This window comes from Artibeus jamaicensis, unplaced genomic scaffold, assembly GCF_021234435.1.
Source record: "Artibeus jamaicensis isolate MK-2021 breed Jamaican fruit bat unplaced genomic scaffold, CSHL_Jam_final contig_465, whole genome shotgun sequence".
Taxonomy (NCBI): domain Eukaryota; kingdom Metazoa; phylum Chordata; class Mammalia; order Chiroptera; family Phyllostomidae; genus Artibeus; species Artibeus jamaicensis.
Genome location: NW_026521843.1, coordinates 30238647 through 30524633, shown reverse-complemented (window position 1 = coordinate 30524633; position 285987 = coordinate 30238647). Strand labels below are relative to the sequence as shown.

The 285987-nt window shown below is 38.7% G+C and overlaps 2 protein-coding genes, 1 long non-coding RNA gene and 2 pseudogenes across 9 annotated transcripts; 2 read left to right on the top strand and 3 right to left on the bottom strand.

Annotated features, from left to right (window-relative positions):
- Window positions 1-16190: 16190 nt before the first annotated feature.
- Window positions 16191-78151, bottom strand: PPP1R21 (protein phosphatase 1 regulatory subunit 21). Its single transcript, XM_037161229.2, has 22 exons — window positions 78029-78151; window positions 68980-69048; window positions 63888-64034; window positions 61470-61571; window positions 59917-60081; window positions 59659-59717; window positions 58178-58272; window positions 54472-54524; window positions 53597-53746; window positions 51134-51235; window positions 50958-51046; window positions 48882-49018; window positions 44683-44775; window positions 38044-38171; window positions 34742-34894; window positions 32241-32333; window positions 29438-29680; window positions 26471-26503; window positions 25212-25328; window positions 22856-22954; window positions 19002-19130; window positions 16191-16900 (listed from the first exon to the last, which is right to left on the bottom strand). The coding sequence occupies exons 1-22, from the start codon at window positions 78083-78085 to the stop codon at window positions 16871-16873; spliced, it is 2343 nt and encodes a 780-aa protein (XP_037017124.2). The 5' UTR covers window positions 78086-78151; the 3' UTR covers window positions 16191-16870.
- A 30504-nt stretch (window positions 78152-108655) lies between these two features.
- On the bottom strand, window positions 108656-166812 carry FOXN2 (forkhead box N2). Of its 7 annotated transcripts, XM_037161218.2 has the most exons (8): window positions 166636-166812; window positions 166345-166465; window positions 142339-142465; window positions 135889-136439; window positions 123900-124006; window positions 121663-121727; window positions 114190-114258; window positions 108656-113175 (listed from the first exon to the last, which is right to left on the bottom strand). In XM_037161218.2, exons 4-8 carry the CDS (start codon window positions 136423-136425, stop codon window positions 112652-112654), a joined length of 1302 nt encoding a protein of 433 aa, XP_037017113.1. In that variant the 5' UTR covers window positions 136426-136439; window positions 142339-142465; window positions 166345-166465; window positions 166636-166812; the 3' UTR covers window positions 108656-112651. The 7 variants fall into 7 exon arrangements, with proteins under 7 accessions (XP_037017113.1, XP_037017114.1, XP_053522884.1 ...); XM_037161219.2 differs by lacking the exon at window positions 142339-142465; XM_053666909.1 differs by lacking the exon at window positions 166345-166465 and having other exon boundaries at window positions 142339-142468.
- Window positions 166813-166987: 175 nt separating this feature from the next.
- Window positions 166988-223921, top strand: LOC128627689 (uncharacterized). The gene is made up of 4 exons (XR_008391975.1): window positions 166988-167044; window positions 167723-167765; window positions 220070-220148; window positions 223812-223921. It is a non-coding gene; the product is annotated as an uncharacterized LOC128627689 (long non-coding RNA).
- On the top strand, window positions 185578-186144 carry LOC119060913 (60S ribosomal protein L18-like; annotated as a pseudogene).
- On the bottom strand, window positions 211479-212187 carry LOC119060911 (serine/arginine-rich splicing factor 7-like; annotated as a pseudogene).
- Window positions 223922-285987: the final 62066 nt, after the last annotated feature.

Below are 285987 nucleotides of genomic sequence, written 5' to 3'. Positions count from 1 at the left end.
TAAGAGAAAATTATAAATCAATTGTTTCACTTATGAACATTTGCAAAACTCCTAAATAAAGTACTAGCAAATTATTGGGTTGGCCATAAAGTCCGTTTAGTTTTTTTCCATAAAATAAAAGACATATTTTTTCATTTTCACCAATAACTTTATTGATTTGGATATTTTGAGTATGTCGATTATTCCCTGTGTGGTAGAACATTGATTGTTCTCAATTAATGTCTCAATTTAACCACTACCAACTTCAAATGCTCTACCCAACCGTGGAGCATTGTCCAGCGAGAAATCTCCAGCATGAAACTTCACAAACCACTTTGACACATTCCATCAGTCACAGCATCTTCTCCATATGCTGCATTTCAGTTGTTCTTATCATTCTTGAAATAATAAAGCATTATATGCTAGAAATGTTGCATATTTTCTTCTATCTTCAATATTAAATAGCTACACAAAAATTCACCATTCTGATTTTTTAATGCATGCTGTCACAATACAATTAACAAGATTGTTTTGAATGAAATTAAAGATAACTAAGTACTACTAGAGCCATCTTACATAAAAAAACAAATGCAACCAACTTTTTGTCCAACCCAATATATCCCATAAAATAAAAATGTATCTGTACGTACATATATATGCAAGTATGTCTCAACATAGGTAAATATACTCCTATTATTTATCACATTTTAACATAAAAATAAAAATATATCATCAACTAGTTCACATAAAAACATTAAGGCATTACATAAAATCAAATTCAGTCAAGATAAAATTTTTAACTTGCTAAATAATATTAATACAAGAAAAGTTCTTAATTTAATAGAGAATATATATCAAAACTTTAAGTAAACTTCATGCTCAATGGAGAAAATTTAAGAGCACTCATTAAAAGACAGTAAGAAGATAATGATGCCCACTATTATTACTGAACATTGTACTGGAGGATCTATCCAATGAAATAATAGAAGAAAAAGATCTGAGTAAGAAGAAATAGAAAAAAAGACAAGTTATTGTTTTGTGATTGTCTACTTAGAAAATCCAAGAATAGCTACATATAGATTCTTAGATCTATCTAATAAGAGAGGTCAGCTGGGATGCTGAATATCAAAATTCAAAAATCAGGAAATATCTCTCTGGGCCAGTAAATTTGAAATTATAATAAGGAAAAAAGACAGTGTCTACAATAGCAACAAAATCTATAAGAAATAAATACAGCAAAAGTTGTATAAGATATTTATAGGGGAAATCATCAGTCACTCACCTGAATAAAGGAAGACCCAATACTGGAAAGGTGTCAGTTCTCCTGTAATATAAATTGAAAGCAATTTTAATAACATTCCCAAAAGGCGTGTATGTGTGTGTGTGTGTGTGCGCGCATGCATGCGACCAGACAAACTAAGATTTAGATGAACTAGTAAAACCCCCAAAAGGCCAGAAATTCTGAAAAAATAGAAAAGTAATCATAGTAGTTAACAATTATCATGTGCTTCCTTAAATGGTAGGCATTATTCTAATATTCTCTACACAGTGTCTCTTTACAATTATCCCAGAAGTGGGTACTATGGTCTATTTTATAGACCAGGAGACTGAGGCATGAGTACCTTGCCCAGGGTTACCTGATACTCAGGAGTAGCAACAGGGAGAAAATAATCAAGTCCAGAGTTCTACACTCAGTCAAACTCTCATTTGTAAGTGCAAAACAGAGACATTGCGAGAAATATACTTTAAAGTTTACCACATACCTTTTATGAAAGAACTTCTAAATTTATGTTGGCATGAAGAAAAATGAACTCAGAAGGAAGGAGTGCGGTATCAGAGTAGGAGCCTCCAAATGCATTGAATAAAACAAAACAATGTAAAATAGGTGAGAAAATCGGGGCTCAAGGAAAAGTATAGGTAGGAAATACAAGGTGTATAACAGTGTCATTAGTTATTGAAAAACAGAGTCCCATACCTATGCCCAAGTGGACTACTGAGTTGACTCAGTGATACCTTGTGGCCAAATGAGAAATGTCAACTAAAGGAATCACATCATCACACAACAAAACAAACAAGTTGCTCACAAGAATTTCTCTTGACACTGACCAGAAAGACATTTCTCGTGTGGTTAAATGTCTACAAGATCTGGGGCACTAGTCCGAGTATGATAATTTGGGAAAGAAGTCCTAGACTCTTACAATTTTTTCGACAAGGAGGTGATTTACATGCATCCACCTTCCAGATGTCTCTTCCTTGTAGAATAGAAAAATAAAGCCTCCCTCTGACGGTGTATTGTTTGGATGGCCACGTGCCATTGAAAAGCCGTCCTTCTGGGATATTCAGGTGGATTTCTGGAGGAGGACGGATAAGGTGACCTCTGGTGGGATAGGATGTGGGCATTTTCTCCCCGGGGCTACCCCAGAATCACTCGCACTGACTATTTCCACCTCCACTAAACCAGTCCATCTTGCCAATGCATGGGATCACCCGAGTAGCCAGTCTTCTAACAAAGTAGTTTATTATTGTATTTTCACAGTAATAAGCATCAAGAAGCAATTAACTTTCCTTTCCCCTTGTTCTGTGGTAAATGCTTGACTTCCCTACCCTGACATTCCACATAACATGTAGGCAAATGGGAGCTCTCCCGGGGTCTTCCTACCCGTCACACTCCCCTGACAATGCCAAGAACTCTGTAAGCCCACATTGGCAGAGCTCTGGAGACATAATTTGCCTGGTCCGCTTAAAAATTCTGCCTTCTACCAGGACTGCTCCAGAATCCCATGGAGTTCTCAAACTGCAGGCTGGCTGGGAAGCCTCCAAGGAACGCTGGATACTTTTCGGTACAGTTGGCTCCCAAGGGAAGGTGACTTACCCACCTCTGGCTAAGTCTGGAGCAATTCCCAAGGACTTCCAAGGAGAAGTGACAAAGAAAGAAAAAAAGAAGTGGCAGTGGGAGATGGGGGAGATGGGAGGCATTTTATAGTTAATTAAAGTATCAGTTATTAAAGCAGAAAATACTCTCCCCCTCCCTTTTTCTATTTCTAAAAGATTTTATTTACTTATTTTTAGAGAGGGGAAGGGAGGGAGAAAGAGAGGGAGAGAAACATCAATGTGTGGTTGCCTCTCATGTACCCTCTATGGGGACCTGGCCCGCAACCCAGGCATGTGCCCTGACTGGGTATAGAACTGGTGACCCCCTTTGATTCACAGGCCGGCACTCAATCCACTGAGCCACACCAGCCAGGGCCCTATTTTCTATTTTTTATAAGTAAAATAATAATACATGTACAGGGAGACTGCAGACAGTAGAACTGAGATACACAGACTTTGGAGACTGACCCGAACTCAAATAGCACATGCAACCTTGTGCTATGCAACCGTGGGCAAGTTATTCCTCTGATTCCAATTTCTGAACCTTATATTGTGAAGATTAAAAATAATGGCTCATATCTCAAAGAGTGTACAAATGAAATACCATATTCATGTGTTTTGTACTCAATCTTAGCTATTAACTATTGTAAAAAAAAAAGGTGAAAAATATAGGCAAGCAAAAAGAAATCAAACGCATCTATAATTCCACCATTCATTTCAATGCATATAATTCCAATATTGTTGAATATATTTTTAAAGAGTAAAATGATAGTGCTTTCTAGTTCATAATCTGCTTTTAACATTTAACACCATACCCTAAGCATGTCCTATATAATTTGGTATGCTTGTACAATATGATTTTAGAAGGCCACATTCCTTTCCTTTGGGTTATTCTACTTCTTAATGACCCCTGCCCTCCTTTCTCTATGCAGGCCCCACACTTCATGTATTTAGAACTCATCTGACCCATCCCGATGACCACTGGCTGCTTTCCAGTTAGCTCACTGGGGATACAGCCTCCATGTCACCATTCAGAACACCTGCTCCTTAGGTAAGAGACACATTGCCAGCACTCATTATACCCCTGGCGTCCAGAGCAGCCTACCTAGCACTGCACAGCAAACTGTGACTGATGGCAAACCACCCAGTTTAACAAGATTCCATAAAGTGTTGGTACAAAAGCTGAACAATGCAGGAGGTGAGTTCTCTCCAAAAAGCATAAGGTTGATTTCTGGGGCATTAAATACACTATTAAAAATTCTCAGGAAAAGGAAGAGACTGAAGATTTTCATCTGAGCGCATTGTTTTTCTAAGTAACAGGGTCAAACAAGTTCAAAAACTAAGGGCTTTTTTTTTTTTTTAATGGACGTCATGACACTTCCTTTATCAATTACACTGAGACCACGGTAAAACTTTACTGATGTGCACAGATGGGGAATGGTCAAACTGAATCAGCAGAGAAAAATGAATTACGTCCTTTTCAAAATAAAGGAGTTTATTTCCAATGAAATTCATTTGACAAAAAATCTTTATTTCCAAATAGTTCAACATCTTGACTTGTTCTGATGGGTCGGTCAGAACCTGATCTAGTCAGCACATATGTTGCAATCACACTAATTGCTTGTATAGAAATGGGAAAGGCTAACGTTCTTCAGAAGTTCATTCTCCCCCAAAACAAAAAGTTCAGTACCCCCTAAAATCCTGCTCACACAGCTCACTTTTGGGGAAAGCCCTCCCTCCTAGTTCATGTGGACAGCGAGCTCCAGCTCCCGCTGCCCCCTGCTGCTCCACCCGAGGGGGCCAGAAGCAACAATATCAGTCCAGATGGATCCTGCCCCCACCCCCACAAAATATCTCCAGATTCCAGGCCTGACCTGTCCAGACCCATCTGAGAATTAACAAGCGCCTTCTAAGCAACCAGAGAACGAGGCCTGTCATGGAAACACTGATTCAACCTTAATGAGAACTGACATAAAACCACACAATGAACTAAACATTCTTCCACCCAATCACAGTGCAGTTGAAGGAACAGCCTCAAGAGTAAAAGAAGTAAAGCTGTTTTTTCTTTGTGGTTCCTGCTCTTTTTAGCCTATTCCACTGCCTTATTTTCACAAGTCCTGTTTATGAGAAAGTGGGGGTGGGGAGTTGGGAGGGAGGTGGAGAGCAGCAGGAAGGGGGGGAAATGCAGAGGGAAGATGCCGGGGTGAGGACTGCCAACAGACACTGCGGTTTCTCAGGGGCCAATTAAAAGTTCTAGCCTCCAGGAGGCCACACCGGTCTGTTTGGGGCAGTCTGAGAACGGGCTGCGCTGCACGCCCATCTCCCACTGAAACGGTTCAGTGCGGAACGAAGTCTTCACTTTCCAAAGAAGGCTTCTGCACTAGCAAGCATTCTTTTTTAGCTTTCTTCTCTTCTTTATTATTTTCTCTTGTACTCCTTTTTTTTTCATAATTAGAAAAGCTAATTACATGAAACACCATTATTATTGGGGAAAAAAGCTGAGTTGAAGAGGTCTCTAAAAAGATGCTCAACCTTATAGAAATAGTAAAACCCTAAAAAGGACTCTACAGAATTTAATTTCTCCTTGGACTCAAAAGGTACAGTGTGTGGCTCCACGGGACCTGACACCAAATCCCAGTGCCGGTCACTCCTGCAGGAAATGTCTTCTGGCTGTAGCCCCTTGGCCTGGTCATCACCTTCTGCCGCTGCAGAGGACACGGGGCTGGAGACACGGGCTGTGGCGGGAGCCTGGGGGACAGGAGCCTCCCAAGGAAAGGAGGGACGGGACGGCTGCAGCACAGAAAACAGGAGCCCGGGGAAAGGAGGGGGAAATCCCGGAGCCCCCGAGAGAGGATGAGGCACGGAGGCCGGTGGCCCGGGACGGGAAGGCCGGAATGAGCGAGGTCTGCACGAGCCCCCGGCCCCGCCCTCAGAACCGAGTCTGGATTCTTCGCTCTGCCCTCTGAGTTTTCCTTCTGTTTAGAGCCGGACCCAGGTCGCAGCAGCCCCAGAGCTGAGGTGCGGAGGGGAAGCCCCTTCGGAGCCACCCCGCGGGCCCGGGCTGCTCCGGAGCAGCGAGGGCAGTGTTGGGGGACCGGGGCACGGTACACCGGCCGGCCCCGGGATGCCCGAGTCCTGGGGCGCCCGCGCTCCCCACCCACAAACCACCCTGGAAAGGGGGTTCCCTGTGCCTCCCCGTCTGTCCCTGGGGCTGGTCACTCACCGACAGTGCCGCTAGGGCTCCGACTCCGCCGACGGACGTCCACACGGGAAGGAGGGGTAGGAGGAAGAGGGAGAGAGGCGGAGAAGGGGGCGGAGGGGGCGGGCTGGGAGCCTACGGGAAGGGAGGGCAGGGCAGGGGAGGGCAGGGGAGGGCAGGGGGGGGGGGGGGGGGGGGGGGGGGGGGAGGGGAGGGGGGGGGGAGGGGAGGGGAGGGGTGGGGCAGCCACAACTCTGAGAAGCTGCTGTCCACCCCTCACCTGCTCTGTCCTTTGCTGGATTTCCCCTTTTCTCCTCACTCCCTTCCTACCTTGGATTCCCCAAAGCTTTTCGGGTGTCTGATTCTCCATTCTCTTACTTCCCTTCAGTTTCCAGACCCCAAGGCGTGAGAGGATGCCCTCTCCAGCAAAAGAGAGGGCTAAGGGGTGCAGGCTAAGGGGTGCAGCAGGCATTACCTTTACAGGCCTCCGCGAAGCAGGCGGCAGGGTCCCTTGGCAGGTCTGGAGCCAACCTGCACCCACTCCCAAGGACCTAGTCGTCACCCCTCAGTGGTGACGTAATGGGGTAGAGGGGGGACCTTGTGGCTGTGCTTCCCACTTGGCTTCGAGATTTTGTTTGGATGGTTTTGTTTTGTCTTGTGATGAGGAGAACTAAAGAATTCTTTTTGAAGCTTCTGAGTGTTTCTTGTTCTTTCGGAAGTGGGACCAGACCTGGTTGTAAGGTAAGATGCAGGTAAAGATGAACCCTCACCTTCCTGGGCGAGTCAATACTCAGGAGGAGGGGGATGCCGGATGGCTTGGCCAAGGGCCTGGCTGTGTGCCACGGGCAAGAGGTAACTATTTACCGACACCTGTTGCCTGCAAGTGCAAAAGTCCTCTGAGGAGAGGTTAGAGGGCGGCTTTTAGTCCCTGCTTCACCTGCTGGCAGGTGATTCTGGCAAGGCGCTTGGCATCTCAGCCTCTTCCGAAAGTGGGGCTCCTCACAGGTGGAGTCAGAATGAAGAGAGCTGCCCCTGCCTTTTACCCTGGAAGGACAGACACCCAGCCACGGGATGGGAAGCCTGAACGGGGCTTGAACAGACTCAGCGGAGAAAGGAGGGCATTCTGGGCCCGGCCTGGAGGCCGGAAAGACTGGAAGCCTTAGGAGAGGTGGGAAATGTTTGGATGCGAACGTGTGACGACATGAAGCAGAGCAAAGGAAATCCATGGAAGTTTTTAAGCAAGGGAATATTTTGACCCAAGTGGTGTGCTATTGCCTTTTGTGTTCCCAGAGCCTGGTATACAGTAGGCACCAGTAAGTCCTTGTGGCCTCAAAATGGGGACTGGGGAAAGTTGGTGTTAGCCTGAAAGATGACCGTCTAGGAGGAGAGGGCTTCAGCGGCGCTAGTGAACATCGGAAGTGGATGTGCTGTGTCCTGTTGGTAGAAAGCAAATGAGGGAATTCTGACTGATGACTTCCTGGTGTTTGCCTTAACTGTGTGACTCTCTTTTAAATGCTCTTTCAGGTAGGTATAGTCTGATTTTTGGCTTTGGAGTCCCGTTGTGAAACAGAAAAGATACTCAGTATCCTATTCACCCTCCACCCAGAGTTAAGAACCTGAGCCCAGGGCCGTGAGGAGGGCAGCATTCTGAAAGGACACGGAGTGCCTGGGGTCGCACAGCAGGGACCTACCGCATTTGGCCATGTATAATGTGCTCCCATGAACGGTGTAATATGCACCGTTTGGGGCCCAAACTTTCAGGAAAAAAATCCTGTTTTAATTCCATTTTTAATTTATTTTTAGATACTTGGAATTAGTACTACCTATGTATAATGTGCATCCTTATTTTCCCTCAAAAATTTGGGCAAAAGTGTGCATTATACATGGCAAAACACAGTATATAGAATACTTCTATTCTCAGATAAAATTAATAATTGTGTTTATCCCTGAGTTCCCCTAAACAAACAGTAAGAGGCACCAGGTCTGCCTCTTCCTCATTTCCTCCAGCTGCCGTCCTGGGGATGGTCATCGGTTCAGGAAGGGCAGGAGGGAGACGAAAACAAAAGTCAACTGGTAACTTTTCACAGACTCTTCTATGGAACCAGACAGGTACTAGAGGGAAGGAGAGTTGGCAAGTCAGACTTCTTGTAAGGAGCTGAGAGAGGTGCAAAACAAGGAGTAAGGCAGGGGAAGGAAGAAAAAGAGGTGCCTTGACCCCAGGCCTTCTGGTCGAAGCTCCAAATTCAACCTCCTACACCCTCTGTCCAGCCAGTGGGCCTCCTGGGGAGGCCAACCCATCTCAGAAAATGCCACAGCTAACAACTGGAGAAAGGACAGACCCATCTAGGAAACAATACACTTGACAAATAGCAATTTTCACTGCATTTAAATAGAGTACAAGGGCCCTGGCTGGTGTAGCTTAGTGGACTGAGTGTGCGCCTGCGAACCAAAGGATCACAGTTTGGTTCCCAGTCAGGACACATGCCTGGGATGCACGAGAGGCAACCATACATTGATATTTCTCTCTCTCCTTCCCTTCCCCTCTAAAGATAAATAAATAAAATATTTTTTAAAAATTTTAAATAGAGTATGAGGGCACCTTTTGAATTCTATCATCTCTGTAGGAGCAGTATGGCCTGGATTAGTAGGTAGCCCACCTAGTTACTAAATCTTTTGTAAACTTTGACACTACTACAAAACAAATAGGCCCGTAAATTTCTAAAGACCACATAATTGGTCAAAAACCACTTACCTTTTGCCCCTTCTGCATGACTCAGCATTGCCCCAAAGGTTGTTATTTTCATGAATGCAGATTTATTTCTTGTAACTCCATCACATATTTCCATAGGACCCTTTCCAAAGGACCACTGTTCCTTTGTATAAAATGTGCTGGTAAACTGCTCAGCCTGGCCTCAGTCAGCTAAGCCACCACAGCCATTCGTCATCAGCTGTGACCTTGTTTTACCACAGTCCCTGCTCTTTCCCTTGCTCTACACGAAGCAGACCTTTAGATGATAGCATTCTCCTTTTTATTAACGGGTCCCTTTCCTGGCAGCCTTTTCCTCCCATTTAGAAATGATTTAGAACCTCCACGCTGTTTAACAAGGGCCCCCAAAGTATCTACAGCTATGACCCCGCAGATTAATGTGGAATTCCTCAAAACTGAAAGCAGCTGAAGCTGTTGGGATCAATCAACAGAAATTCAAACCATTCTGGTGTATGGCCATACCACCCTGAAAGCACCTGATCTCAGAAGCTAAGCAGGGCTGGGCCTGGTTAGAACCTGGAAGGGAGAAATGGCCACTTTGAAAGGGGATGTGGTTGGGAAAAGTGAGGACTTCAGAGTTAAGACAAGCGTGGCCCTAAAGGCTTAAGAACATTCCTCTCTAAAAACTTTACAACGATTAAGTCCCTATCTATATTGTAACGTTCGTTCAAGAAAGTGAAGGCTTTTGGGAAGCCATTTTAAAAAAAGATTACACTATATGGATGGCTTTTACAACAGTGAAAATGAAACAGGAAAATAAATCACCATTTTAGGTTCATGAAACATTCTGGCCTAATATCTGAAGCACACACTGGGTGGTTTTAAACCTTTACCACAAGGAAACCTGAATACTCTTTGGATAGAAATTTCCAGACATAAAAAGCCTGTATCTTCCCTGAGCATGCCAACTGAAACCAATGATATTTAAGGGAATGATCATGTAATTCAGAATGGCCCATGACTGGCTATCCTTTGTGCTAGAAATGGGACACTCTTAGGTGTGGCTGGAGCTACGCGGACAATTGCTATTGGCTGGTCCCTTGGCCCGCTCCCTAAAATGTATCCAATTAGTATTTATTGAACACCTACTATGTACAGACATTCTGCTAGGCACTGTGGAAGAGTAAGTATAAGACACGGTTCCTGCCTCACACATCTGAAGTTGCTTAGGGAGATGGTGCACATGGAAATGACCTCATGAGGTGTGCTGACAGTTTAACACAATAGAGAAGTGTCCTAAAATTCGCGAAAGCTTGAGAGAGGGAGAACATTCTTTACCATCTGAGCAAGATGTGGCTGATAGTTTGTTCTCTGCTAATTAACTGAACTGTGTTCTATTTTTGGACGTTGGTGGTGTCACCACTTAGCTATTCCTCTGCTGTTTAGGGAGAAGTGGGGCTGAGTTCAGAGATCATTAAAGCTTCTGAAAAAACAAACTGCAAAGGTTCTAAGAGGGGAGGTTGCCTTTTGAGGTCCCTACATGAGCAAAGCAGAAAATAACCTCCACCATGTTTTCACCGAGGAGTCAATTCTTGTAATCCTCTCCTTATGAAAACAGTGATTCTAATGCTCCATAACCACTGCTTTCAAAGATTTGGAAGAGCTATAATGGGTTTTCCTGCTCTAAAGCTCTGACTGCCAGTTAATTTCCTAATTTGGAGCTAATTACCAAACTGCTTAAAAATTTAAGGCATGGGCAACAGCTTACTGACAAGCTTTCCATTTATCACCATGGCGTCTGAGAACACAGCCCTGAGCCAAGAACAGAAGTTTCTTCTTCTGTCACAGAACAAACCAGTCCTTGTCAGCGTAGCTCTGGCAGATGCTTTCTTAGCCATCATCAACCAAGTTATCTTTACGTGCTAACGTTATCCAGTTTTAAGGCTTTCCAGAGCTGGGAGTAACATCCAGGGTTAACGCTTCAAAAAACAAAACTATTAACCCCACATTTTTCTCTCTGAGGATTTTAATGATAAAGAAGGCTTTATTTGGAAAGAGCTTTTTACTCCAACTTTTTGGTCACTTTCTTGCCTAATTTCTTCCTCATTTTACTTACTTTATCTTACATTTTTGTTTGGAAATAGTGCAGCTGAGTTTTGTTGTTCTAATGGATAAAAAATTGGGGAAAGTGGTCATGTTGTTAAAAAGTATGTTACTTGAACTTGATAGATTTAGTTTCTTACCAAAAGCAATGAAAAATCCAATTTTATCAGCCTTGAAAAGTGAGCAGTGTTGCTCATAACATAATAATGGGGATGGGGGGGGAATGTTTAATAATCCTATCACAGGACACATGCTATTTATCATAGCTTCGCAGGCTGTGCCTGGAGGGTCACCCAGTGCTCTCATATAACATAATAGAACAGTGCCCCCTGGAGGTGTGCAGCCATCTAACCATTACCCCATCCTATTAAAGAACTTCTTTTTTTCCCTCATTTGGAATTTCTTATAAATCTCAATTTTGATTAAAAGTAAGTATTTTATATATGCATGAAAAAAAGCAGGAACAAAAATGCTAATAGCTGAATCTCTACAAAGAGAGATGTGTGCTCTTGATACTTTTCCTCATTCCTAAACTTTTAACAAGCCTGTAGTATATAAAAAAAGAAAAAGTAGGAAATGTCATTTCAGTAAGTTCTGAAAATTCCATCTTCTCCAGGAAACAGTGTATGCTACTTGAAAGTCATTTTTCTTTTTTTCCCCCTTTTCCACTCCTACATGGACTTCAAAGAACTGTCTCTACTGTGTGCCTAGACTGAGAATGATCTCTTATTTTTCCTGTCCCTGCCGCAGACGATCAGACAGAACAGACAAGTCCTTGAGAGGTGGGCTGCATGGCAAGTGGAGGGACAGCACAGTCACTGGAAGGGCTCGGGGAGTGCGAGAGGCCTTTTTTAAGAGTGGGAGACACTTGCTGCCCAGGATGACAAGGAAGGGAGTTCCAGGACAGCAGCGGCATTGATGGCCTAGAGCAACCAAAGCAGCCCGGAGCAGGTCAAAGGGCTCTAGCAGAGACTTCTCAAAGAAGATGAGGTTGGCTGAAGACTCAGTTGCCTCTGACCACACTAAGAGGAGAGCTATATACCTGTGAGAGAATTTAGAAACAAAGTAACAGAAAATGTAAGTAAATTTTTTAAAAGGCAACTATTAACACCAAGGTAAAACAAAGAGTTGTACAGGAAAGGGAAAGAAACCATAGCGCACTATGACTCAGCTATGAACAGCACTTGAAGAATAAAGTATAGGCTGAGTAATGACCTAATCAAAATGTTGATGTAACTAGTTTAAAGACAGGTAAAGGGAAAGTGTGTATGTATATATGAGAGGTACGGAGTGAGGCACAGTTGGAACACAGGCCAATCCCCATCTTTGAAGTGTGAAGTCCATTGATAGTGCCCAACAGAAGAACACAAGGAATGTGCCATTTGGAATGAGGGAGACAGACACCAAAACAGGGAGTGCAAGCAGTCTCTCTGAGGAGCATGAAATGGGGGGAGGGAGGTGGAGGTCAGGGAACTATTTTCGTTGGTTTGTTTGCCTTGTTTTATTTTTCTTTGTAATAAATACTTTAAAACAGCTTGAAATATAGGCATTGAATTTTTAAAAACGATAGCCTTTATGCATTCTCTCTCACTGGCTGCTCGGAGACAGTTCCAGGGCAGGGTGGACAACGTATGATGGTGTGTAAGGATGTGTTTCTGTGATCGCTTTGTTGTCTCACCAGCAGGCTAAACGCTCTCAAAGGCAGCCAGCATGTGTTTTGCTCATCACAATCTTCTTAGGACTGAGCACACAGCAGGCACTCAATACATACTTTTGAATGAGTGATGAAACAGATAAGGCAGAGTCAGACGTCAGCACTCACCATTTTCACAAAGACATGCATAACTGAAGTATTTACAGGCAAAGTCAGCCAATATCTGGGAACTGCCTTAAACTACTCCAAGAAAAAAAGAAGTGTGGAAACAAGATAAAACAGGATTGACAAATGTTCATAACAAGCAGTAGGGAGATAAGGGTTTATATTCATCTCTACTTTTGTGTATGTTAGAAAAGTCCTTTAAAGAAAAGAGAAGTAACAATAAGGTTTGTACAGAAAGAGGACTACACGGAAGGGGCAGCATTATGGCATAAATACATTAAATTTAGAGTTCAGTAATTAGGAAGGTTTGTAAAATAGTTAATATATAAATAAAAATGAAACATTGGGGAAGGAAAAAAAGCATGCTAAAGGCTAACACTGGGCCAGGCCATTATTAGCCCAAGAAGCTAACCAGAAGCTGACTAAAAGGAGAGGTCAAGGTACTTAATAAGGACATGGAACGAGAGAGCTGAATGAAGTACTGGAGTTACTGAGAAATTAAATATACTTCATCCTCCAAATGTTATACGTACAGCCTGTAGGAACAAAACTGAATACCCCAGCCAAAAGGCTCAGATGTACTACAGCAGGAGTGTCAAACTCATTTTCACTGGGGGCCACATCAGCCTCATGCATGCCTTCAAAGGGCCGAATGCAATTTTAGGACCATGTAAATGTAACTACTCCTTAACCAGGGGCACGGAGCTCGGCGCTGCCACCAGGTAGAAACAAGGTGCCAGGCCGGATAAAACAAGCTGAAGGGCTGGATTCGGTCCGCGGGCCTGTGTCACCTGTGTTCTGCAGTGAGATAACCCAGGCTCCGGAATCAGACTAATCTGGTTGAATCCTGGTCCAACACGTACTAGCTGTGTGACCATGGACAACTGCACAGCCTCTCAAAAGCCTAGTTTCCTGTCTGTAAAATGGGGATATTAGCAGCACCACAAGGAACAGTTATTGGAGATTTAAATTAAATATGTCAAGTCTTACCCATGCCTGACATATGGTAAATGGGTAATAAATTGTGGTGGTGATATACCTTGGGAAGGGATTCTGCCAAGAGAGCAAAGATCTTACCAAGTAAGTTAAAAGGGAGCAATTTTGCCAGGAAACCAACTATACCCTTTACAGCCCTGCCCTGTCCGCCAGACTTGGGAAAACTCCCACGGGGTACTGACCCTCTCAGAAGGGCCAACCAGTCCACCAGTCTTGCCTCTGAGTCTATGGGGCCGGACACCATGCAGGATAATAGGGGTAGCTGGTCCGGGAGCTCTGGCAGCTCACAGCTGGAGGGAGACACAAATCAGCCCCAAAGCAGACAGGGAAACAGAGAAAAAGAGGCCCATCCAATCGTGCAGAAGAAGTAAGACTTTTCCTGACCTAGAGGTCTGAGAGTTTTGTTGTTTTTTTTTTAATATTTTATTTATTTTTAGAAAGGGGAAGGGAAGGAGAAAGAGAAGGAGAGAAACATCAGTGTGTGGTTGCCTCTCGCGCATCCCCCACTGGCCAGCCCGCAACCCAGGCATATGCCCCGACTAGGAATCGAACCTGTGACCCTTTGGTTCACAGGCCAGTGTTCAATCCATTGAGCCACACCAGCCAGGGCTGAGAGCTTTCATAAAGGTAGAGGGAAAGTACACAGGACACATGGAGAAAGATGAAGAAAAAGGGAAAGAAGTTCGGCTGTACATGTCTTACACACACACAATACTGCCAGACAGTGCCCGGTAGTCAGTGAGGAATTGTGCGAAGGCTTTCCATCAGGTTCTGCAAAGATTAAGCTTTAGAAAGATGCCCTGGTAAAAGGGATGGGAGGTCTGGAGTATAAGACAGACCAGTCCAGATACTAGGTAGCCAGGGCTCAATTGAAAGTATCAAGTGAGCAGCAGTTAGAATGGAGGTACCACAAAGGCAGGAGGATTCAGTAAGACCAGTAAGATGTGCAGAGGAATCAAAGATGATGCCCAGGTATTCAGCTTAAGTTACAACTAGGTAGCTAGTTGCTTCTCCCTCACTCTTTTCTCTCGGTCAGGTTTGTTCAGACCAAAATCCTTGGCTGCATTTTTGACTCCTCTGTCTCACACACCACATCCTGTCCAACTGACATTCACTCAACATTCACTGAATGCCAGGCTATGTTCTAGGTGCAGGGAATACAGCAGCAAAAAAGCCAAAACCCCTGCCTTCGTGGAGCTATATCTTCTAGAGGCTGAAACAGGCAGTAAATATGATAAACAGGCAAAACATGCCGTCCATTAGATTATGATAAGACTTAAGCAGTAAAATAAGCAGATGACAATAGAAATATAATATAGAGAGAGGGAGCTGTAATTTCACATAAAACTGTCAGTAAATCCTATCAACCATTTTTTCCAAAAGAAATCCAAACAGACTTCACATAACTTCACGGCCACCAGCATGGTCCAGGCCACCGTCTTCTCTCAACAGCCTCCTATTCCTGTGACAGCCTCCTAATGGGACTCTGCTTCCACCACTGTTCCCCTACAATCTATCACAGCAGCTAACAATTCCATTAAATCGCAAGTCAGATGACATCCCTTCTTTGTCCCAAACCCTCCAGAGGAAGACTAGGAATAGACTAAAAATGCCAGAAGGATTGATTGTCAGCACACTCTGAAGGACTGGCAGGGCTGGAAGCCCTAAGTTTATGAGGGGGCTAATCAGCGAGGTTATTTGGTGTTTTCCTGACGGTGCCTAGGGGCCTAGGCATAGCTGCAGGGAAAACATCTGGTTCACTTGATAGAGAACTGGAAATGGGCAAGTCACAGAACATGGAAAGGGCAAAGGGACCGAGGACTCGCAGGGCTGGGAAGAGCGGGACTGAGCTGACTCACCAAAGATCCCCACAGCAGGATCCAAACACTTCATTACTGTGAGGACCAGGCATAACAACCAGCCTCTCTCCGACAGGCAGCGAAGGATCTGGGGCAGAGGCCAGGACGGGGTTGGCTTATGTGCGGAGCACAGAGAAAAGCTGGTGGTGAGCTCTCAGGCCAACCATAATAAAGCGTTTTGGAGGGTGATTAGCAGCTGCCTAGTGAAGAGGCTCAAGGGAGATAGAAGTGTAGGCAGGGAGATTGGGAAGTAGGGAGGAAGAGGTTTCGGCAACATCTCAACTAATTTGGGGACTTGGGCATGCTCAGGTGAAATGGGCCTGTGAAAGTAACTCAGGAGAAAGGAGCAATCACTATACTTAGATGGGGGAATGGGGGTCCTGGGAGAGACTCCCCTGAAGTATACACTGAAATGACACAATGTTTATAAAATAAACCAAGGGGAGCCCCAAAGGCCTCAGGGACATAGCCTGAAGTGTGGTTACAAGTACCTCTCAAGGCAAAACTCAAAGCCTCACTAAAGGATTAACCATACAATTATTCCAACTAGGGGGATTGAAAAGATTATATCTAAATCAATTGGGATTTGGTAAATTATGTAAAGCTACTCTAATAGGTTTCAGTTTCCTTTATCAAATTTTCATAGAGAGACTGAAGTTTAGATATAAATAAGAATTTATTGACATCAATTTCCTTAAGCTATTATTCCAACACAGAGAGGGTCTTGAAGAGCTGAAGACAATGATAAACCCACAAGATCTGAGGTTTGCAAGGCCCACTCCCTCCCAGAAAGAGAGAGAGACAGAATGGGAGAGAGAAAGGGAGGAGAAGAGAGGGAGAGGGTGTTAGAGAGAGAGAGCAAGAGAGAGAAGGGAAAAAGTCTTTAAAAAGAATCTGGACACTGCTTTCAATTACAGCAAGAAGTAACGAGTTTGACAGTGTAAGCATTTTATCCAGAAACATATCTATTCCATAGATACCAAATCAATTACCATATAATTGAGTTTGAAAATATACAAAATATTTTTGTTCTTACATACTGAAATTAAAACCTAATTTTAAAAAGTGCACGGTAAAAACAGTGTAAGGAAACCTACAATATCCATGGTATCTGTATAGTTTTCCATTTTACTGTCAACACCAAATTCTGTATTTGCCTTACTGGTTACAAATATATTTTGAATGTTTCAAGGTCATTTACAACACCGACTAGTTTACTAGGTCCAACGACACTGCAGCTTCTGAAGGCGGCCAGCACTGGTCACGGAGTCTTGGCCCGGCAGCTCCCTGCAGCAGTAGCAGCTCTGGAAAGAAGTCACCAACCAGCTATGTGTAAACTATCGACTCTTGTTCTTCTTAGAATTTCCCTGTGCAAAGAAAAATATCAACAGTAAGAACACAAACTTAAAGAAAAACATCTCACATAGTTTATAGACCAGGCTGTCTGGAAGCCATATTCCACTTCGGACTTTAACTTCCAATAGAAGAAAAGCTGATAACCTCGCATTGCTTTTATTCAGTAATCACAGAGCAGTTTGTTACTTTGAACTCTCCCCATCTCTAAGTTCATGGGCCCTTATACCCCTGGGAACTGAGGACGGGCAATAATGAAAGAAATTTTAGCCTAAACATGTTTCTTTGCTATTTAAATAAGTACCTTTGAAAGGTCTTAATAGATACTAACTTTGCATGTGTGCCAACTAACACCCAAAAGGCAATGGTTGTCGTCAAAAGGGAGCTCTGACTCCGGCTGAAAACACGCTGGAGGGAAAGATGTCTTAACTTATTCCCAATTCCCTCACATATGGACCTTTGGACTTTCCAGTTTTGCATAACTTTTTCTGGAGAAGTTCACTTTTCAGAAAAACATTCTAACTAGATTCCGGTACTTAACTATTAGATAAAAATATATTCTTTTCATGTAAGTGGGAAAAGCTTGCAGAATACAAACATTAAAAGCAAGATAATAGCAAGCAAATGGTTTCAGGATGTTTACTTGGTATCCAGTGGAGATAATGTCAACTCAGCCATAAGATAATGCTTTGGCAATCTGAATTATTAATGGACAGGGAGGGGAAAAAGCAATAGCGATTATAGCATAGTCAAAGAAAGGTTAACAATATAGAGTACAAAGTGAAGAAGGATCTCTAACTCAGTGCTTTATCAATGACAGGTATTTTAAGGACTAGATTAAAAAGTTCTGCGAGGGCCTGAAAATTCTCTAACTTCTAAAGTAGCTACAATGAGCTCTGCTCTACTTAACACTGACCCTTTTCCACTCATAACCAAATGCATTCTGCAGCTCTGCAGTCTAAAGTTTTCCTGCTACTTTCTTTCATATGTTAGGTGCTAAAATAGGCTTTCTCATGCTGCTGGGACTAATGTGTGTTCTTTCTGCACCAGCTAACTAGTGCCCTGCTAGAATACCAAGAGGCCAAAAGGGTTAAAGGAGGCATTTTTTAAGAGAACCAACCCCCACCCCCTACCTCCAAGCTCAAGTTTCCTGAAGCACAAGTAGCTGGGGAACCATAATCAAAACCACACTGGCTGGTTACGATCATCAAAAGATGTCCCAGAAAAGCATCGCAGACATTCTCAAAGTAGCCAGAGGCCAATCAATATCATGAAACTACCCGAGAAACAAAACTATATAATGCAAATTCTAACACATTAACATGATATACTTTCCAAGGAGATGCCAATTAAACAGAATGCTGCCCTGCACCACCACTGGCAGATGATAAATAAAGCCATGGTTTGTTTATCCCGATTTCTTTCCCAGTGCCAGCACACAGCAGGAACTCAGTAAGTGCCTGCTGAATCAATAAGGGGCAGCAGTGGATTTCAAACGGCACAGGCTGGAGACAGTAAATCCAAGCTGGTGGTGGTAGAGCACTGTCTGAGTTACCAAAATGTGCTGGGCATCTGACATGATACATGAAACCAAGACCCGGGCCTCCTGAAGCCTACTTTTCATGACATGTGGAGATGCATTTCAACATAAAAATAATCCCAGTGTCAACTGACCCCAGCCTGGAGGCTTTATGTGAAATGGAATCAAAGGAACATTTTGGAATTAAAAGGACAAGCCATTCTTAGGTTAGATGGATATATCTGAGAATACATTTGCTAAAGAGGGTTACTCTTCAACGACACCATTTTAGATTCACATGAAACACAGAAATCCCCATGATAAACCTCCTAAGAATCTCCCAAACTTAGACAACATAAGAGAAATTCCAAAAGACAAAGGACACAGTATTAGGGCCTTAGAGGTCAGACCTCCTCCCACCTTATAACTCAGCCAAAGAAACTTCATTTTACTTTTGGATAATAGGAAAAATTATATACATAAAATGGTTTATAAATGCTTTAAAACTCTTAACCTTTTGCTCCTGGCATGCACAGCAATGAAATAAATACATTAAATATTATATTGTACAGAGATTACATCCCTCCTCTTTTTACCTTACTGGACATCTTTAGCGTGTCAATCTCCTCTCTCTGTTTGGACAATGTCTCATTCATGCTGCACAGGTGGTCACTCATCATACTTAACTGATCCTCATAACTTCTCTTGGTAGTCGTCAGTTCATCCTAAATGGCAAAGGAAAAGGGGGGGCAGTCAAAACCCCACTAGTCAACTTCCAGACAAGATGGAGGCGTAGGTGGAAACACTGTCCCTCCTCGCACAACCAAGTTTAAAGACAACAAATATTTAGTAACAAAAACGCAACCAAAACAGACAGAAAATTGAACTGTAGGTAAGTCTGACAACAACGAACCATTCATCCAGAGGGGTAAGAGGGGCGGAGTCAGCAGCTGTCAGAGCGGGGTCTCACAGGAAGAAGCTGCAGGACTGACCCAGGTGTGCAGGCAGCAGCTGACAGATCCCAGACGCAGGTGGCAAAAGGCAGACCCAGAGAGGCGCACAAGCTGGCTGCGGACCTCAGTCACACATTCACAAGGCAAAGGAGCAAGCAGTGAAACAGACCACGTAAACCAGGGCCCCAGCAACGGGAATTAAAGCCTAAAAGCACCAATTGGAAAAACTTTAGAGGGTCAAGGTGCCAGGAGAGGTTCTTGGGCTCACAGAGAGTTTGCTGGAGAGACCCACAGGGTCCTGGAGGGTGCACAAGCCCACACATCTTGGAACCAGTACCGGAAGGGCCCAATTTGTTTGTGGGAGGCAGCAGAGGGGACCAAGATTCAGGAGAGAGCAGAGGAAATGCCATTGCCCCTCTCTGACCCCGCCCCCACATACAGCATCACAACCCAGCCACCTGGGTTGCCCCGCCCTGGTGAACGCCTAAGGCTCTGCCCCTCATACATAACAAGCGCAGAGACCAAAACATTATCACTCAAGTAGAACAGCTCAAAGCCCCAGAGCCAATACTTCTAAGCGACCAAGAGATAGCCAACCTATTAAATCCACAGTTCAAAACACTGGTGATCAGGATGCTCACAGAACTGGTTTATTTTAGTCACATTAGAGGAACAAATGAAGGCTACACTAAGTGAAATGAAGGGAAGTGCACAGGGAATCAATAGTGATGGGAAGGAAACTGGGACTCAAATGAATGGAGTGGACCAGAAGGAAGAAAAAAATGACCGAACAGAAAAGGATGAAGAAACAAGAATCCAAAAAAATGAGGAGAGGCTTAGGAACCTCCAGGACATCTTTAAATGCTCCAACATCTGAATTATAGGGGTACCAGAAGGGGAAGAGGAACAGCAACAAGTGGAAAACTTATCTGAACAAATAATAAAGGAGAATTTCCCCAATCTGGAAAAGCAAATAGACTTCCAGGAAATCCAGGAAGCTCCCAGAGTCCCAAAGAAGGTGGACCCAAGAAGGAACATACCAAGGCACATCATAATTATATTAGCCAAGATTAAAATGAAGGAGAGAATCCTAGAAGCAGCAAGAGATAAGGGGACAGTCACCTACAAAGGAGTTCCCATCAGACTGTCAGCGGATTTCTCAAAAGAGACCTTACAGGCAAGAAGGGGCTGGAAAGAGGTATTCCAAGTCATGAAATCTAAAGACCTACATCCAAGATTGCTCTATCCAGCAAAGCTTTCATTTAGAATGGAAGGGCAGATAAAGTGCTTCTCAGATAAGGTCAAATTCAAGGAGTTCATCATCACCAAGCCCTTATTATATGAAATGTTAAAGGGACTTATCTAAGAAAAAGAAGTTAAAAAAGATGAACAGTGAAAGGCCAGCAAACTCACAGTTATTAACAACCACACCTAAAACGAAAGCAAACTAAGAGGACAGCTAGATCAGGAGTGAAACCATAGAAATGGAGATCACATGGAGGGTTAGCAACAGGGGAGTGGGAGGAGGAGAAGGGGGGAGAAGGTACAGAGAATAAGTAGCATAGATGGTAGGTAGAAAATAGACATGGGGAGGGCAAGAATAGTATGGGAAATATAGAATCTAAAAAACTTGTTACACATGGACATAAACTAAAGGGAGGAATGGTGGGGGAGGGAGTGTGTAGGGTGGAGGGGAATGAAGGGGGAAAAATTGGACAACTGTAATGGCATAATCAATAAAATATATTTTAAAAAAACACTAGTCATACCACTCTAAAGCTTTTTATATTTATTTTTTAAATAATTGGAAAAGCAACTTATCTAAATGACCTATATGATCAATTACCATGAAGGTTAAGTCAAAGGCTTTAACAAAGAGAACAAAGTTAAAAAACACGAGGAAAAAGTTTTTATGAGCCTTCAAAAGTTCTCAGTGTCTTTAGAAAAACATAAGCATTTCCTTCTATGCCAGGTATAAAATTATCACACAAAAAAAACAAGAGCTACTTGATCTTTCCAAATCCCCTCAGGTGTTCCCAAGCCTTTGGCGAGGTGGGGAGGTCCGCCTCAGGTTCCACGTCACACCTGGATGGTCCACAGACCTTCCAGGCAGGATCGTCCTTGGAAGAAACACCTTCCCTCCTTTCCCATCCCTAAGCTCTCCTCAGCCCCTTCCATTAATCCTGTGCTCCCAGCTAATCTCACACACTAATCTGTACCCAGGAGGAAGTGGGTGTCGCTGTGCTCATGTGTTTTTCTTTGCCCATGTCATGTTTATATTTAATGAGAGCTTTCTGGAAACAAGGCTTTAAAACAAAGCAGTGAGAAAGGACAAATGTTTTACTGCTCTACCTTTCAGTTTCGTTCAGTTTCATAAAACAGTAAAGAGAAGGAACAGAATAAAAGTAATGGGACAGGGAGTACCAGGGAGGAGGAAAAGAACAAACTGTGGGTAAACAGGTACTGTTTTACAAATGCTTTCGCACTGACATTGTTGTGGATCACACCACCATATTTGGAATGAAAAACATTTTACAGAAGCTCACTGCTACTGTAAATGAAGTAATTACTGGTATTTTAACCTATAATTGGCAACTTTGACATAAGCCGATAAATATTCTGTTGACTCAGCAAAGGTGACACTTTGTGATTAGAATATTATCATATTTTTTGAAATAGTGTTGAAAATTTTGAGAAATACAAAGAAGGTGCATGGAGGGTATAAAGAAATATAACTATTTGCTTTATTGCATACATTTCATAATTCATTTAAAGTGGATAATGACAGCTAGCATTCTGCTAAAAGTGTTGTTTGTATAATGAATTATCTTTTCACTTATAAAAATAAAAGTAATTTTACTTAAAAAAAGAAATGCTGACTACAAAACTATTTAAAATCAAAGTCAAGTCAGAGAAACAAACAATATAACCACTTTTTGTCTTACATAAGTGAGATGTTACGTTAAAATGAGTTGGAGCCCTGGCTGGTGTGGCTCAGTGGATTGAGCTCTGCCTGAAAATCGAAGGGTCTCCAGTTCGATTCCCAGTCAGGGCACATGCCTGGGTTGCAGGCTGCGTCCCCAGGTGGGGGCGTGAGAGAGGCAACCAACTGATGTTTCTCTCTCACATTCATGTTTCCCTCTTCCTCTCTCTCCCTGTCTTCCTTTGTCTCTAAAAATAAATAGATAAAATCTTATAAATAAATAAATAAAGTGAGTCAGAAATAAAGTGGTTAGAAAGATGTGTGTCTAGAGGTCAAATGCTACTACTTTATTTTATTTTCTCTAGACAAAATAGACTTCATCTTTTATTTTTTAAAAGTGTATCTCATCTTACTATGTTTTACAGATATTGTGTATTTTTACCCATAGAGGGTGTGTAGCAACCCTGCACTGAGCAAGTCTATCACCTGTGCCTCTACTTTAGAAAGCAAATGCTGACCTTGCTGCCCAAGAACTCTGAATGCAAAAAAATTTGTAAATGGCTTTGGAACTCACCTGAAGTCTGCTGATGTTCTGACTGGCTACTTTCATTTCTTCTGCCAGCGTCTCTTTGGACTTTTCAGCCAATGCTAGTCTTTTAGAGAGTGCTCTGCACTGTTAAATCAGAAAGCATTCCATTATCACAGGGGGCATTTCCCAAAAGCGAATTCACATCAGGGAAGATTATCAGAAAACAGTACCCCAAACCAAAGCCCTCCATTCACAATACCCGCAGAATACCTGCAGGCCTTGTACTAGACACTAGAGTACACATCAGGAAAATGAGGTCCCGCTCAGATTATTTTAATAAGCAAACAAAATGTCTACTAACCCAAGCTCATCAATGTTCTTCTTTCCCCTAGCTCTGGTCCAATGACCAGCAGTCATAAAAAAACATAAAAAGTTTTTACATTTACCCAGGATTCATTTATACTCTCACTGGACAAAAAGGAAGTAGTTATTTCAAACATTGTCAATGGCATCTGACTAGGCGATATGGATCCTAAGATACTTTTCTTGTGTTTTAATTCCTTTACAAAAGACCACATTATAGGAACAATAAAAGCTTTACGGTCTACTCTATCTACATGGAATCAAAAAAGTAAGGGCAGGATTGTAAATACCCCAGCTGCTTTCTTTGGGGGTTTTACCAAACCTAGGTGGCAGAGACAGAAGAAAGAAGAAAAACAAGTCTCTCTCGCACCCTTGTTTAGAGAGGGCACGCCACTGAAAGAATCACTAAACTTTTGGATGCGGCCCGGAGACTGACAAGGAGAACCTGCTGAGACACATTCGGATGCTCTGTCAACGTCAGAGGCTCAGACTAATCATTCCAGTAAAGTCACACGGGGGTGACCACTTCCTGTTTACAGATGAGGGGAAACAAGGACAATTTCATAATTCTTGTATCACATTTGTGCTGAAGACATTTACTCAGATAAGCAAATGAAACAGCCCCCAACATCCCCACTCATTTCAGGAAGGCTCAGCCAGCCAGATCAACCCCCCTCTATGAACCAAACATCTGTGTGCTCAGCACCACACCACACCTGAAAAAGAGGGAGAGAGTTTTACAAAGCTTGGGTCCTCATGAAGATAACAATCGAGTCTGGACACCAACTCAGGAGGCAGTGAGGGATCCAAATAAGGACATGATTTTGTACTGCACCACGCAGCTCAGATGCTAAGTACTCCAGCGGGTTTGTTGTAAGTCACCCAGTCTGCTGTCCTCCCTATTTTCTAGGGCCCTTCAGGCTGTCACTACTGATCCACTCATCAAACCAGTATGTAATGGTTGCTTATGAGCAACACCCAGCTAGGCACCTCATTTACTCTGGCAGGAAAAAAAGCAAAGCCCCTCTCCAGTTCAGCAACTGGCCTCCTATTCTCCACCTCTGCAGTTACTGGACAAAATCACAAAGTAAGGTCTCAACAAAGGGTGCTGTCTTTTAAAAAAACTTTAACAATTAACAGCATTATAATTCTGTCTGATATCTGCAGCTGACTTTGAATGTAAAGTTTCAAAGCAGACACCTACAGGGATTCTTAGATGTTCTACCTTATTTGTTTCTTACTCTTTGATACTGTACTTTCTTCATTTTCTCCCCTTTTAGTCAATGGGATATAATTTTAATGATTACTTTGCACAGTGTTTTTCCAGTTCTCAAGAAAATGAATTATTTAGTGAGGAAAGAAGAAAATGTAACAAAAAATAAGATTTTTAAATCTTTTAATGGTTGAAAAAGGTTGTTTCTTTTTAAAGATTGTATTTATTTTCAGAGAGGGGGAAGGGAAGAAGAGAGGGAAACATTAATGTACAAGAGAAACATTGATCAGTTGCCTCTCACACATGCCCAACCAGGGACCCAGCCTGTAACCCATGCACGTGCCCTGACAGGGAATTGAACCCACAACCCTTCAGTTCACAGGCCAGCACTCAATCCACTGGACCAAACCAGCCAGGACAAAAAGGATATATTTTTATCACTTACAGTAACTCATTTCAACAAATGTCATTTAGAAACTGAAAAGTATTTTTTAAAAAAGGAAAAAGGCATATTTTGTTTTCTAATTTCCCTATATGAAAATTCCTTGGCCTATGAATGCTACCTGAGTATAGCTCTCTAGCAGTAATCTATAGTAATAATGTTCCAAAACATCCATGACCGTAAGAAAAGATACCTACAAGTCTCAACTATTTTTCATCAACTTAGAAATGACACATCAGTGCTGTATTTACTGAAATGAAAATTTGGGGTTGGTACAGGGACACTGCCTTCTCTCTTCCAGTGAACGGCAGGAGACCAGGACAGTGACCCAGCTCCTAAAGGGGTTAGGAAAAACCACCAAATCTAACGAAATCTCCACTCACCTCAGCATAAAAATGCACCGACTTACTGTCAGCCAGCTGCAGTTGAGACGTCAGTTCCACTATCCTTGACATGTAGTGATTTTTAATTAAGTCTTCACGAGATTCCACATCTGGCAGCTAAATAGAACACACATAACGAAATAAATGAATGCCAGTGAGATGAAGCAGTTCTAGAAAAATAAAAAGGAACTCATGTTAGGGAAAAAAGACACAATGTTTTGTATACTTTCCTTTGAAATTTGTTGGGGAGTCATTGTTTTCCTACCCCTCAAAGAAACTTCGGACAGGGCAGGGAAATGACTACTCTGAATTTCTTGATTTTCAAAATCTGCCTATCTCAGAATGAAGCTGTGGCTTCGAGAACAGAGCAGAAGTGAGGTACTGGGAAGCCCCAGGGCCATGTCCCTCCATCAACTTTTATTAGCCATAAACCTGACTTTCAAAATTTCCATCTGACTCCTGTGTCCTTCTCTAACTGGAAAAGGGGAAGAAAAAGGGAGCATGTACTGGAACCCCTAAAATTTGAACATTCTTTTTTTCCAACATTATCTTAAGATAGCTTTAATGGTCTTAAAGATACTACCCTTGTCCCAGACTAGTAGTTACTTCTAGTTACTCTAGCAATGACACACTATTGAATTTAGTTAAAAAATATATGCCGAAGTTCAAGATTACCTAAAGTATAAGGCCAATAAGGAAATCAAAGAATTTATCAACTATGTTGAACTATATTTACCAGCTCACTGTACTGAGTGGTTATATGACTTCAATGTCCTTTTAATGGTTATTTACAAAATTACATCTCATAATATTTCAAAACAAATTTGCAACCCTATGTGACAAGCCAAATCTGACCTGAGTGCACTCATTCAAGGGCTGGGAACAACTACCAAGCACCCTGTTCATAAGCCCCTGAAAAGCCCCTTTCCCAGCCCTCCCACTGGGCAGGCTGACGGCTCTCAGCCTCACCCAGCGTGCCAGTGAGCTGATGGCCGGCTCAAGCCACACCTTGCCAAACCGCCAACTCAAGTCACTCAATGAGGCATTTACAAAACAGGCTATAATTTGTTGGGACAGTTAAAATAGAACCAGAGAAAAAAGCAACATGGACCCACTGATGGAAGAAGAAAACATTGGCTCCATATTTGCTAAAATGGTCAGAAAACACAATTAGACAGAGCTGGCGTTTATAAGGCTTTGTCAACAAACACACAGCCAGATATTTACTAACAAATGATATGATGCCAAGCACACATTACCTCACTGTCAGATGTCCTGGTTAAAACCCCAATCTGGAACATAAGGGAAAAATTCTTTAGAATAAACGGTTTACATTTCAAACACAATAGTTTAAGCACATAATATGTTCTCTTCTCGGCTCACACATTTAAAGAGCACTGGGGCTGGAATGCTAGATCACCCTGGGACTGTGTTAAAACACAACTGTAGTAAACTACAAGGAAGCAGTACCTGTGGAGAGGTACCCGCATTTGCTATGTCTCCCATGAGGCAGTAATGAGTAACGATCATCACTATTTCCTCTATCAAAATGCTGTTAGTCATTTTCATCACTGAAACCAACAAATTGTGAAGAGAGAATAGCTTTTAACTCCCCTTGTCCTTTCTGTGCCTATTTCCAAAGTGGCAGCCAAGATAATGATCATCGTAACAAAACATTCAAAACAGAGAAGAAAAAAAAACCACTGGCTGAAAATTCAAAAGGAGACAAATACGTTTTTGATGCAATGTTATTATGACGTCAATAAATATTCATTTCAGATTTAAATCAATGAAAATGTAATTTTAAACACATTAAAGTGCTGCCAGGTTTTAAAGATTGGTTCTGTGGATAGAGATGTGGAAAACAGAAAGTTATGATTACTCAGGTCATGGTTCGTGTGCTTGGGGACAATAACTTAAAAAGTCTACTGGAACCTCAGGTGAAATGTATTCTGTTCATCAGATAACACTCAATAAAGTTTTCACAGGTTCTAAATAATATATTCACAAGTAACACTCTGAACAGTGAGATCAAGTGAATGTGTACTAAAGAATACTATGCCCACCTAGCTATAAATGGTCTTTTATAAGACTTCTTTTTCTACTCACTGAAGCAGGAGTAGCAATTAGTCTTTCCCTTTCAGTTAAAAACTGTTTACAGTGACCAACTGTTTAACTTTACATATTCAAATGTGACTACTTTGGTACCCATTCTGCCTCCCCACCCTCATCCCCTCACTCCCGAGTTAGGACTTGAGAACGTGGGACAGCACATAGCTCCTCCGTACAGATGCCTATCCAAGCTCTTACTCCACTGAGAGCAACTAAGGAAAAGGAATATATTCAATCACATAAAAAATGAAAGGTGGCCAACCATATCTTGGGTCTCTAATCCTGACCACCAAAGACCATGCCCAAAACTGAGGCTCATGGAAAATGTGATAAGTGAGGCAATCTCAACTATACCTTAAATGAGAGGAAATAAAGACTGAAAAGCAGAAATACCAAGGAAGACAGAAAACACCCCCTTTTTATCTCTACTGTCTCCAGGTCATTTTTGGCAGGAATCTGCGAGGGGCAGAGGGCAAGAGGGCTCTGTGGCGAGCGCCTTCTCCATCAAGCACTCTCCTCCTGCCTCGGGCCCCTGCTCACTCTGCAGCGCACTCAGGCCACCTCCCTGTGATGTGCTCCCGAGCCTCCAGAGACCTCTGTGATCCCGCAGCACTCTGTGCAGGGCTCGCCATGGGATTCTTCTGTGAGCATGGCATCCATTCGGGTCCAAACGCTGAGAAGTTTCATTATGTCTTTTGCCTTTCTATAAAACTTTTCTTTTTCTCTCCCTCATATTTTATAATAAAAAATTTCAAATATACATAAAGTTGGGGGAAAAGTATTAAAAACATCTGTACAGCCACCACCTATACTCAATGAACATTTTATATTTTCTTTATTTATCTCTATGTATAAATTTATTCTGAACAATCTGAAAGTAAACTACAGACATTATGATACCTGACCCTAAGAACAGTGGTACCTCAGTACTTGTCGTTAATTCATTCTGAACTCATTGCAAGTACCAAGCAAGCATTTCCTCTTGAGGGGCAGCGTCATGACTCATACGAGTTCTAGCAGGTGTCTCGAGTCCTGAGCAGGTACTAAGTGCCAAAACATTTTCTTCTCGCCAAAATGTGACAAGTACAGGGTTTGACGAGTTCTGAGGCCAACAAGTACTGAGGTACGACTGTACTTTGGCATTTAGCTCCCCAAAATTAATTTATTCTCCTAAATAATCATAATAACATGATCAGACCTAGGAAAATTTAACAATAATTCAAGTTTCTGATATTGTTAAGGAGCAATGAGGTCAGTATACATTTTGAAAATAAGTTGAGTTACATATTTTACTATTAGGCATACTCCGAATCATATGCAAGGTAAATGTGAGAAGGACCACGACTTGTTCTTCAACAGCATCAGTGAGCTATGGGATGGAGTCACACACCTTCGGACAAGGACTTCAAGAAGAACTATGGCTCTCCTCAAGTTCCTTAAGAAATGCTTATAAAAATGCCGTTAATGAGACCTTTCTGATTGTGAAGGGTTTTTTCCCCCTTCCTGATTTCTCTTTTACTAAATTTTCTATTTTAGGCAAAACATTAGGCAGAACAGTATAATCAGAAAACTTCTCTCAAAGTAACTTTGAATTCTATACCTCCAAAAGAGATGGTTCTTCATTTTCTAAATCAATGCAGTTAAATATAAAGTTGCAAGACAACCTGCCAGTCTCCTGCCTTATGAAATAAAATTAACATGATGGATCTTTGTGTTAAATGTATGCCATAAAGCTTTACAATGTCTAGAAACATACCAGGTAATTGGTTTAAATTGTATTTGTGGCCATTTCTATAAAGTCCTAGGCATTTAGCCTTTGGGCAGAAATATAATTCCATTTTATAAATGTTTCTATGGAAAAACAGAATCATCTTAAGTTTGACTTCCTATATCTTTTCCAGGAACACAGCCCTCGCCATGAGAAAGTCTCAGGTAAAATCAAAGGAAATTTAATGGAGATGCTTTTGGAAGAAGGCATCATCCACTTACCAACTTGCTTTTTCTAAAGCACGCAGATTATTCCTATTATAAACTGACATGTTTATATAGCTAGTCAACCTAACCAACATTAGGTTAGATCCTTGCCATTGACATTAAAAAAAGACGGCACTCACCAGACTGGTGCTATGAACTGGCTCCAGCGCGGCCCTAGCTGAGGCTTCTTCCTGGCCTGAAGCATTCACCGCGGAGGCATTCTCCTGGGCCGGCCCCACCGCCTGCCCACTGCTTGTACTCTTCAGCTTATCTGCAATTCGCTGGTTTTCTTTCTCCAGCTTGATTTTGGCTAATTGTGCTTCTAACATCCAATGTTCTTTTTCCTGCTCCAGTTTAGAAATCTTCTCCAAACTCTGCTGAACCTTGAAAGCAACAGAGAGTTTTGCACCTCAGAGGATGATGAAGGTAAAACTTAGTGGCCAAAATAATACTTTACAGAATGTAAAGCAAAACTACTTCACAGAGGCAAAAACAAAAAAGCCTGACCATGGAATAGGGAACAATTTATATAATGGGATGCAAAAAGGACATCCAAAAGTTAAGAAATTGAGTTACAGTAAAATAAAATATCTATTCATCGAAAGGTATCATTAAGAGAATAAAAAGGAAGGCCAAAAAGTGGAAGAACAAACATGTATCTAATAGTGGACTAATATCCAGAACATATTAAAGCATTCTACAAATCAAGAAAAAGACACACTCAACAGAGAAATAGATAAAAGAAAAAAAGGCTTGAATAGACACTTGAACAAGATTATAAACATAAAAAAGAAGGTGCCCAATGTTACCTTTTATCAAGGAAAAGCAATTCAAAATCACCCAAATGACTACATTTTTTTTTAAAGTGAAGGGATTAAGAAGTACAAATTGACAGTTACAGAATAACCACAGAGACGTAAATTACAGCATAAGGAATATAGTCAGTAATATTGTAGTAACTATGTATGGAGCCAGGTGGGTACTTGAGATACCAGGGGACCACTTTATAAAGTATATGATTATCTAACCACTATGAGATACATTTGAAACTAATACAGAATACTACTAAATATAAACTGTAATGGAAAAAAAAGATAGAAAATACAAAGGTGGGCATGTTTGTGGAATAACCGTACTAATCACAGTGCAATGCTGAGAGGAGGGGAATTTGGAACAAACACTGAAAAACTTTGGGAGGAACTTTTAAAATTGAACATATAATATCCTATGATCCAATAATTTCCCTTCCAGGTATATAACCAATAGAAATGCATGCATGTTTACCAAAAGACATGTATGATAGCCAAACACTTAAAACAGCCCAAATATTCATAAGCAGTAAGAATAATTAATATATATTCACACAATAAAACAGTCAACAGCAATGAAAATGAACAGATTACAACTATATATAACACAGGTGAAGATTACAAATACCATGTTGAGTGAAAGAAGCCAGACCTGAAAGAGCATTGCACTACATAATCTCATTTTATAAAAAGTTTAGTATCAGGCAACAAGCCTAATCTCTGGTGTGAATGCAGGATAATGGTTTTCTTTGGGGGAGACGACAATAGCAACTGAGAGGCAAAGGGAAGGCTTCTGGGTCCTAGTAACTGGCTACATTAATTCACTGGGATATCATATATTAATGATTTATATACTTTTCTTTAAGTACATTCCCCTTCAATTAAAAGTTTAAAAAGCTAATTCTCAGGACCAATAAAAGCCTATGAAAGACATAAAATAAAATCTTACAGTGAATTCCAAATGCTTTACCAGCTACCACGGTTGAGCAGTCCCCGAGCACTGGGCACTCTTGCTGGCACTTCCCCCCATTACCCCACCGAGGACTCCTAACAGTCCCGCAGTTAGCATTTCTCAGAGAGAACGAAAGCTCCCAGCAGCTAAACCACCTGCTAAGCTAACAAACGGCAGAGCCAGGATTTGGGACCCCATCGGTCTAGCTCACAAATCTGAGTCTTTTCACTATGTCACACTGCCTCCCATTGGCTCAATTAATCCTTCCCAGACCTTGAAAGGAAGATATTATCCTCACTTCAGAGAGGCAGGAAGTGAGACCCAGAGTATTTATCAGACTGGGCTGCAGCTGATCAATGGCAGGGTGGGAAAAGCAATAGCTCTGAAGCCAGACAGTTCTGCCACTTACTAGCTATTCTGGGTAAAAGCTGCTTCAGTTCTTTGAGCCTTACTTTCTTCGCATTAAATATATCCCAAATCATTTTTTTTAGATATTCCACATTTTATTATTTGTCTTAGGAATTCCATTTTTCAGAAATTATTCTGTGGATGAAATTTTTAGTTCCAACATCAGAGCATACTAATAATGAAACGATAAGTAATTGTGTGTGTGTCCAGTGAAAATACGGTCAGCACAGACAAAATATTATCTCAGATTAATGCATTTGTGTTGTCTTTAAAACAAACATTCCCAACACTGAAAGCAAGCCAGTGTTAAAGTGGACACATCTCTGACAACAGCCAAACTGGTATCCATTTGTACCAACTTATATAAACGTACCTCCTACCTCCTGCCTCAAATTGAACAACCAATTGAATATTAAAATTGTTTTATTCCTGCTCATAAAATAATTGAGTCTCTACCCCCTTTCCCCTGGCCTTGTTATTCCAGACATTGAAATCTAGTGCCCAAAGAAAGAATTAATCATCAAGGCCAAAATGTGTTGATATTATGTCACTGGCAATTATAACACCAATTGAATCAAGAGGACTTTAAATTTAGAGTACAAAGAAATGCTTTTCAAAATGAATTATCTTATGGTGCTTTTCAGCATGTATTAAACAATTAACTTTACGTGTTTATTTATATAGCCTTTAAATCACCTACGGATGTTAAAAACCTTTTCCAGGGCGTTCAACATTTATGCTCTTTAACAAGTGTGACTTTCCAGGCGCCCATACCTGTTGTGCGAGGCCTTCTCGGCTTTCAGTAGAGCTGAGCAGCACGCGGCGGTTCGCCAGAGCTTCTTCGTAAGGCACAGACTCCGGGAGGGGCTGTGGGGAAGGCATCATAAAAACTAAAGAAAACGATCACATCATCTTCCTGATATTCTACAATACAAATTAGAATGCTAAATGGAGCCTGATAATAAATCTGGGGTATGCCAAAACAGACTATTTCCTTTAATACATTTGAAAAGAAACTTCTTTTCATAAAAAAAGAAAAATAATGAAGATGAACTTGTCATCCAAGTTACAAGCTACACTAATTAAAACCACATTGACCTGCGCCAAAACAAGAGATAAAGAAACAGGATAGAAACTCTAGAAACAGACAAAAGCACATAAAAAAATATATTATGTGACAATGTTGCCTTTTTCAGTCAACAGAGAAAGGTAGCCTTTCTCCGGATAAATGGTACAAGAACAACCAGCTAATAACTTAGGAAAATAAGTACTTATATTCCTATTTTTATACCTTTTATTAGAATAAGTAATTTCAAGATGGATTAAAAATCTCGAGCCAAAAATTTAGACCAAAAAATATGCGACCATGTCTACAATTTTAGGGAGTGCCTCAACTTTCTACGATCTCCCTGAGAATCACCACCATTAAGGAAAACACTGGTGTGATGATATAAAAATTAAAACTTCTGTTTTCGAATATTACTACAGCAAATTGAGGGGAAATACAATATAAGTAAGACATTTAAATCTTTAATGTAGAGAGTGCTTTCAACTCTATTTAAAAACATTTATTTAAAAACAGATAAATGCTTTAAACAGGCAATTTGACAGAATAGATATTCATGATAACTTTAAGAAAGGATGTTCCACTTCAATAATAAGCAAAGAAATGCAAATTAAAATAATGTAAGAAGCCTCTTGTCTGAGGCTGACAAATATTAAATTTATGGGTTAAATTTACACTTCTATTAATAGTAAACTATAAATAGGCAACCCTCCTAAAGTATTTCAAAATATGAAAATATGTCAAAATATGAAATACTCATAAGACTTTGAGCCAGCAATTCCTTTTTAAGGAATTAATCTTAAAGATATCTTAAAACAATTAGACAAATACAGGGAGATAAGTAGCCTTATATATTCCTAGAAGTGTAAAACAGTATAGCAATTGTAAGGGCAATTTGGCAGTAAATATTGAAATTTAAAATATGCAAACCACATGACCCAGCACATTCCACTTCTTGGTATTCCATAGACATGCCCAAGGAGGCATTTGTAAAACTATCCACTGCAGTATTCCAACAGTAAAAAAATGGAATCAACCTAAATGACCACCAAGAAGGGAACACCTAAATGAACCATGGATCGCCCACATTATAGACTTCTATGCCTTATTTAAAAGGAATATAGTGGCCACCATGTGTAAAGATACAGACACATGTCTACAACATTTTAAATCTAAAAAGGACGTTGCACAATAAAACATGCACTTATGTTCAAAAAGAGAAAATTCTATATATTGTACATTGTCTATAGGTTTATACAGATGCATATAAATGCTTCAAAATAGTCTGGACGGTTATACACCAAACTGATAACTATATAGTTACCTCTGGAGCAGAACGAGAATTACAGACTGTAATTTACCTGTAATGTCCTAATGTAATATGAGAATGTATTTACGTATAAGTAAAATTTAAAAAGAAATAGAGGGAAAGGTAAAAACAAATGCATAGAGTTGCATGTGCAAAAGTACCCCCTGTAGTATTGCACATAACAGTGGGAAATAAGAAACCACCTAAAAATCCACTAGAAGTAGGCTAGTTAATTAAATTTTTACACATTTATAAAATTAAATACTATAAAGGCATTAAAAGAATAATTTATATTTCCAGATACACATCTTTTGATATATAAAGATATCCACACTGTTTTATGAGGAAAAAAGATTCTAAAACACTATATTTTTCCAAACACAATGCTTTCATACAGCATGTGTGTCTGTGTGCATACATGCATTAAAGTTTTTTTGTATGTAGAGATACTCTAATAAAGTTAAGAGTAGCTGACTTTGGGTGGTAGGATTGGGGGTGACCATAACTGTCTCCTTCATCTTCTGGTTTCTTTTTGCAATGATTGTGTATTCTTACTACATTCACATAAAAATTATGAATGTGTTCCAATTATTTTTCTGTTTCTACATGTTAATGATTTTCTAAAGCTTGACACTTATTGGCTGCCTGGCTGCCTCACCCTAAACAGTTTCCCAGGTGCCAGGGACAGGAGTCCAACATGAGCTATGCATCTATCATCATATGTCAGGTGAGGTTTGGGTCTCTATTACCTCCTCCCCAAAGAACCCCAACACCCACCGATCACCTATGCCTCAAAATTGGGTACAACCTAAATAAGAATAATTGTGGAAAAACTCTTGCCATTTTCTGAATTATTCCTGGTTTGTCCTCTGACTTAAAAGTGAACAGAAGCTCACAAACCTTTCTCAAAGCCTTCATATAGGCAACGGCTTTTTTCTTGTACTGTAACATGCATTCGGCTGAAAGAGGGCTAATGAATCCACTTGCTGCCTTAGGCCCATAGCTCAGTGAGGCAATGAAGTAGTCCACATTGTTGCTGAAGAAAGATGCAATCTAAATGAAGTGTGACAAGAAGACAGATTTTGTTTTCCAATAATACATCTAATATATGTATGTAATAGCTTTTAAAGCAAAGTTAAAGATGCTAGAATGGAAATGAAATTTCAGCACCTGCCCAAAAGCCCACATTTCTTTGAGAATGCCTGGGCAATGATTTATAATAAAGAGACAATACTAGTATGAATATTGACACTACACTTCTGACAGGTCTTAATTTAGACAATTATTATTCTTCCTGAAAACAAAAACTATTTATTCAGGATATTCTTAGATGATGTTCATGACCTATGGACCTCATTAATTCTGCCATTACTCTCAAAATACACATATTTGGGCTATATAGTCCATTTGAACTTTAAATGTTTCAAATTCCAACATAAGACATGCCACAGGCATCTTGAATATGCAATCTCTACTTAAATTTAATTCCATAAAGCTCAATATGTATGTCACAAATATATTGGACTGGCCAAAAGTCCGTTATATTTTTTCTGTACAATGGCTCTAGTAGTGCTTGGTTGTCTTCAACTTCATTCAGAACAATTCTGTCACAGTGTATTGTGACAGCTGTCATATCAGTGTGCATTTTAAAAAATTATCAAAATTGCCCTGGCTGGTATAGCTGAGTGGATTGAGCACGGGCTGTGAACCAAAGGGTCGCAGTTCACTTCCCAGCCAGGGCATATGCCTGGGTTGCGGGCCCGGTCCCCAGTGGGGGCACATTGAGAGGCAACCATGCATTGATGTTTCTCTCTCTCTTTCTCCCTCCCTTCCCCTCTCTCTAAAAATAAAAAAAAGAAATAAAATATTTTTAAAAAATTATCAAAATTGGTGAATTTTTGTGCAGCCATATTAATATTGAAAATGGAAAAAGATATGTAACGTTTTTGCTGTATTATGCTTTAGTACTTCAAGAAAGGTAAAAATGCAACTGAAAAGCAAAAAAAGATTTGTGCAGTGTATGGAGAAGGTGCAGTGACTGATGGAATGTGTCAAAAGTGGTTTGCAAAGTTTCTTGGTACTACTGACATTTTAGCCAAATAAGTGTTTGCTGTGGGACTGGATTATTCATTGGATGATGGTTAGCAGCATCCTTGGCCTCTACCCACCAGAAGCCAATAGCAAGAGATAGCCAACACACTCAAAATATCCCAATCAATAAAGTTATGCATGAAAATGAAAAATGTGTATTTTATTTTATGGAAACAAGGTAATGAACTTTTTGGCCAACCTGATAATAGAAAAGACTGAAAATTAAGTAGACCCTTGTCACTTTCTGATTTAACCTTTATTAAATCTACATGAGCAGCCACAAGATCCTTAACTGTAACTTTGCAGAGCCATTATTTGTAAACTACAGTGATATATGAAATGGTAGTATAAAGAAAAATGTCTAAGAAAGTACTTAGCCAGAAAAAGTAAAGTCTTGGAGGCCTTAAAGAGTATCTTATTTTGAAAAGTAAAAAATGTGACATGGAACAGAGTATTCTACACTGGCAAAAATTGCTCAAAAAGTAGCCAATTAATTGCTAGTGGTCTGAAAATCTTATTTTCATTAATACTTTACTTTGTCAAACAAAATTGTTAGGGAGTATTCAAAAAAGTGAGGACCCTACAACTCTTGAGCCACATGTCCCTCGTAAATGACATGGACAATCACATACCCAGTGTTTGCATTTAGGCCGTGTTAGTACACAGTGAGGTTCGTTTTCTTTCCTCTTTCTAATATGCCTCTGCCTTTCCCAAATGTTCTTTCATGTGCATATTACACTTTCCAACTGAGTTTCTTAAAATTACAAACAAAAAAATTTATTTTAATCAAGACATATTAACTAAGTATTAAGCTACCACAGCTAGTGTCTGAACTAGCTACCATTAGTTCAGATACTTATTTTATTTAAAAACCATTTGTAAAAAATTCAGACTAAAGATCAAATACCTTTTTTTAAATAACATTTCAAGGTTCCCTGCAAAGCTAATAAAAAATAAACTGTGAATATATAGGTATTTAATATCCCACAGTTCTCATTAAAAGTGGCAAATGCAGAGAGTCTGGTAAAATGCAAACATTCTCTTTTTCTGGAATGTCTTAATTGAATCAAAGTTAGAATTATCCACAGAAAGCTTCCAGCACGCCTGTAGATAAAAGCATTAGTGGGAGCAGTGGGCGTGGTCTTCTGGCTAAAGAATCCTGTAGACACAGGTCTCCGGACAGAACCTGACAAAAACATCCCCACACTATAGCAAACTGACACAAAGGCCAGCCTCGTCTGAGTCTGGGAAAGATGACACTGAATATTTGACATAATCTATGATCATTTCTGATTAACTTAAACTACTGGAAAAAACTTCTATTATAGTCAACCTGTCAAAGAATAATGGTATATAAACATGATAGAAATTAGCATTTCCTTGCGAAATTGCGTTGAGGCTGTTGAAATAAAGTCCTGAATATAGTCCTTTCAGCTTTATACATATAGGTAATTCTCATAGAAATCTTAATCTGTAAAGGTGTTGATGACAGCCAAATGAACATACTTTCTTAGAATGTGACTTCTGCTGAAACTAGATATCCAAGATAAAATGAGTTTTAAAGAAACTTCACTTTTGTCATTTTATAATAATAATTAAGTACTTAATGATCCAAATGACCATTATCTGATATTGAGTTCAATGAAAAGACGTATGTTGAAGGCACTTTAGAAGTTCTTGTTAAGGTACAAAACCACACAGGCAGTATTACCACAAATATTTCCAAAACAAACAAAAAAACTTGGAGGGTATAAAACAAAATATTAACAGAAGATTTTTTTCTTTTTATGTATCGTAATTTGTAATAGCAGACCTTTGATATACACAGGGGTGTATATTGAGATCATCTAAAATCTTCAAATCATCAGATAACTCATGAAAATGTAAGAGCTGAGCACTCCACTTACTCATCACAAATACTTTGCAACAACTACCATATCGTTTTAAATATTGGGCAGGGAGAAGGAAAAAGGAGACAACTTTACTTTACAAAAAGCCTGATATTCCAATATCCTTTTACAAATCAATTTTCCTGTATCATTCAAGGAAGGGGGGAAAGGAGCATATTTCAAAACTAAATTTAATGTCAATATAAACCAGAGAAAAATTACCTTTCCTGCTCCATTTGTTAATGCTACTACTGATGACAAGATACAGTCATTCGTCGTTATGAGCTTCTGTGTTGCTATTGGAAGTTCATGTTCTATTGTAGCTTTTTGACTATAATGTTTGGAAATATCTGTAAAAGCAATTGAATGAAAACTCATTACTATCTATACACAAGTGGCATATAAATAACCAGCCTATTACCTTTTCATATCTATTCTTACAAATTTACTCAAAAAAATGGTCCTAAATATCAGGATTGTGCTGCATATCAATTAGGTCACAATACACATGGAAAGAATAGAGAAGTGAGGGTCACTTAACACCATCTGGTGCCTCTATTACAGCCACCAGCTTGCAGTTCCTCATTTAAATGTTAGCCCTTAATCTAGTGTCAGGTAAGTAACCCTGACCAGTATTTACCAGTTAAAAACCCTAATTTGATAATCCAGTAGGCACAAATGAGAATTTATCTTGCACTTATATAAGCAAACTATGACGTTGGAACAGAGCAGCCAACAGAGGCAAAATGTCCCACAGTCCTCATGGGCTCTTAGCTAGTTAGCTAGTAACAATGAGAGATGTCTACACAGCCAAACAAGGATTGGGTGTTCCAGTGTCTGGCTTCAGGTGCTACTGCCTCCAGTCTAAGAATATAGTACAACCAGGGTATGGGGTTAGAAATGCATAGAACAGAGGCTGAGATATAAACACGTCAAGACAAGCTACAGTAGGTGAAACTGCCAAACAGCTAAGCTTGGGGTTTTCTGTGTCTTGGAGAAATAAAATAATTTTATTGGTCTTGGTCTTGGGGGAATTATTAAGTCTCTGATTTACAAGAATAATTATATTTTAAGTAACAAAATGTTTACCATACAGCTTCCTTTGAATTTTTTAGAATACTTTTGTTATACAGCATTATCATTACCAATAATGCTCAAAATAAATAACACATGAAAATTAACTTTCATAGCAGACGTATAGGCAGAGAATTTCACTGACTAAGAATCAAGAAATTTAGTTAATTTTTTAAAAATATTTTATTTATTTATTTTTAGAGAGGGGGGATGGGAAGGAGAAAGAGTGGGAGAGGAATATCAATGTGTGGTTGCCTCATGTGCCCCTAACTGGGGAACTGGCCTGAAATCTATGCATGTGCCCTGACTGGGACTCAAACTGGCAACCCTTTGGTTTGCAAGACTGCCCTCAATCCACTGAGCTACACCAGCCAGGGGAAATTTAGTTAAATTTAGACAGTGAATAATTAAGAGGAAACAAGACTATTTAGAAAAAAATGGTATTTAAGATTTAACCTGGTATGAGCATATTTTAATACAATTACTGTAAATTTTATGAATAACATTATTGCTAAAAATATTTTATGTGCACGTGTACTTATATAGATTTTTAATTTTATAGTTTTTTATTTTTAAATTATATTTTATTGGCAATGGTATTACAGTTGTCCCAATTTTTCCCTTTGCCCCCCTACACCCAGCACTCCCCACTCCCTCTGGTAATCCCCTGCTTTGTTTATGTCCATGGGTCATACATACAAGTTCTTTGCCTGCTCCCTTTCCGATACCATACTTTACATCCTCATGACTATTCTGCAACTACCAATTAGTACTTCCTTAATCCCTTCGCCTTTTCATTCATGCCCCAGACCTCCTTCCCCTAGCAAACATCACTAACTGCATCCATGCTTGTTTGTTTTCCTTGTTTGCTTTTTTTAGATTCAATTATTGATAAAAATGTATTTATTGCCATTTTATTGTTCATAGTTTTGATCTTTTAAATAAGTTCCTTTAACATTTCCTATAATAATGTTTTAGTGATGATGACCTCCTTTTGTTTTTTTCTTGTCTGGGAAGCTCTTTATCTCTCCTTTTATTCTAAATATGAGCTTTTCTGGGTAGAGTAATCTTGGTTGTAAGTCCTTGCTTTTCATCACTTTGAATATTTCTGGCAAATTCCTTCTAGTCTGCTAAGTTTGTTTTGAGAAATCAGCTGACAGTCTTATGGGAACTCCCTAGTAAGTAACTAACTGCTCTTCTCTTGCTGCTTTTAAGATTCTCTCCTTAACCTTTGGCATTTTAATTAGGATGTGTCTTGGAGTGGGCCTCTTCGCATCCATCTTGTTTGGGACTCTACATGCTTCCTAAATTTGTATGTCTATTTCCTTCACCAAATTAAGGAAATCTTTCATTATTCTTTCAAACAGGTTTCCAACTTCTTACTTTTTATCTTCTCCTTCCAATACCCCTATGATGTGAATGTTGGACCTCTTGAAGTTATACCACAGGCTGTTTATACTACCCTCATTTGGGGGGGGGGGGATTCTTTTTTCTTCTTCTTGTTCTGATTGGTGATTTTTTGCTTCCTTATGTTCCAAATCATTTACTTGATTCTGGTTTAGCCTACTCTGCTGTTAATTTCCTGTAAATTGTCCTTTATTTCATAAGTGTATCCTTTTTTTCTGTCTGGATCTTTTTATGCTGTTGAGGTCCTCACTATGTTCCTTGAGCATCCTTATAACCATCCTTTAGAACTCTGCATCTGATAGATTGCTTATCACAATTTTGTTCAGTTCTTTTTCTGGAGTTTTGTTCTGACCTTTCATTTGAGCCATATCTCTTTTTCTCCTCATTTTGGCAGCCTCCCTGTGTTTGTTTCTATGTATTAGGTAGAGCTGCTATGACTCTATTTTGGTACCTTGGCCTAATGTAGTAGGTGTCCTGTAGGGTCCAGTGGCACAGCCTCCCCTATCATCCAAGCTGGGTACTCAAGGTGTGCCCACCATGTGGGCTGAGTACACCCTCCTCTTGTAGTTGAGACTTCTTTGCTTTTGGCAGGTCAGTGGAAGGAATTTACCCAGGCCAGTCAATTGCAAGGACTGGCTATGACTACTGACCACCAATCTCTGCCCTCCATGAAGGATCAGCTGTGTTGGGCCTGCTCCACTTCAGCAGGGCTCTGATGCCCACTCAATCCACAGGGCACTGCCTGTGGAGGCTGCTGAGTAGTGGTGCTCTGATGTGGTCTATAGCTGTCCACTGGGTGTGCAGGTTCTGGAGTTTCCCACGGGGTGCAGGCCAAGGTCAGTCACTGCTTGTATTCTATCTGGGGCCACTTGACATAAGCTATAAAGTGATCTGCAGATGTCTGCTACTTGTGCTAGGTGTAGAGGTACCCAAGCATGGTGAGACTATTATCCAAAGCCAGCTGCTCCTAGTGCCAGGCCTGGGACCACTTAGCAAGAGGTATGGGGGGGCCCACTGAAGCCAGCTGCTGCTTGTTTGAGAGGATTTAGGAAGATATGAAGCATGAGCCAAGACAACCCATTCGTATGGAAAAGCCACTGTTAACAGCTTGAGTGGGCCCGTTAGTTGGGCGGAGCCTCACAGAATCACCATGGTGGGCAAACAGTGCAAGCCAGGTTGACAGAGTTTCAGATATGGTACCCACTGCTCTGCTGCTATGGAGAGGAGGGCTCAAAAAAGAAACCATGGCCTCTGCCAGCAGTTCTGTCTGGGAGAAAGCTGTCCCCCAGCTCTCACTCTGACACTAAATGTTTCAGTTCCATCCCATATGCCACTAGTGCCTTTTATGCTGCTTCCCCAGTGCTGGAGCTCAGAGTGAATCTGTCTGTGAGTGGGCCCCTTAAGAGGAACTACTAGGAAATCCAGCAGTTTTGTCCACCAACTCAATCCCTGATGATTTTTACAGCCAGAAGTTATGCGGACTTAACTTCCTGGCACTGGAACCCTGGGCTGCAGGGCCTAGTGTGTGGATGGGGCCCCTTACTCCCAAGATATCCCTCCCAATTTTGATCTACCACACATGGGTGTGGGACCATCCCCTTCAGCACCTCTGCGTCTTCACCCATATTACCAGTCTGGATGGATGTGCTTTCTTCTTTAATTCTGTAGCCATGGGAGTGCTATTTAGCTCAATTTCTGGTGGTTCTGAGAGATGGTTGTTGTATAGTTTAGTTGTAATTTTGATGTGATTGCATTAGGAGGTATGGCGTGTTTACCCAGGCTGCCATCCTAGAGAATCTCCCTCATTTAATATAGCTTAAGATTTAGAGAAAAGTTACAGCCAGTTTTCCCTACTGTTAACATTTTATGTCACTATGGTACAGTTGTCACAATAAAAGAACCAACTAACTGGTAAATTATTATTATGTTCAACATATTTTTTAAAATAAACAATTATTTTCTATATAGTCATAAGATATCCAAGTGAGTAAAACTTCTACTGGAATGCCAAAAAGCTTCTGGATACTGAACTTGCTAACCTCTAACACAGACATTTTCTTTCTATACACCACAGTAAGTTCCAATTAATATTTTATAGGAAATCCACAGTGCTGTAATATACCTTGGCTGGTAGGCAATCCTGGTTGATAGGCAGGTGATTGAGATACTTGTTAAAGACAAACAATACTAGGAACACCTATGTGGCTTCTACGGGACCAATGCTCCTACAGTATGACAATAATTCTCCCAATCCAATTGTTTACTCCTTATTCAGTTTAAATATTTTAAATATTTAGGGTGTTCCTTGACATTATATTTTACTTCCAAAAGAACAAAGAAAACATGTGACTTAGGCCACAGATTTCTTTTTCTTTTGTTTCCTATGAGACTACCTGCTTAGACCTGAGACTAAAGATCAACAATTCTCACTTAGAATGGCCCTTGTTATAAGGGTAATCACTATTTTAAATCCACATAAGATATACCTTTTAATAAATCCCTATCTCTTTTTACACCAAGACCAACCAGCCAACCTGCCTGCCTTTTTTCCTTCCAACTTGGATCAAGCAATTACTCAGGGCAAAGCAGGAAGGGAAGAGGACTGAAAAACAAGAGTTCTCTTAAACACAAAGCTTCTCTTAATGCCAGTTAATGCTCACCATGAGTTTTCATGAGAGATGTACAACAGTCTTCCAAGCGAGGTAAAGAGATTTGAACTGTAAACCTAACAACAGGACCCCATAATCCTGCCAATGATTCTTCCTGTTTCCCAATATTCTCTCTTTATATTATGTTCATTTCCAAGGACAGAAATAAATGGAGGCACAAAGGGGTCTTAGGGAGCCTCTGATCCTCCCATAATCTCTATCAGCTTATGCCAAATAATCACAGTAACATTCTTGGATTTGGACCACCTGGCATCTTCTCTTTTATGTAATATATGAAAAAAAGCATATTTAGAAAACCTTTTAAATGAGATTAATTAAAATAGAAATATAAATAAAATCAAGATGTTTTAATGTAAATAAAGCTTTTAGACCCTTCTCATTGGACAGCTACCTTCCACTGTTACAGTCCCTCATTTACAGGAATGCTGGAGGAAGTTACTAGCAGGAATAAATCACAATATCAGCTTAGGAAAATTTAGAAAACAAAACCAAAAAAACTCTAGCAGAGCCACTTGTAGTTTCAGTGGCCTAATTCCGGGTTAAATACAATTCTTGACTACAAGACTACAGCTAAATCTGAGCTCCCCAAATCAAAACTGCACAAGAAAAAGGGGCCAGTCCCTTAGGTTTTCTACAAACCAGACTAGGTTCTGCAGGGTTGGCTTGACTACTGTCACCTGCCACCAAGACTGTCTAGTCAAGCTCTGTTTCTTGCAACCAGGGCTGGCTCCAGAAGTAGGGTGACTTTTAAAGTTCCTTATAATTGAAGACAAGCCACAGGAAGGACCATTCTCCGAACTGAATGGTAAGGTGATATGGACAACACGGCTGAGACTAGAAACGATTCCCAGCGTCACAGCTTATATGCCAATCCATAAAAGGGTTACACACACACCCATCTTGTGCATACTAACACAATTCTAAGCTTTTAAAAATTATTTTCTGTAAAACTAGCAACAGGTCACTAAATGTTAACTAAACACCACAATGAATAATCTAGGCACCTGGGCTATTTCCAATAGTCCTTAATAATTGCTCCCTCCCTCTCCTCCTTTTCCTACCCCCAACAGTCTTCAAAATGATCAGCAAGAAGAAAAAAACCTACAAGTCACACAGAGTTACAGATTTAAAATGCTTTGGACTCTGAATAAGAAGCATATGAAAGGTTTTTCAGCAGACTACAGACTTAGAAGCACACGAGCAAATGAAAACTGACCAAAGCTTAAAAACAGAAATTCATTTCTTGAGGTTCTGCTGAACAAAATAAGACTTGATATGGGGACTTTACACATAAAAATGCACAGGCTGGTAGAAAGTTAGTGCATTCTTTCGGGGAACTTTAAACCCTGGTTTCCTCAAAATTCCTTCGTGCTTAGGCTCTCTAACAAGTGCAATGTATTTTGCTAAATGCCTCTGAATAGCATGTCTGGTTTGATAAAATTCATATACCTGCCTTAAGTCAGTGTAATGCATTTTTGGCTAAAGTACTGTGCACAAGGATTTCTCTTCAGCACTCTGTCTACCTTCAGAAATGAAGCAGATGGGAAAAGCAGAAGGCAGTGAGCTATGCACGTCAATGGAAGCCAAATGCTACTACGCCTCTATCTGGGGTCTATTAGCCTTGGCAGTATTTGTTTAAATCTCATTCAGGCAGATCTGAGAAAGTAGGATGAAGGTTTTAAGCTTATTTATGTTCTTCTCCAAGCCTCACCTTTCATGACATCATGAAATCCATGCAGAGCAGCACCAACATTAGTTAAGACAGAACTGTAGTTTGTCCGAAGGAGTCCATCTGGCTCCGTACCTAGGAAACCAAAATCACAAACCTAAGCTTTCTCCCAGAAGACTTACCTGAAAAAATGACAGCCCACCATCTCCCTCTACTTCTGGGAAGACAAAGAATGAACACGACTTGCGATATGTTGAAAACAGTGGCCCTTAAAGTCATTGCAGACATATGTAGACAAATGGTGATAAACACAGGCACATCTAACTGATCTCCATCTCCCATGTCTACAAATATTTTTAATGATTAAGAATCAAAATGAAATTGCTAAGCAGGATTACATCTTTCATGACTCTTTTGGAAATGAAAGTCTTTGTGAATTTTCACCTTGTTACTATATAACACATTTTTCATTTTCTTTCCCTGCACACTATTTTTTGATAAGCATTACTAAAAACACTATTATTTAAACATCACAGAGTTCCACTTCCGGATGATAAAATGAGAAGCTAGCTGTACAGACCTGCACTCCAGCACAACTGGTGAAAATTATTTAAAAAGCAACCATTCAAAACTCAGGAAATGATCCTAGAAACATACAGCAAATGAGGAAACATTTACTCAAGAAAATCTATAATGTGTAAGAACAGTGAGTCCATGGTATGTGAACCAAGACCCACTGCCTCCCTCCCTCCCTGGCCCCACCAGCTCATGAAGTAGGAACCCCACTCCACACTGGCACAGCTGAGAATCTAGGACTCCCCCTCCCTAACACCAAGCTGGAGAACTGCAGCTCTCCTCATGGCCCCAGGTACCTACTGCTGAGCAAAACTGAGAGATGGGGGTTCCCTTCTTTCACAGCCCGGACTCATGAAATGGAGGCTCTACCTGGGCGCAGTGCTGCTGAGAATATGGGACCCTGATCACCAGTGCCCAGCTCAGCAACAGGAGTTTCATGCCAAAACAGGCAAGTCAAGGAGACCTGGGACTGCTGCCCTACACCCTCTACCAAGTGCTCAGCTACCAAGTGCAGGGGTGTCACTCTGAGAATAGGACATCCCTGTCCCTTCCCCTAGTGCCAAAACCATGGCTCAGAGATTTAGCCCAAGTCAGAAGCAGGCCTTAAAACAGAAAACTCTAAATCTCTTCTGAAAGGAAGTGACTTAATTTGCAAGAGTATGGAGGGGTTCAAGGATAAATGCTCAAGAAATGAAGCTGTTAGCAAAAGCAATTAAGAAGAAATTGGTAATTCATTAAAGATGTAAGTTAAACTGCAGACTAGTTGGTTTACCAGAGAGAACAAGAGAAAGAGACAGCTAAGAAGAGCCCTCCTGGGTTCAGAACAAATTTCAAACACTATCTCAAAAATTATAACTGCTAGGTACATACTAGGTCTATAGCTAACTACTCCTACTAAAGAGCCCAAATTTAATTAGATCAGTCTCTGGAGCAATTTATGCCCCACGAGGCATTGTTGAAAACAGGAGAGCTGTCAGCCAGCATCGGGGGAGCTTAAACCTGGGTGTGACTGAAGAAGGAGACAATGAAAGAGAGTCCTATCAAAACCACTGTCCTCCCTGGGATGACTCTGTATGTTGGTGCAAAAATTATACTCTGAAAACTACTATGTTTAAAAAATTAAAGAAGAGCTACTTAAATGGAAAAAACATACCATGTTCATTGATCAGAAAACAACATTGTTAAGATGGCAACCCCATATTAGTTTCCTAGGGCTACTGTAACCAAGTACTGCAAATGGACTGGTTTCAAACAGTAGAAATTTACTCTCTCAGTGTTAACAGTACCACACTCCCTCCAAAGGCTCTAGAGAGGAATCCTTCCTTGTCTCCCCCAGCTTCTGCTGGCCCCAAATGTTCCTTGACTTGTGGTAGCATAACTCCAATCCTTGCTTTTTTCCTCAGGACTTTCTCCCCTGTGTCTCCCTCTTTCTTCAAAGTTCTCCTTAAAAGGACATAAGTTACTGGACTGGGAGGACTCTCCCTAAACCACTAAGACCTCACCTTATCTTGAGTACATCTGCAGAGATCCTATTTCCAAATACGGTTACTCACACAAGTACTGGGGGTTAGAACTTCAGATATCTTTTGGAGAGACACAGTACAACCCAAAAAACTCCCCAAAGTAACCTACAGATTCAACTCAATCACCATCAGAATCCCAGTTAACTTCTTTGTAGAAACTGACAAGCTGATTTTAAAATTCACATGGAACTGTAAGGGACCCACAAAAGCCAAGACAATCTTGAAAACAAAGAACAAGGCAGGACTCCTCTCACTTCCTGATCTCAAAACTTACTACGAAGTGGCAGTCATCAAGACGGTATGGTGCTGGCTTATGATAGATGCAGAGACCAATGGGTTAGCCCAGAAATAAATTGGTACATCTATGGTCAAAGGAGTCTTAACAAGGGTGTGAGGACCATTAAACAGGAACAGAATAGTCTTTTTAATGAATGGTGCTGACACAAGCAGATGGCCACACGCAAAAGCTAAATTGTACCCCTACCTCTCACCACATACAAAACGTAACTCTACCTGAACCAAAGACGTAAATGTAAAAGCTAAAACTATAAAACTCTAAACAAACTGGAGTTAAGTCTTCATGACCTCAGGTTTGACAACAGATTCTTAGATATGATACCAAAAGCATAAGCAACAAAAAGTAAATAAACTTTTTTATTGCTTTACCAAAAGCAATAGGCCTCACCAAAATTAAAACCTTTCACGCTTCAAAGGACTCTTTCAAGAAAATAAAAAAATAACTCACAAAATGGCAGACAATACTGTAAATAATATATCCAATAAGGGCTTTGTATCTAGGATATATGAAGAATGCTTACAACTAAATGGAGAAAAGAGCTGAATAGACATGTCTCCAAAGAATATATACAAGTGGTCAATAAAGACATGAAAAGACGCTTGACAGTATCAGAAATAAGAGAAATGGGAATCAAAACTACAATAAGATACCATTTCAAATAGTCAGATAACACTAGATGGCTAAAATAAAAAAGTCAAATGGTAAGAATTGGTAAGGATGTGGAGAAATTATATGTTGCCTGTAGGAATGCAAATGATGCAGCCACCTCAGAAAATAGTCTGGCAGTTCATCCAACAGTTAAACAGAGAGTTACCATTATGATCCAGTAATTCCACTCCCAGGTATATACCCCAGAGAAGTAGAAAAACATGTCCAGTCAAAAGTTGTTCATAAATGTCTACAGCACCATTATCAATAAGAGCCAAAAAGGTGAAAACAATGCAACTATCCATCAACTGATGGGTAAATAAAAGTGGTATATCCACATGATGAAATATTCTCCTTCAGTAAAAAGAAATGAGATATTGATACATGCTACAACTTTGATGAATCTTGAAAACATTACATGACATAGAAGAAAGAAGTCACAGAGGACTACATATGATTTCATTAATAGAAAACATTTCGAAGAGGCAAATCTAAAGACAAACAGTAGTTACTGCTTAGTGCTGGGAGGGGCACGAGGGGAAGTGAGAGGGTGAAGCGCACAGGTTGCTTCCTGAGGCAATGAAAATACTGGTTGTAGTGATGGGGTGCATATCTGTGAATATACTACAAACAACTGAACTGTACACTTTAAAGAGATAAGTTGTATGGTATGTTAATTATATCACATTAAAGATATTACAAAAAAATCCAGTACCAGGAAAATCACAGCATTTTTTTAAAAAACATCATTTAAACTGAGGTTCATTCAATCCCTTGAAAATACTTTTATGAACTATGATCAAAGGGAAATGAATGGCATTTTTACTCCCCGATGCTACTTGTTGGAAAGTTACTACAATTCTTTTTCTCTGTTTTTGCCCATCTCTATTAAAAAAAAAAAGAAATGAAAGGGAATTAATATTTAATGCATGTCTTCAATGTCTAACATTATACATTCTTAATTTAACTTAATAATCAAATTGGCCTCCATTTCATAAATGAGAAAACAGGTATAGAAAAGTAAGGTTATTTGCCCAAGTTCATGAATGTGTAAGGGGCTGGAAGATTTGAATTTTGAGTTTTTCTGACTCCAGACCCTCAGCTGGTATCACTCAACCAAGCTAAACCATCTCCCTCCTCTAGCTTCTTGTTCTCTAGGTTTTTCAAGTTGAACAGTGAAAAACAAACATACTCACTTGGCAAGGCGAGAAGGCTGACGTAAGTCTGCAGCTTCTCAAACACAGCTGTCATCTTTTTCATGTCCTGAGACAACTCCAGATTCCTGGCTCTTAATGCAGATGTACAAAGAGAAGACTCACATTCTTCTTCTAAACTAGGAATGGGCAGACATTTAAAAAGTGAGCATCCTGAACAATTTTCAATTAGCTATAAAAAACCATCTAAATCCACAAACAACTTTATTCAAAGACAGACCAAAAAAAATTGATCTCACTTATAAGGCTTCATATTTTACACCATGATATACACATGCTAGTTGCAGTGTCCCTGGAGTAACAGAGGACGACATAGAGAAAAGATAAAGACATGTGTCCATTATCTTGTCATCCTGAGCAGTGCAAAAATGCACCTCTTAAAAATTTTTTCAGGAGGAAAATATTTCATGGACTGAAGTCCTACAGAAAATTAATTAAATAGAAACTAACAGAAAGGATCAAGCACTCTTCTTAGTATGTTAAGTTGCAGAAGCCATACAGATTGGAAAAAACAATGTATAGACTCAAATCTAAAAGTAAATGGTTAACATTCATAAAATACATTGTATCATTTTCAATTTTATATGGTTACTGTGGAAAACCCAATTATTGGTTTTTAAAAATCCATGTGGACTCAACGCCATAAAGAAAATGTTGCAGGTGATCAAATACTTTTAAACACAACTGGAGAAGTGATTAACACAGGAGTGATAACCATATCCTCTTCTTTGACCTTGACACTTGTCTTCTACTTTATTTATGGCATACGGCTTCATTCAGTGCAAGTCCATTCACTACTAAAGAACATGTCATCTTGTCAATTAAATTGGTATTTAAACCAACGACAATAAAATTGCCTATAAACACAAATACCTGATGGGGTAGGGTGAAAAGCATAGGAGACAGAATATTCTAAGAACAGAAATCTTAGAATATTTCTAAGGCCAAATCTAAGGCCAAAAAAGGCCTTATCCAGTCTTTCTAAAAATGTCATAGTGAAAAATAAGAGAAAATAAAAATACATAACTGTTTCAAGTAGTAAATACCATTCTGCAATGGTTCTTAAACAGATTCTTCTTAAAAGTAAGCCAAATCAGTACGGTATATTCACTTTAGTGTTAGTTTAAGTCATAATTCCCTCATGTCCCTGCATAAATCATAGAACTTACTGAAATATCTTAATAGCTTAGAATTAAAAAATAAGATGGCAATGAAATTTTATATTTTTGAAAAGCTAAAACCTACTACCTTAGTTTTATAAGAACTTACAACTATAATTACTTGTATATTTTCAAAACCTGTAAGTAATTAATTTACATATTTTCTAAACTTTAGTTGGTAACATACTATAATACATGTATGTTCTTATTTTTCTTATGTTCCATTATTGTTTGGTATTTTTTATGGTTAAATCTGAATATGAAAAGATTTAGAAGAACTAGAAGTCTTAGTAGTCTTAGACCATAAGTACCAAAGTTTCAAGCAGTATTATCAACTTTCCAGTTATATAAATTATTCTCACTTGCCTTTCCAAAAATATTTAAGATGGAATATTTAAGGTTACTAAATGACATATCCTATAAGGGCTAGAGTAATAAAGTTTTTAGTTTGTAACTTAAATAAATTATTAATAAGAATATACCATTTTAAAGAAACCTAAAGATTATAGATCCAAATGTAGACATTATTATAAATGCCACCTAGATATACATATATTTACTGCAAAAAAATAGTAAATACCCCAAACTTAAATATTTCTTGCAATAAATATGTCATTTACAATCACTGGATATAATGATTCATATAGCATTATGTGTTTATAGTAATAATCATAGCATAGAATTAGTAAAGAATATCCTAGCTGAAGAACTACAGTTCTATTTTCTTAAATACAAGTTCATGCTGCCCAAGCCATGGTGTCCCTTCTTCACAGCAGTCCAAACTGGTGTGGTACAGAAAAGTCAGGCAGATCAGGCCATGTCACTGTTTTATTAACTCCAGCACAGGTCAGATGACCCCCCAGAATTCCCCAAGCTCCCCGGCCTAGGGTGTAAGTACCTTTTTAACTGATAAGGAAGAATCTTCCTAAGAAAACATATGTAAGAGGTTAAATGCTCTGAGAAAGTTTTCAATTTCACAGTTGTCTCCTGGAAAAGAAAAACAATTTCAAGGTTAACAGTGTTATTTGACAAAGAGGAGCTCCTGCTCCCAGAAGTAAAACAGAAGAAAATTACCAGGACAGTCACAGTGTCTTCAGTGATGCTGTCAAACAAGTGAAGCATTCCTTCCTCAAGAGGGCGGACATAGGACGCATTTTCATGAAGGTATTGTGAGAACTAAGTAGGAGGGAAAGAATTTAGTTAGACCGCCGGAAAATAACAAATGCCAACATATTGATTGGTAAATGGACTCAATTCTTTTAGAGAATTTTTGGGGGGAAATTTGGCTTTATACAGAGATGCTCCCCTCTAAGAGTCCCAGCTACTATCCCACTCCCCATCTCAATACAAACAGAGGATGGAGAAGAGGGGTGTTAACAACCAGGCAGGAGGTACTGCATTACAGCCCAGCACCAGCAGACCCTTCCTAAACACCTGCTTCTCTCCATAGGTATCCCGGCTTTAAAAAAAAGAAAAGCTGAAAATCAAAACTGTGTGACATATTTTTGTGTTACATGCTTCATTTTCAAACAAGTCTTACTGAGGACAGCGTCTTATTTTTACTGTATAAAGTATTCAGGGTGACAAATTCCAAGAATGTACTTATCATCAAAAAGAGGATATAAAAACTTTCTGTCACTGATACTTTAACATTTATAAAGAATTAATTCAGTAGAAGAATAGATTCAGAAACAATCCTACAGGCATTTAAACAATTTGTAAGTGAAATGTTAATTCTTACTCATAAAATACTTCAATTATCTAAGTATTATGTAATGGCTCAAATTTTGATGTCTCAGTAAAGAAATATAAGATCTCATTCTGCAGAAATGTGATTCACTTAGCCCTGCAACCAACTACTCAAACATATGGCCCTGGACAATTCACCTAAATCTCTTTGGCCTTTGATCTTTAAAGCTGTCAAGGATGAACTTTAAGCTTGCAGATGTAAACGTCTACTTTAAGGTTCTACAAACAAGTCTAAACACTCTGGTCATCTTCCAACAACTGGCACCTGAATCTCCTTCAATATTACAGACTTACTAGAAAATCGCATAAGCCCTTCCATAGGCCAAGGCATCAAAGGTAGAATATTGAGAAATGTATAAATTTTTCAAAGTACTGAAATATTTCAGACAAGTTGAGATAAAATTGCAAGGACAAAGCCAAAGGGGATAGGTTCAAGGGTGGGAGGTGGGGGTGGGTGGGGCGGCTGGTGTGCTGGGGGGAAAATGGAGATAACTACACTTGAACAGCAATAAAAAAAATTATTAAAATTTTCTATAAGATAAAATTCCAATAATGGACAAAGAACCAGTAAGTACTGAGTAGAAAATATTTTTGATATTACAAAAATATAAAAGAAAATATAATTATATTAAAATGCTACAGTACTGTTTTTCAGGTCTTCTGATAGCTTTTCCCAAGAGTGATATTGAGCATTTCAAAGACCCCAAAATTTTTATGAACTTCAATAGACTTGTGGAGTCACGCCAAAAGTGATGAAACCAAGTACCCACTGAAGCTTCTTATGTGTAAGGTATAATAATAAGGATGGTGACAGCTAACCTTTATTAAATGCTGTTCTTAGTACTTTACATGTATTATTTAAGTTCTGTATATACATGCATGCCTGTAAGGTAGATACTCATATCCACCATTTGAAAGATGAGGAAAGTGAAACACAGAAGGGTTAAATAAATTGCCCAAGGAGTCACAGAAAGCAGCAGAGCTAGACTGGAACCCCGAAAGTCTGACTGCAGAGGCCAAGCCTTTGCTATACTAACGTAAAGTGCACTTAGGGGATCCATGGACGTAACACAGTTCAAACCATGTGATTCACAGGAGCAAGCTGGGATGAAGAACCAGGGAAGGAGGAAAAATGGCATGACCCATTTCAGGCTGGCACTTAGAGCACATTTATGGCCAGATCCCTCAACTTCCTCCCTGTGGGGACCGCCTCCCAGAGGGTCCTGATGGTCTCTGCCTCCTGCTAGTCCTGGCTTTGTGCCGCACCCTCACGTCCTGCCTCAGGGTTGGTCTAACTGACCAACACAAGATGGCAAACGTGATGGCATGTGAAGACACGCACACTCCCTATGCTCTCCTGCTCCGTGATTTGCTCACGTCCTTCCCTTTTCCAGAGGGAAGAACACGTAACCCACTTTTCTCCTCCTGTTCAACTCATGCTCATTTTCCAAAGCACATTCAAATCACCACAAACTCTTTCCCAGACACCACCCCTGACAGCACTTTCTTCCCTTTAATGACTTCATATTGCTTATGGGCCATAACCACTCCTCACACACTGAGGTCTTTTGACAACTCCCCTAGGATTTGACTTCTTAAGAATCTCCATGTTTGCCGTATTTTATCTTGAGGGTAAAGACTCTGACTTACATGCCATCCACTGTACTTGGCTGATGCACAGCCGAAAAAACTTACAGTTTTTTCTCATGCCTTCCACTGTACTTGGCTGATGTACTTGGCTGCCCTACTTGTTTAGGGCAGACAAAAGGCATCTTGAGTTACATTTACCCTCTGATTCAATGGAGATATAGTGTCAATGGCAGAATCAACAGGAAAAATCTGAATCCTCTGTTCTGTATAGGTGTGGAAGTTCAGGAGAGCCGTCACAAGATCTTGAACAAAAGCCAGGGCCTGCCCAGCTATGTCCCGCATCTTCAGCTTTAAAATGAAAAATACATAGTTAAAGTCAACTATCAAAGTCTCATTCTCAAACTACTTTATTAAGCCTGCTTTCGGAAATAACATTTGAATTCTAGTATAATTATTCATTAATTTAACCTTATTCACTCCTACTTGGATTTTAATATCCCCATCTAAGTAAATTATAGTAGAAAGCCACCAGTTTTGGCAAACACACCTCCCCCACTTAACCTAGACCATTTAGTTGCGAGGTCCACGAACCCAGAAGAAAGGTATGGCTCAGGAAATGAGCGCATCCCACAGTTCAGCTCTAACGTTATCAGACAAGAGAGATGGCAAAAACCTACATCTGGTATAAGTCCAATAAACAGCAAATTACAGAATTTTTGTAAAAACACAGAACAGCCCTGGCCAGGCAGTTCAGGTGGTTGGAGCACCGTCCCAATGCACAAGGTCTCGCATTTGGTCCCCGGTCAGGGCACATTCAAGAGTCAACCAGTGAATGCATGAGTGAACGGAACAACAGCTGATGTTTCCCCCCACCCCACCCCTGCTCCCTTCCCCCCTCTCTCTAAAATCAATAAATGAAAAAATTTTTTTAATGAGTGAGGAAGTAAAGCATAAGTTAAATACGATGGCTCAGTGGTTTAGTGCACTAAACAGAGGCCCAAATCAGCAATCCTTGTTTCTGAAAACCATGACATGTATGTCGCTGAAAAGAAAAACATGTATTTCATCTTTACCTGATGTCTCCTATTGTGGAGTGGAACATTCAGAGCATTATACTGACTATATTCTACAAAAAAAAAAAAAGTACATTAAATCTCTCATTTTACATTTATAGAAAAGCAGTTTAACTGCAAAATAATAAATGATTTGCAGCAAAATCAGCTTTACATAAGAATTTAAAATAACCAAAGTCACAGTCTAGGAGAATAATGGAATTTATACTTAGCTGATTCTCAGATAAAGTAATACTTTTAATATTATTTTTACCTTTAGGATAAAAAATACATAAAATATTTAAAAACACCCTGTTCCTGTTTCTAAGAAATCCTTTGAAAAACTGCTTTGGGACCTATGAGGATCACTTGGAAAGGCTCACGGTGTTCATGTTATCCTCAGTCATTCTAAAATTCCCTGCACCCGGCTGCCACACTAATCTTCCAAAACACCACAGTTTTCCCGAAACCGTAATACTTGAAAATCTATCACCGTGCTACGACTGATCCCAATGACTCAACCCTAAGTTTTCTGGGCCAGTTTTCCCACCTTTCTCACAGTGCTCCTCTCTACCCTAGGGTCTGTCCTCGACCTCTGACAGCTTCCCAACACCTGGCCTCATACTTCTTGGACCCCCACATTTTAATGACCTTCATCTCCCTGAACCTCTGCACAACATTTCGGCCACTCAAACCTTCCCTCCTCTGCTTGTTTCCTCCGTCAGAATGACCCAGTGCCAAAATCCAACTCAGAAAGTCCTTATACCATTCACATCCAATTCTCTCTTATGTCCCCATTTCTGTTCAGTCAGCTTGGTCTCCCATCCACGACCACAGTCTCTACTTTCCTGTCACATCCTTTCAGAGAGTTGCTTGTTTTCCTTCCCAGCCTGGTCCATCATTTTCAACAATGTTCTTGCTAACTCAGAACCAGATCAGGGACTACAATGATATAGTCTAACTAACTTAAGGAGGGCTTCAATGATACCGAACAATCCATGACTTCATGGCTGGGTCCCTGAAATTGTATTTCCCATGATTTCTACTCCAAATCTTTTCCACTCTAAGCCCCTAATACCATCCCTCCTCTCTTCCCCTGCCTCATGGATGGCTTGGCCTCCTGCTATGATGCCAAGAGGACCAGAGCCAAAGCACAAGGGGTTCTTACAGTCCTCACCTGCCACCTCAGTCTATGGCTTCACAAATTGATTCCTCAGTTAACCTTCCTCCTGGCCCCCAGCAATAGGTCCCTCTGGGTCTAGTCCATCAGTCACCTCCTCCTTCTTACATCTTCAAAATGACCTCATTCCAAAAAAAACAACACTTGTTGCAGCTTGTTTGACTCTTTATTCACTATGACTTCTTCCCCTTACGTCATTCTTTATTCCCTGCCCTTGCCCATCCCCTGCACACACAACATTCCCTTCCCTCTGCTAGAGTTAGTAAACTCTCCTCCTTTCCTATCTCCTTCATTGCCGCTGCCCCCAAACAGCCTGTCTCTGCCTGTTTCCTCGGCATCCATGCCCTCTGACTCTTGTGGGAGCAATCTGGGGTTTCCTGCACGGGAGCCCTTCTCTCAAAGCCCCCAAACCCGCTGCCGTCACTGTCACTACCCTCCCTGACCTCTCCATAGCAATGTACAGAACTTGCCAGCACCGCCAGGTGGCGCACTCCCTCCTCTGCTTTCACCCCTTTTCCCCAGCTCCTCTTCACCTCAGCCCCTCCCCCTCCTGATCACTGTAATGGAAAACTCTCCAAGGACACTGCACGGGTCTCTACACTTCATGCCCCTCATTCCCACCATTCCCAATAGGGGTGGCAGGCTCATCCATCCCAAGAAGGTCAACATCATTTGCTCTCCAGAGGTCTAGGCTTTTATTTATAAATACACACACCAATAGGTAATAGATATAGAACAATCTCTGTCTGAACATTAAACAAAGTTAACTTTATCATCTTCCCCACAAACCTGTTCCTCGTCTGCTTTTTTATTTCTATCAACTGCACCACACCTTTCCACCACGCTGCCTCCTCCCTCTCTTGGGCCTCCTTACCCCTCCCTGACAACTCAGGCTCAAGCCTCCATGACTGCACACCAGGACTGTCATCACAATAGCCTGGGCCCCTTTCCCCATTCCAGGGTGGTCCACACTCTTGCCAGACCTCACCATGATATTCCCTGCATCAAAAATGTTTTCAACAATCCCATTACCTTGCCAATTAAGTCGTAATTCCTCTCTACCCACAACTCTGGGTCCGGTCCCACCCACCCTTCCAGCACTTATCTGTCATTGCCCTCTTTACTTCACTAACTATTGCTCAACAGGCCATAACAGCACCTTTTGTCCTTTGCACCACACGTCACGCACTTCCCTGGCTCATTCTCCCTCATCGCTGCACAATAAAACCTACCTGCATAGCCAGTCCCAGCTCAAAGCACACTTCTTCCAAAAGGCTTCTCCGAACAACCCCACCAGCAGTAATCTGCCCTTCCCTCTGACTCCTCAGGAGGTTCTCTCTGGAATGTTTATTATCTCTCCCCTATTGAACTATAAATTCTCTGATGGTAGAAATTTTTATATTATAAATCTCTGCAGCCCCTATGCTCCCTACCCTTCGGGACATTGAGCAAATGATCTCTAAATACTTCAGAGCTGAAAGAAATAACCCACAATGACATAATGATCTAAAGCAGGGTGACAACTAGTACTGGCAAAGAAATGATAAACACAAAAGAGATTCAGAAGGAAATTATTAGAACCTGATGACTAACTGATACAAAAATAAAAGGAAAAACGAAATGCCAAGGTTTCAAGTCTTAAGTATCAAAGTACGCTCCTGCTATTCACATTAATGTAGAAACTGGAAACAGGTGCTGTTTCCAGAGGAATTTAGGTTTTTGATGCAGTAATGACATAATGCTGATTATAGTGTTAGATCAAACTGCTGTTTTTCTTTGGTGTCTTTTCCTTCCTCTTTTTTTCCATCTTCCCTTAGAAATATTTAGAGGAAGTAAAAAAAAAACTGAGTTCAATCATATGATTATAAAAAGGGAAATGTGTAATTTTTTTAATGTAAGTTTCAAAACCCAAACAATTAAACATTTACTTTGTGTTCAAGGTTCTGAATCCATTCTTGTCTAAAGGTTAAAAAATCAGCACCTATTATACACGTAAGTTGAATTTGTTTTGAAGTCCTTTTTGTTGCTCTTGGCTGCATAAACTACCAGACCATTCCCAAACGGAACAGGAAGCAGGACTGAACCCGAACCAGCTCCCTAACGACTGCTGGGTTTGTCCAAGGACCAGGAGGTCCCAGGCTAAGAAATCTACCTCCTACCCCAACCCTCTCCATCATGAACAACAACTTTTCTTGTACAAAGTTTTGGGTACTTTATGTGTAGGCTGGTTTTTACCTTGGGATGTACTAACTACAATTTTAAAATGTGTATTTGAGCTTTTTCCAAAAAGGCTAGCTTTGGAGTAGTTATATGACAATTTAAAATCTCCCTACGAAGAAGAAAAAAAATGAACAAAAATTTAAAAATAAATAAAATAAATTTTCCTATGACATATAAGGGCCAAACCTGGTCAAAAGCAGAAAAAGCACCCTTCTGCTGGACCAATGAAGTTTTGTGCCGATAGATAAGAAGTAAATAATTTTAATTAGTTGGCTACCACAGAGAGGTTCAAATCTACAAATAACGAAAAGTGTAAATAATACCTACTTGTATCATTAAAAGGTACTTTTTCATTGATGACTGATAAGGATTCCTCTAATCTATCTGACAAATCTTCATGAAGATTCTTTAACTGTAACTGACTGAAAGAAACAAACACAAAAGCACATTATCACCAATCAGAAAGTAGATCCTCATCTGTTTGTTACTTCAATGGCTGGTGTCAGGTTTTCAGAGAGTTGTGCCTGACGCATGGGACACTCTTGGTGGTACAGAATTATTAAAAGGTAAGATAAGAAAAATACCGAGCCTTGATTCTAAAGCCCCTGGGACTTCTATCTAATAATGTTGAAGTTTAGAAGAATTTATCATAGTCTCAGTATCTTCTAAAATTTTAAGTTGATTTCCCTAAGTGAAAAGTAACCTCAGAGTCATTTCCACATCACACATTTTCTCTTTATGACACATAAATGTTTGTTCAAGTATGAGGGTTAAATTCTTTTTTTAAAAAAATATTTTATTTATTTATTTTTAGAGAGCGGGGAAGGGAGGGAGAAAGAGAGGGAGAGAAACATCAATGTGTGGTTGCTTCTCACTTGTCTCCTACTGGGCGCCTGGCCCGCAACCCAGACATGTGCCCTATATTGGGAATCGAACCAGCAACCCTTTGGTTTGCAGGCCCATGCTCAATCTACTGAGCTACACCAACCAGAGCAGTATTAAATTCTTTTTTCAGGTATTCTATATTTTTTTCCTTTGGCTCAAAAATCTGATTGACTTTCTCATTTTGATTCAATTATGAGGCATACATCTAAAACCAAGCATGTAACTCTACCATAGTAACTATTGAAGAAACTCACTTGACTGATTCTATTAAAACCTAAAGTATTAAGTCATTTATCAAATAAGTATTGGAGAATGCTTTTATTACCCATCAATATATAATAAGATTTAGATATTTCCAAATTAGATCATATAACCTCTATTTTATTTGAAATGGACTACTAGTCCTGACTAGTGTGGATCAGTGGATTGAGTGCTCGCCTATGGACCAGAAGGTTGCTGGTTCAATTTACAGCTGGGGCACATGACTGGGCTGCGAGCCAGGTCCCCGGTTGGGGGCATGTGAGAGGCAGCTGATCCATTCTCTCGCACATCATTTCTCTTCCCTCTCCTCTCTCTAAAAATAAATAAATAAATAAAAATTTAAGTGGACTATTAAAAATTTGCCATAGTGATTACTAGTCAGCTCTCCTGCCCGGGACTACCAAAAGGCTCTCTCTTTACTGTAGTGTGAAACAGAAGGTGTCTAGTCCTTAGTCAAGGACCCCCAGGACGCTATCTGCCATGACCCGAACCATCTGCAGCTGAGGACTGTTGCACTGTGACTCTACAGAAGGCCCCAGAGATAACAGAACTGAAAAGGACCTACTCCCATTTCACTTCAATCGTGACAGGAGCTGCTAAACCAAAACTCAGGTCTTCTGATTCTTACTTCGGGGCCCTTTGGAATTCGCGTTTTCACGTACCATTCTTCTGTTCGAAGCCGACATTCCTTGGCCTCCTTTTCTAGAGCCTGGGATACTACCTGGATTTTAGAAGACAGAGAGAAGCAGATGGCTCAGCCAGGAGATGAGAGCACACCTAGGAGACACTGCAGGCAGCAGTCTCACCTTAAATGACTAACTTTATGTTCTATAATGTACATAAACAACGTACAATAGCCTTGACTCTTTCTTAATAGTTAATCTTAAAATGAGTTTCTCTCATTTTAAGTTCGGGCTTACTTCCAGTTTGGCCTTGTCATTCTGCAGTTTCTCGATGGTTTCCATGTACTTCCGCGTCAGACCATCAACCACGGCTTGGTGCTGGGCTGCCTCTGTCTCCAGAGTGGCCAGCCGACTCCTCAGCTCTGCTTCCACATGCTTGTGCTGCTCGTCGGCTTCAAAAAACTGAAAAGAATAGATCATTTCCTCTTCTCCTAATATCCTAATACGTACAAACGAAGAGGAAAACAACAGCAACGACTGCTTATTGAGCAACTTCCGTACGGCTCCACGTGCTCACCCTGCTGAACCAGTGCAGGCACAACCTCGCTGACTCCTCCCGGTAAGTCGTCGGAGGCAGTGCTCGTCAGCCCTCCTTTACAGGCGGGCAAACGGGGGGGGGGGGGGGGGGGCTCAGAGGGGCGCTGTGACCTGCCAGATGTCTCACGGCGGACATGTGGTAGGGATGAGACTGGGGCACAGGGGATCTACTCCAAAGGCCATGCCCCCTTCCTCTCAGTCTCTCAAATTTCTGTGTCAATTTCTGGCACACAGATACTTCAAACTGCCGAGTGTACAGCTTTTCTATTGGGTTACCTCCATAATTAAATAATCACAATGCAAATAGACATTATTTCCCAAACAGGTAAAGCTCTTTTCATAATGAGAATCCAGTACTAATTAATAATTATGAATACTTAACACAAAATGCACTAAAGTCAAAAGTTCACTTTTGTAACACTGTTAAAGACTGAGAATTAATGGATATTTACTTTCTACTGTTTAACTCTGTCACCATTTCTCACACACAATAAAAATCAGAAAGCAGCCCTGGCTGGTATGGCTCAGTGGATTGAGTGCCAGCCTGCGAACCAAAAGGTCACTGGTTCAATTCCCATTCAGGGCACATGCCTGGATTGCAGGCCAGGTCCCAAGCAGAGGACATGCAAGCGGCAACCACACACGGATGTTTCTCTTCCTCTCTGCCTCCATCCCTTCTCCTCTCTCTAAAAATAAATAAATAAATAAATAAATAAATAAAATATTTTTTAAAATCATAAAGTATAGTTGGATACACTACGCTATGACTGTTACAACATGCTGACTGGAGGTGAACAATGATTATTCAACGTTCCATAAACACTTGGGGGCCTGCCATGAGTGCAACCCAGTTCTGGGCCTGGACACACAAAACCAACATGATTTGTACCCTAAAAGTCATTACAGATTACCAGATAAACAGTAATAAATTAAAAGGCAAACACTACTTATTCATAAGCTCCCATCTAATTGATCTAATGAATCATTTCCTAAATAAAACAGTGCTCAGTATTTCTGTATTAAGTTATAAAGTTACTCTACTGCCCTCCAAACAAATGTGTACTTCGCATGTCCATATTAAGACAAGAATGAGATTTAAGAAATGAATGACATGACATAATACCTAGCAACCACAGGAAATATTAAAACACCCACACATACACAGAACTCTCTATCCTGCATTGATTTTTCGACATTCCAGACCATATGACCCATTTTTAAATTCATATGGAAAAACAGAAAGATCTTCTCACTTGTATGTGCAACCGTTCATTCTCTTCTATCTTCTTCTGCAGATCTTCATCAAAGACACTCTTCTGCTCTTGACTCAACTGAGAAGAAGAGTCTCCACTTTTCTGATGGAAAGAATAAGTTATGTCCACATAACTTTCATCCTTTAGAGAAACATCCTAAGGTACACAGATTCTCTATCACCTTAGTAGCTTGTCTCTTCTATGTGTTCATCATTCTCACACAATCCTGCAAAAGGTATACAGTCCATCATTTAACCTTCCTATGTGACAAGTTGGAACTGCAAGTATTGCAATGGGCAGGAAAGCTTAAAAAAAGAGAGAGAGAAAAACAGATAAGGCTTGCTATTCTTTGCAGATGAATTCAGGAGTATTTTATTGGAAGATAGAGAAGACCCCAAAAGCTAATCATATAAAAATAAATATGCTAATAAATATCATTTCAATTTAATTTGGGGGTTTGAGAAATGATGGTTTTACCAATTCCATGAGTCTGAATTGTTAAACTCCTCTAAGATAAATTACTTAGCATTCACAAAGATAAGATACAAAAGTTCACATAAATTTCTAATTAAAAAAATAAAATAAAGCTGTTATAAACAGAAGAAAAAAGAGCTCAAAGATTATGAAAAATACCTTTCTCTTGCTTGTTTTTTTTAACCAATATCAACTTTTCTACATAGAACAATAGTGCCATTTAGAAGAGCTAGTAATGAACATTTGTTTTCATGGAATACAAGAACTGAGGCTATTCAATTGACAACCTAACAATAAAACTGTGTTCAGACATCAGTCACCACCCTTCTCTGCCTTTCTTGTGCCTTCACTCCTCACTTCAAATGAAGAAGTCACTTACTGATCACTTACTGATAAACCAATGATTAGAAAACTGTGAAACACAGTAGCTATATTAAAAAATATATTAAATATCCATCCTATTTGGGATACAAGAAGTACACAGGGAACTGCTAAATTACATACTCTGTGTCCTCAGTGCTTCCAAGTTTGGAGAGCTTTAATTAACAAGATTTCAGGAGTGTTACACCCGAACCTCTGCTAAAACAGCCCTGTGAGGGTCTCACTAACCTGTGCAGCACGTTTCAAGCACAGATGGCTATTCCTTCCCCAAGGGTCTTTCGAATTTCCAGAGCATGTATATTTTGACAGTTTCCCAAGTGATTCGAATACATACCTGTTTTGCCAACTCTGTTCCCATTTGAAAATCACCACTCTCAAGAATGCTTCCATGTAGGGGAAATGCATATGGAAAGGTACTAGCACAGAATCATGTGGATTGTCCACTGTATGGTAAACAGAGTCCCAGGCACTTTTATGTAACCCCATGATCACCGAAAGAGTATTGTTCCTATTTAGCTGATGGATAAACTGAAGTTGCAAGGCTTAAAAATCTGCCTGAAGTCATAGAACTATAAATGACAAGCAATCCAATCCTGCGCTTCCCTCCAAAGCCTGCACTCTCCCCTCGACACTGTGCTGCTACAGTTACTGTGGGTCTTCCTCTTCCCTCCCCACGAGTCTACTATGACTGCCTCATGTCTGCACATCTGGGGGGGCTGTTCTATATACACATATAGACTTAAAAGATTCAGTCACTAGCTCTTACCCTTAAAAAAATGCAACTTCTCAAAGTACCAGATCATGCATAGCAGAGCAGTAAGCGTCTTGCCTCACTACATTAACCATAAGGGGAAAAGTTTATTTTTCCATCTTGGGACAAGAATACCAAGCTGGCCTAAGAATAAATACTAAGAAAAAAAACCTAGCTCTGTTTGATGTGGCTCAGTGGGCTGGAGCACCGTCCCACGATCCAAAAGGTCGCTGGTTGATTCCTGGTCAGGTCACATGCCTGGGTTGCGAGCCAGGTTCTTGGTTGGGAGTGTGTATGAAGAAACCAATAGATGTTTCTCTCACACTCTGAATGTTTCTCTCCCTCTTTTGTTCCCTCCCTTCCCCTCTCCCTAAAAATAAATAAATAAAACCTTGAAAAAAAAAGGAAAGGAAAAATATCTACAGCAAATTTACTAGCCTAAGGTATGTAGCTGCTACTTTCACACTTTTACGATTTCTCTTTTTATTTGCCCTACCTTCAGTTAATGGCAACTTGGTATAACTGAAAGATAGCAACAGTTTTGACCAATATGAGATATTCCTTTCACTTTTCTCAGCCACTAAATCAAGTACGTGCATGTCTGCTCTTAATAAATTCTTTTAAATTCATGTTCATATGAAAATGCCTCTAATACCTAGAACACATGAACAGTAAATATCTGTTTTCTTGACCCAATACCCAGGTGTAGTAATGAAACATTAGAGAATTAGAGAATCTTCTGTTACAGGAAGGATGGCCCACAGATGTCTCTACCTAACAAGGTTACACTCCCTTGCTTCTGTTTGACCTACCTTGTTCTTCTTGCCTCGGGGTTCACTTACAGCCAGTTCGTCTTGAAGTAGTTCTACCCTCTTGGCAAGCTGCAGATTTCGAAATGTCAAACTGTCCATTTCCTGCTGTAGTTTTCTCAGTGATTGATCCTTCATTTTCAGTTGTTCCTACATCAAAGTGAAAACAAACTATTTTTTATAATTTAGCCTAAAGGTTTAAAAATGAAAAAAAATTGTTCTTATTTCACCAAAATACAATCAAAACCTCTTGCTTTAGGAAATTCAAATTGCATGTTTACTATTCTGGTTCCTATGTTTTTAGCTGTTTTGTCAAACCAAGTAAATTTAAAAATAAAGAGTATATATACACAAGAAACAAGATAGTCATCAACTTAAAGTAAAATATCCACAATAACCCATTGTTATATAAAGTTGTTATACGTGTGTCTGGCAGTAAGGGGACGCAAGGCCTGAGGCTACAAAGTTATGAACCTGAATTTTTAAAGGGAATCCCAGACTCAACTGATGACACCCTTCAGTAAGCAAGAACAGCCAGAACTATATTCGTACTCAATTTTTTTCTATAAATCCTCCCCGAATTTAAGTCAGTCAAATGAAATCTTTTCAATACGCTTAATTTTAAACTACTGTACTCTAATTTGTCAGAGATAAAAATCATTGTTATCCTAACATAAGAATATTTTCAACTACTGTTCTATATTGATTCCCTTTAAAGTTAAGTGAAAATAGAAACAAAATCTAAAACCCAAACACCCTAACTTCTGCTGGCCATTCTGTATTCTTTATACCATGGGATAAGAAAATAGAAAATTAGAGAAACATTTAGTTTCACTCTATTGTTAAAAATATTATTCTAACTACATTTCACTTATGATGTTCTGACAACTTTGTGTTCACTGTTAATCAAACACAGATGGTCATAGGGTACTGTATATTTACAGAACTGTACTTTTATTACTTTCACTTTAAAACCACTTGTAAGCTAAGAAGAGGTCTAGTTTTAATGAACAGGTGATTGAAATGGATTGAAACAGCAAACTAAAAACCACAGGCTGATGTCTGCAATCTACTGACATTTTTATGTTGAGAGCAGAGCCAGAGTGATGTTTCCAGTAAGAAGAAAAACATTGTTCTTTCTATTGTTTTGTTTAATAGCCCTCAATTTTTACTTGAAGTTCAGTGGTAAACTTAGTTCTACTCCATGTCCAAATTATCACACTTCAAATTAAAAAAATTAAATCAATGAATGCTTATTGTATCCACAACTCATTGAAGAGGCAAACCCAACACAATCAAAAGCCTACTATGACAGAAGACATGCCAGCATTCCTATTGAGTAACTGTCGTTCTGAACTGTAATTATAATGACCACTGCAATGAACAGTAAAACAAAAGTAATTTCTTTACATCCTTATAATTAGTTAATCACTAGATGACTGATGCTCCAACTCTATTAACTAATCATTAATTTTGGATGACATCTTTCCCAACCTCTCTGTAAATCCCAGTTTGTGCAATGGGGATAATAATAATATTATCACCCTCACACAGTTACTATGAAGACTGAGATTGTGGATATAATGTATTTAGCAAAACGCCCAACACACTGTGAGTGCTCAGTAAATAGAACCTGCTGTCAACATCAGCACTGTCACCACCATCGCCACTACCACAGAGCTAATCAAACACGACCAGCAACAGGAGGGTGTCAAACCAGGAGTGGGCTACGAAAACAAGGTAGGAGATACATTCCCCAGTAATAGGTTTTAAATGTCATTAGGTGAGATAGTGATCATTTCTTCCATGACTTAGGCATAATAATGACTTGACTAACAACTCCTGACTATAAAGCTTATTTTTCATCACCTTGTCTTGGGCACAGACAGCTTTGGAAGCACGGGTAAGGCATCCTGACCCATCCCATCCCTGAGCCTGTGGAATAACACCCGAGGAGAGCGCACTCTCAAAAGACACATTTCTCTAGTGTAGAGTCCAACACTGGCCAAGTAAAAAGACACACTTCTGGGTGTCAGTTAACTGAATGAAACTATGGCACTGGTTAGAGGCTACTTCCGAAAGAGATAAGGGTAAAGGGAATCCTAATCCCTTTGGTCTAAAGAAGGAATAAGGAAGAAAGCCGAAGAATGAGGTAGGCAATATACAAGGGTGGGCAAAATTACAGTAGGTTTTTAGGTGTAATACTATAAATACTGGATTGGCCAAAAAGTTCATTTGTTTTTTTCCATAATGGTTGGGCTCCTAGTTGTCTTTAACTTCATTCAAAACAATACACATTATAGTGTGACAGCTGTCATATCAGTATACATTAAAAAAAAACTTACCAAAATTGGTAAATTTTTGTGTAGCCATTTTAATTACTGAAGATGGAAGAAAACATGCAACATTTTCAACATTATGCTTTATTTCAAGAAAGGTAAAAACACAACTGAAACACAAACAAAAAAGATTTGTGCAGTGTATGGAGAAGGTGCTGTGACTTATCGAACTCGTCAAAAGTAGTTTCCTAAATTTCATGCTGGAGATTTCTTGCTGGACAAGGCTCCAAGGTCAGGTAGACCAGTTGAAGTTGATAGTGATCAAATCAAGACATTAATTGAGAACAATCAACATTATACTACTCAGGAGATAGCCAACATACTCAAAATAACCAAATCAATAAAGTCACTGGTGAAAATGAAGAATGTGTCTTTTTATTTTATAGAAAAATTAAATAGAACTTCCGGCCAAGATGGAGGCATAGGTGGAAACACTGCCTCCTCACACAACCAAGTTTAAAGACAACAAAGTTTTAGTAACAAAAATGCCACCAAAACACAAGAAATTGAACTGTACGGAAATCCAACAACAATGAACCATTTATCCAGACTGGTAAGAGGGGCAGAGTCAGCAGCTGGTGGAGCGAGATCGGGCAGGAAAGATCGGCCGGACCAACCCAGGCTCACAGGTGGCAGTTGGCGGATCCCAGGCGTGGGGTGGCAACAGGCAGACCCAGTGAGGGCGCAAGGCTGCTGGCTGATCTCAGTCACACATTCGCGTGCAGATAAACCAGACAAAGGAGCAAGCAGTGAGACAGACCACATAAACCAGGGCCCCGGCACCAGGAAATAAAGCCTAAAACCACCAATTGGAAAAACTTTCTGGGTAGAGATGCTGGGAGAAGCTTCTAGGCTCACAGAGTTCGTTAGAGAGACCCACAGGGTCCTGGAGGGTGCACAAGCCCACACACCTGGGAACCAGCACCAGAAGGACCCAATTTGCTTGTGGGAAGCAGCAGAGGGGACCAAGATCCAAGAGAGAGCAGAGCAAACACCACTGCCCCTCTCTGGCCCTGCTCCCACATACAGCATCACAACCCAGCGACTGGGTTGCCCTGCCCTGGTGAACACCTAAGGCTCTGCCACTCATACATAACAGGTGCGAACAGACCAAAACACTATGGCTCAAGAAGAAGAACAGCTCAAAGCCCCAGAGCCAATAACTCTAAGTGACCAAGAAATAGCCAACCTATCAGATGCACGGTTCAAAACACTGGTGATCAGGATGCTCACAGAACTGGTTGATTTTAGTCACAAATTAGAGGAACATATGAAGGCTAAACTAATTGAAATGAAGGAAAATGCACAGGAAACCAATAGTGATGGGAAGGAAACTGGAACTAAAATCAATCAAGTGGACTAGAAGAGAGAAAAAAACGACCAAACAGAAAACAATGAAAAAACAAAAATTCAAAAAAAGTGAGGCATAGGAACCTCCAGGACATCTTTAAACGTTCCAGCATCTGAATTATAGGGGTACCAGAAGGGGAAGAGGAACAGCAACAAGTGGAAAACTTATTTGAACAAATAATAAAGAAGAACTTCCCCAATCTGGCAAAGAAAATAGACTTCCAGGAAATCCAGGAAGCTCAAAGAGTACCAAAGAAGTTGGACCCAAGAAGAAACACACCAAGGCACATCATAATTACATAAGCCAAGATTAAAATGAAGGACAGAATCCTAGAAGCAGCAAGAGATAAGGGGACAGTCACCTACAAAGGAGTTCCCATCAGACTGTCAGCTGATTTCTCAAGAGACCTTACAGGCAAGAAGGGGCTGGAGAGAAGTATTCCAAGTCATGAAATCCAAAGACCTACATCCAAGATTGCTCTATCCAGCAAAGCTTTCATTTAGAATGGAAGGGCAGATAAAGTGCTTCTCGGATAAGGTCAAATTCAAGGAATTCATTATCACCAAGCCCTTATTATATGAAATGTTAAGGGGACTTATCTAAGAAAAAGAAGATAAAAAATATGAACAGTGAAAGGACAGCAAACTCACAGTTATTAACACCCACACCTAAAACAAAAGCAAAATTAGAGGACAGCTAGAACAGGAGTGGAACCACAGAAATGGAGATCACATGGAGGGTTAGCAATAGGGGAGTGGGAAGAGGAGAAGGTACAGAAAATAAGTAGCATAGATGGTAGGTATAAAATAGACAAGGGGAGGGCAAGAATAGTATGGGAAGTATAGAATCTAAAGAACTTGTGACACATGGACATAAACTAAAGGGGGGAATGGTGGGGGAGGGGGTGTGCAGGGTGGAGGGGAATGAAGGGGAGAGAAATGGGACAACTGTAATGGCATAATCAATAACATATATTTTTTTAAAAAAAGAAAAAATTAAACAGACATTTTGGTCAACTGAATAATATAATAATTTGGATTAAATGATTCACACTTTCAAATCCATTTATTAGGACACAACCCTCTGGCTGAATATTGGGGATATAAATATAAATATGACCTTGTACTCAGAATATTGTCTCGTGATCCAGATGAATTTAGCTAAATAAATGCATTAAAGTCAAATAATACATTTTTTAAAAAATTTTAGCTAAGAAAATCAAAGCATGTAACATTCATACTGAAGGAAGAAAGTTAAACACACACACAAAATGTATTACTCATCACTATCCCTAGTGAATTAGATTAAAATCAGAGATTTTAACCCAGAAAATGAGCCAAATTCCCTGCTTTAAGCATCACCAAACACTCACTTAACCTCACAATACAAACACCCGGTTGCATACCTTCAAAGCAGCAGAATTTGCTTGTTCATCCACAACACCTTTTTTCAGAACCTGATTCTGAGCCCGAAGCTGAAAACAGAGTAAGTGATAATTAAGTTTTATTTTAATTTTAAGCATCACTTATAGCAAGAAAATCACTTACCATTACTTTATGGGAATCATAACGACTGGGTAACTATCTTCTCACATATGTATGAGAACAAAAACACTAGCCCAGAGGAGGACAGAAGGCCATCATTCTGCCATTTTACAGACAAATACACAGTGCCTTAGCTGCCCAATGACGTAAAACACAACTTGTGGCAAATTGAGACTAAATTCCATCTCTCTCAACTTCTAGCACACGGTTCCTTCTATGAAACCGAGTCATCTCCCTAAATAAAAACTACTACTTTCCTTGAGGCTCTGGCACACCATTCACCTGCGAAATGTATACAGTTGGACGAATTATGGAGTAACGATTCCACAGAAAATCAAAGTGTAAGGCAGCCACATACCCAGCGGGACACTGTGCCTAATATTAGTTGTGAAAATGTCATTGAGAATGGCAAGCCTGTTATCAGGCATCAGCTGAGACAGTGTACCGAAAGCAACTAAGAAGCAGGCTCAATTTAGAAATAATAATAATAGCAGCTAACATCCTAATGCTCATTACATACCAGCACTGTCCTAAGTGTTTTACATATTATCACTTCATTAAACCTCACAAACTTATGAAGTAGGTACTATATTCCCTCTATTTTACAGACGATGCTGAGATTCGAGCCCCAGCAGTTTTATTTTTAAGATTTCATTTATTTTTAGAGAGAGAGGAAGAGATCAACAGAGAAAGAAACATCAGTGTGAGAGAGACGCATTGATCAGCTGCCGCTCATACCTGCCTGGGACCAAACTGCAACCCAGGCACGTGCCCTGACCAGGAAGGGAACCGGCAAGCCTTTGCCTTGCAGAATGATGCCCAACCAAGTGAGTCACTGGTCAGGGCCTGCTCTGCCATTTTACCAGACAATATAAACTTGGGGAATTTGCTTAACCTTTTTGAGCCTCAGTTATACAGTCTATAATATGGGTAATACACCTACCCTATCTTCCTTCTTCTGAGGTTGCTGTGAGAACCAGATCAAAAATATGTGAAAACACTTTCTAAACCATCAAGTAAGTGTTCCACAAAGGAAAGAGAGCTCTTATTTGAGAACAGAATACAAAAGAGAATAGATATACTTATCATAGCTTGCCTGGTGTAACATAATACCCTAAATTATGTGGGGGAGAGAAAGAAGTAAAAAGTGGCCCCTGTCTTCAAAGAGCTTACAATTTAAAAGGGAAGATGAAAGATAACTAGCCATCCTAGCATTTCCTGGTTTTTTTAAAGTACTTTAGACATTAAATTTCTAGAACAGGGATTGGCAAACTAAGAGCCATGGACAAAACTGGCCCGCAACCTGTGTAACAGTTTGACTGGAACACGGCCAGCTCATTAGTTACATATTGTCTGTGGTTGCTTGGGAACTACAATGACAGAGACAAGCAGTTAAAAACTGTACAGCCGAAGCCTAAAATATTTACTATTAGGCTCTTTAGAGAAAAAGTTGGGGGATCTCTGCTCTAAAAGTTCAAAAAAAAAAGAAATAACACTTTAATGTTGACTTCTGTCATGTAATATTTTACTTTTTAAGCAGTATCAGCATACTCTTGGATAATGTGTTACCTATGTAGCAAAATCCAATCAATACATTCAAACCCATCTAACCAAATGGCAGCAACGCTACTTGCGTATCTAGGTCTCATTTCACGCCGCTGTCCTAACTTTGATCTATGATGTCTTCTAGGAGTGGTCTTTAGAAGCTCCTAGTGACTGCTCCAACACTACAGATAAAGCTTGAAATTTGCTGACCTGTAAATTTCCTGTAGGACCAAAACTATAGCAATTTAAAAAAAAAAAAAAGAGACCTCAACTTTCATTTCTAAGGCACATTTAAAAGCTACCGGTAGCAAACTGAATAGCCTACTTTGTTAAAAAGGAAGAAAAAACCTTTCAAATTACTGTTGTTTGGAATTTAATCTGATTATATTAAAAAATGATTTGGATTTTCCTTTTGAAAATAGTTTGCTAAATTAGTTACAACTCAAACATAGTTTCAGTGAAACTGTGTAATAGAAAACGCAGCTTTCAGAAATATTTATCTAAAAATACCTTATTATTTAGTAGGTAGAAAAGGGTGACATGGGATACTCCATTGCCCCTTGAATTACACTTTGTGGCACTTGGCATTTTCCTGCCTTTCAACAGCACACTGGTACGTCACCGAACCAGCAGCTTGTCAAATGCTGACACTGCTGTCATCAGCCTGATCTTTTACAGCCCATTTCTCCTCACCAGCATTCACCACCGTAGGGAGGCAAATGCATATTATTCCTGTTTTAGAAGTAGATACAAGATGACCAAATGGTCCCTAATGCCTCCGAGATAAGCATGGAGACTCCAATGCATGTGAACGTATCTGAAGTCTCTGTTATGACAGGAAAACGCTCCAGAAGAAGATACTGTGTGGTTCCAGCATAAATCTGACATGTTCCCATATGTAATATCCCTCATAATGAAGAGAAGCATCAATTGCAAAACAAACTGTTAGAGAAGTAATTGATGCTTGGCTTTCCCACTGGTTATTACTGCCTCAAAAAGAGTTTTTAAAAGATCATCCTTGAGCAAAAGCTCCTATACTGATACCCTTCCTTGAGCAGCTGTGCACCAAGCTCTTCCTTTCCATTCAGTAGAGGGACGGTACCTCTGAATCCCAATTCGAAACTCTTCTTTGTCCTTTTACACCTCATTTTTCAGGGTCTTATAATTTTCGGATTAGCTTTACCTTTCCTCTGAAAGTACAGTCCTTCCTCTTTTTGACCAGCCACATCCCCAACTGGTGTGTGATGAGCTTTTCCTACCTCTGGTCCTACCTCTTTCCTAAGCTTTTCCTAACCACTCCCTGTGGTCCCCCTACGGTCCACAGTGAGCTTGCACCCTCAGTTCCCTTGGCACCTACTAGTATAATAACAAGACACCTCTTATTAAACTGTTCAGTTTTAATTTTACTTTTAAAGTAGTAAATTTTACATTTATTAAGTTATGTATGATCTACGATTAATTTATGATTTCTCTACTCATCTCCCATCTATCAACTAAACTGTCTTTCATGGTAGAGACTACAGCATAATTCCCTGTATCTTTTGCCAACAATGAAAGATCAATGCTATGGATAGAGAAAGCACTCAATAAATTTTTAGAAAATCAACTTAAAATACTGTGTGCAAAAGGTGTCTAAATGTAATGCATTATATACTTGTAAGAGACTGTTCTTAGTGTAACAGTCCCTAAGACCCTTCTCCAAATGATTTGAACCTCCTGGTCCTATAAGGCACCACGCATCCTCAAAGCCCTGACCAATGACCAATGCCCTGACCTGTTCCATGAATCTGGAACAGCCTGGCCTCAGTGGGGCTTATCACAAAGCTGTTTCTCCAAGTTCAGAGTGTAATGGTGAGCCAACTATGATCTCTCTCACGCCACTCTGACAATCTGTGGTAGGATAATTGGCCCAAGATTAGGGATTTACTACCTTAAATCACAAACTGTGTAGGGAAAGAGAAAGGAATCGTCTATATGCATTTTCTCATCTAATCCTCAGCAATCTTTTGTGTTAGAATTACTCTCAATAGCTACTTTCATACAATGAACATTTTGAGATCGGTACATGTTTTACTACTCTGTGAAACCCATCTTTAAATATACAGCTTTTTTCATTACAAATCAATGTGTGCAACAGGCAACCTGGAGCCCATTCTTAAGCTTCACCAAAACCCCAACTTGTAGCTTCAGGATACGGGAGGCATCTGCAGACCCCAGCTACAGCATCTCTGGCCTCAGGGATCCCTAAAATTCCCTCCAGATCTAACATTTTCAGTATTCCAAAGTGCTGAAAGTACCACTTAGTCTTTCTACCTACTCACTGGTTCCTCCCCCTGGAAGAGGATAAAGTATCAGTTGGCTGGCTGGTGTGTGTACTACTAGCTGAGGTTATCTGGTCACTGAGGCAGGCCTTCTCCTCTAAGACATGCCCTCAAGTGAACCCTTTCTCCGGCTCCTGCTACCATGTAGGGTTCGTTACAAAACCCCCAACCCCAACCCCTGCAGTCTAGCTGCCCCATCAGTCACTGAATGCGTAAGTCAAGTGAATTAAAGAGGAAGAGTAAGACAACCCTTGTCTTTCTAAAGCCTTGCTTTCAAAGTGTGGTCCATGGACAGCTGCACGAGCATCCCCGGGAGCAGAATCTGAGGCCCCACCCCAGGCCTACCAAACCAGAAGCTGCAGTTTAACTAGGTCTGCAGATGAGTCACATGGACATTTACATCAGTGATGCACTGGTCTAAGGGCTGAGCTAGCACTGCCCAACACGTCCCTCCTTCAATTATTTGAAATGAAATAAAATCTAAAATTGAGTGCTTCAATGGCACTAGCTGCTACATTTCAAGTGCTCGACAGCCTCACATGGCTAGTGGTTACCCCGCTGGACAGCACAGATACCGAACACCTTCACTCTCATGCAACATTTCAGCTTTAGCAATTGACCCTGCACATCAGTGTAAAAATGAAAAAAATAATATAATAACCTCATTTCTCTTACAGGAGGGGGCAATTAATCAGCTTTCCAGACCCCACTGCCTGGAAAGCAAACACAGATAGTCACAACTGACCTTTCCCCAGTATCAGTAGCTCTATATTAAGAGCATAAATCTGACACGTCCCCATATGTAATATCCCTCATAACTAAGAAAAACATCAATTGCAAAACAAACTGTTAGAGAAGTAACTGATGCTTGGTTTCCCCATTGGTTATTACTGCCTCAAAAAGAGTTTTTAAAAGATTATCTTTGAGCAAAAGCTCCTATACTGGTATCGTTCCTTGCGCAGCAGTTCTCAAATTCTGATGTGCATCCGAATCACTGGAGAGGTTTGTTACAAGACGGACTGCTGGCTTTCACCGCCAGTTTTAGTTTCAGTAAGTCCAGGGTGGACCCAAGAACTTGTTTCCAGACCATGATGCTGACCCAGGGGCAGCACTCTGAGAACCAATGATCCAGTTAGAACTTGAAACTTTACACACACAACACGGTGCCAGGCAAGAATGCAGAAGCCCCTGCCGAAAGCAGGCTGAAACCAAATGAGCCGGGGCTGAGTGCACTCAGCCGCCCTTCTCCATGATGAACTATACTAGAGCCTCAGAAGCAGCGCAGGCCGTGGAAGACAAGTAAGAAATGCTCCGTGAGTCTTCACTGACAGTATAGTAACCGAGGCCTTGATCAGCTTTCCCTCACACCTCAAAGAGGCAGCTTCCATCTATTAACTTCATGAACCTCTGAAAATCGGCTTCTACACACCTTTCTCCTCTCCAAACCCTATTAAACCGGAAATTTTTAAAGCCTCCAGTGATGACCTCTTAATTGCCCCCAACCAGCAGGGTCTTCCGCTCCACTTCCACTTCATGTTTTGGCAACTTGCCTGCCTCAGCAATTTTCACCTGCTGCAGCCTCCATGGTTCATCTTTCACCTAAACTAAACTCTCAGTATCCTTAATGCAAGCTCCTCAGACTTTCTGCCTTCTCAAGAGGAAACACGACCATGACCATGTTAAGCAAGCAATGGGCTCCTCCTGGAACAGGGGCTGACATTTGATCTATGTAAGAATGAGAAGAGCCCTGGACAATGTGGCTCAGTTGGTCGGAGTGCCATCCTGTCCACCCGAAGGTTGGCAGTTCAGTTCCCAGTTGGCGCTTGCAGGTTTGATCCCTGGTCCGGGTGCGTATGGGAGGCAAACAATCAATGTTTCTCTCTCACATCAGGGTTTCTCTCTCTCTGTCCCCCCACCCTCTCCTCTCTAAAATCAATAAACATTTTTTAAATTTTTTTAAAAGAATGAAAAGATTCTATAAATGTTCTTAGTTTAGGAATCATGTTTGTTCCTCTTTTAATATGTAGGTCTCCTTATACAGATTATAAAAGGAAATCTTTTTTTCTTTATATCCTAACTGGATTTCAACAACAGCACACAATTTCTCCATCAAGTAAAGTAATAAGAAGTTATACTACCCCTTCCATAGAATCAGAGCTGAAGGTAGCATAGACCTTATCTAGAAATTCCTTGACATCAGAATTGGCAAGAAATAAAAAGCACGTGAGACCCTACCCAGGCAGCTCAGTTGGCTGGGGTGTCGTCCCAATATGCCAAGGTTGTATGTTCGATCCCCAGTCAAGGCACATACTAGAATCAACCAGTGAATGTATAAATAAAGTGAAACAGTAAGTCCATGTTTCCTCCTCTCTTCCTCTCTCTCCACACCCCCTCTAAAGTCAATAAATAATTTTTTAAAAAGCACACAAAATCTTTTGACCCATCTCTGTTCTTTTGTGTTGAGATTTCCATCACATTAAATTTAAAAGAATGAAAAATGGTCTGGCCCAATAAGAAAGAATAACCTTTGCCCGGCAGATCTATTACAGTCTCCTTAGCCTCTCCTCCTTCTCTTGTCACATCCTTCCCGCAAATGTCCCCCAAAGTGTCTCCCTAAAGTGTTCTACCCCGATTCACTCCTGAAGTTCAACTATCATTTTCATGGTAATTATTCCAAAAGTTCTTGCTTTTGTCCTGACTTTTAGCCAGTCCATCAGTCACTAGAAGTTTTCAGCAATTACCCAACATCAATCACCTCAAGCTACTACTCGGTGAATAACCTTAACAGGACTTTGAACCTCAAAATTCTATGATTGCATCTAAACGTTACTTCACTCCTTCACTTCAAAATGGCTCGCCTTTCAACCCACCCTCTGCTGTCAGTGGCAGTCACGTTCCCTCATCTGAAAACTTCAAGGTCAACTCTGACTTTTTCCTTCACCTACCATGTCCCACAGAATGGATGAGACAAAAGGATGACCGTCTCGTGCATTCCATATATGTCACACGTGTAGTGTTATGCAAAAAGCAGACGCTCCGACAAGACGTAAACTAAAAAGTATTTTTAACTGCAATTCCTAAATCTAGGGCCCCTCTCCATCTCGCTGTCACTATCTTTGTTTAACCCTATGTTATTCTCTCCCAAACTATTCTAACAACCTAGTCTCATCTGCTTAGCACCACTCTTTCCCTACTTAAATCCATCCTCCAAATAGTTACATTTCCTTCCTAAAAGTAATGTTACACCCCTCTCTAAAAACCTTTGATGTTTCTCTATTATTCAAAAGCTAGAGTTCAAATTTCTTATTTGACATCCACAACCCCTCATGATCAGGACCAAAACCATATCACCCCTCCAACCATATGTCACCCTGTCTGCCATGCATCTTAATGCGCTTTCGTGTTAGCTAACATGGCCTGTCCCCTTTGCCTGGAATGCTACCATCCTTCCCTCCCTCTTCCCTACTCCCCAGTCTGAGTAACTCCTACCCTTACGCTCCATCTCTTCTGTGCTCCCACTTCTCACAGTGTATTATAATTATGAACAATGTTTGAACATTCTATTAAACGGATCTCCTTTCGCGGGAACTCTGCCTCACTCAACCAACTCTGGCAGACTGTTTACAGGGGGTACATAACAAGTATCTGTTGAACGAAAAGAGCTTAAACATCCCCCCAAAACCCCCAAGTATTTCAAAGTTTGTATTACTTTCTTTAGGTTATTCCATTTTTCATCAATACAGTCACCGCTCAAAACATTTTGGGGACTTCTCTTTGCCTTTGGAATTGCCTTCTGAGCTTGTTTACTTTCTGGAGAAGAAAATCAGCCCCCTTACTTCATACTCATGAAATGTTTTCATGCCAAAATAGTAGAGCCAAGTTTGTGTACTCCTGCCATTCTCCACCCACCCCGCTTCATCACATGGATTTGTTCCAACTTCTGGCCCTTTCAAAGAAGAAAATATTCCTTCAAAGGATGAAAGCTGTCACCACCAACATTGTGTCACTGGCTCTCAGGACAATTTCCAATGGAAATGCACGAAGCTGTGCCAATGGCAGCGCCGCTGGAGTTAAGTGTAGTATCTCAAAAGGCTCCCATTTGATAGTGAAAAGATTAATGTGCATATTTAGACATGGGTTTTATTTTTTCATTTCACCTTACTGAACATTTGTTAAATGAAATCATAAAAAAGTCTCAGTTTCTCCAAGTTGTAAAAAGGGGGCTAAGTTTTTCCACTGCCCCCATGAATGCCACTGTCACTGAAAACTAAGGTTAGTGACTGCTAAATCACACCTTTCATAGTTATAAGATTACGCTTTTATAACTTCATTAGGATATTTCTTAAGACAGAAACACCATCCCCAGAAACAGCCCTTTTCAAAGGGAAGGGTTCCATCATTTGAAAGACTGATGCCATAAATACGACAAACAGGCCTAACTTAACATGTACTGAACACCTGCTGGGTGCCCTGCCCAACTCCAGGTGACCAAGGGAATAGCGAGAGAATGGCACAAGCGTAGGATTCGAGCTTTCAAAATCATTTCCAGACATCGTGCTTATCACTGAACACATCAAAACCACTGTGCCTGGTGAAGCAGTTTACACCCATGACTCTATTTACCCTTACAAATTGAATGGGGGCAGATAAATCTCTTTATACTAATACCATCCCTGTGGGCAGGAAGGAATCTTGATCTTCTCCATCACTGGGCTGGGAAAATTGAGGAAACCGCACCCACCCGGCCAGCATAGAGGCAGAGGCCAGGATTTCTGACATCCCAGTTCCACGCCCGCTAGTTCAGTGAGAAGGCAGAATCAAACTCCTGCTACTCCCCGCAGAAATGCGAATGAACCCAGACACCCCCCAGCTCAATCTCCAGGGAGCTGCAGGTGGAGGATTGGTAACTGTGGGCAGGGGAGGCGGAGGAGAGAGGTGGAGTGTCCTCGCATGCTCCCTCCGCGGTACCACACGGTCGCGACAAGTCAAGGCAACCCGAGGCCGCAGGGCCAGGGACCCCCTAATCCCCGCCCATGATGGGTACCTTCGAGTACTCCTGAGCCAGCTTCTGGTACTTCCCCTGCAACTCTGCCGAGGCCATGGCCTCTCCCGCCCCGTCCAGGCCGGGGTGTCCAGGCTGTCCAGCCCCGCCCCCCGCCCCCAACCCCAGACACGCTCCTCTACAGGGCTCAGTCGGCGCCGGTCGGCTTCAATACCGCTGCAGCCGCCGCGCCTCCTCCACTTCCGGGTTCGCCCAGGGGAGGAGCGACTGCCGGAGGCGGGGCGACGTCTGAACGTCACCACCCCTCCCTCCTGCGGCCTAGCAGGTGCGCGCGCAGCCTCACTGGCTTGCCAAGGTTCAGTCACTGGGAGCAGAGGAGGCCATCTTGACGCATGGTACAAGATGGCATCTTGGAATGGGGAAGGAGAGTCAAGAAGGGAAGAGAATGATGAGTCCACAGAACGGGCGGGAAACCAAGGAAAGGGGCGGTGGTTGCGAAGAGCCAAGGACCGGAAGAAACATTCTAAGCGTAACAAGAGTTATGGCCGGCCCGCTCTTCCCTCCCCCCTCTGGTTCCCATGGCAACCGTCTGGCATTTGATGGTTCCATCTTTCAGAATGTACACGCAGAGTAAGAGGTCGTATTCAGCTCTTTATCCGGATGTGGTAGCAGCACTGCTCATGCCCTGAATTGTAAACTCTCAGACCTCCCCTGAATTTATAACACTGTTCCACACCAGACAAACCTTTATTGTTTTATGTTTTGACATTGAGATTTCTTTGTGTTCTTTCTCTACCCAGTTCATCCGTTGCCCTTATACGCAAAACACATCAGAGCCTTTTTCAGTGGATTGGTTAAAAAGCCGTTAGAAATTTTCAGGAATGATAACCTGCTACGCATGCAAATAGGGTGGATGTTAACGACAAATAAGTGAAGAATTGAAACAAAAAGTATTTTGCCTGAGCTATTTTTATTTCACTTTTGTTTCATTTAACAGCCTGCCTCTACTCATTTATTAAATACGTTTTGAAGACCTATTATATGTTAGATGTTCTCAGGATTGCGCTTACTGCTAGACAGAAATGTTCATTGGTAGAGGGATGAAATAAATTCAGAGTATATGTTTGCCATAAATTACAACACGGCAGTTAAAACTAATGACCTACAATAGATCTGTGTATATCAACATGATAAAGCACTATGTTTAATATCAAATTGCAGTATAATGTAGCATGAAAAGATACATTTAAAAAGCACAAAGCAATATTTGTTAATGAAAACAGAAACATGCGCAAAAATAGAAAAACAAGAACTGTCGCATTCTGGGTAGTGGCTTCCTCTGGTAAGAAAAGGAAAAAGGAACAAAACACGAGAACAAAGGAGCATAAACTGCTAATTTTATTTAATTTTTTAAGTAAATAGAATGTTGAAGGTTATTATCTAGGTAATAGGGACAGGGATGCTAGTTACATCCGCAATTTAGAATGCTTGCAATTTACCATGGTTTATCCTGGTTTCTTGTTTGGCTATGAATATGCCTGGGATTTCATTGTGAAAGGCTGAATGCGTATGTACTTTTCAGCCACTGTAATATATAAAAAGATCATGAACTTTTCACATGTTTATATTTTCAATTTAATAGCCATGTGCTAGTGTTCAGCAAACTTTAAGAACAACAATTTTATTACTACTATTACTATTGTTATTATTATTATTAGTTTTCCATGGTACCACCAAGCAATGAAATTAAGTACTATGTGTGCCTTTCTGTGGTCTGTAATGGAATGGAATGTCCAATCATTTAAAAATAAAATGCCATCTCAGAAACGACATTCCAAAGAAAGAATGTGCAACTTTGGCTATAGGGCCTGTGTAAATTCATTTTACTGAATTGAGAAATTTATTTTCCATTGCTTAATCTAGTGATTCTGTCAGATACAGTGTTTCAAATCTTAATTGATACACCTGAATACATTGAAGTTAAGACTCTTTTCCTCAAAGACACCATTGAGTGAAAAGGCAAGCCACAGAGTGGGGGATGTTTACAACATATATATCCAACGGAGGTCTCCAGGTCTCGTCCAAGTACATAAAGAACTTTTATAGATCAGTAAGGAGAAAGGCAGATAACCAACTAGAAAAGTGGACAAGAAACTTCAACAGGCATTTCACAAAAGAAGAAACACAGTCATTAAATGTACAAAAGGGTGTTCAGTTTCATTAGTAATCAGAGGAAGTGAAATTAAAACCACAATGAGATACCATGCACACCACACTAACGGTAAAAGTTAAAAAGACTGACAAGAGTTAGGAATATGGAACAAGAGAAAGTCTTGTAAAATGTTGGTAGGGATATAAACTGGAACAATCATTTAGAAAAAGTATTTGGTGGGGGTGGGATGAGCAGAAGCGGGCAAAGGGATAAAAATCGGGACAACTGTAATAAAATGACAATTTTTTAAAATCTTAAAAAGAAAAGAATTTGATATTATAGACTCACCTGAAAACATATATATTCATCATACTAAACAGCAAATTTTAAAAAATGGAAATACAGCTACCGTTAACTATATATGTTAACAGTTAACTGTTAAAAAGGTAACAGTTATTAACTAGGTAAGTCTGAAAAAATAATTCAGAGCAAAAGAAGCCATATTCCAAAACAATTATATTGTATGACTTCACTTATATAACATTCAAAAAAGGGCAGGATTCAACTATAGGATTCAGGGATGCATGCTTGGGTAATAAAACTAGAAAGAAAAGTAAGCTTGTGAGAACTATTAAAGTCAGGAACTTGATTACTTTTTGGAGGGAAGAAGAAGATAACTATTGGGCTTCAGACATGTTGGTAATGTTCTAATTCTGTGTAATAGTTACACAGGTGTTTGTGATAATTCTTCATGAGATACCTATTTGTTTTGTGTACTTCTTTGCATGGGTGTTACATTTCACAATAACAAAATTTTTTTCAAACCCTTGTATCATATGCTTCCAGCAATAGTTCCCAACCTATAAATGGTGTAAAGTAAGGTGGCTTGGAGTTATTGTAAATATGCAAGTTCTGTGATGATCATTAAAGCACTGAAAAACATACTGTCTTAGGTTTTTCTTTTTCAGTTACAGGTGTCAGAAACCGACACTAGGTTTCACCCAAAGGTGGAAATTTACTAAAAGGAGGTATGGATAGACCACGGACCAATAGGAAGACAAGAGAAGCTGTAGGACCTCAAGAACAACTTAGACCAGGGACCATAACCTTTCTGCAACTTTCATCCTCTCTGTCTACGGTGCTTCCTGCTGCTGGGTTACCTCTACTTCTACTGGGTGGCAAGCATAGCAACTCTTGGGTCCTGGGCCTCATCTCACAACTTTCCCTCCAGAAATGAACCAGATTGCTTAGTTTCAGTTTGCAAAACACAAGGAAGATCTCTGCTGGCCGACCTTGGGCAAGGTACATCCCTGGGTCAGTCAGCTCTGGCATGAGGTCTCAGTCACATCAGACAGGCAGGTCAGCTGGGGAAATCTCTAGGCGATGAATAAACCAAGAGAGACTACACTTTCCTCAAATGAAGATTTCTGTGGCGGGTTAAGCAAGGGACCATCACTAGGGAGGCCGTGAGGCCCAGAAACCTGCTTGATGCAGATCTAAGATCCTTTGCCCTGACCTTGAAGGCACGGTACACTCTCCATACTCCCAGAAGTGATCTTGGGGGTGAGAGGGAAAATACAACACTCAGAACAAAGGAGCATTTTGTGAAAGGAGGGGTTATTGTACACTGAGAGAAAACTGTTTTGACTGAAAAGACTGGGAAATTATTAACCAGTGAGGTAGGGTTTCCCTCTTCCAATGGAGAGGACATTGAGGAAGGCCAGATCTGTCATAGAAAAAGAAAATCTTTTATTTTCCTTAGGAGAAAGGTTATTCAGTGATTCAGTGTTTGTGGTGATTTTATAGAACACAACTACTGCAAATAATGGGACTCACCTATATATAGCTAGAGAAAAGTGTGGAACGTCCCCTTGGTCATACAAACAGTGATCGGTTGTGCCACTGGGTTACTTAGATGATATCGTCAGTCTCTGAGTGCGCATTATTTCTTGGTACAGTAGAGACGTGTGTTCCATCTTTGTACACATCGGACAATCAAGAACTTCCTTCAAGCGTCAAAGCTGCATTTTCTGAAATCACAGTCTACTACATAATAAGCTGAGGGTATGTAGTAGATACCCAAGTGACGTCGAAAGACCAGCTAGCCCCACCAGCATCTGCCCTAGAGGTCATTGAGATAACTGCGTTAAGGTTTTCTCTGGCCTGGTTTCACAATCCTCAATGCTGGTCATCACTCTTGATCACTGAGATAATGGACAACAGTGTGTATATAAGAAAAGGATTAAAGAAGGCAACTTATGGGCCTTATATTATGACATATTGTCCTAGTTATTTACATTTTTAATCCAGTAGCAAATGCCTATCACTCTACTATGAAATGAAAATAAGATGGGGGATGGGCTGCAGGGAGAAAACACTTTTCTCCACGTGATTTTCTCTAGAGCAGCCAGCTCCAAAGTTCAGGTTTTGTAATGAGTAGTCAGTGAGGAAAAATCTGTAGATTTGCAACTTTGAGGAACTCTACTAAAAATAGAAATTCTAGACTGTGAGGTTTTGCAGCTCCTTCCTTTGGTCATGCCCTCAAGCTTTGCCTGTCTCCGTCCCAGCAAGAAAGAATAATAGGTTAGGCACAGAGCCCTGGCGCACCTTGTCCAGACTCACGTGGCAGACGACAGCAGGAGGAAAACTAGAACCCAGGTCCCTCGCCTCTACTGCAGACTATTTTCTCTGTTAAATGCCACTTGTGGGAAACCTTGGCCATTCAGCTTAAAAGATCAGAAAGAGAATGAACCCTAGATTAGGAGGGAGGGTGCCAAAGGGTGGATTATACTGGTTGATATTTGTTTGAACTCAGTCCTTCATGAAATACATAACATTAGAGCAGTTGAGGAGAAAGGGGCAGAAGTGACGTGTTCATGCTGATCATCTTGATAACCTAGTAGAGGTTAATCTTGACAACCTGTTACACTTTGGTGTTAAAGAGTTGTGTTTTCTTAAGCATAGAGCCTTCCCTTCTCTCCATTCTCCTGCCTGTGAACCCTGATCCCGCCCTTCCTGATGAAGAGTTGGCCTGCTGTGAAACAGAGGGTGTGTACTGAGGAACAATGGGGGATAAAAGTAGATGTGGGAAGACAGGACGACTGGCCTTTTTATGTTAATAGTTCCTACTCTATTGTACTTTTTGATTACCATTTATCCCCCTTATACCTTCTTCCAGCCCCTCCCCATCACCACGCTGTTGACGCTGTTGTCTGGTCTGTGAGTTCTTTCCTTTTTTGCTCCATCCCTCCACCCTCCGCCCCCCAGAATGGACTGGCTTTTAAGTCTGGCCTTTTGGCAGGGGGTGGGGAGAGGCAGAAGAGGTGGAAAGTAAAGATTCAACTTTCACATTTCTGGAAGTCCACTGTGAATGCTACAATGTGGGCATCCTCAGTGTGTGGCAAGGGCACAGGGAGGAGGGAAATGCCTAACATAAAATTTACCATCTTTACCCAGCTGGTGTGGCTCAGTGGGTTGAGTGCTGGCTGGCAAACCAAAGGGTTAGCGGTTCAATTCCCCATCAGGGCACAGGCCTGGGTTGAGGGCCAGGTCCTCGGTGGGGGGACGCAGGAGAGGCAACCACACACTGATGTTTCTCTCTGTCTCTTTCTCCTTTTCCCTCTCTCTAAAAATAAGTAAACAAAATCTTTTTACAAATTTACTATTTTTTCCAGCGTCATTAAGTAGATGCACACTGTTGTGCAATAATCGCCACCATCCATCTGTAGAACTTTTTCAAGTTTTCAAACTGAAACTCCCTATTATTAAATACTTACTCTTCACTCCTCTCTCTTCCCAGCCCCTGGCAACTATCATGCTGTTTTCTGTTTCCATCCATTTGACTCTCTAGTATCTCATAGAAGCAGAATCCTACAATCTGTACCCTCTCGTGCTTGGCCCATTTCATTTAGCCTGAAATCTCCACCTTTCCTCTATGTCGTAGCAGGCATCAGAATTTCATTACATTTTAGAGCTGAATAATACACTACATTTTATTTACTCATTCAAGTGTAAATAGACACTTTTTAAAACAATAGTCAGTCCTAATGGGTGCAAAGTAGTATCACATTGTGGTTCCAATTTGTGTTTCCCTAATGATTTGTGATGTTGAACCTCCTCTCATGTGCTTATTGGCATCCTTAGTTCTAAAGGTGCTTTACCACTACCCATTGTTTTTTTTTTGGGGGGGGGTGTTTTCTTTTTTGCTTTCTCTATGGCAAATTTCACCATCTTAGTCCTTGCCAGTATCACACAAGGGGCACAGTAAGGGCACAGGCCTCTGACTCTGTAAGAGGACAGGCTTTTATCGCCTTTCTCCACGGCTCTGCAAATAGTGCCCACCTTCAGGCCTCACCTGAGGCAACAGGTCTACCGAAGAATGGAGTCCTAACTAACTGTCTTCCATGACTCCAGGCAGCTCTCCAAGCTAGCAATCTTGGCAAAGATCGCTGGCTTCATGGGTTAGAAACAGCTTCTCAGCTGCACAGGAAAACACCTGGCCCGTTTACCTTCCCCACACGTGGCTCCACTGGTTGTGATTGTCAATCAGCTTCCCCAGCTCACCTCTGCCTCTGGGGAGCGCACCCCCTTTCTTCCCACTTTAAATGTCTTCCCTGCTCTGCACCATCTGACAAATACTTTTTTACATTAATTCCTTCTTTTCTCTCTATTATCCCTTTTCTGATGTCATTTAGCATTTTAAAAATCTGAACCTTATTGATAGTTATTTTCTTTAAATTGTGAAGAATTTTTAAAAACATATGTAGACCATATTTAGACATGTATCCTTAACTCAACTGCAAAATCTTTAGGTGAGAACTGTGTCTTATTCAGCCCTTCAAGGCAAAAATCACTGGAAACCAGTAGGTGAAGGGATGATGGGGAAGCTTACACTGCAGGGGATGAGGTTGCCACCGCCTGGGTCTACAGATCGGTCTCAGCATCTTAATTAAGAGGGGCAACCATGCACCATGAGCTTTCCGGTGAGATGTAGGATGAACTACACAGCACCATGTCTGAAGCATTCTTGCCAAAGCGTTTAAGATGAATCTCATCCAGGTTTTAGATCAAACTAGTTTATAGGAAACCCAGGATCAGAGGCACAAGTGAAGAGACACCACAAGGAAGCTGATGGACAGATGCAGGATGCAGAACCACTGGCAACCGGAAAAGTGGAAGAGCAGGGAGTGCTGGTAAGAGGCATGGGGTTTTCTTACAAAGTTACGCATACACACTCACTGGGAGCAGTTATTCTACTCCAGGGTATGTACCCAAGAGAAATGAAAACACATGTCCACGTAAAATTTTATTTAAAAAAATAATCATGGCAGCTTTTTTTCATAATACTCCAAATTGGAAACAATTCAGAAGTCCAATGACAGAACTGTACATAAGCAAATCTTGATACACACACACAGTGGGATACCATTCAATAAAAGGAACCTACAAAAATGGGGATGGACCTCAAAAACACTGTGCTGAGCACAAGAAGCTTATTCACGAAAAGGAACGTACTTTACGTTTCCATTTCGTATGAAATTCCAGGACAGGCAAAATTTATCCGAGGTGAAAGAAATCAGAGCAGCAGTTGGGGGTGGGAGAGAGCTGACGGTGAAGGCCCAGGAGCAAAGTTTCTGATGTGATGGGAACGTTCTCTATCTTGATAGGGATGTAGGTTACCTGGTGTGTGCTCTGATCAAAACTCACCAAACTGTGTGCTTAATACCTGTACATTTCACTATACAGGGTGGGGCAAAAGTAGGCTTGCAGTTGTTCGTATAGAAATACAATAATGAATAGGTAATAATACAGTAATAAACTCTGTGTTTTGCCTACTTACAACTGCAAACCTACTTTTGGCCCACACTGTGTACAAGGATATGTTAATTAATAGGGAAAGAGGAGGAGAGAGATGGAGCTAGATGCCTCCAAGGGATTATACCTTTTTAGACGTGATAATGGTATTTGATTATTAAAATGCTCAGTTTTTAGAAATACATTCTTAACTACAGTACAGTGTTTAGGGCAAAGTGACATAATGCCTGGCTATAAAATTTAAGGGACAAAGCAACTAAATATTAATGGTATATATAAAGCAGAAGTGACAAAATCTTGATAACGCCAGGACCTGGGTAGTAAGTATATGGGAGTTTATTCATTTTGCCTGTTTTTGTGTATATTTGGAAATTTTTGTAATAAAACAATTGAACTGTCCTATATGAACACAGAGATAATATAATACCCAGAACGTAAAAGCAAACAGTATATGGAAACTCTCAAAGTTATGTTCTCTTTCCTCCTCAGACCAAAAATCAATTCTTCCTGTTTTTTCTCTGCTTTGGCAGATTTTTCACTGTTGATTAAATTCACACATTCCAAGATCATGATTACGAATGGATTATAGTAATCAATTTAGTTTCACATTTCAACCAACAAATATTTACTGAGAAAGAACCATTAATATGTCCCGCTGAGAACGTTCCAAAAACACCACCTATTCTCAATTATCCTCCTACCCAGAGGAAATCGCTTGCTCAGCTGGATGGTTCTTTCTACCTTGTATAGTTTCCTGTTACCAGCAGGGGGCGCGCCCTCACCGAATTTGCTTTCAGGAAAGATTTTAAAAATCAGATCCAGAGCCTTAGTAGCTGGTTACCTCTTGGTGCTCCCATGACCAGTGTTTGTGATTGTTTAGGCACGTCTCTGGTGACGTCATCCCACTACACTTGAGTCTTTTTGAGGAAACAATTAACCTGTTTGAACAGAACAGGTAAGGCAAATTAGTAACTGGAAAATTACTAAGTCGTTCTACAAGGCCTGTTGGGACATCCTGTATCTCCTAGAGGCTTAGGGTTTGGGTGTGGACCCTTCTTCCTTACTTGATGGCTGAGAAAGGAGCGAGTCACTCCTCGCTGCAGAGTGCAGCGTTTTTTTGTCCTGCGTGAGCAGAGCCAGAGTGGAGCAGCCCTCCCTGGACCTGGGCTTCTCTGGCACAGAAGTGGGGCCCTCCAGTGACCAGCCCTGGGGCCCCAAGGTACACTTTGGAAGCCTCCGTGGTGAAGGCTCCAGAGAGGTGGGGACTGCTCCAGACTGCCATGTGCTCAGTGACCCCAGGGGCTGATTCTCCCCGGCTTTCTGGCTGCATCTGGCCATGTTCCTGCCCCATGAGCAGTGCTTCGGCAGACACAGCATTGGGAGAGGATGACAAAAGAGGGAATCTCTCTTATTCTCTCTTTGATCCTGCTACTCACGGCTCAAGGAAACCCTTCAGTGAGAGTGGGGAACTTTTTTTTAAATCTAATTTTAGAGAGCAGGGAAACTCTGATGTCTCCCTGTGGCTTTCAGGGTGAGAAAAAGATCCTTGTCATGGCTACCAGGTCTGCACAGTCAGCCCCTCCTACCTCCTCCGTCTCATCGTGACCACGTCCCCCTGTTCCGTGCAGTCCAGTCGGCGCAGCCTCTCAGTTCCTGGGCTGCGCTGTGCCTGCCAACACGCTGCTTCCTCAGCCTGACACTCCCCCTGCCCATGTCTCCTCCACTCTCCCAGCTGACTGTCTGCCTCTGGGAAAAATCCTTCCTGGACCTGAGATTTCTCTATAAAACTTTGCCACAAACCATAACCTCATGCTTCTGATCCCCCCCACTGGACTCTAAGCAACCTACAAAGTCTTTCCATAACACTTTTTGAAAAATTAAAAACATTTCGGACACATCTCTACCCCAGTGGTGAACCAGTAAGTGAAGATATGAAAGGTGCCTGCCCACCCCTCACCCCAAAGACCCCGAGGAGACCTGGCAACAATCTTAAGTGCCCATCATCAGATGAACGAAGATGTGATAGCACAGACACACACATAGGCACACACAATGAGATACCATTCAGCCATAAAAAGGGAAATCCTGCCATTCGTGACACATGGATGGACTTTCAAGACATTATGTTAAGTTAAATAAGTTAGAGAAAGACAATTACTGTATGATCTCACTTACATGTAGACTCTAAAAAAAAAATCAAACTCATAGAAAAAAGAGATTAAATTTGTAATTACCAGAGGTAAGGAAGGGGTGGGGGTAGGGGAATTGGATGAAGGTTATCAAAAAAATACAAGCTTCCATTTTTAAAATAAGTACTAGGGGTGTAACATAGAACATGATGACTATAATTACATTGTCATATAGTATATTTGAAATTTGTTAAGAGAGTATATCTTAAAAGTTCTTATCACAAGGAAGAAAAAAATTTTTTGTATCTCTATGAAATAATAGATGTTAATTTTTGTGGTAACAGTTGTATATTATGTGTAAATCAGGTCATTATGCTATATTCTCTCCAAAGCCATGGTGGTCTGGTAAATTGGGTCTCAAAAAAGAAGCCCTTGTATTTTATTCTTTGCCAATTTCTTTGGTATAAATACTCCTACCTACTCCAAGCTCCCTATGTAGCTGGGGCGTAGTGCCCACATCTTCTAACTTAAGTAACACTTCAGTTAAGGTGCATGTGATGTGATGAGAAAGAACTGGGTCAGTACTTGGTGACTGGCATGACACAAGCCATGCAAAGCCCAAATTTGTCTCTTACAGAAGCTGCGTGGGACTTCCACCAAGATGGAGGCATAGGTGGATGTGCCGTGCCTTCTCCCACAACCAAGATTAGAGAAAACTAAATATTAGCAACAGAAAACACAGCCAGAACACGGAAAATTGAACTCTTCGGAAGTCCGTTAACAACAAATTCTTCAGCCTGACCGGTAAGGGGCGAAACCAGCGGCTGGTGGAGCAGGGTTGCACAGGAGGACTTGGCCAGACACACTCAGGCCCACGGAATCCAGGCGCAGGGTCAGACCTAGTGAGCGACCCAGCGAGCAACCAGGCGAGCGACCTTGGGGGAGACAGCCAGGCCCGGGGCTGCGTGTTGACTGAGGTCGCGCATTTGTGCGAGGGTGGACAGGTGAGGGAGTGGGCGGTTGGACCAGGCCGGCAGGTCCCCAAGGCAAGCGGCAGTGGAGGGCGCCGCCATTTCCCTGCTCTGACCCCACCTCCACATACAGCGTCATAACCCAGCGACTCTGAGTGGCCCGGCCCAGGTGAACCACCTAAGGCACTGCACCTCCGCACCCAGCTGTGAGAAGCGGCAGAGGGGGTCGCCATTTCCCCGCTCTGGCCACGCCCCCATATACAGCGTCACAACCCAGCGACCTGGGAATCCAAGCCACCGCTTCTCACACTTAAAGGGCCCGAACAGACCAAGAATGGCGCAGGAGGATCTCAGAGCCCCAGAAATAAATCTAAGCAATGAAGAAATAGCAAAACTCACAGACGCACAGTTTAAAAAATTGGTGATCAGGATCCTCACAGAACTGGTTGATTATACGGTCAAATTAGACAAATATATGAAGGCGAAACTAATTGAAATGAATGGAATTGCACAGGACACCAATAGCAATGAAAAGGAAACTGGGACTCAAATCAATGGAGTGGACCAGAAGAAAGCAAATAATGGCCAAACAGAAAAGAGTCAAGAAGCAAGAATTCAAAGAAATGAGGAGAGTCTTAGGAACCTCCAGGACATCTTTAAATGCTCCAACATCCGAATTATAGGGGTACCAGAAGGGGGAAAGGCACAGCCACCAGTGGAAAACTTATTTGAACAAATAATAAAGGAGAATTTCCCCAATCTGGCAAAGGAAATAGACTTCCAGGAAATCCAGGAAGCTCAGAGAGTACCAAAGAAGTTGGACCCAAGAAGGAACACACCAAGGCACATCATAATTACATTAGCCAAGATTAAAATGAAGGAGAGAATCCTAGAAGCAGCAAGAGCTAAGGGGACAGTCACCTACAAAGGAGTCCCCATCAGACTGTCAGCGGATTTCTCAAAAGAGACCTTACAGGCAAGAAGGGGCTGGAAAGAGGTATTCCAAGTCATGAAATCCAAAGACCTACAACCAAGATTGCTCTATCCAGCAAAACTTTCATTTAGAATGGAAGGACAGATAAGGTGCTTCTCAGATAAGATCAAATTCAAGGAGTTCATCATCACCAAGCCCTTATTATATGAAACGTTAAAGGGACTTATCTAAGAAAAAGAAGTTAAAGAAACATGAACAGTGAAAGGACAACAAACTCAGTTATTAACAACCACACCTAAAACGAAAGCAAACTAAAAGGACAGCTAGATCAAGAGTGGAAACATAGAAATGAAGATCTCAAGGAGGGTTAGCAACAGGGGAGTGGGAGGAGGAGAAGGGGGGAGAAGGTACAGAAAATAAGTAGCATAGACAGTAGATAGAAAATAGATGGGGGGGGCAAGAATAGCATGGGAAATATAGAACCTAAAGGACTTGAGACACATGGTCATAAACTAAAGGGGGGGGTGATGGTGGGGATGGGGGGTAGGGTGGAGGGGAATAAAGGGGGAATAGAACAACTGTAACAGCATAATCAATAAAAAAAAGTGAAAAAAAAAAGTGGATAGAAGAGGTTGTTTCATGGAAATACTTACCTATCCTACATTCAATGAATAAATCTTTGCTGTGGGAGAACTTAGTTTGATAAACTTACAGTGTTGAAAAGTGTGAATGTTATTTACTTTACCTGAAACTTTTTTTTAGTAATATTCAGGCTGAATTAAAATGTGATACTATCAAAAAAAAAAAAAAAAAAAAGAAGCTGCGTGGGACCTTCCCAAGATGCTTTTTATAGCACCATAAACCCCCTGGTCTCAGACCCTGGTCTATCCATCCTGGAGGAAGATGACTCTTGCTGTCCTTCAAATTGTTTCCCACCCACAAATGGCTGCTCTTCTTCTCCAAGTCCAGGATATATATTTACATCTTCCACATGGTCCCATAAACTGTTCTAGATAGATCAGGAAGTACAGACCCCACCTATACCATAGCATCCTGTTTTACTTATTCAAGTGAAGTCTTCAGTTGTATTTCATACTTATAAGGTTTGTTTCCCCAGTGAGCCTGGAAGCATGAGTTCAGGGTACACCAGAACTGGACTCTCAGAGGCTCTAAGGGATATTTGCTGTTCTCAGGTAAAGATGCAAACCCCCAAAGCAAAAAAGAGATGGCCATCTTTCATGCCAAGACTCTAAAGAGAGTATTCCATTAGAATTTGATTCTCTGTAAGAGAGCTGGACCAAAACAGTGTGTGTGTGTGTGTGTGTGTGTGTGTGTGTGTGTGTGTGTGTGTGTTTGTATGCCTATTTGTAGGTGTGTGTCCGTTTTTGAAAAGATAAACATATAGGAACATCATTTACTAGATGCCTCTGAGCACCAAGAACTTGATATTCTCATTGAATCCTCACTACAGCCCAGTGAGGATAATATTACAATGGAATCTGATTAATAAGCAGAGTTGTAGAGTCTGCTACAAGCTAGTCGTAGGAATGACATGCGGCTTTCTGATTCGTTTTCTCTTAGGATATGTTTGATGATTTTTACAGCTAAGCCAAATTTTTCCACTTTGCCATTTTTATGAGATAACACTGTGCTGTAATTTAGACTAAGCGCTACATGATAACCAAGCTTAATAAGAAAAATACAGATGCATTGCTGCATTGAAACATTTTTAATGAATGATAACATTAGCTATGAACAGCTCTAAGTCAAAAGAGTTTATGAAATTAAAGTGTTCACTTTAGTAACTGTACATTATAAAAAATAAATCTTGAGCAAAAAGCAAAAAAAATAATAATGTCTCCTGTGTCAAATGGGTATGGGTGTGCTTTGGTAACTTGTACTAAACTTTCCTTTAAGAATATGTGTTACTGAATGTCTCCGTTGCTACAGTGAGACTCCGGGAAGCAAAGAGACTTGCCCAAATCATACAAGCTTGGTCTCTTGACTCCCTTTGTCTACCTGTTGCAAGACAGAGAAACTCATGCAAGAAACACAGCATCTCTGTCCTCTGTGTGGGCATGAGCTGGGGCCTGGGCTCCTTGCAGTTCAGGTTGGAAATCCCCAGGAAACAGTCATCATAAGCCAACCCTAAGCCAGGAGCAAATGGGGATGAATCTTTCCAAAAGAAGCCGTTGTTCTGGAGCTCACTGACCCCCACTTCCTTTCTGGACCTGAGCACATTTCACAGCTGATTCCAAAATGTAGCTAGAAAAGGGCTCCTGGCAGTCACAGGATGGTCATCAGGCAAACACTTCACTTCCCACATCCTCAGAAATGATGACACCTTCACTGGTGTTTGGTTTCTGTTGTCCTGGCAACGGCCATCTCCAGCACTCCCTCTCCCTCACATCTCTTAAAGACTGGCAAAGGGCTGGGGAAGGGGGTTGACCAAGATATTTCCTAACCCAAGGTGGAAGTTGCTTGAGATTTATCTGGGGAGAAGGTGAAGATTTAAAACACCCTGCGGAGATTGTTTACATTTGTTTGTTTTACACCCACCTCACCCCCACAGGGATTCAAGGAGGCAGGCATAGCTCCCGGCAGGGTTCTACCCACAGAGTAAGCATTCAAGCAATGTCTCTGGACTGGATGGAATGGAGTGACATGATTCTAACAGCGTTGTAAACATTCCTCCCCTCAATTGTTTTACAGATGAGGAAACAGACATAAAGAGGTTACATTCCTAGCCCGAAGTCACAAAGCAGCTTAATCACTGAGCCCAGCCTCAAAGCCCCAGACCGTCATCTGCTCCAGCTATCTTTCCAGGAGGATCCCACGCGCCCGCGGGGGTACACAGGGCTCTCCGTCCCCACGCTTTGCTGGGCCAGGCTCCACAAGGGACACTGCCTCTTTGTGTCCCCCTCCTTGGCACAGGATGAAATCAGGTGGTCCCCATTCTTCCTGTTCCACTCTGCCAAATCTATCCGAACACATTTCCTGTGCACAGAGCCAGCTCGCCAATTATCTGCTCCAATTAAAGAGTGTGAGATGTGGTTAATTCAGTCACTCCAGTGGGGTGACCAAGGCAGAACGGTGGGCTGGCCACACTGCAGGTCCCCTTGGTGGCCTGGGCAGTGCTGTTTCCCCGGCACTCTTCCCCCACCCCCAGATGGCCGCGCGGTTTCTTCACCTCCCTTTTCCTTCCTGAGTCCCTGGAGTCCCAGAGCTGTGCCTTGCTCTGCCTCCCCCTCTATCAACAGACTATTCTGCCCTAATTCTGTGTCCTCTGATAAAATAATGTACAGAGTTGTCAGTGGTTGAGGATGTACTAATATTCGAATCTCTCAGAGATAATTAGCTGTCAAGTGACATCGCACGAGGCATCTTCTGCATCGATGCCCAAAGCCAGGCTTGCCACAACTAAGTGGGAAAACCTTGCCTGTTTTGCTTTCACGGGCAGATCTCAGACTCTCCGCTCTCTATTGCCAGGCCCTTCTGCCTCTCAGCGCCACAGCGAAGAGGCAGACAAAGGCCGAGGGCAGGTCTAATCATTTAGGACAATGGGCACTGTCAAGACTAATGCTTGCCCTCCTCCTCTCCATTTTAGAGCAGATATTACGATACTATGATGAAATATATGGATAATAAGCCTACACATATGTGCCTTCTCAAAAAGAACATCAGCATAATGCCTTGATTGTAAAGAGTCAAAGTAGAAATAAAAGGAAGGTAATTTATTATAAAGTATTGTTACATATGTATTAATAAAGTATAATAAAGTATTATTACATATGTATTTCAGTATGAAAATGTTTGGGTCCAACTGCCTTAGAAAATAAAATGAAGGAGCCAAATGCTGTAATTATTATACATTTACTATGAATGGGACGACTATGAACACAGATCAATACAGGTGTGTTATAGCATACAATCAGTGCTACCGTTAGTGATGTAATTTTGTGAATACTGAACAAATCTTAGTAAGTTCCAAAACACAAAGTACAAGATTTCTTTGTTTTACATGGCAGTCGTAATCCTGGAAAACTGTTTATATGTTAGGTTCAAGACACAATAAACATTTTATTCTTGTTCTATTGAATAAATTTGTATGAACATCTGGAATAGGACATCTGAGGCTCTTGTCTACCAAATACAAGTAGTTCTCCCATTTATTGTGGCAACAAAAAATACAACCCCCTACCCACCCCCAAAAAAGAATTTCCCAAACATTCCCAGATGGTAATACTGTGCCCTTAACCCCACAGAAAGGCCTTCCATTAACAATTACCTTTGGCCTCTACTAAGAGAATCCTCAAATGACAAGACAGCTTAGACAAGACAGGGGTTTGTTTTTCCCTCAATTAAAATAAATCTGGATGCAGGCAGTCTTGAGCTGGTTTGCCAAGGCTCCTATCTTTTCTGCTATAACATTCCTAGTATGGATTTCCATCCTTAAGTTCATGGTCACAAAATGGCTGCTGGAACTCCAGCTATTGTGTCTGTGATTTAGGTAAAAAGAAGAAAGAAGGATGGAAGTCAGGAAGAACAGATAAGTCTTCTTTAAGAACCCCCTTCATATCTCATTGGCTACCCCATCCTCAAAGCAAGCCTGGAAATGTAACTTTAGTTAGGTGCTTGCTGTCTCTCATAACAGAGGGTTCCCTAGCGAAGAAGCAGAGTGCATGGACGTTGGGCAGGCAGCCAGCTATCTCTACCATATAGTTTCACCTACTGACAATGTCCAACGAACCTGCTGAAGTTCAAATGCAGATTCAATGCGTAGGTCCTAAGAGAAGTAACACGGTCTTTTGGGTTGCTTGGCTCAGGGCCTCTAGTTTATATGGGCTTCAGTTTTTTATCTGCTATTTCATGCAAGGGAGCAGAGTGAAGCCTCAGCACAATGATCCGTTCTGACTAGATCCTGGTACTGAACCAATCTGGGTCAGCAGACCTATCTGAGAACAGACGCAAAATCCTAAATCTACCTGAGCTTCTAGCATAAGAGATCAAGATGACAGTGGTTTAGCTTCTCACATTTGACATTAGTCATTCAAATGTGTGTATGTGTGTATGTTTTCCAGAGTTCGTGCCAAACCCTCTAGAATTTCCCTAGGGGAATTCTGTTCAGTTTCACAAGTACGTATTGCATCTATTGCATGTGCCAGGGATGCAACATGAAGCCAACCAAGGCTCTTCCCTGGAGAGTCTGGGCGTGGGGGGGGAGGGGAGGAGAGGCCACGGGGGAGCTGCAGAGACAGGCCCCTGCACTCTAACGTGGTCAGTGTGGCAGAAAGGAACATGCAGGCTTTGTTTGCCCACGACAGCCAATGAAGCGCCATACTTTGTAGGTGCTCAGTAAATAGTTGCATTTTGACTTATAACTCTTCTCTGTGATGCTTGGAGAGGAATCTGTTCTATTCTAAGCAGAGGCTGGGCTGAGAGTTATTCACTGCTGCTTCTGTTGTTGAATGCTCTTTTTCCTTCTGCTTCAGTCAACTATGCCCTGAAACCGTTTCTGAAATATGTTTTTATTTTCAACCTTGCAGAAATCCTTCTTGGGTTGAAACCATGCCAAAACTCTTGGAACTGGGAAATATCCAGAGATATGCAAAGATGATAAAAATAATCCCTGTACTTGGAAATTCCTAATTCTTCCCTAGCCTCAAAAATCCCTCCAGAAGGAAATTTGACAGCAGTTTTTAAAGTTTTAATGAAACCTTCATGGCCTTTGACCTAGCAATTCCTCTTCTAAGAACTTATACCAAGAAAATTATGAAGGATATACACAAAGATCAAAAATAAAGATCTTTGTTAGGGCCTGGTTTACAATCATGAAAGATTGGAAAGCACCTAGATGTGGTTGTTTTCACTGTATTCTGGCCAATAACAGGAGATCAATGAATAAATATAGTACATTCCATACAGCAACATGTTTCATCCACTTGAAAATGATTCATGTAACAATTGTATATTGATTACCTACTATGTACCAGACACTGTTAGGACTAGAAGGATACATTAGCAAATAAAACTATATGGATCGCACAACTGGTTATATGCAATAATTGTATTGATTGACATGAAAATATATTTAGGATATATTGTTAAATGAAAAAGTCAGTTTACAAAATTAATAATGATAATAATAGCTAACAATTATATATAGTACTCATTATATGCTAAATATCATGCTAGAAGCTTCACATACATAAGTCATTTTGTTTATATATGAACCTGGGTACAATCCAATGCTTGTTTAAAAATAGTTGGTATTCACCCTGGCTGGTATAGCTCACTGGATTGAGCACAGGCCTGTGAAGCAAAGGGTTGCTGGTTCGATTTCCAGTCAGGGCACATGCCTGGGTTTCTGGCCAGGTCCCCAGTAGAGGCTGTGTGAGAGGCAACCATACATTGATGTTTCTCTCCCACTCTTTCTCCTTCCCATGCCCTCTCTCTAAAAATAAATAAAAATATTAAAAAAAATAGTATTCATGACTATTCTGTTGAATGAGACAGGGCACAAGTGCAACAACAAAGCAAGTGTTTTCTTTCTCCCGCATCTGCTTCAAACCCTCTCTCCGGATTTGTCCTTTTCCTGTCCCTGGATGAAATCTCAGGCAGGTCTCAAAGATTTTCTGGTCCCTTTCAATGGGCTGGACAGTCTTACTTTGAAGATCAGAATGACCAATCTATCCTGAACTTCTTTCCACTCAAAGGGAATCTCCTCCAGGCCAACTTGCTTCCAACTTAGAATCCTAGAAGGGTTAATGGTTGCCATCCCCTCTTCCAGGTCCTCCTCTTCCTTCCAAGGCTGGTACCCTGGAATGGGACTGGGGGCAGACTGTCCTGTGGGTGTGGCAGATGCAACTTCTCAGCTTCTTTGCCCAGCAGGTATCTTTGCAGGTTGTCCCCAAGGTTCTTTGTTGAGGATGCCATTTTTCCTCCAGCCGGAAGCCCTCAGCCCACACTAATCCTCTCCTGGGCCCTTTGCTCTCCCACTCAGGAGTCCTCCCGTGTGGTTCCCTTTAAAAACGACCCAGACCAACTCCCTCCTCACATCCCCATGGCCACTGGTGAAGCTCACACACCTTTGCCTGCAGTCCTCTTTCTCCTCGCTGGCAGTCCTGCCTCCATCTCTCACGTGTAGGCTTCTCTGGCTGAAGAGATAGCAGTCCCCAAACTCCAGGGGGTGCGTGCTTTCTGAGTGGGTCTCTAGAAGGCCCTGTCACTTGGCTTGGGGTGAAAAGATGTACCCCTCCTCGTCTCCTGGGAGCTGGGTAGGACCCAGTCTGCCAATAGGCTCTCTAAGAAACTTTTCTCACTACTCTTGAACTCTCACTTTCATGGGTTGGAGGGGTGATTGCTTCATGCTGGCAGAATCTGTTTCATAATCTCTCAATCTACCCTCTGTAGGATGCATAGGAAACATAGCACCTCAGTTTGGATGTTTGGATGTAGGACCCTTGGGCACCTGTACCGTTATCAGCCTTTAGGGCATCGGCCAAAAGGAAGCAGAAAAAAATCCCATTTTAACATCCTGTTACATGTTACATACACATGTGCACGTACTTGAAAGTTTCACTTCAAAATGTTATATTATTGTCAGGCCATGGAGTTATTTTCCTATTTTTGGTTTATCTGTACTTTACTTCTATACCTGTATTGCACATATATTAAAAGAAAAAATAACTCTTAAAAGGAAAATGTTTTTCCACATGCCAAAAAAAGAAAGAATCTAGACTCAGACCTTACACCCTTTACAAAAATTAACTCAAAACGGATTGCAGACCTAAACGGAAAATGGAAAACTGTGAAACTCTTAGAAGATTACACAGGAGAAAATCTAGATGGCCTGTGGGTATGGTGATGACTTTTTAGATACAACACCAAAGGCATGATCCGTGGAAGAAATAATTTATAAGCTGGGCTGCATCAAAATGAAAACCTTCTGCTCCGTGAGAGACAACGTCAGGAGAATGAGAAGATAAGCACAGTCCGGGAGAAAACATTTGCAAAAGACAATCTGATAAAGGGTTGTTATCAAAAATACACAAAGAGCTCTTAAAACTCAGTAATAAGAATAAAAGCAATTCAATTTTAAAAAATTGTCCAAAGACCTTAAGAGGCACTCCAACCAAGATGATATACAGACAACAAATAAGTATATAAAAAAGTGCTCCACATCATATAGCATCAGGGAAATGCAAATTAAAACAAGATACCACTACACACCTATTAAAATGGCCAAAACCTGGAAAAGTGACAACACCAAATGCTGGAGAGGATGTGGAGAAATAGGAATCCTCATATATTTTCAGTGAGAAGGCAAAATGGTACAACCACTGTGCAAGACAGTTCGGTGGTGTCTTACAAAACTAAACATACTCTTCCCATATGATTCAGCAATTGAGCTCCTTGGTAGTCACCCAAATGAGTTGAAAATTTATGTCCATACAGATACCTGCATATGGATGTTTATAGCAGCTTTATTCATAATTGCCAAAATTTGGTAGCAGCGGAGATGTAGGTGAATGAATAAGTACATTGCAGAACTTCCAGACAATGGGCTGTTGTTCAGCACCAAAAAGAAATGAGCCATAAAAAAAAAAAAAAAAAAAAAAAACAGGAAGAAAACTTAACTACCTATACTGAGAGAAAGAAGCCAATCTGAAAAAGCTACAGACCTATGATTCCAACTACACTGCATTCTGGAGAAAGCCAAACTATAGAGAGAGTCGAAAGCTCAGTGGTCACCAAGCATTGGTGTGGGGGGAAGGGATTAATAGGCAAAGAACAGAGAGTCTGGAAGGGAATAAAAATATTTTGTGTGATACTATAATGATGGATAGATGTCATTATTAATTTGTCCAAACCCAAAGAATTTACAAAACCACGAGTGAACCCTAAGGTCAGCTTTGGACTTCGGGTGATGATGGTGCATCTGCATTTCAGCGTGGGTTCATCTGTTTGTAACAAATGCACCGCATCTGGTGCTCCTGTTGTTTGTGGAAGGGATGTTGGTAGTGGGGCGGCCTATGCATGCGCGAGGACAGGGGGAATATAAGCAATCTCGGTCCCTTCCTCTCAATTTTCTGTGAACCTAAAACTTCTTTAAAAAATGAAGTCTTTTTTAAGAAGGAAAATATTCTTTAAGAAAGAATGTTTGCACACACATCTATTTGCTGTCTCTTCTCCTTGAGTCAGTTTCAATTATTTGTCTTTCTAGAAATACGCCCATTTCATCGAATTAATCTAATTTGTCAGCGTACTGTTGTTGCAGTAGTTCTTTAAAATTCTTTTAATTCTGCAAGGTTGGTAGAAACAGCCCTATTTCCTTCCTGATTTCCGTCATTTGTGTCTTCTTTTCTTTTTCTTGGTCAGTCAAGGAAAAGTTTGTCTATTTTCTTGATCTTTTCAAAGAACCCACTTTTGATTTCATTACATTTCTCTGTTGATAGTCATTTTATTTATTTCCACTTTTATCTTCATTATTTCCTTTCTTCTGCTCTCTTTGGGTTTAGTTTGCTCTTCCCTTTCTAGTTTTTGTTAAGGTGAAAGTTTAGATTATTAATCTGAGACTTTTCTGCTTTTCTAATATAGGCATTTAGCTATAAATTTCCCTCTTAGCACTGCTTTAGCTGCATCCCCTAAGTTTTGGTACACTGCATTTTTGTTTTATGCATTGATTTTCCTACTTTCCTTATAGTTTTCATTTCTAGGAAAGGTCAGTTGGCCATAGCTAAATTAATGAAACAGGGGGATAGTGTGGATTCAATCCACCTGGTAATGCCCTTTAGATGGTATCCCACCTCGCCATGACATTGTGGCTGTCTAGGCTCCCTTTGGGAATGGTTTAAAACAATGACTGCTGTTTTACGTATCTATTTGCTGCTTACAGTTGCTCTCAGGGCTTCAACCCGCCCGCTTCTGTTCACTGGTTCACATGGCTGTTGCTAGCTACCTCTTCAGTACTAAATTCTAGGCAAATCTCCCATGTAACAAAAGCTTCGAAGATTTTAATGCATTTTTTGTGTCTATTCTTTTATTTTACCCTTTTATTCTCTCAACAAATATTTATTGAGCTAAGTACTGCACCAATCCCTGAGACACAAAACTCTCAAGACTGGTTTTCTTTTTCTGCTTATTTTTAACATTGGGGACCATATTAAAATACTTAAATTAATGAACTTTAAATGCATAGCACATTTATCCATATTTCTACATGTAGAAATCTGGAAAAATTCTCTTCCACCCCTCCTCCAAAGGACTCTGATAAGTTATAGACATCACAGAAATTAGACATCATGCCAGTTATTTTTCCTATACTTGGTTTTGGCTATACAAGAGTGAAACGTTTTATTTAGACAGTTTTTCATAAGTAATCTCAACATTCTACTGATGTACAAGGACATCAGATTCAGATTCATTGTGTACATCTATCCAATTTACAGTAGTTACACACAAACAAGGGGTGTGTGGACCAGGAAACAGATAAAATGTCCCAGTGTGACAGCGCCATCTCCAGGTGCTAAGGGACCGTGCAAGCTGGGTGCCTTGCTAGAGTTTTGGGCTTAGAGAGGAAACAGCCCATGTTGAGTTCTGATTGTTGCTTGGACATTAGCCCCTGGAAGAGGCCAGGGGTGTGTGGCCTCCATTGCCACAAAAAAATAGTCACGTGGAGAAAGTTCGGTTAGGCAACCGAACTTGTCTAAAAAATACACACACTGTTTATTTTAGAAGCTCACATAGTGATTGAACCCATTGGACTCTGTGACCTTGCAGTATTTTTACCCTTACTCTATCATCTTTTCGTGAGAGAAGTTCTAGAAAAACAAAAACACTTTTTGTTTTTCTGGAAACAAACCTAAACAATTTGAATGAGATGATTCTATAAATCCGGTTTGGAAATTATACCACCAGTCTCACCTGGGTCTGTCAAGCCCTGTGCTAAATTCTCTAGCATGGTCAAGTGAAAAAGAGGAGACATAATATTGTAGAACTTTCTGGATAGTTGGAAAAATAAGCCGCATTCACAGGGTCCCCCCACCCAGAGCTCATACAGCAAGTTTGTGCAAATTAGAAAAAACATCTCCTCCAGCAAATTACAAAATGGCATCTGATCAGGGCAACAAATTCGATGATAAGGATACCTTTCCAAAGACTACCAGCAGGAGTGCGTGTCTCGGCCCACGGAGGACTGGCTGACTTCAGCTCCTCTCACCACCAACCCGCCCCCAGCAGCCTGCCTGTCCCAGGCACAGACTACAAACCTGCGTGACCGACCGGCTTCTGGGGGGCAACTAACAGTTCTAAACACACAGAGGAGAGCATCGTGTCGCTTGTTCTGTGACTCATGTGAAAGAGAGGTTTTAAAATGTTCTCCATTTGCCAATATTTTCTTTTTAAAATTTTTTTCAATTCAACTTTACACTCAATATCATTTTATATTAGTTTCAGATGTACAGACAGGATAGTAACTTTACCAATCTTTTCAAACCAAGTAATGTCCTTAACCCTAAACAGAATAACCCTAAACCTATTGTCTCTCGAAACATAGCCTTAGGGGAAAAAAGCTATGTTGTTCACCTCAGTTCTTTTGTCCAGAGATTACTGCCACAGTAATGAGGAGCAGCCCTGACAGCGTGAGGGTTAAATGTTTGAAAATCCTCTTCCACTGAAGGCTGGATCCTGTTGCCTAGTGACTGCTGCGTTGCTTGCTGCTGTCACTCACCTTGTCTCCAGAGAGTTATCCCCCACTCTCATAAGAAAGGTTATGATTGGACAAAGGTGACATCATAGCACATAGAGGAAGGGCATCTCTTTGTCAAGACAACACCAATAAGATGACTCAAGAGTTGGTAGCAACGTGTTTGGGTTCCTTTGCTTTGTTTCTTTAACATAAAGCTAACAAATAGATGAAGCATTTCTCACAAAGCCAATTTTGCAAGTGTCAGTAGTGAATTTTTGCCCACCAAAAAATATTCCTTCACAGAGTATGGACTATCTTCACATCCATATAATCAATGCTAGCCCAGCCAGAGCCTGTTGCCCCTCAAGCACTTGGTCAGCACTCCTGAGCTGAATAGATTACTGGCAGTAAATGACTACCCACAGCTCATTATCACACCATTGGTTGCAGAGTGGAATTTCACACAAGGCAGGTTCTTCTTGGTGCTTATTTGAGCAGTACCTAAAGTGGCTCCAAAGCATCCGTTTCAAGAACAGTCTTATAATAAGACTTCAGGGTACTGAAGGCTTCAAAAAATTTTTTAAAAAATTCAATTAAACTTGAAGGCACATCTACTTTAAAAATCAAGCAGTTGGAGAAATCTCACTCATTTTAGATAATAAATGAGCATAAACTTTTTGGTTACTTTTGAAATTTACATCACATATGTTGACACTGCTTTGAAAATCAACCGTGATAGTCTTTATTTTACTTTTCGCACTGACTGGAGCATCCGGTGCACCTTTCAATACGGTAGCCAGTGAGAACTAGCTATGCGTTCGAAGTGTCGGTTGCAGATTCATTATGCCAGGCTGCTATATTAAATCATCTGTTAAATGTGTTCTTTTCTTGGTAAATATTCATTATACAGCATAGTCACAGCTGGTATAATTGGATAATTGCTTCCAATTAATGCTCTATTTTGAAAGCTGCAACTCCATATAAAGCTTATAGTTGAGCTGTAACAAAGGCAACCCCTCCTGGGAAACAGGAGTGAGAATTCCTTTCTGCAATTCTACTGGAAAGCAATTAGAGAGAGAGTACTAATAAATTATATATGGCCCCACTTTTACCTCCACTGATAGAAGAACCTATGGTGCGTCAGCTGAAATGTGTGAGTGCACCACTGCCTCTCCCAAGAGCTGATGGCAAGTATTTGGATATTGTAATTTTTCACTTGAATAACCAACATTATTCTTTAAGTGAATTAAAGCTGACCCTACATTTCCTGGGAAAAAGTTCCTCTGTAAGAAAGGAAAGATAGTACTTACACATAATGAAGTTTCAAGGAATCGCTCATTCTCAGAATTATCATCAAACACACCCAGGAAAAACTGATTTCACAGAGAATTTCCTTTAAGAACTCGGACTCGTGTGCAGGTGAAAGCAGAAAGCAGGTGGGGGTTCTTTAAATAAAGTCTTGATAGATGTGAAGGAAAAGCCCTGTTGCTGACCTGGTTCTTGCTCCTTTGGGAAGATGCCAAACAGCTGGGTTCTTAAAGCCTGTGCTTGGTAGCAGTCAATTGTGTTGTTCCAGGATCGGTAGTGTTGTAATTTGATCAAGATTCAGTTTTGTATTTACTCTGACTTTACCTAGTATGAGGTTCAGTACAGTAAACAATAATATGATGAGGTTGCAAGCAGATATGTCTGACCATTGCCCTAGAGGCAGCCATTCCCTTTATTGCCCTGGACATCAAACCGGTCCTCTGCTCTGGAGGGAGACGCCATCTCTGTCTTCTCTGGCTTGTTCACTATACGGCGGACACTTTGAAACTATATACAGTCTGTAAGGAAAGACTGGCAGTGCCTCTGTTTGCAAGACATAGAAACTACGGGACACCCTACTTCAGCCCCAGTAGGATAACTATTATAAACAAAAAGGAAAGAAAATTGTTGGGGAGGATATGGAGAAATGAACATTTATGTATTGCCGATGGGAACATAAAAGGGGAAAGCAGTAGGGGAGGCTCCTCAAAACAAATTAAACATAGAATTACCATATCATGCGACAATTCTGCTTTAAGGTATGCAACCAAAATCATTGAAAGCAGGGATTTAAACAGGTATTTGTGCTCCAGTGTTCATGGAGGTATCCATACAGAGTAGTTCAGTGCCTTAAAAATTCCTGTGCTCTATCTATCAATTCATCCGTCCCTCCCTCCCCGAAATTCCTGGTCACCATTGATCTTTGGACTGTCTCCCTAAATTTGCTTTTCCAAGAATGTCATATAGTTGGAAATCAGAGTATGTAGCTAGTTCATGGGCTTCTTTCACTTAGCAATATGCATTTCAGTTTCTTCCGTATTTGTGTGGCTAGACAGTTTCTTTCTCTCTCTCTTTCTTTCTCCCCCATCCTCCTTCCTTCCTTCTTTCTAAATGTGGTGAAATACATTAACAAGAAATTTGCCCATTTAACCATTTTTAAGCTTACAGTGCTGTTGTGTTAAGTACATCCACATTGCTGTGCAACCAATCTCCAGAACTCTTTTTCATCTTGCAAAAACTCTAGCTTCATGTTGATTAAACAACTCCCCATCTCCCCTTCCCCCAGCCTCTGGCAGGCTCCCTTCCACCTTCCATCAGTTAGACTACTCCAGGTGCCTCATATAATGGAGTCATTCAGTATTTTTCTTCTCGTGGCTGGTCCATTTCACTTAACATAATATCCTCAAGGTTCATCTGTGTTGTAGGCTATCAAAATATCTTTCCTTTTTAAGACTGAATTATATTTCTTATGTATAATACCACATTTTGTTTATCTACTTTTCTGTCAATGGACACAAATTATTTCCTTTTATGCTATCGTGAATAAGGCTGCAGTGAACATGGATTTACAAATATCTTTATGACACTGCTTTCAATTCTTTTGGGTATATACCCTGAAGTATAGTTGCTGGATCCTATGGTTATTTTATTTTTAATTTCTTTAGGATCCTTTGCAGAGCAGCTGCACAGTTTTACATTTCTACCATCAGTGTACAAGTGTTCCCATTTTTTTCGCATCCTTATGTCAGGTGGTAGGTATTTCACTGTGGTTTTCATTTGCATTTACCAAATAATTGGTGATGTTCAACATCTTTTCATATACTTGTCGTCCATGTGTATATCTCCCATGGAGAAATGTGAGTAGATGTGTCTTTTTATGGCTGAATAATATTCCACTGCATGGATGTAATAGCTTTTTATCCATTCACATACTGAAAGACATGTTAGTTGCTTTCGAGTTTTTGGCAGTTATGCATAAAGCTTCCATAACAACTGTGCACAGGTGTTTGCGCGGGATTCAGTATTCAACTTATTTGGGTAAAATACCAGAGAGCAAAATTGGTGGATCACACACTACGAGAATGTTTAGTTTTGTAAGAAACTGCCAACTTGTCTTCTAAAGAGGCTGTACCATTTTCCATTCCCACCAGCAATGAATGAGAATTCCTATTGCTTCACATTCTTGCTAGCATTTCATGTTGTCAGTGTTTGGGATTTTGGCTTTTTAGTAGATATATAATGGTATATCATTGTTCTTTAAATTGGCATTTCTCTAATAATATGTAATGCTGGGCATCTATGCATAATCCTTATTTGCTGTGTTTATTTTTGATGTCTGTTCAGATATTTTTGCCCATTTAAGAATTTGTCGGGGGGGGAACATTGATGTTTCTCTCCTTCTCCTTCCCTTCCCCTCTAAAGGTAAATGAATAATTTAAGAATTTGTGTTGTTTTCTTATTGTTACATTTGAAGGGGTTTTTTTTTTGGGTATATTTTTGATGCTAGGATTTTTCTTTTTGTAGGTGTTTTGCAAATATTTGTTCCCAGACTGTGGCTTGTTTTCTCATCCCTTAACAGTAACTTTCACAGAGTTTTTTTTTTTAATTTTAGTAAACTGTAACTTACTATTTTTTCTCTTTTGTGGGTTGTGCTTTTGGGGTTGCATCTTGTTGGAGGACTTTTAATTACTAATAGTTATTATTTCAACTAAAATAAGTACAAGATTATTCAGATTTCTGCTTCTTGATTTAGGTTTAGTAATTTATGTCTTTTGCTGTTCATCTTTCTAAGCTGTTCGTTGGATTTATTGGCATAACATTCTTAATAATACTCATTTATTACCCTTTTAATATCCATAGTATCTGTCCTTAGGACTTCTCATTTTTGATTTAGCTAATTCCTGTCCTCTTTTTTTCCCATTAATTAATTTGTCTAAAGGTATATCACTTTCTTTAATCTTGTCAAAAAATGGTGCTTCATATAGTGTTTTGTCCAGTTTTCTAGTTTACAGAGGAGCTTAAGTGTGGTCCTGTCACTTTATTATGGTTACAAGCCAAAGTGTCAGGGTAATCTTTTAAACTGTGTCTACCTTCAGTGCCTCACCTAGGTGGTTAAAAGCCCCAATCTATGAACCACACAGCGTTGCAAAATCTGGCTCCAGGTCTTTGCTTTGTAGCCCCACTAGCTTTTTAGTTCATTGAAAAATCTCATGTTCTCCCCTATCATAGGGAACTCAGTGCATGCTGTTACTCCCCACCCAAAACAATTTGCTGTACTTTTGTAGCAGGTAATTAGAGAGGTATGAGCAGAGTAGGAATGATGGGCCAGGTACAGAGGGTCCCCAGGGAGGAGAGCCCTGGGTGCCTAACAATGGGCAAAACTACAAGCCCTTGCTTCATCACCCCCTTGAGCCTTAACCCCTGGAGATGACATCTGAGGCCTTAGCTGTTTCGGCTGCAGGCTCAGAGAAACGCCAGAATCAGGCAAGCAATGCCATGGCTGATGGCAGGACCCCCAGCCCTGGCACCAACCAACCAGTGGAAACCAGGACCCTGAAGGGGCATACCTGGAAAACTGATATTCAGTTGAGATCCTCCCCCTGAGACCTCCAGATAAAAGCCCTCAAGACAGGGACCCTGCACGTGCTTTCTCAAGCATCCCCACCTCCCCTCCCTTTTGTCTCCCAAGATGTGTATCTCTCTCTCCCCTAAGCTCCAAGGGCCCTTCTTTTGCCTTTGTAACTCATTTCCTCAGTCCATTTCTTCTATGGTTCACTTCTTCTACCTGCAATTTTCTAATTAAACTTTCTCTTCTCGTTTGAGTCTTGGCTGTGAATTCTTTCTTAGCCAGAACTCAAGTACTGAGGTTGCTGGACCGAGGTCTAACACCTGGTGCCGTTTTGCTGCCAACACTTTCATTCCCAAGTTAACCTGTTTAAGATCTCAGCTTTCATCATTCCTCAGGGTAGCCTTTCCTAAAAACCTAGATTCAGTGTTAATGTTTTGATTACTCCCTATCTTTTCTTTCATGGCAATATTTACATTTTTAAAAGAGGAATTGTCTATTTTTGCTTCTTGGTGCATATCACATGTCTAAAACTTAAAAGCCCAATGCTTGAGTTGAAAAGATGCTCAGTTAAACAGAATGTAGAACTTTTTCTCAATTCCTGTCCTGACATACAAGATTATGAGTGTAGCTACTTTGCAGAGCTCTGTTTGCAGTCGCTCTTTAGAATTCTCAACCAGTAGACAGTAATTTTGCTTGTTCTTAAATCTCACCTAAGTTAATGTTTTCTACAATCTCACTTTTCAACTCTTAGTTTCCTATTTTAATAAAATTTCCCTACAAGCATGATTTATAAGTATAAACTTAAGCCGAAATCTCAATGCTGAGGAAAAGTTTTGTGTAAGAATCACTTTCAATTCAGAAGGGATGGTATTTACTACATTATGAGATAAACAGACTTTATAACTTGCCTTGAAGTTCAATGACAAAGCTATCTTTTCAACAATGTATTTGTAAACAACTTTTGGAACACAAACTATCCTTAAATACAAGAGTTATATTCTCTATGTAGCACAAGGCTATTTAAACTTTCAGTTGACAGCTTCTAAACATTCCTATACTTAAAAATTCATGAAGCATATTAATGCTGTTATTTTTAAGATTAGCAATTGTTTTCATTCTTAGATTTTCAACTTTTACAAAAAAAGATTTAACACTTTTACATCTAAGATTTTGCATTTTTGCTAGTTTTATTTAGTTTTAAAAATTATCAAAGTAGAATATCCTGAAATTCTTGAGAATAGTTTTTAGCCCATATTTTAATAATTTTTCTAAAAAATGGTGTATCTTTCCCCCTCAGAATTAGTATGCCCTAGAAAATGGTGATTAGAATAGAGAGAATAAAACTCTTGTATGAAATACATGACTCCCCAAATGGCTATAATTAAAAAAAATCTTATTGACTTTATTGGAGTGACATTGGTTAATCAGATTATATGGGAGACTCAAGTGCACAATCCTATAATACATCATCTGTATATTGTTTTATGTGTTCACCACCCACCAAGTGGCAATGATTTTTAAATGACTTTGTATTTCAAAGGGATGCCTTGGAAGGAGGTCTTAGAGTGACGGTAGTTTTAAAATGAAGATGCCGGTCTCACTTGACTTATTTTAAACAGACAACAATGGGCAATGGGTGCCTATGGGTTCCCTATGCAGAACTTCAAAGGGAAATGACGGGGAAAGCAAAATCAAGATGTTGGTTGTAGATTATTCCATTTTACAATGGATGCCTTAATATTTAAACATATTGTGTTACTGGCATTTAAAAATAATTTTAATAATTTCATATTCTATTTCATTCTTCCTAGTTGTGTTTCAAAAATCTCACATATATGTATGTGAAATAGAAAAGTTCAACTTTAGGAAGAAAATCACTTCATTGACACTACTTTAGCTTTCAATGATTAAGATGACATGTAAAAACCAGGGAGAACAATACTTAAGAAAGCAAACTTTAAAAAGTATCTTGAAATCGAAACTTTATTTTTTATCTGTATGTAATTCTAACTTTGCAACACTAAAATGGAAAGTGTGTGTGTGTACAGGACTGAGTCACCTGCCTCTACACTACCCACCCCAAAGAACAGAGAAAACACAAAAATGTTATAAAACAAGGTTTATTCTGTAATACCTTATCATAATGAATTGCATCTCTTTGGTAAAAATAAACTTTATAAACATCTTAATAATCAGAGATTACATACAAAAACTAAACTTTTGTTAAGTTGTTTTTAATATCAGCAAAGACTGGCAACTGAGAAGTGATCCACTCAAACTGCTCACCTACTGGTAGTTAAAAAACTCAAACTCGGGGCAGTTTTTATGCTGCATTAGAAAAGAGGATAAGGAAACAGTATAATCCAAATTTATTGACTCAAATAGCATTCTTACACCTTCATTAAAAATAAATAATAGTTACAATGAATTGGCAGTTATACATTTTTTATACACTATATGATGGCAACATAATACTTTAAAATTAAGCACTTAGTTTTAATAACAACGTACAACACTTTAAAAACAAGTGTTGACAATGGCACTGGCAGTTAGATGCAAAAAAAATGTGCTTTAAGAAAAAATGGCAGGTATAACATTAAAATACTCTGTTTTTCAATAAATATTTTCTGACTACATCATTAACAAACTGAAGTAAATTTCATTTAATCAAAGCTTACACATTTCAAATAAAAAGTATAAAATATACGTAAACCAGAAAGCCTCGAGTTTCTTATTTAAATGTTATGGTCTTCACATAAGAAGTTGTTAAATCACTGTAATATTTAAGACAATCGTCTACAGATTTGTGAAGTATTCACGTATGTTGCCTAAATTGCTGGGAAAGGCTTCCTGGTCTACCAAGACATACACATTCCCTCTTTAACATTTTCTCTAGCTTTGAATTCCTGCTAACATATGTGTAACTGGCCATCTAGTAGGAACCCTTTACCTAATGTCTCAGAAAGTAGCAAAGAAAAAAATATATATATATTCTAACTTTACTATGTACACGGAAACCTAAGTTAAGAAAAGTCATGCTGGCTATAAGGAGAACAGGAAAGGCTTGAAGGTGGAAAAAAAGGAGGTGACCCACCAATAATTAGCTTTTCCATGAATACAAGTAATGTTTTCTTCATCTGAATTTGAAAATAAAATATTAATTTAGTAATATATTGCACAAATAAATTTCAAAAATATATAGTAGTCAAGAAACACTGATTCTATTTGGGATGTGAAAGATAAAGATTGTGTTGAGGCAAAACTCTTCCTAGGGATCTTCTATTTATAAACTGAAATTGGCTGTGATAAATTATATTGATGTAAGGCAAATTATAAGTTAGCTTAAATCACAGTTTTAAAATCTGTTGGAAAATATGTAAGTTCTCCAGGATTGTTGTTTTATTACAATAAAATTTGTTGATGATAGATATATTATTGGAAATACAATTTCCAGTCCATAGGACTTCGAATGACTTTCCTTAACTGAGTGGTTATTAGCCATATTTTTATCTCAATATACCTGAGAAATGAGATCATAATGTCTACGGAAGTAATAATGGGGGACCATAATTAAAAAGGCTCTTCCCCCTGAAAAATAACTGTGTTGGTAAGTCAGTAAATGGAAAGTTAGGCACTAAATTCTGTACAAGAATTAAGTGTAAAATATTGTGTAACTTCTTCCTGTTAGCTTTTAGTGCAAAAGTGTTTATTGCCCTTGCTAGTGATAAACTTCAACTTTTAAATTTGTGGGAAGAGTACATGAAGAGAAAAAGAAAATCCAGTTTAAAGAGTTATTAAGAGAAAATAATTTTGAAGATTCCTATTAAAACTTGGAACGACCCCCCCATTCTTGTTTTAGATCATTTTCCTTCACTTACAAAGAATAAATATCTAATAGAAAGGAACTAGAGAGAACATTTTTGGTGCAGAATTTCAGTCAAACAAAATAAACTGGACCCAGATCATTGAAACACTGTTACTAAGGTCTATTCACAAGGCCATGGTAAATAGTTTTAAAATATTACTAAAATGATTTTATAATCTGTGTACTATTTTATACTGTGGTAAAGCAATTTTTGGTGTTATATTTACTAACTAAAAGATGCCAACTTTCTGTTGTAGACATGACATATGTGAAGAAAAGACCAAATACCTCATCCTGCATGCTTATAGACTATTTTTCAATAGAAGATTGAAAAACTACCAACTTCCAACAGCACTGATTCTATTAATGTGGCTAACCAGGTTCAATTACAATTAACATAGAAACAGAACAGATTATATTACCATTGTTCTCCCTGACTTAAAAGTCTTGCCAATTAAAAAAGACATTTTCATTATGCTTCTCATTTGACAGTTTTGCTCTAATAAAACTTAGAAGTTAAAATATTTGTCTCAAAAAAATCCAAGAAAATGCTTTGTACTCATAAAAATAGCTGAAAGTAACAAATCAGAATCATAAACCTGTGTGTGTACATGTATTTATGTACAGGGTCTGGCACAAATAACACCCTTTTATTACAAAATCATAAGCATGTAATTCTGTAACATAACAATGTCACACTCAAGCACACCATATGACATTTTAGGTGAAATGTTCAAATTAAAACTATAAGTTTTTACACCCTACCGACCACACTCTAGCAGGCGTTACTTCTGCCGGACCTTATATAAATGAAATCATCAGAAAATGAAAACAAGGTCATTGCCTATGAAATAGGATGTTGGAAAGTTGCTTCTGCCATTATAAAAAATATATATAATGAATAAGTTCAGTTTTATTAGTATCCCTTATACCTTCTAAATATGAAAATGATATGAAAAAAATGTTTCATACAAACAGACTTTTTTCAAGTACTTAAAATGCCTTAGTCAATGCACATTTGGAAATGTAATATAAGATATTTTAGCATGGATTAATGGCACATAATAGATATTACACTGCCTCCTCAAAAGGGTGTATTTTTTGAGATTTAATTTTATATACATTTTGAGATCCATGCAGGTGCTTTGTCTCTATAGTCTTGTTAAATCCATTGTAATTTAATTGAGTATATACAAATTTAATTTATAAAAAGCTTGGACAGAAGGTTTTTTTCCTAAATGATGACATTCCTTCCTGTATTTATGACATAAGTAATATTATTCAAAATATTTGTATTAGATTACACTCCATTCCTACTGTAAGTTTCTCAGAATGTAGTACATTTAACTGGCAAATGAAAAGATTAACTGGTAAATGAAAAGATTCTCTTATTGCAAAAGTGTGTTAAAATGGGTGTTAACTTCATGACAACTCTATAGCTATATCCTCTCATTGGGTAATTTTCATTGAACGAATGACAGCTAGGGGCTAATATTTAAACATTGGTTGCAAAGCACCATGGGAAAGAATAGAAGGCTCCAGTAAATGCTATGGAGTATCTAGCAAATAAAAAATTTTCAAAGATAATATTGTAATAGGAATTGGAGTGCTCTTAGATGACATTACACCACAAAACTGCCTTTTAAAAATCTTATAAATCTTTGCTGTACTCTCTGCCTGTGTAACCAAAAAGAATTTTCTAGACATCTAAGGTCTTTTCCAATTTACATTCACCTTTGTTATGCTTCAACAACAAAAAAATTAAGACGAAAGAAAAAACTCAAATCTTATCCTACTGGATTGAATATGTCAGAGAGGAGTATATGAGAAAGACATAAGCAAAATTTTTAACTGGATCAGCAGTTAATTACAAATTGAGGAAAAGGAGTTTCCAATTAATACATTATGACATATCAGCAGAATAAAAGATTTCTCCTACAAGTTTAAGACAGAAGCTGTGGGTTTTCTTATTTAAAAATTTCAAAATCTTAAAGACACATCACGAAAATGATGCTTTTAGGACTTCACATCATATTTATGGTTGGGCATGATCCTAATAGCAATTATTTAATAAAAGTTAAAACACAAACAAAAATGTTTTAAAATAAACAAGTAATTGGCATCCCTTCCCCACTCTAAAACAAAAATAAGTCCATATGGCTTTGATTCCCTTGTAAAGAACTAAGTAGAAGAGTATTGCCACACTTCAAAATAATTTCACACTAATAGGTATTTCTATTTTTTCCGCTGCTTTTGATTTTGTGCCTTGGCAGTACTTATTAGGGAACCCAGACATGTACGAATTCCAGCAAGGTGGAGCAGAGATCCAGCTGCCTCTTTGAGCTCCTCATCAATTTCTTGACATGACTGTTTTCGCATCTTTTTGCCTGGCTGCCCCTTTGCAGAGGCCTCTGCACAAGCCTGTGATGCATAGCCACTGTCTCCAAGAGGATCATCTTCGTAATCAACGTCTGTATCTTCTTCACTGTGAAATCCTTCACTGCCATCACTTCCCACATGACTACTCTTTGGGATAAATTCATATACCTCATCCACAGAAGACAGGGAGGACACGCTAGACCTGGATGCACAACGCTGTGTTGCAATGCTATTTGCACTGTAATTGTGATCTTCTTTTGGATCAATGCTGGTGGCTAAAGAATTACTTTCTTGTAATCGCACAGCACTGGAATGATTAAATGCATTACCATAACTCCTTTTCTTTTGCATTGCTGTTTTAAGAGAAAGAGGCTTCTCACCTGTGGAAAATAAAACTTCCAATAGGTCAAATGCATTTGATTGCAAAAACAGGCCATTTAAAACAACTATATAATTCCTGAATAGCAAGTGCTACAGATTAGTAATGTTTTGTTTACGCAACCATATCATCCTGTAGGTATTGATCTGAAACATTTTTAAACCACTTAATGATATATCTTGACTTTCCCAAGGAAAATATGATGATTTGAACTGCTCGCACAGAATGCCCAAATATGTATGTTATCACTGCATTGAATTATCACTACAATGGTTTGCTGTTTCCTTGTTGATATTTGTAGGTTCCCAATTTTTCACTACTACAAATAATACTGTAATGAAAATCCTTTTAGATGCCTTTTCTCACGCATATGAAAATACTTTTCCAGAAAAAAAAAAACCTAGAAATGAATTAAGTAAAAGGGATATACACATTTCAACTTACAGTTGGTATTTCCAAATTGCCCTCCAATATGGTTGGACCAATTTATATCCTACAGTTTATGACAACACCCAGTTCCCATACGTAACACTTAATATTATAAATCATTTAAATCTTTCATAATCTCATGGACAAAAAAAGTATCTCAATATTGTTTCATACTGCATTTCCTTGATTTCTAAAGAAGTTACAAATTTTTTCAAATGTATGTTGTCCACATAAATTTCTTCCTGAGATTCACCTATTCATATATTTTGCTAGTTTTTTGAACTGGTTTCTTATTTCTTACTTGTAGAATCCTTTAAAATTTTCAAGCTGAATTTCTAAAAATGCTATTTATTTCTTAATTTCTTGTTCAATGTAACATGATATATCTTAGCAATAACCTCTCAATCTCTCAAATGCTCACTAAATTAATGGAAATACAGTAAAAGAGAAATTAAGTTATTCAGATATAAACACAATTTAGCTGCAAAGAATATTTTTGCCATAACACTTAAATATCTTGCACTCTGAATTACATTTGAAAAGGCACTCAAAAATGTATTTTACGAAGAAAAGCCTGATTACTTACATTCTAAAATTCCTTGCTCTATGGACGTATTTAAAAGCATCATTGCTGTGGCAGCATCAATATCAGATTCTGAAAAAGGAGAAGAGTGACAATGTTAATGTTTTTAATCGTAAGTGTTTGCATGCACCCAAAGGTAACCACTGTTAAGGTTTTGGTGCATATTCTCCTACTTAAAAAAAAAAAAAAAAAGAATGGTGATGGAAGGAAACTTGACTTCAGGTGGTAAACACACAATAAAAGATATAGATGATGTATTAGAGTTGCAAACCTGAAACCTATATAATTTTATTAACCAATATCACCCCTATAAATTCAATAAAAATTAAACAAACAAAATGAGGCACATATTTTGCCACTTGCTTTTGTTCATTTAAAATTATGAACAGTTTTGTGAACAGTATCATATAAAGGAGGATTGAGAAGTATGAGAGATGATAAAAGTTCTCTTCTTTAATTATTTACAATGAAAATGAAAACATGAACTGCATTTTAATGAGATTTGCCTTTAGATAGACTAAGTTACCTAAAAATGTATTATAACTTTTTAACATTTTTACCTAATATTTAAAAAATACCCTTACCTATGAATATGTGCAGTCATAAAGTACTGCATTATTACTCGTACAGGCTAGTTACAAGAAATAAAAACATACATAATTGATCAGTCTAGATCATGTGAATCTACAAAAGCTAAATGAATAATTATTGCTGGCACAAAATATTAGTACTAATGTTTTTAGTCATAATTATATATGTCTATAAGTACTATAGATATATAATACTCCAAGGTCAAACATAATTATGAATGTCCCGTAAGAAAAATGGGCTTTAAAAGATGGTAAAATCAACATGTTCTACTCCAGATAAGGTCATTTGGCTCTCATGTTTATTTTTATACTGAAGTTCCTCTCTACCTTAGTGATCTATTAGTCTGAATAATTGCGGTTGAATAAAAGTGAAATGGTAGCCCTGGCCAGGTAGCCCTGTTGGTTAGAGCATTGTCCACATATGCCAAGGTTGCACGTCTGATCCTGGGTCAGGACACATACAAGAATCAACCAGTGAACGCATGAGAGTAAGTGGTAAGTGGTACAATGTTTCTCTTTCTCTCCCTCCAAAATCAATCAATAAAAAAAACTTTAAGTGAAATGGTATAAGCTAAAATGTGAAGGAAAAGTTAGAAAATAATTAAAAATTTTAGATTATAAAGGATACACTTAAAATAAGACTCAGATATGAAAACTCCCATTTCTATCTCAAAGCTAGAAAAAAATTTTATTATCCCAAAGCTTTTCATTTTACTTGTAATATCTAATTATAAAGTTACTTTAAATAATAGAGTCATTAAAATACTAATTTGTTTTTCCCCCAATGTGACTGTAAATTCTAAACAGGCAGGAAATATTTGTTATTGACTTTAATAAACAAGCTTAAGTAAATCATAAGACGGTTGCTATGAGGGAGCACATAATATGAGAGTTCTTTTCCCTTGACCTCATGAAACAGAGTCTCTATGTGAATGTCTTTCCAATGAGATGTCAGCTTCTTCAGGGTGGGAACTGTATCTTATCTGCTGTTTTTCATAATGTCTGGAACAACAATAGGTCCCTAATAAAGGTGTAAAGAGTAAGCATATTATATCTTTGCCTCCCTTTCCTTACATAAGCTGAGTATCACCAAATTACTAACACTGAGTACTTTCAATGGTCTTGGCATGTGTTAAGTATTATTAACTCATTTAATCCTCAAAACTTTATGATATGGATACTATTAGTGTTTCCATCTTAAAGATTAGAAAACAGATGCAGGAGTCTCTAGGAATGACAGCTGTAGGACCTGAACCTCAGTAGACTACTTCTAGAACCCAGGCCTTCAATTTGTACTCCATCATCATCCCTTAATGGTGAGTAAGGACCCATAATTGGAGTAGGAAATTCTTCAGAAAATTACAGAATATACTAGAAATCATTTATTCTGTTATTTATTCAATAAATTGAGTGTCCTGTTAGGAGCCTGACAGGCTGACAGTCACTCCTTGAGTGACTCAAGGCTGTGGGAATACAGCAGAAAACAAAACAGGAAAAACCCTAATCTCAAAACACAAAGAAATAATTAAAACACAGTATGCCAGAGAGTGAGTGATAAGCACTAGGAAGAAAAATTATTCTCTCCTCCAAGGGGAGGCTCATACTGAGAAAAGTGGCTGCAATTTTTAATACAGAGGTTAGGGAAGAGGAGAGGGTAATAGTTGAGCAAAGACCTCAGAAAGGTCAGAGAATGAAGCCATGTGAATATTGGATGGAAAAGCACTTCAGAAAGAACAGCAAGTAAAAAAAATTAATCAATGATTCACACATGTCATAGCCAGGAGGCTTGCAAAACAAAGACCTTTCTTATTCCTATCTTCTAAAATGAGACCCGACTACAACTTGATAGAGTTCAGTATTCTAACACATCTTTGAAGATAAAAAAGTACAGCCAGGAGCCCATATTGTATCTCCGTGTGAACTGGAAAAGAGGCAACTCTCTCTCCAGGTGGGTGCTTTCCTGCATCAAGGCGCACAGCTTGAGGACTGGAGTGTGGGTTGGATTTCAGACCCTACTCATTCCTTAGCCAGTTCAGGGCACAACTTCCATGGCATTATGCAAAAGCACTAACAGATATTTTGCTGCTCCATGAAATAATTTTTCTTTTAATAAAAAAGGTTTTCCTATTTCCAGTTATATATATATAAAGGAGGTGGTGGTGAGGGAGCAAATCCAATACTACAGACCTTCACTATAGTGAGGAAACAATTAGAGAAAATGTATAATCTTATAAATGAAACAAATAAAATCTTACTCAAATTCAGTATATCTCTAATTTGACTTCCTATAGTAAACTTCCATTACAATTCAAGGAGTTATATTTCTGAATGGTATACCTAAAACTAAAGACAACAGGTAACAGGCTTATCCTGGCAATATAAGTAAGCTGCACTAACACCATTTCTTTTCTCAGTTGTCAAATATTTAAAGTGATAACAAAATTAGGTACTATTTCTGTACCAAAAGAATGATAAATGTGTTCCTTAAACACATTTATTTCTTGTAGAAGTTATTATAGCCTCATTAATTTGACTCTCCCATAGAATTAACTTTATGAAACCAAGACTTTGCAAAAGGATTTTATCTACATCTGATTTGCTTGGTTTAGAACATTTGCAAGTCTGCTTCCCACAATGCCTTGTCAATTAACTCTAACGCTGATAAGTTTAACTTCAATGTTAAAATATGCATTAGAGAAATGACTCATAACACTTGGTAATCAAGAAAACTTGATTATCGCCCTGGTTGGTGTGGCTCAGTAGACTGAGTGCCGGCCTGTGAACTGAAGTGTTGCTGGTTCAATTCCCAGTCTAGGGCACATGCCTGGGTTGTGGGCTGGGTCCCCGTAGTGGGTACAAGAGAGGCAACCACACATTAATGTTTCTCTCCCTCCCTTCCTCTCTGTCTAAAAATAAATAAATAAAATCTTTTAAAAAAATACCTGATTTTCAATGATTTGTCTAAGATACAACCTTGAGCTTCTTTGAACAACAAAAACTCTGGCAGGCTTCACAATAATTTTTATTTATACCAACCAATCTGTCTTAGTATTAAAAATAAAATGAGGACTTACTTGTTTATTGTTACCATGAAAATACCTCATAATGTTATTTTTTCATTAATAAGTACTTAACACTATTTTAAAGGTGACTCTGTTTTAAAAATACATGCTATTAGCTATATTATTTAACATACCCAGTTCATGAAGAACAAAAACTTTGTTTTATAAAGTTATTTGTATGTACTTTCTCTGAGGCTACTTAGAAGGTTCTGTTATCTCATTCTCAGTCCATTTGTTTAGAGCGTGATATAAGAACCTCAGAGGCAGAATTTAAATAGGTATAAGCTCAGCAATAACTAAGAGGATTTACTGCCTCTATCAAAATTAACATACACATTTACAGAGCATCCAAATGGAGAAGCTGTCTCCTGTGATTTTTTAGGAGAGCAATTTCAATAAATTACTAATACTTCAAGCTGCCTGGACCATGGGGTTTACTTTCACTTCAATGAAGATACAAATTATGCTCATTTGCAACCTTAAATATGAATTCAGATTTGCACTTAGCCTCTAATATTATCACTATCTAAATTTTATATTTGCTTGTAGTATATTATAGTGCTTATGTATAAATACTGAAATCTACTAACTAGTATGTGAGTTCCATTTTTACCTGCTTTGTTGTTCACTGATGTGTCCTTTTTTAAAAAATGTATTGGTTGAATCTTTTATGTGCCCTGACCAGAGATTGAACCTGCAACCTTGGTATCAGGACAATGCTCTACCAACTGAGCTACCCGACCATAGCCTTCACTGACAAAGCCTTGGTAGCTTAAAAGAGTGCCAAGCACACAAGTGTGCTCCATAAATATTTTTAGACGGATGAATTTACCACAAATGCACAGCAAACCAAAGATTGACAAAAAAAGGTTTTCTTTTACTATCTTAGTATGAGATTCCTGTGTCTCTTGCTACCTGTTACACAATATTGTAACATAGATACTAGTACATAACTGCTGCGCCTGTTTTGGCTGATACTGGTTTCTGAAGTTCCTAAGCCTAACTTCTGTTACTCTCATATGTGTCTAAAGGTCACTCTAGTAAAATGATAAGAAAGATGTTTCCATGAAGTGATAAATGAATCTAATATTAGAATCTAACATCAAGCCCAACGATGACACCTAAGTAATCTTTACAAAATTGATAATGTCACCTCATTCTTTAAAGGCTCTAATGTCTCATATCAGGTAGGAGTGCAGGCTCCAAAACCAGAGTTCCTTCTTCTCTATTTACTAGTTGTGTCACCTTGAGAAAGTTGCTTAATTTCTCACAACTTCAGTTTCCTTATTTGGAACATAGTACCAGGACCTCAAAGAGTTGTGAGGATTAAATGAGATAATGCATGCAAAGCATCATAGTAAGCAACTCCATGCTAAGTGATGTTATAATCATTGGAAAAAGTTGAAAATCACGTTAACTAAGTTCTCCTGGATTTGGTTAACTTCTTCGTTGGTCTTGTTCATACTAAATGATAACATCTATAGCCACCAGACCAAGGCTACCAGTCTTCCTCTATACTCCTAGGCTTCAGCACACTCATCAACCCACAGCTCCACAGGTTAGCCAAATCTTAACAAGGTTAAGAATGCTCCCACTTTTGACTCCAGCTCAACCAAAACTCCTTCCTCTCCTACGATGCCTTTCCTAACTTATCTCTAAGCATAATTTGGCATTCACTTCCTTTTCCCCCAGTGTCCTCTACATAATTCTAGCCAACCTTTTTCAAATACACTCAGTATTTTCTGAGACCAGAACCTGGGTCTTTCATCTGTGCATATGCAAAACAAACCACTACACTAAAATGCCTGGCACTATGTAGGAACTCAACAATTACTGGTAGAATAAATAACTGTTTAATCATTTAGTGTTCTCTTTTTTAAACTTTTCCCTAGAAATCATATTAAGAGAGGAGAAAAAGCAAATTTCCTCAAAAGTCTATGAAATGCCCTAAAGTAACCTGATTTAAACATACATTTTTTTACACTTTTGTAAATTTTATGTTTTTCTCTTAAAACCTATGAGAACTTTATATTCTATTCCAGGACAGATCTGCATTTGTTTTACCCCAGAATACCAAACACCTTCCCCACCAAGTTAATTATTATATGGGAATAGACTTAAGACTTAACTGTATAGAAATGAAGGGAAATAAGGTGCTAGTAGCATGGGGGAGATCATGCATAACATACAGAAATCATTAAAGAGAAGTACCTACACTCTTGTTATAAAAACAGTGGCTGAAAACTAGCAGGAGAAACTTGTGAAAGTATCTGCTCTCCAAAAAGAAGAAGCAGAACTTAGATGAAATGAAACAAGAGCAAGACAAGATTCTAAATAAACTCTGTAATTCAAAAATAAAATCTTCTTAAAGTGTATATATAAACTCAGCTTAAAAGACTATGGGTCATGTATTAATGAGGTAATAAAACAATAAAGGAAGTTTCAACAATACATAAATGTAAAGAGAAACCACATTTGTCCATGAAGTGATAGAAAAATGGACACTTACCTTACATGAACCCAGAACATATCTGAAGTGGACTCCATATCCACTGTTTTTTTGCAAAGTTCTCTTAAGATTTTTCATATTCTCTCCCTCCCTTATTTTTACAGACCATCATTACATTGCTTCCTATACTCAGCTTTATTGTAATTCTAAAGAGCCAATATGTTTCTGATACATGGGAAGACTTTTGGTCTGAGAATTTCTATTTTTAAAAATCATAGTCTGCCCTGGCCGGATAGCTCAGTTGGTTAGAGCGTTGTCCCGATATGCCAAGGTTGCGGGTTTGATCCCTGATCAGGGCCCATGTAAGAATCAACCAATGAATGCATAAATAAGGTAAGTGGAACAACAAATCAATATTTCTTTTTCTCCCTTCCTCTCTTAAATCAACTTAAAATAATTTATAAAAATTGTAAAAATTTTTCTAGGCTCCAAAAGCAACAATGCTAGAAAACTTTATATTAATACATCACCAATCTATAGTATCGGTTATAAGTAGAGGAAATAACCCACTAATTCAAAATTCTGATATACATTCAAAAAAAGTTTACAAAATTCTAAAAGTTAACTTATATTGCCTTCTTAAAGTTCTTTACACTTAAATAACCTATAAAAGAATTTCCTGAACCATATTTAATCCAGGAGTTGGCAAACTGCTTCTGTAAAGGGTCATTAAGTAAATATGTTAGGCTTTGTGGGCCAAGAGGCAAAACCAAGGATACACTACAGAGGTCTCTGGTGTAACTACTTAACTCTCCTGTTGCAGCAAATTTTCTTTTTCTGTTGCAGGAAATTTTTACAAGCCTCCAAATATTATTTTTATTTTTTCAACTATTTACAAGTGTAAAACCATGCCCAATTTATAGGCCATACAAAAACAGGTGACAGACCAGATATGGTCCATGAGCCATCGATTGCCAACCTTCTGTTCTAGCCACAGATGTACTTGCAAAGATATGTGATGCTCTACTGATGATATTACTGAGAAATATTTTCCTATTTTGAAGGGAAAATACACAAAAAAGGAAACAAAAAAATTGGATTGTACAACAGTATGTATAGTATAGTAATTGGAGAAAAGATAGGTTTGTGGGCATGTCTATGCATGCATGCAAAAATCACCTACTCGCATATAAAGCATAAAAAGAACCAAAACAATTCTACCAAAATGTTAACAGTAGAATAAAGGGAAGTTTTAATTTCTCATTTATAAGTATGTTTATTTTAAAAAATTTCAATAAACAATAGTTGTTTTACAATTAGAAAAAAAACTTTAATCCTAATTTTTAACCTGAGTTTTTAATGATCTTACACATACCTTTGAGGGTTTGCACCTGGTTCTGCTTGAGTACAGAGCTTAAGTAGTGAGGTGATAAAGAGCCACTGAAAAAAATAGAGAAGACAAATGTACTTACAAAAACCTTAATCTCACTTTTTATAGAACTTAGTCACAAACACAACTAATGTGTGCCCCCCCCACAAACTGTTTTTACCTTTTTTTCTTTGTTAATACTACTCAGTTTAGGAAGAGTATGCCACAGCAGAAAGAACATAAGATTCAAGATTAAATCACAGCTATTTGGATGTTCTTAGGCTAAATAATTAATCTCTTAGCTTCTTCATCTGTAAAAGAGGAATAACTAAACCTCCCACACAAGGTTACTCTGCTAATTAAATAAGGATTATGCATTTAAAATGTTTGGAACAATAAGCAATACATTATAGTTACTACTTGGTGTTGCAATGCTGAAGTTTGACATAATATCGCTGTTGGTGTTACCACAGAAATAAAAGTGTTTATCAAAACAAATGTTTAAGGAGTACTGTATGGTAATGATGCAAAACAGTTAAGTCCCTGATTTTATTAGTAAATGTCATTATCACACTAAGCTTTCTATATTCATGAAAAGAGACCAGCAATTTCTTTTTAATTCCAAAAATTAAAACATTCCAGGGACAAACTACTTCTGTTTTTTTTTTAGCTTGTGATAGCATTAAAAAATCTGTTTTTCCAACTAAATTAAAAATCTATTTTCTATTCACAGTTTTATATACATTGTATCTTACTCTCTTTCTCAAAATTACCAATTATGATACAAAATGGGCTACACAAAGGCATGTGAAGTGAAACTGTCATTCTGCCAAACAATGAAAAAGATAAAAATGTTTCTAAAAATATTAAGACAATGTCTTAAGGTCAAAGATTAGCTTTATGCTGTCATTGTTTAATCTACTTATTAATCTCCTTAATTTTAAGTCATAAAATCATCTTTATCTACCTTTAAACATGATAAAGTTAACAAGTATAAACAAGAAAATGCAACATATGAAAGGCACAATAAAGTGTGGTTTTGATGATATACAAAAAATAGCACCAATTTTCCCATTTAATCTTTAATTTTAAAAAATAGAATAGCTAAATAGAATACATAAGTGACCATCATAGAACTTACTATTAGATTCTAAATTATTATTGTTTTTTAAGTGGAACATAAGCATCAACATTAACTAATAGATATCTATTCCTAAACAATGAAGATATAACTGATAATTTCTTTTCCATATTTCATAAGAATAAACCACTCAGTTCTTGTTACAATGATCCTTTTATCTACAATATGTTAAACAAGGTACAGCAAATTAGACATACTAATTTTTTACTGTATTTCAGCTACCTCTAAAAGTTATCAAATACTACTGAAACTAACCAATATATGAAATGGTGGTAATTGTTGCAGCTGGGACTTCATTATAACCTTCTCTCTACTTTTGTGTTTATTTGAAAATTTCTACTTATTATTTTATTACAAAGGTTTAAATATTTTTCAAAAATCAAATTAACTGTTATAGACAACACTTAAAAGTATCTTGACAGAATCTGACATTTTAAACTCAAATGAATATATCGTATTTTTCAGACTATAAAAATCATTCCACCCTTCCCCCTCCAAATTTGGGACAAATAATGGCTGTTAATGCTGCCGCTGAGTTGTTTACATTTACATTGGTGAAATAGTATGTAATTTATGTTATTAAATATTTTATCACATTTTTTGCTTCAAAAATTTTCCTCCTCTAAAACCCAGGTATGTCTTATGGTCCGAAAAATACAGTACATAATTCAAAAAGATTCTGAAGGCTTTTTAATAAGAAAACAATATCAGATTTAAGGAGGTTGTGCATTTTCAGATGTGACTTAAAATGGGAAAGGTGTGAGACCAATAGGAGTCACTGGGTTCGAAAACAAAAAGCAAGAAAACACATTACAATTACACTTACCAGCAAAAACAAACAAAAATCATGTTTCTTTAGAGCTTAGTTATAACATATTCAGTATTACTACATTTCCCAGAATTTATATTCTTATCCATCCAATATTGTTTCCTAACAACACAAGTTAGACTCTAAGTAAACCTGCCGTAAACTAGTGTCTTATCCATAAATAATTCTTTATACGATAAAAAACCCCAAACCCCTACAACTTTGTTGAGTTTCTCCATCTCACACAAGGGAATCTCATAAATCAGCACTGACATTTATATGAAGACCCTATACCTTTGTGCAGATGTTAATGCTGAGGGAAAAGGTTGCTTCTTCAGTGCTTGCATAAGGTTGGGTTTATACTCTGGATCAACACACCATAAAGAACCTTTCCCATTAACCTAGAATAAAATACACAAGAATTAATAACCTGGAACTTTAAGACACACACAATTAGTGTATGAATGTTTTTATAAATATGAGGGGAAAAAACCTCCTATAGTACCTTTTCAGTACAATGCAAAGGTTGAAGTAAGCTTGCTAGGAATACACTGTGTGATTGAAATACCCGAAGGCAGACTGCCTGGGTTCTTATCTCCTGCTCTGCCATTTACCTGCTATGTGGCTGGCTAACTTCTATTTCTTTGGGCCATTATTCCCACACTTGTAATGTCAGATAATAACAGTACCTACACCACAAAGAATTGTTACATGGGTTAAATTATGCATAAAGATTCCTGCGCAGTGCCTCGCCCAGAGGGCCACAAGGCCGCACAACTCTAGGACATGCCATTCACATCACAATCGGTAAGAATGATACAACCCCAACTTATGTTATGCGTGCACAGCATGGAGAAGTGCACAATGTGGCCCTCTACACGTTAAGATGTCACAAATGCCATTATTATTGTTATAGAGAAATTAAAAAGAAAAATGCTTTCTATGCAGCATCATTTCCCCAAAACTGTTAGGGAATATGGTATTAAGTGAGGCATCAAAAATTATTATTTTTTAAATGGCATTAACAGCAAATAATTTAATAAATGGAATGGTAAGAGTCTGAAAGAGTAGTAAGTCAGTGATAAGTCAGTGACTGAGGTATGGAAAAGACTCTTGTAAAAAATAAAAAAAGAGGGAGAAGCATCATTCCTTCCCTTAAGAAGGTTAAGTTTTAACATTTGAGTGACTTCTGGATAACATGGCAATGAGCACAAAAGCCCACATGCCATTAGAATAGTCAATAAAATCTAAAATCATGTGATTTGTATGATTACTGGAAACTAGAGAAAATATAAATAAAAATGCCTACTAAACTACAAATGGGAGGTGCCTAAAAGAAAGACCTGCCTGATCCACAGTTCCCATAACATGAGGAACAGCTACGGGGAAGGTAAACGGGAAGATACCAGGAAGGTTTCGGGAAGATACGTGAAGAACCTCACTAATATTATCCAATGTGCAGCAGCAAGGCCAGGCTATAATTCCCTTGAGTGGGTTTAAAAAATGCTGCACATTTTGCCACACTACACATACTATCAGCTTAAGGAATCTACATAGTCCTGCTATAATTAAACCTGCTTTACGTGGTTTCCAAAGTTATATGACACAAAGCCTCTTTCTCTCAGGTAACGTTTACAGACTCGGTGTTTTGTGGAATACCTATAAGAAAACCTGATGCAATAAGTCAATTCTTATAGAATATGCTTTCAAAATATTAATGAAAAAACAACAACAAAATCAGGTAACTATACAGGCACCTTGTGTCTCTCCAAGAAGTCCAAGGCTCCAATAAAATTTTAAAGGTGCTGGAGTATCAGAAACTACTGCATATATTCCATGCAGACTGTCTGCCCCTAAACCTGTGTTTTCATTTTCTTGTCATACCCCTCAGTTCCTCCAAGCCTTAGAGGCTATACCAGAAAAGAAGAGGTTTTTCTAGGCATAAAAAATGAAAAAACAGATTTAAAAATTCAACAATTGAGGAAGTGCCTTTTCTAAGGACACGAAATCAAATCTCATATTTATTTAGCAGTGGTGCTGTGCTGCCCATGGCTCCCAGCGATATTTCCTTAAGGTCCTGTATACACATGTGACAGTGGCTGCTGGTATGTGTCACACATAGATCACAATTTTTTTTGCCCTGGCTAGTGGGGCTCAGTGGATTGAGCACCAGCCTGTGAACCAAAGGGTCACAGGTTGGATTCCTGATCAGGCGACATGCTTAGGTTGCGGGCCAGGTTCCTGGCCAGGGCATGTGAGAGGCAACCAGTTGATATATCTCTCACACATCGATGTTTCTCTCCCTTTCTTTCTCCCTCCATTCCCCTTTCTCTAAAACTATATAAGTAAAATCTTTTTAAAAGATCACAATTTTAGAACCTGATACAGAAAGGAAAAAAGAGTTAACAATCCCACAACCACAAAGTTCTCTGACCACTTGGAAATTTGTAAACACTCTTGGATTAAAAAGCTATCCAAACTACAATTACAGATTACCTAGTAATTAAGGGCTTTGAGAAACACTGTTGTATCAAAACTAAGCAGATGTAGCCATAGCTCTACTTAAAGGCAAATTTATATCCCCAAACACTCTTCTTCTTTTTTTTTTAAATTTTTATTTATTTATCTTTAGAAGAGAAGAGGGAGAGAAATATCAATGTATGGTTGCTTCTCATGCATACCCTGCTGGGAACTGGCCTGCAACCCAGGTATGTACCCTGACTGGGAATCAAACCATGATCTTTTGATTCACAGGCCCATGCTCAATCCACTGAGCTACACCAGCCAGGACTTATATCCCCCAAACACTCTTCTTCTTAAACAAGAAATGAAGTATCCGACACAAGCTTTTGTTACATCTATGGGGGGGGAAGAAAAAAATAAAACTATATAATATTTTATAATGTAAATATATTTTATAAAACCATATAAAAAGAAAACAGATAAATATATAAACTAGAAATGAGGAAAAGAATGAAGCTGATAAATTCAGGAGAGTATTTGAAAATATTTTTTATCCTTACCCAAGGACATTTTTTTCATTGCTTTTTAGGAGAGGGAGAGAAACATCAATGCAAGAGAAGCACCAATTGGCTGCCTCCTGTGTGCACCCCAAAGGGGGATCCTATGCCCCCAGATCAGGGACTGAACCCACAACCTAGGTATGTGCCCTGACCATAATTGAGCCCACAGCTCTTGGGTCATGGGACAACATTCCAACCAACTGAGCCACATTGGCCAGAGCAAGAGAGTATTTAAAAACCATCAATACGTTATTCACACTAGTTCAGCTAGTCAAGTGAAGTGACTAAAGGACTTGAGGAACCGTCGTATCCCCCATTAATTCTAACTTCAAGACAAATCTTTCCTATTTCCTTAGCTGAACATCCCAATCTGCATATCCTGAAGAGAAACCCAACTATAAGCATATTCTACAAATGTACCACAACCATACACAGCTTACACACAGAACCCCACAGCCACACCAGGAGGGAGTCCAAAGGCAATCTCAGCCCACTAGGCCAGAGCTAAACACTATGTGTATAGTGGTTAAGAGTGGAAGCATTGGAGCCAGAGTGCTTACTTTAGAAAATGGCTCTACCTCTTAACAGCTGTGTAATACCCTTCAGAAAAAAATATCTATGTTCTCTGTGTATTAATGTGCTCAAAATATATCTTTATATAAGTTGTACCCACTTCAAGAATTACTGTGGTAAGTTAATTCATGTAAATTGCTTAGTACACTGACAAACACATAAGCACTCAATAAAAGTTGGCTACTAGATAGCTTTTTCTCTACAAATGTCAAAAATCAATTACCAGTGTAAGTATAACCTGTCCCCTCTCCCACCATGGGATGTACAAAATTTCCTCAGAACCTCAGAACACATGAAATTAGTGAAATTCAAACTATTTAATTGTTTTTTTTATAATACACCTCTTCTATCTCAAAAACCATTTCTTTAATTCGAATTATACTCTAAAAGCACATTAGCAATTACTTAGACAACAATAAAGTTTATGTTTTCTGTTCCCCTACTCTTTGTTATTTGTCGTGATGTGTCATGATGTGACTGTTGTTGATGTGATGAATTACAGAATGCTTTCATCTCCCAAAATCTTCCTGAAGGTAATACTGGTCTATTACTGAGGCTCTTTTACCTTACAATATCATGTGTTAATTATTAAGGCAGAATGGCACAATGAAAGAACACTTCTGCAGGTTTAAAAAGTGAGGTCCTAAACACTGGTTATTGATTGGCTATGTGATATTGAACACATATCTCAATCAGTCCTCATGCAAAATTTATCTATAAAATAAAAAAAAAGCAGGCCATTTGAGCTGTGATGAGATTTAAAGAAAGTAATTTATATGTGACAGATACAAAATAAGTGAATATTACGGGGTTATTCTGAAATTAGCATATGCATATTAGAGTTTATAATATATAAACTATATATATAAACTATATAGTTTATAATATATATAAACTATATATATTTAATTCTCTCATAGAGAGAATTTAAAAAAATTAACAGTAAGAACAAAATCAATTAATTCTACATAAGAGACAAAATTTAGGTAGTAAAGAACAAGGAATAAACTAAAGTTAGAAGGGAAAAAAGCTCATCTGAGGATAAGTATGGTGATTGAGTATAAAGTAGTATTTACCATCCTCACAATTTAAATATATAGGAAAAGAAAAACATGGGTGGCATATCACACTATGATATAGGAAGTAATATATCATATATCAGCTAAAACTTTTTTCTAGCCTCCTGTGGCAAGATACCATATAACTGTGCCAAACAAGTATTTGAAATTTTTTTCCCAAAGGAAGTTTTACAGGTGTATTTTTAGATTAAATGATGAAACTTCTTAAATTGTATATTCAGTCACTTGGCCCAAATGATAATTGTTTTGATAGGGAAACAAAATTATAAAATGTTAGCACCCATAACATCCTTTGCTCCCAAACCATTCCTATTTCACAGAGAAAAGATATGCATATATTATTTTTCATATATTGACTAAGATAATCATTATAATAATTCTAGCCATGTTCTATCTTGGTATTGCTGAGATTATACTCTTAGAACTGTTTAGTTCAAGTCTACTACTTTTCAAATTCTATTATAAGAGAATTGCAAATTGTTTTGGTAGTGGTAGACTTGCTGGTTCCTTGAAATAGAAAATTAGAAAATCTGGTACTGAAAACTTGTAGTTCAGGACAGTTAAGTATCTTGAATAAGGTCTCCAAATAACAGTCTGGTTTATGTTACCATGGTAGCACTTCCTTTCACTGGGTCTGTTCACGACTATCAGTGACAAGAGATAAAACTATGCATTTGCTAATCTATGTTTTCGAGTCGACAGCAAAAAGGAACTTATTTTTAATTAACTCTCAGATTAAAACTTTGCCTCTTCATTAATGTGCTTAGATGATAGAATGCAAATAAAAATGAGCTTTAGAAGAATTGTTTTAAACTAAATTTGCATAAAACAAAGTGAATTTTTTTGTGTGTGGTAAAGACAGGAAATGTGCATTCTCTCATTTACGATTATGCATTTTGGAACTCTAAGGCTTCTGGATTTATTTGGTAGAGAACCAATGAAGGTTTTGAAGAAATGAGCTGAATTTTTAAAATATTTACCTTAATGGAAGTTGTAAATAGACTGGGAGAAGAGGCAATGTTCATTATTCTTGAAATGATTTTATGTACTTGCCCTATACACTTTAGTAGAGTTCCCCTCTTGACCACCTTTTCAGTGGTTTTTAGAACCACTGAATTTAAAAGAATTAACTAATTAAAAACCACATTCATGACTCTTGTGTATAGCATGAACTTTTATAGCAATTAGCATGACTTTTTCCGCCTGAATTTCAGCTACTGAAACAAGTCATTATCATGCAAATATACAGAATAAAATTGTACTAAACCAGGTAAAATGTCAAGTTTTATATTTCCCAGCTAACTTTTTTTCCAAGGGAAGTTAAGTTTTACAAATGTATTTTTAGATTAAATGATGAGACTTCTAAAATCCCACTTTGGCTTTATAAAAAGTTAGAAAAATAGATATAAGGCTTGGATGTTAATGTTTAAAATATAAAACCAAACCCAAAAACCACCATGTTTAACTTTTGTAATTTTAAAATCTTGAAGCAGAAAAATACTATGCCAAGATTTTTAGACCTGTCTTTTGAGAGTAGTAACTATGGTATTAATGATGGGGAAATCTAAATAGCAGGTATTCAAACTGATTGGACATCATCACCACTTTGTAGTTTGAACTGAACTTTGCCATCTTGCCTTCTTTTGAGATTATCATCTCCATATAACTAGTCGTCCGAAAAGTACTGTCAAGGATGCCAACATTTAATGGAAGTAAGTATACCCTACTTGCCTTCTGGAGATTAGAAGAGAAATACTGTCATCTTGAGGCATCGGTTCAAGAAGTATTTCATAAACTATAATATCCATAAAGCTTCCCAATCCTACTTCAATCTATCACTTTCTGTGTCCAAATTTCAGACATTTAAGCAAAGTGTTCTACTGATTTTTGTGAAGACCATCACCTGTGAGTTCCTTCCCTCACACCCTGACTTGTGATAATAGCTTGATACTTTTTGTCCCAACACATAACAATTTCTATAGTTATTCTCATATTCTTTACTGTCTCTGAACATGATTTCTTTCTCTTTATCACACTCTCCCTGTACTCTGGACTTAACGCTACCATTTGCTAGCTCTCACTTCCTTAATTTCTTTCTTTCTCTGAGCATTAAAAAACACTCCAGTTAATGACATAAATAATGCACACACTTCAAAATTATGGATAAAAACAACTTCCTTTTGATCATACCACATTGAACATATTATTCTACAACTTTTATTAAAAATAATACCACAGCAAATATTCTTACATACATTACCTTCTACACAAGTATAAATGTTACTATAGGGGAGAAATCAGAATCTGATCCATTAGAACTAAGGATATGCAGGATATGCACATTTCTAATTATAATAATTTCTGCCAAGTTGCCTTCAAGTTTGGTCATATTAACGATCATAATTTATACTCTTTTGTAATCAATGGTGTGAAACTATTGATTTTTTAAATTTCCCCATGTCCTCATCAAATTTGATGCTATCAAACATCTAAAATTTTTACAATCTAATAGGTAAAAACTGACCTTTTGTTTTTGAATTCGTATGTCCCTGATTATGTTTGAGGATGAACACCTTTGCATATGTTTATGAGCCATCTGTATTTCTTCTTCAGTGAACTGCCTGTTCATATTCTTGCCCATTTTTCTATTAAGTTTTCTTTTCTTTATTGAATTATGAGTTCCTTAAATACAGTGGTGTGTTGCTGACTATAAACATATCAACTTCACATTTAATGTTGTTAGCTTGAAACTGGCCATAATGGAAGTATGTGTACCATGGAAATCTGAAAAAGCTATATCCTTGCCATCACCCAATTATTAAACATTAACCAGCATACCACTGCTTATGTTTGGATCCTAAATCTTTTGGTTGCTACTTATCTCTCAATGACGTCTTCTTAGCTATGTGATATGCAGCAATTTGTTACATGGCAATAAATAACTAATAAAACCTCCTCTAAGTTAGCATAAGATGATGCTATGTGCTAATGTCTTGTCACTCAGGGTATGTCCATGGACTAGCAGCATCAGGATCACCTGAGAGCCTGTTAGAAATAAAAGCCTCATTCCCCATCCTAGATTTGCTGAATCACAATCTGCATTTTAACAAGATCCTTAGGTGATCAGTTGGTACATTTAAGTTTGAGCAGCACTATCCTAGAAAATACTTCAGTTACCTAAAAATATAATTACTTACTATTTTAACTTTTATTTTACATAAGAATAAACTCCTACCATTTTGGGTATAGTAAGCCATAAGACAATATCACTCCTAGACTAGCAGGGAAAAAAACCAAAATAATCTACAAAATCATCATTTTTATGCACCTGTATGAGAGCTAAAGCAGCAAGACAACGGAAATACCTAAATTCTAAACTGTGACAGGGCCCTGTGAGTAGAGATGGAACGTGTAGACTGTTTTACCTTTGGCAGAGCATGGAAGAAGTGACCGTCATAAAAGAAGAAAAAAATTACTTAAAATTTAACAAATTCTTAAAAGCCAATGTGAGCTAGCAAGACCAGTTAGCATCCCTGGTACTCCCAGACAGAAAGAGAGCCTGCCTCCACTAGCCAGCATTTTTCCATGGGCTTCCATCCTGTGCTCTAGCAGGGCAGGAGATCTAAGAGACTTCCTTGAGTCTCTTTAGATACCTTTCATCAAAAAGAGATGAAGACAGATATACAGAATCTACCAAGGCAGAACTCATCCATGCTACAGGCCCTGAATGAGCATAAGGTGAGATCAGGTGTCACTGTGGGACAGGCACACAACCTTCACACACTCTGGACAAAGCTCCAATATGAAGCAAAAGCTATCTGCTACTGAGAGACAAAATACCCTGCCCACCTCAGTCCCACATAAATGGTGGCTGCTGGGAGAGAAGTACCAAACTGAGCTATCCTGATACTTCACTGACACGAGGCAGTGTGCCACGTGTCATTAGGAGAAGGGCAGAAAATCAGCTCATTCTGAGATTCTCCAATGACACAAAGCACAAATCTGCTACACTGAGGAAGGAAATGGTCATTCACCTGTACCTAAGACATCCCACTGATATCAGCCAGTTTACCTGCCACAGTGGGAATAAGCAGGAAAATAGGTCTGAGCTCTGGAACAGTGCTCTCCAGTAGGACTTTCTACAATGACAGAAATATCCTGTATCTGTAACTGTCCAATATGCCAGCCACTAGCCCCACATAGATAACTGGCTGTGATGAATGCGGCTCTAGACTCCATGACTAGTAGATGGGACAGACTGTCTGCTCCTGGACGAGGCACGAACAGACCCTCATCTGGAGGCATAGGCATATAGGGCCTGCTTAAGACTAAAACTGGAACAAAGGAAAGAAACCCACCCTACACCAAACCCTTGCACCAAGTGATAGGCAATGACAATCTATTGCTATGGGAAGGGCAAGAACATGAAGGGAAATGTGCAAACTCCTCCCCTGCCTCCAAATGTGGCACAAGCTGAAAGATGAAGATAAAAGTAGAATCACTGAAAAAAAAAAATCATCTGATACACCAGTTCTTCTTCTTTTTTTTAAAGATTTTATTTATTTATTTTTAGAGAGGGGGAAGAGAGAAAAAGGAAGAGATACAATGATGTGTGAAGGATACATTAATTAGTTGCCTCTTGTACAACTCCCACTGAGGACGTGTCCCACAACCCAGTCATGTGTCCTGATTGGGAATCGAACTGGTGACCTTTTGGTTTGCCGGCCAGCACTCAATCCCCTGAGCTATAACAGCCAGGGCTGATATACCAGGTTTTCACACTAAGCCCAAAGTATTGGCAGTCCATCTCTGCAGGAATGTGAAACCTGTAGTATGCTGAAGGGAAATATGATGACCACAAATCCCAATCCTAGTTCAATTAACTAGTTTGGCCAATACCTGTTTGCACAATCCACATGACAGAAGTAGAGGCATGCTTATTTCTGGGTGGAAACATTATTTATTTCAATTTCAACCATTTTTACACTGACATTCAATCCAAAATTATGAAATATACACAAAAACAGAAGATAAAGTAGTCAAACTAGACCCATAGACGGACTGGACACTGAAATGATCAGATAGATACCACAAGTAAGATTACTGTGTTTATGGACCTACTGGGAAATTTTAGCAGAGATGGAGAGTATTTTTTAAAAGGCAAATGCAAATGCTAGAAATAAATACGAAGAATCCTTTATCATGCTTATCATCAGAATGAACACAACAGAGGAAACAGTGAACCTATGTAAAGATTAATAGAAACGACCCAAACTGAAACAAAGGGAGAAAAAATAGGAAAAGGGCCAGAGCAACTACGAGGTAAGACAACAGCAAATGGTCTAACATATTTTTACTTGGAGTCCCAGAAGTAGAAAGTTAGCCAAAAGAAATATTTGAAGAGATAATGAGCTAATTTTTTTTTTAAATTTAATGAAAGACAACAAACCACAGATCTGAGAACCTCTGAAAAACCAATTTGGGATAAAAATTAAAAATAACATAATCAAACACATCATAGTCAAACCACTGAAAAGTAGTGCTAAAGAAAAAAATCTTGAAAACAGCTAAAAATAGAAGCACAACAGAGGAACAAAGATAAGAACGGCAAGAGACTTCTCATTAGAAATTAGGCAAGCCAAAGACAAGAGAACAGCATCTTTAAAGTATAGTAGTTCCCCCTTATCTGTGGGTTTGCTTTCCACAGTTTCAGTTACTTACAGTCAACCTCAGTCTGAAAAATTAAATTTCCCCAACCACTGACATTGTCTGCTGGTGCCATCCAAACACCATTACTGTCATGGTTCGATGATCCAGGATTACCTAAAGCAGATGATCCTTTTCTGATGCACGGTCAGATGGTCAATAGCAGCCTAACACTATGTCACAATGCTTACATCATTCGTCTCACTTCACCTCATCCCATAAGCATTTCATCATCTCGCATCATCATAAGAATAAGGGTGATTACAGAACAATGAGATGTTTTGAGAAAGAAAAAGAAAGGCCATACTCAACTTTTATTATTGTTACAATTGCCCTGGCCAGTGTGCCTCAGTGGATTGAGTGCTGACCTGGGAACCAAAGGGTCGCTGGTTCAATTTCCAGTCAGGCCACATGCCCGGGATGTGGGCCAGGTCCCCAGTTGGGGACATGTGAGAGGTAACCACACATTGATGTTTCTCATCCTCTCTTTCTCCTTCCCTTCCCCTCTCTCTAAAGATGAGTAAATAAATAAATAAATAAAACAGTATATTGTTACAATTGTTCTAATTTGTTATCAGTTACTGTTAATCCATAACTGTGCCTAATTCACAAATTAAACTTTATCATAAATATGTATGTATAGGAAAAAACACAGTATATTTATATATGTATATATAGGGTTCTGTACTATCTGTATCCACTGGAGGTCTTGAAACAGACCCCAGCAGATAAGGGGGAGGAATAGTGTATTCAAAAATTGCCAACCTAGACTTTTATACCCCTCTTCCACAAAATGGTTAAAACAGTATTTCATTGCTAGTGGAGGTGAATTATAAGAAATGTTAAATAAACTTCTCCAGGAAAAAGAAATTGATCCAGATAGGACATAAAGATTAGTCAACTTTTTCTGTAAAAGTCCAGGTAATAAATGAAACGGTATAACATTATTTGAAGGTAGACTGTGATAAAGAGATACATTGAAAATTTCACAGTAACAAGTAAAAAAAGTAAAGTAATAGCTAATAAGCCAAAGCAGTGATAAAACCAAATCATAAAAAAATACTCAATCCAGCCCTGGCTGGTATAGCTCAGTGGATTGAGCACAGGCCTGTGAAGCAGAGGGTCGCTGGTTCGATTCCCAGTCTGGGTGCATGCCTGGGTTGCAGGCCAGGTCCCCAGTATGGGACACGTGAGAGGCAACCACACATTGGTGTTTCTCTCCCACTCTTTCTCCTTCCCCTTTCTCTAAATATAAATAAATAAAATATTTTTAAAAATACTCAATCCAAAAGAAGGCAGGAAAAGTGGAAAAAAGAAAAAAAACTGAGCAAATAGAAAAAAATAGCATAGTAACAGATTTAAATCCAACCGTACCAATTGCATTTATGTAAATGGTCTCCATTTCAATTATAAGGCAAAGGTTGTCAGACTGAGTAAGAATATCTGAGCCCTGGCTGGTGTAGCTCAGTTAATTGAGCGCAGGCCTGTGAATCATGCGATCGAGGTTCGATTCCCGGTCAGGGCACATGCCTGGGTTGCAGACCAGTTCCCAGTGGGGACACATGAGAGGCAACCACACATTGATGTTTCTCTCCCACTCTTTCTCCTTCCCTTCCCCTCTCTCTGAAAATAAATAAATAAAATGTTAAAAAAAAAAAAAAAGAATATCTGATACACTGATAGAAACACCATAGGAACTAACAGAAAATCGAAACATTTAAAAAAACTAATTTATGTACCTATCTATAGTAGACTGAAAACAAATGATGGACATAATTAACATCAAGCTGAAGTCATCTGACTTGGCTATTTTTGTCTTCCTTTGATTTCCCCATATTTTAGGGTCTCCATGTTAACTTTCCCCACTTCCCCAAATATAGTAATGTTCATAATAACACTGACCTTGCCATGGCTTCTTTCCACTTTCTGAAAACATTTATTCAGGGACAGATTATGTCGAACAGAATTCTTCCAGCCTGTTGGTGCAGTGGCAAAATATGGAAAGCGGTCCAGAATCCAGCTATAAATTTCTTTGACAGGCAAACATTTATTTGGAGAGTGTTCTATAGCCATATAAATGAGAAGACTAAAAGAGTATGGGGGCTTCGAAGTTGCTGATTTTTTTTCCGGGTTCTGGTAGCAAGATGGTCCTAATGATGGCACATCATCTCCCTCTATGTCATACAAGGGACTAACGATTGGAAGACCCTCACTTCCAAAGCTGAAGTTTGTTAGAAGATTAGTACTTTCATGAAGCCAGTTCAAGTTTGTGAGTTCATCATCTGCTGATTCATTGTCCACTACAGTGGCCTTTGGCCTGGCAGCATCAACAGCTTCAGGCAAGCTTCCCATTTTGTAAATCTGACTTAATCCTGCAACCTTTTCAAATCCTGGAGTTTCAGCTCTCTTTTCTGGAGTCATTCCAATTACCGGACCCATTTACTCTTATAGTTCTGCAACAAAGGAAACAATTATCAATCAATGTAATGCTTAAGATTCTTAGGCTCATGGAAAAATAAAATGCATATTTAAATACCTCCAAATTGGAGAAATTTTGTATTACCCCATATAATATTTAAGCACTGTATTTGTACAATGAGGACACTAAAGGTTACAATATGAGTAAGAGAACTTATATTATTTGAAACGGCTGTAAATAAAATGCAGTATTATAGTACCATATGTCTGGGTGATATAAACAAAATTAAATTATGTATTTTGAGTATTTATCAAAGTCCCTAGCCCACAGTAACTACTTAATAAGAAATGGTTATTATTAAAAAAGAAGAGACTATTTCTTTGAATTTTAAGACTATATGATCTATGCATTCTAAGGATCTATGTTTTACCATAAGTCATATATATTGCTCAATATAGAAAACAAATTTAAAATATTGTTTAAATAATAATCCTAAATAAACCCTTTCCTCAAATCTAAAATATTTACTATAAAGAGAAACTATTTATAAGTTTTATTACATCATACTAAGATAACATTTCTTATTCACTGTATTTATTATCAGTAAAATCATATTTACTACCAGTTACTTCTTTTGTAAATTCCAGTATTTTACATCTGCATTGTATATAATCTCATCACATACTGATACTGAAAGGCTGACAGTCCCTTAATAAAACCTTAAGTGTCACTGTATTGCTGGCACTCAGTCCCCTGAGCCATACCAGCCAGGGCTGAAGTGTGACTGGCTGAAGTGTCTCTTTTTTCAAAGAGAAAAAAACTATTTCTATAACATCTGTTTTTATTTATATTTTCTCAAATGACTTTTCTTTTGCTTTTAAAACACATTTCAATTCAAAACACTTAACATGGGAAAACAACTGACTAATGTTGAAAGTGATAGAACTAATGTACTATTTAATTCATTTAATGATTCATAAATGTGCCTCATTTCTGAATTCAGTGAAAAACTGTCTATGTTTTCCATTATTCTAGTTAATCTACTTATAACTCCGTAACTGAAATATGAAAAGTACCAGATTTTGCCATGTATAATGTGCACACTTTGCCCAAATTTTTGAGGGAAAAATAAGGGTACACATTATACATGGGTAGTACCTGAAATCCCTTGTATCTGCTCTTGTGTTTTGTAATTATTTGTCACATAAAATTTCTTGAACTATAATATGTTCAAAAATAAATGCTAAAGTTCCTTTATAATGCAAAAAACAAGTATCTAAATATAAATGAATAAAAAACTGAACTAAAACAAAAGATTTTTTTCCTGAAAGTTTGGGCCAAAAACGTGGGTATACATTATACACAGGAGTGCATTATACACAGCAAAATACAGTACCTTCAAAGTTTTACTTTACTTAGAATACAGCTGGCAGGTTAGCCCCAAATTTATACAATTCCAGGGTACTCAATTATCAATAGCACTAGTTATTGATAATAATTTGGGGGCCAGGCACTGTGCGAAACACTATCTCAACCATCGATTAAACCCTATAAAATAGGAACTATTATTAACCCAATTATTATAGATGAAGAAAATGATTCACAGATGTTAAATATCCTGTCTGAGGTTACCTGGGTTAGTAACTGAAAATGCTAGAATTTAAAACCTGGCAGAGTGACTTAGAACCAAAATTCTAACCATTACATTATCCTGGTAACAGTACAAGTACATCACCTGTGAGTATGAATTACCCGATCCTACCCATTTTAAATTTTATCATTGTTCTCTCCACCTGGCTCTTATCTCTCTCACATACACCTATATCTTTAGCTTCTTACACTAAGACACTGTAAAAATGAAAAGGTCAAACTATAACAAATTTGTTGTCCATTTCAATCAATAAAGAAACCACGCATACATAAACATATGCACGTGTGCTCGTATGTGCACACATATTTCAGAGATGACATCCTGTTCTGTGTAACTGACCAAATGTTCATTTACCACTAAAGTCTCTCTACCCATAGAAAACTTAAAAAATGTAATGGTTGAAAATTAATTGGTTGAAGAAAGTCTTGTTTCCTTAAAAACATAAAAAATAAAAACTTTGCATTTAAGTGTCCAAAGAAAGAAATAACTAATTTCTAATGGTCCAGTTTTGTCTTTTCACCTATCTCTTCATTTATTTCCTGTTTTTAGAGATTTTACTTTTTTATTTTTTAGAGGGAAAGGAATAAGAAAAAGAGGGAAACATCAATGTGTGGTTGCCTCTCACATGCCCCCAACTGGGGACCTGGCCTGCATCCCAGGCATGTGCCCTGGCCAGGAATTAAACCAGCAAATTTCAGCCCACAGGCTACTTACTGCTCAATGCACTGAGCCACACCAGCAAAGGCTTTACTTTCAATTACATATAGAAATTAGGGAGTACCAAATAGCACTGATTAACATTTACTGAGATTTTACTATATTACAGACACTATGCTATGGGCTTTGAAATACACTGTCTCGACTTACTCCTCCATACTACTTAGCTCTATGTATGATTCTTTCTTTTTAACTGTGAATTGCATAAAGGGCATGAATCTTTTACTTTTGTATTCCTAATGAATCTTAAGAAAGTGTTGGGTGTGAGTAATCAATCCACTCATAATTATTTCAAACTGAAATTAATAATCAACATGCATGTCTACTCTGTACCAGGTGCTATGCTACCCACCTTTACTAGTTATTTATTTTAGAAACACATCCTTAATGCTAGTAAACACTGTCACTGGTAACCAGAAAACTGAAATTCACTGTTTATAAATAAGGAAATGGAAGTGAACTAAGCCATTTGTCTAAGGTTCTAAAGCTAAAAAAAGGAGAGCCAAAATTATAAACCAGGCTGAGTTCAATAGTCAACTCCTTTGTTCATTCGAGTACACTCAATATCTTAATGAATTTATATTTTAGCAATACTACTTAAAACAAATAGATATTGTTGACAGACACGAGAAAATAAGGTGACAGAAACTAATTTAGATGGTTACAACTGTTATTCCTCTGAATTACAAGTTTAGAATAAAATCTTATTAAGATAAAAACCAATATTATATCATCAAGTTAGTCAAAGATTACACAAAGTACACAGCCAAGCAAAGTTAAAAAAAATCAAGTACTGAAAGGCCAACATGCTCTTAGTAAGGTTTGAATTTACATTTTCAAGGAAAGAAGAGTGTTTCTAAACTGTCATTTTAGAATACTTTAGAATACCATCATCCACTTAGTACACTAAACATTAGAACACTAAATCCACCAAAACAAATAACTGTAAAAATAGAGAACAAATATACTAGAAAATATTCAACTTCACTAATGATTAAAGAAATACAAAAAATGTTAAATATGATAATGTAGCATAGTACCTAGTGTTGCACCAAGCACAAATACTAGTAATAAAAGTAACAGTATCTACTTTTGCACAAATAAGCAATAGTTTAAAAATATGTACAATAACAATTTGGGGCAAGGACCTCAGAACATTTTGGATAGCTACCTGGCAATATGCACCCAGAATCATTAAAAATGTCATATTTCTTGGCCCAGTAATTCCACTTATGAATCACTTCAGTGAAATAATCCTCTGTAGGGAAAAAATTCTCTCTCCTTCTCTTTTTATTTATTTATTTATTAATTTATTAATTAAAAAAAAATCTCACCTGAGGATATGCTCATTGATCTTAGAAGTGGGGCAAGGGGTGGGTGAGAGAAAGACAGAGAAACATCCATGTGAGAGAAACATCAGTGGGTTGCCTACTGAACACACCTCAACTGAGGATCCAACCCACAACCTTTTTGGTGTATGGGACGATGCTCCAGCCAACTGAGCCACCCAGCCAGGGCTCCTTCTCTTTTACACAGCACAAGCACACAGATGTCCATCCGAGATTAATGAAAGATAATAGATAACTATAAACAACTAATATATCTTATTACAGAAAAAAGATAAGTAAACTAAAGTACATCTATTCAATGTAATATTTAGTAGTCATTAAAAATGACTGTCATAAAGACTGTGAGGTAAACAAAAAAGCTTTATTAAAAACTGGTAAATAGAAAATAAAAGGTGAACAGTGGTTTCTATTAGTTAACTTGGTTAATCAGCCTAACAATAATTTTTCTTTGTTCTATTTTCTAGTATTTCTTTAATGTGTTTATCATTTTTATAGTTTAAAATTAAAAGAAACTCAAGCGGGAAAAGGCTATGCTAGATTTTTTTTTAAGATTTTATTTACTTATCTTTAGAGGGGAAGAGAAGGAGAGAGAGAGAGAGAAACATCAATGTATGGTTGCTTTTTGTGCGTTCCCTCTGGGAACTGGCCTGCAACCCAGGCACGTGCCCCGACTGGGAATCGAACAGCGATTATCTGGTCCGCAGGCCTGCGCTCAATCCACTGAGCTACACTGGCCAGGGCTGATTATTTTTAATTGTAGTAAAAGGGGGACAAAAAACCCAATAAAATTTATTTATAAAAAATTGTATATTTATTCTTACATGTTTAAACTTCAGTAACCTTCAAAGTACTCTCCATTTGATGCAATATTCCTATTGAGACTTTTTTCCCACTGCTCAAGACAGTTTTTTAACTACTTCAGTTTGATGCCTTATGGTGCTTCTGCCGTTTTTATTTCACTTCTTCCACACTGGCAAAGTTTCCCTCTGAGGACTTTCTTCATTGGGGGAAAAACAACAAAAAACAATTGCTTGGGGCAAGACTGGGTGAATAGGGAGGGTGGGACATAGGGTCATGACATTTTTAAGTTATAACTACTTACCAATCTTTTTATCATTCCTTCTTGAATTTCAGATTTTCTGTGACCATTTTCCTTCTATTTAAAAAGTGGTCTGCTGGTAAACTTCCAGATTTTATTTCTCTGAGCATGTATTTATTTAACTTTTTCTTAAAAGATATTTTTGCTGGTTATAGAACTCTAGCTTGAACTACCATGAGTCATAGTTGTTAGATTTATTTTCACTATCATCATTTCATGGTCTTCTATTCCCATTATTATTGAAAACTTAGTCCTTTGAAGGTGTTCTGTGTTTTCTCTAAAAATGCCCCTTTTATTAACCTTTTTTTCCCATTTATTGTCTCCTTGTGTTGCATTCCAGATTCCTTCAGATTCATCTTTCATTATATTAATTTTTCTTCAGTGGGGTCTATTTGCTTTTATCCATCCATTAAATATTAATTACTTAAAATATTAGTGAAAATATTAGTGTATATTTTCACTTCTAGAACTTGTGATTTTTTTACATAGTTTCTTACTCTTTTCCTCATTTTTAAGCCTTCACTGAACACATTATTTTATATTTTACATCTGATAATTCCAAGATGTGAACTATTCTCAGGCCTGATTCTTCTGATTCTTTTATACTGTATCCTGTTTCCCCTAGATGTTTATACATTTTTATTACAAGCTAATCATTTTCATTAGAACTTTACCAACTGGAATCATTTGATGATGATGATTTGTGTTGCTTCTGTCAGGCTTCTGAGAGCAGTAACAATCCACGATCCTTTTAAATTCTTAGCTTGAGGGTTACTATGAATTCAGGCTGCAAACCAATAAGAGGGCTGGTTTGTGGTAATAAATTTTCAGCAGAGATTTTATTTTTCCCATTAGCAGAAATAATCTAGAAAGATAATCTTCTTTGTTATCCACTGGGACACCATGGGAAAGAATTTCTAGATCACTCTTACACCTACAATGTACAGCCTTGCAGAACTCCAAATTACTGGGAGAAGCCTGTTTCTTGCTTGATGTTCTACTTTGGCCAGGCCTGGGCTTTGCTTCCTGATCCCCAGCCCTACATAGCAAGGAAACAGAGTTCACTTAATTTGGTAAATACCCTCAAGGCAATAGCCAGTTTCAGCATTCAGCTTACCTCACTAGGTTTTCAGTTAGTGGTTGGGCTAAATATTCTTTGCTTTTGCGCCAGACCATCGATGCATTTTTATTCAGTATGTTAGCCTTTCAGCAGAAAGGCTTGTCCAGGCATTTAGTTCACCATGCTGCTGAAAACAGATATTTACATTACTTTCTGATGGCAACATCTCTAGCATGCATTATTCTCTATTGTTAGAGCACGTGTTCTTAAGTTTCTTCAGCCTCAGCACACTTGAGGAATTTGATTTACAGTACTTCTGTCTATAAGGAGTTGCTCATTATGACAGTGACTTCCAACTGGAATTAGGTAGAGAACATTTCCTTGGAGGTTAAACATAGTCATCAAAAACTCGGTGCAGATTTTTTAAAAGAGGGTGCTTTCATCCCTTTAAAAAAACATGCTCCACTTCCGCCAAGATGGAGGCATAGGTGGAAGCACTGCGCCTTCTCACACAACCAAGTTTAAAAACAACAAAGTTTTAGCAACAAAAATGCAGCCAAAACACAGATAATTGAACTACACAGAAGTCTGACAACAATAAACCCTTCAGCCAAACCGGTAAGAGGGGCAGAGCCAGCAGCAGAGCAGGGTTGGGCAGGAAAGATCCACTGGACAGACCCAGGCGCACAACCCAGGTGCGCTGGCAGCCGTAGGTGGATCCCAGGTGTGGAGAAGCGGGCAGACCCACTGAGGGAGCAAGGCGGTGGACTCACTGAGGGCTGACCAAAGTCACATAGTCGAGCGCAGATAAACTGGTGAAGGAGTGAAGCGGTGAGACAGACCTTGCAGGCCCCAGTGGCGGAAAGTGGCAGAGGGGACCGCCATTGTCCCTCTCTGACCCCGCTCCCACATACAGCATCACAAACCAGTGACCACCCTGGTGAACACCTCCTCGTACATAACAGGCACAAACAGATCAAAACATGGCTCAAGAACAACTCAGAGCTTCAGAGCCGATAAATCTAAGCAATGAAGAAATAGCCAAACTTTCAGATGCACAGTTCAAAACACTGGTGATCAGGATGCTCACAGAACTGGTTGGTTTTAGTCACAAATTAGAGAAACATATGAAGGCTAAACTAATTGAAATGAATGGAAATGTACAGGAAACCAATAGTAATGGAAAGGAAACTGGGACTCAAATCAAAGGAGTGGACCAGAAAGAGGAAAAAAATGACCAAACAGAAAAGGGTGAAGAAACAAGAATTCAAAAAATCGAGGAGAGGCTTAGGAACCTCCAGGACATCCTTAAACATTCCAACATCCTAATTATAGGGGTACCAGAAGGGAAAGAGGAAAGGCCACAAGTGGAAAACTTTTTTGAACAAATAATAAAGGAGAACTTCCCCAATCTGGCAAAGGCAATAGACTTCCAGGAAATCCAGGAAGCTCAGAGAGTCCCAAAGAAGTTGGACCCAAGAAGGAACACACCAAGGCACATCATCATTACATTAGCCAAGATTAAAATGAAGGAGAGAATCCTAGAAGCAGCAAGAGCTAAGGGGACAGTCACCTACAAAGGAGTCCCCATCAGACTGTCAGCGGATTTCTCAAAAGAGACCTTAACAGGCAAGAAGGGGCTTGAAAGAAGTATTCCAAGTCATGAAATCCAAAGACCTACATCCAAGATTGCTCTAACCAGCAAAGCTTTCATTTAGAATGGAAGGACAGATAAAGTGCTTCTCAGATAAGATCAAATTCAAAAAGTTCATCACCAAGCCCTTATTATATGAAATGTTAAAGGGACTTACCTAAGAAAAAGAAGAGAAAAAAGATGAACAGTGAAAGGACAGCAAACTCATAGTTACTAAGAACCATACCTAAAACAAAAACAAACTAAGAGGACAGCTAGATCAGGAGCAGAAACATAGAAATGAAGATCGCATGGAGGGTTAGCAACAGGGGAGTGGGAGAAGGAAAAGGGGGAGAAGGTACAGAAAATAAGCAGCATAGATGATAGGTGGAAAATAGATAGGGGAGAGGGCAAGAATAGTATGGGAAGTATAGAATCTAAAGCACTTGAGACAGGTGGTCATAAAGTAAAGGGGGGGGAATGGTGGGGGAGGGGTGTGCAGGGTGGAGGGGAATAAAGGGGGGAATAGAACTGTAATGACAATCAATAAAATATATTTAAAAAAAAGAAAAAAAACATGCTCCATAATGCAATAAAGATATTTTAATCCCTTAACTATAATTTAGGTCCATCATTATAAACAAAGACTTGATAAAGAGTAACACTTATAGGAGCTACTCAAGTATACAGGATTATTGGCCAGTTTATCAGTGTTTCTCAAATCAGGATGCCCCAAGGATATTTTCCAGAGATCACAAGTTCTGTCATTTTCATTTTTTTATTTCATTTCAATAACAGCATAAAAATACATTTGACCATTTCCTTTTTAAAAATTTTATTTACTGATATTAGAAAGAGGGGAATCAGGGAGGGAGGGGGGAGGGGAGAGCATGGGAGGGAGGGAGGGAGGGAGGGAGGGAGGGAGAGGGAGAGGGAGAGGGAGAGAAGGAATCATTGATTTCTTATTTCACTTATTTATGCATTCACTGGTAGATTCTTACATGGGCCCTGACAGGAGATTGAACCTGCAGTCTTGGAATATTGAGACAATGCTCTAACTAACTGAACTACCCAGCCAGGGCCTATTTTACCATTTTCAAAGAAAAAAATGAAAAGACTTAAAACTACTTGAGGACCCAGGTGGTGTGGCTCAGTTAGTTGGAGTATCATCCCATAAATCTAAAGGTCAGGATGCATGTCTGGGTTGCCAGTTTGGTCCTGGTCAGGGCACCTGTGAAAGGCAACTCTCACATTGATTTTCCTCTCCTCCTTTCTCTCCCTCCTTCCCCCTTTAAACATGTCTTCCGGTATGGATACAAAAATAATAATAATAAAAAAACCTACTTGAGGAACTGAAATCAGTGATTCTCAAAATGGGATCTATAATTTTTTTCTACATAAGGGACACTTATAATTAAGGTTGAGAAAAATTGCTCCACACTAAAAGGACTCACATTCCTATGCTTTATTTACTGGATTAATCTTCTTAGTTCTATATCCTAGACTTCATTTGTACTGTAGTCACTACCTGATTATACAGGTATATGACCCCTTATCTAAAATCTTTGAGATACATTTCAGAATTCAGAGTATTTGGATTTTAGAAAGGGACTACAATGCAAAAGAGGGTTATATGATGTGACAGTGAAGTCCGAGGCAGCACCCATAATAAACATGTTCATATTTCTGCCGCAAAACGTATGTTCACACTAAAAGGTAACTAAATAAAGAACATCAATAGTCTTACATCAGGTCAGATCATGTTTTGCCAATAAATAAAACTTTTGGTTTTCATAGCATTTTTGATTTCTAAATCGTTGGGATGGAATTATACAATCATTATTTGCTATAATTGTACAACCATTATTTGCTATAAATTTATCTGGAAACCAGATCGTAGTAAGAAAGATTGGATAAGGGTAATAAGTTCACTTTAAGGTACATAAATTTAATGTATAAACTTTGTAATTTTTCTCCTAGCTACTTAGGACTCTCTTTTTATCTATCTATGGTTTAATAGTGGAAGATACAGAATAAGTGAACTGATAAGCAAGAAATATATTATGAATTCTAAAATGTCAGAAGTTCCTAAATGTATATAGGAATTTAAAATACATTCCAAAAACAATATATTAGCCAAATTAGATTATGATTACAATGTCTCTTCAGCTAGCAATGTAGATAAAAGACAGAGAAAGAGACGTACACTATTCAGCATAACCTCTCCCAGTCCTTTTCTAATAAATTTCAAGGAGACACCTCTTCTGCTAAACTCATGGCTCTGTTGTCATGGTTGTTAGATGCTATAGAAAATAGTGTACAACTAAAATGGAAGCCTTTTTTTCTTCAGAAAGAATATACTGTATTTTGCCATGTATAATGTGCTCCCACGTTTTTGGCCCTAACTTTCAGGGGAAAAAAGAGTTCATTTTAATTTTTAATTCAATTTTTTATTTATTTACATTTAGGTACTTGTTTTTTGTATTATAAAGGAATCTTAGCATTTATTTTTGAACATATTATGGTATAAGAAATTTTATGTAACAAATAATTATAAAACACAAGAACGGAGAGAAGTGATTTTGGGTACTACCCATGTATAATGCACACCCTTATTTTTTCCTCCAATATTTGGGCAAAAAAGTGCACATTATACATGGACAAATACGGTATTTAACACTAGGAGGTATTAAACAGAAACTTGAGGGGGCAATATATTTGAAGTTGTAAAGAATTTCATATTATTGCCCTGGCTGGTATGGCTCAGTGGGTTGAGTGCTGGCCTGTGGACTGGAAGGTCGCTGGTTCAATTCCCTGGACAGGGCACATGCCTGGATTGTGGGTCAGGTCCCCAGTTAGGGGCAGGCAAGAGGCAACCAAATTATGTTTTTCTTTTTCTCTTTCTCCCTCCTTTCCTGTCTCTAAAAATAAATAAATAAAATCTTTTTTTTAAAAGAATTTCATATTATAAAAAACATAAAATCTAAATCATTACTCTTAATATCATAATCACATCTGGATATCATGAAGCAGATGGTTAAGAGCATAAGCTGTGAAGAGATAGTCTCAAATCCCTTCAATGGGGAGGATTTACCATTCAATAGGATTCTACCACTCAGTAGGATTCTAACACTAACAGCTCTACCACTCAATAGGATTCTAATAGTATCTTTCAATTTAGAATTGGCTCCAAGTCCAGCAATCCTCATGAATATAATAGTACCTACTTTAATAAGATTGTTAGTACAAATTACATGAGAATAAATATAAAGCACTTAGAATGGAGGTAAAGTATACAATAAATACTAGCTGTTGGGAACCACCCTGCCTGATTTCAGAAAGCTGTAAACCCCCATGGCTAAGGCTGAGTGAGAGACTTTGGGGACCCTAAGCCACTAAGGAGACAAAGCTTATCTTCCTGTCAGGGGCACTGCCTCTGCCCCCTTTACTTCACCCTGCCTGGCCCCCAGTGGATGACCAGTTAGCCAAATGACAGGTAAGATTCCTCAAGGGAGGGACAACCTAAGACAGGCATGATCACAAAGGGGCCCTCAGGGAAGGACTTGGGGGGCTACAGAAAAAGGGGGTGATGGACCCTCACCCCTCAGCTTTGACATAGCCTGAATCCTCATTCTGTGTGCAAGAAGTCTCCTAATCTCTTGGATGCCTTACTTCCCCTGCCTGACTTAAGCCTGAAACAATGACAGAGAGCAGTGCAGCCCTGTGCTGGAAAGGGCAGGTTCCCCAGGGTGATCAGGCTTAAGAAAAAAATGCATAAAAGCCTGTGAAATTTGCTTTGCTAATACCCTCAATTTAAATGGTAAGGGTCCAAGCATGAAATGAGTTTATTTCCCCAAAGTTTTATGACCCTTTAGCGAACAGACCCTGACTCAGAATAAGTTCTTGTAGTTCTTTATATGTTATCTATTGTTTGATCCTTACTGCCTGACAATGATTGATGAGCTTTACCTGTATTCCCATGCAAACTGAACCCAATAAAAGCTCATTGAGGAAAAGGTTCCTGGTCCTTCTCCTTTGGGAAATTGACCACCTTTCCTCCCTAAGCAGATCATGTCTTGGTAGACTTATTCTCATCTGTGGTGGCAGGGGTCCTGCAGGCAGACCCCACCCCCTGCCACCAACAACTAGCTATAGAGATAGTGATTATTAATGTTATTAATTTTTTAAATTATTACTAGCTTTCTTTTTAAAGTAGTAGATTTATATCTTTTAAATAAAAAGTTATGGTATACAAAATCAGTAACAATACTTTGTTTTGAAATTTGAAAATTAGAAAAAATTCTAGTGTTAAGAATGGATCCCCTTCACCACCAATGACACCCATTGACAAAACAGCCAACTGAAATTAGGCCTTCTCAGAAGAGTGCTGCAATATCAGTTTCATCATCTTTATGATACAATTTTCACTTCCTTATTCTATTTGTACCTATGAACTTTGTTAGGTTATGTCAATATCTTACCCAATCATGCAACATGACAAAATCCTTCAAATCTTTCTAATTTAAATAATATAAAAGCACTTAAATCATATGAACTTTCAGAACTTTAAAAATATTTTATTGTCTAGTGCACCCCTACCCCTCTAAATTCCTTTATTAACAGCTCTGGCTGATAACATTCACACACACACATAAAAAATAATGAAAATAACTATATTACCTTTGAAATAAGAAAAGTTTAGTTTTCTCTAATAATGACATTGTCAATAACAAAAAGAAAAGATAATGCTCTATATAATGCTAATTTATGCATTGCAAATATAATGCTATGATCAAAACAGGACAGAAATATAAATAAAAGCATATATAGTTACATTCATTTGTATTCAACTAATTCAGAATCTACTATCTTGTTATAAAATTCTTATCAAGTTAAAATATTCAAAATAATAATTTCCCCTAGTTTCAAGATATTACTTATATTGTGAATTTCAGCATATATAATATTTTAAAAATATGAGTTCATGAATATAAAATTTAATGACAAGAACTCAGGCTCTAAGTCCAGCAATCCTCATGAATATAAAAGTTTTTTAGTTTTTACTTTACTAAGTAACACAGTACCACAGCAAATAAGAAATAATTTCAATTAAGTCAATTCTATTAATGCTGTTTAATCATTTTAAAAAGTGCTTTTCAAATCATATTATCAACTCTCTTGTTATATTTTCCTTACATTATCTTACACATATAATTGTCAGAGCCCTAAATCTGTTATTTGCAAGAAAATTTTTAACTGTTAAAATTTACATTTAACCCATTACACTAAGAGTTATTAGAATATAAAAAATAACACTGAAAATTGACTCAGATCAAAATAAAATATGGTAGTCAATTTTTGATATCCAAAGCAAATTTATTCCAATTTACTTTTTTTCTTACACCACTAAGTATTTCTTTCCTCATTACCTAGAAAGAGTACTAAGAAAAATCAATTTTGCTGTTTCTAAAAAGCCTTTACTACACTGGTATGAAAAAGAACCATGTCACCTGTTATGTTATACTAAAACTGGGCAGAAAATAAAACCAACACTTGAGCAATGGTACTGAGAGGCCCTGAAGACTTGTAGTCAGTACCATGCTTAATTAAGCAAGGGATGATTAACCATGAACTATATATGGCAGCATCTGACTTAACAGATGAAGTTGTTTCTCATCGTTTTTACCCTATTGGTCCAGCTTCCTACTTAAACTCAATTTCTTTATACTCACTTGAAAAATGTGAATTCCTGAGGCATGTGACAAATGGATCATGATTTTTTTTTGGGGGGGGGGTTATATTTAATTAAATGCATTTCCAACTGCTAATTCTGTCATTTTACCTGGTCTTAAGACATTTGGAAATTTTATTCTTATTGACTTGCCATTTTACTTCCCACCAAGAACTTAATGTCATTGGTAAATCAAACAATCTTATAAATGTCAAAAGAGCAACCAGAGAGTAGACCTCCCACCTCAGATTTGGGCTTTCCCATCCAATCACTTTAGATTAACTCATATTAAAAAAACATTTGATTTGGGCTAAGACATCCTAGCAAAGAGAAATAGGCATTCACTTAATTTAGATCACTAAACAATGGTTTTCATAGAAAAAAAACTATGACAGTGCTATGACATACCACAGAAATATAAAATGTTTGTGCACTAATATTAAAACTACCTGGCAATTAGCTGATTTCTTTCCTGTAATTTAAGCACTGTCCCTGATTAAGATATACTATACATCAAAGAAATTTCCATTCAATTTCCCTCTCCTTTCCTCACCTCCAATCTCCTAAGGAATGACCTATTTTTATTTGTTAATTACAGTAAGGTACCATTTCTCAAGACTGGAAGCCACTGCATTATATTTCCTAGATTTATTCAACAGTGTAAAAAACTTATTATAATAAGCTCAACATAAAATATTTTAGCAGTTTACAGCTACTAATACTTTTCTAAATCTTGTCAGTTATTCATTTAAAAGTTTTTCTTCTCATTAATTTGTCACATTGGGTGAAAAATATGAAAGGATTAAGCAAAAACAAACAAAAAACCTCACAGACACAGGCAACAGTACAGTGTTTACCAAAGGGAAAGGGGGGTGGGAGATAGCAGAAGAAGGTATGGGAGGGTAAATGGTGATAGAAGAAGACTTGACAATAGAATACCCAGGTGATGTATTACAGAATTGTACACCTGAAACCTACATAATTTTATTAACCAATGTCACCCCAATTCAACAGAAAAGAAAAAATTGTTACATTGTTAGCAAAAACAAGATGTAATATTTATTGAGCACATACTATTTGCAAGGCATTGTGTAATAAACCTAAGAAATGCAATAACTTTAAAGATATCCTATTAACTTAAAATATCTGTTAACTTTAGTAACCTTCAGTAAGGAAAAAAAGACATTAAAAAGGAAGGAACTCACAACTTTTCCCATTGAATTAACAATACATTCTTTGTTTTTATTAAGATTCTTGATTATAAGTACTACCCCCTCCCATAAAATCCAATACTGAGATTAGAGGGTAAAATCCCACATGTACTGCAAAAAGACGTATGTTTGATTATAATGCTACATGATGTCATGTATCCAGGACAACAGAAGCATTATGGTCTCTTAGGAATAAAACTGCCTCTTCGTCATAGATTTAGGTGACACAGCATGTGATCCATTGTCTCTAAACAAACAAAAAAAAATGTGTGCAGCTGCATTTTCCAGTCCAAGAAAGGGGGGTGGGGAGCAGAATACAAAAGGGTCAAAGATGTCTCATAGGAAAACTGTTTTTCAAATAGGATTTAAAATAAAAGAAAGTAAAATGAGTGGGGCAGGGGGGAAGCCTTTCTCCAAATCATGCTAAAAGCAGAAAATACTAAAATCTGGGGGGAAAAATCTGTTGTGGTAACTTTCCACTGAAGCCACTTTTCTCCTAACTTGCCCAGATGCACTGTGTAAACCATGGCTCAAATGCCACTTCTATCTAGAAAATTTTGTACTATTTGTACACAGTAGAGAGTTACCCTATACACTGTTGCAGCATTTGCCAAAAAAAAACCCCTCAATTGTTCATCAGTTTCTAGGGGAAGTTAAAATGAAGCAATAGCTTTGTAAGTTTAAAAATGAACACATTGGCTTCTAAACAGTAACAAACCCGATGTTTTCTGCATAAAAACCAAACACTTCCCTTTACAATGAATCTCTAGCACAAAACCCTGCCCTTCACACAGTAAGGTAAAAAAGCAGTACCCAAATCTAAATCGAGTGAAAACTGTTTTCTCTAATAAAGAAAATAGCTATGTCTAATAAATGTTTAAGAAGTAGATGACACGATAATTTGTAAACTATCAGTATCTAAAATATCACAATTACCTTACATGTTATTAAATATAACGATAGAAAAGAAGCACTATGAAGAAGCAATAGTAGCTCCTAGAATAATCTAGTATTAGAAACCCATATTCTCAAACTTTGAATAGCAATCAGTGTGGGATCCAAGCAAAATATGCTGGAGGTTGAAAAAAACTGATCAAACAGAAATTAAAAAACAAAAATAATCACTAAAGGAATTAAAAGTAATAACCACCTATGCAACAAACCATAGAGTGACCAGTTAGCCAACCAACACTCTTGTTCTTTGATGGTCTTGTAACTGCACTTGAGAAGTAACGCGGAGAGGAACAAAGTAACGTAGAGAGGAACAAAGTAACAGAAACCTGAGAGTCAGGAGATCTAATGTCCCAAAGTACAAAGGTAAATTTGGTTGGCATTTGAATACAGTCAGCTGGTATTATTTTTGTCACGATTTTAAGATAATTTTCAATACCCTGAACATAAGCCATGGAGTAAATCTCTCATAGCCAATTAAATTGTCCCACTGAAAATAAACATTTTTAAAAAGCACACTCATGATCAGAAATACATTTGATCAGAAGAAAAAAAGACAGAAATACATTTAATAAAGGCATAAACTGGTATCTTACAAATAAGCCCCTGCTGTCAAATTTGAAAAGCAAGAGTAAAACTGACTATAATAAAACTATACTGGTTGATTTAATGTACTGATTTTATATGTAATTCCCTAAACAACACAAAAGTATAATTAATTTAACACAGAATTAAGTCCATTTTACTTTATTTTTATTAGAATTTTTAATCCTCACATGAGGACATTTTTTTCATTGCTTTTTTAGAGAGAGAGGAAGGGGGACAGCAAAACATCAATTGGTTGCCTCCCATATGTGCCAGACATGGGGCTGAACCTGCAACCTAGGCATGTGCCCTGACCAGGAATTAAACCCACAACCCCTCAGTTACATACTACAAACCAACCAACTGAACTTCACTGGTTAGGGCAAAATTAAATCCATTTTAAATAGGACTAAGCTAACCCTATGAGTACACTTACACTAAAGTAAATATTAAAGTAAGATATTTTTATACTAAAAATTATTAAAGACATTTCCACTATAAATAGACCCCCAGAGCATTTTAGAAAATAATACTGCACCCTAATAAACTCTCAAGTTTCTAAATAAACTTACATGGCATATAACCTAAAGTCTACTTAAGCCATATTAATATTAACTTCAGCTATGTACAGCTAAGTAGTCTAGTTCTCACAACCAGTAGACAGAATCAGCAGGAGAGTGGATGTTAGTTCCACTTGATAATATAAAGAATATTGAAAGGGATAGTGGCTGTTTTTCTCTTGGTGGTAGATCAGTGTTTGTAGTGGGTTTTTGTTGTTTTTTTGATCTGGTAAGTTTAAGATGCTTATGAGATACTCAAGTAAAGGGGGCATTTGAGATAGATGTGATCAAAGGTTAGGGAGACTTGTCTGGTCTGGAGATAGATTTTGGGGTACTTATATCTTAAACCTGCCCATCCCTCTCTCCATTTTCATGGTCACAGCTATAGTCCAGGTTAACATCATCTCTCATCTAAACCACCACAACAGTAATCTTCATAAATGGTATCCACTATGGTTGTGTTCTGCATAAACACACAGTGGCTATGACAATACCTTCCTAAACTGGTCTCCCTCAATCTGTGTCTGATCCTCTTAATTTGTTCTCTAAAATGTAACTAGAGTAACCTTATAAAATACAACTCTGACAATGTCCTTTTCTTGCTCAATATATCCAGGGGAACCTAAGATCAAAATCCAAAGTTCTTGACATGGTATATGACAGACCCTGCACAACTTAGCGCCTGCGTAACCTCCCTGACCACTCTTTTGCCACTCTTCCCCTTGTTCTCCCCACTTTAGATTCTGAACAGGCCATGCTTTCGCCTCCCCCAGGACCTTTACAAATGCTACTTCTTCTGCCTAACACTTCATTGTACCTAGCCCTGGCTAGCTATCATTCACATCTCAGCTTTACAATCTTAAGAGAAACTGCCTCCTACATTCCATATTAGACGGTACCCCAAACTGCATTCTTCTATAATATCCTGTACTTTAAATATATATATATATATATTTATTTTTAGAGAGGGGAAGGGAGGGAGAAAGAGAGGGAGAGAAACATCAATGTGTGGTTGCCTCCACATTCCCTCTACTGGGGGACCTGGACTACAACCCAGGCATGTGCCCTGACTAGGAATCAAACCAGCAACCCTTTGGTTTGCAGGCCCACACTCAATCCACTGAACTATACCAACCAGGTGATATCCTATACTTTTTGTTAACATTTATCATACCTAGAATGGTTTAATACACATCTTTTCCTGACTTACTAAAATCTCTATAAGGCAGATTTGGTTATCCGTTTTGTTTACTGCTCAAATACTTGTCTGACATCTCAGTTCTAGCTCTGCTACTACATAACTTTGACATCTATTAAATTAGATGGTTGCATTTTCATTCTATAATAATCTACATGCTATTAAAAATGGAAATTCAACTACTACTAGTTTTCCTGCAAATATATACATGGTAAGACCTACATGTACATTTCCTACATGCCTGAATGTATGTCTAAATTATGTACATAATTAATATAAAGGTGAGAACTAATACTTTTTCATATGTATTATTTTGTTTCACTAGTATTAACTCCTTTAGTTTTTATAACAACCCTACCAGGTAGTTGCTATTATTAGTGTCTATTTTCTATCTGGAAACAGATATAGAGAAATTAAATGATACGCCTAATACCACAAATCTTGAAGTGGCACAACTAGCACACAAGCACAGGGAGTATAGCACAAAAGCACACACTCTTCACTACCACACTAGCTGTCATTCTGCCTAGATTGCTTCATAAGTATCAATACAAAAGAAAGAACAAAAAAAGTACATACTATCATCAATAAATCTGACTTAATATCTACATCCTCAAGCTAATGCTCTTCTGCTTGAAGAAATATAATTAGTCCTAACTAGACTAATCCTGTTCAAATACTTCCTGTGCATTTCTCTATTTATATGCTTGCTCCTGCTATTCTAACATTGGATTTGTCTACCTTGCCTGCCACTATTTAGCCAAAGCCCTAATATTTAAGGCCTAACTCAATGACAACTCCTCTATGTAATTCTCACCCAAACATCTTTTCCAGATTTTTTTCTCTTTCCTACTATGTTCCAAATGCATTTATCTATCCTTTTGACTGTAGTTTTATGTCTCAATAGCTCAAAAGAAACAATAGACATAAACTGCCTTATAAACACTAAAGTTCTATACTTTATAAGATACTTAATCCAGACTAAATTTTTATTAAAAACGAGAAGGAGAATTAAAAAATGTACACAATACTCCTAAACAGATTGCTTCAAGCAAGTAGAACCTGGCTCCAACTTGCTGCCAACTAGCTTAAAAATGCAAGGGGAAAATTACACCCAAATTACACCATGCCATTAAGTTTTCTTCAACCAAACAAAGATATTTTTTATCAAACTATATAAAAAAACTTAAGTAAACTATGATATTTATTTTAAAACTATGTACTGAGCATTTAATATTCAAGTGCAAAATACTGTATTTTCCATTATGCTTTGCAATCTTTTCACTTCCTAAATTTCAGTTCTCCACTTAAGAAGTATTACTGATACACCACTAATAAAATTCTATCATGACTGTAAAATCCACCCCACCCAATCCCACTGCTTGGGAAAAGTTACTTCCTACTCTGTGTTCCCACGGTACTCATGAATCTATGTCTAGAATAGGATGTCTTACACTGCTATTATTTACTTTCATTCACCTAATTACTAACATGTAGTAAGCATTTGATATTTGTCAAATTAGTATCTTCACCTAGTACAAATTATTTAATTTTTTGTTCTTCTAAACATAAAGAGAATTTCCTATTGAGCTTTCTAATTATTTTCTATCTCTAAATTTTATTCATATACAGAAAAACCAACTAACAAAATTCTCAAAACTCTAACCAATCAATATGAAGCTGTTAAACCCAATTCTAACTCCATAATTTAAGAACAGTCCTAGATGTACATAATGCAGGTTAGCTTTTTAATACTGGAAACAGCTAAGGCAATAAATGTCAAAGCAACTAACATTTGTGTATTTGCAACGGAAAGACAATTCCATGACCCTTTACTGTAATATCCTCTACTCCTTTCTGGGGACAAATATCCATTTTTCAAAGACATAAGTTTCCAGTTCAAAGTATGAATTTCCGACTCCCAGTCACAATGGCAGCATAGGTAAATACAGCTTGCCTCCTCACACAACCACATCGAAGTTACAACTAAAATATAGAACCATCAGAAATTGAGTTGAATGGAAGTCCAACAACTATGAAATTAAAGAAACCAGATCCATCCAGACTGGTAGTGTGGGGGAGCTTTGCCTGAAGGGCCCCTCCAGCCCCCACAGATGAGAGTATGTCTACTAAGACATGATCTACTTGGGGAGGAAAGGTGGATGATCTCTCAAAGGAGAAGGACCAGGAGACTTTTCCTCAGTGGGCTTTTATTGGGTTCAATTTGCACAGGAATACAGGTAAAGCTCATCAGTCACTGTCAGGCAGTAAGGATCAAACAATAGATAACATATAAAGAACTACAAGAACTTATTCTGAGTCAGGGTCTGTTAGCTAAGGGCTATAAAACTCTGGGAAACAAACTCATTTCATGCTTGGACCTTTATCAGAAAATTAAGAGCATTCTCAGCAAAGCAGGTTTCACAAGATTTTATGCATTCTTTCTTATGCCTGATCGCTCCCGGGGAACCAGCCCTTTCCAGGACAGGGCTGCACTGCTCTCTGTCATTGTTTCAGGCTTAAGTCAGGCAGGGGAAGTAAGGCATCCAAGAGATTAGGAGACTTCTTGCACACAGAATGAGGACCCAGGCTGAAGACTCAGGCTATGTCAAAGCTGAGGGGTGAGGGTCCATCACCCCCTTTTTTTGTAGCCTCCCAAGTCCTTCCCTGAGGGCCCCTTTGTGATCATGCCTGTCTTAGGTTGTCCCTCCCTTGAGGAATCTTACCTGTCACTGGCTAACTGGTCATGCACTGGGGGCCAGGCAGGGTGAAGTAAAGCAGGAAGAGGCAGTGTCCCTGCCAAGGAGATAAGCTTTGTCTCCTCAGTGGCTTAAGGTACCAAGGTCTCTCATTCAACCTTAGCCATGGAGGCGGGGGGTGGGGGGTGGGGGGTGGGGGGGTTACAGCTTCTGAGACCAGGCAGGGAGGTTCCCAACATTAGGTAGGAGCGGCAGAGATGGAGAGACATGCTGGTACCACACCAAAGTGTGGTGGATAAAAATTCAAGAGAGATATCTCAGGAGTGAGGAGTCCTAGCCCCACACCAGGCTCCCCAGCCCAGGGTTCCAGTGCCAGGAAGATAAGTACCCATAACTACTGGCTACAAAAACCAGCAAGGTGTGAGTTGGTGGAAGAAACTTCTGGAGTCTCCAGTAGTTACTCTTAAAGAACCCACACTCAGATTTACTTAGATTTCCTCTCTCTGAGCTCCACCACCAGAGTAGCAGGTTGAAAAGCACCACTGGCATACATGGAGGAACTGAAGTGTCTGGTATCAGGGAGAGAAAGGGGTACAGTTTTCTCTGACACAGGGGTAGGCAGAGGATATTGTCCCTTTCTGAACCCTCGCCACAGAGCCACAGAGCCACAAAGCCACCAGGCAGGTACCATATCTGAGACTCCATCAACCTGGCTAATAGTGTTTGTCCCCCAAGAGATCCCCAGAGACTCCATCCCACCCAAACTGTTAACCATGACTTTTCCATATGAATGGCTGATCTTGGCTCATGCTTCACAATTTCCTAAATCCTATCAAACAAGCCACAGCTGGCCTCAGTGAGCCCTCATTCCCCATACCTCTTGCTAAGTAGGCCCAGGCCCACTACTAGCAGCAGCCAGCTTAGATTCACAGCTTGACTTCACCTGGGAATCTCTAAGCCCACCATAAGTAGCAGCCATCTCAGTCTGCTTTATAGCTCATGCAGGCTGGCTCTGGGCAAAACACAGGTGGGGGCTACCCTAGTCTGCACCATCTGGGAAATCCCAGAGCCTGCATATCAAATGGACAACTACAGACCATATCAGAGTACCACCATCCTGCCCCTGCACAGCTGGTCCTCCATAGAGGGCAATGGTTGGTGGTTAGTGGTCACAAACAGTCCTTGCAGCTGACTGGCCTGGGTAAAGAGATCCCTCCCACTGACTTGCCAAAAGCAATCAAGGCTCAACTACAAAAGAAGGGTGTACTCAACCCACACAGTGGGCGCACCTCATGTACCCAGCTTGGGTAATAGGGAAGGCTGTGCCACTGGACCCTACAGGACACCTAATTCATTAGGCCATGCTACCAAGACATGGAATCAAAGCAGCTCTACCTAATGCATAGAACCAAACACCAGGAGACTACCAAAACATGGAGACAAAAAAAACAGGGCCCAAATGAAAGAACGCATCAAAACGCCAGAAAAAGAACTAAAGAGAGTATCACAACCAGGATGACCTTTGGTCCCCATTCTGAGGACAAGGTGACTTTATTTTCCTGTTGTTAACATAAGAAGACTCAACTAAAAAGAAAAAGAAAAAGAACTAAACAAAATGGAAATAAATCTATCAGATGCAGAGTTCAAAACACTAGTTATAAGGATGCTCAAGAAATGTGGAGAGGACTCAACAGCATAAAAAAGATCCAGTCAGAAACCAAAGACACACTAATTTTTAAAAAGAACAATTTACAGGAAAACAACAGTGGGGTGGATGAAGCCAAGACTCAAATCAATGATTTGGAACATAAGGAAGCAAAAAACCAATCATAAAGACAAGAAAAACAAAGAATCCAAAAGAATGAGGAAAGTGTAAACAGCCTCTGGGACAAGTTCAAGAGGTCCAACAGTCACATTATAGGGGTGCCAGAAGAAGAAGAAAATGAGCAAGAAACTGGAAATCTATTTGAAAAAATAATGAAAGAAAACTTCCCTGATTTGGAGAAGTAGATATGCAAGTCCAGGAAACACAGAGAGTCCCAAACAAGATGGACACTAAGAGGACCACACCAAGACACATCATAATTAAAATTCCAAAGGGGAGAGGGGAGGGAATTTCAGGGGAAAAAAGGAAGGGTTTACAGGAACAAGTATAAAGGACACATGGACAAAAACTAAGGTGGGTGGAAATGAGAGAGAGGTAGGGAGCACTGAGGGAGTGAACTGGGATGGGAGTAAAAGACAGAAAAGTGTACTTGAACAACAATTAAAATAAATAAATTAAAAATTAAAATTAAAATAAAAAATAAAGGATCTTAAAAGCATCAAGAGAAAAGCAGTTAGTTACCTGCAAGGGCATCCCCATAAGACTGATTTCTCAATCAGTCAGCTGATTTCTCAAAAGAAACTTTGCAGACTGAAGAGACTGGCAAGAAATATTCAAAGTCATGAAAAGCAGGGACCTACAGCTAAGATTGCTCTACTCAGTAAAGATATCATTTAGAATCAAAAGGCAAGATAGCACTTCCCAGACAAGAAAAAACTAAAAGAGTTCATTATCATCAAACCATTAATGTTAAAGGGACTTAGTCAAGAAAAAGATCAAAACTATGAACAATAAAATGGCAAAAATACATTATCTATCAACAATTGAATCTAACAAAACAAACTAATCAAACAAGAACAGAAACAGAATCATGGATACAGAGAGCGTTTTGATGGTTGCCATATGGGAGGGAGGTATGGGGCAAGGGATGAGGCTGTGAGGGGATGAATAAATACAAATAGGTAATTACAGAACAGCCATGGAATATAAAGTACAGTATAGGAAATGGAGTAGCCAAAGAACTTATACACATGACCCATGGACATGACCAGTGGTGCGGGCATGGCCTGAAGGAGTATAGAGGTGCTGGGCGGAGAGGGGCAACAGGGGAAAAATTGGGATAACTATAAAAGCATAATAAATAAAAATAATAATAATAGAAACCAATGTGTTAATTTTCATAGTCTGACAAACTTGGGTTCAAATACCTAGCACTGCATTTAAATAATGTCTCACTTATCTGTTTCTTAATCTATAAAAATAAAACACTTTCTTAGGGTTGTTATGGAAATTATACACTCATATGACTAGTATAATACCATGCCAGGACATAGTAGGCACTCAATAAAAAGTAGTAATTATTACCATGATTATTAATAGGTACTGTTCAATCAGAAGAGAAGAAGTAGCATTAAAACTAAACTTTTAAGGATGGAAATGTTTAACAAAGACATAGGGCAGGTAAAATGAACAGTAAAATCTTAATTTACAAGAAATTTCTTCCTTTTTTCTGTGATTCCTCTTTTAAGATAAAGAAACAACTATAAGGATATAAGTTTATCAATTTCCTCAATTCTCTACCTCCAACATTATGAATATAGTTTAAAATTTTATATTAACTGTCAAAATTGTAATTTAAATATCAAATTTTGTTCAGTGGTCTATACAATATAGTTTGAAATGTGTAAATGTATTAGTACATTTTAAAAAGAATCAGTAAGAGTTCAAGGTAAGACTGTTTTGTAGTTAACTAGATAACCCAGTTATCTAGAAAAAAATTAACTGAAACCCTCATTCAACAAGTCATTAGTCAGGTTTTATTCTCCAATAAAATTGGTATTGTTGTATTAATAATATCCCAATAACATTCCCATTGTTAGAATGGGATCACTCTTTTCTATTAAGTGTAAGTGACTTTCCTCTAAAAAAGGTTAGTTTCAAAATTTTGATTAATGTTCGTTTCCTGCAACCTCATTTTCTTTTCCATAAAGAAATGAACAAAACCTCTCAAAGAAGATAGCTCAGGATCTCTGTTCTTTTCCCAATACACCTTTCAAACCACTTCTCAGGGAAAAAAAAAAAAAGCTTTTAAGCAGCAAAAGTACTAAATACCTATGAAAATAGTGTCAAGAACCAAGAATTTTCTTATACAACCTGCAAACTTTATTAGATATTAAGATAATTAATGGTAATTAAACTGTCCAAATAATTTAACAATAATATATCAGCTTAAGGAAAATCAAAGTAATTTTCCATTCTGTTTCAGTAGCAAAAAGGTGGTTATTTTTATGGTACATAATATTTAACCTTTATGATAACAGCATATCTTCTGAGTGACTACCTAGTTACAGAGCTTTATTTGGACTTTTAGGACTCACAATAATACTATGTTTATAACTGTCAGTGAAATTAAAGCATGTACTGATAAGGGGATAAATTCTATTTCATGTTTATTTCAGGGAAGGCTCCAGAAAGGTAGAAATGAATGAAGTCTCTTGTTCACTATTATAGTCTCAGCACTTAAAACACAATGGATGCTCAATAAATAGCTGTCCAAGTTTAAATTTTTATTTATGGAAAAGAAAATTAAGTTGAGGGAAACACAAAATATATGAATCGAAAATTGGGTTAAAGCCTAGGGCATGGGCAGTGCTTAATGACTTGCTTCCAGAGCAGAATATGGAATGGGTGGGAGTGGCGGGTGAAACCTGGCAAACAAAGACCTCAAACAGGTAATCAAGGTTAATACAATGTTATCATATCGTTAATATGTATGTACTCTTTAAATAATGTGAGAAGAACGTCACTTTACCTCTGTTGTCTTTTTTTTTTAAAGGCATGCTTATTGATTTTAGAGAGAGGGGAAGGGAGGCAGAGAGGGAGAGAAACATGATGTGAGAAACATCAACTGGTTGCCTCTTTTACACGCCCCGACCGGAAACTGAACCAGCAACCCATGTATGTGCCCTAACTGGGAACCAAACCGACCACCTTTTGGTCTAAGGGCAATGTTCAATCAACTGACCCACACCTGCCAGGGCTCACCTCTGTTGTCTGGCTCCCTAAAACCCATGACCCTGGTCTAATTATGAAAAAAAAAACAACAAAAAACAAAACAAAAAAAAAAACAAAAAAACAAAAAAACACACCAGACAAATCTCAAATGAGGGATGCTCTATAACATTTCAATTAGTACTCCTCAAAACTATCATAGTTATCAAAAATAAGAAAAGTATGAAAAACTGGAATTCTGAAACAGAAAAAGGACATTAAGGGAAAACTAGTGAAATCTGAATGAAGTGTGTGGTTTAGTTAATAGTAATGTAGCAATTTTGTCCCCTTAGTCGTGACTAATGTACCATGGTATAATGTAAAAAGTTAACAGGGAAAATAGGATGAAGTATATACTGTGTACTTTTGGTAAATGTAAACTATTCTAAGTGAAAAAAATTATTTAAATTTTAAAAAAGGTAGGGTAAGAGAAGTAAGGAATACTTGAATCAAAATCCCTTGGAAGCAAATGATAACAAACATTCTTTTGGTTCCTTTATATTTGGTAGTAAGACAGAGATAGCATTCTCATACAGTGGAAATAAAGTTATTAATAAAACAGTATCGGCCCTGGCTGGTGTAGCTCAGTGGATTGAGTGCGGCCCTGCGAACCAGAGAATTGTGGTTCAATTCCCAGCCAAGGCACATTGCCTGGGTTGCAGGCTGGTTCCAGGTGGGGGACCCACGAGAGGCAACCATACACTGATGTTCTCTCCCTCTCTCCTTCCCTTCCCCTCTAAAGATAAATAAATAAAATCTTTTTAAAAATTAAAAAAACAGTATCATATGTATTGTAAAATAAAGGTTTACAATATTAATTATGAAGTCACATAGACAAAGCAAATACCCCTTGAATTCTACTTTTCTAAAATATCATTCTTAGTCCTCAACATTTCGATTAACCAACTCTATGACAAAAATTCATAACATTAGCTGTCTGCTCTACATTGACTAAATTATCCTACACCTTTAACTTCTAGTCATTAAAGTTCAAACTCACCTTGATAGCTCTCACTCACTTCACACTCAACCAAACTCACCATCTTCTTTGTGATGTTCCCCTTCTACATCTCCTTCTCAGTTATTAAATTTTCTCTTCAGTACATTGCTCTTTCCCATTCCTCTTCATTCCCACCATTATTAATCGGTCCTGCACGTGGCTATGAAATGAACCTTCCTCAAATAAGGATATTATCATTCCCAGGCTCAAATGCCATCTTTCTGGGGGACTAAATCATGTTTAAATTCAGAAGTGTTGTCTTCAAGGCCATCCATAATTGGTTATTCTTTTGTGCCCTTCACTTATAAAAAAAGACCTTTCTATCATTTTTCTACCTCATACCATAAGCCCTGCCTTTCCTTTATTCAGAAAATAATCAAATATTCACTAAGAAGATAACATTCTTCTGGGTAGTCAACTTTATATCTTCTTGGAAAGATAAAATCTAAAAAGATAACTAAAACAAAGGATATGGGAATTTGTCTGTTCAAGACTGTACCATCAGTTCCTGGTGCCTGCCACATGCTAGGAAGAGAAAAAACATTTATTAAATGAAAACAAGATGGTACAGAATGTTACAGCCCTAAAGTATACTACTAGAGAAGAGGTTTTCGGTTGGCGAGATAAAGGCAGGTATAAAATTGTACTATACTAAGGCTCTCAGGGCAATCAAAATTTCAGCCAAGCTTCAACCTTGAATAGATCTTCAGTAGTTAAGAGGATGTGTGCAAGTGCACTTCAACAGAAAAATGTCATTACCAGCAAAGGTAAAAAAAGAAGCAAAATTGGTATACCATGCTGAAGTAATTAATAAAAAGTTCCTATAGGTTAGTGGAAGATAAGATGGAAGAAGACAGGAACCAAAGGTTAAAAAGTCTTGAGAAGAAATTTGGTCTCATGCTTCATACAAAGGGTTTTGGTCATTAGTGAAATACAATCTTCAGGAGGATTAATCTAATGGGGGTAAAATAAAGGTTAGACTTTAGAAAGCAAGGGCCTTATTTCTTCAAGAAGCCTCCCCTATCTTTTCAAACTGTCTAGTTTTCCTCTCCTCTTAACTCTTACAGAACCTGCCTCCACCAAACAATTTAACTGCTAACCATATCTTCTCATATAAGCTCTTATGTTCATGTGTGTTAAACTAGTTTCTTCAACCTAAGAATAGGGATCAAATCTTAGACCTCTTTTCTTCTCTAAGAAATCAGCAAAGTATTGGGCCTTCAAAATTTTGTTTTTGGAGGACCTTTTTGCACTTATGCAAAACCCAGTTACTAAAATGACAATAGTTTAAAAGCTACACACACATGGCTAAGACATAAACTGTTTGGATGGCAGTTTTTTTTAAATTTCACTTGATAGTCAGATCCCGTAACTAATAATGTATACAACAATTATCTTGTATGTTTTCAGTGCTTTCTGCTTTATATAAGTATCTCATACCCTCATTTTCTTTTCTTTCTCACCTAAGCATGGGCATATATGCTGATTTCTCAGTCTCATTATCTTTTCTGCACTGAAGACTCTCTGATATTTTTATCTGTTAACCTCATTGATTAAGAACCATTGTTATGGTGTAATTAAAATTCTAGTAAGTTTTACCATAATTTCTCTACACATCCTAAATGTTTGCTGTGGTTTATCACTCTTCAAGTAAAGCCAATTCAAATAAAAACATGTTATGACCCTGGCTGGTGTAGCTCAGTGGATTGAGCACGGGCCTGCAAACCACACGATCACGGTTCGATTCCCAGCCAGGGCACATGCCTGGGTTGCAGGCCAGTTCCTGCAGGGGACTCATGAGAGGCAACCGTACATTGATATTTCTCTCCTTCTCTCCTTCCCTTCCCCTCTAAAGATAAATAAATAAAATCTTTAAAAAAATATATATATGTTATGGAAATAATTCAAATCCACCAAAGTATTCACAAAATGGAACATAATGTATTAGTAATCAAGGATTGTACTTAAATTTTAATTTTCTGAACACTACAGAAGTTTAGATTTTAAGATTTTAATCTTTTGACATTTATTTTTTATGTATTCTAAAATTTATACTTCATTCCTTTAAAATAAAATCCATTTGTTAGCTTTCATATCCTTTAATACCTTCCCCCAAAAAAGCTTCAGAAAGTGTACATACACAAATCAAATGAGTATTTATTTCATCCCTGAACAAGTATTTTCAATGGTAATATATTTATATCTTTTCAAGTTAAGTCTTTTAGGTAAAAATAAAAAACAGATTTTTATAAAACTATCAAAAAATCCTCCAGAATGTGATTATTTCTGACTATATCAGAACCTCTCATTAGTGGCTTTGAAATTCAAATGATTCCCCCCCAACCCTAATTGGAAAACTCCATAATGTACCATTCTATACCCAACCAATCTTTAATGGTATCTAAAACTGCTGAGATTTTAAAAAAGAATTATCAAAATGGCAAAGGAGGGCAAAAATGTCAATATATACCTTACAAGGATTGCAAGGAAAGAAATGTCTTACGGTGCGGACAAGTACAGTTCAACTTTTTCCACGTCCCCACCCACAAAACACCAAAATAAATGTGGGTGCAAAGCTACTGCACAGTTACAAAGCCCCTGGCTACTAGTGAAGCCTGAGCCCTGGTGGCGCTAGGGCAATCTCTAACACTCAGACGGCCACGTGGCTGTCACAATTAGAAGACAGGAGAAACAGCGTAAACTAACCTGAAACAACTGCCCTCCTCCCCCACGTCGGAGTTTGGGTAGCAGAAAGCATGTGACATTTCTCTGCATAACTTTTTTCCTGTAAGGAGAAAACTAAGTGCAGAGGCTGCTTTAAAGAGACTTTAAATTGAAATCGGGTCAAAAAAGATCCCGAGAGTGTGCCCCCAATGAGCTGGATACCTCAAAACCGTGAGCTGCAGTGAGAAGAGGAATTCGGCTAAAAGGTAAAAGGGGTGGAGTTGAGTAAGATGGAGCACTGAGCACATGGGTCGCTTTCCTCTGACTTCCCACCGCCCTCCCAAGGTTCCAGACTCGCTGCTAGTGCTGCTGCTGCTGCCCAGGGGCGACCTGAGAAGGCTGAAATGCCTCGCGCACGCCCTCAAACCTCACATCCAGGAGAGGACTCAAGAGCCGAGTAACCTCGGCCCCCAGACAGCAGACGAACAGGAAGTGTCCTTATTGCAGCGCTGAAACACAAACTCCCATCCCACATAGACAGCCACCTTCAGAGGCCCCCAGGGCGCCTGCTGGAGGAGATGCCAGAGGGCGCCAGGGTCGGCCACCCCCACATCCGGGACCCGGACCCGAACCCGAACCTGCCCAAGCCAATGCCCCGCCACGCAGCTGCTCTAAGTTACTCCTGACGGCGCCCAGCGCCTTCACGGACACTACTTGGCCGGGCCCAGCCAGAGTCCGCCTGGGGCTGGACCAGGACTCCACGCCCGCACGTCTCACTCCACTACAAGCCAGAGGAGGGGGCGTCGCAAAGACTCCCGGGGGGCTTGGAGCAGACACTTCCTCAAACAGCAGAGAGCCCGAAGCATCCTCCGGGCCACCTCCGAGCCTTTCCGGAGAGACCGCACCGCTCGCCGCAGTTTCCTCAGCTCAACACCCGCTCCCGAGTGGTCAATACCTTTCAGGAAAAAAACTCCGAACTCCTCACGGGGCTGCACTCTTCTCAGTTCGACACCCTGGTGGAGCCCACACACAATCTAAGCTGCGCGCTGCGGAGACCCCCGAGCCGGCATCAAAACCTTAGGACGAAAATGTCCGGGCGCGTCACGGGACAGCCGCCTCCGGGCCCCACGCCCGGCCCAGCCACCCGCGCTGCCTCTGTGTCCAGGCGCTGCGAGGCGATCCGGGGCACGGAGCAAGGAAGCCGGGCGGCGCCGGCCAGGGAGGGCAGCGTTCCGCCCAGACTCACCGTCAGCTCGGTCGCCACAGCGGGGAGGCAAGGGGTGGGTAGGGGGAGACACAATATGGCAGAGCACCGCAGCTCCTGCCGGTAGCTTCCAGCAACCGCCTCCGGGAAGACACGGCGACGAGAAGGCAGCGGCAGCTGCGGTGGCGGCTTCGGCAGCACCTCACCCCCCTCCCGCCAGCTTCCTCCCTCTCCCTCCGCCCCCCGCTGCCATGGCAACGAGGCGCCTAGGAGATTGGCCCCGCCCTTCCCTTCAGTTCCGCCTCCCTCATCCTTTCTGGAGGGGTGCTTGGTCTGCCCCTTCCCGTCCCCTCCCACCTCCTTCAGAAGGGCAGGCCTGGGACCTGGAGGCCCCCTAGAACGACGGGTAGAGGAGGAAAGGGTGTCCGGAAGGGCGGGGTTCGCACGGAAGGTAGGGCGGAGACCCGGTCGGCTGGAGCAGGTTCGAGATGAGGAGGGGCTGGAGAAGGCGGGAAAATGGAAAGGCCTCGTCTGTCCTGAGAAGGACCTATAGGAGTGTGGCGGGGCGGGGCGCAGTCTCTGACTGGCGGAGGAGGCGTGGGGGCGGGGCGGGGAGGGGCGGGGCGAGGGTGGCGGTCCGCGCCCGCCGGCGGCGTCGCCGGTGCCAGAACTGCGAGGACAACCCCCAAACAACTCCAAGTTCTGTGGGTTTCCCCAAGAGCTTTCCGCCATTGGCCAGGCTTTTTGAAAGCGCTATAGAGACGATAAATCATTAATATAAACTTAATCGTCACTCTCGCTGAGTGAAGTTTTGTGTGGAAACTGAGCTCAGCATATTTGTGGTGAAAGACTTTGGAATCAGAAACAAAATTTAATAAGCATAGCGTTTACAGAGTGCTCACCAAAAGCTTGGGACTGGGCTAAGTCCTTTACATGCATTGTCATAACGGTAGCGCTGACATGGCGTTGCCAGATAGAATATAGGAGTACCCCCTTACATCTGAATTTCAGGGAAAGGTAGAATAGTTTTTTAATATGAGAGTGTTCCATTTGGGATATTCTGTATGATTTGTTTTGTTGGTTAGATCTGCCAACCCTATCCTAACTCTTACAAATTTCCACTTTACAGATGCAAAAACTGAGGCTTAGAAAAATAACCTGTGAGATATAAAGTAAGTGGCTCTGTTTTACTCTTATTATGATGCCAATAATTAAATCTTTGAGTATCGATATCCATGTCTTCAAAAACTATAGTAGTGATAGTACCTTACAAATGTATTGAATGGATTAAAAGAAAAAATATATGAAACAGACCGGGGCTGTGACTGATGCACAGGAGGTACTAATAGAGGTTTATTTCCTTCCCAAACACTGAATGTTAACTAGATATTCACTGTGTGTCAAGCTCTGAGTATAAGTAAGCTGATATGGAACAAGCTGCCTACTTGACAATAGACAAGTAAAGCTGTGGGGGTGACAGAGATACAGAAAAATGATAGGCATCAGGATATATAAAAGCAAAAGTGGACATGCGAGCCCCTCATTCTACAAATGAAAACACAGTATTTATACAATTTGTCCAGAGTTGTCTGTTAGTTCCATCTGTTTTTCATTACACTGCCCGGCAGCGCCTTATAGCTGCATTCAGAGTAAGAGACCACAAGACAAGTATACGATGCGCTTCAACCGAAACGGGAGTTACTTCATTCTCTCCCTTCAGGACAATCACAATTGTCCCCTCATGTGGACAAACTGAATAAAGAACCTGCAGTAGAAAGGAAGTTGAGGAAGAAGGAAGGGATGATTGAGAGAAGGTAGCTTTCGGAGAACCACAGCCTCCTCAGACCTCAGTCTTGTTTTTATGTCTGCTGGCCACTGTAATGGTAGTCATCAGCATAATACAGGTCTTCATCTTCTCACACACACACACACACACACACACACACACACACACACACGAGTTTTCAAAAGTAGGTTTGTAGTTACATTAGGAGGTTCTTCTGAGTTAATAAAGCTACTGTCTCCCATCCAAGTACTAACCAGGCCCGACCCTGCTTAGCTTCCGAGATCAGACGAAATCGGGCGCGTTCAGGGTGGTATGGCCGTAGACATAAAGCTACTGTAATAATCATAATCTGCATGTCTTTTTCCGTACAAACAGTTGTAAACCTACTTTTGTCCGCCCCCTGCATTGAACTTTAGTTTCTCTTTTTTCTTCTGATCTATTTTCAACTGAGGTGGACAAACAGTCCCCATCAACTCTAGAGGAATGCTAAAATTTGAGAGCTGGAAGTTATATATACTTTACAGGTATGTCATCCAGGAGCCAAACCTATCATGGATGAGAAAACAAATCCAGAAAAATTATGTAACTTGTCCAAAGCCACATAATGAAGCTACGGCATCTTTATCCAATAAATTCTTTGTACTGATTCTTTCTGCTCACTGACTTACCCTAGAGAGGCTGAACCCATTTAAATAATCTCTGTGGGTGAGGTTCATTATGTCTCTTATGAAATCTGTCACACTTAGTTTAGAGTCCAGGGACACTTGTGTACTTAGAGGCTTTTTTAGAGAACTTTGAACACCTACCAAGGAAGAGCTCTGATTAAAAATAATGATGGTTCAGCATAAATGGCTTTCCCCAGAAATGTACAAGAGTAAAAAGGCTAGGAAACCAGAACTTAACTCTTTAGGAAAAAGAAGATCCTGGCATTTAAGGTCTCTTGCAAACCTCTTGTTAGTTCTCCAAAAGCTTTAAAAGAACATATTTAGTAGTAAACTTTATTGGAATACAGTTTAGCCCTGGCTAGTGTGGCACAGTGGATTGAGTGCCAGACTGTGAACCAAAGGGTCGCTGGTTCAATTCCCAGTCATGGCACATGCCTGGGTTGCAGGCCACGTCCAAAGTAGGGGGTGCACAAGAGAAACCACACATTGATGTTTCTCTCCCTTTCTTTCCCCCTTCTTAGTCCATTCTAAAAATAAATAAGTAAAATATTTTTTTAAGAAAGAAAATACATTGTTTAAAATGCTCTCATGTTTAGGCCGAAAGTTTATAGGAACTCAAATACACATGTTTAAACTTTAAACATATTTATCATTGTATTACATGTATTTAATAAAAGACTTTTTGATTGAGAATTAATGATTCTAAAAGTAACCAGTTTACCAATAAGGAATCTAGACTTTTAGTCGCTTGAAGTTAATGACCATGTCTTTTTCATCTCTCTGATCTAAATTCTTAGAACAGCTTTTGGAATAGAGGTGATGTTCAATTCTTGTATTCTTATCAGTAAAAGTATTCTTGTTGGTGAAAGAAGTAGCTTTCCTCAAATTACATGGTATGAGGACTACCATATAACATTCCTAAGTACTGATCTGCCACCTGGGCAAAAAAAAACCTCTATGTTTTTTCCCTTTAATGATTTTTTTCATTGTACACTCTATATTTTTATACACCCTTTATACACCCTATAAAGCAATTACTTATATTTAATAATGTCAGGATGGGTGGGGTAGGACAAAATGGCGGCTGAACTACAACCCAGAAAAGACAGCTGACATCAAACCAGAGAGCCAAAAGGGCGGGCTTTGCCAATCCGCATAGCAACCAGAGCCTGAGGAGAACCACCAATGATATACTGCTGCTTTGTTCAAAGGGGACCAATCCCCAGCTCCCACAAAGAGAGCCAACCAAAATAAAACCCCGCCACATTCCCTGCTTGGGCACACTTCCCTGGCTCCACTCTGCAGACTGGAGAACCTCTCCTGGGTGGGCAAACCCAAATAAAGCTCTATACTGCCTAACTTTGTGGCCGATTGGCATTTCTTCTTCAGTGGAGCCTAAGAAAACCTTTCAAATAATATCTACATTTCCATAAGTCTTGGTATTGGCAGTAATATTGATCAATCCTCCTACTGAGGACACTAAAAAACTCAACAAAATATAAAAGAATACCATCTCAAGGCGTCAGAGAGCTTACAAAATAGGAATTACCAGGCCATGACCTGAGGAACAGTGGAAACCCAGGAAGGTTTATTTTCCTTTCCATAGAAAGTTGCTGAGAGGATGAATGAACAGAGATGGGGGCCGGCCATTAGAGTTCAGGGTATGTTAAGGGATGAGGGCAGGAGAACTCTATTGAAGCTCCATTGCTTTGGATTGGAAATCCAAATGGCTATATCCTAGAAGTGAAGGGGCTACATCTATTTTAAATCAGCTCAATTCCAAGATTAGAGTTAGGTAATTTCTTTGAGTTTGGACCCCCAAGCCATTGGCAGAAGCAAACTAATGTTCTACTACATGTGGAGGAAAGTAATATCATCATTTATATAAATAATGTTACAAATACAATGTCTAGTACATAGTAAGAAATAATTAGTCACCCAAGGAAACAAGAAAAACATAGCAGAAATACCAGTGAACAAAAACAGGCCCCAGAGGGATTTGGATAGTGAAATTATCAAACAGTTTTCCCCCTCTAATTTTGGAATTTCTGATCCTTGGAAAGAGAATCAAGTAAAATCTCAAGTTCATTGAGAGCTTGGTTCATTACATTACACTGAAGAAATAAATATTATATTGGTCTTACATAGTCTTCAAGTATATATTTAAAGAGGTCTTTTTTGTATTAGTTTCCCTGTCACTTCAGTTCCTTTGTTATGTATGATTGATGTTTTTTCCTATTAAAATCTAAAGATATGGAGATATTTTGCACTTTAGCTTTGATGAAAAGTACATGATATGTTCAGAGCTTCCCCAATATTTTTTTATGTTGGTAGCTATGTAAGTTAAGAATAACATGGCACAGAAACAACAATGGGGAAAAAATGTTTGCTTTTGTTTTCAAAATGAGTTTAGCATTTTGGGTTGCCATATATCAGTTTTTAAATTTGGTGCTCTGCTAATTACACTCTGGAAAAGCAAGTTAACAGAGCTTGAGACCTGCCCTTATATGCAGTAAAAGATAATTCTGTATAAGCATATCAGCCAGTGGGGTAAAAGTCATTCTACTCTTCTTAATTTAGTTTATATTGAGGAACAGTGTTTGGTATTTGGACCCAGAAGGTCAGAAATAAGATGGACTTGTGTGTTATTTTTCATCCCCGTTCTGTATTCAGGTATGTTTCCAACTTTATATTATCACAGTAGTCACAGACATGTTTGCGTTGAGAAATTAATCCTAAAGTGTTGTTATCTGTCATTTTTGACAGATTGGAGTCAGCCTGATGTTTTAAATCTTCAGCCCAATATGAAAACTTAAGGACTTATTGAACTTTTTACCATTTTACTGAAAATACTAAAATTTACTTTCACAGGGGTTTTTTTTGGGGGGGTTGGTAATCTATGCCATGAAACTTAGAAACCACTGAAAATCAAGGGACATTTTGTATGCAATTTCTTTTTCTGGTGCTATGTTACATTGTATAGACTATTAATGCATGTCCATTGATATAACTGTTCAGGTTTTATTGGTGACATTAGATTAGTAGTTGCATTAAAAGCTAAGTTCCCTTTGTGATTATTAATTGAAAAATAACAAATGCATACTATCTATACCTAAATATAACACATGATTAAAAATTTAGGCAAACAAGTAGAAATTTAAATAACCAGATGGAATTTTAGGACCAATAAATTCCCTAATTGAAAATAAGAAATTGATGCTACTATAGCATATTAGACACAGATAAAGATAGATTTAGTGAACTATAAGATATGTAAGAAGAAAATAAAAAGAAGCACAAAGAAGAAAAAGGATTAAGAATACAAAAAACAGGACAGGCACCTGGAACATACCATGATTATGTGTAATATACATATAAATGAAATTCCAGAAGGAAAGGAAAGATAGTATTGGGCAGAAATAATATATGAACTAATGAATCTCCTTCAGGATAAATTTTTTTAAACACACACAGTTGACACATAGACACATCATAAAAAAAACCGCTACAACTCCAAGTCAAAGAGCAAACACTTAAGAGTAGCAAGAGAAAATAGAATTGATCTTTAAGGGAACAGTAATTAGATTTGCAACTAACTTTTTAAAAGAATTATCTGAAGCCAGAAACTGATGAAATTATAACTTTAAAGGACTGGAAGCAAATATTTTAAGAATGAAGATAAAATTAAGACATTTTTAAACAAACAAATTAAAGTATTTGTCACCAACAGATTCACAGGGGCATTCTTTAGGCAGAATGAAAATATTCCAGTTTTCAGGTCAGAGATACATAAGGAAATAAAGATCAATCAAATGATAAATATGTAGATGAATAAATTAATGTTGATATTGTCTGTATAAGGCAATAATAGTAATGTCTTCTGTATATAAAAATACAGAGCAGTAGTATAAAACTCAGGAGAGGGTAAATGAAATCAAGTGTTCTAAAATCTGTGCATTGTCTTAGAGAATGGAAAAAGTTACAATTAATAGTAGACCCTGGTAACTCAAGAATCCATCTTCTAAGCTCTAGAAGAATCATTAAGAAAAATTTTTAAAAAGACTATGTGTATTAGTCAAGGTTCACCAGAGGAACAGAACCAACAGAATGTGTGTGTGTGTGTGTGTGTGTGTGTACATTCATAAAGAGAGAGACTTATGTTAAGGAATTTGCTCAAGTGACTGTGGAGGCTTAGTATGTCCAAAATCTGCAGGGTAGGCTAGCAGCCTGGAGACCCAAGCAAGAGCTGCAGTTTGAGTCCAAAGGCAGTTTTCTGACTGAATTTATCCTTGCTCAGGAGAGGTCAGTCTTTATTCTTTTAAAGCCTTCAACTGATTGGATGAGGCACACTCATATTGTGGAGGGTAGTCTGCTTTACTCAAAGTCCATCAATTTAAATGTTGATCTTATTGAAAAATATATTTACAGAACCATCTAGAAAAATGTTTGAATGAATATCTGGGCATTTTATATGACACAGCCAAGCTGACACAAAATTAATCATAAAGTGCAGCTTCTAATCTAAAAGGGGGAGAAAGGGAATGGGCTAATAAAAAGAAATCAATCTAAATGCAAAGTAGGAGAAATATGAGGGCCTATAACAGGCAAGATAATTAGTGAGATGGTAGATTTAAACCCAAATATATCACTAGTTACATTAAATGAAAACAGTTCTTAATGAAAAAAAATTGTTTTGGTTACCTATTGCTATGTAACAAACTACCTCCAAATTTGGTAATTTTAAACTACCACCATTTTATTATATTTCATGATTTTGTGGGTCAGGAATATGCATAGGAAATGAAAAGAATGGCTCATCCCATCCCTGGGCAATGACTGCTAGGGCTGAAACATCCTGGATAGCTCCTTTACTCTCATGTCGGGCACCTCGGCGGGGATGGCTCCAGTGGTGGGGGTTCGCAGGACCAGCTTGACTGAGACCACAAATATGGGTCCTTCATGCTCACTGTTGATTGGGTTCTTTGGTTTTTATTCAAGTGGTTTCATGACTTTCTCCTCTGCATATAGTCTCTCCAGGGAGGTAGTGTTTCCAGAAGGACTTGGAACTAGCATATTGTTACTTCTGCCATATTTATCAGATAAAGCAAAATGCAAGTCCTCCCCAGAGTCAAGGAGAGGGAACTATACAAAGGTATAAATATTAAGAGATACGACAAACCTGGGGCTACCAATCCATTTAACCAGCTAGCATAGATTGTGACACACTGCACACACAGACAAGATCAGCTACATGCTGTTTACAAGGGATACCCAAGGGATACAAGGGATATCTGGAACATAAAAATGCAAAGAGGTTGAGCCCCAGCTGGTGTAGCTCAGTTGGTTGAGCATCACCTCAAGAACCAAGGTCCTCAGTTTGATTTCTGTTCAGGGCACATGCCTGGGTTGCCTGCATTGCAGATTCAGTCCCTTGGGGCGTGCCTGAAAGGCAACCAATCAATGTTTCTTACATCAGTGTTCCTCACTCTCTCTTTCTCCTTCCTTTCTCCTCTATCTAAAATTTAAAAAAAAATATTTTTAATGCAAAAATGTTGAAAGAAAAAGAATGGAAAAGAACTAAACCATATATTATCAAAAGAAAGCTGGAATGGCTATATTAGTATCAGTTGACTGTAAGACAAAAAGCACTACTGGATGTAAAGGGAGACTCTTCATAATGATAAGGATTTAATTTGCCAGGAAGATAAAAATTCCAAGTCTTATTCCCCTAATAACATAACCTCATAGTACATAAAGCAAAAATTACAGCACTATAAGGAGGCATACAAAATTGACAGTTTTAGCAGGAGATGCTAAATATATTCATTTACTAAAAAAAAATAGGCAGACAGGAAATTTAGTAAAAATATAGGTTTGAACAACACTGTTAGCAAGGCTAAGTGTGAAGGCAGATGAGTACATTTCTATAGTCCTTTAGATATGAACAAATTTATCAGTTTATATTATTTCTGTTTTGGCTCATGACATCTGAGGATCCTGAGTCTTAAGGCTGGAGAGAACCTATCTATCCTTATGTTAAAGAGAGTATTTACCACATAGACTTTTACCTTATTCATTAAATAACTTATTAAGTTTGAACTATGTGGCAGGCCCTGTACTTAGCACAGAGATGGAAACTATAGTTAAAAATACAGACGAACAAATCAGAAAATATATAATGTGGTATTATAAGTGAAGTGATAGAACTTTACATTAGGAACTGTGGGAATAGAGTCCTAACTTAGCCGTAGGAGATGATGCCTGAGCAAAGTCTGAAGAAAGAAAAGAATGTGAAAGAGAAGTGGCAATGTCAGGGTGGAGAGTGGAACCACACCTAGCAAAGCCTAGTTGTAAGAGAGCATGATTGTTGTCAGAGAACAGCCAATTGCTTGGAATGTCTGGAGTATAAAAGGTTGCTGGAGTTAAGAGTTATCTGGTTGCAGGAAACAGAAAGTCATGCCAGTTGGCTAAAATAAATGAGGAACATGTATAAAAATAGGCAGGGATTATGTGAGACACAACTGTGGGAAGCACAGACGGCATTACAAGAAGTCTCGTTCCCCCTTTCTCTTTCTCATCTGATCTCTAGTTTCAGCTTTTAAAAATATGTCTGCTTTATTCTGTCCACAGACTGTCTTCTCTGCTCACTTATCTGCTTGCATGAGGGCTACTACTGCTGTGCCAAACAGTGGCCCTAGCTCTTCATCTCAGGCCACCACCCAGTTTGCCCAACTTTATGGCTTACAGTTATTACTTAGTCTCAAGATCCCAATTCCATATTTCTAGGAGTTGTAATCTGACTGCTAAAGTTTCAACATGCGTGTAGATCAGAGGTCAGCAACATGGCCTGGGGCTGGGAGTAGGTATAGGCAATCTGGCCTGCCTTCCACTTTTGTAAGTAAAGCTTTAACAGAGCACAGCTATGCACATTTATTTATATATTGTGTATGGCTGCTTTGGCATTCAAATGACAGAGTTGAGTAGCTGTGACAGAGCACCGATGGACTGCAAAGCTGAAAATATTTACTCTTTAGACCTTTACAGAAATAGTTAGTTGACCCCTGCAGTTTGATATGGAAATGTAGGGCCCTGTAGAGGATTAGTGAAGGTCAACTCTGGTAATTGAAGCTCTGAGAGGTTTTTTGTGGGGAAAAAAAGATAATGTGGGGAAATGGCAACTGAGGAAGTATTTTGAGAAAAGATCAGCCTGAAGGCTTGAATATAGGGAAAAAAGTAATCAGTCTCAAGTATACACTATATTTTGTACACAAAGGTTGGAAGAGTGCAAGACAGTTATGTCTTAATCTGGAGAAGTTCATTAAGATGCTAAATTTAGGAGAGTGTGCCACCCTAACTACCTTTAAATAACTCACTGGTGGCAAATTTCCCAGACCCTGCACAGTTAGCTCTTGCTAGATGAACTGGCTGAGGCACAATGTTCGCTTTACAAGATTTTTAAATGCATGTCCAGAAGGTTAAATGTTGTTTACTTTTCAGAGAGAGAGAGAGTGTGTGAAAATAGGACCTGAGAGAATGAGACAGATAGATGGAAAGATAGAGGCAGACAGACTGAGACTTGCGGGCAGGGGAGGTTTAAATCTAGAATTTACCATTTGGTAATCTTAAGATTGTTGTGGGGAAAACCTTTCATAAGCAGTCTTTGGTTGAATAGAAAAATGATTTGAGTTTTAAAAATCTTAGAGATCATCGTGGTCCAATTCCCCATCAGGGCACATGCCTGGGTTGCAGGCCAGTTCCCAGCAGGAGCCAGTTCCCAGCAGGGGATGCACCAGAAGGAAACCATACATTGATATTTCTCTCCTTCTCTCCTTCCCTTCCCTTCTAAAGATAAATAAATAAAATAAAATAAAAATATGAGCTTAAAGAATAGACAAGTCTTCACTCATGTACATGAATTAAAAAATTCTTTAAAAAAATCTTAGAGATCATTTTAGTCCTTGCTACTCAAAGTGTTCTCTGGGCACACTCAGCATTAGCATTACTCAGGAGCTTATTAGAAATGCAGAATCCCGGGCCCCACCCAGACCCACTGAATGAGAATTTGCATTTTTAAAGATCCCATAGGTGATTCATATACATATTAAAGCATGAGAAATTCAAGCACTGAATTAGAATAGTTTTTATGCCCTTCGAAGTAGAACAGTTGTGGGGATTTTTGTTTGAATGAAATCTTACCTGGAGTCCAACTCTATTAAACAGATCAAAGTGGACCTGCTCTGGTTGATGATGGGCAGATGCTGAAAGGCAGAGAAGGGCTGGAAAAAACTAGGCATTTGCATCCAGTGTTCCTCAAGGAACATAATACTTTGAAAACTACTGATCTAATGGAATGAGCATAAGTATTGATAATACCAGAGTCTTTAAGGCCAGGCTTTGTCAAACTCCCAGGTCCTCTTCTGCTTCCACCTTATTGAGAACTTCTACTATAATTAATCCCTATCAGAGATGGGATGTGTCCTGCCTTTAGACAGTTGGAATTTTTAAAGACCTAGAAGACACTGTTCTAGATCCCTTCTCTCAGTTTACAGATGGGGAAACTTGGGCTCAGGATGTGACCAATGAAGATCCATTAAAACACAGGCACATTTAAAACTACACTGATTGCCAACAAAAGAAGCTGCTATAGATTGTTAGCGTTTTCCCCAAATTCAGAAGTTGAACCTTAATGACCAATGTGATGCTATTAGAATGTGGGACCTTCGGGGAGTGATTAGGCCATGAGAGTGGATCCCTAAGGAGTGGGATTAGTGCCTTTATAAAAGAGACCCCAGAGTTCCCCTTTCCCTTCTACCAAGTGAGGTTATGGCAAGAAGATGGCAGTCTGTGAACTAATAGTTCTCATCAGACACCAAATATCAGGACTTATTCAAACTCTATTAACTAACTAAATTGAACAGTAACACAAAAAAATGGCATGGGATACAGAACAACTGGCCTGGATTTTTCAAAAAATGCCGATATCATGAAAGGCAGAGGAATTATGTCAGATTAAAAGAAATTAAAGTGGCACAACAATCAACTGCTATGCATGATCCTGGATAGGATCCTGAATATAGTTGGGAGAGTCTTGGAGGAATGCCATAAGGACATTATTGGGAATATTACATAAAGTACTTATGGACCATAGATAGATAATAGTATGGTATCCATGTTAAATTTTCCATATAACTGTCTTGTGGAAAATGCCTTTATTCTTAATAAATATATATTTGGGGAGAAGTTTGCACATTTTCTGCAATTACCTCTCAACTAGGTCAGAAAAAAATTATGTGTTTAGAGATTATGGAAAAGTGATAAAGCAAATGTAGTAAATTGTTAATAATTGGTGAATTTGGGTGAAGGATGTAAGGGAATTCTTTGTCCTCTCCTCATGTTACAGAACAAGAGGTCCGAGGGAGGGGGGGCAGTATTTGGCCCACCTAGGGATGCCAAAAACTGCTACACAACAGGGGGCCCCTCCCAAGGACGGTATACTAATATCTACTGGGCTCTTCTGTCTGCTGCCAGTTGGAAAGACATCTCTCAATGCCAGAGATTTGTGAAAAGGAAACAAAATGTTTATTTAATGCTATTCAGGCCTAGCGCCTACACTAAAATATCAAAGTCCTTTAGGGTATACACCTACAACCACACAGCTCCCACTTCTCCCACTGTCCCAACTCTGGGTACCGTAAATCAGGAAAAGACCACACGTCCCTTTTTCAGGCCACTGGCACCGTCAGCTGTGTCACTGTGCAGGATCTCGAGTTAATCCAAAGTACTGTGGTACCCTCTCATGGTCCACTGGCAAGAGTCCTTTGTACCCAGTTCCAGTCAAAGTCTCTCCTGCTTTCCAGGCCACGCAGCCAAAGAGAGCATCCCAAAGCCACATGGGCTTCTTCTACCAAAGCTGCAGGGGTTCGCACTCCACCAAAAGCATGTGGCTTTCTTCTTCACCTGGCTGCAGGGATCTCCATTCTGGCAAGGCTGCATGGTTTTCCCTTTCACCTGGGAAAGAGGGGTTCCGCACTCTGCTGAAACCACATGGCTCCCTCTTTCACCTCACCAAGAGGGGGTCCTCACTCTGCTGAAACTGCGTGGCTCTCTCCTACATGACTGCAGGGGTCCTCACTCTGCCCCAAACTGCGTGGCCCTCTCCTCACCTGGGCAGTTGCCCCTCATGTCCCGGAGCCAATCTTTTCCAAGCTCTCACACAGACACTCTCACTCAGGGACGCAGCCCCTAGTTACATCCTGGGTAGAATCCACTCTCTTCTCCCTGGCTCAAAACTTGGCCACAGCTATTTAACATATCTATGAAACCAGTTAAAGGTTATAGATATGTTAAATAATCATTCCAGAGGTTAGCTGCAAAACTGTTGCTATGCAAAACGGCTCTCAATGGCCCTGGCTCTATTTGTCTCTTCCCCCTGGGTGGGGGGGCGGTTGAGGACATCTTATATGTCTCTCCAATATTCCTATACACTTTGAATTCTGGACATCATTCCAAATCCTTTTTTGGAGGGGCCCCTTGGCTGCACCCTGTATCACTCACAATTCTTTTGTAAATTTAAAATTATTTCAAAATAAAAAGTTTTAAAAAATAAATACTTAAACAAAATTCTCCCTCTGTCCCTTAGCTTCAGCCAGGATCAAACACCACTACCAATACAAATAGAAAAATCAACTGGAGAAATAAAGGAAATAAATGATTTTTGACTTAGTACTGTCAGGTACTGTTTTCCTTTGTTTTATTTAATTCTTATATGACTCTTAAAGCACTGCTTCTTGACCTCATCTGCACATTACAGTCACCCAGCATGCTTTAAATCTCCCTATACCCGGGTAACAACCACACTGGTGAATTTAGAAGCTCTGGTGGGCGTGGAACCTAGTCATCAGTATTTTTAAAGCTCTCTAGGTAATTCCATTGTGCAGCCAAGGTGGAGACCAGTGCCTTGCATCTAAAGCTTTATTATTGCCCTTTTACAATGGTCAAGGTTGAGGTCCAAGGAGATTCAGCAAATTTCTCTTGGTTACATAGCTTGTGGAAGTGGCAGAGAGAATAGAAGTGGACACCATCACACAGAGAAGGAGTGGGGGTTACTGTCGGACCCCATTTTGGGGCTCTCTTCACCACATGTCTCTTTTCAGGTCTTCAACTGGCTTTTCCAAATCTGACCTACAGGCAAGTAGCTGAGCTGGATATCGCAAAATACAATCAGGCCTGCTTTGGATTTTAAGGAACTTACAAAATTATAAGAGCATATGAAGAAAACCAGTGAATAATAAAAATTCTATAGAAGTGCTTAGGTGCTTTTTGAAAGGGTAAAATCAGCCGATGGGAGTAATTTAATCAAGAGCGATTTCTTTCTTAAGTGATTAAGAGACATTAACATCAGTAAACATTTCTTCTTTTGGAACATATCTCCTTTCGACTTCTTTTCAACTATGTTCCTCTTTGCTCCTCCTTAAATTTTCCTCAGCTAGACAAAACAGACCTAAATTTTTAAATTGTAAAATAATAAATTTTGAAAGGCTTCACTCTAAATTTAGAGTAATTAAATCTTTCCTTTAAGCCCTGTTTCTCAATAACTTATAAGTCATTACAAAGAACTATGTCCTTTGTTTAGTCCAACTGTTAATTTTGCATATTGCTGAACAGATAATATTAATATGTAATTAAACCTTAATTTTTCTCCCAAACATTTAGTAACAAACCTTTTCAAGTACTATGTAAGCTGAAGAGGAAATCTGACCCACAGTTTATCACTTGGCTCATTAACATACTAATATGGCTACAATTTGCATTTGGCTAAGGGGGTTTTCTTTCACCCCTGCGATCTCGTTTGAGAAATATCACAGTTTTTGGTGGGTTTTTAAAACAATTGTCTATCTACACAAGGGAAAATAGGTGATGTTGATACAAGAAGCTTGGAAGTGAATTAATTGCTCTGAAACAATCCATGTTGGTTTTAGCCCCTTAGATAGTGTTATTTGCACAGCTCTCACAAATGTTCAATTCACATTGCATTTAACATAATCAACCCTGAAACATTTCTCACACTTCCTAATGAGTGATTCCTTTATGAGTGATTCCTTTTTTCCTTAATCTCAAATTACTTATATCCTGCAGTAATTTAGGATGGCTCTACGTGAATAAGGGAGAGTGTGGTTGGGGTTTTCCAATAGTTTTTCCAGGTAACTAATTCAGAATGAATTAGCTGTTTTCTAGCCAGTTATGGTGCAAAGCATTTACCTTGATGTGGATACACATAGAAAGGAAATTAACTAGACCATGTTGATGGCAGTCTTCCTGATAATTGAGACTTTTTATTATTAAAAATGTAATTAAATATTTTAAGTAATAACAAGGCCTGTAGCAAAAAGCACACACTGTATAGAGAAATGGGGTATCTGGTGTAATGAGGCCACTGATTTCTGTATGAGCTAAAGACTGAATAATTGTGCCCCGCCCCACCAATTCATATGCTGAAACCTAATCCCCAATGGGATGGTATTTTGGAGGTGGGGACTTTGGGAGGTGATTAAGTCATGAGGGTGGAGCCCTCATGAATGAGATTATAAAGATCCAAGTGAGCTGCCTTCACTCCCAGCCACAGTGTGAGGACAAAACAAAAGAGATGGTGGTTTATAAAATAAGAGCTGGGTCCTCACCAGATACCAAATCTGCCAGTGCCTCAATCTTGGAATTCCCAGCCTCCAGACTGTGAGAAATAAATTTCTGTTGTTTGTGCTACCCAGTTTATGATGTTCTTATAGCAGCCCAAATAGACTAAGACAATATGTACCAGGTGCACCAGTATAAGGGGACAGGTATTTCACTGGGTAATAACATAAATATAACATATACAACAGGACCTTGAATAATGTCTTTCCATTCCACATCATTTTGTTATACTGTTGATGAGGGAAAATAATCAATTCCTGGATGTGCAAACTCTGTGTGTGGTGTTTGCGCATTCTCCCATGTTTGTGTGGTTTTTCTTCCAGAACTCTGGTTTCCTCCCACGTCCCAAAGATGCACACATTAGACAATTGATGTGTCTAAATCATCTCAGTATGAGTGAGCCTGGGGTGGGAGGGTGTGAATTCACCCTGCAATGGAAGAGTGTCCTATGTAGGGCTGCTTTTGGCCTTGTACCATGAACTGGAATAAGTGAGTTGGAAAATAATTAGGATATACCTAACTCACATTTATTTCAATGTTTAGTATTTTAGGTGTTTGGGGGTTTTAGTTAGAAGTTTGGTGATGTTTTTGTGACCAGAAATATGCTATAGGAACTTAATCCTTATTTATATCAATAATCATATGGTAAATTGTTTTAAAGATTTTTACTTATTTATTCTTAGAGAGAGGGAGAGGGAAGGAGACAGAGAGGGAGAGAAACATTGATGTGCGAGAGAAACATTGATTGGTTGCTTCTGTAATGCACCCTGACTGGATACAGGGCCAGCAATTCAGACATGTACCCTGAGTAGGAATTGAACCAGTGACCTTTGACTTTGTGGGAAGATATCCAACCAACTGGGCCACACCGGTCAGGATACTGACAACTTACTTTGTGTGTGTGCGTAGTGGGGGTTCAGAAGGAGTCACACCAAGATGTGCCTCTGTGGTATATAGACTAGTTTGAGCTAAAGACAATTTTAGCTCAGGGCTCAAGAGAAACTTCTGCTCCTCCTTTAAATGCCTAGAACTTGAATTAGGAGCTTTGCCAATAATAGATCACTAGAGATCTATTTTGACCTATCTATAGGGCAGGGAAAACCTCTATTTATTAAATGTCTCTTCTTATCATTCTGCAATGAGCTTTTACAGCCCCCAAGGCAATTTACTTCATCTCCAGCTCAGAATGTCATATATACCCACCTTTCCTCTCTGTCTCTAAATTTCTCATGCATGTGCGGGTCTCTGACTTTCTCACATTGGTGGGGTTCCCATAGATACATATCTTAAATTTAGTTATTCTCTCTTGCTAATCTGCCTTACATCCATTTGATTATTAGACCAACCAAAATAACCTTGATGAATGAAAACATTTTTTTCCTCCCCAATATGATATATATTTGTCAAAGCAATAGAGAGATATGATCAGATTACTAAAGAGGAGTAAGAACAGGCCATAGGAGAAGGTTGCCTGAGGCAATGGTAAACAGTATAGGGTAGGACTGGCTAAGAAGCTGACTACCTCAGAGTGCATGGAATTATGGGCCAGAAGAGTTAAAATAAAAGGAAGGCAGAGGCTGGCTTTCTGGCCCTCTTCCTTGAGGATGCACGGATGATTGTGTTGCAGCTGCCTGCATTTCCCAAAAGATGGCATTTTGGATGAGAGAAGAACCTCCAGGCACAGCCTGGATGGGGCTGGCCTGGCAGGAGGATGTCAGGGTTATTCTTTAATTATTCTAGAGGGGACGAATTCTGAGGCAGAAGCCTGCCATTTTTTCCAAAATTGTGTACCTTTCGTATCTTATGTTGCTTTAGTTTGTAAACAAATCCTATAGAAATAAGAATTAAAAACTAAAAGGGGAATGATAGGGAAACTCAGAAGTTAAAGATTTTTAGCCGTAATTGTTAGGCTTAAGTGACTAATACATGTGAAAAGCTGTTGTTCCAAAATTGTGTAGCTTTTGAATAATGATTCCTTTTCTTTATGACCAAACATTTGCCTCTGGAATTTTGCCTAGAGGGTGGCAGCAAGCAGTAGGTTCCACTTGCTGTTTGGTAACAAAAGAGAAACATTTCTTTCTTTTTAGGAAACATCAAATACTTAATAGTTTCCTCAGCTCAACTGGTAAGATGGTCTTTTCCCTGTCCTGGGACAAAGTGCCAAGAACTCTCTTGCAGTGGAGAAGGGATCTGCAATACCTGTCAATTAGTAGTCTAAAATAATTACTTGATAGAGCTAAAATTTCTGGAATGCTAACAAGAGGATTTTTATGTGTGTATAGGCTGTGAAGGTCTTTTTGGCCACACAGGTGACTTGGTTTTGCAAGACCATCTCTTTTAAGAAAAAGTACTTGAGAGTAATTCAGAGGGAGGAAGGAGAATAAAAGAGGAATGACAGTAATAGTTAACAAGCGCCTACTCTATGCAAGACACTATGGTAAATACACTTAACCAATGTTATCCCGTTTAATTCTCTAAGCATAAAATAGCCTAAAGTAACAGTAAACTAATAAAGTAGAGTTCAAACCCAGTTTTATGGGCTCTAAAGCCTGCTTTCTGTTTACAACACCACATTGCTGTCAAAATGTAAGAAGTTTCAAAAACCTGATTAGAAAATGAAGCTGAATATTTTACATTGTGTTGAGGAAAACAGAATAAGGTTTGGGAGTAAATATGTTAAAAAAAGAGTTCAGTGTATTGCTCAGGATGTGGCAGGTGAGGACAAGAAGATAAGTAGAAATAAAGAACAGGAGAATCCAGACTTCTCACAGACTCAGGACTAAGAATAGAATGTGCTTTGGTAACTGAGCAGACCAACAACTCACAGTATAGATTTCTTCTAAGTTGAACAAAGATGAACTGTAAGGTGGTATATGCAGACCCATATGTAGCTATGGTTTTCAAAAAATAGTTTTATCACTTATGGTTGCTTCAAGATTGGCCTAAGTGTTTATGAAATGTCATTGAAAATTTACTAAGAGGAGGAATATAAGAGAAAAGTAGGACTGTATGTAAGGGCATTTCTCTAGAGTATACACAAAGGAATGCAATTATTGGAGCAATGGGTATGTGGATCTGCATGTTAACTGGATGTACCAAAGCAAGGGAGGTTAGTTTTTAGGAAATCACTCCAGGAATATGACCTGGTCTCTCGATGGAAGGAAAAGGAAACTGCCTTCACTCTGTCAACAATTCCCCAACCTCATGAAGAACTCATTATGAATGTGGCACTGGATTCTGGAAGATGCGAATAAATCCTCAGGATGGTTTCTGCCTTTGAGAAGCACGTCACGTGATGTGGAACAAGAGCATGGACCCCTGAAACACTAAATAAAACTTGGTGGTAAGGGGCTTCCTTGGGAAGTAAGAGACAGGAGAGTTGTGAAGAACCTTGTGATAAAAAAGGTCTTCTGAGGGACTTGAGCAGGGCCTAGAAGGACAGGAAGGTGAGAGGAATTAGGTTGGGGCAGATAAGAGAGGGAAAGAGAGACAGGTGAGAATATCCAAGCTTCAGTCTTTTGATCCCTGATGTATATAGTTCCACTGCATTGATTTTAACTGTAGTATCATTGATAGTCCCATGGATGAATATGCCACAATTTATCCATTTTTGTATGGGTTGACATGCAAGTTGGTTCTAATATCCTGTTGTTAAAAACATGCAATAACCATTTTGTGCATGGTCCCTTAAGCACAGGAGGAGAAATTTCTCCTAGGCTTAAGGAAACAAGTGAGTACATGTGACATACTTACCATATATGTCTGATACATACACGAATATACATATTTACACTTAAAGAGTACATTACACTTTCTGGACCAGGTGGAGTAGGAGGTGCCATCATGGGAGTCAACATCCACCACAACAGAGACTGAAAGGTTCTGTGTAAGGAGATCAAGAGCTAGGACACTTACCTAAGGCTGTTGGTCAAGCTGTACAGGTTTCTGACCAGATGAACCAACTCCATCTTCAACCAAGTGGTGCTGAAGAGGCTGTTCATGAGTGGCACCAACTAGCCACCTCTGTCCTTTTCCCAGTGATCTGGAATATGAAGCTTCCCGGCCAGGAGGGCAAAACCACTGTGGCTGTAGGGACTATAGCCCATGACGTGCATGTCCAGGAGGTACCCAAACTGAAGGCGTGTGCACTTTGTGTGAGAAGCTGTACCAGGAGACTTATCCTTAAGGTTTGGAGGCAAGATCCTCACCTTCATCCTGCTGGCCCTGGGCACCCTTAAGGGCTATGGCACCATTCTGCTCTCTGGTTGTAGCAAGGGCCAAGAGGTATACAGGTATTTTGGCAAGGCCCTAGGAACCCTTCCCAGCTACACCAAACCTTACATATACTCCATGGGCCAGAAGTTCTAGCACACAAGAGGCTCACAGGCCAACTGGGGCTACAAAAACTAACCCCTTGTTATTAAAAAGATTTTGGATGCTAAAAAAAAAGAGTATATTACACACATTATTGGTAGGAGTGTAAATTAACACAACCATTTTGAGGGCCATTTGATAATATCCAAGTAATTTACACCCTTTGTTTCAATGATTTTATTCCTAGGAGAAATTCCTTTTCTTGTACTTAAGAGAACATGCACAAAATGATTATTGCATGTTTTTAACAACAGGATATTAGAACCAACTTGCATGTCAACCCATACAAAAATGGATAAATTGTGGCACATTCATCCATGGGACTATCAATGATACTACAGTTAAAATCAATGCAGTGGAACTATATACATCAATATGAATAAATTTTAAAAACAATAATGAGGTATAAAATTGCCGAGGAATGTATTCAAAATGATATTCATATAAAGTTTTTAAAGCATGCAAAATACTCCTTTATATCACCCATGTAAAGTGAAAATATATCACAATACAGTCATCCCTTGGTATCTGTTGAGAGGGTGGTTGGTTCTGGGACACTCTGAGAATACCAAAATCCATGGATGCCCAAGTCCCTAATATGAAATGGTGTAAAACGATACATGCAGTTGACCCTCTGCATCTGTGGATTTGCAATGGCAGATTGAAAATACTGTTTTTAATCTGTGTTTGGTTGAATATGTGAGTGCAAAATCTGGGCATACAGAGGGGCAGCTGTATATTTATTGAAAAAATGAGGGGGACTTCCAGCCAAGATGGAGGCATAGGTAGACACACTGTGCCTCCTCGCACAACCAAAAGGATAAAAACAAATTTAAAAGCAAAAAACAACCAAAACTAACAGAAAATTGAACTGTATGAAAGTCTGACAACCAAGAAGTTAAAGAAGAAACATTCACCCAGACTTGTAGGAAGGGCAGAGACGGACTCATGGCAAGGTGGTGGCTGGAGGACCAGGACAGGCAAGGCAGTGGCTGGACGACTGGGCAATCCCACATTCACATGTGGATAAACTGGGAGGAACAACTGGGGAATGAGACAGATCATGCAACCCAGCATTCCAGCAAGGGGAAAATAAAGCCTCAAACCTCTGACTGAAAGGACCTATGGAGGTGGCTGCAGTAGGTGAAACTCCTAGCCTCACAGGACAGTTTATTGGAGAGACCCACAGGATTCTAGAATGTGTATACAAATCCACCCACCTAGAATCAGCACCAGAAGGGCCCAATTTTATTGTGGGTAGCAGGAAAGTGACTGAAAACTGTCTGAGCACTAGCAGTATTGTTCCCTCTTGGACTCCTCCCCCACAGACAGCACCACAACACAGCCATGTGGGTTGCCTTGCCTTGGTGACCACCTAAGGCTCTGCCTCTTACTATATTATATAACTGGTGTGAGGAAACAAAAAATAGCCCAAATTAAAGAAGAGATCAAAGCTCCAGAAAAAATACAACTAAGCGATGAAGAGATAGCCAACCTATCAGATGCACAGTTCAAAACACAGGTAATCAGGATGCTCACAGAACTGGTTAAATATGGTTGCAAATTAGATGAAAAAATGAAAGCTATGCTAAGCAAAATAAAGGAAAATGTACAGGGAACCAACAGTGGTGGGAAGGAAACTGGGACTCAAATCAACAGTTTGGACCAGAAAGAAGAAGGAAACAGTCAACCAGAACAGAATGAAGAAATCAGAATTCAAGACAACGAGAGGCTTTGGAACCTCTGGGACAACTTTAAACATTCCATCATAGGGGTGCCAGAAGGAAAAGAGGAAGAGCAAGAAATGGAAAACTTATTTGAAAAATTAATGAAGGAGAACTTCCTTAATCTGGCAAATGAAATAGACTTCAGTGAAGTCCAGGAAGTTCAGAGAGTCCCAAAAAAGTGGACCCAAGGAGGGACACACCAAGGCACATCATAATTACATTAGCCAAGATTAAAAATAATGAGAGAATCTTAAAAGCAGCAAGGGAAAAGGAGATAATATCTACAAAGGAGTTCCCATGAGGCTATCAGCTGATTTCTCAAAAGAAACCTACAGGCAAGAAGGGGCTGGAAAGAAGTATTCCAAGTTGTGAAAGGCAAGAACCTACATCCAAGATTACTCTACCCAGCAAAGCCTTCATTTAGAATGGAAGGACAGATAAAGTGCTCCCCAAATAAGGTCAAGTTAAAGGAGTTCCTCCTCACCAAGCCTTTATTATATGAAATGCTAAAGGGACTTATCTAAGAAAATAAGATAAAAAATATGATCAGTAAAATGACAACAAACTCACAGTTATTAACAACCAAACCTAAAACAAAACCAAAAATGAACTAAGCAAACAACTAGAATAGAATCAGAATCACAGAAATGCAGATGATATAGAGGGATATCAGTGTGGGAGTGGAAGGGGAAGGGCAGGGGAAAAGGTACACAGAATAAGTAGCATAAATGGTAGATAGAAAATAGACAGGGGAGGTTAAGAATAGTATAGGAAATGTAGAAGCCAAAGAACTTATATGTACAACCCATGGACATGAACTAAAAGCGGGGAATTCTGGTGAGAGGGGGTGTGCAGGGCAGAGGGGAATAATGGGGGAAATGGGACAACTGTAATAGCTTAATTAATAAAATATATTTTTAAAAAAGAAAAGGAAAAAATGAGTGTATAAGTGAACCCACACAGTTCAAACTGTACTATGTATCATTTATTATGTGATTAAAAAAATGTACGGTAATGGTAACCCTGACAGTGACATAGTTGAATATAGCTGGGAAGGGGCGTTCAACAGTTTGTGTAATATTTTATTTTTTAAACTGTGTAATAAGCATGCGGGTGTTTATTTTGTCAATCTCAGATATTTTGCATGCCTATAGTATTTCAACTTAAAAACATTAGAAGAGGGGAAAAAGACTAAAAAGATACACAGTAAAGAGTTAACAGTATTTATTGGGATTACATGTAGATTAAAATTTCTCCTTTATATTTTTCTATATTTTCCAAAATAAATATATCATTTTAATTTAAAATTTTATAAATAAAAATTCAAACCCAGAGTACACTGTAGAGACATGCTATATTGCAAGGAGCTAGAACAGTAATTGGCACATATTAAAGTCTCAGTAAATATTTACTGAAGGAATGAATGCAACGGATGAACAAATAAATGAGACTTTAGCAATATATGCAGTAGGGAGGAGAAAGCTAGGAATAGTGGAGGTAGTGCCTGAGGCAGATAATCCTGTATGATACAATGTACAGTGGCCATGTTCCTGTTTCTAAGAAATAAATAGCAACTCAAGTATAATATAATCAGATTCATTCTGGCAGGTAAGGTTAGGTGGAGGCAAAAATGTTAATGTGATCACTTTTCTCCACCCTCCTCCAACCTATTTCTACCTTTTTTCCTGTGTTGCTGAGTCCATCATCCCTAGCACTTGAGTCTGCCTGTCACCATCTATAGGACAAGTGGAAATACCTATATATAAATGACATTCATGGTCTGAACAACTAGCCTAAGTAACCTGAGTTGTGTCTAGATATGGAATGGTTAAAAATTAGCTAATTTGCATTGGTATTGTCTTACTCTGGACTGTTATAACAGAGTATCATAGATTGGGTGGTTTTTTAATAATAGGAATTTATTTCGCATAGTTCTGGAGGCTGGAATCCTGAGATCAGGGTACTAGCATAGTGGGGTTCCAGTGAGAGCCCACTTCTGAGCTGCAAACTGTTGAGTTTTCCTTGTGTCCTTATATGGCAAAAATGGGGGAGAAAGCTCCCTGGGGTCCCTTCTATTTGCGCATTAATTCCATTTATGAGGGCTCCACCTTCATGACCTAATGACCTCCCAAAGGCTTCACCTTCAATGCTATCATATTAGGGTTTAGGATTTCAATATGAGTTTGGGGGGTCATTAACATTTAATCCATAACAAGTATCAAACCCCTAAACCATCATCTCAAAACATTTCAGAAAGCTAGGGCTGAGGCACCATAGACAGGTTATTTAGAGTCAGTAATACATTTACTTGCTTTAAATGCACCAAAGTTCTTATACGTCCAAGGAGAATTATTTACCACTTGGTAAGATTCTGGTTTATTAAACTGACAAACGAGGTAATTCTTTGGGCCTAGGGGATTTGAGGAAGATACAATAAGCATCTGCTAAAAAAATAGCAGTAATCTAAATACAGCCAAGTCAGTTGTATCTGTTGTGCACTAATAGAAAGACTCCTGGGTTTTAGCTGATAGCCCACTATGTAATCATCCTGGCTGAATAGCTTTAGATATTTTGTTTTCAAGGGAATGCAGAAATCCTGCAGGTTTAATTGCCAATAAATTAGCATGACCTCTACTCCCTGGCAGTCCTTTTCTACAATGATCTTTTCAACCAGAAAATGAAGAGATGGATTTTACAGGGTATGCGTACTGCCTGTGGTAAGATAACAAAATTACACTTGCTGTTTTCTCTGTTATAGGCTACACTAGATAATGAAGGACTCTATTAATGATATGTTCTGTTTGCTTTTAGGTTATTTTAATCTTGTAGTTATTTCTTTTTGTTGTTATAGAGAGCTTCCTTCCTTCCTTCCTTTCTTTTCTTTTCTTTATTTAAAAAAAAACCTTCTATCACTTGTTAGTTCAATATGTTACCATCACCAGAGATTTTGTTCCCTAGTTAATTCATAGGAATTTGAATTAAAATATTCTGGCTCACTCAAAAAGCTATTTACAAACTGATTGATTTGGATGTTGCTCTTAGCTGATTTTCAGATTTGTTTTAAAAAGTAGCTATTTTAAATTAATATTTCCAATTCATAACTATAACTAATACAGACATTTTAACACTCATCCATACCCAAATGTAAGATAAACCTGCTCTTTGCATGTTTGTTTATTTTAATATAAATAATATTTCGTGGTATATATTTATATGTTTGGATATTTAATTGAACGAACAGTGTAAGAAAATGTCAAAATTTAAAACTACTAAATAGATTCCACTCCTACTTAACTTTGGAGTGCTCCTCCCACCTGTTCTGAGTTTAGGATGATATATTTCTTGGCTGAACCACGGGGAACTATACCAGCTGATTTATTGAGGCTCTAATTCTAAGATCTATGATACAAGCTACTGTATCAAGAGACTATCTTCTTATGGTCTGTGCACTGAACAACACTGTTGTACATTAAAAATATTTTGAGATTTAGAAGATTTTGCAATGATGGAAGCAGCCACATAGTTTTTTACTCTCTCCAAATCCCCACATAACAAGTGGAGCCACTAGATAGCAAACTTCAAAACACTTTTTTGAAAGGTTTTATTTATTTATTTTTAGAGAGAGGAGAAGGGAGGGAGAAAGAGAGGGGAAGAAACATTTATGTGTGAAATATATCTACTGGTTGCCTCTTGCACGTCCCCAGTTGGGGCCCTGGCCCACAACCCAGGCATGTGCCCTGATGGGGAATCGAACCAGTGACTTTTCAGTTCACAGGTTGGCACTAATGCACTGAGCCACATCAGCCAGGGCCCTGAAACATTAACAATAAAATTAAGTGACAGTGTATCCTCAGAAAACCCAAAATACAAGTGGATGAGAACATGCCACCAAAATCTATAAGACCTGCCATTTGTGTGTGAGAAAGCAGAGGAAAGCAATAGATCCTCTGATGAAACTGAGAACAGAATAGAACAGACAACCTGCAGATATTTATTGGGAAGTGCGAAGGACAGACTTGGGAATAGTGCCAGAAATTGGGAGCTGTTTCCTGTGGGGGCAACTTCTCTCTCGAGTCCCCCGGTGCCGGCCGCAGACACGCATGAATGAACAAATATGGCCGAGACAAGATGAGCTCTATTTGGGGAAGAAGAGTGGGCTGTGGCCAGTTTCTCTGGGGAGAAAGGGGCCAGCAGCAGCCAGTTTCTCCAAGAATAAAAAGGCCCCGAGTGCCCTCTTCCATAGCCTTTTATTGGGTTGTAATACACAGGAATACAGGGCAACAAGGATCAAACAGTAGATAACATTACAAAGAGATCTGAGGGCTTCAGAGTCTGAGTCAGTGTCTGTCAGGAAGAGAGTTACAGAAACTTTGGGAGACATACTCATTTCCTCTCCGACCCTTATCATATGAATGAAAGCACTCTTAGCAGAGCAGATTTCACAGGTGTATCAGCAAGTCTTTGTGGTGCCAGATTTTCCCCCAAGACATGCTCTAGCAAGGCAAGGAGCTGCACCCTTCTCCATCAGGTATTCAGGCTTAAGGGGATTAGAGCCAGGAAGTACTTCTCCTAGAGAACCTGGGGACTCCGGCTTTGACAAAGCTGGGGGTGGGGGGCAAGAGTCCACTGCTCTTTGTTGCAGCCCCCCAAGTCCTTTCATGAAGGCCTCCCAAGGGATCGAGTCTGGCTTAGGTTGCCCCCCACTCTGAGGGGTCTTACCCGTCAGTGACTTCCGACCAAGCTCTGGGGGCAGGGAGAGGAACTGAGGCAGCGTTTGCTACCAGAGACAGGCTTTGTCTCCTGCGGCTGGCATTCCAGAGGTCGTCTCTTGCCCTTAGCCACAAGGGGTAGAGATACAATTCCTAAAACTAGGCAGAGCGGTCTACAACAGTTTCCCCCTACTCCAACAGTAAATGAATACAAGAGGCTACACAGAGGAAAGAAAGGACTGGAGCAGTTTGGCCCAGGAAGCCATGAAACTGACCAGCCAGGGCTTCCTTCTAAAATCTGAGAGTGAATTCAAAATTTATCACAATAAATATAATAGAGACAAAGGAAAGAAAAGATCCACAGCCAGAAAGTGTCAGAAAGCAAGCCTTTAATTTGTTAACACTTCGTGGAAACAAAAGGGGGAACTCTGTGAAGTTAACAAAGCTACACTGAACCATACCGCCTTCTAAAAATTCAGAAAAAAGCCCTGGCTGGTGTTGCCCAGTGGATTGAGGCTGACCTGGGAACCGAAAGGTCACTGATTTGATTCCCCATCAGGGCACAAGCCCCAGTTGTGGGCCAGGTCCCCAGCTGGGGACGTGCAAGAGGCAACCACACATTGATGTTTCTCTCCCCCTCTTTCTCCTTCTCTTCCATTCTCTCTAAAAATAAATAAATAAAATATTTTAAAAAATAAAAATAAAAATTCAGAAAACAATTCTTTTCACATAAAATTGAACAACACATCAGCTACCACACACACACACATAATAAGGAGCAGAGAGACATCACTTTGACGAGGACAACACATCAGAAACGTGTCCACAGAACACATCAAGATTATAACATTCAATTTAAAAATAATCTAGAAGATATTAAGAAAAATGATCTAAAATATACTAAGACAGAAAAAAACCAAATTTATTTTAAACTCAGAGTGATAGAAGCTAAAGAATTAAAAATATAAGAAAAATCATTTTAGAAATGAAGTCTTAACTGCAAAGAATATAAAAGAACAAATATATAAATAATATTTTGAGAGAAATAGAAGGTGAAAAGAATAAGAATTTTAAAATTGAAAAAGAAGCTAAAAGAGGTAGAAATAATTTAAGAGAAAGTAACAAATTAAAGGCAGAGGAGATCCAACATAGAGATAATAAGTCCTCAAAAAAGAAATCAAAGTTAGGGAACAAAACAGATACTAAAAAACATACTTCAAGAAAACTTTCCTGAAATTAAAAGAAAAAAATGAATTTAAGTTATATATTGAAAGATTGTACCAGGTGTCTGAGAATATCCACCCAGAACACGCAACACCAAGGTATGCTACAGTAAAATTATTGGGCTTTAAATTTTTCTTTAAGAAAAAGGGGGGGGAAATTTTTTAGTCTCCCAGGCAAGGGGAATGTGAGATTTATTATTTTTTACTCTTCTTTTCTTTTATTGTTGTTATATTATAGTTGTCCCAATTTTTCCCCCTTTGCCCTCCCCTGCCCCACCCACCTCCTGCCTCCATAGTCAATCCCACCCTGTTGTCCATGCCCGTGGGTCCTTTATACATGGTCCTTGACTAGACCCTTTCCCTTCTTTCTCCCCTTGTCCCCCTCCCACCTTCCTTCTGGTCACTGTCAGTCTGTTCCTTGTTTCCATGCCTCTGGCTCTGCAGAATGTGAAATTTATATAACAAACACAGTTAGATTACATCAGACTCGTCAGCTCTTATGCCAGACAAAAATGGAGTAATATATTTGAGGAACTCAAATAAAACAAATGTGAACCAAGAAGTTAGCAAACCTGACCTTCAAATATAAAAAAACTCAGACACATGTTTATCAACATGCAAGAGTTCAGGAAATAATGTTTTCTTTTTCCCTCTTAGGAATCTTCTAGAGAACAAGCTTTAGACAACAAAAATGACTAGATAGATGTTGACATAAAGACCTGCTCATGAGCATTAAACAAATACTTACGTGTAGGTCTAAGACTAAATAAGGGCTAAAAGGGAAAATATGGTATGTGATGGCTATCCGACAATGTAAATTATAGTACAACCATTAAAACTGGGAAGAGAATGGGGAGAGAACATACACACAAAAAATTAGCTTTTCTTAGTGATTGTAGTTTTCTCAGCCTATTAATACATGATGTGAGATAAAGTAAAGAGAAATTATGGGACTTTTGGATTCTATTTTACCCTCTGTTGTTGAGAACAAAGATAAATATAAAACCCATAGTCCTGAATTTGAAGTAGAGATACTACTATTAATTCAGAGATATTTTATGATTAAAATGGATGTTTTTCTCTATCTGTGTGTTGTTTTACAATAAAAAGTTTCTTTTAAAGGAGTTTTCTTTTTTAATTTGCATATCTCTGTCCACTGACAAGGCTTAGAAGCAGTGACCAGTCCTGTAGCCACGAGCATCCTAACAGCTCTACTGTAGTCCTGAAACTCCATCTCTCCCTAGAGAAACCAGAGTTCAGTAGGGGAAGGCCGATTTCAGCTCTTCAGCAGCATATTAGTTTGCTAGGGCTGCTGTAAAAAAAGTACCACAAACTGGGTGGCTAAACAACAGAAATTTATTGTCTCACAGTTCTACATGCTAGAAATTCAAAATCAAGGTTCTGGCAGGGTTGGTTCCTTCTGAGAGCTGTAAAGGAAGAATCTGCTCCGGTTTTCTCTTCCTGGCTTGTAGATGGTTGTCTTTTCACTATGTTTCTTTACATTGTCTTCTCTCTCTACATATTTCTCCTTTCAGATTTCCCTCTTTTTATTAGGACATGAGTCATGGATTGGGGCCCACTTGAATGACCTCACTTAAATTTACTCTGTAAAGACCCTATCTCCAAATAATGTCACATTCTGAGGTACCGGGGGGAAAGTTAAGACATCAACATATGAATTTTGGTGATAAAATTCACTCCATAACAAGCAGTAAAAAAAGTTTCCCTCCATCTAAAAGTAGAGTGTTCCTATGAAAACTTTCATAAGTCAAAACGGTTGGTGTAAAGTGAAGAAGCAATCACCTTAAGACTTATCTTGCTAACAGAATGCACAGAATAAATTGAGATAAAGTGCAGATGCTCAGAGACACAGATCAAAGCTATGGCAGATTGATGCTGAAATGCTGTATGTAATAGTTCCTAGGGAAGGGGCTTAGGGGTACCACTCTTGCTTCTCTGGGTGTGTGCTGTTTCTATAACAGCTCTCTGCAAAACAAACACTGAACACTATTTTCACTTTTTGCCATTTTTCAGTAAAAGCAAAAATCCTCTTTGGATTCCTTTTGTTTAGCAAAATCAGATACTAATGTAGGTCTTCTGTGAAATCAAAGTGGTGTAAAGTGAACGTTTGAAAAGGTGGAATACTTGTACACAGAGTGAAGTTCAAAATGTTATAATACATAGTGAGGACATTATCAAGACTTACCAGTGTCAGGTCAGAAGACCCAAGAGCCAATCAAACGAGGCTGCCACTGGCAAAAAAAGACAATTACAGCTTGAGCTTCAAAGTTTACACACACACACACACACACACACACACACACACACACACACACAGAGAAAGAGACAGTTCAGAAAGTATCCAACTGTGCACTATGAAAAAAGAGACATTTATTGGAGAAGATACAAGACATAAGAAAGACTGCACATAGAACAATGATGCTTCAGTCCCCTTTGAAATAGGCACCTTGGGACCCCACACCGTTCTCCCAATTGCCATCAGCTGCCCCATCATATTTTCCTGAAGCTCATCGATGGTCTGAAATCTCTTCCCTTTCAAAGGTGATTTTAGTTTTCAGGAAAGCCAGAAGTCACAGGGCACCAAATCTGGGCTGTAGGGGGGCTGAGTCACCTGGGTGATTTGATATCTTGGCAAAAAAACTCTGCACAAGATGTGATGCATGAGCAGGCAGGTGCATTGTCATGATAAAGCTGCCAATCACCAGTTGCCCATACCTGCATCCTTCTTAATCCTCTAAATAGTTTCTGCAGAGGAATGTTCAAACTTAACAAAATTTGATGCAGATTCATTGCTTTCCTTGCTCAGTCATTTTTAATGCAATGGTCACATAGTACATATGCTCACGCAATGGCGTCTACCACCACCACTAACTAGTGCAGTGAAGCTGTCATTGTTCACACATGCGCATTCCAGTCCACTCTCCTTGGCAGCGAGGTTACACTGATGTCACACAAACCATTCTTGTTATATTAACAATGGCCAGACTTTTAGAGTATCATCATTTTTCAACTTTTAACAAATTAATGCACCGAGCATCAATAAGCTGCTTACATCACAAAAGGAGACAAAAAGATATATACCTCCTGGTGAAAGAAAATATCAGTACCTAGTGTCTTAGTCCATTCAGACTTCTACAACAAAATACCACAGACTGGGTGGCTTCTAAAGAGCAGAAATTTATTGCTCAGAGTTCTGGAGGCTGGAAATCAAAATCAGGATGCCAGCATGGTTGAGTTCTGGTGAGAACCTGCTTTATGGTTCATAGATGGTCATCTTCTTGTTGTGTCTTCACATGGTGGAAGGTGATAAGGAGCTCTCTGGCACTAATCCCATTTATGAGGCTTCAACCCTCAAGACTTAATCACTCCCAAAATTTCCCACCTACGAATACCATCACCTTTGAGGGTTAAGCTTTCAACTTACAAATCTGAGGAGGACGCAAACATTCAGATCATAGCACCTAGTTTTCTCATAGGGATCAAACTTGAATTTGATCATGCCTTTGGATCCAGCTGCCAATATGCAGAAAATAAAAGGACAGAGAAACTTGAGCTGCACTATGCGTGTTTAATCGGCAGCATTCAGAATGCAGGAAATGTACAGGTTAAATGGTGTGGATTCTTCCATGGATAGGGTCTAAGGGAAAGAAGTGGAGAAGGAACCTATAGATTAAAAGAGACTTAAAAGAAAAACCTCCCTAACAGATAATACTAAACAATAGTCTAGGGATACACAATTGGATGTTTTATTACACTTGGGTGATAATACTGTAAAAAAAAAAAAAAGCCAGGATTGGTTTAATCCTCAGAATAGTGGATACTTTTGGAAAGAGAGAAAATTATCTTTTTTTTATTGCTTTTAGAGACAGAGACACAGGAAAGGAGAAAGAGAGAAATATCAATCAGTTGTTCCACCTATTTATGCATTCATTGGTTGCTTCTTGTATGTGCCCTGGCTAGAGATTGAACCCACAACCTCAGTGTATAGGGACAATGTTCTAACCAAATGAGCTAGCTGGCCAGGACTGAGAGGAGTTTATCTTTGGAATGAATATCATGGAGGGACTTCTTGGTGGGAATTAGGGTTGGCAGAGTTCTATTTCTTGGCCTGCATGGTGGTTACAATGGTGTTAACTTGAATAACTAACTAAGTAAGATGTACATTTATTTTCTGTGTTTTGCTCTTTCTGTTGTGTTTTTCAATAAAAAGGTTTGTCTTTTAGTGTACTTGTGTGTTAAATGTAGTGCAAATATGAAGATCTTTAAAAGAGACTTGTGCTATATACTACTTTAATTTCAGGATACTTGTCAGTGTCTTTTAAAAGTCTAATGTGACCCCATTTTTTCATTAAATTCAGCAAAGCCTGTTCTTGGAATAACAGACACTCATTTCTGCTGCAACCTGACTTAAGGACAGGGTAGGAAGAAAACAGAGTAGAAGAGGCAAGTTGTTTTGCCACCTAAGCATACAACAGTAAAACATTATATTAAGCAAAACTAGGAGAGCATAGATACAGACATGCAGCATTTGTGTCGTGGTGTAGCAGAATTTCTCTGAGAAGCTAGAGAATCTTTCACTATCAGTTCAGGTTTACAGCTCCACTCCATTCAGATTAGACAAACAGAATGGCTTTTATCCATTCAATCCATTGCTCTTTCAACCTTAAGCTGCAAAGGGCTGTGTAGAGATAAGTTTGCAACCCAAATCAATCTTTAAGTGATCAGCAAAGAGCTCTCTGAAAGCTAACTTTCCTCAAGTATTCATTAAATCAAAGAACTGGAGTCCACTGTGCAGAGCAGTAACACATTGCCTGCAGCAAATGAGAAGAGGGCCGTGGGATCTGTATCAGACAATTTGCAAGTATTTACTGAGCACAAATTTTTCTTTACAGTCTTAATTTCAAATGTGGAGTCAGAACTTCCTACACATGGTCATTATACTTATGCTACAAAATCATTCTTTGTCTTCTTTCTTCCACTTCTGATGAAAACAGTGCTCACTTTCAGGTAGATCTGACAGATGGATTTAACACATTCTTAAAATTTAAATTATTGGAGCCAGCTCATGAGGTTCTAAGAATGTGCCCTAGAACCCTCAAAGTGCCACTTGGAGAAGTGGGGTTAGTAAGCAGGCAGTTATTTAAATCCTATCTATTCCTTAAGGCTCGACTCAGCATCATCTTTCTGCTTAAGAGCATTATAGACTGAACCACTCCTAACCTAGCTATCATTATTGCTGCTATTGCATATTGTTCTCCAACTACTTTTTTCTTTGCAGAAGCACTTTATTCAGGTTTTCCTTTTTCTGATTTTTTTGGGGGTGAGATTGGTTAATAAAATTATATAGGTTTCAGGCATACAGTTCTATAATACATCATCAGTATATTGTATTATGTGTCCGAAGTCAAGTCTTCCATCACCATTTATCCCCCCTTCAAACTCTCCTACCTCCCCTCATCCCCCTTTCCCTCTGGTAATCATCATATTGTTGTCTGTGTTTGTGAGCTTTTTCCCTTTGTTTAATCCCTTCACCTTTTTCACCCAGTCCCCTAAGCCCCTTCCAACTACTTTTTAATTGTTAACTTTGTGGCTATATCTGGTTACAAAGCTTCCTGAAGGCAGCAATTATGTCTTATATTTTCCTTTATTTTTTGTAGCCTATAGAAAACACTCAATATTCATTGATCTCATTGCTTTGATCCTTTAATTCATCCATTTATTAAATTGACAGTGTTTATTTAGGACCAACTATACGCTGTTCTTTATGCTGAGGCTATAGCTATGAGCAAATTCGTGGTCTCGTAAAACTTCCATTTTAATGATCAGGATCAGGAAAACCCCCAAGGTACCTTTTATTATTTTTCCAATTTATGGACTCTAAAATGACTAACTTTCCAGAGGTAGCAGGGGCTAAACCACCCTTTGTCCATAAACAATCCCCAGCTCATTCTTCTGCCTAGTGGTAGGCAAACTATAAGAAAAGAAAAAAACAAAAGAGGTTTAGCAGGTATGAATTCTGATGGCTCTCTTTGGTAACCTGCTAACTTCAACAAGCCAGCTAGAGCGTTTTAACATCCTGAGGTGGGCAGGGATTCAGCTTCCCTTTGACTCCCTTCCATCTCCCTATCACTTTTCCTTAGACGTATTCTATTTAACATTATACATGTACATACACATATATTTATATATTTATATAATCACATGTGTGTATATAGTAAGGTTTGTCTCTCTTCCCTTCTGCATAGTGTTTCTAGGGAGACTTTTTTAAAGCACTAGTCACCCTAGTGCCCTTTGCCCTCTAGAAAGATTTCTCAAAGTCAGGGCTGTGCCAAAGCTATAAACCTTTGTCTTTGTGATTTTCTCTTTGATGTCGGAGCTTTCTCACCACCTGCTCTTTTTGTCTAAGCAATTCCCAGGCTTGTATTTGGCTACTTCTTAACCATGCTTCCTTATTTCCTCAATAGTATTGAAGTGGCTAATTTTATAGTACTGTGACTACAATAACACTGATTCTCAAAGTATATTAGGTGTTTTTCTGGTTTTATTTGTTTTGACAAAATAACCTTTGGAAAAAAATAATAACCTTTAGAGAAAGAACTAAATACAATTTCTCCATGTGAGCTGTTAAGCTTTATGATGGATATATTATTGAAATGATAAAACTGCCCTTGATATATAATTATAGTACAAATTAGTACAGTGAAGATAATGTTAAAAATCATTAATAGGTAGACACATGTATACAGTACCTTCTGAAGGAGGAAAGAAGTTAAAAAGTCACAGTGTTTGCCCTTAATATAGAATCATCCCTGCATCCCAGTGCTGCTACCAGATCAACATGTAGTAAGCACAATAATAGTTGTTGAATAAATGAATTCAATTCACTTCTTTTACCCACCCCTCCCAGATTCCTAATATGTTAAGAGTGAATTATCTATGAAGGTAAGGAAACATGTTATAAATATAGATAATAATAGGATCATAACAAATCATGCATCAAACCAAGTGTCACTATGATCAAAACTTAGTGCTCTAAACCCACGGCTCATATAAATAATTGCTCACCCATTCTTTGTACATCATCTGAGTAATCTGATTACAGACAGATGGAAAGAGAAAAGTTTCAAAAAAAAGGAATTAGGTGTATTTTTCTTATGGAAATGCACATTCTAGATACTTCCAAGGTTTTCTCTGGGTGATCCACTCTTCCTACCTAAAGAATTGCTGTCAGGGGTGTTACTACTCCAAGGTGGGGTTGAGTGTCTTTGAAGGAATATGAATTAATGGGTTTTCATGTAGGGTGATTGTTTTTACTTGTCCAAGCAGAACCAGCACGTGGGAAGCAGATGGCTCTCATCAGTACAGAAAGACTCCAGATGACTGTACTGTTCCCAAGTTAAGCTCTGATGAAGCTCAAACCAGGCTGGCTGTAGGCAATCAGTGAAATTTTTGGGTAACTGTGGAGGGTCTTTCCTACTGTACTCTGACCTGAACTTCATTCTGCAGCATCTCTTTGGGTAGAGACATGTGTTTACCTCACAGGAGACTTTTGAATGATTCAGTGTCCTAAAGGACTCAGAGATTTTAGTCAAACAAGTGCAATTCACATCTCTTTTCCATCCAGAAATGACATAGAAAATATTAAAATTGCTTAGGTATCCTCTTTATTCATACCAGTGGAACAACAGTAATGCAGTGACCCTGTAGAGCCTTTTGCTGAATTAAACAGTTTGTCTAATCAAAGCAGTTTCTCTAAGAGTAGATCAAATTTCTATCCTGTGGAAGGGAGCCCTAGCTGAGCAGCTAGAGGCCTAACGCCTAAGAGCTACTAGGAGAAGAAAGGGCCTCAGAATTTCCTCCCCTTGCCCTTAACCCCAAGTCTTCATTCATCATGCTATGTCCTAAACCTCCCCAATACCAAAATCCAGAGCAACCACCCACAAGCCTGTTTCTGTATGATAGTGGTAACTAGCATTGGCTGAGTGCTTGCTATATGCTAGGCTCACACTGCTGATTACTTTATGTATATATTATCCTGCTCTATCCTCCCAACCTGATAAAATAGGTACTGTTATTACCGCAGAGTAGCTCTGATCAGACATATTTCATTTACTGCTGGGCTGGAATATTACACAGATTCTGGCTCTGAGGGGCTGAGATTCAAGAGTGAGAAACTGCTTTGTATTGTTGTGTCTTGCTATATGCGTCCGAAAGCTACCTCAAATTTAGCAGCTTAAAATAACACACATTTATTATCACATAGTTTCTGAGGGTCAACTTGGGTGGTTCTGGCTCAGGGTCTCAGTCTAAATGTTGGCCAGGGCTGCAGTCATCTAAAGGCTTGACCAGGACTGAAGAATTAGCTTCCAAGATGGCTGACATTCATTGCTCTTGGCAAGAAGCCTCAGTTCCTTGCCTCATCAGTCTTTTCACAAGACTGCCTGAAGCAATGGCAGCGGCATCCTCCAGAAGGACTGATCCAAGATGAAGCCAGGCAGAAGCCAAAATGTCTTTTATAATCCAGCCCAGAAAGTGACATTCTATTACTTCTGCCATGTTCTATCTGTCACATAGTCTAACTCCGACATGAGAAAACAATACAAGGGTATGAGTACCTGGAGGTGTGGATCTTCAGGTTTACTACCACACCTTTTAAAGCTGAAAATCACAAACCAGCTCTTCTCCATATTAAGAAAATAAAGTCTTGGAGTGTCTCTGCTTGGCAGGCAATATCTGGCTTTAACATTTAGGTGTTGCGTAAGTGCTGTGCTGGCTGGAAGTGGTCTCTGCCAACTCAGGTGGAGTGCCCACTCAGGATTAGGGCTGTCGGTTGTCTTCGCTGGGTGAGTTACCCAATAGGAGATTATTATATCGGTTGTTATTTTAGCAGAAGTCAGGTCTGTACCAGTGTCAGCCTGGCCATGTCAAGGGTTTGTGATTCCTATTTTACAGGCTTTGAAAAGTAGACATTTGTTCAAGATAATACTGTATTATTAATGCCGGAGGCAAGGATTCTAGTGCAGGCTGTCAAAATGCAGAGGCCACCTTCATAACCAGAACTCCATAGGGCTCTACCCTCCAACAGCAGGCCATGCTCTCATAGCTCCTTCTAGTCATGAGCCCAAACTTAAGGAACTGCAAAGGGGAGCTAAGGCAGGAAATGGGGCATATCCAGAGCGTTACTCCAGATTCCCTTGGCAGGGCATCCCAGAAGAATGGAAGGTAAGTATGCATTTAGATCAAAAGAATACTCAGGGCTGGAGATGGAATGAGAGAATTGAACAAAGGGATTTCCTGCTTCTGACGGGCTGATTGAAGGTCTTTGTTTTCTAACATACGTGAAAGTGAAATAAGAAATTCAATGAAAAGCATGCAAAGATGCTTTTCATTAATGCTGAATAATTAAAAGAATGGAAGGAAAAGATACACTTGTGTTGACAAGTCATTAACATGACATGTTTGCCATTTGTGTCTGGCTAATGTAATCACATTCAGGAATAAAAGCAAGGAAGTTGTGGGCTCTGATGTGCATTTATGAGCCTCTCAGAAGTTCTTCAACTGGATATTTCTCTTGAGACTGGATTTGCCCCACCTTCTCTTTTCAAAAATTAAATAAAAAGTAGCTGAAAGGATAAAGTCAGCCGCATTTGCTATAGTGGCACTATTTGCTGAGCAGGCCTATGACCTTGTTAAACATGACTGCCATTTTACTCTTCTGAGCTTATATCCCCAGGACTAGAAATTATTGGAAAGCAAGAACAGAATATAACTAACACAGGCAAAAGATAACTTTGGAACAAACTGCAACCTATGTTACAACCCACCTCACCCTTTCTTAAGCCAATTATAATCCCATGAAAGCTCAAAGCCCCTATCCCTCAATGCTGGTGTATCTCTCCATACCATATTCACTTTCTTGGAGAGTAAATAAAAAAAAACTTTACTCTCTACACTTTCTTCTCTTTGTGATTTTTTTCACAGCCCTCATCACCAACTACCCTAACAGCAGCTATTTTTTTTAAATGATGTTAGCTCTGGAGATTCCATGGATGCTGACACAGAAGGGTGCTGAATCATAAAAGAATTTTGTAGAGATGATGCCAAATTAAGAAAGGCATTTGTTTCTTCCTCTTCTGCAAAGCTTCCTTGATTTTGCCATGGTAGTCCAGGCATTTCCTTTTTCTATTTTGCTTAAATGGGAATTCGGGTTAAGGATAAGAAGAAAAGGCTATTTGAAATCATGGAGCACCTAGAAGAGGACAGGCACTGGGGGATGGAGGGTTGTACCCCCCCCCCAGGGATTGTTGGGGAACTCTAAGGCTCTCTTCCTAGTCAGACTTTCAGTGATCTGCCCCCTTGAACTTTTTTCTCCTGTACATAGGTCTGAGAAGTTCAGCTTGCTTTTTTTTATCCCCCAAGCTGTTAGCACATACTCTCTTTCTTGGTTCTCATTTTCCTCCAAGAGTGGATTTGGAGTGGGATATATCTCTGTTGTTCTATGCATGAAAATAAGTTCACAGGCCCTTTCAGTTTTAAGGGCTTTGTTGAGGGCATCATGAGGGAACAGAAGGGGATAAAAAAATAACAAGATGAAAAAGTTATAAAGTTTCCAAAAACCTTACATGATGTGCAAATTTATTCTTATCTGGTACCTAGAAATGTAGATGGCTCCTTTTCTGCTCCTGAGGGTGTAGCTCTCATCAGGGCTTCTCCCTTCTGCACATTTTTTCTCTCTTATCTTGTTTCCACAGACCCCTTCCTTCTTCCCTGAAAGCCTCTCTTTCAAGACTTGTAAATAGAGTTTGGGTGTGGACACATCGACACTCAAGTAGTCCCATACTCAAGATATCATTTACAGTCACAGTTACTCCAAAGCAGTCCTCTTCATCTCTCTCAATGCCTCCCTTAGGCCACCTCAGAAGTTCTTTACTAGAACTAAAAACATAAAAACTGAAGTCGAGGAGAGGGAACATGGGGAGAGGCAAAGATGTGGTCTTTGGGAAGGCGCCAGTAGCATACCATACTTACTTTGCCATTTTGCTGAGGATCATTGGTGCCAGAATCTGGTCTGGGTGCTCCTGACATCATCTCTAGGTGAAGCATTTAATAGGCTGTTCTAGGTGGATGTTCTCTGTACATATGAATCTGGACACTCCCCAGCTTAAAGGTATGAATCACAGGAATCCAACCTGGCATAACCAGGAAGCCAGTACTTTGCAGGACAGATCAGTGACTCACCAAAACTTGATTCTATCCCAAACAAGGACAAAGCTTGGAAGCTTTGCTTTGCTAAATGGAAATCAAAAATACTAGTCATTTTTAAAGCATAAGAGAGAGTGCATCTAAAGTCAACTTTTAAAAATGTTTCCAACTGTTAGTGTGCTTAATGCATTCGATAAGAACTTCAACAAAGAATGGAAATTGGAAACTGAAATATTGACGTTACTTCAAAGGGTTGATAAGTAGTTAAGTGACTTGGGTATAGCTTGTTAGTAACTAAATCTTCAATGATATGAAACATACTTTTTGTGAAAAAACCTCTTGAAAATTATTCATATAGCTTATGCTCTCATTTGCATATTAACAGCATATCTAGTGTTAAGTTACTTTCCCATCATCCATGATAGCTGAAACTGGTCTCCCTATTACCCTGGATTTCAGCCCTTCCCCATAGGGGCAGTTATATTCTGCACCCAGCCTTAGAACAGGAAACAAAGACAGGTTCAGGGACCAAAAGGATTCATGATAATGGATAACCTAAACTGAAGCATTATATAAAGTAATTATGTGTTTTTTAAATTATAAAATTCTTATGAGAAAAAACTTTCATATGACATGTATACTTCAATAAAAAATTAATCTTAAATTTTAAAAAATCCTCTACATCAGAGAAGGCAGCTGATGACACAGTTGTTTGGAGAAAGTTTTTTTTTAAAGAACAACAAAAGACAACTCACTGAAGGATTTTGAGAAACTCCAGATGGTCTTGAACATATTGATGGAGGCAGTGGGCAGCAACTTGACAGATCAGGTCTGACTTGAGTATCCATAATTTTCAAAAGGAAGTTTGAAATTCTCAGAAGAGAGAATTTCTGAAGGAAAGAAAAGTCTCTAGAATTCATACTTCTCTGTCCATGGGTTCTGAAGAACTATTTACCAGTGTGGAACAACCCTAAGGGTTGCAACGGAGCAACAGATTGCTGCCCTGTCCAAGACCGCTGGGCCATTTGCTCTTATTTGGCCGCATGAAAATGGTTATGGGTCCTAGATACTCCATGCTGTGATTCCTCCTCTCACATCACCATCCCACTCTTATCAACCCTGTTCTTATAGCACCATAATACTTTTCTTGGTGGCAATTAACCTACTTTGTAATTAGATGTTTACTTGTTTGATCATTTGATTGTTTGACATCATCATAATGGAAACTTCAAGAACCGGGACTGTGTGTTTTGTTCAGAATTGTATCCCCAGTGCTTACTTAGTGCATGGTATCTAGTAGTAATCAATACATATTTTTGAACAAATAAATAAATGAGCCTTAGCAGATGGTTCTCTACTTGGACTTTCTTTTCTCTTCCATTTAGCTGGTGATCTCATATTTATGTTTTTCAAAACCCAGCTGTATCATCGCTGCCAAATACTGCTTCTGCAGAGGAAATTACAGCCTCCTTTCTCTCCACGTCTTTCAAGCATCTGGATTAAAAAGCATCTTAAATCATCTGGATTTAAGCTATACTGACAGTGTTCACCTACAGTTGTTTATTTATATGGCTCTCTTGACAATTAGCCTGTGAGCTCCTTGAGGTTAGCAACTGGGGTTTATTGATCTTTTTATTCCCAGTATCCAGCAGCATATAGTAGATGCTCATAGACATTTAGGAAGTAAAGTAATAAATGAACCTATGTTTTCTATCTACCTCATCAAAGGAGAAGTTCACTTAGGGGAGTGGTGAGCAGCACATCAACACCTCAGTGAATACACAGGACACCAGTAATGCCTCCATGTAACATTGATGTTGCTTGCTTTTTATTTCAGGGCTTGCCACTTTTTCCCCTCAGTTTTGTGATCCAACAGACCTTTCCAGGCCACTATAGGGCAAGTCCACAATGAGAGATGAGAATGTCAAAGAATTTCCCTAGGTTTTTTCTTCCAAGAGCTGACTAATATAGCAGTCTTTCCTTTCTGATGATAGTAATGTCAAGGTATGAGCACAAGTCATTCCCCACCACTTGAAGAATGTAGCAGTCTCCAGAATGAGTCCTGAGAGGATCAGGTGCCTAGTTCTAGTAAGATCCAGCCATCCCTGTACTTTCAGTGATTTGGTTATATAAGCAAGTACATTTCCCTTTGACCTAAACCAGTTCAAGTTATAAGACTTACTAATAGAGGCAGAGTTTAGCTTCTCTACCACTGTTGGTCTTCTTTCCCCATGCAGCCCCCAGCCTCTCATCTAAAAATTTCTTGAACAGCTCTGACAAGTGTGACTCAGATGGTTGGGTGTCATCCTGCAAATTGAAGGGTTGCTGATTTGACCCCTGGTCGGGGCACATGCCTGGGTTGCAGACTGGGGCCCTGGTTGGAGCATGTGTGAGAGGCAACCAATAGATGTTTCTCTCTCACATCAGTGTTTATCTCCCTCTCTTTCTCCCTCCCTTCCCCTTTCTCAAAAAATTAATAAAATATTTTAAAAACAATAATAAAGAATATCTGTGAGATAACAGAAAAATATATATTAGTCTTTGCCTCCAATTCCTGACATAGAAGTCTTAAAACCTTTATAATTTCCCAAGTGATAAGAGTACTAGTACTAGGAGTATCTTTTGTTCTAATATTTGATCTTTGACCCTATTCCTGATACAGAGTTTCTAAATCTGTTAGAATTTCCTGGGTGAATGCAGTAACTCTTGGTGGATTCATAGATAGGGGCTGGTCACCAGAAAGACCAAGCCACGATTAAAGCTTGGAATTTTCAGCCTAACCTCCCACCCTCTAGAGAGGGGCTGGAAATGGAATTAATAATTGGTCATGTCTATACAATGAAGCCTCCATAAAACTCCCCCAAATACTGACAGTTTCCAAGTCAGTAAACACATCCACATACTGGGAGGGTGAGTCACACCCTCTGAACTCCAGGGGGACAGAAGCTTCTGCTCTCAGGACATTTCCAAATCTCACCCTATATATCTCTTCATCTGGCTGTTCATCTGTATCCTTTATTATCTTTTAATAGCACAGTAAATGTAAGTAAGTGTTTCCCTGAGTTCTGTGAGTATGCTGGTAAGTAGTAGAATCCAAGAGAGAGAGGATCATGGGAACTTCCAATTTATAGCCAAGTCAGATGGAAGTTCTAGGTAATCTGGAGACCTACTACCTGTAATTGTCATCTAAAATTGGGGAGGGTGGCAGCTGCATGGTGCTGAGCCCTTAACTTGTGGGATATCCAGGTAGATGGTGTCAGAATTGAGTTAAATTGTAAGACACACAGCTGGTGTCACAAAATTGCTTCATATGGGGTTTAAAAACCCACACACATCTGGCACCAAAAGTGTTGTGAGTGTGGTAGTAGTATGAGAGTAAAATACAGTATTCATTTGGAGGGCTTCCAGTTTTAAGATGACAGAGTAGAGACGGTTCCACCCCTCCTATTTTCCTCAAAAATTTCCCTAAAACAACAAGAATTAGAAACATAGAGTCTATCTTTAGTAGAACTAGGAGACAGTGACTCTGAATCAAAGAGGAAGAAGGTCAGACTAAAGTTCCTGCATGGGGCCATGTTAATCAGAAGGAGCTGATCCACTCTGCCCAACTGCAGAAAGGCCCAGGAGTCAGTGGTGTGAAATATCTGGAAGGCGGAGGGGGTATAAGGGAGTGGAAAGGGTTTAAGAGTGTTTAAGAAACAGATAGGTCTCTGGAAAAGCTGAACTAGAAAGTCTCAGTAGATCAGGTGCAGAGGAGAGCTGGCAGTGAAGCCCTAGAGTCTAAAAAGAGGGAAATGAGGACTTCAGTGCCAGGTTCTAATGGTACTACCTCTCTGCTCTCCTCCCCCCCCCAAAAAAAAATTAAATACCATCAGAAATTGAAATCTAGGAATACCAAATGAAAAAGTTGTCTAACCACTTGACTATATTACAGGTCACCAGAAGATAGGTACATTCTCATATAAACAGGTTCCAAATATCTTTTAAGTACTTCATTTTAAGTTGTAAATGGATAAACGAAGATCACTGGAGATTTGAGGAAAATCTCCAATGTGGAAATTAGAAACCAGAACAATAAACAACAAAAACTCAGAGGGAGGAGATCCTTTCAGAGATAGAGAAAATATATAATTCCAAAGGATTGGGAAAAAGAGTAACTTCAGATTAGAAACTAATGGAGTAATACCATTAAAAGTCTAAGTAAAAGTTACTTTCAACCTAGAATTCTACACCACTCACCCAAACAAACAATTAGTTATGTGTGAGGATAGGATAGACAATTTTGTAAAATCTCAAAAAGATGTTTTTTCATATATTCTTTCTCAAGAAATTACTAAATGATGTTTCCCCAAATGAGGAAATAAACCAAGAAAGAACCCACTGTATCCAGAGAACAAGGAATCCAACACAGGAGTGAGGCAAAGGACATCTCCAGGATGATGGCAAAGGAAGTCCCAAAAGACCTCAGGTAGACTAGGTGATGAGGTGGGCCTAGAAATGACAGTATAAATTAAGTGGAATGAAGGGCTTTAGGAATGATGCTATCAGGGAGAACAAAACAGAACTGCTAGATTATCCAACAGGTTTAGTAATGTGAAAATTTTTAGTGAGAAGTGTTTTATGGAACTGTTAGTGGTGGTGGAAACACTTACATTTAATTCAATGAAATCTAAGCAAATGAAAAAACAGAGTCAGTTATCAACTTCAGGAGAAACCAAAAGATATACAAGAGAGAAAATGCAGCTACCATACACCTCTTGACTCATGAGCAAACAGTGCTTAAAGTCATATTAATTAACACTGAATATGGGTTTAACCAAAAAATATAATATGACTATGTTGGGAAGATGAGGGTATAGGCAAGAGAAGAGGAAGAGAGCTAACTGCCTCACCTAAATAAAAGAATATCAATAGGTAATATCTAACTTGATGCATAGAGAGAATCTTGAGAATCTCCCAGAAACTTGGAGGCAAGTAGTAACAACTATAAAAGCTGGAACTGATTGTCCCTGGATCATAGGATGGTGGGGGTGGGACAAAGGAGGTGAGAAAATATTGCTGTTTTTTTAATAAGAATTTTGGCACTACTTGACATTTTAAAGTATGTATATGTATTGCTTTAATAAGTAAAAATTAGTTTAAGAAATATTGAAGAGATACCAAAGCATTAGCTAGCTCAGTTGCCCACATATCTTTACAGCTCTATGCTTATGCTTGGAGAATTGAAGATGTGTTCAGAGAGGGCAGATCATGGAGTGTGTCATAGACCAAGCCAAAGAGCTCAGATTTGACTGTACAGGGAACCCTGCAGGACATTAATAGAATAATAGCATGCTCTATGAGCATTCTATTCCTAGGTTGGGTTGGCTTAGGAGAGACTATTCTGCTACTTTTTTCTCCCTCAATATTTTATTATGAAAATTTCAAATGTTGTATTAGTTCACTTTAAATTTATTTATTTTATTGATATTTATCATCTATTAGTATATAAACATAAATAATTTATATGTACTGTGAAAATTTTCAGAAAAACTGAATTGTACAGTGAACATCCGTATAACTACCTAGATTTTACCTTTAGCACTTCTCACGTAATGATCCATGTATCTATTCCTGTCTATCTGTCAATCAATCTGATCTTTTTGATACATTGACAGACATCAATGCACTTCATTTCTAAACACTTAGGCATGTATATAATTTATTAGAGAGATTTTTAATAGTTTTGGGGGGTATAATATACATAAAATGGAATTCACAAATCTGTAATGTACCATCCCAGTGTTTTGACAAATGCACATGCCTGGATAACCCACATTCTTTTCAGTATGTACAGCATTATCATCACTCTAGAATGTTCTCTCATTATTCTGCCACTTTTTAGTTTCTATGAAACTGTAAAGTTCCCACAGGCCTGGGTGCTGACATCGAAGCCATTGCATGAATGTAGGAAGGAGTAAGTGTGGCATGTGGGGTTGGGACTGTCAACACAGCTACCCTCCATGACCTGGGTTCCAGTAAAATCAGAGACACTGACAGAGTAGGGAATGTTCATCTTGGTTAATGTCTTTATTAAAAATATCAAATAAATCTTTAAAGTCTATTGGATGGCAAAGCCTAAACTAGATGACCTCTAAATCCCTTCCAGCTCTGGTGCTATTGCACAATCTTTGTTTCTGGGGTCTGGAAAGTTGACTTGTTTTTAATGAATTTCACCAGTACTTATTTATTTATTTATTTATTTATTTTGAGTTAGAAACATTTTATTTAAATGTGCCAAATAAAAACCCACCATTTTCAAACCATAAGATGTTAATACATTCAACAAAAATTTATATTACCTTAGTGCTGTGAATTTACAGAGTAATAATCCAAATCTTGATTAGGTTATTAAAATAACCTTCCTAGATTACATTTAACAAACATCACAAATCCCTTAGGGTAATGTGAACAAAGTAACTTTTCCCTAAAATGTGAACTTGAGAACTTCAGTCTACTCTTTCAGGACTTGCACTTCTTCATGGACTTCCTGATGGGGAACAACTTCAAATATTTGGAAATGGAGATCTGGGCTTTGATCAGCTGCTTCTTGGTGGTGAGAGACCTGGACCTTGATCCTGACCTTGACCTGGATCTGGATCCTTTCATAGAACCAGGCCTAGATCATCTGAGTAAGGCTGATCATGATCTACAAAGAAACACAGATCTTGATTGTTGAGGAGATGTTGATTTTGACTTCCTTCCCCTGCTCCTGCTTCATGAGCAAGAGTATCTCCTACCTCTGGATCTTGAACGTGATCTAGACTGTGACTTGCTTTTTCTTCAGCAGCTATAGTGATGACAATCATAGGCATAATGTCCCTTTTCACCACACTCATAGCATCTATCATTGGGATTAAAGAGACGTTGAGCAGGTGGTCTATCAAAATGAGATCCCTGAGGCATGCATGTTGATAGTTCAGCCCTCACTTGGGAACCACAAATCATCTTTCCATGCAGGCCTCACACTGCATCTTCTGCATCCCTAGGGTCTTCAAATTCCACAAAGGCAAACCCTGGAGGGTTTCTTGCAATCCATACAGTTCTTAAGGGACCATAATAACTGAAAACCCTTTCTAACTCTCCTTTGCCAGCACCAGTTCCCAGGTTACCAACATACACCTTGGTTTCTCCTTCATACCACCCGTAACTCAACATGATGACTGACCCACAAGCTCTGCTTCTACAGCTTGCAGTGCCCAGGGATCCAGCAATACAAAAAACTGCAAATCCCTCACATGCCAACACTCCTGGTGGCACTACTTCACAAGTACTTATTAATAATGTATACAACTGTAATGCACCCTGGAAGACTCAATGTATTAAGTATTATGAATGCCATCTGTTAACGGGCAGAGTTAGCCAGCTTTTGCTCTGGTTTGGGTGTTAGTTATATCTTCCTCATTCTGTAAGGTTGAAGTTGGTACATTGAAGAGCTCTGTAATATACCATTCCTGGTGATGCACCTCTTACCCAATTTCCATAAAAATTACACAGTGAAAAATTGCTCTGTCATGACCAATGATGAGAATTTGTGAGATTGCTGGCTAGAGTTAGCGTTTTCAGCACAGAACTCTTCTCAATTAAGTAATCTCATGACTATAATCTTATGTCCTTCTTAACCACACAAGACTTTAATAAATACTCAGTAAAAACTATTTGGTAGAATTTAATCAGAAATATCTCTGGCATTTCTACAAAACTGGATTATTTTCAGAATGGTGAATATCCAGAAGTGCCTTCCCCAGCATAAAAGAAGAGGCCCAGTCATTCAGTTGTTTCTGAGCTACTGACTACATTCCCTTGGCCCTGGGTTAGGCCTTATGGGTGATTCAGAACAACTGTGAGAATGACTCTACTTTCAAAAAGACAGGACTCATGCCAACTAGACAAACACCCAAGTTTTCAGCTGTGTGCTAACATTTCTCCTCTGAACTAGGGCTGGTCCCCTCTGTTAGAGACCCACTCTTTCTCTACCACAACATTTTTCACACTTAAATTTAGTGTCAAAGTCTCACTGCTCAACTGTGAGCAAAGATCTGTCCGGTTGGCCCAGGACCTAGGACAGTGTGTGGCACAGAGCAAGTCACTGATAGATGTTGACTACATGAATAGGTTATACAAAGATATTTCTATTAAATAACATCATTTGAAAATGCATGTTGTGTCAGGTTAGGTTTCACAAGGCCTTTCCTTTACAGCACAGCTATGCCTTTCTCTGAGGCTTTTCTTGATCCCTGACAGAAGCCCCCACAAAAGCTGGTCCCACTTCTGTGCCTTTACTTTATTACATCTTAAGCATCTGTTAGGCTCTTTATTACTCTCTACCATATATCTTTTTTTTTTCTTGTTTGTATTCCACACTAGACCTTGAGAGCAAGATCCCTACACCTTTGCATCCTAGAGTCAGGAGATAGTGGTTGAATACATAAACTTTCTTAAATTTATTAAAGCTGAATCCATTTATAGAACATGCTATAGACAGGATTAACCAGAAGCAAGAGTTTATATCATTTTTATAAGATTTCACTCAGTAAATATTTGTTGAAAACTGTTAAGGATAAATTATTAATCCCTTGCAGTTAGTATTCCCAAAGGCCTCTGAGAGTTCATTTCCCATTTTGAATAAACTATCATCTTCCAAAGTCTAAGCTTTATCTAACAGGAAGGTAAGACAGATTCTCTCTGATGGTACATTGAACAGTGACAGTGAGTATCATTGAGAACATTGTTTTCCTTGTCATTGGTAAAGAAAGTTTTCAAGGCTGTAACATCTCTGAAATTGACACATTAAGGCTAATAGTTGAGGATTAATATTTAGAATACGGTAATTGCTGTTATCTGCAGACCCTGGTTCATTCACCCCAATTAGCTGAAGAGTTTAGTTCCAGTGTCACTGTCACTTTCTCCAAAAATAACCCTGTCTTAATTCTGGGTGATTTCAGTGGCATGCAGATGATCCTATCCTGGCCTCTCCAAGTCTTCGATCCCTGCTTCATTTCTCCTCCAATGATGGTGTCCTTCACCCTATCACAGTCACCCCCTCTATGGTCCTGCCTTGTCATTACCAATAACTCCACCCTCTCTATCATCTCAATTCCAAGTAACCCACTCTCTCAACTAATCTTTTAACTTCCCATGCCCTTCCTCTAGTACCCTGTCAGGATTTTATGACCATTTTATCATTCCTTATTTCCTTATGGCCTCACCTCCCTGCCATCCCACCTTTGTTACAATTACCCAGCTAGTCTCTTACTCCTCTCTCCTTTCGTGGTACTCTCCTGGCAAAACCCCAAACCTGATCATGTCAACTTCTTACCTCCTCTGAACAACCACCCACACAGGTAAATACAATTGAAAAACATTAACTGTTTTCACTTTAAATATTTCACCGTCAACCTCAATTAGGCCCTTAGTGCTGCCAGGTAATCCTCCTACCCTTCTTTAATATACTTATTTTCCCCATCTCTTAGATGACTATCTCATGTTTCACATTTTGTCTCAAACCTCCAATACCTCTGACACTCCCCACTCACAGCTGAGGCTCTTGCTTTATATCTTACAAAGCAGAAAGAAGTTATGAGAAGAGAAATTCTACACACTCCCACCTACATCTATACCTGTAGACTTGGCCTATGCTTCAGTCATGGATGAATTGTCTACATTCCTAAGACCAACCTCTGCACTTGGGCACCATATTCTATCCCTCTTTTCCTCTCAAGGACATCCCCTCTCCATCTTGTATCATTAATTTTTCCCTCTCAAAAAGGATCATTTCCTCCACCACACAGTTATTTCTCTCATCTTAAAGAAAACAAACTAACTAAAACAAAAACACCCTTTGACAACCCTCACAGCAACCTTTGGGTTGCTTCCATATTTTGGCCACTGTAAATAATGCTGTGATGAACATTGGGTGTATATATCTTGAATTAGTGCTTTTGGTTTCTTTAGATATACACCCAGACATGAATTAACTTGGTTATAAAGAAGTTTCATTTTTTAAAATATATATTTTATTGATTATATCATTACAGTTATTCTAATTCTCCCCTTCATTCCCCTCCACCCTGCACACCCCCTCCCCCACCATTCCCCCCTTTAGTTTATGTCCACATGTCTCAAGTTCTTTAGATTCTATATTTCCTTTACTATTCTTGCCCTCCCCACTATCTATGTACCTACCGTCTATGCTACTTATTTTCTGTACCTTCTCCCCCCTTCTCCTCCTCCTCCTATTCCCCTGTTGCTAATCCTCCATGTGATCTTCATTTCTATGGTTCTGCTCCTGATTAAGCTGTCCTCTTAGTTTGCTTTTCTTTTAGGCGTGGTTGTTAATAACTGTGAGTTTGCTGTCCTTTCACTGTTTGTATTTTTATCTTCTTTTTCTTAGATAAGTCCCTTTAACATTTCATATAATAAGGACTTGGTGATGATGAATTCCTTGAATTAGATCTAATCTGAGAAGCACTTTATCTGTCCTTCTATTCTAAATGAAAACTTTGCTGGATAGAGCAATCTTGGATGTAGGTCTTTGGATTTCATGACTTGGAATACTTCTTTCAAGCCCCTTCTTGCCTGTAAGGTCTCTTTTGAGAAATCCTCTGACAGTCTGATGGGAACTCCTTTGTAGGTGACTGTCCCCTTAGCTCTTGCTGCTTCTAGAATTCTCTCTTTCATTTTAATGTTGGCTGATGTAATGATGATGTGTCTTGGTGTGTTCCTTCTTGGGTCCAACTTCTTTGGAACTCTCTGAGCTTCCTGGATTTCCTGGAAGTCCATCGCCTTTGCCAGATTGGGGAATTTCTCCTTTATTATTTGTTCAGATAAGTTTTCCACTTGTTGCTGTTCCTCTTCCCCTCCTGGTACCCCTATAATTCGGATGTTGGAGCGTTTAAAGATGTCCTGGAGGTTCCTAAGCCTCTCCTCATTTTTTTGAATTCTTGTTTCTTCATATTTTTCTGTTTTGTCATGTTTTTCTTCCTTCTGGTCCACTCCCTTGATTTGATTCCCAGTTTCCTTTCCATCACTATTGATTTCCTGTGCACTTCCCTTCATTTCAATTAGTTTAGCCTTCATTTGTTCCTCTAATTTGTGACTAAAATCAACCAGGTCTGTGAGCATCCTAATCACCAGTGTTTTGAACTGTGCGTCTGATAGGTTGGCTATTTCTTGGTCACTTAGAGTTATTGGCTCTGGGGCTTTGAGCTGTTCTTCTTGAGCCATGTTTTGGTCTGTGCATGCCTGTTACATTTGAGGAGCAAAGCCCTGGGTGTTCACCAGGGCGGGGCAACTCAGTCGCTGGTTTGTGATGATGCATGTGGGGGTGGGGTCAAAGAGGGGCAATAGCAGTCCCCTCTGCTGCTTCCTGCAAGCTGCTGGGGCCTGCATGGTCTGTCTCACTGCTTGCTCCTTCGCCTGGTTTATCTGTGCGTGAATGTGTGACCATGGTCAGCCTGCCGCCTTGCACCCTCACTGGGTCAACCTGTTGCTACTCCACACCTGGGATCTGCCAACGGCTGCCTGAGCACCTTGGTTGGTCCAGGGGATCTTTCCTGCCTGACCCCTCTCCACTGCTGGCTCTGTCCCTCTTACCAGTCTGGCTGAAATGTTCGTTGTTGTCGGATTTCCATATAGTTCAATTTTCTGTGTTTTGGATGCATTTTTGTTACTAAAACTTTGTTGTCTTTAAACTTGGTTGTGCGAGGAGGCACAGTGTTTCCACCTGCACCTCCATCTTGGTGGAAGTGCTCAGAAGTTTCATTTTTAATGTTTTGAGAAACTCCCTTAGTGGCTGCACCAATCTGTAGTCACACCACAATGGATGAGGGTTACCTTTTCTTCACATACTAGACAACATTCATAATTTGTTGATTTATTGATGATTGCCATTCTGACAGGTCTGAAATGGTATTTCATTATGGTTTTAAGTTGCATTTCTCTGATGATTAGTGACATGGAGCATCTTTTCATATGTCTATTGGCCATTTTTATGTCCTAGTGTCTATACAGGTCCTCTAACTCTTTTTGAATTAAATTTTTTTCAGGTGTTGATTTGCATGAGTTCTTTATAAATTTTGGCTATTAACCCCTTATCAGATATGTCATTAGCAAATATCCTCTCCCATTAAGTAGGTCGTTTTTTTCATTTTATCGATGGTTTCCTTTGCTGTGCAAAAACTTTTCAGTTTGATGTAATCCCATTTCTTTGTTTTTCTTTTGTTTCTCTTGCCCAAGAAGATATATTAGAAAAAATATTGCTATGAGAGATGGCCAACATTTTGTTGCCTATGTTTTCTTGTAGGATTTTTATGGTTATGAGTCTAACATAAGTCTTCAATCTATTTTGAGTTTATTCTTGTATATGATGTAAGAAGCTGGTCTAGTTTCTTTTTTCTTTGTTTTGCATGTGCCTGTCCAATTTACCCACCCTTTATTGAATAGACTGTCTTAACCCTATTGTATATTCTTGCCTCCTTTGTCAAATGTTAATTGACCATAAGGCATGGGTTTATTTCTGAGCTCTCTATTCTGTTCCATTAATATATATGTCTGTTTTTATGCCAGTACCATGCTGTTTTGACTATTATACCCTGGTAGTATAGTTTGATATCAGATGGCACGATACCTCCAAACTCATTCTTCTCTCTTAAGATTGCTCTGGCTATGTGAGGTCTTTTGTGTTTTTACATAAATTTTTGGATTATTTGTTTTTATTTCTGTGAAAAAATTATTGGTATTTTGATAGAAATTACAATGAATCTATGGATTGCTTTGGGTAGTGTGGACATTTTAACAATGTTAATTCTTTCTATCTATGAACATAGTAGATACTTCCACTTAATTGTTTCTTCTTCAATTTCTTTCTTCAGTATCTTATAATTTATGAGTACCATACAGGTCTTTTACATCCTCAGTTAAATTTATTCTTAGGTAATTTTTTGATGCAATTGTAAATGTTTTCTTAGTTTCTCTTTATAATAGTTCATTATTGCTGTATAAAAATGCAACTGATTTCTGGGTATTTATTTTGTACCTGCTATTTTGCTGAATTCATTTATTGGTTCTAGTAGTTTTTGGTGAAATCTTTAAGGTTCTCAATATACAATATTATGTCATCTGCCGATAATGATAGCTTTACTTCTTCCTTTCCGATTGGAATGCCTTCTTTTTCTTCGTGTATGATTCTTGTGACTAGGACTTCCAGTAATATATTGAATAAGAGTGCTAACAGTGGCCCTGGCTGGTGTGGCTGAGTGGATTAAGTTCCAGCCTGTGAATCAAAGGGTCGCTGGTTCATTTCCCAGTCAGGGAACATGCCTGGGTTGCAGGCCCAGTCCCCAGTAGGGGGCTGGCAAGAGGCAATCAGACATTGATGTTTCTCTCCCTCTATTCTCCCTCCCTTCTTCTTTCTAAATAAATAAATAAATAAATAAAATCTTTTTTTAAAAAAAAAGAGTGGTAACAGTGGTCATCCCTGTCTTGTTGCTGATCTTAAGGGAAACACTTTTAGTTTTTTTCACTGAGTATGATATTAACTGTGGGTTTGCCAGATATGGCCTTTATGATGTTGAGGTATATTTCTTCTATTCACATTTTGCTGAGATTTTATAAAATCATTAATTGGTACTGAATTTTGTGAAAAGCTTTTTCTGCATTTATTGATAAGATTGTATGATTTTTATCCTTCATTCTGTTTATATGGTGTATCACATTAATTGATTTGCAGATATGTATCAACCTTGGGTCTCAGAAATAAATTGCATTTGATCATGGTGTATGATCTTTTAATGTATAGCTGAATTGTGTTTGCTATTATTTTGTTGAAAAATTTAGTGTCTCATTACATCAGGGATTTGGGTCCAAAATTTTCTTTTTTTCTTCTGTCTTTTGCAATTGTACAATAATGCTTGCCTTGTAAAATAAGTTAGGAGTCTTCCTTTCTCTTGAATATCTTTGAAATATTTTGAGAAGGGTAGGTGTTCTTCTTTAAATGTTTGTTAAAATTCATCTGTGAATCCATCTAGTCCAGGAGTTTTGTTTGTTGGGAGTTTTTTTGTTTTGTTTTTTTAAATTTCTGCTTCAATTTTTTTGGTTATTATCAGTTTGTTCCTGTTTCCTTTGATTCAATTTTAGAAGATTGTATGTTTCTAGAAATTTATCCATTTCTCTTAGATTGTCCAATTTATTGGCACATAGTTGTTTATAATATTTTCTTATAATCTTTTGTATATTTGTAGTGTCAATTGTTACTTCTCTTCTTTTATTTCTGATTTTATATATTTTGGCCTCCCCTTTTTTTTTCTTGATGAGACAGGTTAAAGCAGGAGTGTCAAACTCATTTTCACCAGGGGTCACATTAGCCTCGTGGTTGCCTTCAAAGGGCTGAATATAATTTTAGCACTGTATAAATGTAACTACTCCTGAACAGTTAAAGGGAACTCAGTGCCGTTGCTGGGTAGAAACAGGATAAAACAAGGTGCATGGCCGGATTCAGCCCTCAGGCCTTCGTTTGCCACCTGTGGGTTAAAGGTTTATCATTCTTGTTTAGCTTTTCAAAAAACCAGTTCTTGGTTTCACTGATCTTTTGTATAGGTTTTTTTGGACTCTATTTTGTTTATTTCTACCCTGATCTTTATTATTGCCTTTCTTCCAGTCACTTTGGACTTTGTTTGCTGTTCTTTTTCTAGTTTCTTAAATTGTAAGATTAGAGTGTTTATTTGAGATTATTCTTGCTTCTTGAAGTAGGCCTGAGTTGCTATGAATTTCCCTCTTAGGACTGCTTTTGCTGTGTTCCATAAATTTGGATTGTTGTGTTCTTCTTTTAAGGTTGTCTCGAGGTAGTTTTTGATTTCTTCTTTGATATTACTGTTAACACATTCATTCTTTAGTAACACGTTATTTAGCCTCCATGCTTTTGTGTTTTTCAGTTTTTATTCTTTCATGATTAATCTCTAGTTTTATACCATTGTGGTCAGAGAAGATACTTTATATAATTTTTTTAGCTTTACCTGAGGACTTTTTTATTGCTTTTATACAGAGAGGAGGGGGAGAGAGTGCCAGAGGAACATTGATTGACTCTCAAAGCATCCTGAAGGAGTATTAAACCCATGATCTAGGTATGTGCCCTCACTGGGGATCAAACCCCCAACCTTTTGGTGTATGAGATAATGTTCCAATTAACTGAGCCACATCTGCCAGGGCAGCTGCTTAATATGATTTTAATCTTTTTATATTCATTGAGACTTGATTTGTGTCCTTACATGTGGTCTATTTTAGAAAATATTCCATGTATGCATGAAAAGAATGTATATTCTGCTCATTTGTGGTGAATGTTCTAAAAATATCAATTAAATCCATCTGGTCTAGTGTGTCATTTTAGGCTGCTGTTTCCTTGTGGATTTTCTGTCTGGAAGACCTATTTATTGATATGAACGGGGTATTAAACTCTCCTACGATGATTGTATTACTGTAGCTATTTCCCTCTATATTTATCAGTATTTGTTTTAAATATTTAGGTGCTCTTATTTCAGGTGCATAAATGTTTATAAGGCTTATATCCTTATATTGGATTGATATCTTTATTATTATGTAATATCTTACTTTTTTCTTATTATCGCCTTTGTTTTAAAGTTTATTTTGTGTATGATAAGTATTGCTACCCCAGTATCTTTTTCATTTGTTTCCATTGGCATGAGATAGCTTTTTCCAGCCCTTTACTTTCACCCTGTGTGTGTCTTTCGTTCTAAGGCAGATCTCTTGTAAATAGCACATACCATATTTTGCCATGTATAATGTGCTCCCATTTAAATATGCATCCATGTTTTTCTGTGCATTATGTACAGGATTATTATATCCATTATTATACACATGTATGCAATCATTATACCCATGTATATTGTGCATCCTTATTTTTCCCTAAAAAATTTGGGAAAAAAGTGTGCATTTTACACAGCAAAATACAACATATGGGTTTTGTTATTTTATCCACTCAGCTACACTATGTATTTTGACTGCAGCATTTAATTCATTTACATTTACAGATTATTGGCTAGACAAGATGGCAGCATAGGTAAACACACTTGCCTCCTCACACAACAACATCAAAATTACAACTAAACTAGAAAAACCATCACTCGAGACTATCAGAAATTGAATTGGATGGACGTCTGACAACTACAGAATTGAAGAAACCACATCCATTCATACTGGAGGGAAGGCATGGACATGGAACAGTCTGGCCCCACACCCACATGGATAAAAATTCAGGAGCGATATCTCAGGAGTGGGGAGTCCCAGGCCCACACCAGACCCCTCAGCCCAGGACTCCAGTGTTAGGAAGATAAGTCCCCAAAACTAATGGTTGCAAAAACCAGCAGGGTTTGAATCCATGGAGGAGGCTGCTGGAGCCCTGAACAGTTCCTTTTGGGGAACCCACACACAGATTCACCTACTCAGACTCACTCCCTCTGAGCTCCAGCACTATGGTTGAAGCTTAAAGGGCACCAGTGGTATACAGGGAGAGACTGAAGTGCCTAGCATTGGGGCAAGCAGAGGCCATTGTCCCTTTGCTGAGCCCTCCCCCACCATGGAGCCTGTAGGCTGGTGTCCCATCTGAGACTTCATCAACCTGGTTAAAACTGTGACCCACCTTGGAGATTCATAGAGGCTCTATTCCACCCAACTTATGGGCCCACCCAAGCTGCTTTTTCATAAGAATATCTGGTCTTGGCTTCTAAAGCCTATCAAACAAGCAACAGCTGGCTTCAGTGGGCCCTAGCAGCAGCCATATTAGTTACAGCTTAGCTTCACTTGGGCATCCCCAAGCCTAGTACAAGTAGCAGCCATCTCAGATTGCTTTACAGCTCAGGTAGAATGCCCCGGGCAAAACACAGGTGGGGGCTTGTATGTTGGCCTGACCATCTGGGAAACCCCAAGGTGAGTGCACCCACGGACAGCTAAAGATGATGTCAGAGCACCACCACTCTGCCCATGAATAGCTGATCCTCCATGGAGGGTAGCGGGCAGTGGTCAGTGGTCATAGCCAGTCTTTGCAGCTCACTTGCCTGGGTAAATCTTCTCTTTGATCTGTTGACAGCAACCAAGGCTCAACTACAAATGGAGGGTATACTCAGACCATGCAAAGGATGTGCCTCGAGTACCCAGCTTAGGTGATAGGGGAGGCCTATCACTATTACATGTAATACATAGTAAGAAACACAGGGAAGCTGCCAAATCAAAGAGACAAAGAAATGTGGCCCAAATGAAAGAATAGATCAAAACTCAAGAAAAAGAGCTACATGAAATGGAGCAATCTATCAGATGCAGAATTCAAAACACTGTTTTTAAGGATGCTTGAGGAATTTAGTGAGGAAATCAGCAGCATAATAAAGATCCAGTCAGAAATGAAGGATACACTAATTGAAATAAAGAACAATTTATAGGGAAATAATAATGAAATAGATGAAGCCAAGAATCAAATCAATGATTTGGAACGTAAGGAAGCAAACACACACACACGCACACAGAAAAACAAGAAGAAGAAAGAATTTTAAAAAATGAGGATAGGTTTGGAACATAAGGAAGCAAAATGCCAAAGGTTAAAAATAAAGAAAGACCTTTAAAAGCAAGAGAAAAGAAGTTAGTTACTGGAAGGTTGCCAAATGAGAGGGAGATGGGGGAGAATTGGTGAAGAGATGAGGGGATAAAGAAGTACAAGTAGGTAGTTACAGAATAGCCAAGGAGATGTAAAGTCCAGTATAGGAAAGGGAGTAGCCAAAGAACTTGTATGCATGACCTGTGGACATGGACAGTGGTGGGAGGATTGCCCAAGGGAGTAATGGACGCTGGGTGTATGGGGGGCAAAGGGGAAAATATCAGGGCAACTGTAACAGAATAATCAATAAAATATAATTTAAAAAGTGGAATAAAGTTACGGTAATTAAAAAACAAGAAATAAACTGATTATTGATAGGTACATATTTATTATAATTTTATTTCTTATTATTAATGTTCCTTTTATTTTCCTTATTTTAAAAGAAGTCCCTTTAACATTTCTCGTAATACTGGTTTGGTGGTAATGAAATGCTTTAGCTTTTGGTTTTCTGGGAATCTCTTTACTTCCCCCTTTAATTTTAAATTCTGGCTTTGCTGGGTAAATTAGTCTTGTTTGTATGTTCTTGCTATTTTTTTTAATCCTCACCTGAGGATATGTTTATTGATTTTATAGAAAGAGGAAAGGTGGGAAAGAGAGAGAGAAACACTGACATGGGTGAGAAATATCAATCAACAGCCTCCCAGGGATTGAACCCTGACCAGGGATTGAACCCACAACCTACATATGTGCCCTAAACTGGAATTAAACCTGCCACCTTATTGTGTACAAACAAAGTTCTAATCACGTAAGCCACCTAGCCATGGCCGTAGGCTCTTAATTTTTATCACTTTAAATATTTCCTGCCAATCTCATCTGTCCTGAACGGTTTATGATGAGAGATCAGCTGACTGTCTTATGAGAGCTCCCTTGCAGGTACATTGTGAATAATGTTACTATGAACATGGGTGTATGAATATCTGTTCAAGTTTTTGCTTTCACTTTTTTGGGGTATATACTCAGAAGTAGGATTGTTGGATTGTATGGTAATTCTATTTTTAAATTTTGGGGAAATGGCCATATTATGAATATAGTCAGTACCATTTTACATTCCCCACAGTATTATACAAGGATTATAATTTCAGAACATCCTTACTAACACTTGTTTTTTGTTTGTTTATTTTAATAGTAACCATCCTAATGGATGTGAGGTGCAACAGACTTCCTTTTAAAATCTAAGTACATCTGCAACTACATCTAAGCACCCAACTGTGTGTTTTTATCCTGAAAGACAGCCAGTGTTACTGAGGTGAGCTTCTGGAATTTGTTTCCTGGCTTAGACACTTCATCTCACTCCATCTGCCTTCTCCTAGCAGAGCTCCACCAGCTACTGTTGAACAGCTTTAGTGGTGTAAATTCTCATGATTTCTGGCCCCCAGCTGCTTGGCAGCATTAAATATATACTGCAAACCTTACTTTCCTCTCTTCTCCTGGAGCTATGGCACATTCTCTCTGCTAGCCCAAGGCTGGTTTTTCCAGAGTCTTATAGGTCCAGCTCCTCCCTAAGATTTTATGGTTCACAAAATGCACCTGAGGGAAGCTATGCAAGGTTTACTTTCAGGAAAGTGATAGTATAGAGGTAATAGGCAATCTGAGTAAGTTCTTAAAATAAGAGAGTGAGGACAGGTTTTGAAGACTCCTTACAGTGCTGGCAACAGAGCTGAGTCAAGTAATACCTGGCAGGCTCCTTCCCCAGCCACATGCCCCTTCGCCCCATCAGCTCGCTACCCCCGAGTCAAGCTCTGTTCTTAGGGAACTTTAGTGTGGATCATTTCAATCATATTGCAGGTAGTTATAAGGATATTTCTAAAAATTTATGTGTAGCCTAATAAAAGAGAAGCTACGATGTAAACATTTTTAATTTCACTATTAACTGTTACTCTGGGCAAGTCAGTAAACCTCAGTACTCTTGTGTTCTCAGCTATGAAATGAAACAATTGGACAAGAAATATTTTTTTTTAATCCTCACCCAAGGACATTTTTTTCATTGCTTTTAGGGAGTGAGGAAGGGAGAGAGAGAATTATTGATGTGAGAGAGAAGCATTAGCTGGTCGTATCCCATACTCACCAGGACAAGGGATCAGTGCCAGCATGGGGATCCCGGAGTCTGGACCGGGGGTCACACACACCCACACCTGGACTGTGGATTGAACTGGCAGCTTTGGTGTGTGCCCTGACTGGCACTTGAACCTGCAACCTTTGGGTTATGGGATGACACTGAAACCAACTGAACCACACCAACCAGGTACAGATAAGAAGTCTTTAAGGGCCCTGCCAGTTCAAAATAATTTTAATTCCAAAACTAACTTTGGATTATCCAAAAAACATTTCCTTTTAGTTTTAGCAATTTTAAAATATATTATATGTATATTTTATATTTTTATCTTGGATGTAACCACCCATAAGGTTTTGTGTAGTCTATATTTAAATAAGTTAGTGTTTCCTAAGTATACCTCAGGCAGAACAGGTCACTTGGGGTTATACTGGTTTAAGTTTAAGAAAACAGTAATCCACCAAATGGATAACTCACATATGATCAAGAACTGGAAGGCTGTAACTAGTCTGTAAGAGGCCTGAGAGTCAGAAATTCTTTTTCTGCCTTCAATAGTGACTTCATTAGTATTTAGTATATCTCTGAAAACTCAGAATCGGATAATCGTTGGTGTTTGTTCTCTGCCAGAAAACTGTATATTTGTGTGCCTGCCTTTGCAGGGAGATGTGACTTCTCAGTTATTTACTTTATCCTCCACCACCTCCAAATACTTTTTTTCTAAAAACACACCAAAAGTGTCACTGGTTTAAATACAAGTATAAAATGCAACAGAAACAAAATATATAAAGTGTGTGCTCAGTGGTACTTAGTCTATAATTGTTCTTGTATCACTTCCTTTTACTCACTATCAAATTCACATTACAGAAAGATGTAAAGAGACAAGATTCAGAATTGTCATTATTTCCCACAGTATCACTGTGACTAAAAGGTAATGAGCCTATTATTGTTGTAGACTATGAGATGTTTTAAAGGGTTTCCCAGGCTGCTGAGAATCATTCCAGGACACCTAATCAAGGAGAGTGAAATCTGAATCACCCAATTGTTTCTGACACACATTTTGATTGACATCACCAGGCATTTCTTAGAGAGTAGAGTAAGCCGTGGCCCACCTGCTAGTCAGGTTCATTCTCACCAATTTAAATAATATTCATTTATTGAAAGTAATCCTTAATTCTTATGTATTCACTCATTCTATATTCTGGATAAACTTTAAAAATGAAGTTAAACATGCTGCCCTGATTTGCTCTGTATGTTTTGACATACTAGTAGCTGTTAGTACAAGCAGAAGAGAATATCATAAGTAATTCTCAGTTTTTAAACCCTTTAAAACCCATTTTGGTAGCCTACAGTGTACGGGATAAAGTAAATTACTTTAATGATTCTAAAACAAAGTTTACAGATTCTTTATGTTTTAAAAGTCCACATTATCAACTCCATCAGTTAAAGTAAACTTGCAGGAAACAAATAACTACCTATTTTAAGCATAAGCACATTTAATACAGGGAATTGGGTGTTTACAGAATTGTTGTGGAGGCTTATTCTGCATCCTTTCTAATGATCTCCAAAACATCACCACAGAACCGTCCTGCTGGAGGAGTGTCACAGTCAGGAAAGTGGGGCATCAGGACCTTGCTCTGGAAGCATTGAGTTCAAGAGCACACCTCTAAGACTCTGACCCAGAGATCAGGAAGCTGCTAATTTAATTACCTTTTGCTATCTATAAAGGTAATCTCTGGACACTAGGTAGGACACTGCCACAGAAAACCCTGGTAATTCCATGAACATCACTGTTAACAGCAACAGCTAAGAACATGAGAAGGTGGTACCTGCCTCTTTTGCTTTCCAAATCTTGCGCAATGCATGGGATTGATGCAATCTATTTCATATCCAGAACCATCTGCAAAAGAGTAGAAGAAGTGTCAGATTTTTAAAAAACACAAATAATCATTATTATTGTCATAAGTATCACAAAGGCAAAGCACAGAATATAATGACAACATAAAACAGGGTAATCTGTTGCAGGGGTCAGAGACATTTTTCTCCCTGTATCTTTATAATAAATTATATACTCTCTTTTACATCTTGCCTTTTTAAATTTAATAGAATATCTTGGATATTATTCTATATCAACACATAATTAGCTTTTACATTCTTTTTTAATGACTACAAAGCATTCTCTGTTATAGATGTACATAACTTATCTTACCATTTCTCTCTCAGTGAACATTTAGGCAGTATCCAGTCCTTTGTTATCAAATAATGCTGCAGTGAATGGCCTTGTATTTACAGAACTTCACATTCGTACAAGTATATCCACGGGGTAAAAGTGGAACTGCTCAGTCAATGGGCATGTTGTTTTTAAAGGAAACATGTTCTTTTATTCATTAGTTCATTTTTTGAATAGCTAATATACAGTGTAAAAAATTAAAAGAAACAAAAAAAAAGTAGATAGTGGAAAGCAGCTTTCTTCATAATCTCTCCAGAGGTATTTTATGCATATACAAGGACATAGACACACACATATAAAACATATGAACATATATAGTAATGTGAAGATTTTCTCTTCTTTTAGTATTTTTATTTTATTATTTTATGCTATTCTGTTCTATTTTATTTTTATTTTATTTTCATTGTTGTCAATGAAGTCCAGGAGATTTTGCCAAGACATAGAGAGACCCCAGCCTTCAGAGTACCATTGTGTTCTCATCAGTCCATTTTTATTGCCCATGCATAGGCTTTCACTGTGCCTGTATAGTTACTCTGGAGGCAACGGCAGCTATAGATCTGGGCTGTTCACAGTCCTTGGCCTTGGATTTTCTAAAAAGACATTCTATGTTTTGTGTAGAGCAGTCATTGAGGAGTCCACTTTCTTGGTATCTAACAAATTCCCTTTACCTCTCTGCTGTGTTGAAGCTGCTGTTTCATGTGGCCCATTACAGGGTCTGGCACAAATAACACCCTTATTTTATTACAAAATCTTTTATTACAAAATCATAAGCATGTAATTCTGTAACATAACAATAACATACTCAAGCACACCATCTGACGTCTTAGGTGGAATGTTCAAATGAAAACTATAAATTATTATACTCATGTTTTTACCCTACTAACCACACTCAAGCAGGCCTTACTTCTGCCAGACCTGTATACTCCTTCTTGCTTTACTTACACATTTGATGGAGCATATTTTTCTAGCAGTTTTCTTAAAAAAAAAAAAGGGGGGGAGTGGGGTATGTAAAAGATAAATTTTTTGAAATCTTAGATGTCTGAAAGTGTTTTTATTCCACCTTCCCACTTAATTGATAAAGTGACAATATAGATTTTAGATTAGGAATATTTTTTCCTCAGTTTCAAAGCCTTTGCTCTATTGACTTCAAGTTCTAAGTGCTGCTGTTGAGAAATCTGAAGCTGTTCTGAATTCTGCTTTGCGACTAATTTTTTTAGTAGAATTTCTTCTTTGTTCCCAGTGAAACTTCATAATGCTATGCCTCTGTGTGAGTCTAATTTTCATCCATTCTCTTGGGCATCCAGTAGGTCCTTTCAGTCTAGAAACCCTGGGTATTCTCTTAAATTATTCATTGCTGCTTTCTTCCCCTCTGTTATTTAGATACTGGATCCCCTGACTGGGCTCCATTCTTATCATTTTTCTCCTATTTTCCTTCAGTCTTTTTGCTCTATTTTCTGGGAAATTTTTCCAACTTTATCTTCCAAAATTTTTATTAAGTTTTTTCATTGCTGTTTTCATGCTTTCAGTTTCTAAGAGCTCTTTTTTTGTTTTCTGAATTTTTCATTGCACTTAGTATGCAGACTCTTCTCATCTTCCTAAGGAATTAATATAATTTTTTAAAAGTATGTTTTATTTTTCCTGAAAGGGTTCTTCTCTCTAAGTTGCTTTTTTAAAAAAATTGTTTGCTTTATTTAATCTTTATCTTCTACATTAGGATCTTTCTTCAGATGTCTTGTAATTGTTAGTTGTCTGTTCATGATTTATTTCTGTTGCTGTTCATGATTTAAAGTGAGGGACTAATTTTGGGGGGTGTTGGGAATATTCCATCTTGTGTTAAGGGTGTGAGTTACAGAGATGTGTGCATTTACCAAAATTGCTGAGTACATTTAAGATCTTTGCATTTCAATACTATATATCAATTATAGCTCCAAAATATTTTAAAAAGCTAAAAACAAGTGAGGATTGAAAATACTGGTAGCTCTGAGCAAGTGAGTGGGACTTACCAAAATAGAGGTTTACCTTTGAGACATCTGGTGGACCATTTGTTGGTACAGAACCCTTCCTTCATTTGGGCTGGGCCTTCCCCAGTCCTGACATCTTGTACCTCCATAGGGAATAACTCCCAAGTTCTGCTAGGATAAAGGAGGGTTACCCAGCATTGTGAAATGAGGAAGAAGTTCTAAGGATCTAATTGCTTCTCAAGCATCTGTCACTTGACCCTTCTTATTTCAGCATTATACCCTTTCACCCCAGCTCCAGTATTATCTAGTATGAATTCTTGAATCTTGTGAATTCTGCAATGTAAATTGGTTTGTTTCTCTGCTTCCTTGTGGCTACCATGCAGCTTTCAAAACATTAATTGTTCTTGCCTCTTGTTTTCCCAACCCTAGAGGGTTTATGCCTTAAAAACAAAAAACTTTCATTGTACTTTTTCTAGGGTTTCTAGAGGAAGCAAAGTTAGATATGTGTATTCAAGCAACTGTTTTAACTCAGGAGTCAGGAAATCAGAAATATGCTTTTTAACTAGCCAGCTGCAATACAGAAAGGAATCCTCTAAGGAGTTTGGAATACATGCTAAAAGTGACTCACCCAAGTGATCATAGTTCACCCCTTTGTATTCAACATTTATATCTAACCTTCTAACCATACTTTAATTTCTAAACAATAGAAATCTGAACATGCTTTTAGCTAACAGAGTGCAATGATCCTTTGTGCAAATGAAAACATTTTGAGTGTCTCTGAAGGGGAAATTAAAAAATCTTCTTCCTTGGACATCTCTATGGGTAATTTTCATTCTTCTAGTTTAAGAATAATCTCTCCTGGATATCCTGAAACCTGAGAACTAAACTATAAATTTAACTACCATCAACATTTCTTATATGAAGTAAGAAGGGGTACTGCTTATTTATAATTAAGTGTGTGTTAGGAAGAAAATATGAGTGGCTGCTGTAGTCCTTGTTCCTATAAGTGGTCACCAAGACCACAGTTGGTATTTATAATTTCCTTCCTTTGTATCAGAAATTCAGCTATTTGGAATTTATATTGTCTGTTAATTCAATTAGTGGCAAGGCTAGACATTTGGGGTTGTGAACAAGAAAATTTTAAATGGATCCTCCCTTATTTTTTTAATTTTCAAAGTGCAAATTTCCAGTTTTCTGGCATTGCAAGGAGTGTTTTGATATTACTGATTCCTATGAAAAGAGAAAAGCAAACAGGGGTCATGTGTTGTATTTTCTATATAGATGAGAATCCCAGGTGAACGTTACAGCTTCACGGATGAGTACTTTTAGAAAGTTAAGCAATAATGGATTCATTTACCAATGGAAGAAAGAGGATTGTGCCTTGGATTGAAGCTAGCAAATAGTAAAGTTGCCCTTATTCTTCATCCAAATTGTGAAGCTTGATGTTGTGTTCAAGAAAACCACAACCCTCAGTACAGACATGATCATCAAGGGTAATTGCAAGCAGAATTAAGGTAGTCCTAAAAAGCAGTCTGGGAAGGGTAATAAAATTTGTTTTGGTGAGTCTGTCTCCAGGATACTTCCCGTCCATAACAAAATCCCCCTGACTCTTTAGAGGCTCTTCAGATTCTCCTCTGTCATTCAGTCCGCAATCTTAGTCTATTTGGGGAGGGATATTGGTGTTACAGCCATGGCATTTAATAAGGAACTTGATCCTGTACAGAGACCCTTCATGGATAAGATTAGAGGATACAGAACTAAGCATCAGTTCCAGAGGACATGTTGATACTGGCCCAGAGTATCAGCAAGAGTTGAAGAAGGAGCTTTATAAACTTAAGCAAATGTATGGTAAAGCAGACTGAATGTGCTCCCTCACTTGAAGTCATCAATAAACTCCATTTGAGAAGAAATATAAAATTTATCTGGTAATTTGCACTAGATAAGTTGTACAAACTGGTCAGAATACATATACATTTCAACAACCATCAAATGTTTTTGTTTGTTTTTTAAAATATTTTATTTATCTATCTTTAGAGGAGAAAGGAAGGAGAGAGGGAGAGAAATATCAATGTATGGTTGCCTCTCCTGCGTCCCCTTCTGGGAACTGTCCTGCAACCCAGGCATGTGCCCTGACTGGGAATTGAACTGCAATTCTTTGGTTTGCAGGCCCGCGCCATCAATTTTGGTGCCTCTCTCTCTCTCTCTCTCTCTCTCTCTCCTCTCTCTCTCTCATTAGCCTCAGCTTTTCCTTTTCTTCCTGACCAACCTCTGCTAAAATATTAACCTTTTATGTTAGCTGATAAAAAATTGGAATAACCCTGAAAGAGATATTTATGTTTAAATAGAGTATTCATCAAAACCCGAAAAGTTTTAATATTAAAAAGAGTAGAACTTTACTTATGAAATAATAGATGATGAGATTCATCTGCCCCATCCCCCTCTTGTTTGAGCAGAAGTTTCCAATAGCCTGCAAAACCATTCTACTAAATTGATCTGTAATATAGATTATAATTAGTGACAGGGACAGGGTTATATCCATATCTCAGGACGTATGGCTCACATTCATACCCTATTATCACTGAGCTCGAAGGTGGCTTTAATAATTGATAGTTCTGTTATTATCAAGCCCAGAGAATGTGAGGAATAGTTAGCTTGATGTTTAGGACATACAGCTATAATCTGTCAACACCAATTATATCTCGGACTACCCAACTTTCTTCCAAATTCAATAGCTGGTCACTAGGAGAATTGGCTTAGGACCTAATGATACTGTTCCCAGGTCTCTTTTCTCTGGCAATTTAAGAACACTTGGAACTGTTTTCACATTGGGCAATTCTTCAGCAAGTTTGAATTGAGAATTGAGTGCATTTTAGGTATGATGTGGCCTACATTGACATTGGGGATTTTCTGGGGCAGAAACAGGCAAATATTCAGTAATACCCTAGACTCTAGGGCCAAAAGAAAGGAGTGATAAAGTATGAAAGGATTACTCTAGGTCTGCTTTAAGGGAAGGAGATGGGGGAAACCTTTGGTGATCCTTGGGAGAACACACACTTGGCAAATACACACTGACCTCTGCCCTGGGCAATTCAAAGATGCTTCCTGCCCTTAGATTCAGAATACACTAACTTGGAGTTTGTGATCTTTTGACTTTGCCTTTGTGCCATTTCTGAGAATATGATTTATCAAACAATTGACTGCAAGGGGAAGTTTTCTGAGGGAAATAATGAAACTATTTTAGAGAACCAACTCTTTTCACAGAAGAAATTGATATACTAATCGAAAACAGGTTGCTTGTTCATTATACAGGCCTAGAAGGCCCTTCCCTTGAAATGTTTTATTACCTTTAAATGTACTTAACTCTAAATACTAACAATTAATTATGTTACAACGCTATGGCTGAGTTTATAATTCATACCTGCTCCTGTCCCCCAACAAGCAATTTGAAAGCTCTGTTTTACAAAGTAAAAGCTCTGATTTCAGACTGAAGAAAACCTTCATCCTTGCTCAGGAAGAAAGGGGCTGGTGGAGGCAATTTAAGGAAAAAAAAAAAAAACTTTGAGTAGGAAGGAAACAAATGACTTAGGTAAAGTATTTGGGTAGTCTGTCAAATAACAAACCAGAGGAAATTGTGGGGTGGGTCAGGAAAAAGGTTAACTGAAAAGACCTTCAAAGTACATGTAAACAACCTGATACTAGTGAGTGTATTTTGTGGGTTTAGGTTGCCCCGAACTGTATGTTTGATGAATTTGAGCAAATGGACAGATTAAGAATTAAAAAGACCAGTGAAATCCATGTTTTTGAAAGCTTGTGGTCTTTTTGTAATCTTTAAACCTTGCAGATCAGGTTGGGCCCAGGGAAACTGAATATAGGCATATCTCAGAGACATTTCAAGTTTGGTTTTAGACCACCACAATAAAGCAAGTCATAATCTTTGCTAGCGATCTTTACTTGTGGAGGAATTTGCCTTCACTTGGTAAAAACAACAACAAAATGCAACATCTGTGAAGTACGATAAAAATGAGGTACACCTATGCAAACATCTGGAGATTTACTCTGAAACTTGCCTTTAAAATGGAGACACATTAACACCAGCCTGGCTGCATAATGGGAGGTGAACCCTATTTTACCATAGAGATTACACCAGCTCTCTGTTATCTTGGTCTAAGAGAGTTTTATACTGAAAAAATTTTTAAGGTATTTGCTTTAGTTCAACTTAAAAGTTTATGTGTTAGCACCTTTATTTAGAGGTTTTATTAAAAGAGGTATGAAGTAAAAACAAAATGACAAAACCCATTTTAATTGCTGGATCTGTCTAGTTGGATGCTTTGCTCATATTTCACGTGCATACCGGTGTTTAGAACCAAGTCCTATGCAAGGAGGCAGGGCAGACAATAGATTAAGAGAAACCAGGTCACTTGCTTATTTGAATATTTACTCAAGAAATAAGTTTACTAAATAAATCAGGGAAAGGAGAAGAACAAAAAAATTTCTTCTGTTTTTGTTCACTTTTCAGATCCAGGAGTCTCTACTGATCTCTGTTATGGAAACAACTAGTAATGATAATACTGGAAATTAATTTGTGTTCATTGCATTTTAACAAATATTTAAAATGTGTGATTTTCCATTTGGGATGCTTTATTTTGGCCCTGAAATTTTATTTATACCAACCAGTTTTTTAGTTGTTCACAAATGTATCTCACCAGCTAGACTGGAGGCTCCTTGCAGGAAAATTTCCATCCTCTCAAAATCAAGATACTTTGATTTTTCCCCTTTATTTGTGTGGATGAAAAAGGGGCCACATACTAAACCTGACAAGCTCAGGGGATGCCTGCATGGTGGCGCTTACCGAGACCTAAAGTAACCACATACGACAGTCTGAAATTAAAACTTCCTAACTAAAAGCCCGTCCCAGTAGGTAGTCATGTTCTATGCCAGTATCTTCCTTGACAAAGGTCAATCTTTACCTAAACTGAGCCTGTCTGTTGTCTTTTTGCATCTATGATAACATAGCTTTTGAATAGCAGGATAATTTCCTTTTTCCAGACCCCTCAGGGAACAATTTCCCACTAAAGCAGGAGAAGGAATCCCTTGTTTTTATTGTTATATGTTAATAGTTAACTGTTAAATATCCTATACATACCAATGTCAAAGAACTGTGTGTCTTTTCTTTCGATTTTATATCCAATCTCAGACATTCCCCTGCTTTGCTTTCTCCCACCTCCCTAATCTATCACTAATAGATTTCATGTAACCACCTAAGTCTTCTCCATTGATTCTAATGTATAAAATAAGGTCTAAAACTTCCACTTGCTGGAACATTTTCTCATTCCATTGAGACTTTGCTTCCTGGCAATTGTCATCAGTTTGGCTCAAATTAACTAATAAAAACTGTTATACATTTGATCGTTTCTTATGTCGACACCTGTAAATCAACCACAGACAGTGATATTTCAACAGTGCTTTGATGCTGCCAGTCCTGGAGGCATTGTTTTGGTATTAGAAATTGCTGGAAAGTAGCCACTATCCCAAATAGCAAAACTAAGCCAGCATCTGAAATTGTCTCTCAGACAGTATCCTACTCACACTAGAACCCTTGAACAATTTTCAAGGAATTATAAGGAAAATGCAGAGTAATCACATCTTCAGGTGAGCATGCCAAGGTGCAGATGAATAGAAGCCTTCTTTGCTACTGCCTTAACACTATTATTTATGGCATCTGTTAGCAGATGCCACAAACCTGGAAATCAGCACCCCCATGTGCTGTGTTTTGGAAATCACTCTATTAACACTGCTATCTCTAGAACATGGAGGAAATAAATGTATTTCAAAAACAGCCCATGAATAAATACCATCAGGTACTCTTTTGACTGCCTGAATCATTTTCAATTTGGAGACAGAGACAACAGATGCCAATAGAGGAAATTACACCCAGTGCTCTGAAATTGGGATAATCAGGTCAGGCACAAATCTGAAGGGTTTGAATGGCTTTCAAGACCTCCAGCTGATGAACCTAGAGGAAGCCAGGACCATCTGGAAGCCCAAAGGAAATTCTGTCAGGTAAATAGAATGAGTGGAGTTAATTATAGCTGTAACTAGAGCTCAGAACACCTGACTTGAAGGAGCCACACCGAATGATACTTCATGTCTCTACCGGTGCTGGGCGAACATGGCTATGTGGCTGTTTCATTTGGAATAACAGTAATTTGATTTTCTCCCTCTGTAGCTAGAGTTATTGTTTAAACTGCACTATTTGGTGGAGAAATAATGATGTCAGCAAGCTCTCTCAATATTTTCTTTTTTATTTCTCTTGGCTGTGAAGTCCTTGCCCCCCCAGTACAGCCACCTAATTATCTCAGAAAGAGCCTTATAATTGCTCTAAGTTTGGTGCCGTCACCCTTGCTGTTCTTCTGATGCATTATGAGTCATCTGGGAGGACTTTTCTCCTGTAACCATTCACCCCCCACACACCCCAAGCGCATGCACGCACACACAAAGAAGCTCCAGAAATTATTGCCTCTTGCAGTGGTTTTCAAAGTGTGGTTCCTGGTCCAGCAGCAACAACAACCCCTGAAAACTTCTTCAAAATGCAGATTATTCATCCTCACCTCAAGAACACTGAATCAGAAACTGAAGAGCCTCGGCAATCTGTGCTTTATTACACCCTTCAGGTGATTCTGACTCATGGTAAGGATTGAAAACTACTAGCCAATGGAATCAAGTGTAATCTCTTCTGTCCTTGAGAGCTCTTGGTCATCTATTCTGGCCTATCAATTCAATTCTGTTGGTTTTAATAAGTACCTATTTTGTGTTGGGGATTTATAGCTGCTCTCTGGCTACCTTGAACCCTAATCTGTCAAATTTGTATTGCACAGTAATTTTTTTATTTGTTGACAATATTAAGAAATAAAGTGTTCCTTATATATGAAAGAAAATGTCATATGACAAAAACATGTTCTTTTATATGCCAAAATGTTAAAAAACTGGTAAAGATTTTACACAAAGCATTTCTGTATTAATCAACCTGCGCTAAGTAACAAATTACCCCCCAAATTAGAAGTTTTAAGCAACATTTATGGCCTTATAGTTTCTATTGATCAGGAATCAGGAAGCTTAGCTGTGTGCCTTGGTCTCAATCAAGGTATCTTAAAAGACCCCAGTCAATGTGTCAGTGGGGCTGTTGTCTTATTTGCTTCAGATGCTCACTCACGGGCTGTTGGCAGGGTTCAGTTCCTTGCGGGTTGTTGGCCTGAGGGCTTCAGTTCCCCGCTGGATGTTGGCTAGAGGCCTCCCTCAGTTCTTTGCCCTGTGAACCTCTCTTCATCAGCAGCTCACTACACGGCAGCAGGTTTCCCTCAGAGCAAGCCAAGAAGAGAGCAAGAGAGGATAAGCAAGACAGAAACCACTGTCTTATTGTAACCTAATCTGGAATGTGACATCCCATCATTGTTGCTGTATTCTATTTGTTAGAATCAAGTCACTAGGTCCACCTGGCTGATTCTTAAAGTATTTGGACCTATTCCTAAGTGTCTATGCCAAATACTTAGACTCCTAGAAACATGATTTTTAATTCTCTGCTATTTATCCTTTACTTTTTAAAACTTCCAAAGAATTTCTGATGTAGCAGGTCTGTGGACCAGTATTTGAGAAACATCACTCTAGAGCTGTGCTTCTTGAAATTTTGGTGTCTGGAAGCATTACCTGAGGACCTGTTAACAATGTATATCCCCAGCCTTTAACCCAAGAAAGTCTGGTTCAGAAGAGTTGGGTGGTGAATTGATGGCCTCCCGAGGGCTGCTTTACTTCCTCACATCTGCCTTCAGCCACTTCCATGGTGTTATCAGACAGGGCACCTGGCCTGATACCTGATACCTGTCCTCTGTTCAGGGGACCTCCTTATGTGTGTCATTAGAGGAAAACGGTTGAAAATTGCTGTGTGAAGCCACTGTTACTTTGTATTTCTGACAGTTATATGCAGCCAAACCTATTTCCTAATAATATAATCTCCTAAATCCTTTTGTTTGAGATTTATAAAGATTTCCTTTCTGATTTCCTACAGTTATAGCATTTATTATATTTCTAAGAAGTACAAATTTATCCACAGCTATATCTTACATTAAACTAATTCAGTAAAAAAAGACAGAATATTACAAAAATGACCTGGTATTTTATAATTTTTAAGCTGGAGTAGATCTTAGAGATCACTGAGTTACTAAATACTTTATTGCTACCTGAAAAATATTTATAAGCTTGTTTATTATATGTGTCCCTTATTGCATTGAGTACCACAAAGACATTGCCATGTTTTTTACTATATAGTTATCACCTAACACACATGCCTGCCGCATAATAGGCCCCTGATAAATGTTTAATCCATGAGCAAAAGTAATTCTCCAACTTCAGAGAGATTATTGTTCATCCTGCACCACAAATCTATTCAGCCATTTGTGACCTATAAAATTATCATTTCATATGATTCCACCTGAAGGTGGCAAAATGGAGATGAGAATCAAAGTCTTCCAGTTATTTACCTAGTGCACTTTCATTGCAATATACTGATTACTGGTTATGATTCAGATTGCAAAAATTATTCTTCATGAAAAAGTAATTTACCATAACAAAATTAAAACAGACTCATAGACACAGAAATGGGTATGGTTATTGCCAGAAGGGAAAGGGGTAGAAGGACTGGGTAAAAGAGGTCAAGGGATTAAAAAGTACAAATTGGTGGTTACAGTATAGTCACGGGGATGTAAAGTACAGCATAGGGAATATAGTGAGTAAGATTGCAATAACTATGTATGGCGCAAGGTGGTCCTGGAAATATCAGAGGAGGGGGATATTTTGTAAAGTATGTGATTTTCTAATTACTATGCTATACACCTGAAACCAATGTAAAATAATACTGAAATAAATAATTTACTATATATTAGAGCTTGTATTCCTGTAAATTTAAAATAGGGTCCAATTAATAAAAAACATCACACCCAGCCTTGTAGGAAAAAGAAAGGGAGAACATTAAAATTACTTGAGGAAGGATATGACACTTAATATGTGTATTTACACTTAATCCTCACAGTAGTTTTATTTCACAGATGATAAAGCCAAGCATCATTTGGTCTAAGTAGGCTTGCCTGGGTTTTCCCAGCTACTAATGGTGAAAAGAATCTGAGGCTGAGTGTGTCTCATACTAAAAACCTTTCCTAGTGGGCCAAAGGTTATAATACTATTTTTCAGACTATAATCTTTAAAGTAATTGATAAATGTAAATTGTTAAATTATCTACAGCTTTCCTTAAACTGTCTTTATCAACCTCAAAAGCAATGTTATTCATATCTAATAAAAAGCATTCTTGCCACCTTTAAAATGGATCCACATTTTTAACTGCAAACAGCTGCATCTGGTTAGACAAATTTTAAAGTTAGAACATGAAGCATTGTAAGGCAAGGCATTTAAATTTTTTCTCTGGTTTTTGTTCATGCATCAAAGCTACAATATCTTGACCACATAAGATTTGTACAGTCCTATACACTTGAGTTACTTATCTAGTGGTTTAGAAAAAGAAGTGTGAATTCAGAAAAGCAGCTGCTTCTAATTGGAATGATATCAGACAGTCTCAAAATAAGTTTGGTCCAAGATTGCCTATTCTCCTATGAATTGGTTGGTACTTTTTAAAACTTCCTCATTTTGCAATGATTATGTTAAATCACCTTTCTATTTCTGTAGGATTAGGCTACCAGTGGTTTTGAACCTATTGGTAAAAATAATGCCTCTTTTTCAAATGGAATCTTATGTGGAACATTAATATGTAAATCAGATAAGAAAAAATGGATGAGGGCTGAAATGGGAGCACAGAGGCTCATACCAGCAGGGCTGCAGTTTGAGCTTAGAGAGAAGGTTGCCCAGAACCTCTGCAGAGTCCCCACATAAGACACCTCTAAGGTCCCTTGCAAGTCGAAAATTCTATGAAGCAATGGCTCTCTTGGGTATGTGTTAGTTATCTTATTGCCATGAAAACCAGTTGTGGTCAACAAGGGGAGAATAACAATTACTGCTGTTCTCTGGGAACATCTTCTCTGGAAATTAGAACATTTTAGTTCCAATCCCAGCTCTACCACTATTTAAGTCTGTTACCTTGGACACTGTTTGCCTCTCTATGAAATGAGGATAAAACATTTCCTACCTAATTTATTTTCTTGTGAGGTTAAAAATTCCCTCACAATGCATTTTCTTTGTGTGGTTAAAAATTCCCTTTGACAAACAAAACTAGAGTACAATTGTAAAGTATTAGCCCCAGGGAGCTCTAAAACAAGAGGTGTGGATATTGACTTCTCATTCTAAAGTCTCCACGGTACAGTTACTGCCTTTGTTAATGATTATAATAAAATTAAAATCTTCAAATATAAGTTGGATTAATGCCTGGGAATGGGGCAGGCGTTCATTTTTATTTGTGCATAGTCACAAAATATTTCCCAAAAAACGTGAGAGAATTTCTTTGTTTAAAAAAAAAAACTTAGTTTTTTACATTGATGTATTTTATCACATTAGAACATGATCCTTATTAAAATACTAAAACAAAAAAAAAATTTCCACCCTTCAGACCTCCAACAAATGACATTTCTTGAAGATTTTTGAAGACCGTACACATACATCTAAGATACAGACGGAAAGATAGTAGGTACATAGACAAGTAAATGTAGGTGAAATGAGAAAGAGTCAGACTGGTAGACAAAAATGGGAGTCAGATTGGTAGACAAAAATGGGAGTCAGATTGGTAGACAGATATTTCTGTTTAAAACAGAAATGTGCTGTTTAAAAACAAAATATGTGAACCTCAGAATTTCATTTAATGGTGGTGAAGGAAATTGAAATGAAACTAAGAACTGATGAACTTTAAATACATGTTTCTTCACTATGAACATTATTAGTTATTGGGGGAGGCATCCAGCAAAAAGAAAAAAGGACTCATGGTGATAGATGACAGTATGGTGATTGCTGGGGGGAGAGGTATAAGAGGACTAAAAGGTAATATTTTAAAAAATACAAAAAAGGTTAAATTAAAGAAAGTTATTAGTTACTAAATTTCTTTTTAAAGTTATGAAAAACACTAAGAGGTTGGAGTCATTATGTAAAAGGTTTTTCTTTAAATTCTGTTTGAGACTATATCTACAGATCTTGTGTGATGCAAGATGAGAAAATTAGCACATTTACTTATCTACCACGTTCTTTATTTTTGTGTTATCTCTTACATTCCATTCTGTAACCATAATTCCCATTATTATTAATCTTATTTTTATATTTAAGTGAGTTAAAACTTCTTCATTAACTCTTTTACAGTGGCTTCCATATTTCCCATTCCTATGTTATTTTTTATGTGCTTCTCATTGATAGTTTCATCATCTAGTTTTCTTCCCAAGCTTGAGAAGTTCTGTCCATTTATATCTGAAGGACAGCTGCCCAACATAATCATTTAGAGTTTGGTTAAAAATAAAGAACCCTCCCTACCCCAACACACATACACATAAGGGATTTTAACAAGTTGAAATTGTGTTGCTCTCTCACATAACAGAAGTCCAGGTCTGGCATGATGGATCCATGAACTCATCAGAGACCTGCAGTCTTTCCAGCTCACTGCTCTATCATTTCTTGGAAGGCTACTTGAGTGCCAGCCATCATATCCATATTTCAGGCAGCAGGACAAAGGAAAGAGTCAAGAAGGATAGGCCCCCACTTTAAGGAGATTTCTTTGCATCAGCATACAACATTTCTCCTTAAATTTCAGGAGACAAAGTTTTATTACATGGCTATAGGACAGAGTCTTTAGGTGATGGCAATTGTATAGCTTAGAAGCTGGGTCCTTTGTGTTAAAAAGGAAGAAAAGAATGGACGTGGAGAAGTAACCAGCAGTCTTCACCTGTCAGATCTGGATATGAAATTTGGGGTCATGACTTCATGCTCTCAAAACCTGTGTAGTCAGGCAACGCTATCTTCAGACATTTGATTATTACTATAAAGATGTCTGAAGTCGACCTTATTTTTTCCTCTTTGTAAGCAGTCTGCCTTTTTTTGCTTGGATCCTCATATGACTAGTTTTTTTTTATTTTTGAAGATGAGTAGTTTCTCTAATATATTACTTGGGTCTATCTTTCTGTATTAGTTTTTCCAAATATATGCTTTATCTTTTTGATCTGAAGATTAAGGCCTTTCAAGAAACACTTCTTTTATTACATTACTAAATACTATTTTAATCACATATCTATTTTTCAAGAAGTTGAATCTGCTTTGTATAACTTCTCTATATCATTTTTACATTTCTTTTTCTTTATGCTATCTTTCTCTCCAGCTTGTACCCCACGTTTTAACATGCTTTTTTCACACTTTATCCCTATTTCTCATTATTTCTAATGTAGATTCATCCCTAAGCTGTTTTTGTTTTCTCCATTATTTCTTTTTTCTTTTTACTTTTATTGCTTTAAAATTTATTGAATTTATTGTGGTAACATTGGTTAATAAAATATAAGCTTCAAGTATACAGTTCTATAATACATCTGTATTATAAATCATCTGTATATTGCATGTTCACCACTCAAGGTCAAGTCTTCCTCCATCATCATTTATCCCCCCTTTACTCTTTATCCCCCTACCCCTCTTTCTTTTTTGGTAATCACCATACTATTGTTTGTGTCTATGAGGTTCTTTTTTTTTTTTTTTTCTCAATCCTTTTACTTTTTTCATTCAGTCGCCCAACTGCCCTACCTTTAACACCTGTCAGTCTGTTCTCCTTTTCTATGAATCCGTTTTTACTTTGTTTGTTAGTTTATTTTGTTCATCAGATTCCACTTTTAAATGAAATCATATAGTATTTATCTTTCTCTGACTGGCTTATTTCACTTATTTCACATAGCATAATACTCTCCAGGCCCAGCCATTCTGTCACAAAAGTAAGATTTCCTTCTTTTTTTATAGCCAGGTCGTATTCCATTGTGTAAATGTATCACAGCTTTTTTACCTATTCATCTACTGATAGGCACTTGGGCTGCTTCCAGATCTTGGCTATTGTAAATAACACTGCAAGAAATGTGGGGGTGCATATATTCTTTCAAATTAGTGTTTAGGGTGTCTTCGGATATATTCCCACAAGTGGTATCACTGGGACATAAGGCAGTTCCATTTTACTTTTTGAGGAAACTTCATACTATTTCCCTTAGTGGCTGTACCAATCTGCATTCCCCCCAACAATTCATGAGGGCTCCCTTTTCTCCATATCCTTGCCAACATTTGTTTGTTGATTTATTGGTGATAGCCATTCTGACAGTTGTGAGGTGACATCTCATTGCAGTTTTAATGTGCATTTATCTGATGATTAGTGATGTTGAGCATCTTTTCATATGTCTATTGGTCATCTGTATACCCTCTTTGGAGAAGTGTCTCTTCAGATCCTCTGTCCATTTTTTAATTGGATTGTTTGATTTTTGGTATTGAGTTTTTTCAGTTCTTTATAAACTTTGAATATTAACCCCTATCAGATGTATCATTGGCAAATATGTTCTCCCATTCAGTGGGTTGTCCTTTCATTTTGTAGATGATTTCCTTTGCTGTGCAAAAACTTTCCAGTTTGATGTAGTCCCATTTGTTTCTTTTTCTTTTTTTCCCCTTCCCTGAGGAGTTATAGCAGAAAAAAAATATTTCTATGAGAATCTGAGATTTTACTGGCTGTTTTCTTCTAGAATTTTTTTTGGTTTTGAGTCTAACATTTAAGTCTTTAGTCCAGTTTGAGTTTATTCTTGTGTATGGTGTGAAAGGTGGTTTAGTTTCTTTCTTTCTTTTTTGGCATGTGTTATTCAATTTTTCCCATCATCATTTATTTAATAGACTGTATTTACCCCATTGTATATTCTTGCCTCCTTTGTCCATAGCCATAAAGGCATGGTCAATTGTTATATGGGTTTATTTTTGAGTTCTCTACTCTTTTCTATTGATCTATGTGTCTGTTTTTTATGCCAGTGCCATGGTGTTTTGATTACAGCAGCCTGGTAGTGTAGTTTGATATCAGTTAGTGTGATTCTTCCAACTTCATTCTTCTTTCTCAAGATTGCTGTAGCTATTTGGGGTCTTCTGTGGTTCTATATAAATTTTTTGAATATTTGTTTTAGTTCTGTGAAATATGCCATTAATGTCTTGGTAGGAATTGAGTTGAATCTGTAGATTGCTTTGGGTAGTATGAACATTTTAACAATGTTAATTCTTCCTGTCCATGAGCACAGTATGTGCTTTCACTTATTGTATCTTCTTCAATTTTTTTCTTCAGTGTCTTATAAGTTATGAGTACTATACATGTATTTAACATCCTTGGTTAAATTTATTCCTAGGTATTTTATTTTATTTTATTTTATTTTATTTTATTTTATTTTATTTTTTGATGCATTTGTAAATGGGATCATTTTCATAGTTTCTCTTTCAGTTGAATAAAAATGCAACTGATTTCTGGGTATTTATTTTGTATCCTGTTAGTTTACTGAATTAATTTATCAATTCTAGTAGTTTTTTGATGGAATCTTTATGGTTCTCTAAATAAAATATTATCTCATCTGCAAATAATTATGATTTTACTTCTTTCTTTTAACTTTGGATCCTTTTATTTCTTTTTCTCGTCTTTTTGCCATGGCTAGGACTTCCAGCACTATGTTGAATAAGAGTAGTAACACAAGCATCCTTGTCTTGTTCCTGATCATAAGGGAAACTCTTAGTTTTCACCAACTGAATATGATATTGGCAGTGAGGTTATGTTGAAGTATCTTGCTTCTATTTCCAGTGCACTAAGAGCTTTTATCATAAATTGGTGCTGGATTTTATCAAATGCCTTTTTTTGTATCTATTGATATAATCATATGCTTTTTATTTTTTATTTTGTTTGTGTGGTATATCATATTTATTGATCTGCAGATATTGTACCGAACTTTCATCCCCAGAATAAATCTCACTTGATCATAATGTATGATCTTGTTAATGAATTACTGGATATGGTTTGCTAATATTTTGTTAAGGATTTTAGCATCTATGTTCATGAGGGATGCTGGCCTATAATTTTCTTTCTTTGTAGTGTCTTTGTCTGGTTTTGGAATTAGGATAGTGCTGGCTACATCAAATGAGCTTGGGAGTCTTCCATCCTCTTGAATTTTTTGGAACAGTTTGAGAAGGATAGATGTTAGTTCTTCTTTGAATGTTTGATAAAATTTACCTATGAAGCCATCCAGTCCAGGACTTCTGTTTTTGGACATTTTTTGATTAGTGCTTCAATTTCATTAGTTGTAATTATTCTATTCAAATTTTCATTACTTCTCTATAAATCTGGTTTAATCTGTTGTGTTTTTAAACCCCTATAATATTCATTGAGATCTATTTTTAGAACAATCATTTCTGTTTAATCCATTTTGTTCTCATTATTTATTTATTTGTTTGTTTGATTAGTTATTTTAAAATAATGTAATAAACACCTGACAATCTAACATGAAAACTACTTTTGGCCCTGGCCAGGTAGCTCAGTTAGTTAGAGCATTGTCCTGATACACCAAGGTTGTGGGTTCAATCTCAGGTGAAGGGGTATAACAAGAAGCAAACAATGAATGTGTAAGTAAATGGAACAACAATTGATGTCTCTCTCCCTCTCAAATCAATAAAATAAAAATATATTATAAAAAACAAAGCTACTCTCTTGACAGTAATCTATATCTAAATATTTGTTTCCCTTATTACATCCCAATGCCTCCCGACATCCAAAGTGAGCATCATCTGGTATCTTATGTCACCATTTCTTTGATTTCTTTTTATATTGTCTTATTGCATCAATACATACTCCTTAAAAGGATTACATATTTAATATATAATATAAAGCATACATATATTTATGTTGGTTGTTTCTAACTTTATAAATAAGATACCATGCAGTATGCAAGGGACTCATTTTTTTAACTTATATTGCTGTTATACATCTATATTATAGTGTGTCATTGCAGTTCATCTGTTTTGGCTATTGTATAATATTTTATGGCCTGAATATACCGCAATTTGTTTGTCTACTTTATGTTCATAGGCATTTGAATTATTTCCAAGTTATTGTTTTACTGAAGTGTTTCAGTAAACATTCTTTTGTACCTTGTTATACAGGTCCAATAGTTTCTTTGGGGTTTATACCCAGGAATGGAATTGTTGAGCTATAGAGTACATCCAAAACAGAATTCATTGTGATGCCCTCAAAACCAGCCTTCTCTCTACCTCCCTATTTCTGTTAGTAACATCACAATCACTAGCTCCTTTGACTCCTAGTCCTTCCTGTTCCTTATAAGCAATCGATTGCCAAGCCTGGAAAGTTCTTGCCTTCCCATGTTATTATCCACCTCTTCTGTTCAAGCCTCATTAATTCTCCCCTTTACTCTGTACTTCTAAACATAATTGTTAGTAAATTCCAATCACAGTTAAGAACAGTGTACTGAAATAGTTGTAGGCAGGGAGAATGAGCATGAGTATGTTACATTGAGAAAAACATTGAGATACTGGGCTGGAAGAAAACAACCAAAAAGAATATATTCTTCTATATGTTCAGTATAATAATTATTACACAATTTTATGACATTGTTCTTTGCTACTGAAAGAGTGGAACTATTCTCTTGAAGATAATCATTGTGCTTGAAAGGCACCTTTCAAAGAGGAAACCAGAAAGTGATGATGGAGGGGCCCTAGACATTCAGTTTGAATAGTAGGGTTGAAACTGAAATTTTTTTCTCATTCCCTCTCCCAGCACCCACCCCTTTCTTTCTCATCTGTCAGTCTTGCTTGTGAAATAATAATCAATAGTATTTACTGATTGCTTTCCATTTGCTAAGTGCTTTACTTAGATAACCTCATTCAATTCTCACATCAACTTTATAAGGTAGATACTATTATTATACTCATTTTACAGATGAACATATTGGGCAAAGAGAGAATATACCTAACAAGTGAGTAATGAGTTATAAAATGTCACTCTTCACCTTTAGACGATATGAGAACTAGAAAACAAGAATTCAGTGTTTGTGTCTAAAAATTTTGCTGTTTTTATTTGTGGATAAAGTATAGACACTGCAGATGCCTTGAGGAATTGGACGAGTCTTGAGCACCTTGACTTTGAGCATATGTTAGAATTATTCAAAATTTGTAATGTGTGAGTGTTTTGAATTTTTTTCTTTGTGTTTGTTTTCCTTTTGGCTTTCCTTAGTAATTAATAAAGCCTATCCATTTTGTGCTAGGTGAGCCAAGAGAAAGTCTATTTGTTTATTCACCTGATCAGAGTGCTCAAGAGGCAGCAGCACGCTCCTGGAGGAAGAGAACTCCGTGACAGGAGGAAGGTGAGTGTCATGGGGACAGTCATTTTACCACTGGGAGAGCTTTTCGGTCTCTCCTGTAGAGTCCCCTCCCAGTGCTAACACCCAAAATTCTAGACAAGTTCTAACCAGAAATTTAAAAGGTTGGCCTTTTGGAACTGAAATAGTTTATGATCAAAATCAAGTAGGAAAGCTTATGGGAAAAGATGAAAGCAAAGGGTTGCCATATTTTAACTGTCAATCACTTAAAATTGGTAAATATTTATTAAGCCTACTGTTTGCTGGTTATGATCCTTGCCCTCGAAGTGAAACATCAAACATGAAAAGGTAAATATGTACATGAGTGGAACAGAAAAACAAGTTAAAAATACAAGGCCTGTCATAAGTCAACACGCCAAATGAGGGGAACAGATAGTAAAGAGGTCCTGTAAGTTTAACAAGGAAAAAGAATTCACTGGGCTAGGTGATCTTTCATCATGAAGGAAGGAGGACTTGAGCTAGATATTTAAAAAATTACAAATTTTATAAGTGGAATAGAAGCAGGAGTAGAGATGAGGTTAGGAATACCTATGCTATTTAACAGGAGCAGTGAGCAGATTTTTCTGTCTTGAAGTGAGACTTCCTTTAGGGGACCAGTAGCAGGTACTGCCTGATGGTAGAGGACTCGAATGCCAGGGTGAGAAGCTTGACTTCACTCTGTAGAATGTGGATACTTTTTAAGATGCTTGAGATAGGCAATGAAATAATGCAAGTTACTTTTTAAAAAAGATTTAATTTATTCATTTTTTTAGAGAGGGAGAAGAAAGGAGAGAGAGGGAGAGAAACATCAACCGGTTGCCTCTTGCACACATCCAACCTGGGACCCGAATTGTAACCCAGGCATGTGCCCTGACTGGGAATCAAACCAGCAAACTTTTAGTTTACAGGACGATGCCCAATCCACTGAGCCACACCAGCCAGGGCACAAGTTGTTTTTTAAGATGATTGGTTAGTAGGGAGATGAGTTAAAGCATCGCTGGAGAAAAACAGCAACATTTCAATAATAAATGTGTCTTGAGGACACTTTTACGTGTGCAAATGTTTAGGAAATTGCTAATTCTTTTTTTCTTATGCTGACTACTCACTGTGTCAAGGAGAAAGGAGAGAAAAGAATAGGCAGAAATCTTTTATCTAAAATAGAAGATGGTCATTTTGCTAGCACTTACATGTGTTGCTGACATTTTGGGCACAACTGTGGCACAGGCCACTTCTCTGGAAAAAATAGAGCACAGTTCTCAGTCCACTGATTGCATATGGGAAGACAGAGAACCTTCAAAACTGGAAACAAATAAAGCCCTCAAAGGCCAGTGTGATGTTTCTTCCTCTTTTAAAATATATTTCTGCTTCAATAAAAACAAACAAAAACAACTTTATTTAAAAATCTCTTTTTATACTAATATAACTAGGACATTTTCTAAAGAGAGAACTGCTTCCCTCTTCTTACCTAGAAGTTTCTATAGCCTCAATCTGTTCCAAGATTTCCTTTGGAAATTAAACACTTCGTAGGCAGGGCCTCAGCTGATAAGGACACAAGGCTGTCACCCTCAGGGATCAGTGTTGCCAAGATTGCTAACAGTGATGTCTTCTCAATAAGCCGGGAATGCTCCATTTCTAAACAGAGCTAAAGAAGTCAAGTATTGGCTTTAGGCCATCAAAATCAAGTGGGGAATGGATGCAGAGCAAGTCTCTGGAACCAAGGATGCTAGTTGAAAGCAAAGAGGCCCCACTGGGCAAGATTTGGGATCAGAATAGAGGTCATTGGAACAGGGGGATAGAAAGGACTTGTGAGCAGCACCAGGGGCTACTTGCGCCTAGTCCAGCGCTCTCTCCACCACACCAAGCTGCATAAAGAAGGCCAGTCCAGAAAGTATCTAGCCATGCACTCTGAGAAGTAGAGACATTTACTGAGTAAGATACAGATACAAGAAACATTGTACATAGGACAATGACTCAGTCCTCTTCAAAGAAGGCTCCTTAAAAACTCAGTTCTCCCAGTTGTCATCAGCTGCCCCATTTTATTTTTCTAAAACTCACCGATGGTCTGAAATCTCTTCTCTTTCAAAGGTGATTTTAATTTTGGAAAAGTCCAGAAATCACAGGGTGCCAAATCTGGGCTGTTGGGGCTGAGTCACCTGGGCAATTTGATGTTTTGCTAAAAAACTCTGCACAAGACGTGATGCACAAGCAGGCGCATTGTTGTGATGCAGCTGCCAGTCACCAGTTGCCCACAGCTGTGGCCTCCTGAATCATCCAAATAGTTTCTGCGGAGGAGTGTTCAAGCTTAACACAAAATTTGATACTGATTCATTGATCTATTCATTCAGTCCCTTTAAATGTGATGGCCACACAATATACATGCTCACTCAACAATGTCTACCACCCCTACTGACTAGTACAGTGAAGTCATCATTATTCACGCATGCACATTCCAATCTACTCTCCTTGGCTGCCTGGTTATATCAATGCTGTGCAATCCATTATTGCTATATTAACAATGGCTGGACTTTTTTTGGACAGATCTGATATACTTATTGTGAGGTCTAGAAACGTATCCCACTTTCTTGATTCTTCCTTGCCCTCCTATGATTGCTTGTATGAGTGAGAATCTTGAGCACACTCCAATACCAAACCTGCCTTGGCACAGAGTGGTCTGGGGCAGGTGTTGACTTAGAATCAGATTTATGTATCACAGGACTCTGATTGCTTGACCTGACATATCCTTGATTCGTTCTAACTTGTGCTAGCCATTATCCACTAACCGACTTTTCCTCCTATTTTTCTGACATCTGGTGAGTCCTATACTTGATACTAGCCAAACCTTTGGTCTGTTGGTGCCCGTCACCCTGAATTAAATCTGTGTCAATATTCACTTTTCATCTGGTTGTAAACAGTTGTGTTCACAGACCCAATCACTCCAGACAGAGTTCCCATCTAACTTGTGATGTAAATTTCAACCAATAAGCAGGTCATGAGGCCCCGTGGAACTTGATTTCTTTCAGGGATAATAGTACTGACCTGGAGAGTTGGGATCTAGGAACTAGATCAGACCAATGCAGCAAGGGTCCCTGGAGAACAGACTGAGTTGCTGGTTCTAGAACTAAGTTCACCCTTAAAATGTATCCTGACAGATCGGAGATACAGGCACATACTTAATTTTCTTTTTAATTAGAAGATTTTTTCAGTTACAGTTGGCAATCAATATAATATTAGTTTTAGGTGTACAGCATAGTGGTTAGACATTCATATAACTTAGAGTCATCCCCACCCCCTCATAAGTCTAGTATGTACTTCATAATTGGTGGGAATTTAGAAATTTAGGAACACTGGCAGACAGCTCAGAGAAGTCTGAAATCTGGTAGCAGAGAGCCAGCCACATTATTTAGTTCAAGGGTGAGTACTGGTGATGTAGTGGTGTTTGGAAAGGGAAGACAAAGCTTTAGTTCTGGAATAATAAGGGATCTGAACTTGTTCTCTAGCTTTCCCAACTGGAGGCTTAGTTATTAGCTTTCCTTCATTTCTGTTACCTCAAGGGACACCGTAATATTCAATCCTCTCAGTTCCTCTATCGTTTCTGCCCTCTGCTATCAACCCCAAACTAAGGCTTTGGTTTTGCTCTCTGCTTACTCACTTGAACTGATCATTAAGTTTTTCTCTCTTTCCAAAATGTTGCCAGTTTTGTGCATGTTTAAATCAATCCTGGTTCCAGATACCCTGACCCTGGTCATTGGCCCAGGACCCTACAATACCAGGAAGAAAAATTTGGGCAGGATGGAGGTAATGTCATAGAAAGAAGGAACTAGTTACTAGAACTAAGGTACTTGGAGAAGGTACACTGCATTCAAGAAACAGGGTAAAATTCTGACTGTTGAAATTGGGGCAGCAAATCTCAAAAGTGCTTCTCAAATTTTTTCTCCCTGAGATCAGTGCTTATCAGACTTAGTAAGCGTCAGAACCAGTACCTACACAGATATGGCCTGTGGGTCTGGGGTAGAGATTACAGTCTTGGAACCTGCAATTTTTCTAATACAGCTTTCCAGGAATATTTAATGTATATTAGGCAAAAATTACATATGTGTATTTCCCCTTTCATTCACATAGTAGCATACTATACACACTTCCTGAACTTTTTTTTCTCTTAACAATGTTTCTTTACAATTATGCCGTGCCAGCATATAAAGTTTTCTCGTTCTTTTGGATGACTATATAGTATTCTATTGTGGGAATATAGTGTAATTTGTTTAAAAATCAGCCACTGATGGACATGTAGGGGTTTCTAATTTCTCCCAACTGTAAACATTGTAGCAACAATGTACCATGCATATATGTCATTTCAAAAATAAGTGATTATATCTGGATAAAATCTTAGAAATCGAATTACTGGGCCAAATGATGTCATTTTGTGATTTTGATAGATATTGGCAAATTGCCCTACACAAAAGTTATATCAATTTATACTCCTACAAGCATGAGTATCATTTTTTTCACAAACTATAGCCAATTAAGTTTATTATCAAACTTTTTAACTTTGTCAATATGATGGTGAAAACAGTAGCTCAATGCTATTTAAATTTATAATTTCTTTCTACCACAAGAGAGGAAGATGAGCATATTTTAATATGTTTAATAGTCACTTGTATTTTCTTTTTGTGGAGTCTGTTCATTTCCTTTGATCATTCTTTAAATAAGGTTTTTAATCTTTGTTTTGCTGGGTGGTTTGTAAAAACCCTTCATATATTAGGAAAATTAAGTCTTGGCTGTGACATGAGTCGCAAGTATTTTTTCCAATTTGTCATTTATTTTTAATTTCCCTTTTGGTGGCTTCTGCAGGATAGCTTTTTATAAAGGTTAAATTGTTTTTTTATTAATATTTTATTTGGTGATATCTGGGCTTTGTGTTATACTTAGAAAGGCCTTCCCTAATCTAAGATTATCAAAAATTATCCCCTAGATCTTTCTTGTACCTTTATAGTTTAAAAAATTAAATGTTCAGGCCCTGAACATTTGGCTGGTAAATGGCTGGTATAGCTCAGTGGATTGAGCACAGGCCTGGGAACCAAGCAACCACGGTCTGATTCCCAGTCAGGGCACATGCCTGGGTTGCAGGCCAGTTCCCAGCAGGGGGGCACACAAGAGGCAACCATACATTGATATTTCTCTCCCTCTCTCCTTCTCTTCCCCTGTAAAGATAAATAAATAAAATCTTTAAAAAAATTAAATGTTCAATCCATATAGCATTTATTCTAGAATAAGATGTGGAATTTGTTTGCAACTTATTTTTTCCAGGTAGCTATGTAGTTTCCTAATATAATTTATTGAATAACTTATTCTTTACCTCACTGCCCATGATTAGAACTGTCCCTTTTATTATATTCTAGATTTCCATATGGATTTGGGTTTAGCTATGAACTTTCTCTTTTGTGACACTACTATATGTCTCTACCACACCTTTTAAATTATATTAGCTTTATAAGGTAGTTTTAGTGCAGGTCATCCATGGAGTGCACTTTGAGGAATACTTAGGGCCGAGGGCAGTACCAGCCCTGTGCAGAGTAGGATTATGAGTTGATTTCCACAATGAAGAGAAGAAGACTACGAAGAACATATGGGGGGAGAAAATGAATATTTCATACTTCAAGCTGAACACATGTGTTTCACAAATTTGAGGCAACTCCTATATCTTGATAGCAACAAATATATAAACAGATAATGGGTCATACCCTTCTCTGCTCTACCTTCCAAGTCAATAATACTGACTATTCAACAGATCAAAATCTATAGTTGAAGACTTGGCTTTGGCAGTAGCTATAATACATTACTGGCAAGACTGATCAATTCTGACAGTTTCAGAGAGAATATGAAGCAGATAAGACAGACCACTCCTTTTGGAAAAATATTTGCATTTTTCTGTTTAAAAGCATAACTTCATTTTTGCTCTTTTGATAGGATTTTTGTTAGTTGTTATTTTTATTTGTACAGCTGTTTAGTTCATTTAAGAAGTAGTTTTATGTGATGCACATTATTTATTCAGTCCACATACATGGGTTTATAATGTGTCCTTTGCAATAGTAAACAACTAAAATAAATCAGAAAGTATGTCAATATACTTCTATATAAACAGATTATACACATACATAATCAATTTATTCCTTTGTTCAACATGTGTTAATTAAGCTCCCATTATGCTGCTGAGAACTTTGATAAGTACTGGAGATGCAATAGGTAGTAAAACCAGAAAAGAAAAAAAAGATGAATTCATGTGAAAAAAATCATATTAGTTTTCTATATATAAAAGACTACTATAATAAAGTGCCACCAACTGAGTGGCTTTAAAAAGCAGAAATTTATTCTTTCACAGTTTTGGAGCCTAGAAATCTAAAATCAAGATGTTGGCAGGCCATGCTCCCTCTGAAGTCTGCAGGGGAAAATACTTCTTTGCTCCTTCCTAGCTTCTAGTAGTGGTCTGATATCCTTGGCATTCCTTGTCTTATCACTGCATCAACATTTTCATACAGCCAGTTTCTGCCTCCCTCTTCACATGACTGCCTTCCCTCTGTAAGTGTCTGTGTCTCTTCACAACTTTCTTTATGGACACTAGTCATTGGGTTTATGGCCCCCTTTTGTCTAGCATGATCTCATCTAGACCCTATTTCCAGTTAAGGTCCATTCACAGTTATCAGGGGTTAGGTTTTCAACATATCTTTTTGGAAGATAGAACAGCACTTAGCAAATATAAGGCAGAAATAATATCTTTAGTAATCAGAATCTACTTACCATATTTTTAGGACTATAAGACACACTGGACCATAATATGCACCTGGGTTGTAGAGGAGGAAAATAGGAAAAAATCTGAAGCAAAAAATTTGGTAAAATATTTTATAACATAAATGACATAGGCTGCCGGCCCTGCCCCCCCACCACAGTGAGCCAGGTAAGCTACATTCAGACTATAAGATACACTCCCCTTTCTGCCTGAATTTGGGGGGAGCATCTTACAGTCTGAAAAATATGGTAACTAATCAAGTTAGTTCTGAAACAACTTATCCCTGACTGGTGTAATTCAGTGGGTTAGGCATCATCCTGCAGACCAAAAGGTCACTGGTTTGATTCCTGGTCAGGGCACATGCTTGGGTTTCAGGTTCAGTCCTCCATTGCAGGGGATGCAAAAGGCAACTGATCAATGTTTCTCTTGTACATCAATGTTTCTTTCTCTCTCTTTCCCCTCCCTTCCCCTCTCTCTAAAAAAAAATAAATAAAATCTTTAAAAATTTTTGTAATTTAAAAAGAGTTGCCTGATTAACTATTTAATTCAATCAAGTGGAAGTGAAGGCAATGGATTAAGAGGTGGTAGAATTGTCAAAATCACTGGACCTGCCATTGACGCACACCATCTTACTGAACACAGAAGCCACATTTACCATGTTGGTGACCTAGGGTGTCAGGAGTAGTAGGATTTGGGACACCCAGGGGAGAGCGAGGCCTTTTGGAAGGGCAACTAAAATGGGGCCAATAAGAAATATCTCCACAGTTTCATGGAGGGTCTGCAGTTTGCCTTGTTTAAGGCAAACTACCCCTACTTGTATGAAGGAGACACTAACCTGGGCTGTTTTTTCTCTTCGAAGAGGTAGTAGAAACCAAAATACACTCTCCCCGACTTCCTTGTTTCACTGAGACTGCAGAAAAACAAGCTTCTCAGCTTCTCCCCATTCCTGCCCTTGGGAACCTTGGCCACAGATAGGAATATAATTCTCAAAACATATTTCTATGTCTTTGGTTTCCTACCAGGCTGTCTCTTTTCTAGAGCCAATATTTCATACAGACAGCAAAGTGACTGTGGTTGATTCAATTTTATCATATCGATTAACATTATTTTTTAAAGTATAGTGACACATTCAGAATCAAGAGTCTAGGAGGATCCCATATTTTCCTACTGGTAACATGAAGAGCTGTAACAGAAGTTCTATCTGGCAGCAGTAGATGGAAAAAAAAATGTAGTTGCTACATCGAGAGCTAGCCCTCAGCTAACAAGTGAGGTTGTTTTCATTTGCCTCCAGCTGCACACAGCTGGTTTCTCTGCCCTCCCTACTGAGGGTCTCAATATCCCCGTTCTGTCTTCTCCCTCCATGCTGTGAAAACCTATTTTCAAAAAGCATTTGGTAATCTCACTTGCACATTTGTGATTAATGGTAAAAGGAGATTAGCGCAAAGTGTCTGAAAGCACACCCGAGTAGGAATCCAAAACCCTAGGGTTGAGGGAAAATGCTCCCAAACTTTGGAGGCAAGCATGTCTGAGTTTGAATCCTGGCTCCATGACTTATTAGCCATATGACCGGAGATAGTTAATCTTGGTGCTCCTAAGTTTTCTATTCTATAATGTGGAAAAAGTAATACTTACTTTAGTAGATAATTTTATGGATTACAGTAGTTCCCACTTATCTGTGGATTCGCTTTCTCAGGCTTCACTTACCCGTGGTCTACCGCTATTCAAAAATATTAAATGAAAAAGTCTAGAAATAAACAATTCATAAGATTTAAATTTCTCACTGTTCTGAATGGAGTGATGAAATCCCGGTCCCACCTGGGACGTGAATCATCCCTTGACCAGTGTATCCATACTATATATGTTCCCTGTACATTAGTCATGTCATCAGGCCAACTGTTGCAGTATTGCAGTGCTTGTGTTTAAGTAACCCTTATTTTACTTAATAATAGCCCCAAAGTGCAAGAGTAATGATATTGGTGATTCAAATATGCCAAAGAGAAGCTACAAAGTACTTCCTCTGTGTGAAAAGGCAGGTATGTATAGGAAAAAACATAGTACATACAGGGCTTGTTACTATTTGTGTTTTCAGGTGTCCACTGAGGGTCTTGGAACATATGCCCTGCAGAAAAGGGGCAATTACTGTGTTTGTCAGGCAGCACAGCGCTCGATATCTAGAAAGGCACTAAAAGGGCCATCACAATAAGTTGCTAATAGAAGAGGATTGAGGACTCTGTACTGTTTAAGAGAGAATTCCCTTGCCTTTTTCCCCTAGCCAATTAGTAGGCATTTCTTTGCTTCTTATAAGAAATATCAAACAGATCATGGCTCTAATGACCAGTGACAGCTTTCTGTAGAACTAGCTAATATCAAGCTTGCCTATAGACATATCTAGGGAGGCGGAGATCCCCTGTCAGAAAGACAGGCTGTGTCTCCTTTGGGAAACTTTGGCAACCCTTAGCCAGGGAACAGGCCACACCACTTTGATCGATTACCGCACAGTTATAGCTCAAGAGCCTTGAATTTAACCAAGAAGCAGAAAGAAACGTGGAAACAAAAAGGAGACAAGCAAATAACGCCTGGACAGTTCCTTTCTTGGTTCTTCTCTATCATCAGGTTCTTTTTTACCTCTGAAGAATCCATCTTTTCAAAGATTAAATTAAGCCCTTGAGGATGGGAATATGCTACTTTACATCTCCATTCCAGTCTCTCCCATGGATCACTGGTATATGATCATAAATATTTTTCAGTGGTCATCCTTCATTGGACTGGAGTCTCCTAAGAAAGAGGACCATGTGTTTTGTTCATTTGTTTATCCATTAATTTATATATTTATGTATTCATGTCTATAAGTTTAATAATAACAGTCAATATTCACTGAGCTCTTCCTATATGCCAGAAAATTTACCAGACTTTTTCCATATTATCTAATTTAACTATACCAACAACTGTATGATGTAGTTACTAATTATATTTCATTTTTCTAAGTTAGAAAACTGAGGTACGGATATCATCTGCCCACTCATACAGCTAGCATTTGGGAGAGTCCAGTTTCTACACTTTGCCAGAGTCAGCATTAAGTAGACACCAAGTAATATAAAAGGTATACAAATGATAGTTCTTTCCCTCCAGGAACTTATGTGGGTATATAAAACATAAAACAATTAAGAAGCCAGATGGAACAGAATAGGGCTAAATATTCAAATAAATATACTTGGACAAAGGAAGTTAGTGTGGGCTAGACCAGTAAAAGAACTCCTAGGCTGGGGTACTGGGGTGCTAAGAAGGCAGGCACAGCCTATCTGGGTTTTTATTGTGTTGTATTATTGTAAGTGGTGAGGAATGAATGTAGTTCCACGCTCATTTCATCCAACGCTCATTAAATGTCTGTCTGCTAAAAACTATGTGAGCTACTGGGCAAGTGACAGAATAAGACATGTTTTCTAATCTCAAGGATATACAAATAAACATTGTAGAGCATAATACAGACATAAAATAATAAAGTCTTGTTCAAGACACAGAGGAGATGAGTGAGTCACTGACTTTGGGGGACCGAGAGAGGTAGCCAGGGAAGAATCACTGAGGAGCAAACCTTTGCACAGCATTTCAAAGGATGACCAAGATGAACAGGGGTTTTCCCAGGAGGGCGGGGTGGCTGGAGCCCACGGCTCCATCCAAGGTTTAGAGGAACAGAAAGGAAATGGCAGAAGCTATCAGGCGACAGAGCACTTCAGGATTCAGGGTCAGACTCTGAGCTCAGCAGAGAACTAATATACTACAGAGAAAATTGAGGTAGAACTTAGGCATGTGACGGAGCGAGGCAGGGGCAAGGAATAATCAGGCCTCCATGGGCTTGATAGTGTCATGACTGACTACCGATGTGTGGGATAACAGGCCTCTGGTCATGTGACTAGTTAAAGACCTTCCCAGCTGGAAAACCTGATTTTTAAAGCTTCGGTTTCCTGCCCAGAATTGGCTCAGGGACAGGAGGACCAGGCCTCTGACTTTTGCTGAGTGAGGCTGGGTCAGTTCCTTCTTTATGAATTCTGCCATGTTCAGACTCCTGGCTCTCTGGATTATTAAAATAGCATTCTAATTATGTTAGCTGTCTAACACAAGTTTCTCTGATCCATCTTCCAGACAACCCTCAGGGTGATTTTTCTAAAAGGCAAATCTGATGTCACTTTCCTGCTTCAGATCCCTCAGTAACTGCCTATTGTATGCCCCTCACCCCCACTCTTTAACAAGGCCCCTCACACTTATAGCCCTACCAGGGGCAGATACTTCAGGAAGATTCTGAAGCTGAAATGTCATGGCTTCCCAGCTTCAGTTCCTGTGAGGCTGCCAGAGGTGTATTTAACACAGTCATTTTGTATTCAGTTTTGTAATGAGGGTCTTTCAAGTTATAGAAGCTCCAGGCTCCATAAAACCTAACCGTACCCCCACAGTCCCTGCCCATATCTCCAACTTCATCTCATTCTCTCTCTCTCTCTCTCTCTCTCTCTCTCTCTCTCTCTCTCTCTCTGTGCTAAGGGCCTAAGGTTCTCTGATCTCCCAGTCTGGAACATTCCTCACTAAGCTGTCTGTTTTTCAGCACACTTATGAGGCACCTCTCCTGAGGAAAGGCTACTCTTATCCCCCCATATCCCTGAAAGTTTACAACCTCCAGTGCCATGCCACCTGGTACCACGGGTGCACTGCCAGACTCCTGCAGGAATCACGCTGTCTGCCGCACTGAACTGAGACCTGCTCTCCGCAACACAGAAGCTGCACCTTGGATGAAGAGGGGGCTCTGAAATAAGACTTGTTGAACTGACCTGAAATGAAATGTTACTGCTGCTTCTTATAACTCATATTAGTCACCATTTACTGTAGATATACTAAGTATCATAGAATGAGTAAGACATTTAAAATAGGTGATCTGTAATCCTGACAATAACCTGAAGGGTGGCCAATGAGAAGGTGATATTAGGTTGACCCACAGCAAATTGCCAAATGGTCATCTCTGGTGTATACCAACAGTAATTTCCTGTGGTTCACTGTAGTAGATTTGAGCCAGGTCAGCCTGACTTCCAAGTCGATGTTCTTTCCTGTAGAGAGAAAGACTCATCCTGACTGGCCCAGGTAGAGAAGAAAGGTCTTGGAGCCGAGGTCTCAGGGCGAGTCCTGGAAAGCTCACTGTTTATTGTGTGGAGAGAAGTGTGTGTGATAAACCTTTTTCTTTTTAATTTTTTATAGGCTGTATTTTAACAACCACAGTAAAAAAGTCAAAATATTGTTTTGTTTGTTTATTTTCTTCCCCCTCAGTTAAAAAGATCCCAAAGGGAAGGATTCTTTTTTTGAAGAAGAAGAAGAAGGAGGAGAAAGGGAGAAAAAAAGAAAACAGAAAGGACAGCATAGTTTTCTCTATTAAGATCTTAAATAACAGCTCCTTGCTAGTCTTATGAATAGAAGAGCTCCCCTTTATTGTTTTTCATAAGGTTATATTTTTAAGTAACAGCAACTTTCACATGACACTCCTTGCATAATGATTTTTGAAAGAGGAAATTGTGTTTATGTTTTAGGATGGCACTTAATTGCCAGAAACGTAAAGCAAAGCTGAAGCAGCTTTACTACTGAAGCCTGAAAGAAAATGGAAAGCTTTCAGTCTTATTACTGCAGTGCATACAAAGTCATAATTAATATAATTTATAAAGAAGTTCTATCAAAGGGAGTATGTCACCAAGAACTACCATCCCCAGTTGTATTACAGACAGAAAAATTTTGACATATTCACATGGGCCATACCACAGATCCTTCATCAGCTCTGCCAAGGCATTTTGAGCATTGCCTGAGGAAAAATTTTGAATTGATTGTCTAGAGCAGAATGGGAGAGAACAAGAACTGAAAATGGAAATCTGCAGTTACAGCTCAGAATATCTTTAGGGAAGCTGAACCATTTCAAACCACAGGCCAGGCGCACCAGATGACAAATGAGAATGGCGAAAGACTTCTGACAGCTGGCACCCCTCACAAGTCATGGAACAACTTTTGTTTTTCCCTGGGACCTTTCTAATCTCTTCCAATGCACCCCTAGTGGCCATCTAGGCAGGGCAGTGATCATTTCATCTTCAGATGCATGCATCCAGTAAACCTTCCATGAATAGACTCCCTCCCAGGTCTCTTTCCCTCCTCATCACAGGAATGTCTCCTCTCATTATCAGCCCCAAACATATGTGAATTCAGGTGTGAGCAAGATCAAGTTAGGCAGCTGCATTAATTTGGAGCAGAGGGACCACAAGTTTAGTCCTATGAGGGAGTGTTTACTCTTTCTCGACCTTTGGTGTCAACCTAACATCACCCTTTCTTTTTCCTCATATTCCTTTAGAGACTCCCATTTCCAAGCAAAGTTTCTTCTAGAGCAGAAGAGAAAAATCTTGGTTTATAAACAAAATATAAACAGCAAAGACCAGAAGTGGTGGGCACAAAGATTCGACAGCTGATGGAAGACATGTCAGTAAGGATAGCTAGATCCAAGATAGTCAATAATTTGATTAACATCTTCAGGACTTGCATCTTGCAAGAAGCCTGGGTGGTGAGACTTGGTAGTGCAATGGATGAGACCTGTGCTGGCATTGGAAGATGTGGGTTCTAATCTCCTTTCTGTTACTATGTGGCTAAGTGGCCTTGGGCTGCCACTTTGTTTTTTAGAATTTCCATTTTCTCACCTGCAAGATGCCTGGTCAGACTAGATCAATGATTCTCAACATTGCTTCCTCCGGTGACACATTCCCACAACAGCCTTATGATCATATCCCCAAATTTGAGATTCCTCCTATGAGATGTGGCTGTTTTTCTCAGAATCATTTTTAATCTGTGCTGTCTTTTGACGACCATAACAATATAAAGAAGGATAGTCTGATATCCTTCCACCTTTATCATTCTCCAGTCCCAAGCAGAAATGGCAGAATTTTAATTTGCATGCTTGTTTCTGTGTCTGGGTAGTCTCAGCTAGTGTCCCGGAGCAGCAATTTTCAAACTCTTTCATCTCATGGCGCACATAAACTGGTTACTGAAATTCTGTGGCACACCAAAAAATATTTTTTGTTGTTGATCTGACAAGAAGAAATAGGTGTAATTTTGATTCATTCAAACCAAATGGCTATTGTTATGTTGGCTGTTGCCATTTTTTAAATTTGACAGTCTAAGGGAAAAGAGGTCAGTGCCCCAACCTAAATAGTCAAGTCAATTTTTTAAAAGATTTTATTTGTTTTTTAGAGAGGGGGAAGGGAGAAAGAGAGGGAGAGAAGCATCTATCAGTTGCCTCTCAACACCCCACCCAGGATATGGCCTGCAACCCAGGCATGTGCCCTGACTGGGAATTGAACCAGTGACCCTTCAGTTCTCAGGCCAATGCTCAATCCACGGAGGCACATCAGCCAGGGCAGGTATTGCATATTTTTTAAAATTCTTGCGGCATAACCGTGTGCCATGGCACATCGGTTGAAAATCACTGTCCTAGAAAGTATTCAAATATTTGGAGAACACAATTTAACTAGATGTCTTACATGTCCTTCTCTTTTTTGGGTCAGGGAAGGACCACCTCACCTTTTTCCCTCTTCACTGCCTTTTATCTCCTTTTCCCTCCCATTCCTTCCATAATCCAAAAAGTGCATGGGCTGTGGGACAGGTGCAGTTTGGCAAAGAACCTATACTCACCGCTTTAATCCCTAGCTGATGAAGCACATTCAGCCCCCAGGAGATCTGGGATTTGCTTAGCGAGGGAACCAAATGTCAGTTTCCCTTTCCCTTTTCAGGCAGCAGCAGACAAGAATGTCCTGCAGAGGGCCAAAGCTGATAGACTTATATGGAACACACTGGAGTCTTTTTGTTCTTGTCCTCCCTATATTTTGGAAGCTCCAGCGGGAATGTGGCCTGAATTTAAACACTTGGGGCCATGACCATTAACAGTGAGTACTTTTGTAGATTCATGCAGCCTCTCCTGCTTTTCCTCTCCCATGGCATTGAATGATCTGTTGTTTGCAGACAATTTGCTTGTTGTACTCTAGAGAGCAGGCTGATCCTGGCTCTCCCATTGTCTCTTATACGGGCAAACAAAAGCAGTCTTCTTAGGCCAGAGCACCAAGCTGATAAAAGACTGATTAAAGCTTCTTTTGTGGTGAAATTTAATAGGTCTGGGTTGGGCATTATATTTGATTAACCCCAACCAGTCATTACATGGCATTATATATACAGCACAGCTATGCCCAACAGTCCCCAGCTAAGCGGATCTGTCTTTGAACTCCTGAATGGAGCCAATACACTGTAGGCAGAGCTGGCCATCGGCAAAATGGAAGTCAATAAACTTACCTCCAGGGCCTGCAATTTTCCCTTTCAGTGTCTTTCCTTCTCCACACACCCTTTATGTTCATTTATTCGGCTCCTTCCGACAGGGAGGAAGGCATTTAATGAACTCATTCACACAGAGTGATTTAATGGGTTACCCTTTCCAGCAGTAGCGGCAGTTCAAAATAGGAGCTTGGATTGGGTATTGATAAACTCGAAGAGACAAAGCTCTTATGGTGGTGTCAGAGCCTGACTGCTTCCTCAGCTCAGACTCTCCTTTCTTCCCATACTTGAGACAACTGTCTTCTCTCTCCTGGTCTCAGTTTGAAAACATTTTTAAAAACTCTGATTTGACCCTCAGGTGACCCTCAAGCCTCTCTAGCTGTCTGTCCTGTTTGCTCAATGACTACCTAAGTGATGGGCTATTAGCCTTTTTGGAGCAACCAGTCTTCTTACCTCCGATACCTGGCCCACCCAGGATCCCCACCCAGCCTTTTAAGAATAGGTCTATGCCTTATTGTTGCCAGTTTTGCCTCTAACTCTCTTTAACCCTCCCTATCCCACCACTGATGAACCCTGAGCTTCCTAGCCAACTTCCTGGATTTCCAAGTATTCCCTACTTCCCTCTTCTTTCTCCTTCCATTCTTTATCTCTTGCTGGACCACCCTAAGGCTGACCTGAACCTGACCTATAATTTGCCACCCATCCAGCTGGATTTCCTCCTGCTGCTTAACCCAGTGAGAGTAATGGGGTCCTAAGCCCACCTTACTTCTCTATCAGTTAACTCTTTCTTCCCTCAGTGTTACAAGAATGCTGGAGCTAAGTGTCAGGAATCAATAGTAAGAGGCCAGCTTGTATTATCAAGGAAAATTTTTCAATAGTTGCATGAATGGAATACTCTTCAAAATTCCACTCAGACAGCACCCTCAATGTCAGTGTATTCTCAAGGCTCAGTAGGCATCCCTCTATTATTGCACTGAAGGCATTGTGCTTTCATTGTTGATGTAGTTTTTCTTTATTTTATTGATTATGCTATTATAGTTGTCCTATTTCCCCCTTTATTCCCCTCTGCCCTGTGCACCACCTTCCATCCACATTCCCCGCCTTTAGTTCATGTCCATGGGTCATATATATAAGTTCTTTGGCTTCTACATTTCCTATACTATTTTTAACCTCCACCTGTCTATTTTCTACCTACTATGTATGCTACTTATTCTCTGTACCTTTTCTCCCTCTCTCTTCCCCTCCCACTCCCCTGCTGATAAACCTCCATGTGATCTCCATTTCTGTGATTCTGTTCCTGTTCTAGTTGTTTGCTTAGTTTGTTTTTGTTTTTATTGTAAGTGTGGTTGTTAATAATTATGAGTTTGTTGTCATTTTACTGTTTATATTTTTTATCTTCTTTTTCTTAGATAAGTCTCTTTCATATAATAAGGGCTTGGTGATGATGAACTCCTTTAACTTGACTTTATTTGGGAATCCCTTGATCTGCCCTTCCATTCTAAATGATAGCTTTGTTGGGTACAGTAATTTTGAATGTAGGTCCTTGCCTTTTGTGACTTTGAATACTTCTTTCCAACCCCTTCTTGCCTGCAAGATTTCTTTTGAGAAATCAGCTTGATAGTCTAATGAGAACTCCTTTGTAGGTAACTCCTTTTCTCTTGCTGCTTTTAAGATTCTCTTTATCTTTAACCTTTGGCATTTTAATTATGATGTGTATTGGTGTGGTCCTCTTTGGGTCCAATTTCTTTGGGACTCTTTGAGCTTCCCGGACTTTTTGAAGTTTATTTCCTTTGCCAGATTGGGGAACTTCTCCTTTATTATTTGTTCAAATAACTTTTCCACTTGTTGCTCTTCCTCTTCTCCCTCTGGTACCCCTATAATTCGCATGTTAGAAGGTGTAAAGTTGTCCTGGAGGTTCCTAAGTCTCTCCTCATTTTTTTGAATTCTTGTTTCTTCATTTTGTTCTGGTTGAATGTTTCTTTCTTCCTTCTGGTCCACACTGTTGATTTGAGTCCCAGTTTCCTTCCTGTCACTGTTGGTTCCCTGTACATTTTCCTTTATTTCACTTAGCATAGCCTTCATTTTTTTATCTAATTTGCAACCATATTCAACCAATTCTGTGAGCATCTGGACTACCAGGGTTTTTCACTGTGTGTCTGATAGGTTGGCTATTTCTTCATCGCTTAGTTGTATTTTTTTCTGGAGCTTTGATCTGTTCTTTTATTTGGGCTATTTTTTTATCTCCCCATGCCAGTTACATAGTAAAAGGTGGAGCCTTAAGTGTTCACCAGGGCAGAGCAACCCACATCACTGCGTTGTGATGCTGTCTGTGGGGGAGGGGTCCGAGAGGGAACAGTGCCGCTTGCTCCACTCTTGCCTGTTTTCAGTCACTTTCCCTGCTATCCACAATCAAATTGGGCCCTTCTGATGCTGATTCCCAGGTAGGTGGGCTTATGTACATTCTAGGACCCGATTAGTCTCTCCAATGAACTCTCCTGTGAGGCTGGGAGTTTCTCCTGCTGTAGCAACCCCCACAGGTGTTTTCAGTCAGAAGCTGTGAGGCTTTATTTCCCTGCACTGGAACCCTGGGTTGCGTGATCTGTCTCACTCTCCAGTTGTTCCTCCCAGTTTGTCTGCACGTGAATGTGGGACTGCCCAGTCCACAATCCACCGCCTTGGCCTGCCCCAGTCCTCCAGCCTCCACCTTGCTGTGGATTCTCTCCACCAAGCTGCCTACCTCTCTGCCCCTCCTACAGGTCTGGATGAATGTTTCTTCTTTAATTCCTTGGTTGTCAGACTTCCATACAGTTCGATTTTCTGCCAGTTCTGGTTGTCTTTTTTTAAAATTTGTTGTCGTCCTTCTTCTGGTTATTTAAGGAGGCACAGCATATCTACCTATGCCTCCATCTTGGCTGGAAGTCCTGTTGATGTAGTTTTTCCTCTGTGCCCCCTACCAGACTGCGTATTTAAGAGGACCACATTGAATTTTATTAGCTTGGCACATTGTCAGCCTTTTATTATTATAATGATTATTATTTTTAAATGGGTTGAATGAATTGAATGAGTTATTAGAAAATGAGAACCACACCCTGAATTGTGGAATTTCCACTCTTCACCATTCATGTCCCTCTCTGACACCTATTAGTTACAAAGCACTTTTTAACAACAGGTAACAAACCTTTTGGGTTGATAATAACATAGCTGTATATAACTAAATATTTGTCTGTTTTTACTTTTTCTGTCCTTTCACTTTCAACCTTTCAGCGCCTCTGTTTTAAGTTTGTTCTTATAAAAAAAAGCATGCTGCCCGGTTTACTTTTATTATTGTCTGACAAACCCTGTCTTCTAGCCTCACTAAACCAGATTAACTAAACTAAATGTACTAAAATAGACTATTCACTTTTCTTGCAGTGATCGATATTTTTGAAATTATATCTACTGTTTTGTTTTGTGCTATTTGTCCTGCCTTTTAAATTTTCTTTTATTTTTCCTGCCTTCCTTAGATTTCTTGATTTTTTTACTCCATTTTTATTTCTCTATCTACTTTTCAATTAAATTTGTCTTCTTCAGGATGAGAATACAAGTGATTTTGGAATGAATATATTTTCTTGTTTACTACTGCATACAGTAGGTAAATGGATTAGCTTCCCTGAGTGCAAATAGCTGAATATCTGATAATTTAATACATGATTTAATAATTCTTTTTTCTACTAAAACTCTGAATTTGTAATGAAAATTAAAAAATTAAGACTCAAATAATCTTTAATTTTGAACATTTACAAAATAAAATAAACATAGAACAAAGATCAGAGAAATACTACAACTGAAACAATCGTATCTTTTATTTAAGAAGTACAAAATCTTGCCAATCATAACAGATCTCTTTGGATTACAAATGACAAAAGATCCAATCCAAACTGACTAAAGCAAAAAAGGAAGGCTTTGGCTCTTTTGACTGGAAAATTCTGACATGACTCAGTGTGAGGACTCAGTATATCACTAAGGCTTAGTTTCTCCATTACCCTAACTCTTGAGTTGGTTTCAGTTTCAACCACATGCTCCTCTGAAAGTAAGGGAGAGCTAAAGCAACTTTAAATCACATATTCTCTCAAATTCAAGTCTCACCTGAGAGAGCCAGATTTCCCAAAGTCTTATTTTTTTCTCATTGATTTTGACTGGGTCATGTTACCATCACACTCCAAAGTGCAAGGATAGAAACTGGGGCGTGGTAGATGCCCAAAGAGCTATAACTGGGATTGGGGTAAATGAAAGCCAGATAGAGCATCCACTGATACTGCTACTTTGTTTTCCTCTGCTTTCCCTTACTAGGGTTAAATAGAAAGCAATGCTCTTTCATAATTTTGTTTAGGGTCAAAAGATTTTCAGGAGTTTTGTTTTCTGAATTGGGCATTGGCTTTTGAGTTACAGCTTTGATATTAAAAGTCCTTGCAAAGTTGTCTTACTTCAGGGGTAAGGGTGGGGGATAGGATGAGAGTGGGTAATTGAGATGCCGCTATAGTTATTCCTGTGAAGGCATATTGTTTTTTCACAGTTTTTGCTAATCACAATCAGGATATTTGAGTCCGAGTTCTTTCATTAATTTCCTATGTGACCCCTGTGTTTGACTTTTTAACCCATAAATGAGGGAGTTGAGCTAGAATCAGTGGTTTTCAAACTTTTAAAAAAATTGTTGGAATCTTTTTGCTGATAAAGTCTTTCTTGTAACCCTGGTAAACATGTGACAGTAAGATTTTATTAATGTGCAAATGTTTCCAGACTTACTTCCTTCCCCACTCCCAGCCTGATTAAAAGGATATATTTTTCTACTTATATTACCCAACTCAACTCTGAAGTGTTCCCTTCTACAAAGCAGATCCTGGACTTTTACAATCCAGGGCCAGAACTGGAGTAAGGAAAATAAGGCACTCCTGGTGCAAAATTTTTAAAAATATATTTGATTGATTATGCTACTACAGTTGTCCCAATTTTTCCCCCTTCGCAACCCTCTGCACAGTACCCCCATTGCCTCCTGCAGTTGCCTTAGTTCATGTCCATGGGTAATACATACAAGTTATTTAGCTTCTTCATTTCCTATACTATTCTTAACTTCCCCCTGTCTATTTTGTACCTACCAATTTATGCTTCTTAATCCCTGCACCTTTTCCCCCATTCTCCCCTTCGCAGTCCCAGCTGATAACTCTCCAAATGATCTCCATATCTATGATTCTGTTCCTGTTCTGTCCCTTTAACATTTCATGAAATAATGGCTTGGTGATGATGAACTCCTTTAGCTTTACCTTGTCTAGGAAGAACTTTATCTGCTCTTCCATTCTAAATGATAGTTTTGCCGGATAGAGAATACAGGTTGTAGGTCCTTGCTTTTCATCACTTTGAATACTTCTTGCCAGTCCCTTCTTGCCTGCAAAGTTTCTTTTGAGAAATCAACTGATAGTCTTACAGGAATTCCTTTGTAGGTAACTCTTTTCTCTTGCTGCTTTTAAGATTCTCTTTATCTTTAACCTTTGGCATTTTAATTATGATGTGTCTTGGTGTGGTCCTCTTTGTGTCTAACTTGTTTGGACTCTCTGTGCTTCCTGGATTTGTATGTCTATTTCTTTTGCCAAATTAGGGAAGTTTTCTTTCATTATTTTTTCAAATAAGTTTTCAATTTTTTTGTACATTTGCTCTTCTTCACCTTCTGGAATCCCTATGATTAGGGTGTTGGTACATTTGGAGATGTCCTAGAGGCTCCTTATACTATCCTCATTTGTTTGTTTGTTTTTAATTCTTTTTTTTTCTTGCTGTTTTGATTGAATGCTTATTTATTCCTTATGTTCCAAATTGCTGGTTTGAATCTCAGCTTCATCCCCTCCGCTGTTGCTTCTTTGTAGATTTTTCTTTATTTCACTTAATGTAACCTTCATTTCTGCCTGGGTCTTTTTTATGCTGTTGCTGTACTCAATGAGTTCTTTGAGCATCCTGATAACCAGTGTTTTGAACTCTGCATCTGATAGGTTAGTTACCTCTGTTTCATTTAGGTCTTTTTCTGGGGTTTTGTTCTGTTCTTTCAGTTGCACCATCAGCATTGCCTATTGTAGAAAAGGCACCTGTAAATTGTGTGGGTCAGAAGCTTAGGTAACCTCTAGGGGTGGGGAGAGGCAACCTGCTTCACTGCTTTGTGATTCTGTGTGGTAGGAGGGCTCAGAGAGGGGACTATGACACTCACCTGTTTCCAGTCACTTCACCCACTCATTGTATGCAACTGGTGCTCTTCAAGCTGTTGCCAGTGCTGAATCCCAGAGGTGATGGGTCTGTGTAAGTTTTATGTTCATGCAGGCTGTTTAAGAGGAGTCTCCTGAAAATCTGGCAGTTTCTTCCACCACCCCAAACCCCAGTGGTTTTTACAGCCAGAAGTTAGGGGCATTTATCTTCCTGGTACTGGAACCCTGGGGTTTGTAGTCTGGCCTGGGTGGATCACTCACTCCCGAAGCATCTCTCTTGATTTTTATCCACCATATGTGAGTCTGGGGCCACCCATTCTGCCACCTCTCCACTCCATACCTCCTCTCCATGCCTCTCTACCCATCTCTGAGTCTCCAGCCCTCCTACCCATCTGGATGAATGTAGGTTCTTTAAATCCTTGGTTGTTGGACTTCCATACAACTTGATTTTCTGACAGTTCTCGGTGATATTTGTTTTGAAGTTTAGTTGTAATTTTTTCTGTAGTTATGTGAAGAAGCAAAGAGTGTTTACCTATGCCTCCATCTTGACTGGAAGTCCAGTTCTGGTGCAAAATTTAAGGGAGTCCCTAACACTTAATAATGAAAATATATTTTAATGCAACATTTTAAAAATCAAAATTAATGCAAAAAAACCTCTAGTGAGCAGAGCAAAAAAGTTTTTTTTAAAGACAGGATCCAACTGTGCTGAGCCTGAAGCAAAAGAAAACACATGGGCCTCTCACCATATTAGTTGTTATGCATTTATTTTAATGTTTAATTTTTATTAACATAGTTGAAAAAATATTGGAAAGTTAAAAATTAGAAGTATTATAATTCCATTATTTTAATTTCAAATATTTTATTTATACCAAAACCAGAATTTATTATAATTTTACTATCTTTGTTTTAATGGAAGCAAATTTACCAATGATTTTTTTCATTAAAATCATTGACAAATAAAATTACATAAAAACATGTATATAGGGGTGCATGTTTTTAATTAGTGAAGCTATTAGCAAGTGAAACTTGTTTTTCTAAACTTGTTTAATATCTCCAGGCCTAATTTTGATTATCATTATAAACCTTTTATTTTAATAGCTGTAAAAACTAAATTGATTAAGTCAGTTAATTAACATAATTAAATTTTTATAATGAATTTCTTTTGCTTTTCACTGATAGATATGTATTTATTGCCATTTTATTATTATATTTTTTAATTTAAATTTTATTTTTCAATTACAGTTTATATTCAGTATTTTTTAATGTATTTATTTAATTGTTGTTCAAGTACAGTTTTTTGTCTTTTACTCCCATCCAAGCCCACACCCCCAGTGCTCCCTACCTCCCTCCCATTTCCACCCCCCTTAGTTTTTGTCCATGTGTCCTTTATACTAGTTCCTGTAAATCCTTCCCCTTTTCCCCTGAAATTCCCTCCCCTCTCCCTTCTGGTCCCTGTCAGCCTGTTCTCTATTTGAGTGTCTTTGATTATATTTTGCTTGCTTGTTTGTTTTGTTGTTCAGGTTCCTGTTAAAGGTGAGATTATATGGTATTTGTCTTTCACCGCATGGCTTGTTTCACTGAGCATAATGCTTTCCAATTCCATTCATGCTATTGCAAAGGGTAGGAGCTTCTTCTTTCTTTCTGCTGCATAGAATTCCATTGTGTAAATGTACCATAGTTTTTTGATCCATTCATTTACTGATGGGCACTTAGGTTGCTTCCAACACTTGGCTATTGTAAATTGTGCTGCTATGAACATTGTGGTGAAAAGGTTCTTTAGGATTGGTGTTTCAGAGTTCTTAGGACATAATCCTAGCAGTGGAATTGCTGGGTCAAAAGGCGTATTCATTTTTAGTTTTCTTAGAAAATTCCATACTGTTTTCCATAGTGGTTGTACCAGTCTGCAATCCCACCAACAATGAACTAGGGTCCCCTTTTCTCCACAACCTCCCCAACACTTGTTGTTTGTTGCTTTGTTTATGATGGCCATTCTCACCAGTGTAAAGTGGTATTTCATTTGCAAATATCTGATAGCTAGCAATATTGAGCATCTTTTCCTGTGTTTCTGGATCCTCTGTATGTCCTCCTTGGAGAAGTGTCTGTTCAAGTCCTTTGCCCACGTTTTACTTGGGTTGCTTGTCTTCTTAGAGTGGAGTCGTGTAAGTTCTTTGTATATTTTTTAGATTAAATCCTTGTCTGAGGTATCATTGGCAAATATGTTTTCCCATACAGTCGGTTCTCTTTTTATTTTAATACTGCTTTCTTTAGCCATGCAGAAGCTTTTTATTTTGATGAGATCCCATTTGTTTATTCTTTTCTTTGTGTCCCTTGCTCTAGGGACACATCAGTAAAAATGTTGCTGCGTGAAATATCTGAGATTTTCCTGCCAATGTTCTCCTTTAGGACTTTAATGGTGTCATGGATTATATTTAAGTCTTTTATCCACCTTGAATTTATTTTGGTGTATGGTGTAAGTTGGTGTTTGAGTTTCATTTTTTTGCATGTAGCTGTCCAGTTCTCCCAACACCATTTGTTGAAGAGGCTATCTTTACTCCATTTTATGTTGCTGCCCCCTTTGTCAAATATTAATTGACTATAGAGATGTGTGTTTATTTCTGGTCTCTCTGTTCTGTTCCATTGTTCTATGTGCCTATTTTTATGCCAGTACCAGGCTGTTTTGATTACAGTGGCCTTGTAATACAGTTTGATATCAGGTATTGTGATCCCTCCTACTTTGTTCTTCTTTCTCAAAATTGCAGCTGCTATTCAGGGTCATTTATGGTTCCATATGAATTTTTTAAGCGTTTGTTCTATGTCTGTGAAATATGTCATTGGTACTTTAATAGGTATTGCACTGACTCTGTAAATTGCTTTGTGTAGTATAGACATTTTGATGATAATTCTTCCAATCCATGAACATGGTATATGTTTCCATTTGTTTGTGTCTTCCTTGATTTCTTTCTTCAGTGTTGTGTAGTTTTCTTCATACAGGTCTTTTATGTCCTTGGTTAGGTTTATTCCTAGGTATTTTATTTTTATTTTTGCTATATTGAACAGGATTTTTTTCCTGATTTCTGCTTCTCCTGTTTCATTGTTGGTATACAAAAATGCCTTTGATTTCTGGATATTGACTTTGTATCCCACTGTTTTGCCAAATTTATTTATTAGGTTGAGCAGTTTTTGAGTAGAGTCTATAGGATTTTCCATGTATACTATCATGTCATCTGCAAACAGTGACAGTTTTGTTTCCTCCTTTCTGATTTGGATGCCTTTTATTTCCTTTTCTTGTCTGATCACTGTGGCTCAAACTTCCAATACTGTATTGAATAGAAGTGGTGAAAGTGGACAACCTTATCTTGTTCCTGATCTTAGTGGAAAAGCTTTTAGTTTTTGCCCATTGAGTATGATGTTGGCTGTAGGTGTCTCATATATGGCCTTTATTATATTGAGGAATGCTCCCTTTATTCCCACTTTGCTGAGTGTTTTTATCATAAATGGGTGTTGTACCTTATCAAAAGCTTTTTCCGCGTCTATTGATATGATCATGTGGTTTTTGTCTTTGCTTTTGTTTTATGTGATGTATTACATTTATTGATTTATGAATATTGAACCATCCTTGCATCCCTGGAATGAATCCCACATGGTCATGGTGTATGATCTTTTTAATGTATTGTTGGATATGATTTGCCAATATTTTGTTGACGATTTTAGCGTCTATGTTCATCAGCAATATTGGCCTGAAGTTTTCTTTCTTCGTTGTGTCTTTATGTGGTTTTGGGATTAGGATGATGCTGGCTTCATAAAAGGAGTTTAGGAATCTTCCATTATTTTGGATTTGTTGCAATAGTCTGTGAAGAATAGGGGTTAGCTCTTCCTTAAATGCTTTGTAGAATTCTCTTGTGAAACCATCTGGTCCAGGGCTTTTGTGTGTTGGGAATTTTTTGATTACTGCTTCAATTTCATCTGTTGTTATTGGTCTGTTCAGCATTCTGCTTCTTCTTCACTGAGTTTTGGAAGATTATATTTTTCTAGAAATTTGTCCATTTCACCTAGGTTTTCAAATTTCTTGGCATATAGTTCTTCATAGTAATTTCTTACAATCCTTTGTATTTCTGTAGTATCAGTTTTAATCTTTCCTCTTTCATATCTGATTGTGTTTATTTGAGTCCTCTCTCTTTTTTTTCTTGATGAGCTTGCTTAAAGACTTGTTGATTTTGTTTATCTTTTCAAAAAATCAGCTCCTGGATTCATTGATCCTTATAATTGTGATTTTAGTCTCTATGTCATTGAATTCTGCTCTGATCTTGGTTATTTCCTTCCTCCTACTTGCTCTGGGCTGTCTTTATTATTGTTTCTCGAGTTCTTGTAGGTGTAGGGTTATGTAGGTTGTTTGTTTGAAATGTTTCTATCTTTTTTAGGTAGGCCTGTATTGCTATGAACTTCCCTCTCAGGACTGCCTTCACTGTGTCTCATAAGTTTTGGGTTGTCATGAGTTCATTTTCATTTGTTTCCAGAAACTTTTTGATTTCTTCTCTAATTTCATTCTTGACCCATTCATTGTTTAATAGTATGCAATTCAATCTCCATGATTTTGAGTGTTTGGGGTTTTTTCTTTGGGGTTGGTTTCCAGTTTCAGTCCCTTGTGGTCGGAGAAGATGCTTGGTATGATTTCAATGTTCTTGAATTTGTTGAGGCTCGTTTTGTGTCCTATCATGTGGTCTATCTTTGAAAATGTTCCATGTGCACTTGAAAAGAATGTGTATTTAGCTTCTTTGGGATGAAGGGCTCTATATATATATTAGTTAAGTCCGTTTTTTCTAGGGCGTTGTTCAATGCCACAATATCTTTGTTGATATTTTGTTTGGAAGATCTGTCCATTTTTGACAGTGGGGTGTTAAAATCCCCTACTATAATTGTGTTGCTGTCAATATCTTTCTTGAAGTCCTCTAAGATTTTCTTGATATATTTGGATGTTCCTATGTTGAGTGCATATATATTTACGATGTTAATGTCTTCTTGGTGTATTCTTCCCTTGAGTATTATGAAGTGACCTTCTGAGTGTCTCTTTATGGCCTTTTTTTTAAAGTCTATTTTGTCTGATATGAGTATTGCTACTCCAGCTTTTTTTTTCTTGTCCATTTGGTTGGAAAATTTGTTTCCAGCTCTTCACTTTTAGTCTGTGATGGTCTTTTGTCCTGAGGTGGGTCTCTTGTAGGCAGCATATGTGTGGGTCATGCTTTCTTATCCATTCTGCTATTCTATGTCTTTTGACTGGAGCATTTAATCTATTTACATTTAAGGTTATTATTGATAGATACTTATTCATTGCCCTTTTTGTACCTGTGTTCCTCTCTGTCTCTCTCTTTTCCTTCCTTTCCTTAAAGCAGTCCTTTTAGCATCTCTTGAAGAGCTGGTTTGGTAGAGGTGTATTTTTTTAGACTTCTTTTGTCTTGGGTGCTTTTTATTTGGCCTTCTGTCTTGATTGAGAGCCTTGCTGGTTAAAGTAGCCTTTGTTGCAGGCCTCTGGTTCTCATTAGCTGAAATATTTCTTGCCATTCTCTTCTTGCTTGGAGTGTTTCCATTGAGAAGTCAGCAGCTAACCTTATTGGGGCTCCCTTGTATGTTACTTCCTTTTTCTCCCTTGCTGCCTTTAGGATTCTCTTGGAATCTGTTCGTCTTGGAATTCTGCTATTTTAATGATGATGTGTCTTGAAGTGGGCCTCTTTGGGTTCCTCTTGATTGGGACTCTGTGTTTCCTGGATTTGTGTGACTTTTTCTCTCATCAAATTAGGGAAATTTTCCATCATTACTTTTTCAAATAGGTTTTCTATCCCTTGCTCTTCTTCTTCTGGCATCCCTACTATTTGGATATTATTACATTTGGATATTATTAGGTCTTGGATTGAAGTTTGTGTGGTTTCCATTCCCACCTTCACCTTCTTCTGTTGTTATCTGTTGGTGGTTCTTTTGTTGTTGTGTTTCCTCTTCCAGTGGGTGTCCTGATGTTCACCACTTCCACCTACTCTTTTTTTGTGATCAGTTGGAGGGAAAGGCAAAATGGTTTATGACAGCAGGAGCCGATAGAGAAGAGATAGGAGATCTTTAGGCTATATATAGTGTTAACTGTAATCTTCAACCCAACTAACCACTTTTAAGAAAAGATGGACAGAAGATAAGACTCTTGTTGGGGAGGGAAGGGTTGTGAGTTGGATCTAGAAAGCAACGAGGTTGTGGGAGGTCAGATTCTGAAGTAAGGTGAGAGTAAAGGGTAGTAAATAGGTGTAGTGTGTGAGAAAATAGAGTTAACCACTACAGTAATAGAGTTCCAGAAACTGTGAAGTGGGCTAAGATCCGGGAGGGGTATTGTGAAGTATTTACAATTGTATGGAACAGCTATTATTTACAATAATATTAGAACAACAATCATATGACAGAATCTAAGTGATCTGGATAACATGAATAGGGGGTATAGAACTTTGAGTAGTGTGCTAAAGGAACGCAAGTGACATGAAGGATAGTAAATTAGAAATACACTGTGGAAGAGAGAACTTCCACAGCATGGACTTTCCCGGGTCTACCAAAGAGTCCATGGGAGACCCTGCGCCTGGTGCGGGCCAAGGCTGCCACCGCCCCTTTCTTCATGCTGGTCCCTGAGACCCTACTGTCCTACAGCCATCTCCTTATCATCTGGTTTTTCAGTGTCCGCTACAATTTCTGATCTCTTATTTTCATATATGCTGGAGTACTGTTGGCTGTTTGCTCTGTTCCTCCATAGATCAGCCAGGTTTTTCTCCATGTGTAGGGAGAAGTGGAATCCACTCTGTCCTACTCCACCGCCATCTTCCCCTCCCTCTTGAGATTTCCTGGTTTAAAAACACAAGCCAGGTAAAGAGTTAGATGAGGCAAAGTCCAGAATGGTCCTCCAGGCACAGGAGCTTCTGTTTCTGTGGAACTGAGGTGCCTCTGGGCCTGCTCGGGAAGCTCTCCATATTATTTTGTATTAGTTTCAGGCACACAACATAGTGTTTAGACAACTACATACTTTAAAAAGTGTTCCCCAGATATTTCCAGTACCTACCTGGCATTATACAAGTTATTACATTATCGACTATATTCCCTATGCTGTACTTTACATTCCTATGACTATTTTCTAACTACAAATTTGTGGTTCTTAATCCTTGCACCTTTCTCACCCTGTCTCCAGCATCTCTGCCCTCTGGCAAGCATAAGTCTGTTCTCCATATCTATGAGTCTATTTCAATTTGGTTTGTTCCTTTATTTTGTTCTTTAGATTCTACATCTGAGTGAAATTAGACATTTGTCTTTCTCTAACTGATTTATTTCACTTAGCATAATACCCTCTAGTTCCATCCATGCTATTACAAATGATAGGAGATCATTTCTTCTTATGGCCAAGTAATATTCCATTGTATATAGTACCACAGCTTTTTCATCCATTCATCTATTGATGGGCACTTGGGTTGCTTCCATATTTTAGCTATTGTAAGTAATGATGCAATGAACATAGGGGTGCATATTGTTTTTCAAATTAGTGTTTTGGGTTTCTTTTTTAAATTAAAACTGAATTAATCAATCCTTGATTAATTAGCTTAATTAAATATTATAGTGATTTTTAAGTAGAATATCAAGATTCTATAACTCTAAAATTATAGTTTTGGGGTATTTCATCTAGTTTTTTGTATATCTTTCTTATATATATATTATAATCATTATATACAATCGATTTGTTTTTTTTAACTAAACCACTTTCCTATGTTGTGAAATAGCCTTTATAATTAGCACTTAAAATGATTGCAAAATATAATATTGAGTACATTTCATGTTATCTTACCCCATTAGTAGATGTTTGAATAGTTTCCAATTTTGCAGTGCTATAAATAGTGCTATTACTTTGTGTTGCTGTCTATTTTTTTTCTTTAAGATGGAATGTCTGAGCATTTAAAAAACACAATTGAATAGACTTCTAATCAAAGATAAGGGGCTGAGCTGATGGCAGAAGTCCCTCTTCACCCACCCAAACATGAAAATTACTACTTAGTTGTGTAGCCAACCCTGAAATCAAGAAAGGGAGATCTCTATAGACCAGAAACAAAAGAGCCCACGGCAATATGAAGGATGCTTGAGGATGATGAGGCTGGGAACACAGGCTATTTGGAGTTGAACTATGGACTCCATATGCAGTGCCGGGGAGGCAGGGCGGCTGGGGGTGGATAATATACGTTCCCTGTAAGAAAAACCTTAACTCCAATTCAGAAGTGAATAGAGATAATTTTCAAAAAAAGGTTAAATCATGACTCTAATGCATATATAAACATCATCTGGTAGCAGGACCCTGGTCTGGAAAGAGCAAGGGAGATCCCTGGATAGAGAGAATCAGATTATTATTAGATGGGTCACCAAAGGTGAGATTTTTTTAGAGGATTTGTACTTTTAAATATGTCAAATATATATTATATGTTTTAGAAAGACATACTTTTTAATATCTAGCTATGAAAATGTATGCTATAATATAACTGTGGTCACTCTGCCATTTAGAGCTGCACAAGATTGACTCATTCCTCAATCTGTTTGAAGTTCAGTTACTTCCTCACATTTTCTGGAAAAGTCCCAAGGGCAAGTTCCTCATCAGCTTTAGTTTTCATCTCCTGCTTCTGCAGAATTAATGGTTTGGAGCTCATTTGGCCACTTCATACGTGCTGCCTCTGTGACTATATAGGCCCAGTCTTGGAACCAGCCGTCTCCCTGATTCTTTTCATCTTCTCCTCACTGCCGGTAACACTCACCACCACTGAGTCATACAAAGCCATTGGGTGTATAGCAGACTTTAGTGGTTTGGAAGGGTAAGGAAGTTATATTGCAGCAGCACACATAACTTATGGTAAAAAAGTGTCATCACTGTTTTTTAAAAGTTCTTCACTGCTGTAGCATACTGCTCAGTACCCGCCATCCCACCATTCTCTAATCACTAACGCCCAAATTCCTGTTAATTGTTCATGCCCTCGGGATATAAGATAATTTTTCCCCATGAGAGGCTTCCCAGAAGCCATACTGTTCTTAAACCCAGAAAGAGGAACTTCAGCTCTGGTACTGTGCTTTAGAGGAGTCTGTCTGTAACCTCCTATAGTTTGAGGTGTTTGGTGGCCAAGGAGATGTCCCTGCCCCAAGTTTGCCCTCCTTCCTACCTTCTAGATGAAATAGTAAATATTTTAGGCTTTATGGCCACATGAGGTCTATGTCAGCTGTGGGCAGGAGTATGTTCCAAGCTTGGCTGGGAAGGCAGGGGTGTCTTCACATATGTGCCAGAGCCTCCCTCTATGTGAGATGGAATTTGGGTAGAAAGAAAGGCCAGGGATGGGGGCTGGTTCATGGGGCAGGACCTGGAGCTGGGGCCCAGCTTCCCTAGGATACTAAGTTCTGTTTCAGAACTCTGAGGAGTCCATGAAGTCCAAATTCAAGACTGGATTTCTAGGTTATTAAGAAGGAATATTTGTCAGATTAGGAGAGTGGAACACATTTTATTTAACAGTTTGTTAATTTATAACTTTAAACCTTTGGACCATATTATATGGGCCTCCTTTGTCATTTTCCCCATCCCCCACCTCATACTAATGTCAAGGAGTTTTCCTAAGCAAAAATTCCATCTTGAAGGAGAATCCTGATTATAAAATTTTTGTTTCACTCTGCTACAATAATATATTTCATCTTCAGCTCTAAACATTCAAAGTCAATACCAGATAAGTAGTTAGTATGATTCGATGCTAAATCCTGCTTTTGGACAAGAGCTTCTTACATCTCTCCCAGTTCAGAATGTGTTCTAGTGACAGGCAGGTTGGGGGTTTGCTAAATTAGCTAGTGGAGGGTCCTGATGTTTACCTGTGGGGAGGTGCTTGCCAAAGGTAGAAAACAGGCAGGGTCTGTTTTTCAGATCCAAACTTTTGCAACCTTCACTCAGTTTAGAAATCAAATTTTGCAATAGCTAGCGCTGCTAGGAATGGAACTATCAGGATTTGTGCTTGCCCAGAGAATAAACACCACGTGAGAAAGACACAATGAGAAGAATGAGCTTTGTGCCAGCTCTGAACAGTTAGGCTAGGAGGCTGGAAAAGGGACACTGCAGCTGGTCAGGAGGCCTTTTCCCTCGTGTTTCTCTTGGCCATCTGTTCTGAACCGTACCATAAGCTTCCCATTGGAAAGGTCAGAATGGGATTTTGGGTAAGGCCTAATGTTGGCTCCACATGCCACGTTAGGTGCAGCTGCTCTTGGTTTGGTCACGCCTGGGTTTGTACCCAGGACCTTCAAAGCTCTGTGCATTATGGTAATTAGCCATCTGCTGCAGCCTTCCCAGGACTGCTGATTACAAAGGAAGCTAGGAAGCTCTCTGCCTACAGCAGAAACAGAGGTATGAGGAGGTGCCTCAGGCCGCTGGTCTCCTCCCTCTCCCCTCCCCTCCCCCACCCTAAGGCCCTACGGGAACTGGCCCAGCACTCAGCTCATGCTGACACAGGACCCCAGGGGAAACAAGCAAAGGGTCTCCCTGCTGATGCATGGCTGTCACTAATTCAAATAGAGGAGCCGAACAGGGGACTGGAGTCTGTGGAGACAATGACATTCTGTGTCATTAGAGAGACAAACACCATTTGTCTGAGAAGTGACTTTTCTTTAGGGAATGGATGACTAGAGATAGCATGACTAGCAATTTTTAGATCATTAGTTCCTACTGAAACTCTAAAGTTATGCTTATATATGTAGGTAGATTAGTCTCTAATTAGTAGTAACTACTGAGATTCTAAAATTATTTATAGTGCATATGTATAGCAATAGATATAGTTACATATGTATGCAATGGGATCCAGATCTATAAATAGCCATCAGCAGAAATCTTGCCATGCATAAACAACCTTCTAAGGATGAAATTTTTATTTTTTATATGTGGGTATGTACATAATAGACTATGAAATAACTCTAGGATACATAAGTATATATTTATGCATATTTATGCAGTCTATATAGGTTAAGGAGGTTTTTTAACTTGGTCCATAAATGTATACATAAGCATTAAGCTACATCTGTGAGGGGAGAACAGCACGTAGAACTCAGGACTTGGGGATTGGTTCAAACCTGAGTTCTGCCATGCCACACATACATGTTCATACTCATGGGAGGACTGTATTCATTGTAGCAAGAAAAGTGGAGTAAAACAAACAACAGACCCTTGGTGGCATTGGCTGGAATTGCCTGTAGCTATGTTAGAGCTCCTTGGCAGAACTAGAAGTATGAGTTCGGTGTGGCAGTATAGAAACATGCAGAGAGGTAGCAAGAGCCTGGAGGCCTGTGCTAGAAAATGGGGGCAAACAGGCATTAAATGTGTTATATTCATAATTATAAGAGCAAGGCCAGAGGTGTGTGTGAGTGTGCTTGGGGCACTGGTGACTAGGAAGGTCAAGGAGAGGAGTCATGGTGGAGCTTCCTTGAGCCTGATCTAAAGAATGCACAAGTGATCACGGAGTGAGGGAAAGCATTTCAAGATTTAGAAATAGCAAGTCCGAAGGCATGAAAATGCAAGGCGTGTGCTCATGATGGTGAAATGCTGGGGTGGCCAGAGCCAAGGGCAATGAAAATGAAACCCAGAAAGCAGGGTGGGAGTCTGATGGAGGAGGGCCTGTGAGCCCCCTAATGAGCGAGGGTTTTATCTTGTGGCTAGTGGGGTACCACCAAAAGACTTTAAGCTGGGGAATTATTAAATCAGCCTTAAAAGTTTGAGACATTTTAGTCTAACAGCTAAGAGGGGACAGACTGGAATAGAAGGCAGGAGGGAAGTTCCGCAAGAAGCCAAGCAGGAGATTTTGGTGGTCATAGTAGTGGAGATGGAGAAAATGGGATGAAGTGAATTCAAGATTCCGTGGCCACAGAATTGGTAGGATTTGGGGGCATGAGAGAGAAGGAAGAAAGAAAAATGACTAGGGCTTCTGGCTTGATTAACTGAGTAGAAGTTTATGCTTTTAATGCAGACAGAAAATACAGAAGGAGCGGTGGTTCTGAGTGGTAGACAGCTGTCTTGGAGATGTTTTGAGGTGACTGCAGGATGACCAAGTAAATACTTTCTAGAGTGGAGTGAAAGTACTTTATACACACAGGACCCCCTACTAAGAGTAATCGGATAGGAAGTATGATGAACCTATACCTGGAAACCTCAGCAAACCCTCATATGATTCAACCACTGGTCCCCCTCAGATCTCTCTCTTGTTCGCCTTTTGCAGCTCTCTCTGGTCCAGTCACACTGGCCTCCTTTGCTGTCTCTTGAACAGATCAAACATGCTCCCATCTCAGGACTTTAGCTCTAGCTGTTCCCCCTCATCTTACATGTTTTCTTATTCTCTGTATTGATTGTGTGTTGCTTGTTTCCCTTGATAACATAGAGAACCTGTGCTTGATAACATATACTCCCCAGGGGCAGGGACTCTTGTTCATTTTGTTCACTGATATATCTCAAACACTTAGAACCACGTTGAGCGCACAGTTAGCTCTCAATAAATATTTGTTGAATGAGTTAATTTTAAAGTGAGTCCACTTAAATGAGGACCAAAATTTGATTGCAAATTTACCTTTAAAGAGAGAAGTAAAAATTTTATGAGTATTTTAATTTATATTTCACAAAGTGTGGTTTATAATTACAACTCATTCTTAGAGTAAAGAATAAAGCAAGTGTTTTTTATTTGGGAGGATAAATAATTTTTCTGACAAAACTGTTTTATAGCATGATATAACTTGAACCAATTTCTATTTGACTTTTGCAGTATGACCATAAAAAAGGGCCATCTTTTACACAAATATTTGAGGCTTTATCAGTTTTCCCTGAGTACTTCTCTCTCTGCAAAAAAAATTAAATAAATAAATAAATAAATAAAATTTTAATTAGATATAATAATGTATAATGAAATGCTCAAATATTAAATGTACCATTCAATTAGCTTTAGAAATTCATATCAAGACAGAATATTTTCATCATCCCAGCAAGCTCCTTCATGCCTCTTCCTGGTCAGCAATCCCTCCCCAAGCGAGAATCATGTATCTGATTTCTATCACCTTAGATTAGTTTGTCCTATTCTAGAATTGCAAATGAACAGATTCATAGAGTACATAGTGGTTTTTTTTTGTACCAGGCTTTTTTCACTAAACATAATGTATTTTGAGATCCATCAGTGTTGTTGTATGTATCTGTAGCTTATTTCTTTTTACTCCTTAGTAGTGTTCCAGGGACTTTTCTTTTATTTCAAAAGGCTCATTCTGTTATCACCTTTGTAGATGTTATCAAGTATTGCTCTAACTCTGACAACGGCTTTGCAAGTGGTTCAAGTAGTAGTTCTCTTTCACTTTCTTTCATCTGAAGTTCTGTATCTTTTATAAGACTTGCCACTTTACTTTGCAATTTGTTTCAATTATATTTGCAATGTACTGTCAAGTATATGTCTAACAATGCATGAGAAACTGACAAAAAAAAGTTGGCCCAAAAAGAGTATGTAGTTAGACATTACCAGTGTACAAGGTAGGATATTTGTAGTAGAGACTAATAAAGGGAATATTTTTATGTTTTGATCACTTTTGCTTCACAAAGCAACCTTGTAAATAGAGGGGCCAGGATAATGAATACTCCATACTGAGCACCCTTATTCCCTGTGCGCACATGCATAGCATACACTAGTTCATGCCTGGGAGTTGCAGAATCACTCGAGTGTACACATTCACTAGCTAGTTGGTATTGTTCACTTGAGACTATAAATTTAAACAGGCAATAACTGTTTGATGCATAGAAAATTATTTGATTCAATTATATGAAATTGCCAATATTTGGGCATTTCTGATCTTTATAAAACTAGCAATTTCATGGAGTTCAATTTTGTGGTTTTTAAACTGCAAATTGCTACCCATTAATAGGTTATGAAATTTAATAGATTGGAACCAGCATTTTAAAAAAATGAAAAGAGATTAGAGTAGAAAATATCAAAGGGCATTTCATGGTGTAAGAATAAATACTGTTTTATGAACCTTTTATTTCAGTAATGTATGCATGTATTATATCAGTTAGAATATTGATTTGGATGCTTTAACAGAGACCAATCAGTGGATGCTTAAACAAGATTGGTTTATTTTACTTTCCTGTAAGTCTGGACTAGAGTTTGTCCAGAGCAGTAGGCAGCACTGGTCCACCAGCCTTACAGGCACCCAGGTCTCATCTGTCTGGTTGCTCTTCTGTCTCCTGAGTGATGTCCTCATCCACTTGGTTGAAGCTGGCTCATGGCCACCACATCTTTATTCTAGTCTGTATGAAGGGATAAAAAACAAGGTTAGAGCAGTTTTCCTTGAAAGACATCATGGGGCAAATACTACTTCTGCTCAAAATCCAATGACTTCACCTTAGTTGTCAGGCTCCACCAAGATGTAAAGGCACTGGGAAACATTGCCTTTAGCTGGGTGATATGAGCACGAAGACAAATCCAGATAGCCCTGGAGGCTGACTTCTTCCCTGTTTGGGTAACTACAGGGACTGCCGGCTCAGCAGGTCTGAATGAACTTAATGAAGAACAGACTGCTATGAGCAGCTGAGCTCCAGAAATCATTTTTCACAAGGTGACTTCTCTCACAGGGAAGTTCTACTTTACACACATAAATATTCTCTGCCCCTTGTCCCTGTAAGCATGTAGGGGATGGGGTAGCAGGGAGGCAGGGGGCAGGGAGAAATCTGTATTGGAAACCATCCTGAATGTGTGGTCCAGCCATGCCGTGTAAGCAAGCCTCTCTGTGGATGGATGAGGGGCTCATGAGTGTTTTGCTCCTTGTCTGTGTAAGTTTGCCATCAGTAAACCTCATTTTATATCTGCACTACACATGCTGAGCCCTGATATTGTGGGTTATGTTTAAAAAAGAAACAAAAAACTGACCCTGACCCATGTGCCTCAGTTGGTTGAATTTTGTCCTGCAAAGTGAAAGGTGGCTGGTTCGATTCCCAGTGAGGGCACATGTGTGGGTTGTAGGTTTGGTCCCTTGTCAGGGCAGCATGTACGATAGGCAACCATCAATGTTTCTTTCTCACATCAATATTTCTCTCCCTCACCTTCTCCCTCCCTTCCCCTGTCTCTAAAAATAAATAAAAAGACAATTTTTTTAAAAGTTGAAAATCTCTAGATAATGAATCTAGCTGATGGCTATTGTTCCAGTGACAGAATTATTAATACTTTGCCCAATATTTCTGTATGGCTTACTCTGCTAAAGATAGTTATCTTTAAGATAATGATGGAAAATCAAATAAAAATTAGCTTTTATCCTTGAGGTCAGTTCTACAAATTATGAAAATTAACAGCTATTAACATTTTACCACATTTTCTTTATCACTTTCCATATGTATACACTTATTTTTCTGAGTCATTTAAGACTTACAGACCTAATTAATGCTCTTTTGCCTCCAAATACTTCAGTATATATTTCCTAAGAACAAAGATATTCTATTATGTAAGCCTGGTAGAAATATCTAATTAAAGAAATTTAACATTGACGTGATACTATTATCTAATATACAGTTTATATTAAAATTTTGCTAAGTCTGCCAATAGTGTTCTTTATGCCAATCTTGAGCCCTCCATCATTTCTCCCCAGCCCCATCCAGTGTTCCATCCAGTATTCAGTTCAAGATCCACAATATATTTAGTTGTCATGTCTGACAAAAAGGAAGCAAAACCTTCATACTGTATACTGTTTCCCTCAGCCATTGGACTCCTCTCTTTCCTTCTGGTTCCTTATAATACTGCACTGTGGCCATTTGTTCTCTTTTCAATGGAGATGGTTGTAAAAATAGGGCCAGAATTCAATCAGATATTATTTTAATAGCTATATAAGGTGAGGCTTTGGGAGATAAGAAACACATTAAAAGAATTCCATGAAGTCCAAAGGTCCTTAGATTTGCCGGGAAGATGTTTAAATATCTAAAGAACTGAAGAAATGCAAAATGCAATATATTTTCCCCAGGTAGATTGGAGATGTGTGATATGTAACTTGACCACACCCTTTTTTAGATTCTAGAGGCAGGACTGTGCAGACAGGCTTAGATGGGCAGTTGGGGCCATGAGGAAACTGCCCAGGAGCCTGCAGCTCCAGCCCTCAAACCTCAGTCGTTATCTCTCACCCATGAAGTAACTCCACCAACATTTGCAGGGAAGGGAAGGTCAAAATTGTTCAGGATGACATTTATTTCCTGAGCAGGTTAGAAATAGAGATTTGTAATTATGTAGAGGTATAAGAGATAGCAAATGAAAATATTAGAAATAATCTATACATTTTGGTCTTTTTAGTTCAAGTGATATTTTAAAAAATTTGGGGCTTTTGACTACCTCACAGATTAATCTTATGGGTCTAATATAAAATATATTATATATAAAATACATATTACAGATCTAATGTAAAATAAATTTAGACTTGTAATTTTAGATTGAAATTTTCCTGAGTTTGTTCATGAGAACAGTCAAAAGAACATTAGATTCACCATATTGACAAATTTAATTTATTATTAGATTTATAAAACAAGGTCTTGGGAGAGTCTTATTTGTCAGAATTGTAGCTCTTCGAAGAGAATAGAATATATTCAATGTATGCATGCATTTGAAATATTTAAAGGAATTTAATTTACTAAACTTGTAAATAATAAACATTATAATTAAAGAACCCATCAAAGTGATTATTAAAATTTGCTAGAGTAATATACAGATTATAATCCATAACTATAACCTGAACTTAAAGTTTAATAACTAGGTTTTTTATTTTATAACCTTAATAACTTGAATATTTATTTTTAAAAATAAAGTTAAGTTTTGTGTAATTTTTTCAGTGTTCAAAAGCCATCCTCAAGAGGCCCTGAACCCTCCCATTTACAGAGATAGTCTCCTTCCTACCCAGCGATGCTATTGCCAGCAGGAAGTCAAAGCAGTGGCTGGTGGCCCCTGCCTACATGCCCTTTTTTGTCCAGCAGTGGCGGAGACTGCTCTGTTTTCACCCACATGAGAGCCAAACTTGTGAAAAGCCTTTGGTCTCAGCATTGAGATCATGGCCAACTAGGGCCTTCATTATTAGGGGAATCTAGCCTTCAGAAATATTTTTACCTCAACCTATCCTTAAATGCCTTCCCTCTTGCTGAATTGGGCGTGTTTATGATTTTAGTTATTTCTTATTGAGATAATGTGAAACGAGACTTGACTGAAATAAAAAGCTAACTGGTCTTCCATAGTTTCTTTTTTTTTCCCTTCAGACACAGCCCTATTAAAAGGAGCTGCCTGCTTTTACTATTTTAGCTTTATCTCCATAAAGTGATTTACTACTGCCCTATCTTAGGAAAATTCTCACCTGGTTTTGTTTACTGTCACCTAGATATTCTCTCAATACCCCTATCTTACACAAGGTGTCCAAGTCCCTCACTCTGGGCCTGGCTATTGGATACAGGTGACTTAGCCACAGGTAACCTGTTGGTGAACTTGGTACTGAGAAAAGAACCTGGTAATAAGGCTCCTCTACACACTGGCTCTTGGGGTCCTTCTTCACATTTCCTGAATATCCCTTCTACCTCCTGTCTTCCAACTTCCAGCACTATCTCCTTCCTCACTCTGTGGGAGAAGAACATGCCTCCAAATTAAAAATGCATCCAAATCTTTACTTCTCCACTTTGAGTCTTTATTTATGATTCTGACTTGAGAAAAGAAAACTGTCCCTTGGGTACTGGTAAGAGACCAAAGCAAACAGGAGAATACTCATAAATATAGAGAGATGGAATCCTCCTTCCCTGAAAATGATTCATTTTATTTCATCTTATCTATTACTTTTTATTTAAGAATTTTTGAACAATTAAAATAAAAAATTTAAAAATAAATAAATATTTGTATTGTTGTTCAATTATAGTTATCCCCATTTCTCCCCATTACTCTCCCTTGCCCTACACACCAACCCCCACTTTCAGTCCTTCTCCCCCTTCCCCTCCTTGCCCATGGGTACTTTATACATGTTCCTTGACTTGACCCTTCCCCTTCTTGTCCCCATTATCCTCCCCACCTCCCCCCCCCCAGTCACTGCCAATTTGCTCTTTATTTCCATGTCTCTGGTTCTCTTTTGCTGAGTTGTCTGTTTTGTTGGTATCTTTCGCTTTTTAAAGAGGAAGTAGGAGTATGAGCTTAAGGAAGATGGACAGGCAGATGATTTTTTACCCCAGACTGCAGAGATTGAATCCAAAGTGCAAGCTCTGGGTTTGAACTGTGCTTCTTCACTTATTAGCTGTGAAGCCACAAGTAAGTTACTGGCAGGTTCAAGCC

Coding starts and splice junctions, on each gene's coding strand:
- PPP1R21 (XM_037161229.2), bottom strand. CDS start 78,085: ATGGCCTCGGCAGAGTTGCAGGGGAAGTACCAGAAGCTGGCTCAGGAG. Junction 69,049..78,028: donor TGGCTCAGGAGTACTCGAAG/GTACCCATCATG, acceptor CTCTGTTTTCAG/CTTCGGGCTCAGAATCAGGT. Junction 61,572..63,887: donor CCCGAGGCAAGAAGAACAAG/GTAGGTCAAACA, acceptor TCTTTCCATCAG/AAAAGTGGAGACTCTTCTTC.
- FOXN2 (XM_037161218.2), bottom strand. CDS start 136,425: ATGGGTCCGGTAATTGGAATGACTCCAGAAAAGAGAGCTGAAACTCCA. Junction 114,259..121,662: donor CCAGGTGCAAACCCTCAAAG/GTATGTGTAAGA, acceptor CTCCTTTTTCAG/AATCTGATATTGATGCTGCC. Junction 113,176..114,189: donor AGAGCAAGGAATTTTAGAAT/GTAAGTAATCAG, acceptor TATTTTCCACAG/GTGAGAAGCCTCTTTCTCTT.